At 46.1% G+C, this 209,087-nt stretch overlaps 1 protein-coding gene and 1 pseudogene across 2 annotated transcripts; one reads left to right on the forward strand and one right to left on the reverse strand.

The window, feature by feature from the left end:
- Positions 1-8,966: 8,966 nt before the first annotated feature.
- Rps10-ps19 (ribosomal protein S10, pseudogene 19) lies at positions 8,967-11,038 on the reverse strand (annotated as a pseudogene). The gene is made up of 3 exons (XR_015684524.1): positions 9,298-11,038; positions 9,088-9,187; positions 8,967-9,031 (listed from the first exon to the last, which is right to left on the reverse strand). The product of XR_015684524.1 is annotated as a ribosomal protein S10, pseudogene 19, transcript variant X2 (transcript).
- A 41,406-nt stretch (positions 11,039-52,444) lies between these two features.
- Abtb2 (ankyrin repeat and BTB domain containing 2) lies at positions 52,445-206,157 on the forward strand. The gene is given in 17 exon segments (NM_134403.2): positions 52,445-53,727; positions 165,844-165,990; positions 170,363-170,576; positions 188,095-188,247; positions 189,557-189,722; positions 192,952-193,041; positions 193,540-193,641; positions 195,351-195,447; positions 195,862-195,997; positions 197,005-197,231; positions 198,378-198,556; positions 198,839-198,944; positions 199,140-199,242; positions 200,077-200,167; positions 203,254-203,322; positions 203,746-203,859; positions 204,931-206,157. Coding segments are annotated over 17 exon segments (3,075 nt in total). The 5' UTR covers positions 52,445-52,844; the 3' UTR covers positions 205,129-206,157.
- Positions 206,158-209,087: the final 2,930 nt, after the last annotated feature.

Genomic DNA, 209,087 nt, shown 5'->3' on the forward strand with positions numbered 1-209,087 from the left:
AAATAATATAACTATGTAGGTTTGAGAATTTAGCAATCAGATGTGTCTCAGAGGATGCATAGTAGTAAGAAAAGAAAACAGTTATTGCAAATCACAAAGATGTGATTAATTTGGAGAAGTCTCTGCTTGGGTTTTACCTAGTAGAGAGGAAAGATGATTCTTCAAAGCCTTAACTGTCTTCTCTCTCATCTCCCAAGATGGTTTGAGGTTGGATAACCAATGCATTTGAAATGAATGATTACACCTCTATGCCACCCTTATTCCAGCAGAGAGTGATGGGGAAGACCATGCTCAGTCTACTATGGCTCAACAGAAACACAAATAAGTCCTCGGCTAAGAAAAGGGGTGATAAGAAGAGACACTTGGAGCCTGGGGCGGTGGAAGGAGCTTCATAGTCGTAACTTGTTGGAATCCGGTGATCCAGGGAGGGAAATGGAGAAATATTGGCTAAATGTTTCCATTGTGTTGCATGCTAAATAGAACTGCAGCACAGCTGCATATCCAAGACCCTGCTAAGCAGAGAAAAGTAACAGACCATGATGGTAGACCTTGAACATGGCTGGAGGAGCCCAACTCCACACTCTTTTTTTTTTTTTTTTTTTTTTGTTATCAACTTTCTTTTTCTTTTCTTTTTTTTTTTTATTAACTTGAGTGTTTCTTATTTACATTTCAAGTGTTGTTCCCTTTCCCAGTTTCCAGGCAAACATCCCCCTAATCCCTCCCCCTCCCCTTCTTTTTGGGTGTTCCCTCCCCACCCTCCCCCCATTACTGCCCTCCCCCCAACAATCACGTTCACTGGGGGTTCAGTCTTAGCAGGACCAAGGGCTTCCCCTTCCACTGGTGATCTTACTAGAATATTCATTGCTACCTATGAGGTCAGAGTCCAGGGTCAGTCCATGTATAGTCTTTAGGTAGTGGCTTAGTCCCTGGAAGCTCTGGTTGATTGGCATTGTTGTTCATAAGGGGTATCGAGCTTCTTCAAGCTCTTCGAGTTCTTTCTCTGATTCCTTCAACAGGGGTCCCATTCTCAGTTCAGTGGTTTGCTGCTGGCATTCGCCCCTGTATTTGCTGTATTCTGGCTGTGTCTCTCAGGAGCGATATACATCCGGCTCCTGTCGGCCTGCACTTCTTTGCTGCATTCATCTTGTCTAATTGGATGGCTGTATATGTATGGGCCACATGTGGGGCAGGCTCTGAATGGTGTTCCTTCTGTGTCTGTTTTAATCTTTGCCTCTCTATTCCCTGCCAAGGGTATTCTTGTTCCCCTTTTAAAGAAGGAGTGAAGCATTCACATTTTGATCATCTGTCTTGAGTTTCATTTGTTCTAGGCATCTAGGGTAATTCAAGCATTTGGGCTAATAGCTACTTATCAGTGAGTGCATACCATGTATGTCTTTCTGTGTTTGGGTTAGCTCACTCAGGATGATATTTTCCAGTTCCAACCATTTGCCTACGAATTTCATAAAGTCGTTGTTTTTGATAGCTGAGTAATATTCCATTGTGTAGATGTACCACATTTTCTGTATCCATTCCTCTGTTGAAGGGCATCTGGGTTCTTTCCAGCTTCTGGCTATTATAAATAAGGCTGCAATGAACATAGTGGAGCACGTGTCTTTTTTATATGTTGGGGCATCTTTTGGGTATATGCCCAAGAGAGGTATAGCTGGATCCTCAGGCAGTTCAATGTCCAATTTTCTGAGGATCCTCCAGACTGATTTCCAGAATGGTTGTACCAGTTTGCAATCCCACCAAGAATGGAGGAGTGTTCCTCTTTCTCCACATCCTCGCCAGCATCTGTTGTCCCCTGAGTTTTTGATCTTAGCCATTCTCACTGGTGTGAGGTGAAATCTCAGGGTTGTTTTGATTTGCATTTCCCTTATGACTAAAGATGTTGAACATTTCTTTAGGTGTTTCTCAGCCATTCGGCATTCCTCAGCTGTGAATTCTTTGTTTAGCTCTGAGCCCCATTTTTTAATAGGGTTATTTGTTTCCCTGCGGTCTAATTTCTTGACTTCTTTGTATATTTTGGATATAAGGCCTCTATCTGTTGTAGGATTGGTAAAGATCTTTTCCCAATCTGTTGGTTGCCGTTTTGTCCTAACCACAGTGTCCTTTGCCTTACAGAAGCTTTGCAGTTTTATGATATCCCATTTGTCGATTCTTGATCTTAGAGCGTAAGCCATTGGTGTTCTGTTCAGGAAATTTTTTCCAGTGCCCATGTGTTCCAGATGCTTCCCTAGTTTTTCTTCTATTAGTTTGAGTGTGTCTGGTTTGATGTGGAGGTCCTTGATCCACTTGGACTTAAGCTTTGTACAGGGTGATAAGCATGGATCGATCTGCATTCTTCTACATGTTGACCTCCAGTTGAACCAGCACCATTTGCTGAAAATGCTATCTTTTTTCCATTTGATGGTTTTGGCTCCTTTGTCAAAAATCAAGTGACCATAGGTGTGTGGGTTCATTTCTGGGTCTTTAATTCTATTCCATTGGTCTATCTGTCTGTCTCTGTACCAATACCATGCAGTTTTTATCACTATTGCTCTGTAATACTGCTTGAGTTCAGGGATAGTGATTCCCCCTGAAGTCCTTTTATTGTTGAGGATAGCTTTAGCTATCCTTGGTTTTTTGTTATTCCAGATGAATTTTCAAATTGTTCTGTCTAACTCTTTGAAGAATTGGATTGGTATTTTGATGGGGATTGCATTGAATCTGTAGATCGCTTTTGGTAAAATGGCCATTTTTACTATATTAATCCTGCCAATCCATGAGCATGGGAGATCTTTCCATCTTCTGAGGCCTTCTTCAATTTCCTTCTTCAGTGTCTTGAAGTTCTTATTGTACAGATCTTTTACTTGCTTTGTTAAAGTCACTCCGAGGTACTTTATATTATTTGGGTCTATTATGAAGGGTGTCGTTTCCCTAATTTCTTTCTCGGCTTGTTTCTCTTTTGTATAGAGGAAGGCAACTGATTTATTTGAGTTAATTTTATACCCAGCCACTTTGCTGAAGTTGTTTATCAGCTTTAGTAGTTCTCTGGTGGAACTTTTGGGATCACTTAAATATACTATCATATCATCTGCAAATAGTGATATTTTGACTTCTTCTTTTCCGATCTGTATCCCCTTGACCTCCTTTTGTTGTCTGATTGCTCTGGCTAGAACTTCAAGAACTATATTGAATAAGTAGGGAGAGAGTGGGCAGCCTTGTCTAGTCCCTGATTTTAGTGGGATTGCTTCAAGTTTCTCTCCATTTAGTTTAATGTTAGCAACTGGTTTGCTGTATATGGCTTTTACTATGTTCAGGTATGGGCCTTGAATTCCTATTCTTTCCAGGACTTTTATCATGAAGGGGTGTTGAATTTTGTCAAATGCTTTCTCAGCGTCTAATGAAATGATCATGTGGTTTTGTTCTTTCAGTTTGTTTATATAATGGATCACGTTGATGGTTTTCCGTATATTAAACCATCCCTGCATGCCTGGGATGAAGCCTACTTGGTCATGGTGGATGATTGTTTTGATGTGCTCTTGGATTCGGTTTGCCAGAATTTTGTTGAGTATTTTTGCGTCGATATTCATAAGGGAAATTGGTCTGAAGTTCTCTTTCTTTGTTGTGTCTTTGTGTGGTTTAGGTATAAGAGTAATTGTGGCTTCGTAGAAGGTATTCGGTAGTGATCCATCTGTTTCAATTTTGTGGAATAGTTTGGATAATATTGGTATGAGGTCTTCTATGAAGGTTTGATAGAATTCTGCACTAAACCCGTCTGGACCTGGGCTCTTTTTGGTTGGGAGACCTTTAATGACTGCTTCTATTTCCTTAGGAGTTATGGGGTTGTTTAACTGGTTTATCTGTTCCTGATTTAACTTCGGTACCTGGTATCTGTCTAGGAAATTGTCCATTTCCTGAAGATTTTCAAGTTTTGTTGAATATAGGTTTTTATAGTAAGATCTGATGATTTTTTTAATTTCCTCTGAATCTGTTGTTATGTCTCCCTTTTCATTTCTGATTTTGTTAATTTGGACGCACTCTCTGTGTCCTCTCATTAGTCTGGCTAAGGGTTTATCTATCTTGTTGATTTTCTCAAAGAACCAACTTTTGGTTCTGTTGATTCTTTCTATGGTCCTTTTTGTTTCTACTTGGTTGATTTCAGCTCTGAGTTTGATTATTTCCTGCCTTCTACTCCTCCTGGGTGTATTTGCTTCTTTTTGTTCTAGAGCTTTTAGATGTGCTGTCAAGCTGCTGACATATGCTCTTTCCTGTTTCTTTCTGCAGGCACTCAGCGCTATGAGTTTTCCTCTTAGCACAGCTTTCATTGTGTCCCATAAGTTTGGGTATGTTGTACCTTCATTTTCATTAAATTCTAAAAAGTTTTTAATTTCTTTCTTTATTTCTTCCTTGACCAGGTTATCATTGAGTAGAGCATTGTTCAATTTCCAAGTATATGTGGACATTCTTCCTTGATTGTTATTGAAGTCCAGTTTTAGGCTGTGGTGGTCCAATAGCACGCATGGGATTATTTCTATCTTTCTGTACCTGTTGAGGCCCGTTTTTTGACCAATTATATGGTCAATTTTGGAGAAAGTACCATGAGGAGCTGAGAAGAAGGTATATCCTTTTGCTTTAGGATAGAATGTTCTATAAATATCCGTTAGGTCCATTTGGCTCATGACTTCTCTTAGTCTGTCTACATCTCTGTTTAATTTCTGTTTCCATGATCTGTCCATTGAAGAGAGTGGGGTGTTGAAATCTCCCACTATTATTGTGTGAGGTCCAATGTGTGTTTTGAGCTTTAGTAAGGTTTCTTTTACATATGTAGGTGCCCTTGTATTTGGGGCATAGATATTTAGGATTGAGAGTTCATCTTGGTGGATTTTTCCTTTGATGAATATGAAGTGTCCTTCCTTATCTTTTTTGATGACTTTTAATTGAAAATTGATTTTATTTGATATTAGAATGGCTACTCCAGCTTGCTTCTTCTGACCATTTGCTTGGAAAGTTGTTTTCCAGCCTTTCACTCTGAGGTAGTGTCTGTCTTTGTCTCTGAGGTGTGTTTCCTGTAGGCAGCAGAATGCAGGGTCCTCGTTGCGTATCCAGTTTGTTAATCTATTTCTTTTTATTGGGGAGTTGAGCCCATTGATGTTGAGAGATATTAAGGAATAGTGATTATTGCTTCCCGTTTTATTCATATTTTGATATGAGGTTATGTTTGTGTGCTTTTCTTCTTTTTGTTTTGTTGCCAAGACGATTAGTTTCTTGCTTCTTCTAGGGTATAGCTTGCCTCCTTATGTTGGGCTTTACCATTTATTATCCTTTGTAGTGCTGGATTTGTAGGAAGATATTGTGTAAATTTGGTTTTGTCATGGAATATCTTGGTTTCTCCATCTATGTTAATTGAGAGTTTTGCAGGATACAGTAACCTGGGCTGGCATTTGTGTTCTCTTAGGGTCTGTATGACATCAGCTTTGGTCATAGTCCCACATACTTTTTGGAGCTTTTATTAGAACTACAGAGTAAACTATCCACAGAGCTGACAACGCCTAGCAATCCACAAGTAAAATCTGCACGGTAATACTGACCTGAGACCAGGCAGAGGGGCACACACCAACAATGCAAACACGTGAGGCTCAGATAGGCTGCACATTTAGGAGCAGCCTGAGAAACATAGCAAGTTCAAGGCAAACCATACTACACTACACAGAAAGGCCCTGGATGGGGGTGGGATGAGGGAGAGAGCAGAAAAATATGGCTACTTAAGAGTCAAGTTAGTATTAGGAAGACAACCTTTATTCTACTGCTAAAAACCAAACTCCAGGTTTTTTTGTTAACCCCCTATACCCTCTGCCACTCTCCACACAGGTACTCAGGATGAGTTGATGCTACTATTCCCAGTTCAATAGTGGACACATGACTAAATTCTGTCCAATGAGAGCATGGTATTTTCCTCATCTGGTACCAGCATTAAGAATGGAAATATGGCTGAACATCAGGCATTAGATTGGAAGGACAGATCGCTTCTCGGCCTTTTGGCTAAGATCAAGTGTAGATTGGAAGGACAGGTTTTCAGGGAACAATGATTTAAAAAGAAACCACCTTCATACTGTTGAGTCTGATGTTTGAGGATGGCGCTGGGACTATGGGAATTCATCTTGCCCCACATGAGACCATAGGGAAGCAGAGCACAAGGTTAAAAGTGGCCCCAGGAACACAATTTGATGCCTGGATTCACCTGCACTGAGTTACAGCTACATGAGACAATAGGTCTCTTTTTTCACTATCAAAGCAGGCTAAACTGATATTACCCAGGTGTGTGCTTCTAAACCACTGATACTGGGTAACAGTCCCGGAAGCTCAACTCATGTCTTGAGGGTAGCATATAAGCTCATTTCGGTAGGTTCAAAAAAAAGACTCAAAGTTGATATGCATTAATTTCTTTTTTTAAAGAGTTATTTATTTAATGTATGTATGTACATTGTAGCTGTCTTCAGACACACCAGAAGAGAGCATCAGATTCCATCACAGACGGTTGTGAGCCACCAGGTACTTGCCAGGAGTTGAACTCAGGACCTCTGGAAGAGCAGTCAGCGCTCTTAACCACTGAGCCATCTCAAGAACTTTTTTGCAAACTAGGAGCAAAAGAAATCTTAATCTAATAAAAGGTACCTGGAAAAATAAAACCACAGTGAATCATTTACCCAGGTAAATAGTAGTTGATTATTGAGAACTTTCCATTTCTAAGTATGATAAGATAAAAAGGATTTGTAGAACAATCTTTGTTTAATACTGTTGTCTATGTGAAGGGCAGTATTAGGTGTAAATAGATAAGTTAATTAAAAGTATACAAATTTTAAAATACATGATAAAGTAGTAAAAAGTGATATTTAAAATGTAAAAACAGTGTTGTCTACAGTGGAAGTTCTAAATAGTTCAGAGAGAGTGTGTGAGCATTGAAAAAAAGCAGAAACAATGTTATTTCTAGATTATCTAGTTATAAACATAGTAAATTTAAAAATCCGTCCATATATTATAGGAGTGAAAAGGGATCTTAGGAATATTGTTGGATATAAAAGCAATATGCAGACATTAACAGCCCATACCAAAAAGTGATTATTAAATGATGAATTTGAACTGAAACTACAAACAATAGCATTATTAAATACCTAGAAATAAATTTCTCTGAGAGATTGAAGTCTAGCCAGACATGGTGGTGCATGCCTTTAATCTCAGTGCTCAAGAAGCAGAGGGAGGTAGACCTCTCTGAGTTTAAGGCCTGCCTGGTTTACAAAGAGAGTTCTAGGATAGCCAGAACTACAGACTGAAATGCTGTCTCAAAATAAATAATTTCTTAAAAGTGAGATTGAAGTCATCTACAGAGATTATCATATAACTAAGATTGTTTTAAAATTGCTAAATGAGACAATGTATAATATTATTGACTAAAAGATTCACTAGGATTCATATTAATATGATTTTTGTCTTGTTTTAGAACCTGTCCAGCTGGTAGGGCAAAGGGTCAAAGCATACAACACGACACTTTTGTTGGTTATTTGGTTTTGGTTTTGGTTTTGGTTTTGGTTTTGGTTTTGGTTTTGGTTTTGGTTTGGGGGAGGGGATCGTTGGTTTTGTTTGTTTGTTTGTTTTGAAACCCAGGCTTATGTAATGGTCCAGGGTAACCTGGAACTCACTCACATAGGGTATACTTATAGCCATGGCCGTCCTGCTGTGCTGGGGTTATAGTTTCACACCATCATGCCCAGCTCAAGATAATCTTGAAGGATTTGTTCTAGAAGGTCTCAAGACATGTAAATAGCATGGCCACAGTAACTAAAACTATGTGATTGATACAGAGAAATAAATAAAAAAAAAATACAGAGAGAGTCTAAAAATGTCCCCCCAGGGGGTTGGGGATTTAGCTCAGTGGCAGAGTGCTTGCCTAGCAAGCACAAGGCCCTGGGTTCGGTCCCCAGCTCCAAAAAAAAGAAAAAAAATGTCCCCCCAAAGTTGCAGGCCTTGATTTTTACAATAACCCATAGGACATGAGGAAGAACCAGTATTTTTAATAATGATGCGGGGACACCTGGTAATAGAAGTTGGACTTGAAAGGATAATAACTTCATTAGTAAATAGTCAGTACAACTTTAAGAATTACAATGAGCTATCGCCACTCACTCCTCAGGATTATATTAGAATTAAAACATAAACTTCTGGAATAACAAGTGTTGCTGAAGCAACCAACAGTATTCTCAGACACTGTTAGAATGACCTTGAGTGTTGACGACAATATACATCAGTCCAATCACTTCAGAAGACTCCACTCCAGTTACGCAACTACAAAAATGTCTGCCCGTGTGCACCAGAATACACAAAAAAACAGAGACGCGGCATATGAAGTGAGACACAACCCAAGCTTCTGGCAGCAGTAGAGTTGATTTACGTGCCTGTGTGAATGTCATCGGTGAGATACCACATCTGCAATGGAAATGGACGTTAATAAGCAATATATGTGCAATTGTTTGAAGCAGCCGAGAAACAAGACAGCAACAAAAACGAAATGTAAATTACAGTGCAGCCAGTGCACACCTGTAATCTCAGCGCTTGAGAGGCCCGGGTAGGAGGAGTGCTATTAGCTCTGAATTTGGAACCAGTCTGGGCTATACAATTCGAGAACATGTCTCAGCAAAACAAAATTACATTCTAGAGCTGAAAATGGGCAAAATCTAAGTCGAGTTAACTAGGATATTTACCCGGGTAGTAAAACAATAAAGAAAAGCAAGGATGTCATCAGTTACAGCTGGCATGAGAACTCCATCTACTGGGAAGCCAGGAAGGTTGTAAGTTCAAGGCTAGCCTGGGGTATTTCCCAAAACCCCCATCTTAGCTTGGGAAAAGGAAGGTAGACAAAACACAAAGAAGACAGGTGACAAGGTGGATCTTGGGACTGTTTAATTCTTTTTTTTTTCTTTAAAGTGTATTCAGTGCAACCTAATCCCCAACTTCGCTGAGGTAGCTGACCACATCCAAGACCAAAGCTCCCTCTAAACTGGAATTCCTTTGCTGAGCCAGCCCCAGCCTCAGCTTTCCTGTCAGCTCCAGGGGGTACAGCCCTTCCTCTGTAGGTGTCTCTGTCTGCCTCCACTTTTGTGAATCTTGCAGGCCACTCACTCTCTGCACTTTTGGGACGAGGCCTGCTAGTCTCGGGACAGCTGCGTTGTTGTGTTGTTGTTTTGACCAGTTTTTTTTTTTTTTTCCGGAGCTTAGGACCGAACCCAGGGCCTTGTGCTTGCTAGGCAAGCGCTCTGCCACTGAGCTAAATCCCCAACCCCTCTCGGGACAGCTGCGGTGCAGGGAGGCAGGCACGATCTCCAGAGGTAGGTGCAGGTAATGCCGGAGATAATGGATGCCCTCATTCGTGAGGTACCAGTAGAAATGTCTCCAAGCAAACTGCTCCTTCACGTAGCCTCGAGACGAGAGACTGCATGACCTTCATGACATGAAGGTTGGGTACATTCTTGTCTGCCAGCTCGGGGTGGTTGGGCATGTGGACATCTTTTTTGGCAACCATCACCCCTTCCTTAAAAAGGAGTTCATAGATGGCAGCCTGGTTCTTCTTAGGCATCAACATTGTGGTGGCTCGGGGCTGTTAATTCTAACTGTACCGTCCCGTGGGACTCGCTGTGGTGATGTGAACACCCTAGATTTAGGCTGTCACATCCTGAGGCCACTTAACCCTCATGACTGTTGAGCACTGAAAGGTGACCCATGGAACTGAATTTTAATCGTATTTCATTTTAGATCACTGGAGTGTAAATTTAATAAATCGGATACATATTTAAGTGACCACATCAAACCAGTGGCTACTGGTTTTACACAGTGCAGCATCTGGTTTCTATCAACCAAGATTCTAACAGAAAGCATCTCACTCAATAATTCGAGGAGGAATTACAGACAAGACAGCTAATCACTGCGGTAGTGCGGGGTGGGGAGACACGATGGGGCTGTCTTCACTGTTGCCAGGTCCCTATCTGAAGAGACAAGGGGAAAGCTGGAAAAGTCAAGAAGGAATGAGATTCTGTTATGTTAGAGGAAGTGCAGCTAGTCTAAGATGCCTTCTAATAGGAGCCACTAAAACAGTCACCCCACATTGCTTCCTTTCCCCTCTGGTCTTTCATCAGGGAAGGAAGTCAGTAGCCAACGTGGGCCAGAGGTCCACACAACTTTCCTGAGAAAAGGCATGAGGGAGGGACTTCGTCTGACAGAGGGAAGGCATCCAGCACTGTTCTCATCTTGGGTCTCTGCAGTTATCATTTTAACTACCCTGGCCATTTCTCCTTTGGTATAAGACTGTAGCTTATACTCTCAAAAAAAAGGAGAGTGCTGGGAATGGCTTAGTAGCAGAGCACTTACCTAGCACACGCAAGACTCTGGGCTGTACCCATGCTATAGCTGAACTCTGAAATGGCCCCACAGGCCTTTTGTGTTTGAATGCCTTGTTCCTAGCTGGTGGTGTTAGTTGGGAGGAAGCAGAACCTTTGGAACGTGGGGGTACAAATGGGTTACAGGGGAACTTTTGAAGGCTTTAGCCCTGCTACTGGTCACTTGTGCTCTGCCTCCTGCCTGTCACAAACGGGAGCAAACCACTCCCATGCCACACTGCTGCTGCTCTAAACAGAGCTGTTTCAGCTGCCCTGCCTCCTCCTCCACGATGGGAAAGGAAATAAAGCAAGCTTCTCCTTCAAGTTATTCTGTCAGGTGTTTGCTATCACAATGTTGAGAAAAGTAACCAACACACACTCTTACACACACACACACACACACACACACACACATGTGCATTCACATACACACACACACACACACACACACACACACACACACATCACAACCACACTACACAAAAGGAGAGACTGAGAGGAAGGGAGAGTCCAAATGAAAAAAAAGAAAAAAAGGGAGGGGATAGAAAAGGGAAAAAATATATACCTGACCAGGGTAGTTCTGCATTACATACATACTGGTAAAAAAAAATCTGATAAATTTATTAATACTATAAAATAGTCACCAAGAATCTATGCATATAAATGTTCATAAGTGTTTTTGTCAAATCAATAAAATGAAAATTTAACAGTTCATACACACACAAGTATGACATTTATTTATCTGAGTTGAGATTTGATGGCCTCTTTTTTTTATCTAATCTTTTTTAAAGCAATCGAAAGTGAAGAGACAGTATTCAGAGAAGTGCAGGCTTCTAAGATGCTGTTGGCCTTCTTGTGGTGTTTCTAACAATTCACCTTCCTAAACAAAACCAGAGCCAGGAATATGAACTGTGGTTTGTTTTGAAAAGTGTGAATATTGGTTAGGAATGCCTTAACTGAAAGTGTAAGATGATCTGGCTTAACACAGGGGTTATTCTTCACCCCTGTTTTAAAAAACCTGGATGATGGAGGCTGCTGTTATTGACTTGGTGACTCCACAATTTCTGGGCTGGCAACTCTGTGGTTCTTCTGGCCAAATCCTCCATTCACAAATGACCAAGACAGAACCAGATATCAAGTTGAAGTCACCTAAAGGAGAGAAGGAGAAGATATTACAGAACAAAAGCATGCATGTTTTGCTTTTAACAGAAAAGCAAAACTTTTGCCCCACACCGACAAGCTTGGACTGGAACTGTATAATGCAGCCAGCCCTAGCTGCCAGGGGACTCTGTGTGTGAGTGTGTGTGTGTGTGTGTGTGTGTGTGTGTGTGTGTGTGTGTGTTTCTTCCTAGCCCATCCTCAGCATGGGGTAAGAATATCTGACACCATTGTGAGCTAAGCCAGCCAATCTTTTATTAAGACATAAACCACTTCCCTACAGTGTCCAAGAGTGAATTCTTTGGCTGTAGGAATCATTTTCTAGAAGGCCTCTATTTACATGTGCATGCCGCACAGAAGGGGGACATAACAACACCCATATGTGTTGACTTGTTGATGAACAGTTGCCTAGAACAAAACCAAAGGTTAAGAGAACGTGTTTTGCCATAGGAGAAATGTGTCAGGGAAGCTCTGGACCCTGATGGCAAACCTTCAGTATCAGCAAGCAGAGGAAGGACCTGAATTAGGAAGTGGGCGGGGCAGAAGCTGCTTGGAGCTGACTCTCGCCCAGAGCACTTTGCCTGCAATCAGTTGCAAACCCACAGATATTACAGATTTTTCTATATGTAATATGTAAAAACTGACCTAGTTACCCCACCCCCAACATGGCCAGAGTTAAGCAGGCACGAACATCAGGGAGATGGTGATAGTCAGATGGAGCCTTAGGACGCTTTCGAGCTACTGATTCATCCGGTCCAAAGCAAGGCTCTACTAGCTTGTGCCCTGACACAATTTTGGAACTTCCCTGTGCTCCAGTTTCTTCCCAACAGGCAAAATCCTTGAGAGGCTAATGAGAGTTGAGCAAGTTAACACATACAGCTTACTTGAAATCAGGCCTACTATGTACACGTACAGAGTAGGTGCTCTATAAGAGCTGACTTCAAGGACAACATCCTTCTATGGTTATTTTGGTTTTGCCTTTTACATGTCTACATTTTTTTTAAAAGAAACTTGTCTTTTTCTATTTAAAAAATTTTATTCTAATGGGAGAAAATACTTAGCCAACTGAGCAAGGTTTAACATAAAATACATAAGCAATTGAACACATTGAACGAAAAAGCATTCCCAGGTTAGATGAATAATCCATCCCTAGCTTTACCGGGTCTTTGCTACCACGTGGTGATATTGTTTATGCTGGCTTGCTCTTCTGTTTGTTTTTAGCACTAGAGGTGACACGGTGACACTGTGGTAGACATTCTTGGGGGTAATTTCCTGCACACTTCCGTGATTCCTTGAGTATAAATTCTCAGCGTAAAATTGCTAGATCAAAAATCACACGTAAGAGGCTATAGATTTGGATCAACAGTTAAGAGCACCTGCTGCTCTTTCAGAGGATCTGGGTTCGATTCCCAGTACCCACATGGCAGCCTACATCTCTCTGTAATCCAATCCCAGGAGATATAACACCCTCTTCTTGGCCTCCACCGGCACCAGGCACCGAGGAGGTACACATAAGCACCTACCAGAAAAACATTTATACACAAAAATAACAATAAATAATTTTTTTCTTTCTATTTTTCGGAGCTGGGGACCGAACCCAGGGCCTTGCGCTTGCTAGGCAAACACTCTACCACTGAGCTAAATCCCCAACCCCACAATAAATAATTTTTAAAAAGATAGAAAAGCATACGTAAAAATGAAAAACAAAAAAATAAATAAGCAAACAAAAAAACCCAAACCAACCAGTTGTAGGCGGACACCAGAGTGTAGCAGGGGAAAGGAATGAGGGAGAAGAAAGTCCAACATATGTGTATGAAGATGTCACGGTAAACCCGTTAGTTTGTATGCTAACTCAAAAAAAATTTTTTAAACAATCACACATAGCACTTAGCAAGTGGGGGCAAAAGATCATGAGTTTCAGCTCTGCTCAAGCTTCATAGCAAGCTTCATGTTTGCTAGAGTTACATAGCAATACCCTGCCTCAAAAAGAAAAATAACAATAATCCTGCATTAAGAGCTGTCGGTGTGGCTCAGGGTAGCACATTCACCCAGCATGCACAAGGCTCTGGGCTCACTCCTGGACACTGAGGAAAAACTCATGACCATTTCTAAGTTTTGATGAGTGTGTTTCAATTAATCTCCCAAGGATTGGGGTATTATTGAGGTACCCAATAATTTCTGTACCCATTTGGGAAGCACTGGCTTTTTTTTCTTTTAGTTTCCCTGAAATGCTTACCAAACCTCCCAAACACGATAGTCTGTTAACAGAACTCCCAGCATATGTCTGCCATCCCTGTGAATTATTTGCACACAGTCTGAAGCTCCTGACCTTTCACCTCAATTTAGCCTTGATGATGATGGTCTCTTACCCATTGGATTGCCGCCATGGTGTTTTTTATGGTGAGGCTCTTTATCTCAGACACTGATGTGGTTGTTTTGCAGTAGAGGTCACAGACAGTGTTGACTGTGAGCTTGGCTTGAGAACTTTTGTTTAATAGAAAGGGGTCTCTTGGTGGCATTCCTTGGTTAGGGCACAATGGATCTCGATTGTCACTATATCCCTTGAAACAAAAACCTAACTCTCTCAACTCTCCCCTGTATACTGTCTGCTTGATAATTTAGCATTTATCCATCCCCCACTGAATTGTGACCTGTGTTCAGGAGATAAAGATGGGTAATAATGGTGAATAATAATGGCCTTTGAGGTGGAGAAGCTCGTGATTGAGAGGGGAAGACAGATAACAATTCACAACACCCACACGCGCTCGTGAGCGCGCACACACACACACACAGAGGTGGGGGAGGGAGAGAGTGTACCGGCTCGTTTTGTGTGTCAACTTGACACAAGCTGGAGTTATCACAGATAAAGGAGCCTCAGTTGAGGAAATGCCTCTGTGAGATCCAGCTGTAAGACAATTTTTCAACTAATGATCAAGGAGGGAGGACCCAGCCCCAGCCCATTGTGGGTGGTGCCATCCCTGGGCTGGTGGTGCTGGGGTCTATAAGAAAGCAAGCTGAACAAGGCAGGGGAAGCAAGCCAGTAAGTAACATCCCTCCATGGCTTCTGCATCAGCTCCTGCTTTCTGACCTGATTAAGTTCCAGTTCTGATTTCCTTTGGGGATGAACAGCAATGTGGAAGTGTAAACTGAATAAACCCTTTCCTCCCCAACTTGCTTCATAGTCATGCTGTTTTGTACAGGAATAGAAACCCTGACTAAGACAAGAGATATGAAGGTCTTTCCTTACCAAATGAAGCCTGTGCCATTTGCAAGAGGTGACTCCTTCCTCAAACACAGAGACATCAATAAAGGACTACAAGAACATGATACATGAGGGAACCTTAACGAACAAAGCTGTAGACATTATGTCTGGTTCTTTCTCCCAAGACACAAGCTGGAGTTATCACAGCATATACCCCATGCTCCCAGAAATAAGACTTGGACTAAAAATATATTTACCTTGGCCATATAGCTAGGCTTGTCTCTTATTGGATCATAAATTATCTCATTTATTTTAACCTACATTCTACCATGTGGCTGGTTATCTGTGCTCAGGTACCCTTCCCGTCAAACCTCCAACCTGGGTCTTCCCAGAATTCTTTCTGTCTCGCAGATAATCCACCTTCTGTTTTACCCTTTCCTGTAGGCCATAGGATTTTTTGATTGACAGGTGATGCATCCATACAATACACAAGATGTTCTCTCTACACAAAGGAACACAAATTTCCAGCAACCAAAGAAATGAAGGTCTTTTCATTGTCCAATGAAAAATTCAAAATAAATGCTTTAGTATTGGACATCCTAAGGCAGGGGGATTGAGAGTTTGAAAACAATCTGGGTTACACAATGTGTTCTCAGCCAGCCTGGCCTACATAGCAATATCTTGAATCAAAACCAAATGAAACCTAACAAATTCTTTTAAAGAGGTTTAGTAAGCTACTAGAAAACAGAGAACTCAGTGTGATCAGGAAATGTGGATTGCTGTCTACACGTAGGTGAGGGCAGTCACAGTGATTGGCCAGTGGAAAGGGAGGGCGGGCTGAGAGTTTAAGAGATGGGAGAGATAGGGGAAGGAGAGGAGAGAGGAGAGAAGATGGAGGAAGAAAAGGGTGAACCTGATCTATGTGACTTGAAATAACCAAAGGCAGCTGTGAATATCGTAGAAGGAATGAAATAATATCAGACTATCTGTCCAGTCTAGGTGGGCAGCCTGTATTAGCAACTGGCTCTGAGTTCATTGTGTGGGCATTTTCTGGGTTGAGAACTTACTGATCTAAACCTGACTGATAAATTATAAGCCTCTAGAGTTTGATTTTACTGGGTTACAAAGATTTGTGACAGCAAGTAACAGGGGGCAGAGAGTGTGGGGAGGAGAGAGCGATTTCAGAGTCTGGACAGGCAGAGTCAACTTGGTAGGACAGGCTTTGGCAACAAGATAACATGTGGTCTCAGTATCAGGCTGGGCACAGACTGTCACCACTGGCTGTAAGTTGGTTTTTTAAAATATTACATGCAACAAGAAAAACAAGGGAATTTCATTCAGGGTCTGGGGAGATGGGTCCTTAGTTAAGGGCGCTTACTCTACAAGCAGAGGGACTTGAGTTCAAATCCCTAGCTGTTAAACTAAAAGCCAGAAGTGGTTTCATTGAAGAGAGGAGACAGGCAGGTCCCAAGAACCTGCTGAAAAGCTAGCCTAGCCACAACAGCAAACTTTTAGTGCAGTCTCCAGGCAGACAGAGAGAGGAAGGCGCCCAACATCCTGCTCTGGCCTCCATATGCTCACACACGGATACGTGCAGTGGCACACTTGTGAGCATACACCACACTCACAACAGAAGTGTTTTAGAAAGAAGTACGTTCAACAAAGAGAAAAACAATTCATTAAAACCTATACAAACATGTAGTACCTGAGTACTATAACCATGAATGAAATAAACTAAAAAAGAAACTATTTAAAGGGATCCAGTCATTGGAGAAAAGAAGAATGAAGAAACTAAGGAAAACTAGTGTTTGTCAGTAGACCAAGTCCCCTCCCTTAATCCTTCCCTACCTATCTCCTCCAGTCCTTCCCAAAGACCCAAGGCCATATGTGTAATTAGGGCAGAATTGCATACACCTGGTTAGGAGATGGCATTCGGGGATCCTCCCTGACCCCTCCTTCCAACAGTGAACAAGCCCAGCTGTCATGACTCCTGAAGGTGGCAGCCAGCCGTTTGATGGAGAATAATCCCATACTGTGCTCACAAAAAAACGTGGGCATGTTTCCTCCCGTAAAGGTGAGTCTGATCTTAGTCAGCTCCAAGACAGCTGTTAATGAGTTCAAACAAAGAGCAGATTGATTACTCTCAAACACCTAGATTTCTCTCCAAAGAAAACGAGAAACGGGGAAATAAAACAACAGATTCCTTTTGTGACCGATGGTTGAACCAGGGTTCCCAGGCAGAGCCTGCTACATACTGGGTAATGATTCCAACACAACTTGTCTACTCCTGGTTTTCAGGGTTCCTGGGGTATTACTGGATATAACCCAATATCCTGGTTACCAACTCTTAGGAAGACCCTGAAGCCATGTATCAGATCTAAACGAATGATCCCTAAGGTTACACTAGAGACTCCTACTGGAACCATTTAGCCACCAGTGTCCACACCAAGTCTGAGCAAGGACCAATTTTATTTGTCTTTGGAAGTTTGAAAGGGTAGAAGACAGGGAAAAGAGAATTATTTAATTACTACTCAATGGCCCCTCAGGAGTTTCAAAAAGCAAACTCTAATGCCACATGACTGCAGACAAATTGGAAACCATAATATATAAACGAAAGACCCAAAAGACTTTTTTAAAATGCCCAAAGCAATATGAAACAAAAAAAAAATCCTCCAAATATACCACTGAGGTTGTTTGTTTGTTTGTGTTGTTCATTTACTTCTGGGCATAAGGCAAGACTTCATTGGAGAAAACTAGGTTTTTCTTTGTGAGTGGTTATCAACAGGAGAGAGCTTCTGGGTCCCCTCTTTCTCTGGGCTCTGGGACCCTGTCTTAGAGTTAATATTGCTGTGATAAAACACAGGACCAAAGCAATTCAGGGGGGAAAGAGTTTATTTTGCTCACAGTTCCATATAATAAATAGTTCATCATCAAAAGCAGTGAGGGCAGGAACTCACACAGGGCAGGGACCTGGAGTCAGGAGCTAATGCTAAGGCCACAGCAAGATGCTGCTTACTGGCTTGCTCAGCCTGCCTTCTTATAGAACCTAGGACCACCAGCCCAGGTGCAATGGGATAGGTTCTACAGGCTTGCTTACAGTCCATTTTTACCCTTTTAAATCTGTTTTGTGGATTTTTTTTTGTTTGTTTGTTTTTTGGTTTTTTTTTTCTTTTGGTATTTATCATGGGTAGGAGTTGTCACCTTTTTTCACCAACGTTATTAAACTGGGTATTTCTTATTTACATTTCAAATGTTAATCCCTTTACTGGTTTCCAGGCCAACATCCCCCTAACCCCTTCTCCTTCCCATCCTCTCCCCATTACCGCCCTACCCCCAACAATCCCATTCACTGGGGGTCCAGTCACTTTAAGGGATGCCCCTACCACCAAGTGTGTCCATTCTACTGCCCATTCTTGTGGATGCATTTTCCTGACTGAGGTTTCATCCTCAGATGACTTTAGATTGTGTCAATTTGACATAAAACTATCCAGCACAGATCCCATATGGCTTAGACTTGTGCAGACCCTGTGCATACTGCCACAGTCTCTGTGTCAGTCCTGTTGTGCCTAGAGGCCTTGTTTCCTTGGTGTCCTCCATCCCCTCTGGCTCTTAAAATCTTCCTACCTCCTCTTCCACAGTCTCCTGATCCCTGAGAGGAGGCATCTGATGGAGATGTCCCATTTAGGACTGAATGTTCGAAGGTCTCTCGTTTTTCTGTGCTTTGTGGGGTTTTGTATTTTTCACATCTTCTTCGGGAGTTATTTTACTGTATTGCTGTGTTCCTTTAACAGAATAATAGTGTTTGGTTTTCCCCTAGGTCCATGGTCTGTCTAGTCCCAAGTAGTGTTGGGCAAGCATTCCATCTCATCATCTCATGGAATGAGCCTTAAATCCAAACAGATACTGGTTGGCTATTCCTACGACTTTCGTGCCACTACTGCACCAGCATATCTGGCAGGCAGTACACCATTGTAGATTGAGGTATCTAGGTTAGTATTTAGCTTTCTCCTTTGGTTGCATACAAAGTGCCTTCCGGCACCATGAACATTAGTCAGTAGGAGTGAAGGTTATAGTTAGGCCTATACCAGTTTGATTTCTCCATGTTCAGTGAGTCATGTAAGTGTTATGTTTTCATTGTATTACAGCAACAGGAGTGAAACTAGGACAGGGCCCACTCTAGATGCTAGAGTCTGGAGAGACAAGAATGTGAAGGAAGGGCCTTAAGATAGGGTTCCTAGCTTCAAGAAATATGAGAGAGTGGGAGAGAGCAAACATCCACAAAATGATTCAGTTTTGGATATACATAACAGTGTCATCTCTTTATTCAACAAAATATTAAATGCTTTAAACAGGTCAGAGCATACACTCAGTGGCTGCTGTAGCTGTACAATTAAGTAATATAAAGCCTCAGGCTTCACAGTGCCTACATCAAAGTGGGGGTAGACATGTCATGAGCATTTACATTGGAATGTGATGGGGGATTATAGTAGCAGGAGAAGAGAGTGTGGGTGAGGCCTGAGGGGATGGAAAGCTCTAGAAAGGAATAACTCCCGGAGTACCCTAGGAGGATCCCAAGTTCTCTAGGAAAGTGGCAGGTTCCATTTTGGGATAGAAAGTACAAGATGAATTTGACTTGAAGATATAAACTTTGCTCATTGAATCTCTAGCGAAGAGCATTGTTTTAAGAATAATCAGGCCTGAAACAAGAGCAGAACCTGACTTAAGGAAGTCATAGACTAGATAGGGAAGATGGTAGACTGTGTCCATGTGATGTGGTAAAGGGGAAAAGTCAGACTCAGACTCAGAATGGAAAAGAGACTTCCATATCAGAAAAGGGGAGGGAGATAGGAAGAGAAGGAAGGAGAGAGAGAGAGAGAGAGAGAGAGAGAGAGAGAGAGAGAGAGAGAGAGAGAAACATATGATCAAGTTTTGGAAATTCTCTGAGGTAATGATGAGTTAGTAAGAAGGCAGCTAGAGAAGACAGACAGCACAGCAAACAGTAGTAAGCCAAGATTAACCCAGCTCCCATCATCCAGCCAAGCAGCTCTCTGGTAGCAAGAGGAAAATCAGACACCTCATTTTGGGCAACAAGTGAATAGATGTGGGCAGTCCTACCCTCAGGATAAGCCTACCGCCCTCACAAGCCTGAGATCCATTTGCAGGTTTTGGTGATCCTGATTCCTCTAACAAACAGATCAGTAGTGAGAGGAACTCCATTTGGTCACTGACTGTGGGTAAGTTGTTGATCACTACATCCTGAAGCTACTGTGAGGTCCTGAAGTTAACCTTCCATAGCCTTGGGGTGAGATGCAGCCTGGAAGCGGTTGTGGTTTGCAAGAGGTCAGGACACTCACACACCGAAGTGCTGCCAACAGAAGGCTCAACTCAGGGAGTGTGGTGGTTTGATTAAGAATGGCTCTTCTACTGGAATGCTCGGTCACCAAGAAGTGGAACTCTTTGAAAGGATCAGAAGGATTAGGAGATACAGCTTTGTTGGAGGAAGTGTGTCACAGAGGGTGGGCTTTGAGGTTTCTGAAGATCTCAGAAGATGGAAAGATCTCCCATGCTCATGGATTGGCAGGATTAATATAGTAAAAAATGGCCATTTTACCAAAAAACAATCTACAGATTCAATGCAATCCCCATCAAAATTCCAATCCAATTCTTCATAGAGTTAGACAGAACAATTTGCAAATTCATCTGGAATAAGAAAAGCTAAAGCTATCCTGAACAACAAAAGGACTTCTGGGCGAATCACCATCCCTGACCTCAAGCAGTGTCACAGAGCAATAGTGATAAAAACTGCATGGTATTGGTACAGAGACAGGCAGATAGACCAGTGGAACAGAATTGAAGACCCAGAAATGAACCCACACATCTATGGTCACTTGATTTTTGACAAAGGAGTCAAAACCATCCAATGGAAAAAAGATAGCATTTTCAGCAAATGGTGCTGGTCAACTGGAGGGCAACATGTAGAAGAATGCAGATCGATCCATTCTTTTTTTTTTTTTTTTTAAGACCTTACATATTTAATACAGTGTGTTACCCCTGTACAAATGGAAAAAACTTAAGTTCAACATTTCTAGACCAATATGGCTGTTAATTTCTGTACAGTGCCAACTCAACACAGTAAACGGGGATACTTTTTTCGAAAGTTGACAGCACAGGTAAAGTTTCAAAAAATTCAAATTATATATCTGTATATATATATTTATATTTATATAAAAAGACCAATAATAGCAGTGTGTTATGCATCAACAGCAGCAACAGCTTTTCCAGGTTCTGCAGTCATCTGAACAAAACTGTAGAGACATCCAGCACACTCCATTAAAAAAAAAAAAGTAAAAAAAAAAACAAAACCCGAGAAAACAGCACAGTTCTGTTACTCTTGTGGTACCTGGCACCATTTTTTTTAAATTAGCTTCTCAATCATCATCTGGAAAGAAAACATTCTGAGCAACATCATTAAAAACAGCTCTGATAAAGCACGGTCACTACTACGTATCATAAAGCAGGTACAAGCTATTTTACATCCACAGAGGTATGATACAGTACTGTCCTACATCTATAATACTAGAGGATACAATTTAAAAGGCATTATTTGAGACTTGATTCTACTTTTCCAGCAGAGGGCCCAAAGGATGGTGTGACACAGCTTTGTAAAGAAACATACTCTAGACAGGATTTCCTTTCACTAGTGGCACACTTCTAAGGGTTCATTCTCTCCATGAATGTCAGCTAAAACCGTTATTAAAAAAATGAAATATCCCTAGAACAAAACCGTATAACCATAGTGGAGACAAGCTGGACCTCACCTTACCAACAAGCTATCAAATCTGTTATGTTAAAACAGTGAGACCTCCAAGGAAGGAGATGCCAAGTAGTGCTTCAAAGCTTCGGACCACAATCAAACACAGCATCCTTTTCAACAGAAGCAGAAGCTCATCTGAATATGCTCATGGATGCTGACATCAACATTTAATCATCTCCTTACTCATCCAGGAAGAGGGGGAGATCAGTTACTACTGTACTTTATTGTGTTCAACCAAATCACCATGTTACAAAAATAGCAAGCTGCCATAATAAAAAATAAGGCTCCTCTATCCAGCACCAGATAGCATCATTTTACTTTCAAGCCTAGAAATTGCACACTTGTATATAAACCAATCGAAGATGAGGATTGAGAGTTCATCTTGGTGGATTTTTCCTTTGATGAATATGAAGTGTCCTTCCTTATCTTTTTTGATGACTTTTAATTGAAAATTGATTTTATTTGATATTAGAATGGCTACTCCAGCTTGCTTCTTCTGACCATTTGCTTGGAAAGTTGTTTTCCAGCCTTTCACTCTGAGGTAGTGTCTGTCTTTGTCTCTGAGGTGTGTTTCCTGTAGGCAGCAGAATGCAGGGTCCTCGTTGCGTATCCAGTTTGTTAATCTATTTCTTTTTATTGGGGAGTTGAGCCCATTGATGTTGAGAGATATTAAGGAATAGTGATTATTGCTTCCTGTTATATTCATATTTGGATGTGAGGTTATGTTTGTGTGCTTTCATTCTCTTTGTTTTGTTGCCAAGACGATTAGTTTCTTGCTTCTTCTAGGGTATAGCTTGCCTCCTTATGTTGGGCTTTACCCTTTATTATCCTTTGTAGTGCTGGATTTGTAGAAAGATATTGTGTAAATTTGGTTTTGTCATGGAATATCTTGGTTTCTCCATCTATGTTAATTGAGAGTTTTGCAGGATACAGTAACCTGGGCTGGCATTTGTGTTCTCTTAGGGTCTGTATGACATCTGTCCAGGATCTTCTGGCCTTCATAGTTTCTGGCGAAAAGTCTGGTGTGATTCTGATAGGTCTGCCTTTATATGTTACTTGACCTTTTTCCCTTACTGCTTTTAATATTCTTTCTTTATTTTGTGCGTTTGGTGTTTTGACAATTATGTGACGGGAGGTGTTTCTTTTCTGGTCCAATCTATTTGGAGTTCTGTAGGCTTCTTGTATGCCTATGGGTATCTCTTTTTTTAGGTTAGGGAAGTTTTCTTCTATGATTTTGTTGAAGATATTTACTGGTCCTTTGAGCTGGGAGTCTTCACTCTCTTCTATACCTATTATCCTTAGGTTTGATCTTCTCATTGAGTCCTGGATTTCCTGTATGTTTTGGACCAGTAGCTTTTTCCGCTTTACATTATCTTTGACAGTTGAGTCAATGATTTCTATGGAATCTTCTGCTCCCGAGATTCTCTCTTCCATCTCTTGTATTCTGTTGGTGAAGCTTGTATCTACAGCTCCTTGTCTTTTCTTTTGATTTTCTATGTCCAGGGTTGTTTCCATGTGTTCTTTCTTGATTGCTTCTATTTCCATTTTTAATTCCTTCAACTGTTTGGTTGTGTTTTCCTGGAATTCTTTCAGGGATTTTTGCGATTCCTCTCTGTAGGCTTCTACTTGTTCTCTAAGGGAGTTCTTTATGTCTTTCTTGAAGTCCTCCAGCATCATGATCAAATATGATTTTGAAACTAGATCTTGCTTTTCTGGTGTGTTTGGATATTCCGTGTTTGCTTTGGTGGGAGAATTGGGCTCCAATGATGCCATGTAGTCTTGGTTTCTGTTGCTTGGGTTCCTGCGCCTGCCTCTCGCCATCAGATTATCTCTAGTGTTACTTTGTTCTGCTATTTCTGACCGTGGCTAGACTGTCCTATAGGCCTGTGTGTCAGGAGTGCTGTAGACCTGTTTTCCTGTTTTCTTTCAGCCAGTTATGGGGACAGAGTGTTCTGCTTTCGGGCGTGTAGTTTTTCCTCTCTACAGGTCTTCAGCTGTTCCTGTGGGCCTGTGTCTTGAGTTCACCAGGCAGGTTTCTTGCAGGGGAAAAGTTGGTCCTACCTGTGGTTCCAAGGCTCAAGTTTGCTCGTGGGGTACTGCCTAAGTCCTCTCCGCGGCGGCAGCAACCGGGAAGATCTGCGCCGCTCTTTCCGGGAGCCTCCGTGCACCAGGGTTCCAGATGGCGTTTGGTGTTTTCCTCTGGCGTCTGGATGTGCACAGAGTGCAGTCTCTTCTGGTTTCCCAGGCGTGTCCGCCTCTCGGAAGGTTTAGCTCTCCCTCCCACGGGATTTGGGTGCAGAGAACTGTTTATCCGGTCTGTTTCCTTCAGGTTCCGGCGGTGTCTCAGGCGCAGGGGTCCTGCCACCCCTGGGCCCTCCCCTACGGGAGCCCAGAGGCCTTATACAGTTGCCTCTTGGGCCAGGGATGTGGGCAGGGGTGGGCAGTGTTGGTGGTCTCCTCCGCTCTGCAGCCTCAGGAGTGCCCACCTGATCAGGCGCTGAGGTCTCTCTCCCACGGGGTTTGGGAGCAGAGAGCTGCTGCGGTCCGGGATCCGCGGGTGTAGATCGATCCATTCTTATCACCCTGTACAAAGCTTAAGTCCAAGTGGATGAAGGACCTCCACATCAAACCAGACACACTCAAACTAATAGAAGAAAAACTAGGGAAGCATCTGGAACACATGGGCACTGGAAAAAATTTCCTGAACAAAACACCAATGGCTTATGCTCTAAGATCAAGAATCAACAAATGGGACCTCATAAAACTGCAAAACTTTTGTAAAGCAAAAGACACTGTCATTAGGACAAAATGGCAACCAAAAGATTGGGAAAAGATCTTTACCAATCCTACATCTGATAGAGGGCTAATATCCAAAATATACAAAGAACTCACAAAGTTAGACTCCAGAGAGCCAAATAACGCTACTTAAAAATGAGGTACAGAGGTTGGGGATTTAGCTCAGTGGTAGAGCGCTTGCCTAGGAAGCGCAAGGCCCTGGGTTCGGTCCCCAGCTCCGAAAAAAAGAAAAGAAAAAAAAAATGAGGTACAGAGCTAAACAAAGAATTCACACCTGAGGAATATAGAATGGCTGAGAAGCACCTAAAGAAATGTTCAATATCCTTAGTCATCAGGAAAATGCAAATCAAAACAACCCTGAGATTCCACCTCACACCAATCAGAATCGCTAAGATAAAAAAACTCAGGTAATAGTAGATGCTGGCGAGGAGGTGGAGAAAGAGGAACACTCCTCCATTGTTGGTGGGATTTCAAACTGGTACAACGTCTCTGGAAATCAGTCTGGAGGTTCCTCAGAAAATTGGACATTGCGCTACCTGAGGACCCAGCTATACTTCTCCTGCGCATATATCCAAAAGATGCTCCAACATACAACAAAGACACGTGCTCCACTATGTTCATATCGCCTTATTTATAATAGCCAGAAGCTGGAAAGAACCCAAATGTCCTTCCATTTGGGTTCTTTCCCAACAGAGGAATGGATTCAAAAAATGTGGTACATCTACACAATGGAGTACTACTCAGCTATCAAAAACAATGACTTCATGAAATTCATAGGCAAATGTATGGAACTAGAAAATATCATCCTGAGTGAGGTAACCCAATCACAGAAAAACATACTTGGTACGCACTCATTGATAAGTGGATATTAGCCCAAATGGTCAAATTACCCAAGATGCACAAACCACATGAAACTCAAGAAGGATGACCAAAATGTGGATGCTTCACTCCTTCTTTAAAAGGGGAGCAAGAATACCCTTAGCAGGGAATAGGGAGGCAAAGTTTAGAACAGAGACTGAAGGAACGACCATTCAGAGCCTGCTCCACGTGTGGCCCATACATATACAGCCACCAAAATGAGATAAGATGGATGAAGCAAAGAAGTGCAGGCTGACAGGAACCGGATATAGATCTCTCCTGAGAGCCACAGCCAGAACATGTCAAATACAGAGGTGAATGCCAGCAGCAAACCACCGAACTGAGAACGGGACCCCTGTTGAAGGAATCAGAGAAAGGACTGAAAGAGCTGACTGGCTTGCAACCCCATATGAACAACAATGCCAACCAATTAGAGCTTCCAGGGACTAAGTCACTACCCAAAGACTATACATGGACTGACCCTGAGCTCCAACTGCATAGGGAGCAGTGAATAGCCTAGTGAGAGCACCAGTGGAAGGGGAAGCCCTTGGTCCTACCAAGGCTGGACCCCCAGTGTAAGGGATTGTTGGGGAGGGGTGGTAATGAGGGATGGAACACCCATATAGAAGGGAAGGGGGAGAGGTTAGGGGACCGATGGACAGGAAACCGGGAAAGGGAATAGCATTTGAAATCTAAATAAGGAATACCCAGTTTAATAAAACTAGAAGAAAAAAAAGAAAAAGAAATGGCATCATAGGGTATAATTTATTGTCCTTCCCTTCAGGCAAAATTTTCATTTTCATTTTAAATCAAACTATACTTTCATAGTTTATTCTTATGAAAACTGTTAATGTATGTTTTGAATAATGTCATTCAACTTTGCTATAAATAACTTATTGATTCTCATGCTTTGTTTTATTTTGTTTTAATGCCCATTTTATCTCACAATTCAGGAGATTTAATTCTGTACTATTTACTAGGAATTTTGGACAGAGATAAGAAGGTGAATGTATATATATATATATATATATATATATATATATATATATATATATATATATAGAGAGAGAGAGAGAGAGAGAGAGAATCATTCTATAAGTTCTGCTAGAGACCCCTGACTATACCCTGCTCCAAAACAGATCTTATCAGCTAAGAATAACTTAGGAACCCAAGAGCCTTAACCCCGAGGTAGTATAGATTATACTATAGATAGTATATAGACTCACTTCTGGAACCCCCATCTGCTATTCACTACCATAGAACCCCAAAACTCAGAAGTGAAGCTCCAAGGGGCCACTTGTCACCCACAGGTGCATTCTTCCAACATGGTAACTAATACTTAAGAGGTCTTGAAAACACCAAGTTCGGTCCTCTATTTGTCCAGATTTCACTGTTTGGTTGCTTCTCACATCTCTGATTATTGAAAGAGTTTCCTCCCTGGGTGTAGAGGTGCGGTGAGACATAGGCAATGGTTACATACACCTTCTAATGTTCCAATGATTAACCAGAGTTAGAATCCACCAGTTTCCCCAGGAGAACTAGTAGTTTATTAGGCTTACTTACAGAGCACAGGTGATCTTGAAGGTCTGCTTCTGCATGGATGATGGCACCCTATGGCTTCGTAGATGGAACCCCCTTCTCTTAGGACTCCCCAGGCTATATAATATAATCCCTGCCTGAGATCCTGTGACCACATTCAATTAGGGCAGAATTGTTTATAACTGATAGGAAAGTGAGGCCAAGTACTCAGATAAGAATTCAAAGACTGTCCCCACCCACTCCTTCTAAGGAAATGTCAACAGTCAAGAATGTCATCTGGGATGATGCTTTCCTGGTCTCAGGAAAATCCTCAGAGCAGTTTTCCCTGCTCTGAGGATAAAGTCATACAACACTAATGCACTTGGAAGATGCTCACCACTAGACTATTAGCCACCCTAAGGGGGAGGGTAGCTGGGACTTCCTCAGGAGGGTAAGATAACCCGCCTAGCCCATGGGTGGCAAAGCTAAATTTAGCCAACGGAGGCCACAAGTATACAAAGAAAGCAAGCTACCAAAATGAAGAGAGCAAAGGCAGGGCACTTGTCCAGTACATACTCAGCACTGTCCTAAAACACAAGACCAGAGCCCCCATTTCAGCCACTCCCTCAATCCCAGGCATACACCTGACTGGCTCTATTTTCTAAGGACCCCAAAAAGCTACTACCAGATTTTATCGTTTTGTTTTAAAAAAGCTTGTTTTTACACTTACTTTTCCTTTTTACTATACTTTTAGTAATATTGTAATTTATTTCATGGCATTTTTAAATTCCTCTTCATATATATATATATATATATATATATATATATATATATATATATATATATATATATATTTCTACATAGGTTTTTTTTCTACAGGGTTTCTCTACATAGCTCTGGCTATCCTGGAATTCACCATGAGGACCAGACTAGCCTTGAACTCACAGAGTTCCATCTACCTCTGCCTCCAGTGGGCTGGGATCAAAGGCTTGCAGCTTGCACCATCAAGCCTAGCATGTATCTAATTTGTTTACACTTTTTATTAAACAACTTTTTTCCTTTAAAAAAATCTGTTTATGACTTCTTTTTCTACTATATATTTGTTTGTTTGTTTGCTTATTTATTTGGAGACAGGGTCTCACTAGCTCTGGCTAACCTTGAACTCTCCAATTACTTTACACTGACCTTGAGTTCACAGAGATCTGCCCATTTCTTGCCTCCTGGGTGTTGCTATTAAGGCTCGTGCTCAGCCATTCTTCTATATTTTTATAGTATTTTGACTTAGTGATTAAGAAAAACTGTCATGGGGACTGGAGAGATAGCTCAGCGGTTAAGAGCATTGACTGCTCTTCCAGGGGTCCTGAGTTCAATTCCCAGCAATCACATGGTGGCTCACAGCCATCTGTAATGGGATCCAATGCCCTCTTCTGGTGTGTCTGAAGACAGCTACAGTGTACTCATATACATAAAATAAATAAATCTTAGAAAAAAAAGAAAAGAAAAACTATCGTGTTTGTATTTTTTTATTCCACTCGTTACATTTATTTTTGTGTTTTGTTTCTGAACTCAATTGTTAGAGGTCCCTCCTGTCATTTCTTTCTATTTGTCTCTGCTTGCTCTTGTCTTATCTACAATGCTCATCTCTATCTTCCTTTTTTTTAATCTTCCTCTTCTTCCTCTTTTCCCCTTCCCATGCCCCCTTCCTTTAGCTTGCTCACTTCCTATCTCTGTATTTGCTGAAATGGTTTCTGACCCCTCAGCACATTCCGCACTGGGTTTTTCATTTTCTGTTTTGTGGTGATTGGTGATGCATTGATAGGCCTTTATCACTTTCAACTGTATTTCTACATCTTATAGGTTTGATGTTGTTGCTGTCACAGTGTAGACATAATATGCCTTCCTAGTAAGGAATCACACTACAATTTAGAGATAAGGCAAGAACTTCTTTACAATAGTGTCTAGTTCTTGGCTAATGTCCATAGAAGAGCCAGTGTTCAACAGAAGATTTTACTAACTTGCTTATGGATTTTATATACACCGCTCTCTTTAAATCTCTTTTGGGTCCTAGCCCCAGGTCACTGTGGTGGTTTGAATAAATTTGGCCTCCATAGACTCACGTGTTTGACTGCTTAGCCCACAGGGAATGGCACTATCAGGTGTGGCCTTGTTCAAGTGAGGAAGTGTGTCACTATGGGGATGTGTTTTGAGGTCTCCTATGTCTAAGCTCCACCCAGTCTGAAATCAGCACCTCCTCCTTGCTGCCTGTGCATCAAGATGTAAAACTCTTAGCTCCCACAGCTCATCACGCATCTGCCTGTGCCCTGCTATGCTTCCCACCATGATGATAATGGACTAAACCTCTGAAACTGTAAGCCAGCCCCAGGGAAATGTTTTCCTTTATATACGTTGTCTTGGTCATGGGGTCTCTTCATACTAATAAAACCCAAACCAAAACAGTTACACTTTGAATAACTTAAACAGAGACAAAAGATAGCAAGTCTGGCCATTTAGACAGATAGGCATTTACACAGCAAAGACATTACATATTTCCAGAATGGTTTTAAGAACACCAGTGTTGTTCTTTTTCTAATAGTTGCTACCCAAGGTCACCTTGTCCACCAGGCAAAATTATGTTTTTCCTAAAAAGATCAAAAGGGACTTAATGGCAGATCTGGATTCAGTGATGACTGTGGTCCCCTACTGTACCCCAGCCCTGAGCTGCCCAGGCAGAGGTCTGTCTTCAGGTGGGAGTAGGCCTGATGGCTGGTAGTCAATCTGTCTCCTTTGTCACAGGAATGGGGCCTAATGCCTGGCAAATCTTGGTGAATAATATTTATATCCTAGCATCCTAAATTTACCTTATCTCTAACAGGTCTGGTCAGCATATTACTTATCTTTGGAGTATTTTGGAGGTGGTGTTCACTCCTTTAGTTAAATTCTACTAGCGTGATTTAACACCTCCTAAGCAGACCTATTAGTAAATCATTTATAATATCAATGTTATTACTTTGAATTTCTTCCACATCAGCAGTAGCTTGCTTTCTCCTCTGTGAGTGTCACTAAGAATAAGGCCCCAAGAGAAGGCTGCTTAATATGAAGGTCTCCAAATAGTTAAGGTTTGAGATGACCTATGTGTCTGAATGTCTGTTTCTTTTTCTAGATTTGAGAACTCTTCTGATATAATGTCCTTGACTAGATGGATATCCAAGCACAAGAGACATTTAGAATCCCAGTGCACGCTGAGAAGAACCTCTCCATGGCATATCATAGTCATGATGCCAAAAGTACAAAGAAATGACAGGGTGGGGGCGGGGATACATGGCGTGACTCTAGTGGAGACTCCTAGCAGTGGAGGAGATGGACCCTGAAAAATGGCCACCTCCTATAGCCAGGCAGGACTCCCAGTGGAGGGAGAAGGACAGCAACCCACCCACAGAACCCCAAATGTGTCCTGCCTACAAGAAGTGCAGGGACAAAGACAGAACAGAAACAGAGGGAACAGCCAACCAATGACTGCCCCAAATTGAGACCTATCCCATAGGCAAGAACTAATTCCCCCACACTATTAATGATACTCTGTTATGCTTGCAGACAGGAACCTAGCATAACTGTCTGAGAGATTCCACTCAATAGCCAATAGAAAGAGATGCACGGACCAACACCCAAACATTAGTGGAGCTTGGGAATCTTATGGAAGAGTTGGGAGAAAGATTAAGGGACCTGAAAAAGACAGGGACTCTACCAGAAGACCAACAGAGTCAACTAACCTGGAGCTCCCAGAGACCAAACCACCAACCAAAGAGAGCACAAATGCTGGACCTAGGCCCCCTGTACTTATGTAGCAGATAACCGGGTTGGTCTTCATGTGAGTCCCCCAACAACCGGAACAGGAGCTGTCTCTGACTCTGTGGCCTGCCTGCTTGCAGATTCCATTCCCCTAACTGCAACCTTGTGTGGCCTCAGTGGGAGAGGATGCACCTAGTCCTGCAGTGACTTGATGTGCCAGGGGTGGGGGGATGGGAGTTAAAGGGGCTGATACCCATAGGATGGCTCCCTCTTCTCAAAGGAGGAGAGAGAAGAATGGGGAGGGGGATGTGCATGAGAGGAGATGGGGGCTGATATTGGACATAAAATGAATAAATAAGTACATTTAATTAAAATTTCAAAGAAATGAAAACTATTTAAACCTATACGGGGAAACGCAAACTCACTCAGAAAGGCAAACACATCAGAATAACACCGGATCTCTCATGAGAAACCCTAAAAGCCAAGAAAGCGTGGAAACATGCAATTTAACCCAACCAAGACTGTTGTGTCCTGGCAAAGTTATGTTTTAAAACTCTCAGAGAAATAAGGCCATTTCAAGACAGCACAAGGTCACAAGCACCGAGTCAGCACTGCAGAAGGTAAGGAAAAGCATGCACAGAGGAAGAAGACGGTTGGTCTCAGGAGCACAGGAAAGAAGAAGTTTTGTGAGAGGTACATGCAAACGGCTGACAGAAAGGACCCATCATATCCAATACCTCTAAAACCTTAATACTAATCGGAGGCAAAAAGAGGCCAAATAACCAGTTATAAAAATAACCAATGAAATTGCAGGAAACAGCAACATAGCTCTCAGTAAGAACATCAACGGTAAATAGCCTCACTCACCAACAGAGACTGGGGCCAGCTGACAGGAGTTTACAAACTAGAGCGGATTATCTCCACAACAGCTCACCTCACTGCTAAAGACACCTCACAGACTGAGAGCCGAAGAATAGAAGTCAGTTTATCAAGCAATGGAAGCCATTATTAATCTGTAACTATTTATTCTGGTGTAACTAGTTATTCTGATACTGAATGGAGTTGGTTTTAAAACAGCATTAATCAAAGGGGATTTTTTTTAGAGGTCACTATATGAAGAGGACAACTCATGAATATGGAACAATTAGAAATATATATGCACTTAGTGTTAGAGCTCTTGATTTCATAAAACAAACATTAATGGACATTAAAGTCAGATTAACTTTTATATAACAGTAATGGATGATTTTACTACTCCAGTCTCATCTTTAGATAGCTCAATCAAACAACGAAAACAAAAGCAAAACAAAAGAAAAAAAAACACAAATAAACTTCAGAGTTAAACTATCCTGTAGATGCAATGGACCAAGCAGATATATGCAGAATATTCCATCCAGCGAATGAGATATACATTCTTCTCAGCATCTCACAGAACTCTCTGTTAAATAGATTACGTTCTAAGTCACAAAACAACGCTTAGCAAATAGAAAAGTCTGAGTTTTGGAGGAACCCCCGAGTGAATGTGTGCTGTGATATAGGCTTAACGGTGTCAAAAACCAATACCTCAGCCCCATGGAAGTGGCAGGGCCTTCTCTTTGGGTGAGGTTCACAGGGATGGCAAAGTCCAGAGTGAATGTCAATAGTCTGTGCAGAAAATCTCCACCATAGCTTTCTCCACTGCTAATTAAGCATAGCTTACTGCTCCCCTACACGGCCTGTGCCTACTGAGATTAGTCAAATTTGCATCCTTGTTCAGCTGTATGCAATAACCCTTGCCTTCCTGTTCAACCATCAATAAATACACCAGGCTTCCAGGGTGCTGGGGCTTCTTTGTCTGAAAGCCCAGACCACTCATCCCAGCTTTTCTTTGTACTTGTGTCTGTCAGTTTCTTGTATTTCCTTGTCAATCCAGTTAGCTCAGTCCCTGGAGCTGTGTAGAGTACAGCATTAAAGAAATGGAATAAATTTTCTAGCAAATCATAGCAAAGTGAAATTAGAAATCAGTAGTAAAAGGAACCCCCAAAATACTTGAAGACTTAAAAAAAAAAAAAAAACTCCACTCTTGAATGAACAGTAGTGCATTGAGGAAAACTGGGAGAACATTTTAAAATTCTAAAATCAAGCCAGGTGCAGCGGTGCATACCCACAATCCCAGCATTTAAGAGGTAGAAGGAGGAGGACTCAAAATTGAAGTTCATCTGCAGCTACATGGTTAGTTCAAGGTCAGCTACAGGAGACTCTTGTCTCAAAAACAAAACAAAACAAAATCCAATGGACTGCCAAGATGGCTCAGTGAGTAAAAGTACTTTCTATACAAAAGTCAGCTGAATTTGACGCCCAGAACACATGGGGGAAGAATACTGACCCTTCTCACACAACCGTGAAGCACATACCTGCATAAACACATCACACACACACACACACACACACACACACACACACACACACACACACACTAAAAAATAAATAAATTTTTAAACAAGACAAAATACCTGTGGTCAAAAGAAAATGAAAGTATAACTTATCAGAACTCTTGGGATACAGTTAAGGCATTTCTGAGAGGAAAGTTTATGACTATGATGTTTACACTTAAAAGCTGTTGGTGTACACCTTTAGTCCTAGGACTTGAGGGGCAGAGTAGGCAGATCTCTGGGTTTGAGGCCAATCTGCTCTGTAGAATGAGTCCTAGGACAGCCAGGACCACACAGAGAAACTCTGCCTCAAAAAACAAAGCAAAACAAAACAAAAAATTAAGAGAGAGCAGGGCATCCTAGCCGCCCACCAACCCACCAGCTTTCTGGACTATACCAACCTGGAGGGTTACCTTCTCTCCCACCATGCCAGCTGGTGTACAGCGCTGCCTGGTGGCTGAGATCATCAAGTGATTCTAACAGAAAGGGTTCCACCTGGTGGCCAATGAAGACCATCTGAAGCAGTGTGAAACTTTGACCTGAAAGACTCCTGTCTCAAAAACAAAACAAAACAAAACAAAATCCAGTGGGCTTCCAGGGCTGGTGAAGTACAATGAGCTCAGGACCAGTAGCCATGGTCTCAGAGGGCCTCCATGTGGTGAAGCCAGGCTAAGTGTTGCCTGGGGACACCAACCCAGCTGTTTCTAGGCAGGCTCCACTTGAGGAGCTCTCTGCACTCAAGTTGACTGGAGCACCGTTCCCTGCGGTGATTTAGTACAAAGTGCCCAAGGTTTAAGACTCAAGGACTGAGCGACTACATGTCTTCTGCTCATGACTGGACAAAGCAGGGTCCTTGTCAGCAGTACCAGATGGGTCCTCCTCATCCCACTGACCAGAAGCGATAAGATTGGCCATCCTTTCTTTTCTAAAGTATATTTAGAATGAAGCCTTTGGACTAAAAGGAAAAACAAAAACAAAGAGTCCTCAAATAAATAACCCTACTGACGGAACTCAAGGTCTCAGAAAAACAGGAACAAGGCAAACCTAAAAGCAGTCAGAAAGAAATACTAGTCACCGGGGAAGACATTAACATGGGAGGAATTAGAAGAACAATATAGACTCGAACGAAACAAGCTCGTTCTGATGGGGCTGATGAGATGGCTTAAAGGGTAAAGGGCCTGGCTGCCCAACTATGTGAACCTGATTAACTGAGCTCGATCCCAAGAGACCATCTAAAGGTTACCAAATACACGAGACTGTCTGCTGACCTCCACACGTACACCATGGCGGGCCCTACCCTGATAATAAATACTGTTGAAAATAAAAGTCGGTTCTGGGACTATAGGGATGGCTTGGTGGGGTAAGCACTTACTCTACAAACGTGAGGACCTAAGTTTACTCTTCTAGAACCCATAGAAAAACCAGCCATAGTGGTGTGCATTGTAGCCCTAGCCCCCTGGGGTAGGGATCAGGCGTACTGCAGAGACTAGTTGGCCGGCCAGGTTATAGCCAAAGCGGATGAGCTCCATAGTCAATGGAAAACCCCGTCTCAAAGAGCAAAGTGGAAAGCAATAGAAGACACCTAACATAACCTCTAGCTTCTACACACACAAAGACAGGCACTCCTGCACACCCTGACTCAGACAAGAAAGCATTCGGCTGGGAGCTTACTTGCGGTTTCAGAGGCTTGGTCCATGTTTATCATGGTCAGAAGCAGACAGGGGTGGTGCTGGAGAAAAAGCTAAGGGCTTTACACACTGATCCGCAGGTAATAGGCAGAGGGAGGAAGGAGGGGAGGAGGAGGAGAGAGAGAGAGACTGATGTGGGAACCTCAAAGTCCACCCTCAGTGATATACCTCCTCCAACAAGGTCATTCCTCCTAATCTTTCCCAGTTCCATTAACTGGGGACCAAGAATTCAAGCATAGGAGGGTATAGGGGCCATTCTCATTCAAAACACCAAAAGAGGCTTTTACAATAGACCTCAGTAGGATCCAGAGGAGCTAGGGAGATGTGGTATAAACAAAGAGGCTGCAAATTAATAATTGTGAAAGCTGAGTGATGAGTCCATAAGGCTCACTATGGAATTCTGGTTTTAAATGTGTGACTTTCCCAGGAAGAAAAAGTTGTAGGCTTTATAACTAAAATATTTGATTAGAAATCAACTCTGCTAAGGTATCTGATCCTCATTTGCTGATTAAATATGTTTTAAAACCCCCAAACAAGTCGTCTCATGTACTAGAATTCACTTGTGCGTCAGGGTCATCCCTAATGTCCTTTAACAGCTTCAGTGGACTCTTGACTCCTTACTTTAATTTGGAGTGTTTAAAAACAGACCAAAATGTGGTTAAAATTTTAACTTGTCACTGTTAAGTTAAGACACATCACCAAAATGTGTTCCTTATTCTCAAACCAATCCTACATTAGCAGTCTAAAAAGGCGGAAGTCTGCACTGAAGGCCATTTCCTCTGATCCCACCTGCAATTCTTCCATCTCTGTGCTGCGACTGTGTATAATCATTCTAGATGCTGAATTTCCTTACTCAAAGTCAAAGCTGTCCTCAGGCATGGGGAAGAATTCATTAATAGGAAGAATGATTTGGTCCCAGATCTATCATCAGGGGTGATTGAAAATGGTCGTACTTTCAGATCGTGTGCAAATAACTTGACTTTTCAGGTGATATTTTTGTAGCACCACATGCTAGCTTGTATCTGTACCCAAATTTGCTTGTTAGAAAGCAAGCTAGCCTGGATCAGTTGTTAGCATTCCTTCTAGGCTGTGCCCAACAGTTACCTGGCAATAGTCAGGTAATTCCTGGCTTACTATGAAAGGAGCTGTAAAGGAGCTGCCCACCCTCCCTTATTTGACTCTTCTCTCCCCGGCCCTTTCTCCCTCTCTCCCCTTTCCCCTCCCCACCCTCCACGTGTTCTTGCCTGACCTCTCCCTCTCTTTCTTGCCTCTACTCCCTTCTCATCTCCCCTTCCCAAACCCTAAATAAAGTCTATTTTACACTATACCTGTACACACTATACCTCAGGGGGATACCCTCCCACCTCACCATACCAAAGATCTACAAAACATATCCTTGGCTCCTCTTTTTCTTTTTTCTCTTTAAATTTATTTATAAAACACAACACCAGTGGTGTAAGACTGCTGGTTAAAAGGATTCATAGGTCTTAGGAGACCCGTTGACTGAAGCTCTGTAGGTGGGGCCTTAGGAATAGCACTGTTAAGATTTTAGGTGCTCTGCAAATGCCTTTCTCAAATTTATCTAATAAGAATCACTTGGGAATTCGGTTCAAAGCAGTTGCCTGTTCATATTGCAGACTTATGGAAGCAAGACCTTCAAGATGGGAAGCCTAGGACTTCCGATCTGTAGTAAGAGCGGAGTTGCCAAAAATGAACATTTGGCAAATCCTACAGAGTTGGAGTGAAAGCCACTCTTTACTCTGGAAACTGTGTAGAGAGTGGTGCATAACTGATGAGCACTGGTCACGATTAACAACTACTCATGAGACATCTACACGTTGGAACTGGGCCGCAATGCCACTGCCAGGATATCCGGGTACTTCTGTCCAGGTCTTGTCCTTTGATCCAGTTTATTACCTAAACTTCAAGCTCCAGCGGATTGATGATGAAGCTATAACGTTAACTTCCTACTGGGTGGAATGTTTCTTTACAACCACCTAAGGTCCTCTTTGCTCTAGGAATCCTAAAATGCCTGGTGTAGCACTACTCCCCTCCCCCATCCCTCCTTCAACCAACCTCTGTCCTTCTAGTGGGTGGAAGTGGTTCCCTTGGAGTCCTGGGCTTGCCCCTCCCCCACATGGAATTTGCCACCAGCAAATTCCATTCCTCCCTCTTTCCAATCCTGCCCACACAGAAAACCTCCCAAACAGAAAAGGCACCAAAAAGCCCAGCCCTACATTCCTGACAACTGTCCCAAACCCCCTCTCACCTGAAGTCACCAACCACCCAACCCACTTCAGCTGTCACAAGCCCCACCCTGTCACAAGCCCTGCATGTGGCAGACACATCATATTCCTTCAACAGTCTCCAATGGCGGAGAAACACTTAATGAAATGTTCACCATCCTTAGTCATCAGGGAAATGTAAATAAAAATGACCCTGAGATTTCACCTTACACCAATCAGAATGGCTAAGATCAAAAATTCAGGTGACAGCACATGCTGGCAAGCATGTGGGGAAGAAGAACTCTCCTCCATTGTTGGTGGGATTGCAAAGTGGTACAACCACTCTGGAAATCAGTCTGGCAGTTCCTCAGAAAATTGAAAATAGTTCTACCTGAGGACCCAGCAACACCACTCCTGGGCATAGACCCAAAAGATGTTGCAACATATAACAAGGTCACGTGCTCCACTATGTTCATATTTATATATGTAGCCTTATTTATGATAGTCAGAAACTAAAATTAAAAAACACACATGGAATAGATATAGAAATGTGATACATTTACACAATGGAGTACTACTCAGCTATTAAAAAGGAGAACATCATGAATTTTGCAGGCCAACGGATAGAACTAGAAAATATCATCCTTAGTGAGGTAACCCAGACTCGAAAAGACACACATGGTATGTACTCACTGATAAGTGGATATTAGCCAAAAAGTTCAGAATATCCATGATACAACTCACAGTCCATATGAAGCTTTACAAGAAGGAAGGCCCAAGTGCAGGTACTTCAATTCCACTTAGAAGGGGGGACAAAATAGTCATGGGAGGCAGAGGGAGGGAAGGATCTGGGTGAGACAGGGGAGGGGGAGGGAAATAAAGGGAGGCAGGGACAGGTGTGGGGAGAGACAGGAGAGAGGTCTAGAGGGCCAGGAGAAGGAATGGAAATATGCAGCAGTGTGCGGTAGGGAATGGGGAAAACCACTAGAAAGTCCCAGACACCAGGGATGTGGGAGGCTCCCAGAACCCAGTAGGGATGACCTTAGCTGAAATATCCAAAGAGGGGAGGTAGAACCTGAAGAGACCACCTCCAGTAGATAGACATGGCCCCCAGTGGAGGGATGGGGCCACCCGCATCTGAAATTTTATAACCCAGAATTGTTCCTGTTTAAAGGAAATGCAGAGACAAAAAATGGAGCAGAGACTTAAGGAAAGGCCATCCAGAGACTGCCCCACCTTGGGTTCCATCCCATGCACAGACACCAAACCTGGACACTATTGCTGATGCCAAGATGTGTTTGCAGACAGGAGCCTGGTATAGCTGTCCTCTGAGAAGTTCTGCCAGCACCTGACTAAGACAGAAGCAGATACTCACAGCCAACCATTGGACTGAGCCCAGGGACCCAATAGAAGAGTTAGGGGAAGGACTGAAGGAGCTGAAGGGGATGGCAACCACATAGGAAGAACAACAGTGTCAACTAAGCAGACCCCTCAGAGCTCCCAGGGACTAAGCCACCAACCAAAGAGCATACAGGGGCTGGTCCGTGCCCCCCACTACATATGTAACGAAGGACTGCCTTGTCTGGCCTCAGTGGGAGGGGATGCGCTTGGTCCTATGGAAACTCGAGGCCCCAGGGAAGGGGGATGCTAGAGGTGTGAGGTGGGAGTTGGGGGAGCACCCTCTTAGAGGTGAAGGGGAGGTGGAAGGAGTTGGGGGGCTTGTGGAGGGGGAATAAGAAAGGGGGACAACATTTGAAATCTAAATAAATAAAAGAATTAATATTTTTTAAAATGCAAAAACAAAGCCCCCGCCCCCACCCCAAAAGAAAAACAAAACTTCCATGCAATAGTGTGCCTGTGGATTTTTCTAGTCTCATCCCCCTCGAGCCCAAATCCAAGTAAACCTGCCTGTTTTACTTCTAATTCAGCTGAGTTGGTTTTTATCTTCAGAGGAGAAAACCTGTTATCACCTGGGTGCTGAGAACCCTGGAGGAGTTGAGCCCCTAACCCAGTGGCCTGGGTCCTTCCTTTCTGGCCACCTGGGGACTGTCTCTTTCCCCTTGTCTTTCTCTCCACCCCATATGGATCGACTTTGGACTGGGGGAGTAACCCGTTCCCAGCTGCCGCCTGCCTAATCCTCTGGGTCCCACTGGGACGGGCTCTCTGCCATGTTACAGCCTCACCAGGGCTAACCCATTCCAAAACAAAGGCCAGGACTTTCTTCTGAGGCTAACCTTTGACCCCAGGCTATCACGCCCACAGTTTCAGGTCCTGGGAAAGACTGGGAAGACGAACACTGCCAGGTCTAAAATCGATCCCTAGATGCTCTTGGGCTATCTGCTGCAAAATGTATCTAAATTGGGTTTGTCTCAGAACTTGTGTCCAAAATGCTCTGTGGCCTGACCTCAGAACACACTAGGTAACCAATCTAAATGACCACCAGGAGGCACTCTGGACTTTAACATTCTCCATGACCTTCAGATTTTCCTGCTGGCTTATGGGCAAGTGGACTGAGCTCCCTTTAAGTTCAGGTTTTTGGGGAACTGCACTCCTGCCCCTCTTTTGTAGTCAATGCATGACAGCCCAAGTCTTGTTGGCCATGGTTACAGCACCCCAAAGTTCGGGGAGACTTGGACCCTGAGTCATCTGCCATGACTGAGCTGCCTGAGTCATTGGCTTCCCCCTTTCCCATTCCCACTTGATCCTTCTCCTGTTACATCACTATGTGCCTTACCTAGTAGCCAGCCCTCTTCCCTTCACCCACTCTTTCCTCCTCCCCCCTCTTCCCCCTCCCCTCTTTTCCCCTCTGACATAAGCCAAGGACCAGCCTCTTCTCCCTTACCTACCTCCTTCCTCTGTCTCTTCTCTCACTGTCCCCCTTCTTCCTCATCGCCACAACCTCCATGTAATCAACCACCTCCCCTTTACCCACCTCCTCCCCAACCTCTTCCCTCCTCCCACAGCAGGAGCTGAGGGGCTTGTTCCAGTTCACTTTCCTTTCTCCCAGCAGGAAGTCTCTCAGACTGAGAAGCAGCTAGTCTCCTCTACAACCCATCTGCCTATATTAAAGAGTTGCACTACCTTTGCCAGGCCTATGACCAAACACGGCTCGACCTTTATATCATACAGGCTTCCATTCTCACTCCTGAGGAATATGGATGGGTTCAGGCAGCCACCGGGCAGTATGCAGAGCAGACCCACTCAGTGGACAATATAGTCCCCGTGGGTGGCACAGCAGTGCCAGCTATGGAACCCAGTTCGAATGACCAGCCCAGCCAAATCAAGATGGCCACCAGAGGAGGAATCTCATGGTCCACTGGCTCCTTCAAGGGATGGAATCAGTCTCAAATAAAGTTGTTAACTTTGATAAACTCCTCAAAATTACACAGTAATTGGACGAAAATCAGGCCATTTTTCTCTAAATTGATTGCAAGAGACCATGATCCATTATACCCACCTGGACCTAGCCTCCACAGTGAGAGCTAGAGCCCTCACTACACATTTTATTTCTCAGTCATGGCCATATATTTGGGAAAAAAAGTAAAAAGGGCTGAGGATGGTCCCCAAACTCCCACACAGGAGTAGATGAAAAAGACTTAGAGCAGAAGGCTAAGCTTCAGGCCCAAGCCTTGGCAGCTGCCCTGAGGCCAATGATGTTTCAGCAGAGGGAACAAGTGAGGTGTGACAGGCCCCATCCTGCCAGGGTCCAGCCTAAGTCAACTCTACCAAGGACTTGATTGAAATATGGCCAGGAAGGACACTGTTCTCAAAACTACCCAAACCCTCAGCAGATCACCAGGCCATGCCCTGCCCACTGGAAGCCAGAACTCCCCGATACAGGTTCATCCTCTGTGCCCAGCCCCGGAGGCCCAGTTTCACCAGCACAGGCACCGCAGAGCCTTCCAGCCTTTGAGCTTCTTGGCCTGCTGGAGAACTGATGGCTCTCAGACTTCGGGGCATCCATCACCCTTGCCAAGGCCAGGGTAACGCTGCAGGTAGCAGGTAAGTCCATTTCATTCCTGATGGACACAGGGGCTGCCTTCTCTTCACACTCCGTCCCACGGCCCCACCACCAATTTCTGTCACAGGGGTGGACAGAACTTCCTCCTTTCCTCCTAAGACCCTGTTACTCTCCTGCATTCTTGCAGGAGGATTCTTCTCACACTTTGTTCCGGTCATGCTGGTCTGCCCCGTTCCTTCATTTGGCTGTGATATTCTCAGCCGCTTTGGAGCTGCCCTTTCCCTGACCCCCTAACCTCCCTGACTCCCATCTTCTTTCTCTGTTGCCTCATAGAACTCTACCCCAGACGGCTCTGTCCCTATCCTACAGAATCTGGTCAGCCGCAAGTATGGGCTATCTCCACATCAGTAATTAATTGCTATCCACCTTAAGGACCCCTCTTCCTTCCCCTCCAGACCCGTTTCCTATCTCTGAAACCAACTGCCATGGTCTCAAGCCTATCATTACCTGCCTTCTATCTCAGGGACTCCTGATTCCTACTGACTCACCTCGCAACAGTTCCGTTCTCCCGGTGCATCCGCCCTCTGGGGCCTACTGCTGAGTACAGAATGGGGCAGCAATCCCAACCCGCCCTGTGGGTACTACCGACCGTTACACCCTTCTTTCTAACATCCTTCCTGTAACTTCCCACTTACCATCCTGGACCCGAAGGGCACCTTTACTGTCCCCTACACCCTGACTTGTATTTTCTTTTCGCCTGCATTTGGGAGGACCCTGCTACATGGGCTTGAGATAGTTCTCATGGACAGGTCTCCCTCAGGGATTCCAGAACAGTCCTCGAAATTTTTGGCCAAACTTTGGCTTGAGATCTTTCCTTTGTACACCTTAAGCCTAATGCACTTCTTTATGATGTAAATGACATTTTACAATGCATCCCTTACTGCCTCACTCCTAAATTACCTTGGTTCCTTAGATTGCCAGTCTTTCTGTCTCCTGTTGTGTACTTTGATGTCGAACTCAGCCCAGGGTCTAAGACCCTCACCTCTGACTGAGACCAAGCCTTGTGGGACTTGCAGACACCCTCCCTACCCCATGCAGCAAACCAGATTCTTTTATTTTTGAGCCTGGTGGGGCTCTTCAGATATTGGATTCCCAATTTTGCTATTACAGCTAAGCCACACACACCCCAATGAGACCCCTCACCCTCCCAGCCACAGTTGGTAGTCAGTTCTCTTCATTGCTGGATGCCCTCTTAGTGAGCCCCACCCTGGCCCTCCCAGACTCCACCACACTTATCGCCTCTTAACAGATGGGAGGACGTGAGTGGCCATAGGTGTTTTAGCTCAACTTGTTGGGCCCTCCCGTCAGGCCATAGACTTTTCATCCAAACAGTTAGATTCCCACCTTATGTGGATGACTGCCACACTTGAGAGCTCTAGCATCAACAGAACTCACCCAGGTAGCTCTCAAGATCACCCAGTTCCAGCCTATCACAGTATATACTCCATCCATTGCTTCTCAGACTTTTTTTTAAACATTTATTTATTTATTTATTTATTTATTTATTTATTTATTTATTTATTTATTTATTATGTATACATCATACAGCTTTCTGCCTGCATGTATGCAACTACAGGCCAGAAGAGGGCACCAGATCTCTTATAGATGGTTGTGAGCCACCATGTGGTTGCTGGGAATTGAACTCATGATCTCTGGAAGAGCAGACAGTGCTCTTAACCTCTGAGCCAACTCTCCAGCCCTTCTCAGACTTTTTGAATCCTTTCTTTCCCTCCTCCGGTCCTCATAACCCCAACTTATCCTCTATGGATGGAACTCTCTCACAGACAGATGGGAAACCACCAGGGAGCTTACACTGTGGTTATCTCCACTGAAACAGTTGAGGCAAACCTCCTTTCTGGGCGACCTCTTCACAGAAGGCTGAGTTAATTGCCTTAAGCAGGGTGCTACAAGCAGCCAAGAACCAATGGGCTAACATCTATACTGACTCTAAATCTGACTTCTTAATAGCCCATACCCACTCCTTTGGAAGGAAAGGGGCTTCCTCACCACCAAGGGCACACCCATTGTTAATGGCCCCCTTATGGCCAAACTTTTGGAGGCTCTCCAACTCTCAACAGAGGTAGCTGTAATTTACTGCCGTGGGGCAGCAGACCTCCATGCAGTGGCTCTGGGTAATGTCAGAGCTGACTTAGTAGCCTGGGGTTTGCCTTCACCTCCTCTAGACCCACAGGATACATCCTCTTCCTGACATCTTCCTACAAACCTCAATACCATCTAGAAAGGGGAAAAACAAATTCCTCCGCTTTACCTAAATAACCACCTTCTTCCCTCAAGGCAGGTGCCTTCTCTCTTCTTCTATGTCCACCACTATACATCAGCCCCAAGACCGTATTCCAATTTCTAGATCCCACTGACCTCCGAGCCCACATTTTACAGGGCCACACTTCCTTCCAGATGTGTGCCAAGACCAACCAGCAGGGGGCTCTCAAGAGCCGTCAGCCTCTGCACCTGTTTTGAGTATAGCAGCCTGGCAAAACAGGGAGATTGACTCCACCCACATGCACACTTATAAAAAGCTCGGCTATCTCCTAACCCTTGTTGATACTTTTACTGATTGGATCGAGTCAGTCCCCACCTCCAGGGAAACACTGATGGACGTAGTAGCTCATAGTTCTTTGGTTCAGCGTGCTGCAGACCACTCAAACAAACGATAGTCCAGCCTTCACCTCAGTGGTCAATGAGTTCCTGTATGAAGCTTTCAACGTCTCCTGGAAACTCCGTATCCCTTCACAGTCCTCTGGAAAGGTTGAGAAAGCCAACAGACTCATCAAACAGCAGCCTACTAACTCTCTCTGGAGCTCAGGTTATCTTGGCCCTACCTCCTCACCATAACCCTTATCTGCCTCCGGGCCAACCCTAACAGGTTTAAATCCTTTGGAACTCCCGTATGGGAGGCCATTCCTCCTCAGCCATCACTTCCTGTCCCAAACCCCCTGCTAGCCTGGTACCTACTCTACCTCTCCTTCCTATGGTCTCTTCTCTGCATGATGACAGAGCTACCCGCACCTGCCTGCTCCCGTGCCAGAGAACCCAACTGTTCCTGAGTCTGCCTCACTCTCCCCGGGGAACCTAGGACTCCTCAAGCAACTATCTCCCAAGTCTCTAGAGCCCTGGTGGAAAGAACCTGTCACTGTGCCAAACTCCTGGTACACCAGTGTTAGTACCACCTCTTCAAACTAAGAGGGCACCCACCCAAGATGAATGGTCTATACAACAACTGGGGCGTTTCACCCCAATTGTTGGCAGTCTCTCCTTTTCCAATGGCTTGTCCCAATAATGAGGACCCCTCATTTTTATCTGCCTATTTTTTCTTTTTAACCAACCCCCACCCCAGCCCCTCTCCTCCTCTGCCTTCTCCAGAAACAGTCTTGAGGTTTCCCAGGTAACGGTCAAACATGTTTCTTCACCCAAACTTCCGGCTGAGCACCAACCCACCAATTCCTGACTCCCTCACCTAATGCAGTCCCTTTTGAGCAGGAAGAAGCCAGACATGAACTGGCACCCATACATCCAAAGAGATCAGGATGTTTAGTTGGAGTTCCTCACTTGTAACCCTCCCCAACATGGTCCAGGCCTCCCTCTCTCTCCAGCCCGACCCACTCAGAAAGTCTCCAAACAGAAAAGGTGCCAAAATCGTCCAGTCCTGCATTCCTGACATTCCTGTCCCAACCCCCTTCACCTGAAGTCACCAGCCATGAGCCCAGGCCATCCCCTCAGAATGCAGAACACACACAAGCCCAGTGTGTGGCAGACACATTTTCTTTTGCCTTCAGTCTATAAAAAACTCCACACCATGGTCTGCTTAGGACTACCCCCACCCCATCACTCTCACCCACCACCCCTGTCCGGTCCCCTAAGACTGGTGAACTCTCCCCGGAGCCCATTCCCAGATAAACCTGCCTTTTTTTTTTTTTAAACCTTTAATTGCCTTAGTTTACATGAACTGACTTATTTCTTTGGTGGAGAAAACCTATCAGAAATACCTTCAGAATCTTAGTTGTATACAGCACATCAGTGTTGTCAGTGGCCGGATGGTGAGCCCTGACCTGTTCTAATCCAGGTAGGTCACTGGATTTCTGCGATAGTTACCTAAGTAGACACATGAAGGGGGTGGGGCCTATCTTTTGTCCTTAAAATTAATTTGAAAGTATCCATTATTTTAGAGTAACCACAGAGGGCTTGGAAAGAAAGGTTTCTTAGGCTGTGGAAATGATGGTTCAGCTGGTAAAGTGATCATATGACATGCATGGACCTCAAAGTTGGACCTCAAAAACTTACCATAAAAAAGCCAGGTGGGCATGTTGTCCCACTTGCAATCCTGGCTTGGGAGAGGTGGAGATAAGGATACTTTATCACCACTGGCTGACCAGACTAGCCAAAAAGCAAACCTTAATATATGTGATGGAAAGTCAAACAAACAAACAAACAAATAAATAAACAAAACAGTAACAGCAAATTTTGTTTTTGTTTGTTTCGTTTTGTTTTCTGGAGCTGGGGACCAAACCCAGGGCCTTGTGCTTGCTGGGCAAGCGCTTAACCACTGAGCTAAATCCCCAACCCATTAACAGCAAATTTTAACCTCAGGACTCTGTTGTGTAACAGTTTCTTCCTAGATTGAAACACTTTACCTTGTAGGAAGCTCCTTAAAGGGATGGTAAAAAAAAAAAACAAACAAACCTCAAAACAGATTCAGGAAGTTCCTGAAATTGACTAGACTTTACTAACCCCTCCTTGCCAGAGTAAACAATAAAAGCTGAGAGTGCCCAAGCCACAAAGAAGATTCTCAGACAAGCAAAACCAGGAAGAAGACTCTGAACCAGACTAGGTGCCTGGGAAGAGCAGAAACTAGCTGTGCTGCCTAGAATCAGCTTAGAAGTTTAGACTAACTGGAAAAGACACCCTCCAAACTGTTGAGCTGCCTGCAGGCTGTGTGCTGCCCTTCAGGTTCCCAGTTTTGTGAGCTGTCATCTATGCTGGGTGGGCTTTGGTGATGTAGCTATCTGAATCATTTCTGCTCCTTTAAGCAACCCCCCACTAATATTCCTGTAAATAACCCCCCAAAAATTTAATGGTTTACCAAGCTGCACTTTGGTCTGTTGTGGGCTCCTGGTCTGGGGTGAGTAGATGTGTATAGCATCTCCCTGTATTCTGTTACACAACAGCCTACCTGCATACAAGCATACATGAAATCCAGGTCAGGGGTGGGGGATCTCTTTCTATTTAAACCTGGGCTAGAGTAAGTTAGATGCAAACAAAGTCTTAAATAAAATATTATTTGTCAAGAACATACTAGAAAGACAATGCAAAATTTCCCAAACCTATAATTCTTTTTGCATGGGATATTTCATGAGCATAAACAGAGCATGTATTGGGGAAATGAATATTTTCCTTTCCCATAGTCACCATGGAGGTTCTGTTTCAAATTATAGTCATTATTCCATATCTAAGGAACTGTTTCTAGGATACTTTTCCATACCCATACCCAAACATGTTCAAAACTGTTTTATAAAATGACAAGATTAAAGGTGTGTGCATGCGTGCTTGTGTGTGTGTGTGTGTGTGTGTGTGTGTGCTTGTGTGTGTGTGTGTTGGAACCTGTCATGATTTGTATATGCTTGGCCCAGGGAGTGGCACTATTAGGAGGTGTGGCCTTGTTGGAGTAGGTGTGTCACTGTGGGCATGGGCTTAAAACCCTCACCCTAGCTGCCTGGAAGTCAGTCTTCCACTAGTAGCCTTCAGACAGAGATGTAGAACTCTCAGCTCTGCCTGCACCATGCCTGCCTAGATGCTGCCCTGCTTCCACCTTGATGATGATGGGCTGAACCTCTGAACTGGCAAGCCAGCCCAATTAAATGTTGTCCTTTATAAGACTTGCTTTGGCCATAGTGTCTGTTCACAGCAGTAAAACCCCAACTAAGAGAAAAATGCCTGCTCACCTCTACACAAGCTGGGAAATCCTGTCTGTCCTCCTTCTCTCAACTCTCAACACTTGCACAGAGAAAGCTTCAGGCTAACAAATCATCACTCCTCAGCTGGGAACCCACCCAAGAATACCAGCCCAGGGCCTCAGTTTTTGACCATATAGTCATAATTCCACCTCCTAGGTGACACATCATCATTCCTTGCCTGAACTCTATAAAATCCCCTTGATTTAGCTCAGGTGCAAGACTCTACTGACTTCTCCCTGTGAGATAGTTGAACCCTCCTGAGAACTGACTCTCAATAAACCTACATTTATACTCTTGATTCGGCTTGAATTGACTTATGACCCTGGTGGAGAAACCTATTATTGACTAGGTAATATATTCATAAATGGATGTTCGTGTGTATGTGTGGGTGTTCATATGTGTGAGTGTTCATATGTGTAGGTGTTCATATGCATTTAGGTGGGGGTGAGGAATCAATAGTATCTTTCTCTATCTTCAGCTTAGTGTTTTAGACAGACTTTCACTGAACGTGGGTTTTACTGACTCAACTAGGCTGGCTGGCAAGCAAGTATCAGGTTCCTTCTGGTCTCCATCCCTCCAGTGCTGGGATTATAAACAAGACCCATGATACTGGGAGTTTTATGTAGGTTCTGGGGATTGAACTCCGGTCTTTGTGCTTGTAAGTGCTTTACTGACCAAGCTATCTTCCCAGACACTAAAAGATTATTTTCTATATACCAATTGGTTGAACCCAAGATTCAGAACCTGTGAATACAGAGGACCATTTTTTCTTTAATTGTGAAGATCATAAAAGAAATGCCTGTGACAAGTCTAGGCTTCTTTGGACTTCCTAAGATAAAAGCAGCTTACACACCACTGGTTCTCTGTCAACAATAAAACCTCTATGTTGGGCTGGAGAGATGGCTCAGCGGTTAAGAGCACTGACTGCTCTTCCAGAGGTCCTGAGTTCAATTCCCACAACCACACGGTGGCTCACAACCATCTGTGATGGGGATCTGATCCCCTCTTCTGGTGTGTCTGAAGAGAGCAACAGTGTACTCACATACATGAAGTAAATAAATAAAATCTTAAAAAAAAAAAAACTCTGTGTTGATGTACCCTTTCTACCTACTGGCCCTTTCAGCTCTCCTTGCTTCTGCATGAGGTGTTTTTCTCTGTTCATCATCTCTCCCCTAGGTGCACTAACCTGGGTGGTGAATCAAAGAAGAGATGGTGACCCTCTCTTGGTTAATTTTCCTAGAGGGCAAAGCTCTGACAAGGTTCCTCACAGGCTGCCTAAAAATGAAGTGGGCATGGCTCAACATTCTCTGCTCAACCCTTTATCACACCCCGACAGCAAACCTAGTATTTTTTGTTACTCATACTATGTTTTGTGTAAGACTAGAAAAATAATTTCTCAACTAAGCAGTTTGAAAAGCATGCAGTTAAATGGTCATCCATCTTCAGGCATGTAGTGATAGGCAACCATGGTGAAAAGAGTGTGGGGCAAGCAAATCTTCCCTACTTCTGGGTTCCTTCTCACCGAGTCTCAGGCCTTATCAACTAACAGCATGAGCCCAGATTTATCTTATATTCTCAGACCAAGCCTGCCACCCCTACACAAGATAGGCAGGGAGATTCAGCCCGGCCCATCAGAGATTTGAGGTCACATTGTTTGATACTTTTGTCCTCACTCTCTAAACTTGTGTCCAGCTCCATCGTGGACCTCACAGTAACCATATCTAGATCCCTGATTTGACTTTGCAATGTCCTCCTCTTCTTCCCCTCATCCCAGAGTTGTATGACCTGTTGTCAGTCACTCTGAAAGTGTCTTGTACCAGTTGCCTGATCACAGCACTGTCAAGTCCCCATAGGCGTGATTTCTGGAATTCAAGCCATCTCTGGCGTAATACATTCACTGCCTCCACTTTCCCTGAGCCTTTGTGTGTGTGTGTGTGTGTGTGTGTGTGTGTGTGTGTGTGTGTGTGTGCCGAAGCTGCTCTTCTATCCTCAAGCTCTTACAGCATCTTTAACTCTACCTGATTTAGTTTTAACCTTGAATTCAGCAATGAGTGCACAGGTCCATGGTCTTTGCCAAAATCTCTAAAGGGCTAATGGTCCTAAGAGGTGAACTAAATCAATAAGGTTAAATTAATGTGGTAAGTGACTCTTATATTGAGCAGGGTGGACAGAACATTTTCATTATCAGAGAGGTCTATCAGACAGTACTACATACACCCACTTTATCCAGAACAGATCCAACTAGTACTCATGTTAGGATGTTTTAGGCAATTTTAGGTAGTTTGTAAACCCTCTGCCTCCCAGGACCACTTATAACCCTCACATCATTGGTTAGGAATCCCTTTCTAATGTAGGCAGAGAGATGCAGCCATCCTGAATTCTTCAGCAGAAATGAGTCAGACAAATCTCAGCTCAGATATCAGTTCCACTTTCCTTGACACAAATTCTTAAGTACACGAGAGCATGAGAGTTCAACAAGTTCCCTACAAACAGCCTGGCTTTGTGTTAAATTGTCCTACTCTGGGTTGGAGAGATGGCTCAACAGTTAAAAATCACTGGCTGCTCTCCCAAAGGTCCTTGGTTCAATTCCCAGGATGCATATATCAGCCTCTGTGTGTGTGTGTGTGTGTGTGTGTGTGTGTATGCATGCATGTAACTCCGATTCTAGGGGATCCAATGCCCTCTTCTGTCCTCTGTAGGCACCAGACACACACGTGGTGCACAGATAAAACACTTATAAAATTAAAATGTTTTAAAAAGGGACTGGAGAGATGGTTCAGCAGTTAAGAGTACTGGCCTGAGTTTCTGAGTCCAGAGGTCCTAAGTTCAAATCCCAATAATCACATGTTGGCTCTCAACTATCAAAAATGGGATGCCCTCTTCTGGCATGCAGGCTCTATATGTAGACAGAACACACACACACACACACACACACACACACACACACACACACACAAATATATATCTATATCTATATATCTTTAACTTGTGCCATGCAGTCTTATCTATTTGCCCACTAGCCTAAAGTTTATCATACTCCAACTTTACACCCACGTTGACCTAGTCAAGAGGACACAGGAGCTAACACATCTGCTAAGTTTGTCAATGAGGACCCACAAACACCTAAGCCCTTGCCACTCTTCAATGCTCAGGCTGTAATCTACCTTTCTCACAAAACAGTTTGACTTATATTTAGATAGCTCAGATTATAATTGCCTCACTTTCAAGATAAATTTTAGGGCATTTTGTACTCTAATCTCCAGATTGTTTTTTATTTATATTTTAAATAACAAAATAGGAGATTTCATCCAAGGTAAACATTTCCAAGGATTACCTTTGTATGACTATTGGCATGAGCAATCCTAGATCTAGGTGGTGTGTGTGTGTGTGTGTGTGTGTGTGTGTGTGTGTGTGTGAGTGAAGGTGCTTATGAAGGCCAGAGGTGCTGGAGTTACAGGCTATCCAATGTGGGTAGTGGGAATTGAACTTGGGTCTTCTTCAAAGGCACTGTGGATTCTTACTCACTGACCTACTTCTCTGACCCAATGCTTATTAAGTTTTAAATAAAAACATAAATAACTTCTATAGCTTGTGATTGGTTGATGTATCTTCTAAATATCTTTTAATTTGTAGAGCTGCTTTTTCTTCTCTTGATTTGTTTTGCTATAGATTAGAGAAATCCATTTATTTGTCTAGAACCCTTGTGGGGCAGTTTAACATCCATGAAACTCCAGGATTTTTCTCTCAGTGCGTTTCTCTTTTTCCTCTTTTTGGTTTGTCAAAACCCAGGCTGGCTTCAAACTTTTGGAAGTCCTCCTGCTTCCTTCATCTCCTCAGTCCTGAGGTTGTAGACATGAATAACCACACCCAGTCCAAACTGGGCACATTTATGTTTGCATTTTAAGTCATCGTGTGACTTAAATACATCAATACAAATATCCCATATTTTGTGTAAGAAGCACTCTAAATCACCCTTTTAGTTAATGTACCTTTCCAGTCAAGCCTTTATTTTTGAAGAAAATGAACAAAGAAAAAAAACTTTATTTCCTGTAGATATCCACTAGAGGACGATATTTCCTTTATTATATTTCTCATAATGGGTATTAAATCCATCAAACGGTTTTTCGTGTTTTCTGAGAAGTTGAACCTCTAATTTGACTTCTAATTTCGCCTCTATAAAATGTGACTCTGTTAATTTGATGGCTTATGCCATGCACAGTGCTTCCGTCCTTGACTCTGTTTCCAATTCTAACCATCAGGAGGCAACGTCTCATGTACTCCAGGAAAGGAAAAATTAAGTAAAACTGCCAAATAAAAAGTCGTTTTACGGGGAAAGGGATCATTAATTTAAGGAAAGAGACAAACCAGACTTTTTTAGTTCGTATCCAACTCACGGCCCAAGGTCAGAACTGTAAAATACAGCACAAAGGAGCCATTCAGGAGCTGGCGAAGAGGACTTGGGACGAACGTTGTGCACAATCCGCGCTTTGATTTTGCAGTTCTGCTGGAGGGGGCTGGTGCACGCTTGTGCACGTGCGTGTGAATAGTTATGGGGGAGCAGCTGGTCCTGCGAGAGCTGGGCGTGGATCTGTGCAATCAGTAGCTCTCTTGCGAGCCGCTTGGGGTGCACCTGGGCGCTGCTGAAAGGCAGCAATTCACTGTACCCAGGGGGCACCGAGTCCCGAGGGGACAGAAGACCTGCCGACCCGCAGGTCACTCCAGCAAGTCCTTAAAAGGGAACACCTGCATGCAGGAGGCGTTCAGTGCAGGTCCTCGTTTTTCATCTGGTTCCTCTTCAGGCACTCCTTTTCCACCTCGGACAAAAAGGGTCCTTCTGACAGGACACCAGTAATAGGGAAGTCGTGCATTCTTTAGATTAGAACTCCCACCTCCGAGGTAATCCTTGGAAAACAGGTATGAACCTACACAGGGGTGTGATCACAGGCCTTTGGATGCCGGGCCATTTTCAGGTCCCAGTTTAAAACATTCTGTTCCGATCCGAGCCTAAAGGCAATATAAACAAAAGCAGACAGATTTGAGAAGAGAAGCAGAGGTGCTTCCCCTCCCTCCAAGCATAAATAGCTTTCCGTTTCTCAAAAGAGAAGGAGGAGGGGCTTGGTAGAAAGTCGACTAGAAAGGTGGGTAGGGTCTCCTCCCGGTTTTCTCTTCCCACTTCCCTGGGCTGGCTGCTCACAGCTTCACAAGGAGCTGTCTGCCTAAGTCTAAAGCTTAGAAGGTGAGAAAGGGACAGCACATAGTCCTCAGCGCTGGGGCCTGCTTTCTGGGTTCCCCCTGCTTTCTGGGTCTCTGTGCCCCACCTCCTTGCTAGCTCGCTCGCTTGTTCTTTCCCCTCCTCAGCTCCAACCCACCCACTACAACCCATCCTCAGCCTCCTAGCCAAGAGGTTTCGCCCAACCTCCAACTCCAAGACGAGTAAGATTTGCATATTTCCCGCCCCTCTCGGAAACCATTGGCACAGCCTTTGCCCGGCGTGGCTGATGATTGGTGAACGGTCCCGGGTGTATTTGCATGCGGGCTGCTCGGGTGGACCTATCTGTGTCGGTAACCCGCGCCCAGTAGAAGTTTGTGGAGCGCTTTCTCACCGGCTGGTCCGGGACGGATAGCCGGCGCCTCGCTCTTCGGTGACCGCCCCATTCTCTCGGGATTCCTTCTCTGTGGTGACGGACGCTCTAGACGCTCGGTAAGGGAAGCTGAGGCTGGCGGCGGGAGTTCAGAGGAGGAGCGCGGAGAGGTTGCTCGCTGACAGCGGCGCGGCTGGACGCGGACGGCGTCGGGCTCTGGCCGGCTGAGAGCTTCGCCCACCTTCCCCGCGGCCTGTGCGCAGGCGATGCTGCGGCCCCGAGGCGCGGCGCGGCGAGCAGGGAGGGCGCCTCCGAGAGCCTAGAGCTGGTTTCCGTCCTCTTCCCCGGGGCAAGTGGGCATGGAACAGTGAGAGCCCCTCGCTCGGCGAGGCCGCGCGCGGAGGCTCCCCATGGCCGGGACGTACAGCTCCACATTGAAGACTCTGGAGGACTTGACCTTGGACTCCGGGTATGGGGCCGGCGACTCCTGCCGCTCGCTCAGCCTTTCGTCTTCCAAGTCCAACTCGCAGGCGCTCAACTCTTCGGCGCCGCAGCACCGCGGGGCGGCCTGGTGGTGCTACTCCGGCTCCATGAACAGCCGCCACAACAGCTGGGACACGGTGAACACAGTGCTGCCCGAGGATCCCGAAGTGGCCGACCTCTTCTCGCGCTGCCCGCGGCTCCCGGAGCTAGAGGAGTTCCCTTGGACCGAGGGAGACGTGGCTCGGGTGCTCCGCAAAAGCGTCGGCGGCCGGAGGCTGCCCTCATTCTCCGCCGAGGCTGTGAGGCGCTTGGCCGGACTCCTCCGCCGGGCGCTCATCCGCGTGGCCCGGGAGGCGCAGCGCCTAAGCGTGCTGCACGCCAAGTGTACCCGCTTCGAGGTGCAGAGTGCGGTGCGCCTGGTGCACAGCTGGGCGCTGGCCGAGAGCTGCGCGCTGGCAGCGGTCAAGGCGTTGTCCCTCTATAGCATGAGCGCTGGCGATGGGCTGCGCCGCGGCAAGTCGGCACGCTGCGGCCTCACTTTCTCCGTGGGCCGTTTCTTCCGTTGGATGGTGGACACTCGCATCTCCGTGCGCATCCATGAGTATGCGGCCATCTCGCTTACGGCTTGCATGGAGAACTTGGTGGAGGAGATCCGGGCTAGGGTCCTGGCGAGTCAGAGCCCTGATGGCGGAGGGGCAGGAGGCGGAGAGGTATCCGCTGAGGCCTTGGAGATGGTCATCAACAACGATGCCGAGCTCTGGGGAGTCCTGCAACCCTATGAGCATCTCATCTGCGGCAAGAACGCCAATGGTAAGCACGAGGGGGTGTGGGTGAGGAAAACAGGCTGGGTGGGCCACCCCAGGAATGGGATTTCTTAGGCGCAAGCTGTGAAGTGTACCACGTCTCTGAGAGAAATGGAATTCTGGGAGAATTCTTAAGTGGAAATCTTGTCAAAGGTTGTTTTTAGGTTTCTTAACTTTTGGAGGATAAAGTTGTGATTAATGTTCTGTTGGCTGTGCGCTAATTGGGTGAGAATGGGTGTCTGGACCAAACTACTCCTGAACCACTCTCTAAAGTGAGGCTTGCAGCCCTGCTATGGTTTGCCCTGTTTAGTTGGATCTCTAGGAGTCTATTTTCACCCTCACTGTGGTTCTTCAGCACAGTGGCAGCAAGGATCTGTACTCTCAAAACCTGAGCCTTGGATAAATGGGCTGAGTAGAGGAGAGTGGAAAGCCCAGGTTTTGGTGCTGTACCTAGGACTTAATGATGTTCAGAGTTAGGGCTCTTGACAGGAGGTGGAGGGGGAGCTCCCAGCTCTTTATATACTATATGCCAGGGGTGAGGGAAACCAGGGATTCTTGAATCTCCCTCCCAGAAAGACAGCCACATGCTGGCTTCTGGGGCTGAATTTTCCAGCTGTCATTAGCCAAGTAAGCATTTGATTAAAACCTCATGTCGAATTAAATGCACAACCTTTTAGGCTTTCCTGAAAGGAAAGATGACAGGCTCAGTAAACCACATTATGGGAATGGAGTTTGGGGGATGGGCAGCTGCATGGCGTGGAGTCTGGAAAATTAAGCCCTGGGTGGCTGCATCCCAACGGAAGGCATGCAAGGTTTCATTGCCAACGGTGAAAACAAAGCACTTGCCATTCGTTCACTGTGGGAGTTTGGGCATGACATGCATTCAGCAGCAAATTGCTTACCTGACACCAGTTCCAGGGGTTAAGGTGGCCCAACTTTATGGTCCGATTGGAAGGGTCACTTTGTGTGCAGCTTTCAGTGTCAGACAAGCAGTGGAGGAGACCAGGTGGATTCTGGAAAGGGATAAAAGTCAGAATTAGATGTGACTTAACATACTCGTGATAGCTAAAAGATAGAATGCTAAAACTTAGAACAACAGTAATAGCCACTGTACTTAGCACTTTGTATACGATGACCGCTTTTATACATTAGCCGATCTGTATTGGCAGTGTGGGACAGTGACCTGTGTGTTCAGGATTTTTGTTCCCATTCTCTGCATACAACTCTTAAAATTACTGGAATCTCCAAAATGAAAATATATTCTTGTATGGTAATGACTAAGAGTTTGCCACCTGTAGGTAGTTTCAGGGTGGGAATTAGTCACCAGAAAGAATAAAGCAGTCTTTAAAGGGTTAGTACCTTCCGACTTCTGTCCCACCCTCCCAGAAGAGGAGAGAGGCAAGGCAGAAGGTTAAAGTGATGATCAATCAATGGCCAAGATTTTAATCAATCGTGCATGTATAATAAAGTCTTCATAAAAAAAAAACCCTCAAGAGGAGAAGCTTCCTGGTGCATCTGATAGCTTAACACTAGAAGGGCAAGGGGCTCACCTTCCTCCATATGTTTTCCTATAGGGGCTTCACCTATAGCCTTGTTGCCTTTATAAACTAAGTGCCTCCCTGAATTCGGTGAGCCACTCTAGCATACTAACCAGAAGAGAGTATTGTGGAAACATGGCTGTTCAGCCTGTTGGTGGGAAGCCTGGGTAAAAATTCCTGGAACTTGTGGCTAGACTGACCTTCGATGAGGAGGAGACCTGAGGTTATCTCCTCACAGTGTCAGGGTTTAATTGAGTTGAACTAGAGGACACCCAGGTGTATGTGCTTTCCACTTGTTTGCTTGTCAGTGGAGGAGTCCCCGCACTTTGTTAGGTAGAAAAGTACACATTCTGTGTTGATTGTGGTGTGAGAACAGGTAAATGCTTTGTTTTTTTTTTCAAGATATAAAGTGCCTATAGTGTTACCCCATTGGGCAAAGGGGCTCAGCATTTCAGTCCCTTGCTTAGATGGCACAGATACTAAATAATAAAACTGGACTTTGAACCTGGCATGCTTCATCAGTCTTCAGTGAGAGCAACTGACCTGGTAGGCTCAGTTCAGAAGACACAGTATTTACTCAGTGGAGCTTCTTTTGATATTCCTTGCTTTGGGTTTCATTTCTGGCACTTCCACAGAACATTCTTGGAATCAGAGTTCTTAGGTCAACATTCTCAGGTCAGAGTTGAGGTCAATCCAAGAGTTGATGATGTCACCACTGATAATCATGCTTCATACTTTAAGTTTGTGGCTTCAGCACTGGGAACACCAGTTCCAGGAGAGGAAGTGGAGGGCAAGGGGATTTCCATCCAGTTGTCATAGCCCAGGGGAAAGAGTTCTGTACTGAGGGAAGCCCTCAGTACAGCGGGGCCTGGACCAAACCTGGAGGGAAGGCACGTAAACCCTAACCGCATAAGCCGAATTAGACTAACGGTGGGTACAAAACAAAGCCTGTGCTTGTCCTCATGCCCAGCCAGAGCCCAGCATGCTGAAGGTCTTTTTCTGTCTGCAAACCAAGGCTTAGAAGAGCAGCTGCCTGTTGAAGTGCCTGCAAGTGCAAAGTGGCCAGAGATCGTTTCATCTAAGGGCACACAGGCAAAGAGCATTGCTTGTGAAACCCCTTGGGGCTTCTTTACTGCATGACAGGGTTTTTGTCCCCACGATGTGACCTTCCCCTCACACCTTCAACAGTCAGGAACACTTGCTTTACCTAGGATGCTCAGCGCCAAAGTGTCTCCCTCTGAGTTCGATGATCTCTAAGGCACTCTTCCCGGAGAGGCAACTGATGCCTTCCCCTTTGTAACTTTGATGCCCATTTCTCGTACATAAAAACTAGGGGGTGGTCTCACTAACCAGTGACTAGGCTGATTTATTAAATCCCCTTAGACAGTGAAATGAGTGTTTGTTAGACAAACAATGAATTGCATATGTTGGAAAGCTGTCTTCAGAGAGAAGCCTAAACCACTTAGGAAAGAAAGGAAGAGCTCTAAACATTTTTTCTATTAAAGTGGCCCCAAAGCCAGCAAGGCCACAGTTTATACAGCTGAAGACCAAGTGGGAGCCTACATATGGGAAGGGAGAGTGCTGGTTGGTATTCTTGTCCTGCTGGGTCTTCCCTTTAAATTATATATGTTTTGTTGTTGTACTTGCTAATTACACAGCATGGACACATGCATTTGACTCAGCTATATAGAGCTCTTAAACTTTTAATGTCTTCCAACAAGGAATTTAAGAGCTCTAATCCATCTATTCTTGTCCATTACTCAGAATGCCAGACAAATATGGTTTTGTTCAGCCTGAGATGGATGATAAAAGTTCTGTAGTGTTTATAAAATAGGATCCCAGCTCCATAGACCAGCAGGAGTTATACATTGTTGATCATTTGGTATTGATGTCTTGGATCCTAGGGCAGTGTCATTAAACCCTGAGATCTTCATGACTTCCTTATGAGAAGCAGAGAAACCTCTTTAATAGAGCGGTGTCTATAAACAGGGGGCTGGCAGAAAACAGAAACATCTCTCTTCCATTCCCCTCCCTGAGTTCTCTCCTCTCTTTCTCAAGGAACTCTGGGTGCAGGTTTGATTCAGAACAGCCTTTCTAGGTTCCTTCCTGGCCATTTCCCTTACTAAGATTTCATGAGTGGTCATGGCCATCGAGAGAATTCAGCTTCCTTTTTTCAGTTAAATGGTGGGATAGTGGCGGGAACGTTTTCATCCCAGCACTGTATGTGAAGTGTATACATGCTTGTCACAGTGGCAAATGTGAGAGCTTGAAGCCTACCTCTATGATGGATGTGGGGGCAAAATTCTTAATAGTTCAAGGCCTCTGTTTTGTAATCTGTAAAATGGAGGATAATAATACCTAACTCATAAGATTGGCATGAGGATAGAAATCATAAACATCTTAGCAGGTAGTGAAGGCTCAATAAATAGCAGTAATGCAATCAACAAATACTTACTCACCACTGACTGCACCCCACAGTTAAAACTGCAGTGGATTGAGTGGTGATGTGCTGGTCCTTCTCTCAAAGGGTATATATAATCCAGTGGGGGAGGGGCAAGAAAAAGTAAAGATTTACTCTTAATAATGGTGGTGGTATTGTTCAGGTCTAAATTTTTTCAATTGTATTTATTTATTGTGTTGGGGACATTCGGGTACTATGGTGCATGTAGATGTCCAAGGGCAGCTTGGAGTGAATGTTTTCCACTGTGGGCTCTTGGGATTGACCTTGGCTTGTTAGACTTGGTGGTGTATGCCTTTACCTACTGAGCCATTTGTGTGTGTGTGTGTGTGTGTGTGTGTGTGTGTGTGTGTGTATTGGTCTTTTTTCACACACCATCTTATTATAAAACCCAGGCTGGCCTCTAACCCATGGACTTAATGTCCCCTCCTACCAAGTGACATTCTTTCTTTCTTTCTTTCTTTCTTTCTTTCTTTCTTTCTTTCTTTCTTTCTGTCTTTCTATCTTTTTTCTTTTTTCTTTTTTTGTTTGCTTACTTGTTTGTTTAGGATCAGATAATAGGATAGGTGGGGACAATTAGAGTGGCGATCAAGGAAGGCCTCTCTGATATTTCATTAGTAGTAATTGATAATATGAACACTACTGCTTAAGGAGTGTTTTGGCTGCAAACAGTGACTAAGGAGTTTTCTGAATTATTCACTTATTTACCATCCAAGACAAGTATCAACATCTCATTTGCAGCCAAGAAATAAAGAGGCTGTGTCTAAAGCAGGGATGGAAATTCTGGCTGTAGCCTTCATTTGTCAAAGAGATTGTAGGATGGATTTTCCACTGGGATAATTAGCCAAAGGAGCAAGGGTTAATTGAGCTGTGAGTTGCTGTTTAATCAGTTTTAACACCTGGGTAGACTGAGCGAGGAGGGCACCTCCCTTCTTTCTGACTGTTGTATTATAGCCAAGAGAGCTTGCAGAACTGAAACAAAGCAAGCTTTGGAAATGAAAACTAATTTATCCTCCCCACATCCCCCGGTTGCCCAGAAATGCAGCCCCTGCCTTAGGTAGCATGAGTAACAAGCTGAAATTGTTAGGCTTCCTCTAGAAAGCATTACCTGACTTCCCCACTCACAGCCGGAAGAGCCAAGTGTCCTTGAAGTTTCTACAGCACCCAGGGTATGTTCTCGAATCATTTTCTGCTCCTACTCTCCATCAGATTGTGACCTTAGAGGCTTCACTTTCTCCCCTGAGCCTGCACAATATCTAACTTTTAGATATTCTTGGAGTGTCGGGCTGCCTGTAGGTTTTTACCACACAGTGTGTTTCACTCTTAAGATTTGCATTTGAGTTCTTTTTACATGTTAGAAGAACCCTTCTCCTTAAGAGTAGAGAAGTACAAGCTCTTGGTGAACAGAGCATTGTTTGAGGGTGGGCATACCACAGGGAGGACATCATTCAGTTGGTGGCTATCCTAATCCTAGCTGCTTCCCAAGTCCTGAGATAAGACAAGTGGGATGTGAGTTGAAGGGCTTCCGGTTAGAGAGATGCCTTTAATGTGGGATACCTAGCGTGGTGGTGGTTCATAGCAGATATCCAGTAGGCAGCAGAGCAGCCAAGGGGAGGATGGAGTTGAAAGTTTTCTGATCAATAGTCTTGTGAGTTCCCATCAACTTGCTGTGCATAGGATTCTTTTCACAGAGAGAGCCTCAGCACCTCATGTTTCACAGCTCAGTGATGGTGGCTGGGCAAATGCTCAAACCCCAAGTCTGCACTTTTCCTATAAAGAACCATAGAATCAGAAGTAACAGGTCAGTATTTGATTCTCTTCAAATGTCAGATTGGGTCAAAAAACAACACTGTTGCTTCTTATAGATGTTATTCGTGAATGGCCTACTATGTCTAAGCATTTTAAACTCCTCAGACCAGCCAATGCTTTTCAGGCCCAGAGAGTGTACACTGGTGATGATGACATTGATTTGAAGGCACCATTATTCCTACTCTTGAAGGGGCAGGGAGGTTGGCTGCCCCAGAGGGGAGTGCTTTACCAAGTTGCAGCTGCTAATGATCAATACATTCAGCTATATGGAAAAACTGAAGGGTTGCCAAAGTGATATTCCTTGATTAAAAGGGATGAATGAACTTGGGGTGCATGGACATGCAAGGGAGAGAACAATGCAAGGGAGGGGGAACCCGAAAAGCTACTTTTTTTTTCTTTTCTTTTTTTCGGAGCTGGGGACCGAACAGAAAAGCTACTTTAATAGGCCAATGGTACTCAAGGAGTTGGGGGAGCAGTGCAGAAGAATCAACCAATCCCATCTCCTTTCTCTCTGGGAATGCATATGTTTATGTGTATATGTGGGTGGGTATGCATGTGGAATCCAGAAGTCTTGAACCTTTGCTGTTATTCTTCAGGTGCTGTCCACCTTGCCTGTTTTGAGACAGTCTCTCTGTGGCCTGACTAAAACTTGCTGAGTAGGCTAGACTGGCTTTAGTGAGCCAGCCGGAGTGAGCCACCTTCCAGGCCCAGAAGAGCCTTTCCGAAGGGTGCATTGATTTCCTTAAAGTACACCACTGTGTCCAGGCCACCGTATTTGGTATTAGGGGTATAGAACAAAAACTAATCAGCACAGCACTGTGCCAAGGTGATCTGGCTTTTAGAGCACAGGTTTAGCTGCCCAAACTGTTTTGACTGTTAGTGAACTTACGTCCCCAAGCAAAGCACCCCAAGTCTCTTTCTTCTGCTACCCGAAGAGGGGTCCATTCTGCTCAGGGTGGTTGTACCTGATGAATATTCAATGTCCCAGGGATGTTATGGATTCAGAGGGTTTAGAGAGAGCACAGCCTGGGGTGAAGCTGCTGAGCGTGATTTCTGCTAGCGTCATCTGTGAACTGTGGGATGTAGGACAAATTCTTTAACTTCTGTGCCTTCGCTTCTTTCTCTAGAACAGAGTTGGCACCATGGGCATTTGGTACTGAATGATGTTTTGTCATGAGGCTGCCCTATGCATCGTACGATGCTTCATAACACGCTCCTGCTACCTCAGTCGTTGTGACAACCCAAACTATCTCCCAACATCTGCAGATGTTCCATAGGGAACAAATTCACCCTTGACTGGAAAACACTGCTCTGTAAGGTAGGACTGTAATAGCCAACTCATGGGATGACTGTGAATATTTAATAAGCATCTCTATAAGAGACTTTTTTAAAAATACAAACTCTAATAGAATGCATTAATTTTTCCCCCTTTGCTAAAGACTCGTGCTACTTGAGTTTCTCATGTAGGGTGGAGCATGACCCAGATCCCAGGTTGCAAGTGTTAGTCACAAGGCTCTCCTTGATGACTAATACTTGGCTTCCGGAGGTAGGAAGAAGTTGTGGAGTCTGGAAAAGCACCTTGGCGCTCTGCTCAGGATAGCCTGTCCCTAGGACAGTGCAGTCTGGCAGTGAGGTTAGCGTTCTCCCACTGAGTGTGTGTCCACCTCTGTCACGATAACAAGAGCAGTGCATGTTTAACCATGCTCCCGACTCTGGGGCAGTTTTCTTGTAGATATTGGATTTGGCTTATTGAATCCAATCCCTGAGCCATGCAGATGGCAGGTGATTCCTGTTTTGCTCATCTGTGATGTGGATACCTGGATTGATTGTTTTTGTTTGTTTTAAGGCAGAGTCCTAGTAAACTGGACATGCCTAGAACCTACTGAGTAGCTGGGGATGATCACTTCAAGGTCCTGGCCCTCTTTTTTTTTTTTTTTAAACTTCCCTGACTGCTGGGCTTAAAGGCCTGTAGCACCATGCCTGGCTTTGCCTGTTTTTAAAAAGACCTAAATCCAGTTTCAACTTTGTCTATTTGGAGCTGTGTGTTGAGTAGGAAGGGGATGATGGAGAAACAGCTCAAGTTAGCCTGAAAAGTGCCCCAGCACCCTCCGTGATCTACTTTGCTGAGTAGTGGCTATGTGCAAGGCAAGCAAGAAGGATTGGAGGACAAGCAGCACTGCTTCGAGGAGTTTATGATCCAAGAGGGACAGCATAGCATGCATGTGGATAGCTGCAAAGAACTTTGGCATCTTGTTTAGAACAATATGGAAGCGGTGCTGATAGCCCCCATTTATCACACGATGTCACCCATCTTTGGACTTCTCGTGAACTAATTTCATTCAGCCACCCAGCCTCTCTGCAGAGGAGAGAGTTTCCAGTCCATAGAGGGAGGTCTTGAAGCTTTACAAAGGGGGTAGGGTGGGCACCCTAGTGGTTGGAAGGGAGTTGGGGCTTCTTGTAGGAAATGTAGCCTGTGAGCCAATGCAGACGTGGACATCAGAGCTTCAACCAAGAAAGGGAAAGAAGAGATAGTGTGGGAAAGACCTACAAGCCAGTGCATGCATTTTGAACGACAGCGAGTGACCTTGCTTGGCTGGAACGCTCAACTACGTAACAAGGAAGAGTAGAGGAGATAACACAGGAAAAAGCTAAAAGAAAAAAAAGAAAAAGAAAAAGAAAAAAAAAACCACATCTTTTATCCAGATGTGAAGAAGGCTGCCAGAATGTTGGACAAGAGTTTTCCAAAACTTATTTTTATAATTCAGAAATGGAGTGTGTCTGCTCTGCTGCTCATCCTAACCACAACCCAGACCTCCTGTTACCCCTCTTGTTGATTGAAAGTTTGACCTCAAAAATGCACCCATCCGCTGTTGTCGCTGTGAAAGTAATACAAGGCTTTTAAGTGAGCAGACTTGAACTGAAGGACAGCCTCGCTTCTCTTGTTGAACTTGGCTTCCAACTTGATTAGTTCTTAGGGCTAAAGTGAGCCCTGGACATAATAAAGATTGGGAGTGGTAGATTTGTTAAAGCAGACTACTGAGTTATGCTTGCAGAATTCCCCACTGTGGAAGTAGGGAGCAGCCTAAAACAAGGTGAGCTAAATGGGTCTTACACCCCCTCACTGACTTTAAGTCTAACTTGGTGCGCTCAATCTCCAGTCGAGGGCTTAGCAGCTGGCAGCTTGTTTTTGATGTGGGCTTCTTTCCTAGCTCTTGTTGATGTGCATCTAGAATACTGATAAAGATTTTCGTGTTGTGTGCTTGAGATGATAGAAGCATTTTATAATTCATCTTCATCTGGGTTGGACTCCCTAGAGTTCAGTGGAGCCCCAAACTGCAGAGATCATACTGGTTCAGCTAACACCTTAGGTGTGCGTGTGTCCTTTTCCTGACCCCAGTGTGTTGAAGAAGTTTTCTTGTCACTTGAAAATGATAAATTCCGTGAGGGTGTTGCAAACATATAGACTCATATGTGGTTAATGATTTGAAGGTCTTCCTTTCTAAACGTTAGCTAAGAAGAGTTTCATGAGGACAAAATTTAAATAGGGAAGCTACGCTTGGAAGTCCTGGCAAGAGAAACCTGAGTCCAGGGAGAGATGAAATTGAATCTCTCAGAGTGTGAGGCAGGAAAACCCACCCCAACAAAAGCTTTCGTTGAAAGCTTGTTTTTCAAGTGCTGGGTCCAGCCCAGGGCCTTGTGCTCTTCCACCAAGCTACACCCTAGTCCTTTTTGTGGAAAACTTTTTGGTTTATGCCTTCTAAAGTATGAGATCAGTATTTTCTATGAGGAAAGTAATAAGTCGATGCTTACATACTAAGTGGACTGTATACACAGTGTCTAGAACAATCCGGCACAGAGAACTCTAGACTTGGATCAAACAAGTTCTGGACAGGAGCTTGCCCTCTCTGTGACTGGAGTGAATCACTCCAGTTTTTTGGATCTCTGTGGTTTGAGAAGGTTGGACTAGATCCTCTAGGGGCCCTTCTGTCTCTGGAAATTTTCTGGACCCCACAAGAACTCTGTGAAATCATTTCCCTGGGGTCCATCCCCATAATTAGTATCCCGAGGAAAGAAAAGGCCCAGACTGAAGCAGGCTGTCCTCTGAGACCCAGCTGGCTAGTGAGGCTAAACACCACCTTTTTAACATTAGCATTTGCTGCGATTGTTATACTTGGGTTTTGCTTTGCCTTCTCTCAGAAGGATGAGTTCTATGTACTTCTGGCTGACATAAACTGCTTGACAGCTGTGTCTAGCTCCTGGCAGGCCAGCGCTGTGGTGAGGTCCAGCCCCAAGGTGACTTCATACAGCTGGTGTTTGAAGCCTGCCTACCCAGACTAGGGTATTTATAGTAGGGGAGAAGCTAGAGAAAAAAAATAAATACCCTACACCCTTCTCTCTCCTACTTGGGACACAGATAGGCATTGTGAGGAATGTAGAAAGCAAGGCAATGTGAGCCAGCGTGGTATTTTTAAATGCTATTTGTTGGGGTTGGCAGGCCTGATTTTTCAAAAGGGAGGGGAAATGAGAGTCACTGAGGATGACAGGAGGCCAGGCATTCTAAAAGCCAAGATGCAGAGCTTGTTGTCCTGAGGTGTGCAGGCTTTACCTTCTCCCCTCAGTCTCAGAGTTTGAGTAGGACTTGGGAAGGTTAGGGTGAGAGGTGAGATTAAATGAGATGGCTCATGTCCTTCTCCTCCCTGCCACCTCTCAAATCCCAAGGAAAATCAGCGAAGTGTTCCAGGTAAGGAGGGTGCCTTTGTAAGAACTGGGGACCTGGTGGCTTCTTCTTCAGCTCAGAGCTGGGAAGATCAAGTTATACATGGAGATAAAATTGGAAAGCAAATTGCTCACAGCTGTTCTTTTGGACTTAATCCTCCCAGGGCAGGCAGGACAAGCCAGAACTGCGCTGGGATTCAATACAGGAGTGTCGTACAAGGCCCTGGGGTAAAGCTGGCCTGAGACTCATCAGAATAGCCCCCTGTCCTGGGACCTTTGCAAAGTCTCCCAGATGATATTGTCTACTTAGCTAGTCTCTGAGGAGAAAGTGGTTACAGTGCACTGGGTTAGGAGCTGGGAGGAAAGTTCAGTTTGGGGTGCATCATTTGTTCAGCAAATATTTACTGGAGACTTTGTGTGGACTGGGCAGTGTTCCAGGGAGCGTGGCAGAACAAATGAATAAAGTCCTGAAAGGGAGGTGCTGGCCCTGCTGAAAGTGAGGACAGGAGGCAAAATGGAGAAGCCACAGTGAGGGCCCTCATGACTGCAGAAAGCAGCTCCCAGTAGAGAGAATAGTAAGTGTTCTGGTTGCTGTGGAGAGCACTGAGATGAGCGTGAACAGAAGGAGGGAGAAGAGGAAACAACACAATGTTTGGTACAGCAGTGCCCTGTCTTTAAGGCTGACTGCTGTGCTGAACGAGCTGGTTGGCACAATCGATTCGCAGTTTAAGGATATTCTCTCTGCCCTGTTGGGAATGGACTTTAGTATCAGGTGTAGAAATAAGGTGATCGGGTAAGAGGGTTTTGCAATCACTGAGGTAAAAGAGGGGGGAACTTAGACAAGGTAATGGTGAACTTGGCCAGGGTGGTCATGGATGTGTTTATAGTCAGGGCCAATGGTATTTACCTGCAGTCTCATATGTGAGGAAAAACTGAGTGACAGTAAAGCTTACGGGCCAGGCTTCACTGAAGCATTGAAAGGGCAACACTAAGCCAGAGACGCAAGTATAGATTTGGCTGTTTGTCCCCAATTTAACCTACAGAGATAGTAAGTAGGAAGCTGGGTAGGAGGTGAGGCCACCTTACGCTTTTGCAGTTGTGTAATAAATTGAATAGCTGTGCTAATTTGCCCTTCCAGGGACAGAGCCAGCCAACAGCCTCCATGAAGGCAATGAGCTCTGCTGTCTCCCATTATTAACATGCGGTCTGTTTAGTTAGGTCCACCTGCTCTTTGGACTACTTGTTACTTTACATACATGTTCTTCACTTTTGGAAAAACTAGACCCCATATTCAGGCAGCTTTGGATTCAGACAAGTGAGTCAGGATTGATACAGAAAGAGTGTTCATAAGATACTGTGTGTATCCAAGGGCCTGCTCCTCAGAAGGTGGGGCCATAGGGTAGATATGGATGGAATCTTATGGTTGCCACTGACCGACCACCTGGCGTCTCAGTTTTCCTCTACTATTAAATGGGGATATCACAGTTCCCATCAAGTAGCTTTTTCATTAATTCCCACCCATAGATTCATGGTATCATCACCTGGAAAGCTTAAGAATAAATGCGTGTGTGACTAATGTAAGGCCTTTCCTTCAGAAACTCTGAGGGAAATGGTGTGGAAAAGGGCTCCGATTGCGTGGGTAGAGTGCTTGGGAACGTCTGGTGTACGGCTAACACTCAGACATTAGCTATTATTAGTGGGCAGAGCATCACTGTTCTGGAGTGCTTGCTTCTGCCCCACCCAGGCTGATGGCTTTCCTTCACCCCTTAGCTATGATGCTTGGATCTCTCTTCAACTGCAGAGTTCCCGAGAGAGCTCCAAGAGAAGCCTGGAGTACTGGGCTTACCTGGGAAGGGCAAAGTTAGATCTGAAGCGGCAGTGCCGCCGTGAGGTCATGATGTTTAATCTACTGGTAAAGCTTCTGTTAATTACATCTTTAGGATGCAGAAACTGTGTAAAGAGGTTAAGTAACCGGCTCAGGTCTCACAAGTCACATAATGAAACCCAGGCAGCCTTCCTCCAGATTCTTGGTTCCCAACCACACATGTATCCTCCTCTATCAGAGGAGCCAGCAGACTATAGTGTCAACTCCCACGTCCAGCACGTAAACTATGCAGTGCTGAGCTTTACAGGGTACCTGGGCCGTGTGTTTCACATGTCTTGGGTCATGTGGTTCTGCTATTGTATGTATTCTCTTCACTCATTGCATGTAGTCTTGCTGAAGAGACTTGACGCTCAGAGAACCCCCTGGATATTATTGATAAAAACAAGATGGCCTAGCTTGAGTCCTTCTTCACTCTGCTGCCTCCCTGCTTCCCTCAGGAGTGCCTGGGTGGAGAGAAGCACAGGGCGATTTTATTAGCAAAGAAATGATGGGGTTGGTAAAGGCCCAAGCACCCCTTATGCTTAGAACAGGGAGCCATTTAGGTGCCTTAAAATAGCCTGCCTTGGTGGGGTGCTGGCCTGCCACACGGGCTGTGCTAGAGGTGCTCCTCTGCCTATTTAAAGCTGGAACCTTCTGTCCATGAAGTGAATGAAATAACCTCCGAGAAACTGAGTGGTTGCCTAAAATAGTTCAAGGGGAAGAATGTTTGGAGGCCTCTGGCTCCTTGAGTCCATTTTCCTCTGGATTTATGTCACCTCAGAGAATGCCTGGCCTCTTCTTGTTTACTCTTTGGGCTCTTCCCTTTCTACTGTCCTTGAGTCCTGTGTCATCCTAAGCCAGAAGCATCTGTCCTCTCAGAAAGTAGCAGCCTTTCCTGAGTGACTAAGTTGGGGCCTTTTCTGCATTTAATTTTTCTCTTATGGGGGAGGGAGTAGTGAGAGGCCATTTGTTTAGGACTTGGCTGTTTCTCTCCTCTGGCTGCAGAGTTTCCAAGCCTTGCTCTGAAGTGAGTTTTATTTTTCTTTATTCACTCACACAAGGGCTGCCCCAGGGAAGCCAGGGGTTTCTCACAGCCTTCTTCTTGTGGTGCCTAGGACCATGTATGGAAAGCTTTAAAGTCACTCCTCAATAATGTGGCTGTAGCCACATGTGGGTCATTAAGTTTTAAACATAATAAAATCCGATACGGTTAAACAGCTCACACACAAGCCTCCTTTCCAGTATGCCATCAGCGCGCATGCCCAGTGCTGCTGGACAAGTCAGATATAGAGCACGTCCATCATCACAGACAGTTCTATGAGACAACATGCCATTAGACAGTAGGTCACCAGCTGGTCACTTGGGCCAGCTTTCTGGGTTTTCATGGGTCTAAACATTTTAACTACTCCCCAGCTTCTCAGAAAGCGCTCTGTTTGCAGAAGCAGGAAGATTCATGGAAGGAGAGATTAAGGTCATTGATTTTTGTGGCTCTAACCTTTGGACTCTCACACAAGGTTATGTTTTATGGTTTCTAAGTTGTGTGGCCTAGGGCAAGTCACTTAGCTTCTCTGAAAAAGTTCCCTTGTCAGTGAAATGGTTTTGGAAATACCTCATGGGGTTTCCACCAGGGTTAAACAAAATGGTGAAATGTGCATAGAACAATGCCTGTTGCAGAGCTGACTAACCCTTAGACACTCTAAAGGGATGGAGTTGATACTATTGCTGCTCCTGTCACTGGGACTTGTGTCCTCTGGTTTAGGGTCTCCTTTCAGACTCTGGATCTCCTCTCTGGTTTATTGAATGGCCCCCTGGTCACATCAGACAGTGTTTGTTCTTTAGAGTTCACTTTCCCTGAGGAACTGCCTGTTCCTTCCATGCTCTGGGTGTGTTTTTTTCAAGGGCCTCTTGCCCAGAGCCAGCCTGTCAGCACTACCTGGGATGCTACCACCAAAACCTTGGGTGACTGTAGGAAACTCTTGAAAGTATCCCAGGGTTCCAGGTTTTGAGTGTCTCGTGTGCCCTGTGTACCTTCTATCCCCTGTGCTGTGAGAATTGAGACAAACAGAGCCCTTGTTGGGCTCTTGGCTAAGGGGAAATTTGGAAGGAATATCTTTGGAATCAAGAGAGGCCTCTTGAGCTATAGAGAGAACAGAGTATCTGTTCACACTTGGGGCCTGGGTTCAACCCATGACCATTCACTCATTTCCCTAGATAACACAGCTAATAATTTAACCTTTCTGTACTTCAGTTCTCCCATCTGTAAAAAGGGAATCCAGAGAGCCTACCTGGTGGTGTGCTTGTAAGGACTCGGTGAGATGGGACACAATAGTCTCACACCTCAGTCTCACATCCTCTGATGGGACTGACACAGTACTCGCAGGCGTGAGCTGCAGTTTCCACCTTCCTTCTCTGGGTTTCCCAGGGATGACACTGGGGATTCTTTCTCTGCCTTGGCTGTTTGTACTTTCTATTGCTGATCTATTGTTCATTTAAATCATAGAAGTGATCTGGAGGGGAGCTAGCACGTAAAGCCATGTGTAAATCACATGTGTATGGCATGGGCTCCATGTGGTCTTTTTTTCTTTTCTTCCTTTTCTCCCTGGATGGTAGAGTTAAAAAGCACACCACAGTTGTCATCCCAGAAGCTCGCAAGTGACTACCAGCCTGCTCTCCTCTTTCTGTGTTAGGCCGTGTAAGCAGCTCTGCCCAGTCATGCAGTGTAATCAGAACTTGGTTCTTTCTACAGGATTCACTTATGAATTCACGTATGAAGTAGCCATGTGTTTATGCAGTTGTCACTCATTTGTCCACAGTTAGATGTGCCAAACCTGACACTTGGGGTGAACTCCAAATAACTCGGAGCTATGTGCAGGCTATAGAGACATCTTAGTCAAAGTTATTACTAGGCATCTCTCTAGATGGGAGGGGTCCAGCTGCCACTCCTCTCCTCTCCTCTCTCTCTGTGTGCCTGGATCTAGAGGGAGGAACCATTCATAAAGAGAACCTCTAAGAAACGGAAGGACACAAGGGCAGGACATTGCATCACAGTGTTGTTACCGTTTGGGAAACATGACCAATGCTGACCAAGCTGTTATCCTATGTGGCTTCCCTAGCCCAACAAATCACTCCTGGTTAAAGGGTAACTCGGACTCTTCTTGTCAGTTGTTTTGACTGTTATACCTGTGTTGAGGTCTACTGTCAGCACAGCCTCCATTCCTCGCAGGACCCAGTGAGAGATGGGGGGAGGGGGAGGAGGAGGAGGGGGAAGGAGAGGAGGAAGAGGAGGAGAGAGAGACAGAGAGAGAGAGAGACAGACAGACAGAGAGACAGAGAGACAGAGACAGAGACAGAGAGAGAGAGAGAGAGAGCGAGCACATAGTGTTGATTTGAGCCCATATATATCTTCCTCTTTCCAAAAATACAAGAGACCTCTAACTTGACCATTTATATGACTGGCTGATTGCTAGAACATCATTGAGGCACTTAAAAATGTTATTTAACTGGCTGTATTAATTTTAAACCTCTAAAATTGGATCTAGATTATCTGGGTGATAACTTTTACCTTCAAAACTAACTTTTTTATAATGTCTGGTAGTGACTGTATTTCCTGTTCACATTTTCTGTGTGTATTTCAATAAAGCCTTGCGTTTTGTCATGGAATTTTCACATGTTTGCAGTGTACTTGCCATGTATAACCATGTTCACCCCTTTATCATCTCTTGTCCCCCTCTCTGCCCATTGGGTACCTCCAACACCCCCTCTTCTATTTTCATACACTTTAGAAAGCCTAGACAGTATTCTTCAGATGGTTGCAATGAATAGGCAAATGGGAGACTGTCTGGATTTTCTGGTTTTCATGGTTCTGTGCCAGGAGCCTCTGAGTGTGTATCAGTCTGGGAAAGTCCAGGCCAAGAGACACTGATTAGAGGTAGTATCTGAGGCTAGCCTGTGTCTTCTCTTCTGAGTAATGGATGGTCAGAGATACTCAAGGAAGAGCTTGGAGTGCCTTGGAAAAAAGAATAGTAGTTAGCAGTCTTGTCCAGTTCTCTCAGCCACACCCAATGAGTGGATAGACATATTTGTCTAGTGCCTTCTGGGAAATGAGGAAGATTCCAGAGACATTTGTTGATTGTCTCATGGAATTTTCACTATGGAAAATGAGCTGAAGAGCCTGTTCCTACTCTTGTTTCCCAGATGAAAACAGGAGTAGAGACAGTTAAAGGGAATGGTCCACAGTCACTCACTCATAAGCAGGTGAGAGAGCCATTCGAGTTTTATTTCCACCAGACCTGAAGCTCTACTTGCCATGCTGAAGGCTTGAATCAAAGTCAGTAGGCAGGGGTGGCTGAGGTGGCTCAGCACGTGAAGACACCTGCTGCCCAACCTGATGGTCTCAACTCAGTCCCTGAGACCTGCATGGTAAAAGGAGAGAACCAACCCTTGTAGGTTATTCCCTGACTTGCACACATGTGCCTTGACACAGATGCATGCATACATATACACACACATGCTAAGTAAATGCTAATGCCAAAAAAAACCCACCATTAAAAAAAATCTAGCAGGCGACTTAGGGTAGGTCAATAATTCCTGTCCTGTAAGAAGTGTCAGAGTTTTCCACAAAGGATGTTTTGTGCTCTCTCTCCTCAAGGCACTGCTAGTTCCCTTCTAGTCTCCTATTTTGGAGCCTTTCATTTCCCTCCAGACCCAGCTGAGACTGGTTTGCTCTTTTCCAGCGAGCTGTCCGTGTTTTGATCTGCTGCCCTTCCTTCTCACCCCCACTCCCTCTTCTGCTCACCCCTACACACAGATAGACTTGTTAGATGGACCTAGTGTATGGGTTCCGTCATCATCATCAAGGGCCCGTTTCAGTTGGTATGTGTCTCAGTCTGATACCTGACTTACTCAGAGGAGCATTCTCTAAAATCCTGAAGGGTGGGACTGTGTAAACTGACTGCCTGCATTCAGAATTCTGGGTCTACTTGCTTAATGAATAACTGCTTAACTGGGTCCCAGTCTACACTGTAAGACGGGGTCACTACCACTGACTTCCCAGGATAGCTACCAGAGTTGAATAGTACTTTCAAAAGTATTTGCTGTAGTCCTGGCTACCCAGGATATTAGCCATTATGGTGGTAGAGTAAGCCTAGTGTTGATCTATGTCCATATACGTCTCATATATGAAGGGGAGAGAACTGAGGTTTGCTAGTTCAGTTCAGCTTCTTTTCTTTGTAGTTTTGGGCAGGTTTCTCTGTTTTGTTTACTGGGCCAGAATCAGGGTCTTATGTATGACTGACAAACACTTTACTACTGAACTATGATACCCTAGTCCCGCTTGTATTTTAATTTGTAATATTAGACCAAATGTTGTACCTTCCATATGTTTTGTAAAGATAGAGTTTGGGGCTGGAGATGCAGTTCAGTAGACCCCCCCCTTGCCTAGCAAATGACGGGTCCATGATTCAACCTCAAAAGGGTAAAATTAAAAACAATGGCTTTATGAAATATGTGAGTTCACTTGGCAGTGAATGGCTAGGTGAAAAATTAGGAATGGGATGGACCTTAGCAAAATTAAAGTGAGAAATGTAAGCTCAGTTTTTTTTTCTTTTTTTCTTTTTTTTTTTCAGAGCTGGGGACCGAACCCAGGGCCTTGCAGTTGCTAGGCAAGTGCTCTACCACTGAGCCAAATCCCCAACCCGTAAGCTCAGTTTTTATTTTTTTTTTATTTTTTTTAAGCTCAGTTTTTATAAAGTTAAAAGAAAACTTTTATTTTGGGGGGTATATTTGAGGTATAAAATATTTTGAGGAATATATTACAGGTCAGATCAATATACCAGAAAAGGGAGATGAGGGCCAAACACAGATAATGACCATCTGTGTCTTATGGGGAGGGGAGGGAGACTCATGTGGGTTGAATGTCTGTGCTTGCCACGGCTCTAGCTTTGTCTTGGGAGGTGATTTCACGTTATTATAACTCATTAAAACTGGTCGCAGATGAAGGACTATGGTAAATCACATTAATGCACCTGAGGTTAAAAATTAGTGGGTTCCCAATTGGCGGTGGCTACTTATTATTAGCCATGCTGTGGACCACCTGGGTTATGCTATGAGCGTCCACTGATGCTCTCTGTGATTGCCTGTGATTTTGGGTAAAATACCTGAGAACCAAGGCTTTCCTCTTCCAGCCACAGTGGCCTCTTTTTTCAACAGAAAGCCCAGAACAGTCAGGATATTCAGGTCGCCTTGCTTCTCAGGTTTGGGGCAACACGTAGGCATAAGTGCCTGTGTAGTCTAAACTCCTTGAACAAAGACAGGGTTGTTTTGTCCTTGCTGTGCCAGATGGAAGGCTTTCATTAGTCACTTTGGGAGCATTCATATTAGCGGGGAGATTTTCTTTCCCAGGGTTGGAGCTGACGGTGTTTGCCTTGGGATGGTCTTCGTCCTCTCTGCTTTCATTGCCACTGCCAAGTATCACAACCCCTGCCTACTGCTCTCTACCCATGGTCCTTTCCCTTAACACGAGGAAGCATAGAGGATATTTGAGATGGCCCAGTCACATGCTCCCAGGTCAGTATCATCTGGGTACAAGTCATTCTCAGGCCTAGCTCCTCTTCTCTGACTGTGACAAAGGGACAGAGACAAGAGCCCAGGTTTTGGAGTTAGGAAGACCTGAATTCCATTTCAGACTCAGCTGTGTGATCTGAGGTAGCAGTATTGTTCTTTTCCTGTATGGTGAGCTGGGACCAGTGAATTGTCACTTAGGTACGTGTGTGTGCAACTTACCTAGGTCATGATTAAACTTCGAAGAGGGGCTTGGGATGGTAGAGCGCCTACCTCGGCAAATCCTTGGCATAAATCCCTAGTATGCATAAATGCCCAGCACTACCCAAACTAGTTGCTGTGAAACACAGCACTGGGAGCTACAAGTAGGAGGACAAGCGATCAAGCCCATCCTACATTATATCCATGTTTGTAGTCAGCCTGAGATACAGGAGACCTCAAAACGAAAACAACAAAAGGATCTTAGGTGCCCCAATGGCCCTTCCGGTCAGCACCTCCCCCACACATACAACTCAAGTACCCCCAGAGGTCTGGTTATTGTTGACATCAATTATTCCGAATTTTTAGGGCTGAGACACTTTAAAACCCTTCTGAGCTTCAGCTTCTTTGTGTGGAAAGTGAAAGTGTAGGGCTGTGTTACAGCATTGATTCAGGAAAATCTATAGGACAGGGCACATGAAGTCCTCAGTGAGAGATTTACCCAACAGGTACCACCAGGTTAGGCAGAGCTGTGTTGGCTCCAGAGACCCAGGCTCCTGCTGACTTAATAGCATTTGTTCCTGTGCCCTCTATGTTTGACTACTGTCTTGAACACACGTTTCAGGTTGTTCACACGGTGGCTTGCAGGACTTCTGCTAGAAACCAATTCTTCATGTTTAAGTTGACAGAAGAATGAGCAGTAGAGCAAGCATTCTGCAGCCTTCCTCCCCAAACCTGTGTTTTCTGAGTGAGTCTGTTTGCTGTGTTAGCAACATCAATAGCTGTATTGTAAAGCAGAGGCTCGGGCTGGACCTGTTTCTCTAAACTGAGAGTTGGTGGTTGGTGTGCCCGAGGTGTCATGTTTGTGGAAGTACAAGGATGCTAAAGTTTTTGTTTTAAAACTAAACAAAACCCACCTCAAATGATGGCCCCAACTTCTACAACGATAAGTATTTCCTTAAGTCAAAGGGAGGGAAAAACAGGATACCCAAGCTGAGGGTTGTTTTTTGGGGTGTGGGTAAGGGTTTGTGATGCATATGCATTAGGCCTTAATCTGAGTGCTGTCTATGCCCTTTCCTGACTATAGGCCTTCATGAAGAAGGCAGGCCTGCAGGCGACAAGGCATCCAAAGAACTCATAAAGGCAAATTCCCGAGTCCGTGATGGAGTCTGAAGCTAGGGTCTATCCACAGAACTTCCTCTCTACCCTCACAGGACACTGACAATATGTCGTACAGTGTAAAGTGTGACTCTGAGTACAGAACCTCCTCTCTGCCCTCACAGGACACTGACAATATGTCGTACAGTGTATAGCGTGACTCTGAGTACAGAACCTCCTCTCTGCCCTCACAGGACACTGACAATATGTCGTACAGTGTAAAGCGTGACTCTGAGCAGCTCTGAGCCAGAGGCATGTATTCAACAGGTCGCCGCAGTGTAGATTAGGTCGTCCATTTGGAAGACCACGGCTAGTAAGCCGGGTTGGGGCCAGGGGTTGGAGTGGTCCTAGAGGCTGTTTCATTTGGGCCGAGATCTGAAAAAACAAGTATAAATCTCAGACACCTAAAGTGTGACTCATGTCAGAGTATCCCTGAGACCCCTCATTTAAGAAGACATTTCCCGGGATAATGTCTGCCCACCCCTAAGTGAAATTGTGCTTTTGCTAAACCACTGGACGTGTCTGCTAGCTGGCGTGCCCTTGATGTGTTTCTGATGGCCTTGCGGCACCCCTGCTCCATGCTGCGAAGTTTTAAAGACAAGGGCCTTCTTACCCTGAAAAAGGGTTTCGCTTTCTTCCCAGGTAAGTAAGAGAGGCTAGGCTGCAGAGCTGTATGGAAAATGAGCACTTTATTAGTAAGAGTTTGTGAAAAGGAACACCACTCTAGTGCTGAGCTGGAAGAGAAACATGTTTGCTGAGAAGGAGATGCCCGCTTGGCATCCCCTGTGTGGCCAGCCATTGCGTAGAGAGCCAGCACGCCAAACTTCTCCAGTTACCATGGGACCCAGACTTTGACAGGAAATCATGGTAGGGTGGGAAGGAATCCAAAATACACATGGCTGGCACATAGGCTGCAGTTAGGAAAGAGAAGAGAACAGTCCATCTATTTTCCTGAGCCGAGTTCTTTAGCTTCAAACGGGGCTGTTCTCTAAGCCTCCCTCTGAAGTAGGTCCATTTTATGGACCTGATTTTCAAGCATGAACTTTTTCCATATTAAGCAATACTTCTGTGATTTAAAGTGGCCCCTTTATATGTTTGTGGAGGGTATTTCTTAGCTGTGTGTATGTGTTTTAAGTCTATAAACTAAAAAGGAAAAAAAATTCTCTTCAGTCAGGGAGACACTTTTCTGGTCTTTTGGATTTTCCCTGAACTATCTCTCTGCTGTAAGCAGCCTCATGGAAACCCAGCACACTCCATTTGTTGAGGTGTGCCAGTAGCAACAGGAGGGCTTCCGTGACTGAATTTCCCAGAAATTTCAGCCACCGCATTAAGAAGGTGAAATGTCTTGTCCACAAAGAAGCACGTTCACATCTTGTCAGTGAATTCTGTTAAATTGGAAAGAGCTAGGAAGGGGATCTTGCTTGGGCTTTTTGCAAATGGAACTCTGGAAAAGTTCAGCAGGGCCTGACTGTGCACAGCCTGGGACCAGTTCCAGGCCTCCAGATATTTAACAGGTTGCTATTGATAGCATTTTCCATGAGCCACCCAGTCCAGCAGCGTCTTTGAAACCCTCCCATATTTCTTGGGAAATATCCTCAACTATTGATGGAAATGACAATTCTACCACAGGGTTTTCATCACTGTGCCTCCTTGATACTTCTCCTCCTTCTTTCCTCTTCCTCTTTCTCTCATTTCTCCCCCTCCCTTTCTTCTCCTTCTCTCCACCCCTTTCCTTCCAGACTGGGAGTAATTTACCAGGTACCTTAATGTCACCAAGCTTCTTGCTTTTATCCCTCATGATGACCCTACTATAGTTGGTTTAGGAGAGGTGACTAGACCAGCCCCAATGACAGTAGAGTACATTACGATTGGTACAGACATCTTTGATATTCTTTCTCCTTTGATATCACACCACTGTAACTCACCGTTTAACAGTAACTTTATGTAAAGTCCCTTGCTACACATTGTGTGGGCTACCTCAAAACCCACCCTGTGCGGTGCCGCTATGATCTATTTCCAGTTTTCAGATCAGCTATGGCTGAGAAGAGTCAGCGATAGTTGAGGTTATATAGACTGGAGATGTGCAGCTCCACGTGGCTCCGAGACCTATTCCTGACCACCATGCAGTACTGTCTTCTCCATACTCTGTGTGCCTCTCAAGAAAACAAAGCCAGAGTATTCCATTGCAGTCTCATGGCCAAGGAGTAACCATCCAGGACCAAAAGAACCTTGAGGAACCAGAGGGTTTTTTTCTTACCCAGAGCCTACTTACCTTTGCAGTGGTCCCCACGGGAGGTCCCTGGCATCCAAGCCAGCAGTCGGTAGGTCAGAAACAGTCAGTATTGGGCTCCTATTCAAGGAGGGACAGGTAGGTGTTCTGGGAGTCCAGGTAATTTGCCTGAAGCTGAGGAGCTGTAAAGTTGCCGCTTTTTAAGTGCACTTCTGTTTAAAGTTTATGTATCAGAACTCTGCTGGTTGTAGATGCAGGTCAAACCAATTTAAGCCAAGTGAATTTACTGCCTTAAGGCTCTGAGTGGGGCTGGCTTCTGATGTGCCCTGATTCAGAAGTTCAGAGACCCTCCCTATCTCCTCTAAATTTTGTCCTAGATGTGCTTATAAACTGCAACAACCTTGCCTTTGAAGAAGGAAAAGGGCCAAGCTGGCTTCCCTGATAACTCAAACAAAAACTTTGTCCTTCAGGCTGCTTATCTGTGATGAGCCCAGTCAGAGTCATGTGTCCATCACCGAATTACTTAGTCCAGGGCCACATGCTTTATCATGTGAGGCAGAGAGAGGGCAAGGGACCCTGTGGGTCTGAGAATGGTAAGTGGGCTATGGAAAGAAGATGGAGAGATGGAGATGCCAGTTGAAAAAGATAGAAAAGTAGAAGAGAAAAAAATAACCATAGGGAAATGTGTCACCCACATTAGGCCAGACAAAAGTAATTTCTAGATTTGAAGGGTTTCAACCTACCATTAATAAGTGTACCTTCTTGTTGCCGTTTGGGCATTTATTTTGTGTGCATATGTACGGAGCCTGTGTTCATATGGGCGTACATGCATGTGGATGTGCTTGTATGTGGAAGCCAGAGGACAGCTTCAAATAGTCGTGGTCTTTGACCAGGATCCAGGGCTCCTTGGTTAAGCTAGGCTGGATGGCTCTCATGTTCCAGAGATCACCCTTTTCTGCCTCCCTGGCTCTGGGATTATTGTGTGTGCCACCGTGCCCAGCTGTTTATTACTGACTGCAGATTGAACTCAGGCCTTCATGCTTGGGCAGCAGGCACTTTACTGAGCTGTCTCCTCATCCCCAGGTCAAAAGGCAAGGATTCATTCATTCATTCACTCTTTCACTCTTTCTTTTTTCTTCCTCTCTGGCGTCAGTGTATATTTGTTCTAATGGAACTTTTCCCTCTGGAAGAAAAGCCCTTCTTTAGATGAGTGCCACTTAAATATTCAGATTGCAGGTTTCAGTGAGAGCCATTTAGATTGTCAATAGCTCAGGCTGGTTTTATTTCTGACTTAATGGCATCTTAAATTGCGCCAGATGAATTAAAATGCCACTTCTTTCTTCCAATCTACCCCATCCAAGTCATTGCTATCTTGATATTCTTGAACCTTGAGTGAGGCCACTGCCCACTGTTGCAGAAAAGCCCGTCTCACCGATCCTCATGTTTAATCAGTTGCAGATGCACGTGGAAGGTGCGACCGTGTTAGGGGCCGGGCCATGTGTTTTCAGGATCCTGATGGCTGTGTGGCTAATGTGCTTTCCACTGCAGAACTGAACCAGCCAAAGAAAGGGTGTTATTAAATGTTCCTTTTGAAGTACCTACAGTTAAGTAGATCCAGATAGAATGACTGTTGAGCCAACCAGGCTACCATGTGAGTGGTGCCCCATGGCCAGCAGCATGGAGGACAAAAATCAGCAGTTTTGCTGGGGGCGTGAATGGTCCCTATCTACTTGAGATATCCAAGGAAATGTCTGTGCAGCAGTTACTGCGTACACTGTGCTGCTACAGGCCCTGTGTGTAGTCTCTTGTGATCCTCGCACCAACACAGGAGGCAGCTCCTTATTTGCAGAGGGAATAGCAGAGGCTTAAAGAGGAGACACAATCTCCAGTCACCAGGGATGAGCAGGGGCTGTAAAGCCCCTGTTGGTTGCTCAGTCCCTCACCACAGTGTTGAGGACGGGGACTGTCATTGCAGGATTTCTCACAGGCACAAAGCACATTCTCCCCTGATAACAGATTTCATCACTCTTGAAACTGGAAGCCTGGGAAGAAAGAAGATTGCTGACTGCTGGAGCCTGCCTTTCCAGAAGGAGGCTGGTTGCAGGGAGAGGAGGGACTGCCAGCCTCTTTGACTCATGTGATCTTACCATCTGTGTAGCTTCTGACTCTCAGTACCGATTCAGTCTCTCTGCAGCCCAGACAGCAAGACTAGGCCAAGGACAAACTAAATTTGACCCTGGAATTAGGTAGTTGTAAAGTTGCTTAAGGCTGCTGAGGCGACCTTAATCTCAGTATCCCATACACTGTGCTTGCTGACACACTTGAGAAGGCAGGCAGATGGAGCTGGAAGTGTGAACCAGGCCGTGAGGAGTCAGGTCTGCGTCTACATGGCGAGACAGTAGACAGTACATGCTAACCACGTATGTGCCACTGCCCATGTATGTGCACCAGACCCAGCCACAAAGGGAAAAGCAAAAAAACCTAATTCAGGACTTTGTCCTGGGCATGACTATTGTATTTCAGAAAGAGGTTTTATTTTTTCACCACATAATTTCTCTGGGAAGAAATCTATATGGGTAAGGGGCAGAGTAACTGTGTGGGCATTTCTTTTCATAGCTTTAGAAGTAAGAGAGGAGACTCCCTAGGATCCCACAGGCAATCTAGACTGGGACACACAGCAGCAGACAACAGACCCCTATCTCAGACAAGATCGGCAGCCTTGGCTGTCCTCTGCCCCCTACTTGTGTACTGTGACATATGAGTGCCTACACATGAAAACACTCACACACACAATAATACACACAGAAAGATTTTTAATGTAAGTGTAGTGTACAACATGATCCTAAGAATTGAGAATGTATACATACATGCTCAGTGCTGGACTGACAGCTTTCCAGCAAGATCCTGACTCCTGTCACTTTTAGAGTTACCTCCTTTATAAGCTAATTAAAATTGGAAAAGAAAGTGGGTTGGGGGAAGATAGCTGAATGCCAAAGAGCTGGGAATGCACTCCAGGCCCTGTCTTGCCTGCCCCTGTCTGTCCTGACCCCCTAAGCAGCAGGGAACAGACTCCTGGGGTAGGGTGGAGGGCAGGTGCTCTCCCTGCACCACTCTATCCATCCCACTGGAAACAGCACCTTAGAGGGTGCGATGCATGACAGTTGGCGATGTGATATCCTCTTTCCTCCTTGTAATTTTCTCTGCTCTGAAGTGTACTTTACCTAAGTATAGCCACTCCAGCTTTCTTATGCTTGCATAATGTATTTTTCCTACATTTAATGTTAACTACTTCACATTGTATTTTGAGTGAGTTGCTTATATATAGCGTTTATCTGCATTTCGTTTGTCTGATTTCACTCCGTGATCTAGCTGTTGGAGAATGCCTGGGTTTAGCTTTCTCCCTGATTTGCTTGAAGCCAAGTTCTAACAGTTTTGTAGTATTGTTTGTTCTCTTTTTCTCTTCTCTTCTCTTTCCTTTTCTTTCCTCTAGGTTACTTGAATATTTTAAAATTAATATTTATTTTTATTTTGTCTGCCTATCTAATGTGTGAGTGTTTTGCCTGCACCTATGTCTATGCACCAGGTGCATGCTTGGTGACCTTGGAGGCCAGAAAAGGACATTAGATCCCCTGCAACTGGAGTTATAGATAGTTGTAAACCACCACATGGCTGCTGGGACTCAACCCATGTCCTTTGAAAGAGCAACAAGTACTTAATCACTGACACATCCATTCAGTCCTTATTTGAATATTTTAAATATTCCACTTAATTTTATCCATTGTGTTTGTGTCATATCTTTGGAAATTTCTTTCAAATGTGTTCTCTAAGGATTAAACATGTACATGTGTAATACTTACACACATGCATATTTCCTCAGCAAACTTAGATTTGCTATGTTCCTACTGGGAGTAGAATGTATGAGTCATAGCACCTCTTATCCTCTGTATAAAATCTAACTTTGAAGGATGCTAGGCGAGCCTACCAATCAAGATATATAAAGAGGAGATAGATGTATTAGGAATGAGTAGTTCACTTAGTAAGCCTTAACGTTTTACAGCTTTTACCTGGTAATGGAATCCCCCCCATCCTGAGTTGTAGGCTCTGTAGACCAATGACACTAATGGCTGTCACTGAGCATTCAACTGTATGCATGCTCTCTTCTTAGTTCTGTGAGGCAGTGTCCCTAACCCGGTAACTATTCACATTCAGTAAGTAAAGAAATGCAGGCACAGCGAGCTTAACTTACCAAGAGGTCAGAAGTTAACCTAGTTAGAAAGCAGCAGAATTTGGGGTCTGTTGCTCACATCTCTGCATTGTCACAAGGTTAGTGCTGTGAGGAGAAGCCCAGAACCTGGGGTAGCTCCTAACTGTGTCATGGGGTGCTTGCACACTCCACAGAATCCAGTCCACCATCCCTAGAGCCCACCATTGTCCATTTAGGAGGCTCTTTTTCTATGTCTGATTCTCTTCCCTGACTTCTGTAAACATTTGTAGGAGATCTTGTCTATGCCTGAAATTACACACATAGCACCAAAGCTCTGAGCGCAGACCTTGAACCTGAGGTCAGAACAGGAAGGCTCTGGGTGAGCTGTCAGAGAGCATTTTTCATAGGGAAACTGAGGTGGGTAGGAGGGAAAGCAGCCTGTCCAGGGGTACACAGTAGGGGATAGGCCTGGACTGTGTCGAGGCCCCTGTTTCCTGCTTTGTGTCTGTGCGTCTTAAGCTACACGAGCAAAAGGGTGCAGGCAGCTGAAGAGTAGCAGAGCTGGAAATTCTGATCTGTGTTGAACAGAGATACTCTGAGGGCCCCTCAAGGGAGTCCCCCCACTCTTTTATGCCAAACCTCAGAAGATGCTGGCAACAGGCAGTGGTATTTAAATAAACTTCAGGAGGCTCAATAGCTCCAGTGGTCTGGCAAGACTGTTTACCATAGCTGAGGCTTATTTGTACCATTAGGTTTTGCATTTCCTTAAGAGGCAGAAGTAAGCCCTGAGAAGTATTGGCGGTCAACAGTTAAAACTGATACCTGACTTGAAGTAAGAATGTCAACTAGCCATCACAGACAGACCAAATCTAATTGAGTGATAGTTGTCTGGGGCACTGTGTTGAATACAGACTCAGGAGGAAAAATTCAGGGATCCATTGGTTATGCCTGCCACGGGTCTAGGACTAGTGACTAGAACTGTGTCTGTGGGTTTATTTACCATTAGCAAAAGGTTACAGTAAACCTTAGATTTTAATTACAGTGCAGTAATAATACCTGTTGTCATAAGATTGTTGTAAGGATTAAATAAGAATGTAGTTACCTGTTCATTATGTGCTAGTCATTCTGCTTAGTGCTGGTAAGAGATTTTAAAAAGAAAAAACTCCAGCGCCTGATGCTGATTTTGGCACTGGAGAGATAAACTGATACACTGTGGAGGTTGTTTTAAATGGAGGGAAATAGGCAGTCACTAGTAATACAGTGACATAACTTCAGTTGTGAGAGGACTGGGCATAAACCAAAGCAGATGAATGAGAGGAAGAGTCAGGGATAGGACAGCCCCTTCGAGAGGGCCAGGTTGGAGCAGAGGCAGGATATAAGCATCTGGGAGAACGCTGAAGAAGAGGGAGTGAAAAGGCTCCAGGGCCTTGGGAGGAGCAGCGGTGTGGCACCATTAGCTTTTGAAGGCACAGTAAAAGATACCATGCTTTACTTCATAAACACTTTTGGAAACTATAGTGTAAAATTTTGAAACATTAAAAAATCAATAGCCCAGTAATACATCACCGCATGTGCGAGGCCCGGGATTTGGTCCCCAGAGCTATCTCTCCCCCCTAAAAGCCATCCTGATTGTACTTGGTGTGCTTTTTTCCTAACTGGTGTTGCTTCTGCTTTTCCCGTGCTCCTGCTGCACATGGCGCACTGCGATAATTCATCTAGAAACATCTGGGGAGGCTTGGCTTCTGGGGAATGGGAAAAGGGAAGTTGTTCCTTCCCTTCTTGCAAGGCCTCAGCCCAGGGTGAGACACCTCCAAACAGTGGCACTCTGCTAAGCCACGCCCACCTTGGTGCCTGTGGCTGGAAGAAACGTGCAGGCGGTGCTGGGGAGGGTGGGGAGCTCGCATTAGAGACTATCAAGCAGGGATGCTGTATTCCCAGGGTTGGGGGGAGCAAAAAAAGAGAAGGTCTGGAATATTTTGGAGAATTCTGCATCCCCCTTGTGTGGACCCACGTTATCTGTCTGCATCCCTGAGGAGTTAGCATTCAGTGGTGTCTGAGTGAGAGAATAGGAGAGGCATGCTTTCAGTCTACCCTACAGTCCCTTGAGCTTTGGATCCTTCTTTTCTTTTCTTTGGAGGAAAAGAAATCTGCTATAACGAGGCATACCCATTAAAGTGACTTTTTGTAATTCTCTGTACATCTGTAGATCTGGGGTTGAAATAGCCTATGATATTTCAAACTGTGGATGATCCAGGGACATGTGCTCACCACCAGTGGAACTTCCCCCATCTAACATCCTTAAAGAAATATGCTCCTTGTCAAATACCGCACAACTTCACAGAGCCAGAGGGAATTCCTATTTGGATCACCCGTGCATATGGTGAGAGAGACAGACATAGAAACACGTCCAGCTCCATTCATAGGGAGCTTGGGAGTGAGCGCTGTTGGTAGGAATGAATATAAATAAGATAACATGTATTGGGGTTTAGCGCGCTCCTGGTACCAGGCTGTTTTATGTCTATCAGCTTGTTTCAGTATCTCAGAAATGATGCCATCTAGCTTCCCGATGGAACTGAGGCTTGATTTGTAGCTGTTCTGAACCTAGGCCTCCTCTCCCCGGCCACCTGGATTCCAGCCAGCCCAAGCCGGTCCCATGCTTCCATGACAAAGTCAGAGAAAAGCCATAATGACTGCTGAGGGCTCCGAGACCTCCAGCTGGTCTCGTGACACACAAAGTGAATGAAAGTATGGGAAAGGAGGTGGGAGCAAGGCTGCCTGGTGGTTCGCTGCCTTGTCCCTGGCTCTTCTGAAGTTTAGGGCAGTCTCCAATCTGGTGTTGCTGTTGTTACTTGGTGGGGGCTGATAAGATGTCCCTTAACTGCAGGACCCTTTGCTGTGAGCCACGCTAAGATAAGGCTGGCTCTGGCACCAGCATTCCAGGCTAGGGAGAAGCGCCTTCGGCAATGCTGCTGGCTGAAGCTGCAGAGTGAGCAACTCCTTAGAAGAGGTGTGAGCCGTCTTCCTTAGCTGTGGGGTGGCACTTGATATTTCTCCATCAAAACATCGTGTTGGCTGCCAGTTCAGCTGCCCAGTGAAGATCCGAGAGCAACAAGCTGTTTCTTATCATGTCACGGGTCACAGCTAGCTCTGAACCCGACATTCTGATTCTCCAGCTGGAACTGAACAGAAAATAATCCCCTGGGGTCTTGGACTCTGTACTTAATGAGTGATTCACAACATAGCAAAATCGCCTTCTTTCAGACAGACCAGAAATCTGTACTGAAATCTTGATGACTACAGCATTGTGTACTTAGTACCTAAAACTTACAGTCATTTCCTGGCTCTGCCACAAGCTCGCAGCGACTTCATGCTAGTCCCTTGGCTCCTGGCCCCCAGTTCTCCTTGAGAAGACACCGAGACATGTTTTTCTAGAATTACCTTTCAAAGGAGTGATCCTAGTCAAGCTGACCATCAGTATCTTCTTTTTTTTTCTTTTAACCTCTGTGACCCTAAGGACCAGGTAATTTATAAAGCATAGAGATTTATTTAGTTTTTCGTAGGCAAAAAAAAAAAAAAAAAAAGAAGCCCATGGCAAGGCAGAGTAAGCAAGCCAGAGAGCTGGATGGGAGTCTGAAGACAGGGCGGTGGTATCAGAGGGCAGGGGACCTAAGCCAGGCTTTATCAAGCAAGCGTGGAGTATAAACTGGTGGCCCGATGACAGATTGAACCCTGAAGGAAAGGGCTGTATATTTATTAACCATGTGGAGGTAGATGCTGGAAAGTACTGTATGAGTTTCTGACAGATATTGAGCTGGCCTTGTGCTCTGTAGCTGCGTGCTGGTAGGGAGAGCCAAACAACCTTCTAACTTGAATCTCTCATACATAGGAGCTTGGAATTTGGGACCAGAGGGGCCCAAGCGTTTGCCAACCTTTTCATTCTTTCCTGTGTATGGTCTAGGTTTCCCCAAGAACTGTACCCCAAATGCATCCTCAGTGCGCTAATGCCTTGTGTACACAGGTCCTTTGTAGTCCCTAGATAGTTAACTGGTGTGCAGACCAGGTGATCTCTGCTTATTCTTAGGAGGTATTTTATCTACAGCTTTATCATATTTGGGTTGAATGAAGATTTTAAAAATATATATTTTTTGCACTCACAGATTATCTGTAAAATTTGGGCTCCAGTAAGACCAACGGAAACAGTATCTTGGCATTGCTATTTTCACAGCTCAGCCTGAGACTTAGTGATGAAATATTTGAGGCAAACATGTTTGTACTACACTTAGGGGTGGGTTGGGGTGTGGGGGCGGGAGAACAGAGAGAGAAGCACCATCACAACACTATTTTCTGCTCCCACGTAGATCAGAAGACTCAAAGTGGATTCTAAAATGAAACTATTGATAGAAAGTGAGAGCCTCTTTCTGTGAGGAGTTCTTGCTTATACCAAAAGGCCACAGTTTGCTGATGATTTGAGACAAAAGGTTAAAAAGGGAACAGTTTGTAACTTTTCAAATACCTATGCCATACATGCTAATATAGTGGCCCAGAGTGTGGTGTAGTGGCCCATGCTGCCCAGGGTTGGGTGCCCTCAGCTGAGAGCTGTCTTCCTGCTGCCTGACCTGTGGCCTCTCCCCTACCGTCCCCCTTATCCAAGGAGCAACTGGAAGCTGGAGGTCAGGTCCCACAGTGCCACCTGGTTGAAGCAGGGCTTGAGTCTTTTGCCCTGGTCTGACTAGTCTGATCACTTGGTTCCAGAGTTGATTCTTGTCATGTCAGGTGTCAGGTCAAAGGGTAACCTTTTTTCTTACGTCTAAATTTTAATTACAGACATGTAATAAGCAGCTTGATGCTGGTCATTTGAAATTGCTGTGTAAGTTTGCTGAGATAACTTATTCTAACACTGTGGTATTTCTCCACAGAGGGAAGGCTCTTGCTAGCTTGATGGCCCTAGAGGCTATACAGTTTTGTCAGTTTGTCAGAACCACTAGGAAGTGCTAGGAAAGACCCCGGAAAGCACAGAGGATGGCAGCTTCGGTCGTTCCTGGTAGGGAAAAGGAAGTCAGGTTGGAGGGGACCTATGCACATACATATAAGAGGCATTGCAGAAAAAAACCCTTAGGGCCGTGCCAGCCAGACTGTATCCTTTTCTCCCTCCTGGTGTTGAGGGAAAGTTGTGAGTGCAAGAGAGGAGGAGTGAAAAGTGGGAACCCAGAACTTCTCCAGAGCCCTTCTAATTGTTTCCATTCCTCCTCCAAAGGCCTGTATTCCCCAAAGTTTCCTGGACTCCCAATCATGGCTTTGTATTGTCTCAGGGAGCTCCCAAAGATGACTTCTAAACCCACAGAGAGCCAGACACTAGTGCCCAGCCTCTCAGAGCTCAGGCCAGGAGGCCCCTGGACACAGGTGATTTCAGAGACTCATCTCTCCTCATTGGCAGCAACTAGTCAGCCTGAACTGGGCACGTAGCCAGTGAAACCCAGGAAGCTCAACATGCTGGTTTTAATCAGGAGGCTTGCTCTGTGGTAATTGGGGCTCCTCGAGCACAGATCTGGTCTCACTTAGGTTTCCAAATGCCAGGCGTGCTTGTTTCCACAGATAGAGTGTCTGTAGTTCACGTGGCTGCATGCAAATGCAGACTATCCAGAAGGCAGCCCCACTCACTCCCTCGTGTGCAGGCTTCTCTTTAATGTGGAATTTTGAGCTCTTCTGGAAGGGATTTTTCCAGTCTTTGTATTTTGCAAGGAGCGTAAGATAATACGTGGCAGTCTTTCTGGAGAAGTCGTTTAGAGATGGACTGAACTTGCAAAATGAAACTGTCGGGACCATCATGTGGCTGATTCCACACCCTATAAGCTGGGTGTCTCCCTTGGCTTCTCAGAGCAGGCTAGGCTTTGTGGTCAGGCAACCTGTGCAGTCTCCTACAGCCTCAGAATAAATGAGCTGCAGTCACAGCCTTGATATTCTCTAGTTTCTGATCCCCATTAATCCCATGTTCGTTTTGCACAGGTGTTGCCAGTTCTACTAATAAATAAATGACACTAATGGTGGATATCAGGGGTAGCAATTAGACTCCACAACTTATCAGCCATATATACTCTAGAGTTGAAAGGGGGACTCAAAGGAGACCTATCAAACCCAAAGCAGTGGTGTGGGGAAAAGATCAGGCCCCTCTGAAGTACTGACTGCAATGTATGCCAGACAGCAGGCCCTTAAACCACACCTCCGAGTGGCCTTGTCGTCACTTCTCTTTCATGCAACAAATACTACTGAATGCCCACCACTACCAGCAGCCTTCTACATTTCCCTGAGGGTTTAGGGGCACTGGATATTAAAGAATGTGCCAGGTAGTATTTCTCTTTGCTATCTTGCATAAGACCTTCCCCTTTGCTTCTGTAAATTGGACCTTGAACTCTCAGCCTCCAGAGCATGTTTACTTGTTCACTCTACCTCAGGCAGTACCCCCACCCTAGTGCCAGGCACTAACCAGGTCATGCCCTGGTGACCTGTCCCTAAGATCTGGGTACTGTTTTGAGTATTATCATGTGCTGACTCATTCCTCCATAAAGATTCCAAGGCCAGTTGTTGCTCTGTTTAGCAGATGAGGAAACTGAGGTAGATGAACCCTTCCAATGGCATCTCTCTTGCTCATATGACTTGACTGATATCATCTTTGTAAAGTGTGTATATGGTAACAAGTCATCACATCTCCTGGGATGTTTTGAGTTGGCGTTCCCAAATGACCAGGAGGCAGACACAGTTCGTGCTATAAACTGCTGTTCCTTTGAGATTAGCTTCCCTTCTGAGCCAGGTGGCCTGTAAGAAGCTACCAGACACTAAAAAATGTGGTCAGACCACAGCTTACCCAGGAAAGTACTGAGGTGCACAGGAGCTGGCCAAAGGGCCCATCTGCAAGTCAGCCCTGGAGCCAGCACCTCCAGTTTGAGGGTCGCTGGTCATCCTATTACTGTCTTCCCACTGCCAGCTGCTGGCCTCAATCTAGAGAAGGTTCCAGAAGCCCTTAAGCAAGAAAGTGTACACAAGCTCCTGTATTAATTGTTCCACCAACAATAAGTTATCATTGATCCTTTCAGCCTCTACGTCATTCCCAAATCAAGAATCATGTCCCCATTTTAGTGTACATAGTTTTACTCATCGAGAAATGACCTTAAGAAGTGTGGGTTTGGCAATGCTTACATCTGTGTTAGCTCTGTTAGCTTTAGAAACTTCCATATATTTCTCTGAGGCGGTTTCCCTGTTAAGTAAGAATGGTAGAACCTATTATCCCTAGTTCATGGGAAGACTAAGTATTAGGTTGCATGAAAATAGTTCATGGTGTGTTGTAAGTGCTCAATAGGTTCTTTTTGCTGCTAGACATCCTCAGATACCAGGGTAGCCTTTGGGAAGGGGATTGTTTTCAAATGGGAATTGTGAGGACAGCAAACTCATCCCATGCTAGACTATTTGATTATTTTAGACACATTGTTGCCAGACTGGCCTTAAGTGCTGGTATCACAGGTGTCTGCCACTGCTCTAAGCTAGAGTGCGGTCTAACACAGAAATGATAAAGTACCAAACTCCCTCCCCGGGGGAGAAAAGCAGCTCTTTGTGAACTCTTTTGATGTGTTCATAGAGTTCCTCTCAGTCCTCCAGCAAACCCTGAAGCTAATTATCACCCGGATGGCCACACAGAGAAGATCTAGTTTTGCCAGTTCTAGCCCAGATCTTCTACTACAAGCCTAGTGTCCCTTACGTTCTGAAGACCTTCTAAAAGTGAGCAGACAATAGGGTTTTCTCAGGGATTACAGTGTAAAGGAATCAAACAGGGAGCAGTGGCTCATGGACATTTGCATCCAATGTGAGATTACAGCCGAGCCACATGCCATTCACAGAATTCGTATGAGCCCCTTTTCTGAATGGAGGGACTTAAAGATCCCATCCCAACACAGTAGCTGTTTGGTTGCTTTTTTGCCGTGCTTGCTCTCCACTTTATAGAAATGTACCCTAATGTAGAATGTGAGACCTGGGGCTGCACTTAAATAATTGCCTCCTATTGAAGGCAGACACCTTGTTCACATATCACACGTACAACATACTTTTGTTTTTGTTTGTTTTGTAGAACGCTGTCAGATGCTGTTCCTGCTGTGTGTTCCTCCTCAATTACCTAGAGGGTGGCAGCTCCAGCCTTCTACACCTGGCTTTGGGGAGGCTAAGGGTTGGTTGAAGCATCATTTGAATTCCAGGTTGAGCTTTTCTTTTAGAGGAAATATGTTTGGATCAGTTTGGAGAGTCCTCTGAGGGTAACTAGGACAGCTGAGGCCTTGTCCTGGCCACTGTGCTGTCCTAGGGAATAAACCCCACCTTCAGAACTTTTAGACCTCTTGGCAGCAGATACGTTAGAAGCACTTGCAATGTGCCTTTCTTGGTTTGTAGCATGGAAGTGTAATGTTCCTGTCAGCTTTCCCTCGTGGCTCAGGTCTCTGCAGTCTTTCCGGTGCTTGACAAGCTTCGGTGTATGTGAGACCTGCCAGGGTCTCCTAGGATAAGAGCCAGGGGAAGCAAGAAGCCCAGTGAGGTGAAGAGGCTCAGGAGCGAGAACTAGCCCTTGGAGAGGGAGAAATGACCACTGCTCTGTTTTCCCCAAGCTATCATTGTAAGACCAACTGGACCTTGGGACCTTGGCTACAGCCAATTGCCTCTCTTCTAGAAATACTATGCCGGGGGTACTGCTTGTTCCAACACTGTTTCTGAGATAGAAAGAGACCTGTGTGGAGGCCAATGAGTAGTCTCAAGTGAGGCAAGACAAGCCTAGGGAGGTCCCCAGTACTGGAGAGAAACAACATGACAGATTTGGAAGTTGTCTTGAGATTAGAAGAGTCAGCTTAGTTCTCATGCCTGTCCTCAGAAGGAAAGAGGTCAGGGTGGGGGCAGGTTTGGAAGGAGAAACTGAGCGTGGGATATCCAGTGAACCGATAAGTTAAAGGTTGGATGGTGGATCTAAAGGGGAGAAGTCACCAGTCCACATACCCACCAGCAGTACCCAGAGGTGCTACATCTCCAGCCCTTCCTGGCTGCCAGCCCCCTCCTGCCTTATCTCAGGGTCAAGCACAGGCAATACCCTGTGTTTAGCCCCCTTATGAACAAGATACAGTCCCCATGGGTGCTTGTACCTGATAGGGTACTGCAGGAAGGCACCTCCCCCATCCTCTGTCTCAGTCTCAAGAGCAGCGGTCAGCTCACAGGATAGATACCACAATTAGGGGGGAAGTCTAGGTTTGTTAATTTCTGCCTCCATTCAAGAATAATCTAAAACTATGAATGCAAATTGAACAAAAGTGATTTTCTTTCTTTTCTTTTTTTTTCACTGTTTTTTTTTTAAGATTTATTTTATTTTATGTATGAGTACAGTGTTGTTGTCTCAGACACACCAGAAGAGGACATCAGATCCCATTACAGATGGTTGTGAGCCACCATGTGGTTGCTGGGAATTGAACTCAGGACCTCTGGAAGAGCAGTCAGTGCTCTTAACCACTAAGCCATCTCTCCAGCCCCAGTGAATTTCTAAGTAAAGAGAAATCCCACCAAACACTTATAAAAGCCAACACAGGTCAGACTCCAGACAGATCATTAACACACACAGCACACTTTAACAATACTTTCCCCTACATTTATTGACCCTGATGGCATCGTCACATTCCATTGGGCCCCACTCCCATTCCTGTGTATATGCACATGAGTGTGCAGAGACCATGACCCATGTATGGGCATGAAGAGGCTAGACATTGAGTAGCCTCTTTTACCACTCTGCATTATTGCCCTACACACAGCCTCACCTAACTGAAAGCTCATGGCACTGGGCTGGCTGCTCAGCAGGTCCCTGAGATCTGTCTGTCTCTGTACCTTCCATGCTTGGCTGTTTATGTGGGTCCCAAGGATTTGAATGCAGATCCTCATGATTGAACAGGACACACCCACCCACTTAGCCATCTCTTTAGCCCGTTTGGTGCTGCTTTTTAAAGGAGTAATTTAACCTTCCTTTTATAAGAGGTAACCAAGAGGTTTTCTCTTTTGTCACTGATTGTTTAAAAAAAAAACCTATATTTTACCTTCGTAACTCATTATGGCTGATTTGTCTAAAAAAGAATTGTCAATTTTTGGGAAACCCTATCACCTTTTCATTGATAAGCTATCCAATTTGGTTCTACAGATTAGCTTCTGACTCTATGCACTCGTTTCTCCTCCACTCCTCGTCTGTTTCCTAAGTTTTGCCTGAAGTATATGTTATGATTTGAGCTCTGGCCCCATACCCATGCATCATGATTGGCTGTCGTGCCCACCTCGGCCAGCAAGGAAGACGCAACACGGTCGGATTCTTCTCAACAGCCTTTATTGCAGGACCACCTTCATTGCTGATACGGGGACGTTGGGCAGCAAAAGCGCTCGCCTTATATACACAACAGGCTGAGACTATGCTAATTGTCCTTCAGGGATTGGCGGAGCATGTATCACCCCACCATCACCCCTGCTACTTGTCCTCCAAGGATTGGCGGAGCACGAATTGCCTCATTAGCATGGTACCGCCATGGCCAGTCTGGTGCCAGGTGCAAAACCCGCACATGCGCAGTACTGCTGTGTCACAGGAGGGCACTGGATCACCTCATTATCCTACAGCTGCCCTGGCAAGGGGACAAGCTTGCGCATTCGCAATAAGTTGTTTACACAGGTGGGACTGGATGTCGAGCCATCTTTGCTCCACCGCGCCGCTCCCCACAATTGGCAACTGGGGTCATTGATACACCCAGGTGTTGTGGGTGAGGGTTGGTGACATTAACTCTATTTGGAAGGGACCTTCTGCAAGCCAACCCAGCATGACTGTGTCCTCAGTTCAATTTCCCTTCACTCTCGGTCTCAGAACTGCTTACCTGGTTCATGGGTTCAAGTAGTTGAAAGGGACAGCAGTCTTCCCAGACTATAGTTCGTATTCCCTGTATCCAGTGTGAGCACACAGCTTGGTGTCTTCTCATGGCTTGGAAGGACCCTGTATAAGACAGAGTTGCCTGAAGTTCAAGCTTCCTTAACTTTGCAGTAAATGTGCCCCTGCTAGAATCTAACCCATCAGACCACAGGGGCAGTTTCCAGAGTTCTGTAAGTGCTCAAACCTTCCTTACAACAAAACTTTAACTCTTCAGGGCAGCAGCTTTTGAAGTGTAATGCACTCTTTCCTGTTTCCATGTAAATGTGTCGTTGATGACTCAAGGTCATAGTGTGAGTATTCCTATAGTGCTGTGTGGTCAGGGAGTAAGTCACCAGATGTTGACCCGGATGCTTAATGGTCCACATTATAGTCTTAAGTCTTAATGCCTATTTTCTATTTTTGTAAAGTTTTAATCTCAAATGCTGGCAGCTCTCATTTCTTGCTGTTTAGAACAAGCTGTGGTCAAGAAACAAAACCAGACAACTTTCTTCCTGCTACTAGCACACTCTTTTGAGTAGTCCGCAAGTCTACAATGAGGGTTCAGGAGATGTACAAATAGTTATAATTCTTTCTGTACATCAGGAGCTGTAAGCTCATCACATGTGTCCACTCTTGACTCTGGCAGTGACCTGTGAGGTAGGCACTGATGTTATTATTCCCATTGTGCAGGCAAGAAGGCTGAGGAAGAGACGTTAAGTAACTTTGTCTGAGGTCAAGAGATGACAGGCAAGGATTCTGTTGTAGACTGGCTCCGAAGCCGTACTCTTACAATGCCCTTGGTTTTTTTCAACGTCTAATCTCCCATTTCGCAATATCTTTGGAGGAAGTGCGAACAGAACTGCATTTAATAATGAGGAAGTGAAGGCTCAGAGAAATGCCCTGCCTGAGACCTGGTTCCAAAGCACCAATCCTTAATTCCACCATATTGAGTATTAGATACTCATCCTACTGTGGGACCAGGTTGGACTCCTAAACTCCAATGAGAAGGGAGCCAGGCCAACAGAGCACAGTCTCTGTCCCCAAGGAAACAATCATCTTGAAAGTGTGAAGAAATTGTGTGCAAAGAGGGAACTGTGGTATGAGCTGAGTCCCCCCAGCCCCAGAGGGTTGTGATTAGTGTCATGGCGTTCCTGTGGACTGATCTCTTTCTTCATTTCCTGGTGAGTTCTGGACAGTGGAGATTACTCAAGAGCTGGGTACTGGGATGTGACATTGCATTCTTCACAATGTTAGTCGTAACCCAGGCTATGCACATAAGGAGATGGGGGAAGGACTGGATAAATACAGATCTAATTGAGAAACTCATCATTTCTCAGCTCTGATCATATGAGTTTTTGTTTTAAAAAATGACATAGTTCTTGGTGACTTTGGTTTCTGACCCAGTGATATGTTGCCCATGAACAGAGTCATACTGAATGACTCCCAGTGTCAGAGGGAGGGCTGACAATAGAACAGTATACCCATGAGACTCCATACATCTTTCTGACTGTTTCTTAGGACATCAAATTCTGAGGACTCCATTCAGTGATTCATGTAGGGAGGTCTGTTCCACACAATCCACACAGGCTCTTCTTGAAAATTCCTATGTCTTCCTCTTTCCTTTTCTCTTTTGGAAGCCCCTCCTATATTTCTGGCTATTGATTGTTTGCTGTGTGGCTGGTAAATAAAGTAACCATTGGCTAATTCAATTTATAAACACTTTAACTACTGACTATATAGTGAACTCATCAGAACTCTCACTATAATATTTTCTTGAAAAATGTGTTTGAAAATTACAGAGAGCAATAAAATAAAGAAATGACTAAAGAAAATGGTGCAGCCTTCAGTCTTCCTTTTCCTAAAGCAGAAATACCTTTATATGGAAAACAAAACAAAACAAGCCCATAGCATCTTGACTCCTCAAAGACAGCCTGTCAGATCACAGTGGGCGCCACATGCTTTGAGCCTCAGTGGTCCTCGAGTCAGCAGCGTTGTACACCCAGGGCATCAGTTTAAAGTCAAAGTTCAGACTACTTCTTTGTTGTATGAAACGTGAGTTTCCTTTGGTGTACAGTCCTGTGCAGTATTGTTTTTATTGTAACTTGGTTGAGTCATCTCTTTTCATTGAGATTTGGCTGACTCTGATATTAGGGAACATATAATAGTGTGAGTTGGTATTGGATAACTGTGCTGTCAGTCACTCTGTCATTGCTTGTGAGACCTGGACATGCTGTAAGGCAAGGCTGCCTTGTGTCTTAGGTGAGGCCACATGCCTACAGCTTTCATATAGCACAGCAAACAGAAAGGAGAGGACACATGTGGCAACAGTGGATTTCTTGTTTTGTGTTGCTTGGTTTTCGAGGCAGGGCCTCATGTTGCCCAAGGCTGACCTCAGACTCCCTCTCAGCCCTTTGATTATAGGTGTCAGCCATCACACCTGGCTCAGTCTGAATATTTTCAAAAGCAAAGGTGTAAGGGGAAGGAGTAAACCTCTGCGCCTCTCTCCTCTGGCTCTGAAGATGGAAATCATTTAGAATACAAAGCATGAATCCATTGTCTTCTGCTTTCTATTCTCAGTTCACGTGTTTCTAGTCAAGGCCTGAGGCACCAGCGAATGATTTTTACCAAGTAAAAGATTATTTTCTGCCAGAAAGGCAAGACTTCAATAACTGCTCCATAGACTGGATTTCTGGAAAGAGGTCCTTATGGAGTTTCTGCCACCCTGCTGGTGCTTCCGTGAACATGGACTGTTTCCAATTGCAAGAGCTTCCTGTTGGGAGGAAGAGATGTAGTATGATTGTGTGTGCGTGTAGAAGCATGCCTGTCTGGTAAAGACTTCACCACATGCACTCGGGAAGGCATTGCCAGTTACCATGTGGTCCACTCACTGCAGTCTCTTGGGCCTGAGCATGCATATGCAGCATAGAGACCCAACTTAGTGCTTTGATTTCCTGCCAGAGGATCTAAGGGCCTCTTCATCTCAAGTGAACCTACGGGCTACTCTTCCCCATCCTGAGCTGTGCACCCTGAGATGGAAGGCTATTGTCTAAACCATACACTCTGCTAAATGGACACTGTTCCAAGATGCCTCTCCAAGGAGGCCCAGTGTCAGCATATGTGACAGAAATTGTACCTGGCCAGAATGCCCCCTGACATCCTCTTAAAGGCCCTGAGAACTGAGGCTGGCAGAGGAAAGCAGATTCCATTCCCTCCCTACCCTTCAGGGCCTTCTACCTTTGAGGGGCATGGTGGCTGAAATCTATGCACTGTGGCTTGCAGACTGTGTGGTATTTAAGAGCCCTTTGCAGCCAGATTGCCTGAGCTCAACTCCTGATCCATCACTTCCACCTCTGTCCACAGACAGGTGCCTTGACCTCTTAGTGTCTGTTTGTTCATGCGTGGAAAGAGAATGACACATTGTAAGTTACCAGTGTGCCCTCTGTAGTGCTTGTACCTAGTTTCACATTAGTGTTAGCCCTGCTTTATTCACCTAGGTTAAATGCAGCCAAACTGCTCCACTATAGTGAAGTATAGCGTACTCATTAGAGCTCACAGTTAAACACAAATACATTTGATCCTCCTCTGGGCAGGAAGCTTCCACATAGCCATTCGTGTGTTCTTTGCGATTGATTAAGATTGTTTGGATATGGGGAAGCTGTTTCTGACATTAATTCTGGAGTATAAAGTAGAATATGCTTGACTGGTTAAGAAAAGCAGGGTGGAGTTAGAAAACATTGTGAGCTCTGTGATGGGGTTGCCTAGAGCAGCAGTTGGTGGCTGGCTGGCCAGTCGGGGGGCTGCTGCTGGAAGACTGAGCGTTTCTGGACCTTCCTGTGGCTCCCTGTCCTGACCAATGAGGTGAGATCACCATGGCCATCTGCCTTAGTTCTATAAATAGCACTGAGGAGAGAAGAAATGCTAATGGTTCCAACCTAAGAAAGTGCCCTTTGGTTCCTGCTGGAGTTGACAGGAATGTAGAGAATGAAACACACCAGGAATAAATCTACCAAGGCCAGGAAGTTGATTTGAGATGTCTTATCAGGGGCTGATTTTAACTCTGCCCAGAGAGGCTCAAACAAGTGAGATACAGATATGGCTGCTATTTGGGACCAGAACCTGAGTAGCCTATACCATAAAACAGGAATTTCCCAGCTGTCTTTCTGACTGAAACTTTGGGCATGTCACTAAAGTTTAATTCCTCACAAGGGTAAGGAGGTTGTGGCTCTGAGGATGTAGGCTCCAAGCATCAGCTGGTCACAGGACATTATGCTTTGCCTGCTGTTCTGATATATTTCCCTAAGCTCAGAATCACTTGAGGGCCCCAGGCTCAACAGCCAACTCAAATTGCCAAGAGAAACAGCAGGCCCAGGCCAACTCTTGGCTGCCTTTCTGCTTGTGATCTGAACCCTTCTGGCTTCTTAGCCTTGGGATGAGTGGGCCTCCCATGCCAGAGTCCTTCACAGCAGGAACGTCTGCTCTCAGGTTTCCTACAGAAAGTATTCCTCGATGGAGCTGCACCTGCTAATTCTGGGTTTCAGATAGTCAGGCAAGAGTTTACTTTTAGTAAAGATGCCCAGGAGAGAAAAAAATCCCGTCTCCATGTTATCTGAGGAGGATTAAATAAATCATAAACCCTATTCTTATCTATATCTTTGAAGGGGATAAAATGGCATAGAAAATGAATATATATGCATACACACACACACACACACACACACACACACACACACGTTGTACCCACACGTACATGTACCTACACACACATGTGTATGTAGTTCGGTTCTATAAAAACGTAGGCTCATAAATGCAACTGTACCAGTTTGTTTAGCCCCATTGTTTATGTGCCTTTGTTGAGAAAGGAATTTACACATTCACTGATTAGCTGTTTTTATTGTTTGCTTTTTGATGTTGATATAGTCAAGTGACTACTTGGAAAATCCAGTTCCGATTCCCAAGCCTTTGTCTATAATTACAGTTTTTGAAAACACAGTTTGTCCCTGCTCCCAATCTGGGTTGAGGGCGTGCCCCTTGAGCAGCAGAGTGCCTGGAAGAAGAGATCTGTGGAGGGGCTCACAGGCTGCTCTCTGACCCTGGGAAGCACAATCATGTCAGAGTCTTTCAGGGATCAAGTCTGTTTTCAGGACCAGCCTTGGAAAGGTTTGAGAACACAAAGCAGCACACAGGCATCTCCAGTCTCCTCCCTGTATCCCTTTACTGGCAAGGGCACAAGGGCTAAGTAAAGTCTCCCACACCATGTCCCAGTAAATCGCATGAATGGATATCTCAAGTTAACCCAACAGGAAAGGAGTTTCTTATTCACACCCCTTGAAACAGTCATACAAGAGACAGAACAAAGGAAGGAAGATACAGAAAAGGTGGAGGCAGTTACTGCACTTAACAGGTTGCTCCAGCTTAGAACCTCTTACATTTTTTTTCCCTTTTCCTTTTTTTATGGTATTGGGGATCAAACCCAGGGCCTTGCTCCTGTCAGGCAAGCACTTTGATGCAGCACTACACCTCCCCAGCCTATCTACCCTCCTCTCACTGGTTGTCTTTATTGAGTATCAAGACTCTTAGCTCCTCCCCACCCCCACTTTTCTTTCCATAAGCATAGAAGACGGAAAAAGCTACAAGGAGATGTATGAGTTCTTATTATGCCCAATTGCACTTGGCAAGCCCAGGACAGAAATTAATGAGACCAGATCATTCTTCTGTATGAGATGCTGTCTTGGCCAGCCTATTTTAGCTCTTGCTATGCAGTAGATCGTCAAACAAATTAATAGCACAGTAATGGGTGCCTTTCAGGCTTCTCGTTTATATTAATGAATCCTACTTCATCCGATAACCAGTGATTTATAGCACTGGAACTCATGGCTTGGCTGTAAAAATTATCGTTTGTCACTCTTTCTGGGGTGGAGCAGCCAGCCTAACAAGCTAAATGGTAGGGTTTCATAATTGAATTCTAAAATGTGAAGCGCCTGGTGTGAGAACATTCATTCTGATCATGGCTTTGGAAATTGAAAGGCCTTCAGTATGTCTCCCACTATCCAAGGCTGAATGCAGTCTGATTTGGGTTTTCACGACTCTCGAAGAAGAGTGTGACATGATTCTGAATGGAGGGTATTCATGCTGAGCTGGCATGGCAGTTAGATACAGCAGACTGTGAAATAACTCCGCAAAAAGAAAACAACGTTATTTTAAGAACCATACGAGATGCGTTCCTCACCTTGAGATATTCCTGCCCTTCACCCTGATTCTGTCCTGTGCAGGGGGCAGAGAGCTCTGATCACGTGTCAGCAGCCATGCCACCCGCCTCATTTTATTCTTCCTGGTGGCTCTACGAGGTAGGTAGCTAACACCCTTCCCATTACACAGGTATAAAACTGGGGCACAAAGAGGGTGCATATCTGATGGCCATTCTCAAAGTCAGGATGAACCCCATTCACCTCACGTTGTCTCCCAGGGCATCTACCTCTCCAGGGTTTATAGCTTTCTTATTTCAAGTGCAAGGGCAATGCAGAATGGGAGCCCCAGGTGAACAAGCTTCAAATGTCCTTCGATATGAGGGCTCTAAGTATAAATCAGTTTGAAACTAGAAAAAGAAAAGCTAGTCTACACATACACACACACACACACACACACACACACACACACACACACACACACACACACACACACACACACACACACGACAGGTCTGCTTCCTTAGGAGGCAGCGACGGGAATTCCTTTGCTGGGTTTAAGTGCTCACTGGGAGTGGTAAGGTGGCCTCTGATGTAGCAAGATGGTGTGAACCGGCTTCCTTTGGCTTTCCTAACAGCCCCTTCATTGCTGTTTTCCATGAGGAGTAAGCATACTGCAGGAGTCCTGAAGCAGTCCCTCCAAACAAGGCAATCTGATACCCTTGGAGATCTTGGCTTGAACATCAGAGAAGTGTCTTGTTTAAATGTTTTTTTTTTTATTTTTTTTTTTATTTTTACATCAGTTTAGGTTCATTTTCTCTGGTCCATGACTACCATGCATAGCTGTATCCCAGAAACCATCCAAAAACAGCTTATTTTTCATAAGCAACAGTCTGGAAATTTAATTGTTATGCCATTCCAACCTCCAGTCTAACCCCCTGCCCAATCCATCCTTAAAAAAAAAAAGTACTTTGACTTTGGTTCTTTTAGTTCTTCCTATTTTACAGTCAACAGCCATTCCAGAAAAACATCTGTTAGAAAGATCCATCCCCTGTAGTGGGAATTAAGTACATATTTTAACTTCAGACACTCTTGCTTAATGTTTTCTACATTGCATAAAGCAGAGGATTAATGCAGAAGTCCCCAAAAAGCTCCTATGAAACCTTAAGCTGTCTCTTCAATCACTCAAACATTCAAGAACCAGAATTTGAAAGAGGCTAAGGAAGTACCAAGGACAAAATTAAAACAGGGATCTCTATTAATTTAAGCATTCATGCAGTTATACATAGGAAGGACTAACTTTATTTGCTTTGCTTTTTTTCAAGCCGGACAGTGCCCCTTTTTATCTTCCCCCAAATGAGAAGAAGGGAAAACAAATGACTTTCAAAAATAATTGGTTTAGAAAAACAGAAAAGAAATGATCCCCCAACACACATACACACACAAAACACACACCCAATTTCCTTTCAGTAATTCCTTATGCTAATTTAAAGGTAGACATTCAGGAGTGAGTTTTCACGCTGAGTGTTCTATATGTGACTGAGTTTGGGTGGTGCTTTGTAATGCCTTGTGGGCATACATTTTGTGGTATGTTCTAGAGAGGTTGGAGTCAATGGCCCTGGGTTCTGGTCCTGTTTTATGCACACCATGTGTAATGTTAAGCAATGAGTATAATGGCTGTCTTAGTCGGTTGGTGCTGCTGTAATAGAATACTGGAAATTGGATAATTTATGATAAACATTTATTTTCATAGTTGGAGGCTAAGACATTCAAAATTTAAGGTGCCACAGATTCAGTTGTCTTCATAGGCCAGACGGCGTAAAGGCCTCTTAAATGGGTACCTTAATCACCCTGTGCTAGTCACCTCAAGACCACCCTCTCCTAAATACTGCTATGCCTGCAATACCTGATGGGTAAAACAGTGTAGAACACAGCATGAGTGCGAGGGATGCCGCGAGAGGAGATGTATTGTCCACTCATCCCCACCGTGAGGACCGCCTCACACCGCATGCTTTCACTCTGGGATACTCTGCTTTCAAGCACTTCAGAGCATGTTAGCTGGAATTTGGTTGACATGCCTCAAGCTCTAACCACTCAAAGACACATAATTGAAGATAATGGAAAGAACGAGCCCCAGTTACAAAGGCTAAAGCGGGGCCAGAGACCTGTGAGGAAAAGAATTAATCCATAAACCCATGGAACAACTGCCATGTTCCAGGCAGGAGCCAGGAAGTGGGGACACAGATTGAACGTGTGCATGAAGGACCAAGGTCCAATCCACTTTCCTTAGGGGGTGTGTTTTGAAGATGGTTTAGGGGCTGTGGATGTGGATATCTGTGCATATGTGTTAGTGGATGTGTGGTAGTGTACGTGCCTCCTATGCATAAGGCCCTGTGCTCATTCCTAGTATGTGAGGGAGTCAGGTAAAAACTGGTGGCTAGTGATGCTTAGTTCTTTAGTCTTTGATTGGCCCTTTATTTTTACTTACTCTATTTTGCCATACCTGAAACCTAGCCATTTCTCTGTAGGGTATTGGTGGTGTATGGAATTCTCAAGCGCTATTTCTCCCGGCACAGGTATTTCCTCATCGTTCCCCCTATTTTACTATTTTTGGATACAAGCATTTCCTTTGAAGCAGACAGTGCTTCAGATTGTGCCACTGCTGTCCTTCCTTGTTCCAGTCACGCACAGATTTTAGTTTCCAACCCCAGCATCTTTTCATGAAGATACTGGTTCTCCCTCCTTTCCTGTCCCACCATCACAACTCCTCCCTTGTTATCCAACATCATAACAAGGCACCTTGGCCTGTGTCTGACCTGGTTACCCACTTAGGTGCCTTCTCTGGGCTGTGTCAAGACTGCGTGTGGAATAACCTAAAGCTCCCTCCTTCTAACCGCTACCCCCCCCCCAGCTCTCCAGCTCACTTCCTTTGGTCCTGAGACTCTTAAGGATTTTGCCATTCAAGAGTAACATCCACTAGCCAAGAACCCCTCCTCATTTCCTTCTTTCCTCACTTAAGAGATCTCAGTCCATCATTTGCCCTCACTTTCTACTACATTCCTTTCTTGAAAATCCTAAACTGAGTTTGTTCCAGTCCTATGGTCTTATGCTGTCACTTAAACACCTCTGCATGGCTGGAGAGGAGCATACACCTCAGCATGCACACAATCTGATTGGATCACTTAGCATGACTGTCATAGATGGGATGTTTGTGGCCTCTTAAGAGTCATAGGTTTGAATCTTGCTTTCATTCCAGTGTGAAGGTATTGAGAAATGGGACTTTTGGCCAGAATTTGGTCATAAATATGGAGTCCTTAGGGCCTTGATGCCTTATAAAAGGGTCTCCCTGGGAGCTCTCCTACACTCATTTCTGAAGTGTAGGAGGGTCCTCACCAGACCCCAATCAATCGGCATTGTAATTCAAACCTCTAGCCTCCAGAACTGCTTCATTCTTTATTATATGGTGAGCCTTTTGATATAGCCTGGGATCACACATTGCCACACACCAACAATTCTGCTCATTCCATAGCTAGTTGTCTTGTTTCCTTCCTCCTCTCTCTGAAGTTAACCACCTATCATGCCCTTTTGTTTTCAACTTCTGACCTGTTTTATACATTACAGAGAAAAGTCATCAGGAGGAAATCTCCTTGGGTTTCCTTTAGTGAATTGAAAGACCTTGCACTGCTTCCTTGTGTTCTGCCATCCCTCCAGAGGACCACCTGTTCCAACAGCTCTCTGCCATCAGCCTCACTGATAGGACTCCACCTCTAGCCTATGGGAGGTCACTGTTCCTCTTTTCCTCCCTTCTCCAACTGTTCTGCTGTCTGACTTAAGTAGCACCTGAAATTCTTCCTGATCAACCTCATGTCCACCCTGCCCTCACATCTCGGTGTGCCGGCTCACAGGGAAGCCCAGGGAAAGCATTGTGAGCAATTAGTGGCATTGTTATCTCATTTCCCTTCATGGCTAAATCTAATCATTGAGATCCTGCCGTCACTGACGTCACCCTTGTGGAGGTGCAGGCTGAGAATGTTTCTTGTCTAAGATGCTTGGGATCAGAAGTATGCAGGTTCCTTGCAAATGTTGGCATATGTTGTTATATTCATTAGGATATATCTTAAAGGGGGAATCTGTGACAGTTTGGAAGAAAATAGATCCCATAGGTTTACAGGGAATGACACTAATAGGAGGTGGCCTTGCTGGAGTAGGTGTGGCTTTGTTGGAGAAAGTGTGTCACATTCTCCTCTTACTACCTATGGATAAAGATGTGGAATTCTCATCTTCTCCAGCACCGTGTGTGCTACCATGTTTTCTACTATGATGATAGTGAACTAAACCGTAAGCCAGCCCTAATTAAATGCTTTCCTTTATAAGAATTGCCATGGTCATGGTGTCACCTTACAGCAATAGAAGCCCTAAGTTAGGCTCAAAGCCTAAATGTAAAATCCATTTATGTCTCTCATACTCGTAGCCTGAAGGCATGTCTTTACACATGTCTCAGGCCTGCATTTTAACTGCGATCCATCCCATGGCATCACATGTGGGATTTTACACAGGTTGACACTCAAACTGGGATTTTGGAGCATCTCAGGTTTCTGTTTTCGGATTTAGAATGTTCAGCTTATGTCAGCAAATTCTGTGCTATCCAATTCTGGTCTTTTCTCAGTTTGTTTTACTTGACCCCCTCCAAACAAACAAACAAACAAACAAACAAACAAGCAAACAGTATTTCTTTTTCTTTTAACATTTAGTTTTATATAATTTTAGATGTAGAAAAAGTTGCAAAAATAGAAAAAGGACAAGGAATTTCTATGTGTCCTTCCTACAGATCCCCAACCAGTAACCTTACCCTGGCCCTCCCTCTGCATGTGGGTCCATGCCTGCACATTCTTTTCTGAACTTTGTAAGGTGTCTCCCCATCTTCAGTCCTCTTGGTAAGTTCTTCTTTCTCTCCTAAGGGCTAGTAGACCCCTCCAGGCAGGTTGACTCCCTGAGGGGCCTCTTCTTTGTCTACATCCATCCCAGGGTGATCTTCTCAGTTCTGGGACTCCAGCGTCACAGGCCCAAAGCTCACATGCTGGGATTGCTTCCCTGCTCCTCTCTCATGTTCCCCATGTCCTCATGTCTGTAAACAGCACATTTAACCTGTCCTGCCACACACCTAGCCTTTACCCTTACCTCTCTCCTCTACCCACACCTGATCAAAGCCAGCCAGGAGACCCTGTCCTCAGAAGCTCCCTGTCTTTCCTGATGCTTTCTAGTCTAGGCCACTTACTGTCCTGTCTCCTCTGCTGCTTCCTAACCTGCATTCCTGCCCCAGCTCCCCCAGTTCGCTGGGAACTGGAACCAGGTGCTTTTTGTTTTGTTTTGGGCTGCAAGTTTTACTATCCTCCCCTAGCCAAAGAGCTCTTGTCTCACTTAGCATAAAATTTAAACTCTTTGTGATCTGACTTCTGCTTTCCTAGGAATGCCCTCTTGCTCTAACTCTACCCATCAGACATGGAAGCCACCTCTTTTCAGTACAGGACCATCTTTACTGCCACCTCCATGCTCCAGACCTCATCTCTTGTTTTTCTACCTTTCTCATTTTCCCCTTACTAACAACTACTTTGTGGGGCACAGGGGTACGTGAGTCTCTCTCTCTGTCTCTCTCTGTCTCTCTGTCTCTCTCTCTCTCTCTGTCTCTCTGTCTCTCTCTCTGTCTCTCTCTCTCTCTCTCTCTCTGTCTCTCTGTCTCTCTGTCTCTCTCTGTGTTTCTACTTGCTTACAGTAAGACTCATTTAGGGAGGATTTTTGTTTTGAATCACATGTTCTGGCATATAAGAAGTACTCTTTAAGGACTTGTTGAATAGACAGGTCAGTGAGCAAAGGCAAAATGACTGATTTCTGCCCAGAGTTAGAAACCTGTCCTGGGTGTGGGGAGATTGGGTAACATCATCATAGACTCTAACTCAAAGTTTCCAAGGACTGTTTGGATGTTTAACCAATTAGTAGAGGAAAAAGATTATCTTTGTGTCACAAAACGTATAGCTCTAAAGTTCTAGTTTCCGAGTGAGTCCATGCTAAATGATTCTTTTTTTTTCTTTTTTCTTTCTTTTTTTTTTTTTTTTTCCTTTCCGGAGCTGGGGACCGAACCCAGGGCTTTGAGCTTGCTAGGCAAGTGCTCTACCACTGAGCTAAATCCCCAACCCCCCATGCTAAATGATTCTTAATCCCACCAATAGCACTGTGGCCTCTTTTCCTTCCTTTGTTAATGAGCAGGGAGGAGTTAAGAAGGAGAGGAAGGAATGTAGCCTTGGATGCAGCAGACTTAGGCCAGGGTCATGAGCAGAATGAAGTATGTATCTTTTTAGGTTTGATCAATAGATCCAGAAAATATATTGAGTCAGCCTAGCGCTGGGCCAAATTAGTATGTGGGTGTACATTTTAGACATGCAAATCAATTGAGTCCTGATTCCTTGTATACTCATTTAAACGGCACTTTTGTATCACTAGCATAGGTTACTGTATAAGCATTGAACAAGCAGAACCATTAGCCACAAACACAGACTTTGCTTTAGGACTGCTTCACTCAACCAGAAGCAGCCCATTTGTGTTAATAGTAAAAGCACTTAGAAAACAAACAAAAAAATAAACCACACAAGTGAGTTCAATTCCCAGAAGAACCAAGCCATGCATAGCCCAGTCTTTGCCCAACTCTGTGATACTCCAGATGCGAGCTGTCCTGGCTGACCATGTAGGATGCTCTACTGACAAAAGGCCTCCAACTGCCTCCTTTCAGGCTGGGAACATGTTTACCCCAGTATGAAGCCGGCCAGGATGCAGACTTGGTCCACATGGGATGAAGATATCAAAGCTGATTCTGAACCAATTAGAAGAAGATACTATTGTCCTCTAATTCCCTAAGTTCTTAGGACGTTGCAGACACTTAGCCTGTTTCCTTGGGGATGGCTGTGGCATTGCCTCAGATCTAAGGCTCATTGATATGCACACATAATGACTAGACTCCAGTCTCTCATAACACTTAGAGCCAGGGAACCACGGGAGCCACTAACTGCATTTCTACTCAGCAAAAGAACTTTTTCAGGTTTTGCACAGTGGCTGTAAATGCTATTTTTTCCCCTCAGTTGGTCTTAAATGACTGTTAGTCTCTTGTGTCTTAGAAAAAAGAATGTGAACACTTTATTGGGAAAAAAATTTATAACTGTTTCCATTTATAGTACTTCAGAGAGTGAACATGGGAAATAGTTTAAGATGGTAATTTTAGCTATTAGTCCTGGCTGAGGAATTCCCAGAGATACTTATCTGTCTGTGTGCAAGTCACTTTACTCTGCCCTTCCCGGCACATACTTCTTTTGTTCCATAGTAGTTCTTCATCGGAAGTTGTTCCTGAAGGCCACCTGTCCTTGATATATGAAGACAATTGTCATATTTGCCATATGCAGCTAGTGAGTTTTTTTATACTCTCTCCCAGGTTTTTCTTCTGTCCCCTATTTGAGAGAAGAATCCCATTTTTAAATTTTAAAAAGTCTTTTTCTGAAGTGAATTGGCATAGTCTGCAAGGAATTAGATGTCATTTTGGCAGCAGACATATGTTCCTTCACTGCTCTGTGGCAAGGTAAACGATAGCTCCATCTGCCATCTTGAAAATGCAAATTATTCATGGAATGGTGAGAGGAGGGATAACCAGTCTAGAAGGACACATGTTCTCACTCATTGTCTTCTGCTCCTCAAGCACTTGCTGACTTGAGTTTAAGTATAACTATGTTTTTCTTAACATAGTTATCTTACTTCTCTCTTCAATGGTTTTTAAACTCCATCCTTGTTGTCAGTAATATCATCCCTAAAGTTATGAGCTTGTGGACCTGTTATATCTTTATTACTATTCAAAACACGCAGATGTTAATCTAAGTGCTTCTAAGTTTCCAGCACTGTACCGAGTCATATTTCTTTAGTAATTTAATGTAAGTGCTTTTACACAAACAATAAATTTAAAATAACATTGAAAGAATAAGGTCTTCATTTAGTATAATCACAGACTGTAAGCCCCATTCGATTCTAGAAGTGCAGGAATATGAAGGGGTCTCTCGGGATAACAGCACACTTAGGAGCACTTTTGAAGGTAGGACTAAATAAAGACCAGAATGGAGTCGTTAGAATACTTCTCCCGAGGCTGGGGAGGCGGCTCAGTAACTAAGAGCACTAGCTGCTCTTCCACAGGATCAGAGTCTATTTCTAGTGCTCACAGTCTGTAACTCTAGTCCCAGGGAATCAGACATTATCTTCTGGCCTCCATGGTCACTACATGTATGTGGTTTACATACATACGTGCAGACAAAACACCCACATACATAAAATAAAATAGACTTAAAAAAGAACATTCATACTACTCACGATGTTTGGATGAGATGGAAGGTTTGTGTGCTGGTGGTGCAGGGGATGGATCCCAGCGCTGTCTGCACGCTGGACAAACACTGCTGCTGAGCTGGAGACTTGTCCATTCAGTGATCTGTCCTCCACTCCCACTGTTCTCCCAAGTGTGCTTGGTTCTCTCTTGTTCTCACTCTTTTCAAAATGCAAGTAAAATTAGTGGCCAACACTTTAGCCCAGATATCTTTGATATGGTACCTTTTATAACCCACTACCACAAGCGAGGACTAGCATCTCGTCTTGACAATTGGTGTAAATGTATGATCTTATCTTTAGGGCTATATTAAACATGGCTTCCTTATTTGTCAAACGTCTCTACTGACTTTTTGTGATATTCTCACAATAAAACATTAAAACAGGGGTTGGGGATTTAGCTCAGTGGTAGAGCGCTTGCCTAGCAAGCGCAAGGCCCTGGGTTCGGTCCTCAGCTCTGAAAAAAAAAAAAAACATTAAAACAACAATGGGAGAGAAAATATGAGCTTACTACCATAGTGGCACCCAAATTTTAGCAATATTTGACCTTTCTACTGTTAAAATAATTTTTTAAAGATTATAATAATTTTTAAAAAAGCAGGACTCAAAAATTTAGCAGCATGATCAGTCCAGAAAGGACCTCAGTAGTGTTCAACATACCCACACTGTAGTAAAGCAGCTATCCAGAGCTCCACCTTACTGATCCGAACCTCTGACCGTTAATGGATAACTCCCCCTTACCTTGTTCTGACAGCCATGGTTCTATTCTTTGAGCCTTTGTGTTTTGCTACTTTGGACACCTAACAGAAGTGGAATCGTGTAGAACTTGTCTTTTGTGCCTGGCTGATGTTACTCTGCATAATGTCCTCAAGGTTCACGTTATGTTGTCGCATGTGACAAGTGTTCCTTGCACTGAATGTGCAGACTGCTTTCCTGTGCTTGCATTGATGACCATTTGGAGTGCTTCTACCTCTTGGCCATGGCAAGTAATCCTATTCATGTGTACCCAATACCCATGTGTTCAGGTCTTTGCATAAGTACCCGGAAGTGGGGTGGCTGAATCCCATGGTGTTTATATTTGGAATGTTTTAAGGATTTGCCATCCTATTTCTCAGGTAGTTACATCATTTTCCAGTCCCAGTAAGTCACCAGTTTTCCCACGTCCCTTTCAACATTTTAGTTTCTCTTTCGTTTGTTTATAGTAGCTATCCTAATGGTTTCCTGTGACAGCTCATTGAATATTCTATATAACCTTATATAAATAATTTTGACCTATGATAACACAAAAAAACATTGTAAGTTGAAATATAAGTTAAAAAAATACAAGGGTTACATGTAATCTACAGTTAATCCTGGCTTAGCATAGTGCACTAAAGTGTCTCTGTTGTTCATCTTTGTGGTTGCATGGCTGGCTGGGAAGCTATGTCTAGCTGATACTGTATAGTATCCTAAGACAGCTAGCCTGGGGCTGGGGAACACAAAAAGAGGGTATCTGTGACTGTGTATTACTTTGCACTATTGTGAACTCCAAAAACCGGTAAACTGATCTGTTGTAAGTCAAAGACCACCTGAATTAGCCAAGAAAGGTAAAGTCACCCATGATCTTAGTTCTTAATCTTTTCCTGGTTCTAGGAAATTGGCACAAGACAGACAAGAAAAATCATTCCGGGGCTGGGGATTTAGCTCAGTGGTAGAGCGCTTACCTAGGAAGCGCAAGGCCCTGGGTTCGGTCCCCAGCTCCGAAAAAAAGAACCAAAAAAAAAAAAAGAAAAAGAAAAATCATTCAAATGTTATTTTTACATGACCATGGGGACCTTCATAATATAGCGAAAACCCAAAAGCAAAGTATAAAGCTTCTATAGCATTTGGAAGAGGGACTGTTAAACTTGGGTAGAAATGGTGAGCCCTCTGATCTGGGCGAGGGGCAGACAGTTGTAGGAAAGGAAGAGTGTAGAAGGATATGAAGCTGGGAGAAGGTAAGAGCTATTTTAGAAGGACTATTTTATCTATATGGTTCTATTGTACACTCACAGTCCCTGGTGGCCAGAATTGCTTTTTCTTATGGGTGCCAGAGAGGTAGTTTCCTCACAGGAATGTTTGAGCTTCAGGCAGGAGAACAAGGGTAGTTCTGAGAGTTCTTTTTACACCTGCCCTTCAGAAACACCTTCAGGTCAGTTGGGTCCACCTACCACATTAAGCCCATTTTAGTCCTAATTCCTAATTAGTGTCCTAATTTCTTCCTTCCCTGTATAGCACACACCTTTAAAACACAGACACCTGCCATCCACTGTTCCATTTCATAAAAGGCTGATAGCTTCCATAGATATTATAACTCTTAGAAGCAACAATAAGATCGGCTATAGCAGAAGATTAGGTTGATGGGTGTTTGTTTGCCTACTGGATTAAAACCTGGTGCTTTTTAACCACTTGTATCATGGCTCCATTTGGGATTACTTCTAAACTCTTCTTGTTGAATTCACATCACCTCAATTTTTTTAAAAAATCCCTCCCCACTTTACAAAGACAAAGTCAAACGCTAGCATCCAGCTGCTCATTTGCTGCTCCCGTTCGATACGTTCAGTGTTAGTTTGTACTGCAACGAAGGGGACATTCCCTGACAGTCAGTGGTAGAAGAACTCAGGGTTTGTAACGTTCATGGCAGCAGAGAGATCGTCTGGGATATAGAATCATCATCATCCAGTGCGTAGTTGATAGGACTAAGTCCCTACAGTTGGGTGAGGGCCTTCAGGGGTGGGCCACGTAACCTCAGTTTGTTCTGAGGAAGCTGTTCCATGTCAGTTAATCGGGGTTAGTGTAAGACAACTGGAAATAGTGAGCTCTACCGTCAACTCTAAGTGCCACCTAGAAGCTCCTTAGATTTAAACTTCAAAATGGGGCAGGAGAACTGTTCCGTTCTGTTGCAACCCATCTACCCAGCTCCTGCACTAAGGGAGTGGGTTTTGCCACCACACAGAAGCCTGTGTAATGGGAGGTGCTTTAGAAATGTGGCAGAGGGTCATCCTTCATTGTCATCTCCCTGTGGGCCTATGAGCTCCCCAACACCTCCTCCCGCTCACGGAGAACATGACTATGAAGACTAATGAGGCACTGGAAGACACTACTGGGCTCTGTTTGTCCTGCTGCAGTGTTTTCAGGCCTGACTTAAAATATTCAGAAAACATGGGAGGAACGCCACTATGGCAAATCTTCAATTATGCTTACACTGAAGGTCTTGAAGAGTGTTCCTATCTCTGATATATTCTCCTTAAGTAAAAGGGGTATCTTCAGCTAATTAAGTTGATACTGGCGGGGGAAAAGTGAGAGGGTGGAGAAGCAGGAAAAATAGATAAAAGGATAGCAAAATGAAAATGACTTTAGTCTAGATAATGGCTAGACAGGTGTTCATGACGAAATAAATTTTGTCATTTTCTTGAAAATCGTAATAATACAAAAGGAAAAGTGAATTGAAATATTTGCACATAAAGTTTTTGGAGGTTAGTAAAAAACTTCTAATGGACCCAGAGTTCTATACACTACCCTTTGCCCCACTGTTTCTTCATTTTGTTCATACTTTGTCTTCTTTTTTTTTTTTTAAAGCTCTGACTTCTTTATGGCTTATTCACTCCATTTTGAGCACTTCTGGGGGACATATTTTAGGTGATACAGATATACTAATGAGCAAGGAGGCCCTCTGTAGAGAGAATACATTTGTCTTCTCTTCTAGGGAACTCAGGGACAAATAAAAGATGGCAAGATATTTCATAAGAAAGGAAGGAACCATGGAAGCAAGAAATGATGTATATGGAGGACTTGTAAAGACCTCCCTGAGGAGGGGACATTTAAGTAGAGGAAGCAGCCAAGCCAACATGTAAGGAGGAAGATCATGGGCAGAGACAGCTGGAGTGTTTGAGGAAGGGAAGAAGGCTGAATGTGAGAGAAGGAGAAAATGGTTTGAGGAGAGGTGAGGGAGGTGACCTGATGCTCACATGGTGGGCCCTAGAAAGTTCCCGCAGTTGTAGGAGACACCGTGGGGCAGACTTGTGAGTCCATTCATATTGCGTGCAGTGGAAAGGACCCCAGTGTCAGAGAGTACATGGAAGCTCTAGCTTGCAGAGAGGAGCTCTAGAGTGTGTAGAAAGCTGTCTCTAGAGAAGGACTCCATAGATTGATGAGGATCATTCCTAGTTAGTGAATCTCCTCACCGCCATTGTATTTTTTTAATTGTCCTTTGTTAAAACTGATTATTGGATGGTATGAATATACACCACACTTATCAGAAGACAAATCAATGCCATCATCTCTCCAAGAAGCTCCCTCATACTAAGCTTTCTAGTCAACTCTTCCCCAACCCCATGGTAACCATGGATCCATCTCCATCATGGTAGATCTGCCTTCTGGAAATATCATATGAATGGAATTAAATAACAGCTAAGCTTTGGAGCTTTCTCTCAGAATAATGTCTATGAATATAGTTTTTGGCCTCCAAGGGGACATGCTGAGGGAATAGTTAAAAGGCTTTTGTTTTGCTGGAAGTTGAGTGGAGGGGGGAAAATGGTGTCCAAATGGTAAGGGATGGTGAAAACCAGAACAGGCAGAGCGGGTCTAGAAGTGGGTCTTAGAAGGAGCATGCGTGTGTGAAGCAGGGTGTGGAGGCCTTGAGAACATTTGCTGCCTTAAGTGTGCAGCATAAATCTTCATTTTCCTCCCAAGAAACCTTCAGTGCAGTAGGTTATGATGTTGAATTTGTTTGGGTTGATTTTGCTCCAAGGAGCACGGAGTGTAGGTACAGAAGTTACCAGTGGTCCCAGGAACTAAAGCAAACTGCAGGGAAATGACTTTCAGCTTCGTAAAAGAAGAAACAATAGAAGAAGAGGAGCTTAGATCCCTCCCAGTACTAGATCTTAGGACCCGGTCAAGCAACAAGAGGTATTGGACCCATGAGATAAAGTCCAGCCCTGTGCCAAGATAAAGTAGAGAGCTCCGCTGAGCTCTCTGAAAGGGAGCAATCCCTGGAAGTGTGGCATTTTGTGCATGTGTGACAGCATCAAAGAGCAAGGCAGTAAACCTCTATCTATCAACTGTCACCAGCTTCCCTGTGACAAAATGTGCAGAATAGCTCTGTAAGCTCAGAGCCTGGTCTGATCTTTTCATAATGACTGCCCATTCCTGCATCTTCACTAATAAAAGGCCTGCAGGATAATGGAGACCAGAGAAAGGAAGGGCCACCTTGCATTTCTGCCAGCAAGGATACATGGCCATGTTGCTCTGTCACAGAAGCAAAGCACACACTGGGTCCTGCTGCATAATGATGAATCCCCAGAGCCCCCAGATAGTGATCGATAGTGACGCCCAGCTCAGGATCTCGCATAATGAGCTGCTCAGTCCTGCTAGAGTCACCAGCCAGCCTCTGGGAAAGCTCCCCTCCCCCACTGTCCACTCATACAACAGACACTCCCCTCCCCAACCTCCCCCTCAGTTGGATTTCTCTTTGATTGGCAGAGGCCCTGTTATTTCCGCCTGGATTGCCTGACAACCCCCCTCCTCCTGGTCTAATTATGCTGGGTCTATTCTTGGTCCACTCTGACCCCAGGAAGGCTTTATCAGATTGTCCAACTGACCGTGACCAGATCTCCAGCACCTGCCTCCCTTGCTGATTGAGAGTGGAAGGTGTTTATACACACAGAACTGGTATCTGATTGACTGGCCTGGGTCCTGGGCTGAGGACTACCCGTCTGAGTGTCAGGGATGAAAAATGGAGTGTGCCTCTCCACCGAGCCTCATTAACACCCCTCTGAGTCCAGACAGTATCAAGTGGGGTGTGCGCAAACACAGAGCCTGCTGCCATTGTTCAGGGCCCCTGGGGACAGGCTTTCAGCTGCAAACGTGTGGCCTGGGTCCTTCACACCATTTCATTGTCCTCCCTCTGCTTTCTCCACCTCTGCTGTTTATTACCCATGACCCTTACCCAGTCGCTTCTTTCTGAGTGGGACTTCTACCTGTTCTCCACCCTCACATTTCCTCCCATTGCCAGATTATGTGGAAGCAAATCAATAATTACTGTTTGGGTGTGGCTTAGAAATATCTCTCGGATTCTGTTTCTGAATAGAATCTTTGGTACTCACTGCCTACCTTTTCTGGGTACCTAACGGTGACTCTGGTTATCTGTGCAAGTGTCCTTCTATAAGGCAGCTCAGGTGCTGCTGTCACTCTCCTAGTCACTGTGTCAAGCGGCTGACTTTGATAGGAGCATTAAATCATCCATGTCCTTCCAGGCTCTGTTTGGATCCCTTATTAATTGATCACTAATGTCCTGAGAAGCTAAGAGTCTCTCTAAAGCTGAGCAATGCTCTCTGGATAGTGACAGTGTCCCGGTTTTTTATTTAACCTCAGCATTCGTGAGCTGAGCCCAGATGTTCTTTCTGTGTAAGGAATTTTGGTTTCGGTCTGACATCTCAGAACAGGGACTCTGTTCTGAAGCATCGGTGTTAGCTAGGAGTTTATTGGAAGTATAGACTCTTAACCCCTGCCCCACCCTCCATAGCAGAACCTATACTCAGACAATAGCACATGGATTCAAGTGTGGTGCTGTTTGAGAGGGTCTGCAAGACTGTAAATGCAGGCAAGGAAGGTCATTTTAGAATTACTAAGAAGTAGAACCTGCCAGCTTACCGGAATAGACCTGGCCAGTGAAGGCGTCTCCTTCTGCCTTCTGAAGGGACCTTGGAGACAAAGAAACTAGTTGGTAATGTGGCCAGCAGGAGCTGAGTGTGATCACCAGCCTTTGGGGCCATCTTTCCCAATAGCTGCTTCTCATTTTTGAAATTTTTTTTTCTGTTGAAAAACTACCTGGCAGGAAGAAAAAGAAAAGAAAAGAAAAGAAAAGAAAAGAGACTATTCTCAATAGCCGTCTTGTGGCGATGCCGTCTAGGTTAGCTGCCTTCTGTTACAATTTTCTGTCTTGTCCTGTGTTCTAAATTACTACTATATGCCTTTGAAGCTTTTACTAATGGGGTGGTGTTTCCACACCCCCCCATGGTTCTATATGTGTTAAATGGGCATGTGCTCTGCCTTAATCAAATGAACATTGTGGGGGCTGGAGAGAGGTCTTGGTAGCTAAGAGTACTGACTGCTGTTCCTGAGGACCCAGGTTCAAATCCCAGCACCCACGTGGCAGCTCACAGCCATCTATAATTCAGTCCTAGGGGATCTGACACCTTCTCTGCACATGCGCCTGTTTCACATCATTTCCTCCAAGCTCACTGCACACATGGTGCACAGACACAGGCGGGCAAAGCACCAGCACACATAAAACAGAAATAGAAGTTTTTAAAAAAGGAAAAATTAAAAAAGAATGGGGAAAAGGCACCTCCCACCTCCCTCCCCAAAAGGAAAACATTTTATATGTTTTTACTGTACGTCTAATCTTTTCAATGCAGACAAACTTTAAAGCTGGATCACAACAGAAATGTTAAAATTATCTGTGATCCCCTTGGGTTAGTGTTTGTGTCTTCAAGATGTGGCGATTTCCTTTACAAGAATGTGAAATGTTGAATGCTGTTTTCACTGAGCACACCTTTCTAACTCAACAAATACAGGTTTTCAGAGTCTAAGTGTGAATGTATTTGCGTGTTTATGTGCACATGCACATGTGCCATGGCACATGTGTGGGGATCAGAGTTTGGTTTTCTCCTTTGCTGTGTGGGTTCTGGGTCTTGAACTCACTGTTATTCTTGGCAGCAAGCACACTTACTTTCTGAACCATCTTGCCCACCACTTAATTTTCAAAGTCTTACATGGTGTTTCATTACACAAGATATCTTATATCGCTGTGGACTTAATGTGTCCTGCCAAATTCATATGCTAAAATGTTAGCATGCCAGGCGACTTCTCTATGGTAGTTCATATCTGTAATCCAGTATATATGAATCTGAGGATTAAGTAATTACTGTGAACTTGGGGCAAGCCTGGCCTACATAGTAGTTAATTTCAGCCCAGCCCAGAATAAAGAGTGAGAACCTGACTCAAAGCAGGCAAATAAAACAATCTAAGTACTGGCCAGACATTGTAAAGCTTTTTGTAATCCTAGCACTGGGGAGGCTAAGGAGGGGCATCACCAATTCAAGGCCAGCCTAGGCTACCTAGCAAAGTCCTGTTGCTACCCCTTATCCCCACAAACAAGAAACCACTAATTCCTACTTGCTGCTATTAGGAATTGCTAGTCTTAGGAACCCAATCATTGCTAGTGTTAGCCTCAGAGACTTTGCGAGGTGGCTGGGGCACGAGGGGAGTCCTGATGTTAAGAGACTCCAGAGAGAGCCAGTGGCATCACTTCTTTGACCATGCAAAGTCACAGCTACAGAGAGAGTGGGTCAGGAGAGTAGACCCACCCTGCACACCAAGTCTGCCTTGGTCTTGTAATTCCAGCCTTCAGAACAGTGAAAAAGAAATTTCTGTCACCTTATAAGCCATCCAGTTTATGTATTTTGTGATAGCAACTCCAAGATATGGAGATAAATGTATGTAACATCACTTCTTGGTCACTGTGGTTTACAGTCTATTTCTCTTCTCACTGTTGCTATGGACTAGAGCTGTACCCATACATCTGCACAGGATCTAATGCAGTTACTTAGGATACCTTTTCTACCCCATAGTCTGAAAATGCACCATTTGACTAGAGGGAAAGAAGCAGTGTTCCAAGAGCTAGGAAGAGACTTGGCTCCATCTTGGAGTGCAGTTCTGTGTCATCCCTGTCAGCTTATTCACCTGAATAAGCTGTCAGCAACCTGGACTCATTGGTACAGCTTCCTTGTAGCAAATGGCTCTTGGGAATCATTAGTTCTTCTGAAGAAAACAAATGATTTGGACTTTGGAACTCACTGACCTATATGCCCATCAGGAGGCCACAAAAGGCTATGCAGAGAGAGAGTATTGATGGTTTCAGGTCCAGAGGTTTAACAGTGGGTAGAAAGCATGGTGCTGTGAGTTCCGATAGGAGACAAGTCTGAGACTTGAGCGGGTGTGCTAGCCAGGGAAGTCAGAGAGTTTCTTGGCACTGCACAGGTAGGAGCCGTCATGAAAGAGTAGAGAGGCAGCTTCAACTCTGCTCAGCAGATGCTGACTGGAGAGCCAGCCTGGGGGGAAGCAGAATGAACTAAGTAAGAGGTTTTAGAGGATGTTCCAAGTGCTTGTGGAAGGCATTTGAACCTCTATTAGAAGAGGATTCATTCTGAATTGGCAGAAAGAGATAAAGGGGGCCTCAGGCAGCTCTCAAAGCTGAGAAGACAGATGATAGCTGCAGGCTTCAGGAAAGGCTATGCTGACTGATCACCGGGAGAGCTGTGTGGTGTCCTCTCTAGTGTGCCTGTTGGAGTTACCCCTCAGGCAGGGGGCAGAGGGAGTAGGAGCATAGCTAGGACACTTGGCTCCCCAGCCATCCTCCTTCCTCTTCTGTAATGTGAAGAGTTTGACATGAAGCCCACAGATCTGAAATCCCATCCCAACCCTTCTTCCACTCTTCCTGCCGATGATTCCTTGTGTCCTCTGATCAAAGAGAACCTTTTGCATGGGATTCTCCTCAGTTACACTAAGCTAAGGAATACCGGCTGGCTTTAGCTTGCACCTTCTAGTATCTAGATCCAAATGTTCCAAGCCCTGTAGCCTAACATATTACTTCTTCTTGAGAGCAGAACCCTTCCTCACTACACATGGTGCAAGGTAAGGATTCACAGACATTTGTTGGATGGAGAAATGGGGAAGGCGGGCAATGGTGACGGATTCGGCTGGCTCTGCCTCTGTCTCCAGCCCTCACTTCCTTCTCTGTGAAGGGAAATGAAGTCTTCTCACGGAGTTACAGGGGGAATTAAAGGTTGTGTTGCAAAGTGTGGCAGTTGCCAACACCCAGGAAACAGCAGTGCTGACTCTGGTGAAGAGAGCAGAATCAGCTCTCAATTAAGCTCATTCAGCCATATTAACTGGGGACTTCATGCACCCGTCCAGGTTTCATTTCACAGGAGGACAATGGTTTCTGGTTTCTGTTTAGCTTTCACTGGTGACAGTGAGGATATGAAGGGGAGAGCAGACCGCCTGTGCATACCCTCTGCCTCAGAGCTGTGTCCCTGTGAGCTTTTCACAAACCATTAGACATTAGGCCACCTGGGGGTTAATCATGGTCTGCCGCCACTGTGCCTCTATAGAGGCAGGCATCTTCAGGCATCTTCCCAGACTGCTTGATGGTCACCTGACCTGGAGCACATCTCTCTGTGTGTTTCAGCTGGGCATTGTGTCTCCACCTCAGGAATGCCAGCGCACAGGAGAACATGCACATTTTCCTGAAGAGCTGTGATACCGACAAGCTCTGACCCTACGGAGCCTGCAGGAAATCGCTGTCCCTGGGCTGGCTTTCCTGCATCAAAGTAGAGCCTTATCAACGGGCTGGGAATGGAGATTACTTACTAAGAACTTAAGCATCAATTAATCCCTGTTCTCAATCAATTCTGTTCTCAGAATGCACCTCAAGTGAGAAAGCTCCAGAGAAGACTCCATAGCTAATATGAATATGAAAATATTCATATATATAATATACAGAAAATATGATAGTGTCTTTGTCCTTTTGACATTTTATAGCATTTGCATATTCAAGGGCCGGAGAACTCTGGCAATAAATAACATTGTTTAATCCAATTGTATTCAAAGCATTTACTGTAGACATTATTTTCACGTAGCATGTATCAGCAACTCGAGGAGTTGCTAGGAGAAAACACTGGAGAGATTCTGTGATACTTGGTTGTCTCCAATGTTTATAACGAGCATTACATGAATATTAACAAAAGATAATGCTTTTGTTTGCTTTTGCTTTGTTTACGGTACAGGAGAACGGAATTCAGCCAGCCCTTTCTTTTTCACTTTTGCAGCTACTTGCTTTTAGGTTTGATCACAAAGCACTCAGGGTACCCTTATAAACCCACTGCCCTCCGGAAACCCTCCGGGTCATGACATGCTGTAAAGCTGGATCAACTGGTAAAGACATAAACGTGACTAATAAAAGTAGAATTTAAACCTTCAGAGCTGTTCTTTGGACCATAGACTCACCAGGGTTATGCACAAGTAGATTAACTTTAACCTTTGAATGTATTCTTCTCAGCAGTGGGCATCTGCTGAGCGGCTCCCCACCCAGTCGTCCCAGCTTCTACACTGCATTTGGCAAGCAGCATACAGCCCCAGGGTGATGGATTTACCCTAGAAACGATCTCTCATATTCTTTATGTCTTTGGGAGTGCCACTCATCCGAGAAGCTGCCTTGAAAGTGGAATTGCTTTGACGAGACTCATTTAAGAATGTAGGTGTCTTTGCCTGGCCATGCTGTGGTAATCAGGATGCATTAGCAGACCCCGGCCAGCCACATTGCTCACCTCCTCACACCCTCTGGGAAGGCTGGTGATGTGAGCCTGCAGGTCAACACTGTTTTGAACCTGAGAGTCCATTAGGTTACCTCTGAGCCGCCATGCAGTTGAGTGAGAGTGGGCCGGTCAGCTGCAAGCTCTTGTTTATTATTATAGTCTACTTGTACATCCCTCCCTACCCTTTCTCCTCTGTGACTGGTCAGGCTGATTTGATTTGACATCCTAGCATTCGAGATTTGTCAAGTACCGTAACCCTAAGCAGTACTAATATTGAAAACTATACTTGAGATTTATGCGATCCAGATGTGTGTGCCAGTAAAACCAAGATGAAATGGCAGGCTTGGGGTGCAGGAGGGGCCGAGTTGGGGGAGTGTGTAGGAGGGATCCACGTGGTCTGTATAGCCAAGTAGAATTTTGTGTATTAATATTTTCCCTTAAGAATAGTAACTGGATTATGAAGTGTAGCTTCAAGTAAGGACCAGCACTGGTTTTATTTGTAGCCAAAAATAACTGATTAAATTCAGGGGAGAAGAAAGACAATCTATTTTAAACGTTTTTGAAAACTTTAAATTGGTCAGGAGCCTTCGACTGTGTGGCCTTGGGAATCATTAGTCACCCTCGGTCAGGGGTTTGACATGGCCCTGCAAAGCTGAGTTTCTCCTGTCTTAAAGTGGCATTTCTAGTTGGTGTCACTCAGGAGCCTCCCATAAGAAATAAGATCCCACTTCCAGGTCACCAGGGCAAAGCCGTCCCACACTGGTGACACCTGGGTATTGTTTCTAGTTCTTAGAAGCTGGTGAGCAGATGGATTAAAGGTGCAAAGGTCTCTTCAGATACTAGACGTTAGCATTGTGTAGAGGGCTGGCACTGACTCTGCTGTCGTCCCTTCCAGCAAGATCATTCCCTTTTTGAGCCAGAGCCTCTCCTACCTCAGCTGTCAAGGCCATGCCCAGCTGACCTGGTGTGAGGAATACAAGTGCACTGTCTCATAGGGAGTTCTCAGCCAGAAGTTTAGAGACGTGCTTGACATGAAAGGCAGGCAGTGTATGATTATCCCTTAGCATGCAGTGCGCAATTAGCCATGCTTAACTATTCCAGGGAAACTAGTCATACCGCTGCAAAAGCAGATGAAAGGTGATCCCAAAAGGGAGGTATGGAGCTAGGGTTCACCTAAGTGAAGGTGACTTGGGGTAGACAGGGTGTTGATATGAGCTGTGATTGTGGTTCATAGCTTTTCATCTGTGACTAGTTCTAGGCAGGAACTCGAAGATCAGGTTGCTATGTCAGCCCCTCTTAGGGCAGGGTGAAAGGAAATGACACCGTGTGCAAGGGAAGCTTGTGGTAGCTTTGTCCCCACAGTTGTCTCTGGAGAAAATCTAGTGTGCTGTGTGACGTTTCCACACAGATTGCAGTGTTGTATGTGTTCTGTGCTACTTGGTGGGAGGGGTTTTTGTAGCTTTTCTTCATCTTTATTTATAGCCTCCAGTCAATGGGGTGAGGGCAATGCCGGTAACTCAGGCTCTCCCTCCATACAGCTTTAGCCTGTGGCTTACAGCCCCGTTCTGAGTCAGGTCTTGAGTAAGAATGCTGTCTCGGACCCAAGCCAAATGTATTCTGAATGATGGAATCTGATTTTTTCCTGTTGGTTTTTGAGTCAAGGGAGTTGGGGTGGTGTACAATTGGGCCCCCATGGTCTACCACACAGAAAGCCAAGGTGCAGTCAGGGAACAAGGATTTGGCAGGGCTTTGCCTGGAGCCCAGGTGAGTCATTACCACCTGGGAAGCATCCTGACCCTCTGTGAGGCTGGGGGAGGGGCCCAGGGAGGAGTCAGCAGTCAGGGCGGCCAGTCCAGTTCTTCATTGCCGTCATCACCTTCTGTAGGCTGGAATGACTGGCAACCTGTGCCTAAGGAGGTGAGCTGGCTGGAAGCAGAAAAGCAGAAAACGTTTCCAGGTTGAGAGCTCATTGTGGATTTCCAAGGCACATTAGTGTTAGCATATTGTTGTGCTGAGCCAAGTCTGTGTATCTCACTCTTACATCACGTAGGGAGGGTCCCAGGACTCCAAGGATTTCTTCATATCTGCTCTCTGACTTTGAACTTACTAAGATCCAGTGAGAGCTGCCTGGCCAAAACAGTGCTATTCATTCATACACACCACCCCCTCCGTGTGTGGTGCTGTGAGTCAAACTCAGAACTTTTGTGCATGCTAGAGAAGCCTCCACCACTGAGACACAGGCCCAGATTTTTTCTCATAATATTATCCAGCTGAGGTGCATAGCCAGGCGGTGTTGGCACATGCTTTAATCTCAGCACTTGGGAGGCAGAGGTAGGCAGATCTCTGTGAGTTCAGGACATTCAGGACTACATACAGAAACCTTGCCTTGGGGGTGGGGGGACGGTATATATCTCCCATTGTAACTCACCATTTCATACGTAAAGACTTACTGGAAAAGCAGTAAACAGAATAAGCCAGCTAAGTGAACTGCAGCATTTTTAATAAATGGCAAAGCAAGAGTCTGGTTGAGAGGAGTGTGAGTACTGGGGAAGGAGGGTAGACTGGTAGTTAAGAGTCTGAGTTTGAACCCTAGCTCTGTGGCTTATCAGCTGTGACCTTGGCTCTGACTTTCTCTTTTCTTACCGTAAGATGAGTTGATAGTACCATGTCATAAATTAGTCTGAGAACTGAGTGCATATTGCATGAAGTACTTAGCAAGTAGAGGCTGTTAGCATACGTATTACCCCTTCTCCCATAGCAACTGATTTGAGTGATGTCCTCCACACCACTCAAAGTGTCAGATTGCCTTCTTTCCTATCTTGTTCCGATGTTACTGCAGAAGGACATATAAGTTCTTAGGAAGTTTGACCTTGAAGCCAGACATGCAGTCAGTTCTCCTCTGGAGGACCCATTGGAGGGGTCCTGTTTCTCCCATCATCTCGCACAGTGTCGCTCAGATTCGAAAACCATCAAGGGGCCCATCATTTGCATAGATGAAGGAGTGTGTGTGTGTGTGTGTGTGTGTGAGAGAGAGAGAGAGAGAGAGAGACAGAGACAGAGAGACAGAGACAGAGACAGAGACAGACACAGACAGACAGACAGACAGACAGAGACAGACAAAAAGAAAGAAACAGTGAGAAAGACAGAGAATTGCCTAGGGTCAGATACAGGTTTTTATGTGCTGGAGAGGCCAGCAGAGCCAATCTTGTGGCCCCCTCTTCCATGTCCCGTGCTGGCTTATTCTCCAAAGCAGTGAGCTGTCAGCAGCTGATTCTCTAGTAGAGATCCCAGGCCTTCTAATGACAGGCTCAGCCCTGGGTAGCCTCACTTTTCTTTCCAAATTGAAACGATGGCATATTCTAAACAAAACAATAAAAGCAGACCCCTGGCGTTTCCTTGGCCAGTTTTCATAGAATATCACGGTCATTAATGAAAGGAAAGTAAGGGTCCAAGCCCTATGACAGAAGTCAGGCCAAGACTTTCTTTTCTCACCCTTCCCTTTCTGGGACCCAGGAATACTAACAGTAGTAATTATGATAAAAGTTAAAGTCATGGAATGTTTACATGTTACCATACTACTTAAACACTATACATGTGAGTTACTTAACCCCCAAAATAGTCTTTTGAAGGAAGTTACATTATTGTTCTTTTTACAAATGAGGGAATTAGGGCAGAGGAATCAAACAACCTGCTAAAGGTCGCACAGCTAAGTCTGCGTGGCCAGGTCAGCTTTAGAACCGAGACGGTCTGGGATTTAAGGCTGTATCTTTTTTTCTCCATCTTTATTAAATTGAGTATTTCTTATTTACATTTCAATGGTTATTACCTTTCCTGGTTTCCAGGCCAACATCCCCCTAGCCCCTCCCCCTTCCCTTCTATGTGGGTGTTCCCCTCCCCATCCTTCCCCCATTACTGCCCTCCCCCCAACAATCACGTTCACTGGGGGTTCAGTCTTAACAGGACCAAGGGCTTCCCCTTCCACTGGTGATCTTACTAGGATATTCATTGCTACCTCTGAGGTCAGAGTCCAGGGTCAATCCATGTATAGTCTTTAGGTAGTGGCTTAGTCCCTGGAAGCTCTGGTTGGTGGGCATTGTTGTTCATATGGGGTCTCGAGCCCCTTCAAGCTCTTCCAGTCCTTTCTCTGATTCCTTCAATGGGGATCCTGTTCTCATTTCCCTGGTTTGCTGCTGGCATTCGCCTATGTATTTGCCATATTCTGGCAGTGTCTCTCAGGAGAGATCTACATCCGGTTCCTATCAGTCTGCACGTCTTTGCTTCATCCGTCTTATCTAGTTTGGTGGCTGTATATGTATGGGCCACATGTGGGGCAGGCTCTGAATGGGCGTTCCTTCAGCCCCTGTTCTAAACTTTGCTTCCCTTAAGACTGTATCTTAACCACACCTTACACAGCCTCTCAAGGTAGTTATAAATGATAAAAACGGGTATAAAAATAAGCCCTACACATCTGTGATATAATGGCTCAGACCTATACCAATGCCATTGTTTCACTATTATAATTCAGTAAACTAAGATGTAAATATCTGGGGGAAACTGGGCAAAGGCACAGAGAACACTTTACACTTTTTAAAGACCAGTTTTCTGTGACTCCATATTTACTTAAAAAAATATGTCCAAACAGAAACACACTACAGCAACTGTTTGTGTAACTGTCTTACTCTGTTCTTTACATTCATTATTATATTATGGTCTCCTGGCAACCCAGTGGACCACGGATGCCGCTGCCTTCCCCAGTTATAGCTGTGAATTCTAGGCTCTGCACACAGTTAAGGTAGTTAACATCAACCGGAAGCAGTGAAGCCATTGGGTAGTCCCCATCTCCTTGTTTCCTGATCAGTACCAGTTGGGAGAAGACCCACTACATGGTGCTTCAGCAGTACTGATCCCAGGTGAGCTTGTTCAGCAATACTTAAGCTTCATGAGGGACGACATAGTTTTGAATTCGCCAGTCAAATCCTCTGCTGAAGTTTGGCTCATAAGATGCTGTGGTATGAGGAAAAGTACAGTGCAGTGCCCTATCAAGGAGCATAGACTGGAGGGAGGTGTCTTCCATGGTAGCCACATGCTATATGCACATTCGCACATCAGTTAGCAGATGTAGGGTCTGAGCAGTGTGCCCTTTAGAGTTTATCTATGACATAAGAACACCAGAGCATACTTCCTAAACTAAGATGCTGTGCTGTCACCAGGAGATGGTATCTCATGCACCATTGTTGTATATGTAGTTCATGGTTGACCACAAGGCTTGTTCATGGCTCATGGCTGTATTTAGAATCTTAACACAGAGGAAGTAATTGCCTATCCCTGAGCTCCATCTACTGTAACCAGTCTGGATGCTTGGCCCCAAGCCAAGCACCTTACTGATATTCAAGGGCACAGTCAAGGTTTGGGAGAAGGAACATTATCAATCACCATGTTGGATGGCATCAGCAATTATCATCTTCATTTCCATCAAAGGTGTCTTATGACAAGGTATTGTCAAGTTCAATTTAGTCAGAATCAGGACACAGCAAGGACTTATTTTCTATTTCTGCCGTGGGCTGAACCTGTCTTGAATAATTCAGTGTTCATCTACTTCCCAGCTCTATGCTTTATCCCCGACTTCTGCGGCTCTATTCAGGATCACATGGTCGCTTGTTTCCCTCTCTGTTACCACTCCATCAAAACCCCTCCAATCTCCTTTAACGAGAGTTTTTAGGAAAGACTGCTACTTCATGTATGGCTACCATGCAGTGTCACTACATACATCTAGAGACAAGCCTAAGGGCAGAGGCAACACATAGTACAGTGTGGACAACTTTTGACACAGTACTCATTTAACCCCCTGTTGTTTAAAACTTGCAATAATTTCGGGGATGGCAACAGTTGAAGGAAGCTGAGTTCCCAGTTTACTATAGATGTCTCTATTTCTAAACCCCCCTTACTTTGCATACCTGGCCTCTCCAGCATGGCGTTGTTACCCCTGATAGAGATGGAGGAATGCTACATGCAAAGATGGGGCAGAGTAGGTGGCCATGAGCTTGCTGGGCCTGGTTGACCCAGAACCAGCTGTTTGCTTAGAGTGGAATCTATAAAGCGCTTCTCTTTGGCCAGAACTATGGCTGTTTTTCTTGGTTGGGACTCGGGGATTTTCTGGGGGGACAATTCTCAGTTCTGTACCTACACTCCAATTGCATCAGAATTCCTGGGAAAGTCACTGGGGTAGGGACTGACAAAAGGTGATGTGAAGGGGTGGGTGTTTGGCTTCGTCTGTGGAGAAGGTAGTTTGGTCTGTATCTGGGCAATATGCCCTCTTACCTAGCTTACCAGATGTCTTAGTTAGGGTTTCCATTGCTAACTGAAGAGACACCATGGCCAAGGCAACTCTTATAAAGGACAACATTCAATTGGTGCTGCCTTACAGGTTCTGAGGTTTAGTCGATTATCATCATGGCAGGAAGCATGGCAGCATCCAGGCAGCCATGGTACTGGAGGAGCTGAGAGTTCTCCATCTTGTTCTGAAGACAGTTGCCTTGCATGCAGCTAGGAAGAGGATCTCAAAGCCCACCCCCACAGCGACACACTTTCTCCAACAAGGCCACACCTCCCAATAGTGCCACTCTCCATGGGCCAAGCATATTCAAACCACCACACCAGATAAGGAGCAAGAAGATATATATTCCAGCCTGGCTTGACAATTTATTAAGTGAGAAATTAGATTTTTGAGCCTTAGTTTTCTCATGTGCAAAATGGAGGCAGTTTATTCTGCTGTGATTAAAAATGGGGTACATTGGAGGACTGACACATATGAAAACGTGTTTCCAGCTGTAGAGTTGAGAGGGAGATCCATTGCCATGACAGCAGTGCTGTGCTGTGGAAGAATATCTCTTGATGTTCAGGAGTGTGCTGCTCAGGGGTCTAGAAGCTGAGAGCCCATGGGCTATACATCCTGCCCACTAAGAGTGACCTTAACATTATGACATAGTTGAAGAACAATCAAAAGACAGCTTGTGACTCGTGCATATAGAATTCATGTGATATTTGCTTTCAACACCCAAAAGTAGAGGTCCACAGAGCCATGCCCACCTGTTTCCCTATGTCTGTGGCTGCTTGTGACAAGGACCTTAAGGTATACAAAGTATAAAGCACTACCTGACCCTTTGGAGAGAAACTCTTCCAGACCAGGGGTAGACTGTAGAGGGGACCAGTGTCCGTATTCTCTTCAGATACACACACACACACACACACACACACACACACACACACACACACACACCCACATGCTGTGAACTTGAGGACTATTTTGAGATCCAGTATAGGCAAATGTGTCTTTGTGGCAAAGCCAGCAATTCTCCATTTAGCTCTCATTGAACAGAGCTCTCATGCTTTGGGCTCTGGCTGGGGGCACTTCCTGAGGAAAACCACAGTACTTTTTGTAAAACCAATGTCCCTTTTAGCATTAACCACAGAAAGAGAAGAGCCTGTTCCTGTCACAGTGGGCATTTCTCCTGTGGATGAACCACCCAACAGGCTTGGACTCTCCCAGCTGGCAATGCATAGCTGCTACTGTGATCAGCCTGGGTGAGGGGACAGGAGACTCAGCTGTCTCTGAATCCTGCATACTTGAGAATGTGTTTCTATTTGGAGGCAAGGTCCTTGGAGATAAGATTAGCTGGATGAGACTAGGTTACACTGGTGTACTGTGAGCCTCTCACCAACATGACTAGTATTAAAACCAAGGGCCATCCTTAGTCATCAGGGAAATGCAAATCACAACAACCCTGAGATTCCACTTCATACCAGTCAGAATGGCTAAGATAAAAAACTCAGGTGACAGCAGATGCTGGCAAAGATGTGAAGAGGAACACTCTTCCATTGTTAGTGGGATTGCAGACTGGTACAACCACTCTGGAAATCAGACTAGTGGTTCTTTAGAAAATTGGACATAGATAGTACTACCTGAGGACCCAGCTATACCACTCCTGGGAATATACTCAAAATATGCTCCAACATATAACAAAGACACATCTCCACTATGTTCATAGCAGCCTTATTTATAATAGCCAGAAGCTGGAAAGAACCCAGATATCCTTCAATGAAGGAATGGATACAGAAAATGTGGTGCATTTACACAATATAGTACTACTCAGCTATCAAAAACAATGACTTCATGAAATTCATAGGCAAATGTATGGAACTAGAAAATATCACCCTGAGTGAGGTAACTCAATCACAAAAGAACACACATGGTATGCACACACTGAGTGGATATTAGCCCAAAAGCTCGGATTACCCAAGATACAATTCACAGAACATATGAAGCTCAAATAGAAGGAAGACTGAAGTGTGGATGCTTCAGTCCTTCTTAGAGGGGGGAACAAAAGTACTCACAGGAGGAAATATGTAGACAAAGTGTGGAGCAAAGAGTGAAGGAATAGCCACCCAAAGCCTGCCCCACCTGGAGATCCAGCCCATATACAGCCACCAAACCCAGACACTATTGTGGATGCCAAGAAGTGTGTGCTGACAGGAGCCGGATATAGCTGTCTCCTGAGAGGCTCTGCCAGAGCATGACAAACGCAAAGGTAGATGCTCGCAGCCAACCACTGAACTGAGAACAGGGTCCCCAATGAAGGAATTAGAGAAAAGACTGAAGGAGCTGAAGGGGTTTACAACCCCATAAGAAGAACAACAATATCAACCAACCAGAACCCCCAGAGCTCTCAGGGACTAAACCACCATCCCAAGAAACACAGGGATAGACCTATGGCTCCAGCCCCATATGTAGCAGATGATGGCCTTGTCTGACATCAGTGGGAGGAGAAGCCCTTGGTCCTGTGAAGGCCCAGTGTAGGTGAATGCCAGGGCTTGGAGTTGGGAGGGAGTGGTCGGGTGGGAGAGCATTCTTAGAAAGAAGCAGGGGGAGGATGAGGGGATAGCAGGTTTCTGGAGGGGAAACTGGGAAAGGGGATAACATTTGAAATGTAAATTAAAAATATCCAATAAAAACAAACAAACCTAAGGCTAGCAAGGTAAAGGCCTTGCCACCGTCAGGCTTGGCAAGCTGAGCTCAGTTCCAAGAAATGATGTAAGGATTGAAGTGGAGAGCTGACTACACACAGTTGTCCTCTGACCTCCACACACATAAACATACACACACAATGAAGTTCAAGGAAAACATGAGGCCTTTCTTAGCTCCCTGCCACACCTCTTAGGATCGCATCTGAGATCCCTGTAGAGACGTTCCGAATGCAATCCATCATGGAAGGTGCTTTGTAAGGGCAACCTCCAGTGGCTTCCTGGAGAGCCTGAGTCACTGATGATTTCCTTCCCAGGTACACTGTACAAGCTCTTGTGCAGCAAACATTAAATGGCACAGAGAGCAGAGGTGCCACGTTCCTCCCTGCTAGGCTTTTGATCAGATTCACCACTTACCCACTTGTTGGAGGTAGACTCTTCCTATTGAGAGATCTGAGACTTCTTCTCAGCTTGCCTTTTTCTATATCACAAATATTTTCAAACGTTCAAACAAGTGTAAGAGCTGTCTGCGAACACTCCTGCGTAGTAACCACACCAACTCCCCAGCTGTCAGAGCTTGTCTCACCTGTCACTTTGCTGTTGTAGCTGAACTACTCATGTTTCCCGTTTCATGTCATTGCCTTCATACTAAGTTATGTATCTTTTTAACAGTGTCAGCCCCGGGTGGAGATGTGGCTCAGAGTTGCCTAGCAAGAGCCAGGCCCTGCGTTCAGTCTCCTAACCACCAGAACAGAGCAGCGTCATCATCACACCTAAGAACACTGTAATTCTTTGCTGTAGTCCACCAAGCATTTCAGGACTCAAGGTTCTTTCTGCTGGGGTAGAAGTCAGGTGGAAATAGGGTCGGGTGATAATTAAAGTAGGATGTAAAGTACAATGGGAGAGTGGCTGGGGGCAGAGGCAGAGAGTGGCAGATGTCCAGAAAGAGAGGTTAAGGAAGTTGTCATTTGTTGTGAGGGGCTTTCTTAAAGTCGACAAGACTGAGCCCCAGCGGGATGTTCCTGGATCATTGCATTGCCCACCTCTGACATAGTGAACCATATTTCTCTGGAGAATTAGGTCAGAATTGGGGCTGCTGTTTCCCAGGAACTCATGAGCTAGAAACCAGCTTTAGCCATGGAGGATGTTCCATTTGTGACACATGGTGGGCAGTGTCTGATAGTCTAGCAGTTGTCAATACAATAGTTTCTGTGCCCTCAACCAAAGAACCCTGCCTCCTCTTGGTTCCTCCCATATCCCCCCACCCCCACCTCCACTCACAAAATAGAGAATGGCTTTGGGGGGAGTTTGTTTTTAGTGGGCTTGCTCAAAGGGGGCTTTATGTTTATTTTCCAAGTGGCCCTCTGAATGTTGTGTCCATTTATCATGCCTGGCCACCAGCCCTCCCCCCTCCTCTCCATCCTGAAAACCTAAACTTGATCAAACTCTTCCTAACGACTACCACATGTCCTTGCAGGGTGCAGGGACGGGATGGGGGCTGGGAGATGAAGGCATCCTCCCAGGAGCACAGTAGCATATTAAAATTCAATGGCTTAGTCATCAGAGTGTTCAACCCCAGCACCAAAGAAAAATAAATGAATGTTCTGTAACAGTCTTGTGGGTCTCAGAGGAAGGAGGAATAGTGGGAGGGAGGGGAGAAGAGAGCTTGTGGATTTTAGATAGAGGAGTTCAGGGCTGTTGAGAACAATTAGGGCCTTTGCTTAGAAATAACAAGACACACTACTGTTTTCCTGCAGGCTAAAGACGTACACTGCACCAGGGCTAGAAGGGCTCAGTCTTTTACGCCGACTCAGCTCACAGACGAGGAAATGAAGGCCAGGAAGGATAAAGCTACTCTGAAATCCCATGATGAATGCGGGGTAGAAATGGGACCAGACTCTCCGTGTTCTTTCTAACCTATCCCCACAGAGACTTTCTGTTTGCTAGAAAGTTCATAGAAGGTATCCAGGGGAAGGGACTCTGTGAGACATCTCTAGGAAAATCTGTTTATGGACTGAGAACTTTTCTTGGTATATCTTCCAGAAGTTGAAAGATTCACTGTGCTGAGGGTGTCTGCTTTAGCACCTCCTCCTAGTTGACTTTCTCTCCTCTGGTGACTAGAATGCTGCTTGGGCCTGCTGTCCTTACTATGCACCCCCCCCCCCACCTCTCTCTCTCTGGAAGGTAAAGGGCCCAGCCAGGATGCCTGGGAACCATGGCCCATGACTCCTTTCCTAAGGACATTAAAAGCCTGCTTCTAAGAGTGTTTCAGGTGTTGTTTTTCTCTTCTCCCTGCATCTTCTTGGCAAGAATAGGCCAGGTACCCTTTCTTCTGTTTGCTTTTAGGTGAAGCCACTGAGTCATAAGAAAGTAAGGTAACTTGGTAAGCCTTGAGTTGGTTGTGGAAGAACCAGCTTTGTATACACATCTTCTCAATCCTCACACTCTAAGCTGACTTTGGTGAACAAGGATGTTGAATAGAGGCATGAAAAATCTTTAGGCCAGAGCAGTCTTTGATGGAAAGGAAGCCGAGCCCTCCACCCAGGATAAGGAAGCAGAGCCACAGTGGGGAGGGCTGTGACTGGGGCTGCAGGCAGTATTGCCCCAGCTGCAGGCCCTATTGCCCCAGCTGCAGGCAGGAATGTCATATCCACCCTGGACTTCGAACAGTTCAGTGCTCTAGAAGTGGCTGGTCCAGATCAAAGAGGGCTTTGTAGTTGGCCAGTGTATCGATTTTGAGCTTCTCTGTGGGTTTCTTTAGTCAGATTAAGGAGAAAAAGCTAAAGCTATATAGAGAGTAACCATCCAACCAGCTAGATACTGACAGCCAGATTTTTTTCTAAGCAAGTTTGAAAGGCCTCCACAGAACATCTGGGCAAATTCCTATGAATGTGGGCCTTAAAGTATAACAGCCAAAGGAATGGGTTCACTCCTACATACTCTGCTTTGGAACAGAAATGCTCACTGTACGACCTGATAGCCTCTCTTCTGATCCAGAGCACAGGGAAGGAACCATGATCCGACTGCAGCATAGACTTGAGGGGCCATTTAGTCATGGAGGTCAAGCAAATTACAGATCTCTTCTGAGAGGAAAGATCCAGGACTGCGAGAGCTAGAGAGAGCCAGACCCATGGTAGCCTCGCAGCCTGAGCCCCATACTCTGTACTTCTCATCCAGGTTCCTCTCCACGCTGCCACTAGAAGGTCAGGTGTGGCACCAGGACTCCCTCCACACTTTCGCTGGGGACTAAGGCCAGTGTCATCCCTTAGAGAAGGTATGGGAGCCCTTCTCTGGCAGACTGTTAGAGCAAAGCCAGTCAGGTGCCAGCCCCTGGGGAGGTCATTGTGGAGAACGGTCTTCAGCCTCCAAGCAGATGGGAGGGAACGGGGGGGGGGGGGGGGGGGCGGGGATGAACTGATTGTTTCAATAGGGATGTAAAGGCCAACTGCTTCTTGCTCTACAAGAAAAGAGGCAAGCCTAGCTCACCTACCTTGTCTCCCACATCTGTCTAGCGTCCCAGCCTCTCTGCAAACCCCCGCTTTCTACTTAGAGAAACTCTGGCTAAGGGCAGCAGGTGATGGAAAAAGCAAAGCCTGACCAGACGAGTTGTTCATCAGTGTGGAGAGAAGGGAGGCTGGGCCACTGAGATGTACTAACTCAGACCTGAGGACCAGCAGGACACAGAGTAGACACATTCATCCATAGAGGACACTTTCTAAGACCCTAGCAGCAGGTACCTCAGAATCCCACGGATAGTGCTGTATGTTGTACACACACACACACACACACATGCACACACACACACACACACACACACACACACACACACACAGAGCAGAGGACCTTTTCTATTTTAAGTGAGCACTTATGCACTGTCGCTTTAACTCTTACAGTTTGGATGTGGGTGTGAGAGCACAGATTCCTTTTTCCTTCTTCACAAATTCACAGAGTATGCTTTTGCAAAAGACCTTAGACTCAGCATGATTGTTTTCTTTTCCTTATTAAGAACTTCCATTTTTCCTCTTAAAGCCCCTTACTGTTTGCCTCTGACGTATTCTAATTACCAGCATCACTAATCTTGCACTTCAGGCCATTATTAAGTAAAATCAGTTATTTGAGCACAGCCTGGCAATGCTGAACAGTCATTCCGATGACTGAGACAGGCCAGGTGGCATATATAGTGTGAACAAACGGCACAAAGGGGTGAATCCCATCGGAGGTACAGCGAATTAGATTCTTACCATATTACTTAGAATAGCACACAGCTTTAAAACCTGTGAATTGTTTTCAGAAATTTCCACTTAATATTTTCAGACTGCAGTTGACTGTGGATAACAAACTGTGAAAAGAGAAACTCAAATGGAGACTAGGATATATTTAAAACCTACTTCATGTTCATGTGTGCCCTGCCTTATCACACTGGTCGCGTTTCTTTTTTGTTTTTAGTTAGGATCTCATTATGTAGCCTAGGCTGAACTCCAGCCCATGATCCATCCGCTCAGTCTCTTGGCACTAGGATTATATAGTATACTACCATGCCAAGCTATGCTGTCTTCTTCTATTGCAATAAAGAAAAAAAAGAAGGGGCTGGAGAGATGGTTCAGAGGTTAAGAGCACTGACTGCTCTTCCAGAGGTCCTGAGTTTAAATCCCAGCAACCACATGATGGCTCACAACCATCTGTAATGAGATCTGATGCCCTCCTCTGGTGTCTGAAGAACAATTTTAGGGATTGGGGGTGGAGCTTAGTTGGCACAGTGCTTACATTACATGCATAAAGCCCTGGGTTTAATCTCTAGCATCACATAAAACTAGGTGTGGTACGCACCTTTAATCCTCTCTCTCAGACAGGAGGTAGACACAGGTAGACCAGAAGTTCAAGTTCATTCTCAACTACTTAGTGAGGGCCAACCTGGGCTTTATGAGAAGCTGCCTTCCCCAAATTAGTTAAAATTAAAATCAAGTTTATTTTATTCACTGAGCCTTTCTTAGTGAATTTATAGTCGGAACCCAGTTTGTGGGTATGAAGAATGAGTCTGGCTCTCCTACGAACAATGATGCAAATATGGGCCCCTCCCATATGGGAGCTTGATCACGTGATGGCCCCCTGTACACTCTGCCCACTACAAACAGCTCAAGACATGATTCTTAAACCTGCAAGGCACTCACAGCCTCAAAGATACTGTAGCATTCTGATGCTACAGCAGTTTCCCAAGGCGTTTAGCATTCAGGCCTCAGACTGGGAGCGTCCTCAGCTCTAAATCTATCTGGAGCCCATTGCCCTGGGCCTGGGGTGCCTCCTGTGTGGCCTGGTTAGTCCTTTTCTTGCTCTCTGGCATGGTCTATTGGTTCTCCTCAGCCCGATTTTCAGGGCTGTAGAGGATATAATAAAAATGTCACTAACTGGATATAGAGGACAGGGTGCCATCCTCTGTACAGCTGGCTTTAGCAGATGAAAACTACCAGCAAGAGGTGGCAGCAAGTAGCCAGCGCTGACCTGGCAAGCCCTGGTGGAGGCCCTTGAGAAAACAGTATCGCATTATTGTCACCATTAATAATAGCCCTTTATTTGAGCCCTGCTGGGACAATGCTCCAAACAAAGCTGAGAGGAAGAAACAGTCTCTGCTGCGGGGCCATGTAATTTATCAAGGCTAATGGAGGAAGAAAAGTCCACCCAGAAAAGATGGGGGGGCTGGGGTTGGGTTTAATTGTTGCTGGAGGGGTAATTGAAAGATACCCACAGCTTCACTCCCTGTTAGCTTTGTCGTAGGAGGACCCTCCTTTGTCTTGTCTAGCCACTGACTCTGAGCTCCTGAAGGCTTCTGGTCTGCCAGTCAAATGGAGAAGTAAATCTTGGATCTGGCAGTGCAGTGTGACCTTGGGCATATTCCTTCCCTTGTAAAATTTTCCTCAGAGGAGTTGCCCCGATTATAGACCTTGGGAGTAAAACACAGACAAGAGTGTTGATAATAGAGAACGTTCTAGAATTGTCTTTGTATCCCTTAGAGAACAGAATGCTGTTCCTAACTAAGGGTGGTCCTAACCAATGCTACCAGTGTATAAAGATCCTACCGGGCAAGCCTTGGGCCTGCTGCATTTCTGGAAAGCACTTTTTCATTATTTTTTTTCCACATAATGGGTACAGTAATTCCTGATTTCACCCTTCCATACGTGAGGATGTGAGTTGGTGGGGATGAGGGGTATGCTGGCGTTTGAGGGGCTGGAAGGACTCTGTAAAAACCAGCAGCCTTCCCTGCCAAGTAGGAAGTTGTTCTGTCCTCCCAAATGTTGGCAGCCGGGAACCGCAGCTGTGTCACAACAAGTCTTATTTAATTTGAGGGGTGGGACAGACAGCGCTGTATGGTGCTTGTTAAAAGCCAGAAGAATGTAGCTTATTCACCAAATCATGAAAATGGCTGTGCCTTGGCTAGGGAGAAGCCAAAGGAGGACGTGTAGTAGCATTTCCAAAGAGAGAAAATGCAGGCAATTATAAATTTATCATAATACCCATTATACGTAGAGTTATCCAGTGGGTTAACTCATTACAACTGAACAAGCATCAGGCCTTCTTGCAGTCGCTTTCCTCGTGTGCTTGTAACTCATGTCCTCTATATTAATCTATAGAACAGAAATCCAATTACTGTCCTTCCTAATAGTTTTTGTTATCACTACCCTCAATTTACAGAAATAAAAATAAAGCAAGAGTCAGGTGCAGTGGTACAAGCCAGTAATCCTAGCAGTAGGAGGTAGAGGCAAGAGAATCAGATGTTCAAGGTTATCCTCAGGGACATAATGAAGTCAAGGGCAGCCCAGGCTACATGAGACTTTGTATCAAACGAAGTACATGCTTCATGTAACAAAATTAGTATAAATCCAACATTTGGAAGATGTGGATTTTTACAAGCTAATCTTCCAAATGAAAGAAGAATGAAGGACTTGACAAGAACTCCAGGTAAAGTATATTGTAAAGCGGAAGCATTTATACAGACGTATCTTTCTTGCAAACCTTGATCTTGGTCCTAACTGTTGTTAGGTTATACTTAAAGTTGATACGTGGACTGTCGAGAAGTTTTTCTATTTTTACAGTAGCTTATACACTTTACAGAAAATCTTGTAAGTTACTAAGCCTGAGTGATAAAAGCAGAATAAGAAAGTATTTTGCAAAGTCTTTTGTCAACTCACACAGGATAGGAAAGGGTATTGGAGGAAGGGGAAGGTGGGAGGGGCTTGAAGTACAAACTGAATCTCAAACCACCCCCTCAGTACTGCCCTCACCCTTTCATAGCCCTGGGCAGGACACTTGGTGTCTTTGGGTTTCCAAAATGTGGTCTCAAATAGAGTGCTTGAGGTAAATCCACAAAATAAGTAACTGTTAGTAAATTCTTTCAAAGAAGCTGTTCTGAACCAAGTGCCTATGTAAGTATAATGTGGAATACCAGTTATCAGTATAGGCAGATCCCTGGGAGGAGGAAGGTGTGCATTTCTAGAGAGTGATCTGGAAGTAACTCCACCTGGGAAGTGTGCTGGGCATGTGCTAACGTGTACTCTCCAGGGGCCCTCATTGAATTACACCAGGATCGGCAGCCGGGAGCTCGAGTATTTATTATTTAAGAGCTACTACTGCTCTTTGCAGAGTGCAGGTATGGCATCCGCCAGGATCACAGTGAGTTACTAAATTGAGAGAGCCTGTCTCTTCTATTCAGCCTGCTTTTCTCCATTCCACTCCACCACACTCATCAACTCTTCAGGCCTTTGGGGATTGGTGGCAGGAAGTAGCTAAGCACAGGATGGTGGGTCTCATTCTGACTTCCTGGGAAGGAATACTGTGGAAAGTAGATGTTCCAAAGTTTACCTGGCATGCCGTGGAGACTCTTGTTTTGTTGTTTCATTCCCATTTGCTTGAGGAAAGGCCTCTGGAGATTTATTAGCCCACTAGAGGTGCCAGCCTCTAAGGATGATCCTGTAACAGGCCAGTTCTGAGTCATTGATAGGCTATGCATTCAAGTGTCTGTAAGGCTGCAGGGCAGACAAGGATGGAAGGATGGAAAAGAAGAAACCACGTAGAGCCAATACTGCCCAAGGTTTCTTAAGTGCTAGGCACAGATAGGTGTAAGGTCTGTATACGTTTTAACTCACAACAGTGCTCAGAGTCCCGTACTTAGTCCCATACTTACCCCCGTCATTCCATCTCGTAAGGGACACTGAAGTACTAAGAGGGTGACACATGATCATCTTTAGGCTTCTAACACCTCTGTAAATCTTTGACAAATGTTTCCTATGTAAAACACAGTGGTAACACATAGTAAAAGAGTACCACCTTTTCCTCTCTGTCATTAGAAGTTGTGGATGAAAATAACTAGGTGGATCAAGAGTCTATAAACCGCCCTAACACACTTGTGAGTTGGGTACCACAGCATTGTTCAATAGCTGCTGGAATGAGTAAAATGAAGTTGAGAGCCAAAATGGAGATACACTGAGTCTGACATGGGCCATCATCTGTGTGTTTTTATAGTGAAAGCAGATTAGGGTTCCTGAGAGGCCTCCCACAGTAGTTTCTAGAGCCATTTAGAGAACTCTGGAGGTTCCAGAAGAACTTCAAGCTGGCTGGGGAAACTGAGGCAGTATAGCCCAAGATCATTTGGAGCATGCTTTGGGGGTGGTGCTCAGATGGTTGTGTGTGGTTATTAGCAATCCTTGGTAGACTTGGGGACTAGCAAATAGCTGTTGACATTTTGGGGCTATAGATTTTGTAATAGGGTGTTCAGGTGTGATTTTGGCTGAATGAAAGGCTTGGGTCCTGGCGACTCTACAATACAGGAAAAGGCAGGTCATGGTAGCTCATACCAGTAATTTGAGCACACTTGAAGCTGAGACAGGGAATGCTGTCTCAGATATTTAAAGGACTCAGTAACCATTAGTGATTATCATGTTGAAGAGAAAGTAAGTTCCCAGGGCTGCAGAGATGGCTCATCAGGTAAAGGCAGTTGGCCACAAAGCCTGAACCCATGCCATGGAAAGGTAGAAGGAGAAAACAAATGCTACAAAGTTGTCCTCTGAGCTTGTGTCCACACAAGCATCCACATAGCACTCTAATAATAATAGTAATAATAATAGTAATAATAGTAATAGTAATAATAGAGGCAGTAATTAATAATAACCACACTAGATATTACCAAGTTCTTCTGAGTGTATGACAGCAACTTTGCCCTTTCCTCAGCTGGATTCTGAGGTCTCTTCCAGCCTAAACACTCCCTTTACTTCCTTGTATCCCAGAAGACTCCTGGAGACTTAGTTGCTTTGATAAATGTTTTGCTCATGACTTTTCTTCTCTGTTGTTCTATCCACAAAGAGCTCTCCATGTGTGCTGAGAATGGACCAACGCATGTCAAAATAGACCAGGCAGGATTCAGAGGGCAGTCCTGAGATGCGTCTTTGTAACAAGCCAACATAGCAGGACCATGACAATTTCTTTTCATCCTGATTCATGGGGATCATTTTATATGTGAGGAATAATGAAGTTGTACTGTGTGTTTAAATCCTTTAAACTTACTAAACAAGTGTGCCTTTAGTGGTTAAACTGCTAAGAGGGCATTTGATTGCTATGAGGGGCTCTCTGTCTGGGTAAGCCATGATGTGGGAGTGACTCGGAGCCTCCCAGGCATCTTGGGCTAGAAACAGGGTGCTCTCTGTTTTGCTCCTGTAGCCTCACAGCTATGGGAGTCCATGAAACAGAGACCCTGCTAGTGAACTGTCTCAGGATATAATTTCTTCCCTTTAGGGTAGTAGTCTGTGACTCACCCTACTATTCTCCCTGAAGAAAAAGAGAGAAAGAGGGCAGGGCTAAAATAAATTAGATTTCAAGAACCATTTGACTTGAAATAGAGAAATGTCATTGGCAGTTTTTGCCTCGAGTGTTTAGAACCTGACACCAGCTCAGATTCCCCCTGCCCCCCATAATCCCTGAATGTCACACTGCACAGGTTGCGGACACCCAGTCTTATTACTGGCTTGATTCTTCCACAACCCTGCCTCTTTCCCCAAACAAACCCCCTTTAGCTTGAAGGTCAGAACCCCGGACAGCTTTCTACGCCACCACCATCTGGTGTTTGCTTTAGCATAGATCCACAAATGATGTGTTATTATAGCAGAGGCACAGAAAATCATGACAAAACTGGGTTTGTTTCTTACTGGGAACCAGAATCTGAAATACAGCAGTATTCAGCTGGATGAAGGGGAGCCTCTCCCAGAATTAGAGACCCTCACCAGGGACCAGAGTTGGGAACAAAGCATTGCACTGGTCACTTGTGGCTGGCAGTGATTTATTTCCTGTCTATGCTTTATTGAATTCACGTTTTCTGGGGTGTCTGTTCCTGGTGTGATTTATTTCTGTCTTGAGATGCCCCTCCCTCCAGTAGATTATAAGATGACCCTAGTGTCAGTGTCACAGCTGAAATCAGAAACTGGTAGTGGGTGAGAGCCAGAGTGAGTGAGGCCTTAATACCTACCCTAACGCTTCTACTCCATTTTAGGGAGCAGTGGTAACCTGATGTTTGGCTGGAGTAGTTATATCAGGAAAAAAAATGACCAGAAATTAGGTCTCATTTAAGCAGTTTTCAGAATGTCCTCAGAGCCACTGTGGAATCATGGCTGCTCCCTTTGGTTATGGCTCCTGGAATAGATGAGAAACTAATGGATTTAACTCTGCCCCATTTTCCTCATGTGTAGAAAAGCAACTTGAGTTTGAGCTTTGTCTAAGGAGGAAGAAAGAAAGGATATTAGGCAGGCAGGAAGGGAGAGAAAGAGTCAGGCATGGTGGCATATACTGGAGCCAGGATAGAACTTACTCACTACTTGCCCTAAGACTAGATGCCATGTTAGGGTAAGGCTCTTCTAATGGGAATAGTTGGGGACTTTAGAGAGCAAATCTCTGACTTTGATGTCTTACCTGTTAATGTTTTACTTGCCTCAGTTGCCCCATTGTGAAAAGGGATAAGGAATAGTTAGAAATACTTCATACTAACTATGGCTATATACCCATTTTATCTCGTATGATGGTCATATGTAATAACATACATTTAAACAAATCATAATGGTAAGGCATGAAGACACACTCCTGTAATCTTACACTGAGAAGCTGGAGCAGGAAAACTAAGAATTTAAGGCCAGGGAGCTGGGGATATGTCTTAGTAGGTAAAGTGTTTGCCTTAAAAGCATGGAGGTCTGAGTTTGACTTCTAGAGTCCACATAACAAAAGCTGACAGAGTAGTGCATGCTTGTGATCCCAGGGTGGGGTGGACCCTTGACACCTTCTGGCCAGCCAGCCAGCCAGCCAGCCAGCCAGCCAGCCAGCCTAGCCTCCTTGGTGAGTTCCAAGCCAGTAAAAGAATATCTGTCTTCTGTCTTCTGGATACACACACACACACACACACACACACACACACACACACACACACACGTACACAGAAATAAATATGCATACCCATGCTAGGTCTGGTGGCCTTTATTTTGGCTCACTGCCATGACCCCTAGAGTTTGAGCTCAGAGCCACCATCTTGGACTTACCACTGGCATTAAGTGTTGCATGCAAGTCCCCTGTTCCCCACTGGACTATGAGCCTTTTGTGGCAGAGAGGTGCTTGAGATTTCCTGGATCCCTGAGGACCCTGCATGCCGTGAGCACTCACGATGGTAACAAGGGAGGACAATATTCTACTTCCAGGCTTCCACATCCCCACCAGCACAAACAGAATTATCTGAATCTACAGTATGTTCATCTTCCAAATGCTTATTTTTCTTAGTCTGCAATGCCTCACATCTTATTTTACTATAGAGATCTTTCTATTGTTATGTAGTAGCTTCCTGAGAGACAGTTGTGTTCCTGACTCCATTTTTACTTCCTTTTGGCATAAAGCCTTTTATCTGTGTGGTGCTCCAATCTAAAAAACACAATGACCTGTTTCTATCATACCTACTCCCAGAAAAAACATTAGGAAGTGACACCACTGTTTACATTTATGAGACAACATAAATGCTTTTACCCCTTCAAAAAGACTGTGCTTTTTTTTTTTTATCACAGCATAGAGAGAGTGTGAGAGTGTGTGGCTTTTCCCAGCATACCTGATGCCTATTGGTCAATAGTGACAGAGGAAGGTAGAGAACAGTATCCCCTCAACAAAGCCACCCACTGATGCTCTCTTGCTGTGTGGAGGAGGACGGTTGGAGTTCTGGTCATGGTTCTCCATGCAGTCTCCCTCCCAACATAAGCCCTTCTTCTCTCGCTGAGAGTGTCATACATGCATCAGAAGCTAACCATGCTGTCTGAGCGGCCCTCACCTACATGAAAGCATGAGTCAGCGATGCCCTCTGAACTTAGACTGCCACACCCAAGGTAGCCTCATCTTCTCTATTTTGGTTTTGGTTGTTATATTAATAAAAGAGAAGGTGTTTTACTTGCCTCTATGAAGAACCCTCTCCTTTCCCTCAATAACAGCTAAATTCTCTGAAACCAAGGTATAGAATGCTCATGTCTTAAACTACCTATCAACCCCATGGATGTAACCTCTGAGTTCAGAAGCATACAATACAGACAAGTACATGTTTGATTTATACTGAGCTGGATCTAAGTCCTGTGATCTTGTACAAGTTCCTTCACCTCAGTGTTCTCATCTGAAAGCTGGGATGACAGCTCCTACCTCAGTGTTATCCTGCAGATAAAATGGACAAAACATTACCCCTCATAAATAGGAAAATCTTTACAATGGACTACTAGGGGAGGCCCAGGATTTATTGCACAAGGTTGTGTAGTGTTAGAACTGTCCTCTCAGTCTCCGTCAAGGCTTCTAGGCCTCACAGTCTCTGCTTCCCAACTTTGCTCCTCCCTGGAGTCTCTCCTTCCTTCTCTCTCTCTCTCTCTCTCTCTCTCTCTCTCTCTCTCTCTCTCTCTCTCTCTCTCTCTCTCTCTCTGCTTCAGATTTCCAGTTCTTCTTCTGGGAACTCCTTAAGTTGTCACTAAATTTCCAGGGAGGGCTTCATGGTCACTGAACACCATAGTCATGAATTCTACCAGAACCGTGAGAGGTCTCATGCTCATGGCTGCTCTGAAAAGCTTGTGAAATCAAGACTGTGGGTGAGCTCATGTACAGGGATAGAAGCTATGATTCTCAAATGGTTTTTTTTGTTATTATGTTGGTGTGTGTGTGTGTGTGTGTGTGTGTGTGTGTGTGTGTGTGTATTTATAGAATTGGGGGAGGGATTGAACCTAGGGCCTCTCACATGGTAGAAAAATTGTCTACACTAAGCTACACCCCCACCCCTTTTGTGGTTTTGAGACACATCTCAGACAGCTGAGTTCTGCAAATTACAGGAGAGTTCCACCATGTTATCTCTTGTTTTTTATTCACAAAGGAAGTTGGGGGTGGGGTGGGAGAGAGTTTCGATCACATCAGAGGCTAAAACAAGGCCTTGATGTCCCCTCAGTAAATCTAGCCCCAGGTGACAAACTGTGTAGCCTGATCTTCCTACCTTGGTCTCTTGAGTGTGAGTACTAAGGTTATAAGCACAGAGCCTTCTGGTTTTTAATAACTTGCTCTGTGGCTTACAGTTGTTTTGATTCATAGGACTGTAGAGTGAACTAGAGTCATAATCAACAGCAATGAGGATGCTCCATTACAGGAAACCTGCATTTACATCTATGAGAAGTGATCCATTTGTCGTTGGTGTTCCTCTGTGGAAATGTGGGCTTCCCAAGTGTGCCCCCCGCATCTGTGGGCTCTGCGTCTGTGGATTCACCCAGTGACAGATAGAAAAAATAAAATTAAAGATGTACCTGTGCCGAACATGTTCTTCCATTTTTCTTGTCATTAGTCTTTAGACAACATAGTGTAACAGCTGTTTACAAAGCATTTTCTGTGTGTCAGGTATTACAAGTCCTCTACAGATAACTAATATTACACGGGAGGATGTGAGTAGACGACACACGTCTGTTATAAAAGGGACTTGAGTATCCAGACACTAAATGTGACTGTGGGTACCTTCTGCCTAGCAGAAGATCCTGAACACTCATTTGTCTTGTGCTCCCCTGAACTCCTGACCTTTCTTCACACAATGAACAATGATAATAACAGCCCCACTTAGATTTTGAGAGGCTTGTGTCAAGTGGGGTGTTAAAATCCACAGCGTCCAGGTCTGTAGTTAAGTGCACAGTCATCATAAGTAATTGTATTGGTGTTCGGTGAGGGTTCCTAGTTGGCTGGACTTTCAGAGCCTGTTTTGTTCACCCTCAGAAGTCTTGGGGGAACAGAATTGGGGATGGTGTGAAAAGCAAGCCAGCTAAGCTGGGACAGGAGGGCCAGAAACCCAAACTGAGTCACATTAAGAACCTGAACTGGCAAAAAGTAATCTGTTGTTGGAGTTGGGTGCATATCTGAGAATGAGACAGGAGGATTGTAACTTCAAGATCAGTCTGGGAGATAAAGTGAGACCTTATCTAGGAAAGAATGGGGCCTGGAGAGACGGCTTGGGGGTTAAGAGCACTTCTTGATATTACAGAAGGCCTAGGTTTGGTTCTTAGCACCCACGTGGTGGCGGACAGCCATCAGTTACTCCAGTTCCAGGGGATGTAATATCTCTTCTGACCTCCACACATGCAGGCAAAACAGTCATACACAGAAAATTAAATAAGTAAATCTAGAACTATTTTTTAAAAAGTGATTTGTTGAGCATCCCAGGCCCATTTCAAAGAAACACATTTATATGTTAAAGATATAAAGGAACATGAGGCTTTCTGTTGTAATAGGACTTGAAACAAGTGGGAGTGTCTTTTAGAGAAGTAACATCTATCTCTTAAAAGCCAAACCACAAGGGGCTAGGCCTGTAGTTCAATAGGTAGAGTGCTTTACCCAGCAAGCATGCAGCCCAAGGGTTGGTTGGGAGATCCCCATCACCACAAGACCAGGTGCGGTGCACGCTTGTCATCCGAACACTCAGAGGCCAGAGAACCGCCACAAATTGGAAACCAGCAGGGCTACATTTTTAAAAAAAAAAAAATGCCTACAAAAAGGCAAAAAAAAAAAAATGACCTTTATTACATTTTAGATTTAAACCTCTGCAAACTGGGTCCCTTTCCCGGAACTTGCCTAAGGATCCCATGGTTGCTGGTGTCTGCTGCTCTCTTGTCTTGTTTGCCTGGGGTCTCTGTTGAAGAGAAGAGTTATAAGTAGTAAGAAGGAGTTGTCAGGACCTGCTGCTGAGGCCCTAAAACTCTCAGCACTCCACACAGATACCCCTCCAGTCCTCACAAAGGTTTGTGTAGTCACTGGGCCTGCCCTAGAGATGGACCCTGCACTGGCCCTGGCTTGCAGTCAGCCTGATGGGGAGTCTGACCCTCAGGCCTGTGTGCCAAGTCCAAGCACAATGCTGAGACCTGAGTCTGGCCAAGGTAGCCATGTCTTCAAGACTATATGGAGCCTGGTAGGCATAGAGGCAGTCTAGGAAGAATATAGTGGTCTATTCAGCATGTTAGGTAAGACACAGCCTGGGTTCCGGCCAGCCTGCTGTCCTTCCACTGCCATTGTAGAGGTAGGCGGCTGGTATATACCTGTTGCATGAGCTAGCAACAAAGGCTGGCCATGAGTGCTCCCTGGCTGTAGAGTGCTTCCTTCTTCTGGGATCCATTATACTGTGACTATAGCATCAGGTGGGGTTATTCCCCAATTTACTATTCAGTATATAATAGCACAGCAACTATGGTACTGGGGTGCAGTACTGAGGGGAGTGGTAGGACCTGGGCCTTAGTCTACCAGTGCTAAGTAGGAGAGGCAGCCCACATAAAAGCTTCCATTGCCTTTCACAGTGAGACATTGCACTGCAAGAAGGAGCCCAGGTGTGTCCAAGTATCTGAGGAGACACAGGAAGTGGGAGGTGTTGTCTGGACACTACTATACCTATGAGTCACCTGTCCCCTCCCTGTTTCTCCCATATAATAGGGAGAAGGCCAGCAGACAAATTGTGACCACTAGAGACAAACTGCCATTCCACACTCCGGTATCTTGGCACCTCAGTCAGCTTAGAGTCAGGCCTCAGGTCTTTCTGCCCAGGAATTTTGGTGGCCAGGTACCTGGCTGCTTCAGGGGAAGATCCTAGCATGGATCAAAGCAAATTCCGCAGTACTCTGAGGAAGGAGGACTGGTCTAAAGGTGACTGTTGAGTTCCTCAGGTCCAACAGGAAGACAGTGCAATGAATGGGCACCAACCTAAGAGGAAGTAGCACAGGGCCCAGCAGGTCATGACCTTGGGAAGTCCACTTCAGCTTTATGACAGATGAGATAGGTTGGGCTTAACGATCCCTGGTATTTATTGGGGATCGGTCTCCATATTCTAACTGTGGTTTCATATAGACTTACCATGGACAACAGTTTTATGAGGTAGGCCCTATTACAGATGACGAAGTCAAGCCTGAAGAGGTAAAGCCAAGGTCACATAGCAGGTAAACAGGAGGAAGGTAAATAGAACAACCCTGGCTGACAGCCTACAAACCCAGCTCTCCTCTATCTGGTAAAGAGTAAATAACTAAGTGAGAGAGATGACGCTCAGGGAGGCTGCTGGTGGCCCAGGGCGCTGTGGCAGCATCACCCTGCATTTGCGCTGGGGTACAGCTGTGGAGTATTCTAGTCACATATTGAAAATGTGCAGGACTTTCAATCTCTTTGTGCTGCTGGTGAAACTGCTGCCTAACTGCTTTTCCACTGCCTGCCTTGACCTGCTTCCCTTTTCACTGTGAGTTCTGACATCTCCTACATGCTCTAGAGCTGTTTACTCACTTAAACACTGGAAGCAGCTTTAAAACTACAAAAGGAAAAACCCACCCCTTGCGATGAGAAAGGGGCGTCTCCAAAGGTTGCTGTCCATTTCCTGGGATGACTACTGAAAGGGGGCTGATCTCCCTTTTCTGTATATCCGGGACCAGCATAGGGCCTGGCTTGGGATACTGGAAGAAACAGGGTAGTCTGTAGACCTCAACAGTGGGGCCAGTTTGCAGTGCTGGACCAGAGAGCCAAGCTGTAGGTTGTGTCCTTTCTCTAAAAACACTCCTGGTTATCTAGGGAACAGGGGATGGTGATACACAGACAAGGTGGGGTTTTCCCTGCACAGCCCTTTCTAGGCCCTGGTAATGCCCCATGATGAGTCACTGTCCTGATACCTGAAGCTGGGGTGTGTCTTTTCAGAAAACCCTGCTTTAGCCTTATCAAGGCTAGGTTTTGCTGTCTGCCCACAGGCTTCGAGTTCTCCCCTCCCAAATACCAAGTCTCTGCCAAGGACTTTCCAGAACTGATGTCAGTAACTATAGAAGGCCTATAAGAAAATCAATACTGCTCTTCCCATGTTTACAGATAGATAATAAATCAATAAACTAGTGACAAGATTGGGACTTATTCCTTTGGGCTGATTCCATAGACTGATAGCAAATGGATGCTAAGAGCATGTCGGAACTGTAAGAGCTCTTTGCTGTTGGCGATGGCCTCTGTTAGAGGAGAAGGGTTGCAGATGAGCAAGGTGGGCTTCAGAAAAGGTGCTCAGGCAGAATCTGGAATGGGTTGCACTGCTCATTCGCTCCTATAAGCTGGTGACGGGAGCATGGTCACCTCAAATGTGATGGACCAAAGTGATGACTGCCCTTCTCTGCCATGTCAGCAGTCACTGACTGCTTTGTCATAATCACTTGACAACTGGCATCTGAAAAGAGTTTGTTTGTACATATGTCTAAGTGTGTGTATGTGTACTAAGTATGTACAAGTACCCATGGAAATGAAAAGACTTCAGAGTCCCTGGAACTGCAGTTTTAGGTAGGTTTGAGTTGGCTGATGGTACTGGGAACTGAACCTGGGTCCCCTGCAAGAGCAGCAAGCACTCTTAACCGTGGAGCCATCTCTCCAGCCTCAAGAGAGTCTCTTATTTTCATTACAAATCTTACTACAGATTAGGCTGTCTGTAAGAAGCCAAGGTGACCATGGATGTGATCTCTCTTAGAAAGGAGGAAGGTTCTACCCCATGCACTTCTGCCATTTCTGTGTGGGGCTCCAGATGCAGGTGGCCAGTGAGCTGGGACGTGGGGAGGCACTGTGGCAGGGCAGAGGCTCATGGCTTGAAGAGCAGCCTGACATCCTTATTGTATGACCTTAGTCCTCCGCTTAGTGTCCAGGACCTCTGTGAGGTCTAGTTCTCCTGGAAAACAATGATATTGGGCCCCCTTGACCTTGAGGATTAGCAAGACAGTGCACACATGAACCATTTGACTAGGTGCAAGGGCTCAGTAGACATCAGCCTGTGGTGACTAGATGTTCCCATGACTTTATGTCAAGGAAAAGTCCTAAATGGTCATGACCAACCCCGTGTGTGTGTGTGTGTGTGTGTGTGTGGTGTTGCCCCTGTTTTCCCAGTACCCCAGAATCTCTGACTATTAGAGAACTCACATAGCATTCTGCCCTTTCTACCACCCCATTTCTCCAAAAAGAAACACCAGAGCCCAGAAACACTGCTGCTCACCAAGCATTCATGGGCCAAACAATGAGAATGATGTGTCTGTTGTCACTACCTCAGCCTCACTGTCACTACCACTCCTGTGTGTTATACACTATGTACTGAGTACCTGACAGCTGGCCACACAGAGGTTAGGATTCACAATTCCACAATTCACAAAGCAGTCTGATACTCCCCATGACGAGAACAAACAAAACCTATCCTAGAAGCCAGCTCCAGGCCCCACCTGCCCCTCTGCCCTCTAGATTCAGAGTCCTAGCACTTTGGGTCAGGAGGGTGTGGTCAGCTGTGATTCAGGGTGACACAGAGGTACTTCACAGAGCTGCACTCATAACAAGAAAGCCGAAAGCGTCAGTCACCCATGCAGCAACGAGTCCTGATCTCATTTATAAGGGAGACTTTTTATAAGTCCAGCTACTCTCTAGAGTCATCCCCCAGCCTTAGGAGGAAAGTGACCCAGGGAGTACAGTTGCAGTATCTAGTGACCAGTTGTTGAGATGCATAGCCACAGTGCCTCTGTGTACCATATGTATGCTAAGGCATATGTGGGGTGGGAGACAAGACATCCTGTGGACCTGTCACAAGACACTTCTCAGTGTCCAGCCCTTCCCATACCCTTTCTAAGGTCATGACAGTTTTCAACTTAAACACAGCCAGGGACTTTAAAACCTTGGCCTCATTCAGTGACGATAAAGGCCAAAGATGTTTACACATTAGAATAAGAGAAACCATGAGGAAACTAAGGCAAAAAGAAATGAATTGTTTTCTCCAAACCACAGAGAGCCATCTGGTCCTCAAGTTGTTTTCACCAGTGGACTGGAATCCAGTCCTAGAAAGGGACAGTCTGACTAAGCTCCTCCATGCATGCACGAGCACGAGCAGGGAGAACTGGGAATGGGCAGTAGAACACCAGGTGATCGGAAATCTCTGCCGATTTGTCTGATGAGTGTGGGCAAAGGCTCTACAATGAAGGAAGCAAAGTGTCACTCGTGGGTTCCCTCCTAGTGGATCGAGTCACATCCTACTCTCGGACAGGGCAGAGTCAGAGATTCCTTATAACTGTGAGGCAGAGAGTGAGACAGAAGGGGACAGGAGGGTCACTGGGCTTAGGGGAACTGCCTAATCAAGGTAACAGGACTCTGTCCCTCCCCCACCTACCCCAACCTTACCTTGCTGAAAAAAAAAGAAAGAAAGAAAGAAAGAAAGAAAGAAAGAAAGAAAGAAAGAAAGAAAGAAAAAAGGAAAAGGAAAGCCTGGGCAGGCAGGGCAAAAGGGCTATGCTGAACAGCAGTTGCAGTTATGATTTTACTGTGAACTGTCAAATCGATGTCCATTGACACCTTTGTGTCTTTGTGGTGAGGGAAATCCATTCTCCCTAACTGTTAAACAGTGCTGCTGGGTCTTTAGCAACTCTGATTCTCTGGGAAAGATCCCATTCATACTGAGATACATTTCTGCCCTTTGACTGTGGGTTTCCAGTGGGTCCTTGTCAGAAATGAGGAAAGGTGCTGTAAGAGACAGTGGCAGAGGGGTTGGGGATTTAGCTCAGTGGTAGAGCGCTTGCCTAGCAACCGCAAGGCCCTGGGTTCGGTCCCCAGCTCCAAAAAAAGAAAAAAAGAAAAGAAAGAAAGAAAGAAAGAGACAGTGGCAGATTCATTTCAGCAGAGATGAGCCCCTTCATGGAGGACTTAACCTTATACCACAAAGCAAATCAGAGTTCCCGACGAAGCACATAGGTGAGTGACGTGCTCTATTTTCTCTAAAGTACTAATGTGGTGAGTGTGTCACACTAACGCAAACACCCACAGAGGCTGGACGTCCATGAAGATGAAGCCTTCTAAATCTAAAATGAGATTAAGACAGAAACTAGGCATAGTCTTGGCCAGCTCAGCCTTGAGGTATCTAAGAAACCCCGTAGATGAACACGCAACCCCAGAAACAAAGGCGAGATCCCGTGTAGAGCACACTGCTCCTCTCAGCCCTGGCCATCAGATGGACTGGACCAGGTTGTATCAGGGAAACAGGTAAAATGGAACTTGACATTCAGAGGAGACCACCGATTCCTAGGTAGAAGTGGCCTCCTCTGCTCAGTCCTGACCTACCTTCTTCAGAGGAGGAGGGAATTAATGTCAGTTACAGCACGATTGTCTCACAAGATCCCTTTAGCCTCCTACGTGGAGAGAGTGGGATGCAGAAGTGTATGTGAGTTGGATGTGATGTGGCCTGGAAAGGAGCCTTCTCATCCATGGTCCCAAGGCTTCATCTTCATGGACTTCTAGCCTTTGTGGGTGTTTGCGTTTTAGTGATACACACACCATGTCGTACTTTAGAGAAAATCGAGCACATCACTCACCTATGTGATTCCTCACCATTTATCCCAGGGCCCCAGCGAAGCCAGCCTGAACCACACATTCAGAGCTACACAGATGACCATTCAGGATGTGAGAACATGCTCAAACATGGCTGGTTTTTTATCACAGTCATAAATAATCTGCCAGAGGAGTTGATGGCAGCAACAGGAAACTGCTTACAGCCGGCCATCTGGGATTATAGTGAGCTCCAGTCCTGGGGAGCCTTGGAAGGCATCAACAGCAATGGCTCTCCCTAGTCCATTAGCAGGGCATCTCTTCATAGCACTCTGGTGGAGGTGATGTTTCCATGCAGATGGAAACCTCCCATGATCACAGAAAGGGTCAACATGACCGGCGCCCAGCAAGGCGCCGAGCCACAAGAAGAGACTTTGCAGCTCACATGAGCTAAGCTGTTATTCCCACTCCTCCTGTCTTTGTCTCTTTATCTGCCTTTTCCCAGCCGGCCCAACATGCCTGATTTATCGGCATCCCAATCACTTCTGCCTTCCCCAGAGATCCCAGCCTGGCCTTGAGCCCTGAGGCCTCCCTGGGCAAATCAGTAAACTAGGGGGAGGGGTGCAGGGCAAAGAGATGGGGTTCTCTACAGCCGGTTAGCAGTGATGTGTGGCTTTAAATGCTGTGAGAAAAGCCACAGTGCCCTTCTCAAGCACTGGAAACAAGTTCTCACAGCCCTTCAGATGAAGCCAGCACAAATCAAAAGGAATGCTGTAACAAAACCCATTGTTTTATGTGATAACTTAAAAAATAAAATTCTAAAAGTACATTAAAACGAGTTCTTTGTTTCCGACCTGTCACGCAGGTCAGGGATGGAAGACAAACGTGATTTCTCCTAATAGCTACAAGAGCAAAGGAAGGAGAAAGTTCTCCTACTTCTCAGCTATGTCAAATGCACATTTTGCTTTTCAAATGAATAGACTGTTCCCAATGACCTCTTCTTTCAAGGGAAATAAAGTCCCTGTATTCCTCTTTGTATCCCCACCCCTCCCTTCTAGCCTATGTCTCTTTGTCCACTTTTAATCTTCTCCTGAGAAGAATCTTCGGTGACTTCCCACGGGCCTCTTCTTTCTCTTCTTCACAGAACTCTCTGTCCCCAGCGGCTCTGCGGGAGGTCAGTCCATCCTCAATCTCTGCCTTAGCCTGGTAGTCATCCCATCTCTGGACGGAGGCATCAGGGAAGCCTAGTAGGTCCTTGCCTTGCCTGCAGCCCTCTAGGTTTAAGGCTCTGCTACCTAGAAGCACTGTTTGCAGGAAGGCCAGCCTCCCTCAGCCTTGCCAGTCTTATCTCCTTACCCGGGGGCACGAAGAGTGTTCATTTAGCTAAGACCGACTCTTGTGGCTAATTAGACCCTTTAGCAGGGATTCATCATTCTAGATCAAGAAGAGCATGGCCAGATGACAATTAGTGATGAATTGCTGTAACTGCCTCCTAGAAGTGGAATCAGCAGGACCCCTGCTTTGTGGCTGAGACACAAGGGGATCCCTCTCAGGCCTGGATGTCTCTAATAGATAAATCCTCTTAGGATGGTGAGTTTCTTTTGATCTTCCCCGTTCATTCCCTTTTGGTACTCCTCGAACAAAAGTTAATTCACCAAGTTCTTGGGATGTGGAAGGTTACTATTTAGTGTTTTATTGAACTCTTATTCTGAATCAGCATTGGGATTAGGGCTTTATATGATTTGAGTATTAACACAGGAGAGAATCCATGCCCGTTTTGCAGATAGAGAAACAGGTTCAGGCATTGAGGATGATGGTTAGCCAGCTGCTTAGTGGCATTCAGCTATTTCCACAAGGTATTTCCTGAGCCTCTGTCCAGGTAGTCCTTGCAGTCTTGGTTTAAAGGAGGGAGAAGACATTAAACTTGTAAGCTAATTAATGAAGCAATCTCTAAGTGTCCTCGTGGAGCCAGAGCAGAACCAGGATTCCCAGAACCTCTGAGACTAACAGGAGCAGCAAGCGTTGCCCTGCCCCACTGGGGAGGATCTCATTGAGCAACTTCACCTGAACATCCCCGAGGCTCACCACTGCCTGACAACCACCTTTCCATATTTTTAGCACTGTGCCCATGTGCTATGGGGTGCAGAGCTGTAGTTGGCGTTTAAGAGGTTCCTAGGAGTTGAGGTTCCCAGCACTGGAATCCCTCCTTCCAGGGGCGGGGCCAGCCTCAGATGGATGTAGTGCATAGTCTTGTTATCAGTTAAAGTAACCAGGAACCTCTAGGTGGGGAAGTCCTAGGTAATTTAACAAGACTCTGAGGTTTGGTTACAGCCTCCACTCTCAGAAGGCCATGGAGGGGATCCTAAAGTTTCTGATATCCACTATAGCAGGTTCCTGCTCCCACTCCCACCCCACCCCGCCTCACTGAGTCAGTCAGCTGTCAGCTGTCTCAGCCAAGGTGTCCACAAATAGCTTCTCCCTGTGATCTCACCGGAAGCTCATCTGAGTGACTCATGATTCCCTTTGAGCGATTGCCTCCTTGGGGAGGGTGGGAAATACTCCTACCTCTGTCTCTTACTTCAGCTGGGAGGAGCCAGGAGTGGGGGAAATCCCTTACTGGGCCACAGACAATTTTAAACAAGGGGGAAAGTTGCCTAATCTGTAGTAAGGTTTGTAATGAAAATAAGAGAGAAAGGAAGAGGCTCTCTTGAGGCTGGAGAGATGGCTCCACGGTTAAGAGTGCTTGCTGCTCTTGCAGGGGACCCAGGCTCAGTTCTTAGCACCATCAGCCAGCTCAAACCTACCTAAAACTGCAGTTCCAGGGACTCTGAAGTCTTTTCGTTTCCATGGGTACTTGTACATACTTGGTACACATACACACACTTAGACGTATGTACAAACTCTTTTCAGATGCCAGTTGTCAAGTGATTATGACAAAGCAGTCAGTGACTGCTGACATGGCAGAGAAGGGCAGTCATCACTTTGGTCCATCACATTTGAGGTGACCATGCTCCCGTCACCAGCTCACAGGAGCCTTCTGTGTCTGCTCCCTGGCCAGGGGTACCATTTTTTGAGCCATTTTATATTCCACGTACCATGTAGTTATCACATACTCTGTGAGGTACCTTAGGTATTTGGAGCCTCATTCCACTTGGTACGTGACTAACCCAGCAGGGAAACCTCTGTGTGCTTTCCATAGTTCTTCACTTGTGTGTTACTCCGTAGCATGGTTTGTAACCACAAAGGCACCTCTCTTGGATGTCGTGAGTGTGGAGTAGGCTGCAGGCCCAGGTTCACCTATTCCTCTTCTGCTTTCTCAAAACTAATCGTGGCAAGGATGTAAAGGGGAAGCGTGCACATGTCCATGTTAGCCATGTGTCTATCCACACAGGCTTCTCCTGAGAACTCTATTCCCTTCCTGGTGGGTTCTAACCAGAGGCCCTGCCACCGCCTCCTGCACAGATGTGAGCTTCAGGAGAGAGGAGGGTAGAGCATATGGAGAAGCATATTGGGAGGCAGGTGGCAGTAACGCTCAAAGACATTTAAAGACAAGAAAATGCCTTTCGTGTAATAAGTAAAGTAAAACAGTACGGTAATCAGGCATGGTCGCATACATCTATAAGCCAGCACTCAGAAGACTGAGGCAGTAGGATCAGGAATTGGAAGCTAGTTGGAAGAGATAACAAAAGGGGGCTTTACTGTGATTGGGTACATGTTCCTTTGACAGTGACAAACACATTTCTTTTTTTTTTTTTTCGGAGCTGAGAACCGAACCCAGGGCCTTGCACTTACTAGGCAAGCACTCTACCACTGAGCTAAATTCCCAACCCCGACAAACACATTTGAATTAATGGTTACGGTTACAACTGTGGCTATACAAAAATGTCACTCTTGAGTGTTTCTTTGCAAGAGTGAGTTTTATAATTCAGTGTTTAAAAACTGACCAACTAAGAATGCAAACCTATGCTTACAAACTGTGGTGTCTCCTGCAGGCTCTCCAGCCCCTTGGAGTGTGGATTCTTTAATGTTAAAATTAGAGTTCCGTTACCTACAGGGTGCCCAAAAATGTGCTCTGGCCGTATTGCTCAGGTCCCGTCCTCCTCCACAGTAGGCAGTATGAACCCTCTAAGGAAGCAGCTTTGTCATTTGTTTGAGGGTTCTGGGTCTGGCTTCTCTCCCATAGAGGACAACATCTATGAGTGAGGACGGGTCTAGAATTAGACAGGATGGCCCATCCTTCCTGACTGGTTCCAGTGTTTATCTGAGTCAGGAAAAGTGAGGCAGACAGTGATGCCAACTATGGAAGTGTCCCCAGGCATCACAGGTATTTGTTTTCCAAGCAGGGCCTTTCTTCCCTGCCCCCACCCCGTTTCTTTTCAAGGCAAAAGTATGAAGAGGGCGGGCCTGCAGTCTGCAAGCCCTGTGTGGACGCAGAGTTGTTGTAAACACCAGCCACACCAGCCATAACAATGCAGGCACTGTATACCAACACTCCAGCACTCTGGTCCCTCTGTGGCTCAAGAGCAGAGCTGGGAGACCAGACTGCCCAGGCTGGCTCTTCCTCTTCTTCTCTGAAGGAGTCCCACTTTGTCCTCCAGTGTCTGCCTCCCTGCTGCTCACCTCCAGAATAGCCATGCCACCTCAGAGCCAAGGCTTCTGGTTTGCTTTACTAGTTAAGAGTATCTCAGTTATTCTTTTCTTTCCATCTATTTTTGTGGTGTGTCTGGGAGGGTGCGACAGCACAGCATGTTTGTAGAGATCAGCAGACATCATGTCATCTCAGTCCTCTCTAATCATTATTCCCATTCACAGTCAGGTAAGCTGAGGCTCAGAGTAGACATTGCTTGTCCCAGGCTGCCATGTGAGTAAGGCTGGGGCTGCCTAACCCATGAGTGATACATTGCTGTAGGGAGGGCTCTGGGAAGAAGCAGCGCTGGGTAGAAGGGGAGGGCAGCAAAGACGGGGAACATTAAGTGAGGATTTGTTGGTGGTCCGAGCTAAAGATGAGCTCTCTCTCTTTTTTTTTTTTTTTTTTTTTTTTTTTTTTGGTTCTTTTTTTCGGAGCTGGGGACCGAACCCAGGGCCTTGCGCTTCCTAGGTAAGCGCTCTACCACTGAGCTAAATCCCCAGCCCCAAGATGAGCTCTCTTGAGAGAGTTCTGGGTCAAGGACTGGGTCCTTATGTGGCCATGTGGGGAACCAAAGGGAGACACAAGGCAAGGCAGGAATGGGATGGTTGTTCTTATGAAGCATTGCTAACTCACTGTGACACATGAATCGGCAGTAAGCACCGAGTAGGATCAGAGCCCATGTCTTCTGTACTTCCCCTTCCAGCCCTGGATATTGTTTTTGTTGTTTTTCAGGATTATTAAATGTGTGTTTGTCAGTGAAGCCACAGTGCAAAGAATGTTTTTGGAATTTATTCAAAAAGGTGGCTCTTCTGCTCTGTAGCAGTGATCTGAAGTGGGCATGGTATGACGTGCGGGCCAGCAGGGCACTTCCTTCTTTGTGAGACCTGAGCGGCACTGACTAGCCGGTGATTCAGTTAACAGAGTCAGCCCCAGGAGCAGAGGCCACCAGCAAGGGATGCAGAACATTACCCAGGCCAGGAAAACACACCTGGAAAGAGAAGATCACAGCCAAATTGTGAGGGAATCAGGCAACACTGTGCTGTGGCAACAGTCACAGTGAGTGTAGAACTAAAGGGCCTCACATCTACATGTAGGAGGTGAAGGCCCACTGACTCATTGTTGGGTCAGTCTGCCTTCCTAAAAATCCCCAAATTATCCTGGCAATCACGATGGAGGCCAGGTCAGGCTAGACTGGAATGGTACTGCAGAACTGCAGGCAGCCCAGCATCCAGTGACCTAGCATAGGCACAGACTGGAGGTGCATTCACAGTGAGCCTCATGCTAATAATGTCCTAGAACAACTGCACACCAGCAGATGTGAACTGTTCTTCACACGCCCAAGTTACACACCTGGGCGCTACACAAAGAGACTTCATCGTCCGTCATCCAAACATAGGAAGATCTTCATCTCCTTGGCTCCTGTGGCTAGCCTATTTACTTAACCTGCAGATAGTGCTCTATAGTCCAGCCCATTTTCCCGCTCCCAGTGTACTCAGTGGAAAAATAAAAAGTTTCCATTTAAAAACAAACAAAAACGACAGGAAGGAAGGAAGGAAGGAAGGGAGGAAGGAAGGAAGGAGAAATAAGAAGTAGAGGGGAGTAGAAGAAAGATTCCATTTGTTGTAAGAATTCCTCCCAACAGCAAGCTAAAGTACAATTCCCCAGTGGTTCACCCTGGGAACCACTGAGTATCTTGGGCTTCCTTATGGAGCATGGGTACTAGAAGGAGCCATGGTGTGTGATTACTTTTCTATTGCTATGATTAAAGCATCATGACCAAGGCAACTTACAGAAGAAAGGTTTGATTTAGGATTATGGTTCGAGAAAAAGAAGGGTCAGTCATGGTAGGGTGGAAGCAGCAGTGAAGCTTGGTGGCTGGAGAGCTCACACCTTAAACCACAAACAGGAAGCCAAAAGAGTGAACCGGGAATGCTCCAAGTTTTTAAACTCTCAAAGCCAGTCCCCGGTGGCATACTTCTTCCTGTAAGGCCACACCTCTTAAATCCGCTCAGAACTACCAACTGGGGAATAATAGTTTAAATACCTAACACTATGGGGACTTACAGTTCAAACCACCACAGTGAGTGACTCCAAGGCAGCTGTGTGGAAAGTCTTCACCCAGCATAGGTGATGGCTCCCCCATGGCTGTGTAGATGGAACTGTCTTCCCCGGGTTATATACTCTACCCCTCCCCAAGACCTGAGGTCACATAGTTAGGGCAGAATGGCATACAAGTGACTAGGCAGAGTAGTTGGATCTGCAGCTAAGGAGCCAGCAATCCTCCCCACTCCTTTCCATGAAGAAAGTATCAACAGTCCATAGGCCCAAGCCATGATCAGCCATGATTGCTACTTGCAGGCCAGTCCAGAAGACCTGCTGAGAATGGCGTCTATGTGCTTAGAGGACCACACTCTATAAGACATATAGGTTGCCTCATTCAAAGACAGGGAAGCCACAGCAAGCTGTGGGAAGGGCTTACAGGCCGCCTTTGCTTTGGTAAGCTGCCAGCCCGGTTCCAGCCGGGAGTGGCTGATTCACTGTTTCCATAGGTCCCCTTCAGTGTTGGTGGGCAGATCATAGGCAGCCTCCCAAGCTCACTCTCCGCTCATCCATGTGCCTTTATGGCCCCACAGGGAGCATCTTCTTAATGAGCCTAATGTGAGGCTGCAAATAGGAGCTTGTAAAACTGACAGCAAGGGGCTTTGGGCCAAAGCCCACAATTGCAGCAGAAGCGTACAATAGCCACGCACACTCTACAGTCAGACCAGAACTCCTTTGTGCAGGACAGCAGGACAAAGGAACTCCCCAGGGAAGGCTTGCCCTCCCAAGAGGCCTGCCTTCAGCCTCTCTTCCCCACAGTGAGATTTCTCATGCGGGCTGTGTGCACAGAGTATCATAGTCTTGACTTTTCCAGGACAGGACATCGCAGGCCTGCGTGCATGACCAGGACTAGAAGCCAGAATCTCAGAATCCAGGTCTACATCCAGCTGAGGAACTTCATGAGGGAGAAATTCATCATGGTCCTGTGTATAAAATACAAAACTATAAGAGTTCTTGAAAATAACAGGAAAAAACAAAATGACCTTGGGTCTTGGGTAGGCAAATTTTCAGATGGGACACTAAAACTACAATCCTTGTGAAAGAAAGGTAAGCTGGATGCATTAAACTCCAGACCTTCTGGGGGCTGGGGAGATGATAGTCAGTGAAGTGCTTGCCATCCAAGCATGAGTACCTGAGTTGTCGCCACAGCCCACAAGTAAAACTCCAGCATGGGAGCAGAGATGGAAGGATCCTTGCAGTCACTGGTCTGCGGCATAGCCCTATCGGTGAGCTCCTGGTTCACTGGGAGACCCTGCCAAAAAACAAAAGCAGGGAGAGAATGAGAAAGACGCTAGATGTTAACCTCTGGTCTACACATGTGCAGACACACATACACGCACATATACACATATACACCACCCACTTCTTTTTAGATTTCTGCCAGGCATGGTGGCATACATCTATAATCCTAGAATGAGAAGTAGAGGCAGGGAGTCAGGAATTCAAGGGCAGCCTTGGCTATGTAGTGAGTTTGGAGCCTGCCTGAGCTTACCTGTCTCAAAATAGCAAAAATTGCTCTGCGAGTTACACTTTCAAGAGAATGAAAAACCACAAACAGGGAGAAGATATTTGCAGTTGACATATCAGAGAAAAGATTGTTATTCAAAATATACAGAGAAATATTCACAATAATAAGAAAACCGAGCACCCAGTTTTTAAATGAACCAGGGCTTGGGGATGTGGCTCAGTGGTAAGATGTTGCATGGCTCCTGTGCTGGGTGCAATCTGAGAACTCCAAAAATTTTGACTAAAACAGACCAAAGGCTTTATCAGATAATTGACCCAAGAGGGTCCATGGTGCCAAGCAAATGCATGTCAGGATACTGTGTATCAACTGTGGAGAAGTGAAGCCTGACACAGCACTTGGACACGCCTTGACACTTGTTAGAGTGACTGGAGTCCACGGTCTGGACACCCCCACGTGCTGGTGAGAAACCTCATGCCTGACTGGTGGAAATGCACAGGGGCTCGGTGAGAATTTCCTTGCAAACCTAAATATATGCTTAGCAGACGCTTCAGTGATTACACTCCTTGGTATTTCCCCAAAGAAATTGAAAACTTCTGCCCACACAGAAATCTGCTCACGGATGTTTGTACACTTTCTCCACAATTGCTCAAAGAAGATAGTGGCGGAGTGAGTGAGTAAACAAATATGGTACATTTAGTTAGATGAGATGCTATTCATAGCTGAGAAGAGTGAAATATATGGAGGAAACTGAAATGAGCCAGATGTGGTCTTACACATGGATGATCCCAGCGCTTGAGAGGAAGAGGAAAGGAGAGTCGAAAGTTCTTGGCCAGCCTGGGGTTCTTATTAGACCCTATCTCAAGAAGGAGAGCAAAGGCTCAGCAGTGTAAGCATCTGCCATGCAGGCATGAGGGTCAGAGTTCAGATGCTCAGAGTTCATGGGGATGGCAGGTAAGAGTGGCACCACACTGCCTGTCATTTCAGCCTTGGAGGGCAATGATAAGGGATCCCACACCTGGTCAGCAAGATCTGATTCTTCCTCCAAGCAGCTGAGGCATTGCCACCTCTGGGAAGTCTTCCTTAGCCACCACACCTGAGTACCTCGGCTCAGAGCTTCTTTCCCTTCTGTAGGGCCACCACTGCAGCCCTCTGGGCACAGTGCTGACTCAGCAGCTAGGCCTTCTGCACCTCCTTCATTAGGCTTCTCCTGAGGGCCAGTGACCCGCCTTCTCCTTTATGTCTGTTCCTAGAATACAGCTGCTTCTGACAGGCAGATGAGCACCAATCATTTTGAGTACAAGAATGAATGAATGTAGAATTAATGACCACTTTTGTGCAATTGTGAAATAAGAGCTATCGTGGTCTTTAAAAAATAACAGAGTAGTGTGGCCCTTTCTCGGATGGTGTTAATCTCATGACCTTTGAAATTATTGAAGGCATTTATAAAAAAATACTTCTACCTACAACACAGTCTGTTAGGCCTCTCACTGCGTGGTGAGCTCTTTCAGTCCTCAGTCAGACTTAGCTGTCGTTAGGCTCCAGATACTGATGAACAGATTGAAGATCAGAGAGGTGAAGCAACTACTTCAGTTACACAGCTAGTGTAACTAGCCAGGCTGGGCTCAGAACCCTGGTCTCTGAGACACATGCTTCTAAATTACCTAAGGCGATCAGACTCCTTTGGAAATGGAAGGGAAGCTGACAGCAGCAGGTATGTTTCCTAAGCAGGACTCCAGTGTACAGCATTTCCGACTAACACATTCATGTTCTATTAATAACTGCCTTGGCCGCCTGCCCCAGACCTTGTGATAATTGGCCCTTTTCACTCCCCAAGAAATGAATGACTTGTACTTGTTCTAGGCACACACCCACCTTGCATCCTTCTCTTTCTGTACCAGCTGACACTGGGAGGCCCCACTCGCTCTCCTCTTGGGTTGGCAGCACCACTCCCCACCCAAGCAGAGGTGCAGCTCAGGATGACTTCTTGGAAAAGGATGGGAAGTCCTGCCTCCATGTAGACAGGGCAGGGCTGTGGCTGTAAGCTGGCTGTGTGCTCTGAGGACTTTTCCAGATCTTGTGTTCAGAGTCCAGTGCACTGCAGCTTGCACAGGCCACAAAGGTGGCCCAGCTACTGTGTGGCTGTGAATGATACCTCGTCTCACAGACACAGCAGGCCAGGTAAGGGGCCTGCAATGGTTGTGTTAATAAGGGTTTTGTTTAAAAACACCTTGAACAATGGGGGAAAACCCCTAAAATCTACTATCCAAAAATATCTATCTTTAATGTTAGATGGCTTCCACCCCATGCTCTTTAAGCTAACTATGAAAGAGTAGAGGGTTTTTGTTGCTGTTCTTGCTGCTTTACTTTTTCCTGGGAAAGAAATCATCTTTGCCTTCAAGACAAATTTCCACACAGAGTGAGATCGTGCCCCAAATCATTTTGTTCATGTAAATTTGTCATCAGTGCATATATCAAGTAGTCCTATTTGAAGAAGCTAAGAAAAAAGTCTTTGACCCAGAATTGCTGGGAGAAACTAGAAAGGTGAAAAGAATCATTGAAATCTGTGTTCTCAAAGAACATGAAACATAGGCAGGTTTCTCAGTCGCTGAACGATGGCACCTTCGTGAAGAGAAGGTCACAGCCATACTGTGACATACTATTCCCCAGGGTCCAGCAAGTGTGAAAAGTGCAGTAGGACCTGGAGACACAACCCCGTGGTTAGGAGCGCTTGCAGAGGACCTGGGTTCGCCCTCAGCACCTATATCAGGTGGCTCACAACAGACTTTAACTCCAGCTCCAGGACACTCAGGGCCATCGCCTGCCCTCCAGGGACACCCGTGCCCATTTGCACAAACCCACACATACATATAATTAAAATAAGACCAAATGAGAGCATCATAAACATTGGTTCTAACTGTAAATTATTATTTAAGAACGTCTTTCAGCAAGCCTGATCACAGCTTATTGCTATACAATCTTAAAGAATCGACTTTGACTTTTGTAACAAATGATATACATAGATATCCTGTTCTACAGTTCAGGCAGATTTCATGTTCATCCTTTTTATATAAAAATCAATAATCAGTGTAAGAGTAATATACGGTACACTCTTTATTAATGTATTCATATATTCCTAATACTTTAATGTTATGAGGTTGTCCAATCTTTGCTAGATAGTATTTCAAACCATTGGCTCACAACATTTGGGTGTTTTTAGACAGGGTCTCACTTCATATCCCTTGCTGGCCTGGAACTCACTATATAGATCTCAAACTCCCAGAGATCCTCCTGTGTCTGCCTTTTTGTTTGCTTATTTGGGGTTTCAGACAATAAGTTGCCCATGCTGGCCTGGAACTCATTATGCAGCAGAGGCTAGCATGTGCATGTGCGTGTACGTGTGTGTGTGTGTGTGTGTGTGTGTGTGTGTGTGTGTTGAATGTGTTGTTGATAAAAGTAGCCCACAGGATTAGTGTGCTTTCCCTCCCTGGGACTAGGACAGAATGTGGTAAAGCACCATGGTTATGAGTTGGTGTTCCTCTTTTAAGAGGTCATTCCAAGCCTTGTGCTTCCCAGGTCACTCAAGTTCTTGCGGTGTTACACCAATCCTTTGGAGAGAGGCCACCTAGAATCTTTTAAAAAGTAACACAGAGCTTCTTTGCACTGGAAGGAGCTCAGTAATTCACAGCAGGTTTTTTTGTCCAAGCTGCCTTCGTTGTGATTCTTGCTGGCTTTTCCAGAGTTCACCTGTAGGTTTAATATTTTGAATTGATACATGGGCTTAAACAGCTTTCTCTTAATGATTTGCAAAGAAGCCAACATCAGTAAAGAGATTGTATTTGAATTGAGTTTGTGCCTCAGACAACTTGAGCAACATCCCATGGTCTCCACTGGCTGGCTTCCTCATGAACAGCCAGTATGTTGTCTGTGACCAAATGATGTCTACTAAACTAGAAGGAAGTGTCAGAATGTTCCAGAGGACTCGAGAAGTCGTGAGCTCTATTTTGTGGGGCAGTCTAGTGTTTTGTTGGCCCCCTCCTTCTCTCCAAATCATTGCCCTGTCTAGGCTTCACTGAGAGACTAAGGGAGAGGATAGCCACACCACCAGTTCCTGACAGAATAAGGCTGTCAGGGCTTTCAGCCCCTAGCCAGGTAAGCCTGCCATTTAACTACCCTTCTTCTCAGGAGAAAGTGAGTGGCTAACAACTTGAGTGTCTCTTGGACAGTTGTAACCATGTGCTTTCATTTTATTGCTTAGTGATGAGCTTCTGGTTCACCCACAAAACCTGACAGGAAGACCATCTTCTGGTATTGACCAAACAGTGATGATTATTTGATTTTAATTTCTGCCCTTAAAAGAGGGAGTTGGGGAGTGAGATAGTTTGGTGGGTAAAGCTCTTGTCTTCAAGCATGAGGACCTGTGCAGCCCTGGGTTCCATCCCTGAGACCCCCATGGTGGAAGGGGAGAATCCACAGTTTTCTTCTTATCTCCATGTGCACATGTGGAGAGGGAAGATCAGTCCCACTGCCCCCCATACACCTTTACTCATATACTCACCCAAAATAAATAAATATAATAAAAATAAATTTTTAAAGAGAACATGAACTATGCCTGGTGCCAGAGGCCCATAACCCCAGCCTCTTTGGAACTGAGGCAGTAGAAATCACAAGTTCAAGGCCAGCCCAGGCAAGTTAGTGAGACTCTTATCTCAAAAAAGGAGAGGAGGTCAGTGGAGAGCACTTGCCTATTATTTAGGTGGTTCAGTCTCCAGTACTGAGGGGGAGAGATGGGGAGAGATGAGGGAAATTGCAGTTTGGATGGGAAGGCAAGCATGTGTCTCCAGGTTAAATAGGGAGAGCCCTGTGCGCCCACCCTTGGAGTCTGAACCTTAGTCCCCTCTAAGAGGCAGTGTGGTTGCTGCTCAGCTTGCATTTCACTTTGCCGTTTGCTAGCAAGGCTTTAGTCAAGTGGCCCAGCCCATGTTGACCTGTGTCTATGGGAGGATGAGTCACTATAGTTATAGCTTACTGGTAGATCTTTGAAGGAGCTCAGAAGTTTGGGCATAGAGTATAGACTATGTACAAGTCTGCTTCCATTCGGTAGTCACTGGTGGTCAGCATTTGGTTCTCAGTTTAGACACCCTGCTCCATGTGCATGCACACACAAAGACTTCTCTCTCCCTGTCTCAGAATGCTGTCCTCGTTTGAACTCCACAAGACAGATTGACCCAGGCATTAGCTGTTCGTTTGATTATTCTCGATGAGTCATCTGCATTCTATGAATGATTGACAGTTTTCCAGGCGCATTTCAAGCCACTTTCAACTTCGTCTTCTTACTTTGTTCCTCTTCCCGTTGCCTCATGAGGCGCCCTTGCCCTCGCCTCCCAGCTTAGACTGTCAGGATAAATAGCATTCGGTTAGGTTTTAGGATCCACTGCCTTGTGCCTCATTTGAATCTCTTTGAATAATATTCCTGCCTTTGCTTCTTAGTGATTTATCCAAGGATGGCTAATACCCAGCAACTGGGTGTTAAATTTCTATATATAAAATTTCATCTCGAGCTAAACCTGGTGGTATAAGCTTATAATCTCAGCACTTGGAACATACAGGGGTTCAAGGCAGGGGTTCAAGGCCATCCTCAACTGCATAGGGAGTTTGCAGACAGCTTAGAATACACGAGACCTCGCCTCAAACAAAACAAACAAACAAGCAAAAACCCAACCATGTCAACTCCCTACCCACCCCTTCCATGGCAAAATCCAAATCAGAGAGTAGAAACACTTTTGGAGAGTGGGATTCTGCAAGCCTTTTGGAAACCATTTTGGGGTGGTATAAATTGTGGTTTCAGAAGCTTGTAGATTGAGTTCCACCCAAGCCCCCAGCTCCTCATGTGTCCTCACGAGAACAGTAAAAAAAAGTAACCCTGTGTGTCCTGATCTTTGTTTTAAGGATGTGTGGTAGGTGGAGAGGGTCCTAAGCAGGGAAAGGGTGCTGCAGTTACAGATCTGCAGTAAGGAGGCTCACCGCACAGGAGGCCTTTGCAAGTCTAGGGAGAATGCCGTAATGGGTTGCTGAGTTTGGAGGGAAGTTATGCTGCAGCCTTGCTGGCTTTAGGATGAAGTGTCTGAAAAATCAAAACTGCAATCAGTCCCACAGAAAAGACATTTTTATATTCAATACTGTCAGAGTCGGGAGGTGGTAGGTTGGGGGTTAGTTACACAGGGACACACACAGACACTCCTGTATGTGTTCGTGCGTGCGCACGCGCGCGCACACACACACACACACACACACACACACACACACACACTGTTGTGACTGTGAGTGAAGTGAACACAGAGAAATCAGCAGTCACCAGTTCTATTTATTTCCACTGCTGACCATTTAGAAGTTAAGTACTAGAGCAGTAAATGGAGGGAGGTCTGGAGGGGTTCCCTCAAGTGCTAGAGAGGACTTGAGATGCCTTCATATTAGTCCTGTATTTCAGAGAAACAGATGAAATCATCTTCTCCTCTGAACTGAAATTCTGGTTTGTCAACATAGTGTGCTGCCCTTCTGCTCCTGGTATGGCATGTACCCGACAGAGACTGTGCCTCTCAAGCAGAAACCGGACTTAATTCCTGGGTGACACCTACTTGTGAGAAGGCGGGTTCCCAGGCTTCAGGGTGGAGTTTTCCACCCAGCTCACCACCACCCTCTCTAGGCACTAGTGAAGACTCACTGGGAAGAAAATGGGTTGTCTCCACTCCTACCCACGAACTAGAGTCAGCTGAGAGAACAGCACCGGAACGTAGTAGCTCAGAGAAGAAGTCACTCTTGTGTGCTGGGCTTCCCAGTTGCTGACATGCTGGGGGACATGCTGGGAGTTTTGCCAGTTTACTAGCAGAAAATTGCTTCTCACCCCTATGTGTCAGGGAAGGAAAGAAAGATACTGTCTAGTTTCACCTGAACAAAGGCAGTTGGATTTCTTCACAAGGGCAACAAGGAGGTGTGAGAAAGTTACAGAGAGCAGGGAGGCCAGGGTGAGAGGAACAGGGAGGCCAGGGTTAGGAGCAGGGGCCATGACCAGTTTTTGAAATATTGAGGTGGTAAGAGCAGTTAGGCCTGGTGGCTGATTGGTGGAATGGACCGAGGAGAGAATGGAGAGGGATGACTCGGAAATCTCTTGTTCAGCAACTGAGTAGATGTAGTACTGCTAGGAACTGAGGAGGAGGAAGAGGGGGCTGCTGCCTTGCAAAACAAAGTGAATTCTAAGATTCAAGGATTGGGCAGCCATATGAGAAAATCTGACTAGAAATCTGACATGACTCTCTGTGGATTCGTGGTCCCAGTGATGGCAAGAGAATGAGAGCTGGGCAGAGAGAGCCCTGGAAGCTTACTGGCCACCTGGCCATCTACCTGGCCTGCAGAACAAAGCTCAAGCCAATGAGAGGACCTGTGTCAGACCAAAGGTGTGGAAGACATTGAGAATTGTCATCTACACATACATGCTGCACACACAGGCGTGGGGGGGGGGGGAGACAGAGAGAGAGAGAGAGAGAGAGAGAGAGAGAGAGAGAGAGAGAACCATTTCTTGTTCTTTGAGTTTCTTTCTTAGAAACATTAGACCCACAGAGATCCCCTCTCCTTTATACCCTAAATGGACAAGATGGCCAAAATTAAAATACCCATTCCATTTCAGCAACTAAGAATCTCTTCGGTGATGAGGTTCATATTCTAGTACCCCATTTTCAGTTTCTGGTGATCTCCGTAAGAAGAGAAGGGTGAGCATAGCACCCCATGAAGTCTGAGGGACATGCGCGCGCACACACACACATACACTCACTCTCACTCTCTCTCTCTCTCTCTCTCTCTCTCTCTCTCTCTCTCTCTCTCTCTCTCTCTCTCTCTGTCTGTCTCTTTCTAAATCAGAACTGGAGAGATGGGTTCCGTGAGTGAGAGTATTTGCTGTGCAAGCATCAGGGCCTATGTTTGAAATCCATATTAAACCAGCTGTGGCTGCGAATGTGCCTGTAACCCAAGAGGGTCACTGGGACTCTCTGTGTACTCCAAACGGGCGAGAGACCCATCTCAAGGGAATAAGGTAGGAAGTGATAGCACAGGACACAGGATGGCCTTCTCTGACCTCCAAGTGTGTAAGAGCACTCAAACCTATGCATAATGTGTGCATGCACCATACATACACATGCCCCATACATGCATTCTACATACACATTTTAAAGTGGGATAGAGAGATGGCTCAGCGGTTGCTGTCTGCTCTTCTAGAGGACCCAGGTTCAACTCTCAGTACCCACATGGCAGCTCACAACTGTCTGTAACTCCAAAATCTGATATCCTCACCCAGACACACACAGACATACATGTAGGCAAAACACCGATGCACATAAAAATAAAAATAAATGATTAAAAAAACGTTAAGTCAGCTTTAATACTGACTGCATTATTTTCCTTGCTGAAAGAACAAAATATATATTAAAAAAAAAGATAGGGAACTATTTCTTAAAAGCAAGATACTCATGGCAAAGCTGTGGCTCTGATTATTAATATTGGGCTCATAATTACTCTTGCTACAGTATTAAGTGGAAGCTCCTTTGAATGGCAGACAACTAACAAAATAGGAAGCTATTAAGAGTTGCCTGCTCGTGTTACCAGATCTAGTGACATAATATTTCTCACTGGGAGTCCTTTGACAGGTCAGCTGAATTTCCTGTGCCCTTGCCATAAGAACTGCAAATGTGATCCACATGTCCCAGTGTTGTTTCTGTCAATGAAAAGGGAGTAGGGAGGAGATGCTGGACTGCACTAGGGCCGCCAAGGAGCCCCACCCCCACCCTGGCTGTTTAGACTGTGGCTCTTTTTTTTTTTTTTAAACTCGTTTTAATGCTTAAAGCTAGTTCACCCTAATGTGTTTGGTTACTCAGTTGTTAGAAGTTCTGCCTTAGGGAACCCAGCAAGTTTTAGAGAGTAACCCAGCCACATGCTCTTCCTCCTCCCATGGAAATAAATATTTGAGGAAGTGCTTTGGTTCAGGCCTCATGGAACTAATGCTAGCTGTGATCATGTAAGGGGAGGAGTAGAGGGGCTAGCCTCAGCTACTCTGGCACCAAGGAGGATGGGTAGACAGAACTATCACTGTACCTTCAGGATGGTGCAGAGAGATGTAGCCAGGAAGGCCCAGGTCAGGGGAGGACTGCCCATGTACCTTTGCCCCACAAGAGAGAAATGTCACAGGCTCAGAGGGGAGCATGCATGAGTGAAAGGGCCTTGAATTAAACAGCTGTGCGTGCACACACACACACACACACACACACACACACACACACACACACGAGCCACAGAATGAGTTCTGGTGGTGAGGGTCAAGGGTACACAGTCAATTGGACCTGACTCCTACTCCTACTGTGTTCCTGTGTAGGTTCTTCCTCCATTGTCCCTCGTTAACAGAAAGCCCAGGGAATCTGCTGTAGCACATGTCAGCACAGTGTGTATGAACTCCAGAGGACTGTCCTAAAATCTCCTGCTGCTGTGTGTTCTTGTCACATCCCTGCATGCCAGAGAGGAGACTCTTAGCTCAGTCTTGCCACATTCTAAGGACCCTCCCAGTTTCTCAAGAAATTTTAGATTTTTTCCCCCGAAAATGACTGGCAAGATTTCTATGACTATTTTCTTTCCAAGCAACACATAAGCAAACACTAGGCAGAAGCTTGCACAGCCTATCAGAGAAGTAACAGCTCCCAGGATTTGGGAATTCCTGCTGGAGGCTCTGACTGCAGGAGCACTTCCTGCCACAGGTTCTGCTTTTCTGGTGTAGGCTAAAAGACTACACAGTGAGCTGGAGAGATTTACAAGCTGGCATCCCCTGGGATGCTTCTGAAGCTCCCTCCTCTGCTGTTGAAGTGCTAATGAGAAACACTAATTGCACTTGGCTTGGGGCTGAGACAGTCCCCTTCGTGAAGTAGAGAGGGCAGCATCCCTTTACAGTGACTTGTCTTGGCCTTCTGGGCTGAGCTGGGAAGTGGGAAGACTGCGGGCACCTGGCCTTTGAAGGAGCAGGATTGTGATCATCAAAACTGAGCAAGCCAGGTCTCCATGTCACCCCAGAACCCTGACCGTAGCACTCAGGCCCAATGAAGCCTGGTAAAGGGCCCGGAGCCTACAGGCCAGGTCCTTGGCAATTTCAATTTCTGTCTACACATCAGTAAAACCCCAGCAGAACTGAGTTCTCTCTCATTGTGACCTCTGAGGCACTAGGCAGAGCAAAGACCCACATTCCCAAGACTCAGTCGGGCTTGTCCTATGAGTCTGTTGGTCAGGACAGGAGAATGGGGCCAAGCTCTGGGCACAGTAGCTGTGACACGGTCTGCAGAGTTTCTTCTCCCAGTGTGACTTCACCATCTTGTTCCCCAACAGGTGTCCTCTCCCTCCCTGCCTACTTCAGTCCCTACAATGGTGGGTCCCTGGGCCATGATGAGCGAGCAGATGCCTATGCTCAGCTGGAGCTTCGGACACTGGAGCAGTCACTCCTGGCTACCTGTGTGGGCAGCATCTCCGAGCTGAGTGAGTATGGGGCTTGGGGGAGAAAGTGAAGCAGAGCTCTCCACTGGGTTCTGGCGCTTAGACAGGCCTTCCCAAGTCCTCTGTGTAAATGACCTCCCATCTCTTTCTCTAGTTCTCATCTGTGGCATCAGTTCTATTCAAAGCACTAGCCACCACTTGAAACTTACATATTTACTCATAAATAATTTAGTTTTCCATTCCGACTAGAAAATGTTAGAGTCACAAGGACCGAGGCTTGCTCCCTTTTGCCTGCAGCTTTCCCCAGTACAGAGAACTTTCACCACCCCAACATCAGCTCCTGGTACTCAGTATGTGTGTAAGAACATGAGTGTAAACCCATGTATGCATTAGAAGAGGTGAGTTCTGTCCCACCCAGTTTGGCTTCTGATACTCTCCTGGGTTTGGTCTCTATTTTGGCCTGGCGCTCCTTAGGACACTGAGGAAAGACATCTCCATTGCATCTTCTGAGAGACAACAGAACAGACTATGTTACATAGCACATTACCTGGTTCCTCCCTCTGAAACCAAAAGTTTTGCTAACCTACTCTGTAGGGGAGGGGACAGAGGTGGAGGCAGATATTTTAATTTTTGATTCAGACACTAAAGACTTTAATGAGGCTAGTGATACTTGGCACTGGGCACCATGGACCTGGAATTCACCCTAGGCTTTCAGTGCATTAACTCTCTGTGCCTAGCCTGGGCCAGCCTGCCTGGTAGGTTAGGAAGCTACATTCTTCTAACAGGTCTAGCTGCATGGGGAGCTCTGATCCTTGGACTTGCTCTGCCCTTCCATACTCATGAAAATTTAAAGAGAAAGAACCAGCAGAAAACAAAGCACTTCTCTTTGAGGGTGGCCAGATGTTAGAGGGCTTATTTTGAAGACAGTGCTATGTTCCAGACTCTCACCCGCTGTGTTTATTTGAGGCTCATAATGAGGGCTAGAACAACCTTCATGAAAGCCGCAGCACCTCTAATCAAGTCATGGTTAGTGGGGTGAGGGCTCACTTTCCCATGCCCAGTGGGTGGTTCTGGGCCTCTGCCCAAGGTCTCCTTGAGCTCGGGATCAGTCACTTCTCAAGAACTATACAGGGATGTCCCAAGAGTACCAAACATCCACCTGCATGACAGCCCAGCCCAGCCAGCTCAACGATTCATGAGCACACTGTGCCAAGGGACCATGGAGTCCCTGAGCTCAATTACAGATCGAAACATCGCAAAATAGATTTAAAATGGGTATCTAGAAAAATGAGATAAGATATGTAAAATGAAAGCCAGAACTTTTAAAGTCATTCTTAGATAAACACCATCAAATGGCTATGGATGTCATTTCAGGTATTTTTCTTTTCCTGAGACAAGGTCTCAGGTACCCCAGGCTGGCTTCAAACTCACCAGCATAGTTGAAAATTACCTTGACCTTTTGATCCTGCTACCCCTTCCTGTCTCCTCTAAGTGCTGGGATTATAGGCACGACGGGGCAAGCCCCAGGTTATTCCATGTTGCAGACCAAACTCCGGGCTTCATGCATGCTAGGCAGGCACTCTATCAAATGAGCTACATCTCTAGCCCTATGGGTACCTTTTTAAAAATCCACTCTTCATTTCTAGAATTAAGCTGTGAATTATTAACAGGTTCTTGGCTGGTACCAGTGTGTGGCCTCTCCCAGTTCACAGAGCATGGTAGGGGAGGTGAGGCCCCAGGTCTAGTCCTAGCTAACTTTCATGCTCTTTGCAGCTGTGACCCATTCTTAAACCCCTGGTAGCTTACTTTCTCTTTTTCTATAATGGAAATAAAAACCTTCTTCCAAGGTGGCTCTAAAGATTAGATGCGATTTTTGCCTATGGGGTTTGTTGTTGTGTTGGGTGTTTTTCTGTCTACTATAAAGCTTACAAAATAGAAAAATGACAGGAGTTAAAAATCACCCAGGAGAGATTCCAAGGCAAGCTGTGGCTTTGGCCAAAAATGGGTTGTGGAGCTGCCTAAGCTTTTACACATGTCCTGTTTGCGTTGTCTCCAGGCAGCTGTCCCTTGGTCTTGGAGAAGAACTACCCTTAGCAAGGGTTTAGATGAGGAAGCCAGATAACTCTTCTCTGCCACCTTCGTGGGTTTTCTGAACCTCTGAGCCCCTGTGTCCTGTGTTCTGTTAAAGGAAAATTCCAGAAGCAACTTTTCCCCTTGCTGCCTTAAATCTCTTACCTGCATTCTGGCTCGAAATGAGCTGCCGAAGGGCGCTCCACCAATAACAATAAAGCAATAACAATAATTAATGCTAATGACTCCTACCTTGTCCAGCTTTTGGAATGCTATCTCAACACAGCATCTCTTTGATGCTATCTCAGACACTTTGATTTCTCTTTCTTGTAGTCCTATGTTTCACCACTGTTACAACATTTAGACCTAGAGAAAAGCGAGCCAGGTTTCGGCTTTCTGCCACCAACTCAGCTGGTACTGGCACAGCCCCTGCTGCTCTTAGTGCCAGTTTCTGCCACCGAGGAGCTCCAGGCCAGGGCTGGGATCTGGCCTTGCAGTACCAGACTCCTTGTCCTGGCAACTGTGGGGCAGTGTGTGACTGTAGGTGGTGGTCCCGAGGACCTCAGGAGGCTCAGATAGGATGGAGGAATGTTGATAACAGGAAGTCAGTGATGCTGGTATTATCTTCAGCTTTAATAAATAAGGGCTTGGTTCCAAAGAGGTTAAGTGCTTCTCAATTATTATTCCTTTGACTCCTCAGAATTGATTGTGTGCTAGCATTTCCATTTCACAGACAAGGAAACTGAGGCTCTGATCATTACTTAAAGCACACAGACTAGAAGTAGTTGACCTTTGATCTGAAGCCACAAGTGTTGGACTCTGGAGTATCATCTCAATCAGGTTTCTCAGTGATGATTTTTAGGGCTGAGTATTAAAATCACTAAAGGACTTAACATTTTAAAGATATCATATCCCGTCCCAGACTAATGCAGTCAAGAGTCTGTGGACATGGGCCAGTATCCTGACCCCACTATCACCAGCCCTTTTGGCCCTGGGATTGGCCAGAGTCCCCAGGCAACAACTATAATTTGGGGAATGAAAAGAGTGAGGAGGGAAGAGCCGGTGCCCACCCTGGTCGGGGTAGCAACTGGAGGGCTCTTCCTGAGTGGGATGTTCCAGCTGTGGTCATTCATCCCTGCTTGTAGCCAGTGCCCATCTCTGTGGCTGTACTGGGAGGACTTGGCAGTCAATAGGCTTAAGTCAAGCCTTAACTATTGTAGCATTTGAAAATGAAATGCATGCACAGTACTACGTCCTTTACTCATCGGGCAGTTCTGACAGCCTTGTGTGGGGGAGATTCTGAAGGGCTCTGGAACACAAGAAATGCAGAATCAGACACCCGTAAGCTGAGTGACGGAAGCTGATGGATAAAGTAATGAGTTGTCTCTGCTGATGTAGTTACTTCATAAGCACAGTTAAAACCTGATCATTGCTGCTACTCTATAGAGTTGGCTGGGTCCATAGGCTCCCTGTGGATAGGGCCATCCGTGAGGGACTGCTGAGTTCAGGGAGACTGGCCCTCAGGAGAGCCCCCCTGAGTTCTCAGGCCTGGAGAACACAAAGGCGCCACTTGTCCTAGAGCAGAGGGGCCTGCAGGTGCGTGGGGCGGTTTCAGACCAGCCTTTCTCAGCATTGTGGCCTCACACAATGATGGGACATTTCCTGTCAGGGACTGCTAGGATGTTGAAAGGACTAAGACAGAAACATAACACAGGATATGGGGACCTATGACCCCACGGATTCCTGTAAGGCAGGGTAAAGCCCTTATCACAAAGAAGTTCATGGGCTTTAGAGTCAACTAGTTGACAGCCCACATACTCCACTGCAGCTTCCTTGTGACCAGAACACATGGAGTCGGGGTATGTTCAGAAAGTAAGTCTCAGTGCCTCCAACTTAACATGGGATGTATGTGACCCTCGTACTGTAAGCATTGGGTTGGGTTTCTAGTGAACTGCATCCTCTGTACATAGTCTTCCAAAGGCCCAGGGTTTTGCACAAGACAGCGTAAGAGAGACTCTACACAGAGCCTGTGCTTTGGCTGGTTCCCATGGTCAGAGAACAGAGGGAAGGCCCCTAGGGCGGTGGAGAGAGTGGAGATGTTGAAAAGGAAACCACATTAGCATAAGTTCTGGAGGAGGACAACCCTGCCAAGTGTTTGTAATTCAGCTGTTAAGGCAAGACTGGAAATGAAAGGGAAACCAAATTGCTATTGTGCATCTAGGTGACAGTCTCCTCCTCAGCCTGTTGACTCTGGGGTAAACAATAATTATACTAAGTGAAGGAAGCTGCTACCCTAGGAGAACGTGGGCTGGGAACTCAGGCTTGTCCTTTCCCTCCTTCCCAGGTGATCTGGTCTCTCGAGCCATGCACCACATGCAGGGGCGCCACCCTCTGTGCCCAGGCACCAGCCCTGCTCGCCAGGCCCGCCAGCCACCACAGCCCATCACATGGTCCCCCGATGCTCTCCATACACTCTACTACTTCCTGAGATGTCCACAGATGGAGTCCATGGAGAACCCCAACCTGGATCCCCCAAGAATGACCCTGAATAATGAACGGTAGGTATCATTTTTGCCTGAACACCAAGTAGGAAATGCTCACAACACACATTTATCTTCTAATAGGGCAAGAAGCATCCTGGAGCTGGCTTGCAGGTCTTAAGGGTGGGCTGGGTGCTCAGACAGATGAAGGCCCATGTGTAATATGATATTCCTTACCCAGGGCAGATGTGTTGTGGGGTCACTGAGGGTGGAAAGTGAATGGGCTTTAGTCTCAGTGTGGAGTTGGTCAGCTTAGCCTGCTCCAACTAGCTCAGCTCTTAGAAACAGCAGTTTCCTCTACAAAACGAGACATCCTCGAAGATCTGTGGCAGTGGGGCTGAGCGAGCAAGCGCTTTAAGAAAAACCGTGAGGATAGGGGTAATTAGCCCTCTATCAGTGCTAGCTGTCACCTCTTTGGGTGACAGTGCCACTGTTATAAGAGCTCTTGGGCATGTTTGGCCCCATGTGCTTGTTTCTTAGGTGAGAACACAGAGGCTAAGTCAGGGTTTTGGGGTTTTTTTGTTTGTTTGTTTTTTGTTTTTGTTTTGTCTTCAGGGCTCCAGCCTTTTGTAAGCTGAACATCCTTACACACTGTAGCCTTCCCAAGGGTGATCCAATGAGGAGCTTGAGTAGGGGATGCCTGAATGCTGTGTCAACCTGAGGGCAGGACTTCAGTTCTAGGTCTCAGAGGTCTAGGCCTAAAAGGATTTTTAAAAACAGTTCACCAGAACTGGAAAGATAGCTCAGTGGTTTAAGCACTGCTCCTCCGGAGAATTTGATTTGATTTGATTTCCACCCACATAGCAACTATCCACAATCATCTATACATACAGTCTCAGGGGATCTGATGGCCTCTTTTGACTTCTGCCAGCACCAGGCGTGCATATGGCTGACATACATACATACATACATACATACATACATACATACATACATACATACCTGTAGGCAAAACAGCTGCCTCTGTTGTCTTCAGGTGACATCAGCCTGCTCCTCAGCAAAGCCCCCTTCCCCAGGGCCTCTGCAGTCTTGTGTATACATGGAGGCACAATTCCATGCTCTGGTTGATTACAGACAGCTTCCAGGAAGCACTGGTACTCCTGAGGACATACAGTAATGTTTGGAGCAGAGCATGTAGTGCTGTGACCCAGACATTCATGAACCTGGAGACCTTTGTGCAAGGTTCTAAACACAGGTGCTTCCTGTCCTCAGCTGTAAATACAGGAGTGGTAAAGAAGACTGTTAGAGCATTCCAGGAAGGCCGGTGCCCAGTGAGGATTTACTATGTTTCAAACACAATGCTGAGCACTTTATGGGTGTGAATTCCTACCTTTCACGTTCTACCAGGAAGGAGGGCACAGAAAGACTCAGTAACTAGCCCAGACCACAGAGGCGGTGCTCATAACCACTGCACCATATAGCCTGTAACCGAAAGAAACAAAGCAATAGTGTCCTGGCACACACACAGGAGTAATGCTAGCAGTAAATGCTACCATCATTGTTGCTATTACTGTTATCACTATGATGTCAGCAGCATTTTCTCTCTCTGGAAGGCTGGGGAGCCCATCTGGGCCTGACCCAAAACAAGGCTGCAGCTGGAACCCAAGGCATTCTGAGAGTCTAGCCCATACAGTAGGAGGCGGAGCCAAATCTCAGGCCCCCCACCCCAGCTGTTTCTGCTTTGTGGAGAAAGTGTTGTGGTTGCAAAAGTTGGCTGGGAAGGAACAAGGGCTAGGCAGACTGCGTTAGAGAGAGAAGAGAGGAGACCTGCTTGCTGTTTGGTAAGGATCTGGAGAGGTGTGAGGCCTAGACCCAGCCCCCAGCAAAGCCAGCTTGGATAAACTGGACAAGGAGCCTGCTGCCCTGGGCCAGGCTTCTAGGTCCTCAGGCTGTGGTTCCCACCCCAACCCAAGCATTTTGTGGCAGCAGCCTCTGGATATGCAGTGCCCCCTCCCCCATGATCCTAACAGGCAGCATTAGGCTTCTCTATGGCAGGAGTCCATTATCTGCATGTGGTGGTAGCCACTGAGTTTGAATAGTAACATACACATGTGTATGTGTTTAGAAACCAATTATCTAGAAACCACACTCTGCAGCGTGAGTCTACTGGTCACAAAGGTATTTTTCCATGAATCATTTCAAACAAGTATTAGATTGGTAGGAAATTGGAACCACCACTGTGGGAGCAGTGAAATCCAAAATCTTCAAATCTTAATACGGAAAAGCAGATGCTCCAGAGATCCCAGGTACAAAACCCTTTGTGAACTGATCCCCTCTGCTGATGCAGGCCCTGCTGTGCCTCACGCTTTCCTGAACAAGACAGACCCAAGAGGCTGTGGAGAGTGCTGGGCTGTGCCCCAGAGCCCCTTGAGACTCTGCCACCCCAACATCGTCACCAAAAGGCTGAGGAAATTTGCCTTCCTGTAGTAACTGGAGTTTTCTAGGATTCTAGGGCTTTGTTCTTGTGAGCTCACAACACTCTCCTGACTCTACCTGCTTCCTCCCATGATTTCCTTCCTCTCTTCTCATCTCAGAAGCATGTAACCCAAACCAGTCAGAGCCTGTGATTCCAGGTATGGTAGTGAATGTCTGGCCTGAAGCCCTTCCGTGGGGACCAATGTCTGGGTCTCTTTGGGATTAAGTGAACTCATTTACTACCTCATTCCTAGGGGACTTATTTGGGTGACCAGGGTCTGGTGGTGTGGTTATTCAAGTCTTCTCTATTTTTGTTACAAGAAATATATGAGGACCTTGAGTGACCATAGCGCTGCAAGTATAGAGGAGCAACATACTAGCAGCCCTTTAGGGTGGAGCACGTTGTGACATTCTCTTCTAAGCCTATACTGTTCAGTGGGGCCTCTGTCTCTCTCTGCAAGGCAACCTTCCCCTAGACCAGTGAGCTCCGTGCTTGGGAAGGGACTTAAAAAGAAAAAGGAAAAAAAGGAAATTAGAGTCACAAGCAGGGCAGGGCTTGTGGAAAGGAGTAGGAAGGCATTCTATGGCTGTGAATCAGGCAGTATCCAGGAATAGTGTACACGCTCTGCTGCAGGGTCCTGAGTTCCATTCACGTATGGGAAAATAGCCCTACACTGGGGCGGGTTGTATGTGTGCTGTGAGATGTATCATGATGTCCCTTTTAAAGAGCATTCTATCCATTTCTGTTTGTTATGATCATATTTATCAGAAGGGTGGTGTATCAGGCCTGGGCCTAACTAGTGAATGACTAGAAGAGATTAGAACTACCCTCCTGAGCTCTGGGCCCTTGGCTCTTTACAGTGTTTCAGATTGTTCTTCTCCCTGGCCCTAAAACTCTCAGATATCAGGAGTGGGTCCCAGCTTTCATGTCTACCTGCTCAAGGCCCCTGTAGCCTCACCTGCCTCTCCTCTACCAGGACCCCACTTGTTACCCTTGAGAGCTCTGCCCTCCCAGGATGCCTTGCTTCCTGGCAGCTCAGTGTCACAGCACCAGCCAGACATACTAGGCAGAGCCTAGAACACAGGGTTAGTCACAGCTGCTGCCTTGTGGGGTGTGACACTACAAGATTAATCTTAGAAAGTGAAAGAAGCTCTTGTCAGGGATCCAGGAGTCTGCGCCTCCCTCCCCTGAGGCCTGGAAGATGATGGGCAACCATCTGGCCATGTGGTCCTTGATGGTGGTAGTGCCTGGAGGCAGAGGGTTGGCCAGCTGGAGTGGCAGCCTAGACTGTAACCATCCTGAGGAATGAGGAGAAGGAGGACTGTGTAGACATGCATGAGAGGCAAGAGACCTGTTCTCCTGCCAGCAAATGCTGGACGGTGTCATCAATCATTAAGAATAGAAGAAGACACAGAGCTAAATGTTCAGAGGGGTCAGATTGGGGGAAGGTGACCAGACCTGTGCATCACAGTCCAGGACCCTGAAGAAGTAAGGCCAGGAAGACAGAGTGGCAATTACAGTGGATGGCTACCAGGCTACTTGCTCATAACTTGGGTCTTAGCTCCAGTTCCTTTCCTCCCTCCCTCAGCTCTACACAGTGCCTTTTTGTGGAGGGAGATCTCCTCCAGAGGGTTGGAGCCTGCCAGCATCTCAGACCCTAAACCAAGAGTGTCTGTACTGGAATGGAACCTTGCAAGACCTGGTGTTGTTGAGTCTTCATTCAGTTGGTATAGCTTTATCTAAAGGATAAAGCTGAGCTCAAAGACATACTTTTTGAACTCAACGTTGCTGCATTTCACAACCTTCGGTCATCAGTGTGAAGGAAGCTTAAGCTCTGTGGCAGTGTGTTTCTGGCTCGAAGCCTAACCAGCTTCAAATCCCCAAACCAGATGGCCTCATGACTGTCATTTCAGCTTTGTGTCTCAATCCTGCTTAGCATAGGAACAATAGTAGTAACTTCAGGATGCTCTAAGATACACACACACACACACACACACACACACACACACAGTATCTGGCATGTGGTGTATGTGAAGTCTTCATTACCATATTCAGGAGAATCTCTGATAGATCAAACCTGGAGCTTTACCTAGCCCTCAAAACACAACCAGAGAAAATTCAAACTTAAGCATGGCTTAGACAACAAAAGCACAGGGCTTCTGGTATTCCTAAGTGCAAATATGGCAAATGTAGGACAGCCCCCACTCATCCCCCAATCATTACCAGTTCCTATTTAGCAAATGTTTCAATGGCAGGCTGTGGGGTAGTAATTTGCCATTGGAGAGCATATCCTCAGAGATGTGTTCTAAGAGTCCAGTTCAGCATTTCTTCCTGATTCCAAGAGACTGTTCCTTCTTGGTAATATGGAATTCCAGGCCTGCTTCTTTAGGTGCTCTCCAAGTTCTGGGGGCATGATCCTTACACAGATGAGCCCCACAGTGAGGACAGGCATTATTTTCCTTTGTTCTATTCCAGATGCAGAAGGGTGATGTTTGGAGGCACCCACCGGTTGGCGTTCAGAGTGTTGCATCTAAGTGGCTCGTTAATCTTTTGCTCAGCTTGCGAAAGTGTTTTCTTACCACATAATAGAAATGATGGTGATGGGAGCTTCAAGCTACTGACTTGTGATTCCCTTAAATACCACATCAAGAAGATTTGCAATGTTAAGCTCTTTTCTCCCTGCCTCTTCCCCGCTTTTTGTGCATTAAATCTCCCATCTGTTTACCCAAAATGGAAGTAAATGAAATAATAGCTATTGAGTGATTTAAGTATTCTTCCATGTTCCCCCAGTTGACATTTCCAGTAACCTCCAAAAGGACTGGTATGTAGTTTTCAGAGCACACAGCAAACTGTCTCTCCCACCCAAGACATAACCTGTTGTCTCTCCCTCTTTTTTCTATTTGAAATGACCTTATTTAATGTTAATGTAAGCAGTACAAGTCTCCCTTGTTTCTTAGATGTCATTAACACACAGAACAGTCCCTGAAACACAATAGTCAGTTAAATATTGTCTTCAGTTAGGAAAATAATCAGTGGCACCTAATGGTTGGGGCCTGTGAAGTTAGAGCAAAGGAGTTCCTGCTTTATTATTTACCAGCTATGTCTACAAGCAAGCGTTTTAATTTCCCAAACCTCTTACTTGAAATGAAAATGACTTGACCTATTTCCAGCTGAGTTCATGGGGATCAAATAGGATAATACATGGAATAAGCTCCCCATTTTTAGTTGTTGCTAATGAGTTATTATCATAAACTTATGGAAGGACTAAAATAGCTGTCATGTTTAGTTCACAGATAATCCCAAAACATTGGTAAGCTTAAAAATCATGTATACTCAAAGTATGTATTTTCTTCCCTTTGCTTACCTCCTTCTTCAGTGTCAGGCTTTACTTTCATATAACTCAGCAGTAGGTAAGAAACCTGTGAAGAGCAAAGAGGATGGAGGTAGACCAGATGTCCCAAGTTGAGGATGAAGGTAAAATGAGAATTGTTTGAAACTAAAGTGTTTATAGATCTGTTAGAGTTTAGATATATTGTAGACTGCTACCCAAGGATTCAAAATATTCTACAGCCTGGGTTTTTCTCTGGCCAAGCAAACTATCAGTCATTTTCCAACATTGATTTTGTATTGTGTTCTGGCCTCCTGCTCATTGAGGTTGGGCTACCATGGTACCTGTGTGTGACCTGCTGCCAATGCATACCTAGGAGCAATATGATCTGATTTGATTATCATTGTTTCGGTAAGAAGCAAGAATTTAGCTTAGCAGAATGTTACTCTAACTTTTCCATCCCTTTTCTTACCCACAGTCCAGAGGGTAAGGGAGTCACTTCTGATGGCAGTCCAGGGTGCATCATCCTTAGAGAACATTAAGGGAATTTGTGTAGACTCTCAACATCAAGACCAAGCCTGCCAGTCTCTGAAGCACTTTACACAGCTCTCTAACAGTTCTTTGCCCATAGTTCTTGGAGGAAACTTTTCTTGTTCCCATTTACAGCAGACTGTAGGTCTGAGCAGGACTGAGGTCCTGAGAAGGCCCCAGACATGCCAAGATCTCAGCTAGGAAGAGGCAGAGTCGAGTTCAGGCCAGGAATTCTGATTATAACAAACCAGGGACTTCTTACTGTGCACAATGGTAAGTCTCTTGCCCTCGAAGACTGAGAGGGCAAGTCTCGGACCTCTCCATCAGCTCCCTCCCCTCCACTGTGACATGGGTGGCTGGCTCTCAATTGCTTCCCATCAGACTTGGTTTGCTAGCTCTGGGTGGCCAGCCTGAATGTGGGCATCTGCCAACATCCGAGAAGGAGCGAGCCAGGGATTTGGGGCAGACAAAGAAAGTGGCAGTGCCAGATAATAGAGTACGGAGACAGAACAGGATCCTGGCCAGGCCTCTGACAAGTGCCCCTGCGGGCTGCCCGTTGCCTGGGACTTCCTGCCTCATTGTTGCAACCGCCAGTCTTCACAAAAAAAAAAAAAAAAAAAAAAAAAAAAAAAAAAAAAAAAAAGAAGACTGGGAACTGCCTGGCCCAGGCTTCATTCATTTGGAGTTGGTTGGGTTTTTTTTTTTTTTTTTTTAACATGACAGCAACAATCCCTTTTGTCTATAGTATGGCTGGGTTTCTGAGTGCCTCATGTGAGGAAATCCCAGCTCTCAGGGGAACTGCTCCTGCTTTTCTGAGGTGCTTCTTTAGGCCCTTCTGGAGATGGTGTAGACCCTGACAGTGAGAGCAGCTAGGAGCTTTGGTAGATCAAGAGCCAGACCAGGCTCGTTTCTGGCCTGCCCTCACCTGCCTTCCAGGCATCTTCTTAGACTTATTCCTTCCCACACAACCCAGACAAGCAGCCTCTCAGCTGGCTGTGACTTGCCCTGCCCCCTCCCTTTCCACTGTTTACTATGTGCAGTTTTGGAATGGGGTTTTTAATACTCCTTAAGCCTGGGGTGCGTCCTTCGAGACTCTAGTTCAGAACCTGTTGAGGTTGTGAGTACAAAGCTGGAGTCTGGGCGCATGGGTACATGGCCCATGGAGGTGATCCATTACAACTCCTACTTCTCTATCAGCCAGCAGGTTCAGTGTGCCTTATGTGGCAGCTGGACATCATGAAAGACCTCCCAGTACACTTGTCATGTTTTCTAAGGGCCATTAACTAGCCAGTCTAGTTATGGTTGACTGCTATATGACCTGAGTGGGCCTTGACTGTCACACTGGCAAAACATGAACTGGTGCCAAATGCCCCTAGCAAGCAGCCGAAGGGTCAGAGGTAATATGCAAATGGCCTCAGGCTTGCTTGGCATAAGTTGGTGTCCAGATACTAGCAATATAGTATGCAATTGAGAAGTCCATGCCAGAGAATTCACAGGGCTACAGTTGGGCTGTGTGTGTAGAAAGCAGGGTTAGAGTCAGCCCAGGAGCTTGCCTTTTCTTCCTCATTTCTGACTGTGGTAGAACACATGCTTCCATCCATCCATATCCTCATCCCCACCCATGGGGTCACTCTCTACCTATCAGGAATTTCTCTCCACACATGTTCATCTATGTCCACCTCAAGTTCAACATGTGTTGTTTTCCAGAAATTTGTAGAAGCTCTGTATGTGGTTCAAGTTTGTCGCTTTTCTTCCCTAGACTGCAGGTGATTGGGGAAGCAAACATAGAATGATTTCACTCAGCTATGTTTGAATAGAAATACTCATTTCAAGGTGTTTTGTGAAATATTTTAAAAGGGCACCATCGCTCGCTAACACCAGCTACTCTGTGGCCCCAGGGGTCTCATTTCCTCCATGGCTAGCCCCGTGCAGCAACCACCAATCTTGCTGTTCTCTTGCTGTGGGTTCTGCCCACATTCCCAGCTATCCGCTCCCTGTGGTTAGCTGTCACAAATCCCAGTAAAGTCAAAACTCTAGAGACTTGTAAATTATCAGTCAAATTTATATCGGTAAATTATCACCCCACAAAACATCCACACAATGAACTCAGAGCAAATTGATATTGATATAAACTGCCCACCTAGATCAGATAAATTGTCCAATAATTATCCACCCCTTTTAAGATATTCATAGCCACCTGTGGCTATTTAAAGCCGTGTGGAATCTGGATCTTCTTTCTCTTCTTCTATCTTCCTTCCTTCCTCCCTCTGAATCCGCCCTTTTTAAATATTCCACACAACATAAAGGTCTAGCCCAAAGACTCCACCAGGTAGCTAAATGAAGTTGTCTTCAGTACAACTGAGCCCTGGGATCCTGATGAGGCTACCTTCCTGGTAGAGGCCAATGAGCTATGGCAAGTGCCCACAAGATAAGAGTGCTTGCAGAAGTCCTTGCTTGTGTGTCTTTTAGATGGTGAGAGAATGTAGGTCCTTAGCTGTGTCATGCAAGCATAGAATGAGCAAGTGGGTCTCTGGCATATAGCAGCATTGGGCCCTGTGGATGAGGTGTGACCTATCCAAGAGAACCATACCACACAGGAGTTGGAAGAGGCTTGCTATCACACTCTTACCACCCAGTGTGTGGGTAGCAGTGATACCCTGGCCTGCTGGGTCAGTCACTACCCTCTAGGCAGCAGTGCTGAGACATGCTGGCCAGAGTGGATCTGATAGCCTCAACTATGAAGGCTTAAGACCCTCCCTGCTATGTGGAAAAGAATGTGATGGTGGCCTGCATGTAGTCTCCATTGGCACCTAGACCTCACCCACATAAGATACCACTGGGCGTCAAGGCCAGCCACCAAAGACGGGGTTGTTTTCTCTCCATCATGACTCAAGACTGCATGCTAGCACAACCACATCACCATATCTGCCTCTCCCTCTCCCTGCCTTATCCCAGTATTCTAGCTACTTTCCTAGAGCCACCTTAGCCCCAGTCTGTCTGGTTCTGGGAGGTCCTCATGGGACATGGCCATCTTTTTATCTAGGAATTAATTGTTTTTACCTGAAGTTACCTGAAGCCTTCAGGAGCAAAAGACAAGGAAGTCCTTCTTTATCTTCAGAGTGCAGCTCAAAAATGAATGGGCCCCTAAGAACATGACCCAAGGGCTGAATAGGAAATATGCCCTTTGTTATGAACTCGGTAGATGGCTCCTAATGGAGTTTCTGTGCTGAAGGATGGCAGGAGATGACAGTGAGCCTTAGAAAAATTGTACTCAAGGGAAAAGCCCACAAAATCCCATGCAAATAAAAGAATACAAACCTGGTGAGCCCTGGTAGGGCATGTTGCTGAAAGCATGCCAAGCGGGTGGGTGGGAGGAAATGCCCTTGCAAAACAGGCCATGTGGGCCAGCAGAGGGGCCGCTGTAGAGAAAGATTGTCTAGTTAAGTGTCGTAACACTGTGAGGATGAAGGTCCACTTTACACCTGCACATCCCTGTGTTGGCAGCAGCTCTCCCCTTCTCTCTCAAAAGTGCTCCAGATTGCGAGACATGTTACAGATGCCTTTCATTTCGAGATGGGTCACATCTTGGTAGAATAGAACCATCATTACTTAAAAATATCCCAAAGTAAAAAAATTCATTGATCTGGGCACTATTTCATTTTTGGTTTTGTTTTGTGTTCTTGCGATCCAGTCTGGTCTTGCTACATAGCCTAGTCTAGTGTTAAATTCATTCTGTAGGCCAGATGGTCATTCTTACCACTGTCTCCCAAGTGCTAGAGTTACAGATGTGTGCTCCCATGCCTAGATGCCCAGAGGCTGATCGTGAATATAGACAGTGTGTAATAAATGTTGTTGGATACTGAGCTAAAAGTAAGAAGCACGACGGCTGTGAGGATGCAGACTCACCAGGTCCCAGAGTTCAAATACCATTAGGTAAAGCATGGTAAGTCAGCCAGACATGGTGACACACACCACTGACTAGGGACACAGGGGATGTGGAAGGCCTGCCTAGTCTACATAGTAAGCTCAAGGTTAGCCTAGACTGCATGGTGACACCTTATCAAAGAGGTAAAGGCAGGCAGCAAGATGGCTCAGCAGGTAGGGGCTGCATTCAAGCCTGATGACCTGAGTTGTTAGATTCTTGGGATCTACATGATAGAAAGGACTGACTTTCTATCATACACAGTCACACACACACACACACACACGCATGCACGCATGCACGCACGCATGCACGCACACACATACACATGAATAATTTGTAAAATTAAAGCAAAACAAAAATAGAGCTAAAGGACAAACTGAGTGCTCATGAAATATATTCTTAGAAGGACCTTGGATGGTATTCACTTCCTGGTTCACACCTCAGCTCTGTCACTGCTACATGAATGACACTGGGTCCTCTGTTTGCCCATGTGCAAGAGTACACACTAATAGTGATAGTACCTGCTTTATAAAGTACCTGTGAGGATTAATCAGTGGATGTAAGGGACTTAAAATTACCTGCTCTGTAAAACGTACTCATCGGTGATTGTACCGTTTCATCCTCGTGTCCCAGTGGTCACACAGTTGATTACACATCATTGCTGATGGCTCCTTTGAGACCTGTAGAGCTGCCACTAACGTGAGGCCAGGAAAGGATCGTACCTCATCGTGACTAGGCCACGTTTGAAATTGAAATCAAAATACCATTAAATTTAGTCTGTCAAGGCAACCATCCCAATCCTGGTGGGCTAATACAAGGAGTCACTTGAACTCCGAGGTTCAAGGCTAGCCTGGACAACAGTCTAGCAAAGTGGGGAAAGCCAGACAGGGTGTATACACTTGTAATCCCAGGACTCAAGAGTCAGAGTCAGAAGGATCATGTGGGAAGCAGCATGATCATCTGATCTACAGAGTGAGCTCTGGACCAGTTAGGAGTACATAACAAGACCTTGTCTCAAAACCAGGCAAGCAAGCAAAAAGCAAACAGTACCCTGGAAGCCTGGGATATAACTCGGCGGTAGAGCACTTAACATGTTCAAGGACCCGAGTTCAATCCCAAGCCCCAACAAAACAACAAAAACCTAGAAATCATCACATGTGTAGCACATGTGGCAAGCTTCTTCTAGTTCCTCTAATCTGAACCAGATGAGTTTTAACAAGAAACTGTATCAGCCCCATCCCCAGAAAGCCAAAGCCCTACCTTCAACAGAAGTCACCTGATTCTAAACAGGGATCCTGCTATGATCAGCCCAGTGTTCTGAGGCCGCGAGGCTCAGCCAGGGGGACACAGGCCTGGGGGTCTAGGAAGAGAAACGTGCTTAGCTCTTACTCCAAGCTGAGCCAAACCATGCTGGTTTACCAAGCAATTCTAGGAAAGTAATTAGTCCAAGATGTAAGGCGAACTAGAATCCCTTTCTTTGTGCTGGGTTGGAATGTGACTACAGTAGGACAATATTGGCTTTATTCTACATGGGCGTTTGGCTTGGTTTGGGGCCACAGCAGCTCTGGAAGTCTTAGAGAAACCAGGAAGAAAGCCTCAGGCTGGCACTTCAGAGCCAACCCCAACTCTTCCAGAGAATTCTGTCTGTGGAATCATCACTTGGTGGAAGAATCTGGCGATCTTTGCAACATTTCAATCCTGCTCCCTGCCTGCCCATATGGTCGGATGGAAGGCAAGGGGCAGCGTGCTTTACAGTGAGGTCTGTGGAAAGAGGAACCCGTCCAAGCAGCCCTATAGTTCTACTGGGCCTCCTGTTGAAGGTGGAGCAAAACTGGAGAAACTGAGATCTGAGGCCAAAAAACCACAGTAGCAGTCTCCTGCCTCAGCTCTCAAGCTCCTCTGCTCCTTCTTTCTTAGTGCTCTCAGGCTGTGTGAAGATGGAGAAATGTCCTTGGGAGTAAAACTAAAACTGCTGTCCGTGTTCCTACTCTACCAGCCCATGAGTTGCTGTGCCCTACACACACAAGCAAGTAAACCCCTGGCCCAGCCTCGTGAAGCTGATGCCTCATCTCATAGCCTCGGCCAGTAGGCATCTTTGTTCTTCCCCCAATTCTTCCTGTAAGAGAGTCAAAGGGGTACAGACCTCAGACATCAGGTTGGGAACAGAGGCATAAGACTCTCTCTTGCCCACGGTTAGGGCTACATGGCCTATAGGTATAAGCCAGTGTCCATCTTTTACTAACCTAACTCTTCTTCCAAGGCCCCTTCCCACCTCAAGAAAGAAAGAGCCTCTTTGAGTTAGAGATTAGAGGTTCCCTGTCCTGTGGTGTAAAGACACTGTTTATGGGACTGTTGTCCTGATAGATCACACATGGGCGGGGTAAGCTTTTCCCAGGCTGCAGGGGCCTCTTAAAATCAAGACCTTCCAAAGCTTGTGTGTGTGTGTGTGTGTGTGTGTGTGTGTGTGTGTGTGTGAGAGAGAGAGAGAGAGAGAGACAGAGACAGAGACAGAGACAGAGACAGAGACAGAGGCACAGAGACAGAGACACAGAGACAGACAGACAGACAGAGATAGAGATAAAGACTGATTAGGCACAAATAGCATGCAGTATGTTTTGGGAGCTGCTGATCCCTTAAAGTTGCCCCCTACTACCACATGTTGGTGACCCACAAGCCTCTAGGACTATGATTTTTGTAGTCACCTCTCCTGTGTAAGTCTCTTTATTGCCAAGGCAAGAGTTTGTGCCTCCAGAAACTTTGTAGCTCACTCTCAACATAGTGGTTGCATTTGTTTTCTGTTTTATGAGCTGGGCTTGAGTGGCTCGTGGGCAGCCTGCCTGCAGGCTTACGTGTTTATGCTGGCAGCGAGAAGGCGGGGAGTCAGCTGACCTGTAAGAAGGCTGGAGCTGAGGCAGCCGGATTTCTATTATGTGTTTTCTCTATCAACAGATACTAAAGCAGTAAGAATAGTTAATGTTTATGGAGAACATACCATGTCCCCGATGTTCTTCTGCTAAGCACTTTGTGTATATACTTATAGCTGTCTTGGGAGGTACTCCTATAATTTAGACCCATTTTGTTCATATGGAAATTGTGACTAGAAGAGATGAAGCTACTGGTCCAGTCACAGGGTTTTGATCAGTGGGAAAACACCTGATGCCAGTCAGCCAGCCAGCCAGCCAGCCAGCCAGTCTCCTTCCAGAACCATACATTGTGTCTCTGGTCCGAAGGTACAGTTACTACAGAGTCTACAGGTAAAGAAGTCTTCTGACCATGGAAGAAAGTGTATAAACATTACTCTAACCCCTTCTTTAATAGAAAGCCAGGTCCACAGAGGTCAATGGCCTTCCTGAGGTCCCAGTGCTACTGAAGCCACTAGAACTTTCTTTAAGGGAGGGCACTGCCCATGATGATCCCAGGTCCTCAGGACCCTGATTGATGGATGTGTGTGAAAGCCCTATGCCAGTCAGGGTTCACAGGGACTGTGTGCCATCAGGGCAGAGTTCCAGCCCTGGGCCTGCTGCCGTTTGACAGCTCTGGGCAGTGTTTCCTTACATACCATGCTAGCTGTCTTTTCTGTGCTACAATTAAAAAAACAAAAAACAAAAAACAAACAAACAAAAAAAAACCCCTGACCAAAGGAACTTAGAGATGGAAAGGGTTTACTTCATCTGACAAGTTACAGTTTGTCATGAGGGTAACCAGGTCACGAACTCAAGCAAAAACCATGGAGGAACATTGTGTACTGCCTCCTGCTCGGCTGGCCTTCTTGGTGGGTTGTCCAGACTTACCTTCCTAGGGATGGTGTTGTCCACAGTGAGCTAGGTTCCCCCTCATCAATCATCGATCAAGGCAGTCTCTCACAGACATGGCCACAGGCAAGTCTGATCTGGAAAATTCCACAATTGAGATTCTGTCTTCCCAACTGATTCTAGATTATGTCAAGTTGACAGTGACCGAATCCTGCACAGTGCTACAGGTAGAAGCACGTGCTCTCAAGAGCTCTCAAGAGCGGAAGGAGGCAGATCGTGTGGGTTTAAGGCCAACCTGGTCTATACAGTGAGTTCTGACCCAGCCTGGATTTTAGGGCTTCATAGTGAGACATACACACAACCCCTCTCAAAATAAACAAAAAACTCCTAACCTGCACAAGTACCTGATGTGATGTTTTGAAGCAAAAGTCCTCACATTGTGGCCACCCCTGGGACCCTAGAGACACTTCCCATGAGAATACAGGGTCAAATTTGTTTTTAAAAGAATGTGATGTTCGATTTTCAATTTCATTTTTTTTTTTTTTGCACAATGTCCAAGGGACTTTCCCGAGGCTTTTCGGTGTGATATCGTCACTGTGATAACTTGTGGGAAGTATTTGTGTGTCTTAGCATTTTCTCTGTTTTACTTTTCATTGATATCATAGAAGATCAGTACAAGCCCTTTGAGGGTTTCAGCAACTTTTTGGAGTATGAAAAGGGACTTGAGACCAAAACTATGCAAGAATGGCTACTCTGAGGTGTCAGGTCCCACATTGTCTCAGCAGGCAGATGGCTACACCGAGGGCTTTCCTCAGCCTGACTGGGGCTCCGGCCCTAGGCCTGTCCCTGCAGCCAACTGCATTCAGCACAAAGGGGCTCTCAGCCAACCTCAGCTTTGGGAAGCAGCAAAAACTTGGAAGGGAAAATTGAGAGAGGCGTTGAGGAAGACATCAGTTACCCTCAGCCCTACTCCTCCAGGCCCTTCCAACATGAGGCTACAGCACAGCTGTAGAAACTGGAGTTCTTATTCGGGATTTTCCAAAAGACCACATAGTGCAGGCCTGCTCTTCTCACTGTGCCCAGTGGGCCGGATGGACTGGGAGACTGGAAACAGTATCCTGGAAACCCCAGCCCAAGAGCAGGATGTTACCAAGAAAGCCCATTGATCGCTTTTCATTTTACCTGCCTAAGGACCAGTGGTGGAGAGTGAGGGTGAGTAAGCCATTCGTGGTCTGAAGAGGTTGGTCATTGGCAAGGTTAGCTCTGTTTGGAGACAAGGAACTCACTAATCACCACCTGAGAGGCAGAGGAATAACTTAGATTTCTAGAGTATTAATCAGTGTTCAATTCAGGAAATAGACATCACTTAAAGTATTTTAAATAGGATAGGACTTAATACAGAGAATTAGACACTGACTAAATCACAGAAAGGACTTAGGAAATAAAGTCTAGACCAGGCTTCCAGGAACAGCTCTACAATGTGGAGTTCACCCGTTAGGATCATGTCCACAGCCTCAGGCACAGGGTTTGAGCATTTATGTCCATGGAGAAGTGAGTTAGGACTGAGACTGGGGTCACGAATCCTTTTGGAGATAGATGTTTGCACAACTGCTGTCTGCCTCTAGCACACCAGGGAAATAGAGTCCAGATACAAGAATGCTATAGGAAGAGAGAGAGAGAGGCTCTGTCCCTACTGCACTCTACCGAGTGAGCTGATGGGACACAAGGGGGAAGGAGGATGAGTAAGGGCACCACCTGACTAGGACCTGCGCTTCCTGAACATTCCCTTGGAGCTTGGTTTAGAGCAGTGGTTCCCATCCTGTGGGTCATAGCCCCTTTGGCAACCCTGTATCTCCCAATGTATTTAGATTACAACTCATAAAGTAACAAAATCACAGTTATGAAGCAGCAATAAAAATAATTTTATGGTTGGGAGTCACCACAACACAAAGACCTGTATTAAAGGGTCGCAGCATTAAGAAGACTGAGAAGCACTGCTTCAGAGGCACTGGGAAATCTTAGCTAGAGGTGTAATAGCATAGCTAAGCTTGCTGATGCCTGCAGTCCCAGAATTTAGGAGGCTGAGGCAGGAGAAACACAAGTTAGGCCACTTGGGCTAATAGTAACACACACACACACACACACACACACACACACACACACACACACACACACACACACAATTAATGGCCATACTCTGCTCTTTGCTGTGCAGATAGAAAATCATAAATAACCAGTTTCAGTTTAAGTAAGGCCTTCTCTGTGGGCCTAGGGCTAAGGACATCTGTGAAGTCCCTCTGCGCTGCCCCCAGCCTTGTAATGTAAGAACCAGAGAATTCACAGGTACTTGAGGGGGTTTCAAATGGACAGCAATTAGGGTAGATCTTACAGAAAGTGATAATTCATGAATGGTCATTTTTCCTTCCTAGATTATACAAGTTCCCCCAAATAGTCCCACTTCCTATATGAATCAACACCATGGCCTTGAAAATGAGACGCATCATTATTTTTTTGAGACATGACTCCTGTAGCCTAGGCTAGCCTCAAACTTGCTTTATAGTCAAGGGTAGCCTTGAACTCCTGCCTCCCTCCCTCCCTCAAGTGCTGGGATTACAGGTGTATGCCACCGCCCTTGGCTTCAGATATCATTCTTTTCTTAGCAGAAACATGACGTGGTCTGAGGAAAAACCTGCATATGTTAATGCTAAGTAACAGGTGCTAACTCGTAGTTTTCGCCTGTCAGCAAACTTTGAAAACTTAGCAGTGAATTAGTTAACTGCTTTGACTCTGACGGGTTACACGCATGCTGCACCAGCCTAGGAGCCCTCTGGATTCACGAATGAAAGACACACACATGCCAGCTAATTTTGATATGCCTTGACTAGTTCAATGGCTGGGCATTTCTAGTCTTCTCTCCGGCTAGCATGCATTTCCCTCCAGTATTCCTGGCTTAACACGTTCTAAATCTGTATTTATCTTTGCTGCCCTGTTACCTTCTGGGCAGCTCCCCACCCCCATAGGACCACTTTCCCTTTCTACCTACTTTGCTGGGTGATTTTCTTCTGCAGCTCTTAAATCTGATCCCTCTCCTCCAGGTCATGGGATTCTCTTCTCTTCCCCTCTCTCCCAGTCTCTTGCCTGCACAATCTGAAAAGTCCTGCCTCCATCTTTCCGCCCAGCCATATGGCAATCCTTCATTATCAGTCAAAGCCAGCTGGGGGCAGGGGCCTCAGGTCTGGAAGCACGGCTTTGGGGAACTGAAATAGGACAAAGCATTCAAACCAATTCCCAACAGAAAACCTGTTGGGTCAGGCTCTAGGCTTGGTCAGTACAGAGATGAGAAAGGCATTGTTGCTGACCCTGGGCCAGTCGGGATGATGGGACACATGCCATGCTGGAAGAGAGCTCTAGGGGCTGTTATAGCAGGCCTGGGAGGTTGGGTGGAGAGAGGTAGTAATCACACTGCCCTTTAATGGATGTAGCAAGTCTCGGAAGGCTACTTTCTGAGACTGTGCGCTGAGGGGCCCCCTTCTGTGTGTGGGGAGCACTACACCCAGACCTGACCTCTCTCTGCTGCCTCACAGGCCCTTCATGCTGCTGCCACCACTGATGGAGTGGATGCGGGTGGCAATCACCTATGCAGAACACCGTCGCAGCCTCACTGTGGACAGTGGCGATATCCGGCAGGCAGCCCGGCTGCTGCTACCAGGCCTGGACTGCGAGCCCCGCCAGCTCAAGTATGGAGCCCAAAAGAAGGGGGGTACAACACCCATGTCCCATCACCTATAATACCTCTCTGCTCTTTGCTTCTTCTAGCGGCTGGGTGGGCATCAGAGCAAGGCTGTAGGGCACCTGAGTTACATTAAATGCCACAGCAAGTGTGGGAAGAGATTGTTCTAGGCTGGAGCGCTACCCAGAACACACACACACCTTTGAATCTGGGCTGGAGTGTCCATGGAGGGCGGGTCTGGGGTCCTATTGGGGAAGCTCTTTCCTCCGTCCCTCTATTCACCATGGTTTCCTTGAATCAAACCCTGTGCTGAGCTCTTTGGCTCTATGCCTGCATCCCAGCCACCGTGGCAGCTTTGGAGAGGGTTCTAGAGCCCTGTTACACATGGAGAGACTGCAGGTCAGAGAGGGACAGCAGCCTGTCTGCGGACATATGTAAATTTGAGACCATGCTCATGCCTTCCCACAGTAATCCCTGCTACAGACAGGTATGCTGCAGGAGCTCTGCATGGGTGAGCTCCTCTGGCTATCCCTAGCCCCACCTGACCCGGGGGGTGCTTGAATTTCTGCTCTCTGACTGCGCCCAAGCCATTTCTGTAGACATGCATTTTATAAACTTTGACCTAATTCAAGGATTCAGGTAGGAGCATTTAGAGTGCTCTGATGTGCCATGTATAGATACAGATCTTCTCTATAATGGCCCTTAGTAGGTTGAGTTGATTGTTCGTGGGATTCTAAACCTCTTCCTGTCTTGTCTTTGGTACTCTGGGGTCTTATCAGGCAACCTGAGGAGACACAGGGACAATCTAGACATTGGCAGCAATGCCTACTTCATGAACTGACAGTCAGCCTGCATGTGCTAAGGCCCAGGCCCAGACACAGGCACTAGCTCTGGTCAGCTTTCTCCTCCCCAAGGGAGTCTGAGAATTTGCTCCGACAGTTGACAGGTCTCAAGAGCTCAGTCCACTCACTGCCTTAACCCACATGCAGGGAAGCCGAGCTTTGCAATCTCAGAGGCAGTGGTTCTCAACCTAATCCCTTTGCTATCTTCAAAACATGCACATTATGATTCATAACAGTAAGCCAGATTACACTCATGAAGTAGCAATGAAAATAATTTTATGGTTGGGGATCACAACAATATGAGATCTGTATTAAAGAGTCACAGCATTAGGAAGGTTGAGAACCACTGTCCTAGAGCAAGAACAGAGCAAGGTCAGTCATAGCTGACTTCTGCATGGTCCTCCCACCCCACCAGGCCCAACTGTGCCTTGTGTAACAGTCACACTCACACACCTCTTGGTCTCTCCTGCACAGACCCGAGTGCTGCTTCAGTTCCTTCCGGAGGCTGGACGCTCGAGCTGCTACTGAACGCTTCAACCAGGACCTGGGCTTCCGCATGCTCAACTGTGGGAGAACAGACCTCATCAGCCAGGCCATCGAGGCCCTGGGCCCAGACGGGGTGAACACGATGGATGACCAGGTACCTTTTGCAGACCCTTCTAGGCCAGGCATAGAGAGCAACTCAGAAGTATGCTAGGTCGGGAGAAACAGTGACAGTCCCTGCTTCCTGAGCCTAACCAGGACTTGCTCAGTCAACTCTGGGCCTCAAGCTCCTGACAGATGGCCAGTCTGGGTCCCCCAAACCTCCTGGACAACTGTGGTAGTGTGGATTCTGTTTCCCTGGTTGGAAGGCCAGCAACTGTCCTAGATGAGGCAGGGCTGAGGAAGAATCCAGTGAAGACTTGGATTGTAGACTCGGTAGCAAGCCACGGGACATAATCACTGGCATGCAAATGGGACTGTGTGTGCCAGCCACTCACAAACTCCAGAGAAATCAGGACTGGGGTGACACTGGTGAAGAGAGTAAGAAGCGAGGGGTAGAAGTGCAACTGGAGTCAACAGCACACAGCAGCTGTAGCAGGATGATCACGAGTTCAAGGCCAGCTTAGGCTACATAGTGAATTCAGGGCGAGTCTGGACTACAGACTGAGCTCCTGTCACAATAAAACTGAATGCCGGGGATCTAGTTCATTGGTAGAGTGTTTTCCTAACATGTGCAAGGCCCAGCACCAAAAGGAAAGGGCAGAGGATGGCAAACACATAGAACAAAGAGTACATTAATAGAAGAACCAAGGAGCAAATGAGGGGGAGAGGGCGAGGATGCTGGGGCGAAATCTGGCTTACAGAAGGAACTATTGAAGCACCTACAGGACAAAAGACTCCAGCTCACGCCCACTGCAGAATGTTTATGTGGCACTGTTCAGGGATGTGTTCCAAATGGCACTGTGTGGTTTGGAAGCCCATCCCGAAGCCTGGAGACAGCCAGGCTGCCATGGAGGGTCAAGCCCTGTGTCAGATGCCATGACAGTGCAACCCAGAGACTGGAGCAGCAGATGAAGCAATGGCCGGGAGTGCTCTGTGGGGCTGAAACTGCGGGTGGAGAGAGGGCGGGGCTGGGTGCAGCAGAAGAACAGGGAAACGGTGAGGCAGCTGCCAGCAAGTGTGGCAGGGCTAGGCCTGAGGAGAGTCTGGCACAGCGCAGAACATCAGGCTGGCGTTGGCTGCATGCAGGCACAGACGCACGGCCTCTGGGGGAGCCTTCTTCCTCATGTGCGCCTCCTCAGGGAATGAGTGTTGAAGTCCAGGCTCTTACGCTTCAGGCTTTAGTTTACCACGTCCCAGCTGAGGTACCTTGACAAGATACCCTGCCACCAAAGGGGCCTTGCTTTCCTCTCCTCAAAGGTGGAAGGAATATCAGTGCCTACATGTAGGGCCGTTGGTAGAATTTAACATCAATGCTAGTACGTGTTCACTGTGTGGTTCTTATCAATATGATCATTACTGCGTTGTATTACTGTCAAATGATGATGATTAGCCCTGAAATCTGGTCTTTAGCCCTCTGTATGTGCCTGAGGACAGCATAAAAAAAGTAGCTTCCCTTCTCCAGCTTTGGGCCTGGTTTATGCTCTGAATAAGTACAGATATGTGTAGAAAAAAGTCATTACATACCTGGTATGTGTGTGTGTGTACGTGTGTCTGTGTGTGCGTGTGCATGTATGTGCATATGTGTGTGTCTGTGTGTGTGCGTATGTGTATGTGAATATCTGTGTGTGCGTATCTGTGTGTCTGTGTGTGTGTGTAGTATGTGTGTGTATGTGTGTATGAATATCTGTGTGTGCATGTGTGTGTATCTGTGTGTGTTATCTGTGTGTATGTGTGTATATCTGTGTATGTGTGTATGAATATCTGTGTGTGCATGTGTGTGTATCTGTGTGTGTTATCTGTGTGTGTGTATGTGTGTATATCTGTGTATGTGTGTGTAAATATCTGTGTGTGCGTATCTGTGTATCTGTGTGTGTGTAGTATGTGTGTGAATATCTCTGTGTGTGTGTGTATGTGTGTGTATGTGTGTGTGCGTGTGTGTGTATGTGTGTGTGTATGTGTGTGTATGTGTGTGTATGTGTGTGTGTTATCTGTGTGTGTATCTGTGTGTGTTATCTGTGTGTGTGCGTGTGTGTGTATGTGTGTGTAACTGTGTGTGCCTGTGTTATCTGTGTGTGTATGTGTGTATGCGTGTGTTATCTGTGTGTGTGTGCGTGTGTGCGTGTGCGTGTGTGTGTGTGTGTGTGTGTGTGTGTGTGTGTGTAGTGTGGAACGAGGCTGAATCTCCATCCCGCTGCCACAGGCTTTTCTTTTCTGTAGCTGCTCAGCACCGTTGCTCTCTGAACCTTGGTATTTAGAAACAGATGCATAGGTAAACAGACTGCTCGCCCCATGATTAATCTCAAGCCATTTCCTTATCTCCAGGAACTAGACAAGGATTTATGAGCCAAGAAGATCTTCCCTGCACACAAATAACCTAATAAATAATATCACAGAGCACCAGACAAATGCTTGCCAGGATCCAGCTGTGGAATGCACATTACACCATGGATTTTGCCATCAGACTCCCGTCCGGGAGACAACCCTGCTCACTGCCCATGTAGACACTGCCATGTAGACTCCCATGTAGGGAGTAGACGCAGCTTGCAGCACGCTCTGTACTACTCACTAGCACGAGATATGGTCAGACGCATCTCCACACAGACACTGCTAACAACACACCTACACAACTCATGGAGACCTGGGTTCCAGCCCAGGTTCCAGATCTTGCTTGTTATAGAACCGTGGACAGTTAATGTCCCTTCTCTGTCCCGCACACACACAATGAGGATACAACAGATGCCCTATCCCATAGCAATAGTACAGTGATTACATGAAATACTGCATGTAAGTCACTTCCTACAGTGAAGCCAGGCACTGGCCTGTGATGGGTTGCGTGCAGTATAATGTGGTACTGTTCATTAACTCTCACCCGGAGTTGTAAGATTACAGTGTATGTACTGAGCACTGTGTATACTAATACCTTTCTACAGCCGACCGAGGCACACATTGTTTCTATGCTCTAAGGTAAAGAAACTGAGGCAGAGAGGATACACTGGGCCTGGGATCTGGCTGCAGTGTCTGCCATGTAGGCCATCTAGTTCTCACCCCTGTGCAGTTCACGGTGCTGTGGTAATGCCCCCTGATTAGCCTAGTTCCCTTGTCCCTAAGAGTTCAAGAGGCACTAGACACAGGCCAGCTCCTGAGGAGCAGCTGGGAAGAGCCCTGTGGGATGTGTGATGCTGTGTTCTGTGTCTGACCATTCGGCATGTACCGTTGACTCACAGGGTCTGACACCGCTAATGTACGCCTGTGCTACTGGGGATGAAGCCATGGTCCAGATGCTCATCGATGCTGGAGCAAACTTGGATATCCAGGTAAAAGGAAACCCCAGTCCCAGGCCCTAACCCAGTGAGTGAGAGGCAGGCTTCTCCAAGACCTCCAGAAGCCAGGCTGCATGCGCTACTTAAACTCTGTCAGAGAAAGAGAGGTGGTGGTCAGAGCAAAGAGCACTGTCCTCTGGATTTGGACTGATGAGGGAGATGAGAAGAGAGAACGGCCATAATTCTATTTTCATAGCTCTCGTCCTCTATTGCTAGGCTAATCCCTAGTTGTCCCTGTCTCTGCCTCCTTCTGATGTGCGAAGTGCTCCCCCCACCCCGTCTTCTTTTGCTCAGGTAGACATCACTAGTTGGGTACCCTTTCTTTTGAACCTTGTCCACACAAATGTTCTCAGAAGACATTAACAAACCAATGCAGACACACTTCTGTTAACTTTACCATCCTTGCGATGCAGCCCTTTAGCTAAAGCACCTGTGTCATCAGCTCTGGACAGTCACCTGTCCAGGAAATAGTAATGATTTGTTGTATTTTAGGTCCCAAGCAACTCTCCCAGGCATCCTTCTGTCCATCCAGACAGCAGGCACTGGACCTCCCTGACATTCGCGGTGCTGCACGGACACATCTCTGTAGTGCAGGTGAGCTTCCATGCCGTGCCTCAGCCACAGACACTGCTGAGGCCAGGGCCCACCTGACCAATAAGCTCACCTGACTCACCTCAGGGGAGAGTTAGTGTGGATTGGAAGAGGAGAACCGGGCCTAACCAGGACTCTGTCCTAGCGAGTCCTGGAAGGCCTGGTCTTGAGTCTGCTCGATTTCACACTTGCACCCTCTTCTAGCCAGATGCCCCTCCCTCAGACCTGGCTCTGCATCATGGTGTCCTTCCGCTCCTGTCCCTCCCTGAGAAAGGAGAGATCATACAGCTCACATGTCAAGCTGATCCTCATTGTTGCCCACCTTGGGTTGGGCTGCTATGGCTGGCATCACAGTGAGGAGATGATGGTTCTAGAAGCAAAAGTTGTGGGCAGAAGGGGCAGCAGTGACAAGACACTCAATCGCAGGTCCTGCAGGATTTCACCGACCTGTCCCCTGGGGTGGGTATCACTCCCTCCTCCTCTTCCAGGATAGGAGGCCTCTGTGGGTAGTAAGTCAGGCCTGCCTGTGATAGTCAGTGCAGTCTGGCATGCAGCCAGCCCTCTGTAGGTTGCCCAGTTAGCTACTGCGCCCAGTCTGCTTTGTAGTCACTACCTTCCCAGGCCCGAGCAGTTACTGCCTCCATCCAGGCTGGGCCTGTGGGCTGTGCCCTGTGCTGGCCTGGTGCCCAGTTTCATCCAGTAGGTAGGCCTCCACCCCCACTGCCTTGTCCCGGCAGTGAGCACATCTGGTTTCTGACTGACAAGTCGCCAGCAGATACAGGCCTTCTCTGTGCCCCACACCCTACAGGGAAGCTTGGAATTCACCTGGGCTTTTCGTATCCGGTTGCCAGAGATTTGAGATGTGTCTCCAGGAGCCTGGGAGTGTGCAAAGCAAGCCCCCTCTACAGCAGAATGCAGGCAACACCCCTGCCTCCTCTGACCCCTGGCAAAGCTGTCCTTGCTGGAATGGAGCCACTTGCACACCTGGCTAGCCAGCGACATTCTGCTTCTCCCCGCCCCTTGCCAACCTGGGTAGCCACTGAGCCTCTCCAGTGAGGAGTCCAAACGCTGCTGGTTATAAGCCATCAGTGTGTTGGGCATCATATCGTTTAATCCCAGTTATGCCTCAAGGCAGGCCTCCCCCGCCCACCTTGTAGATAGGGAAGTCTAAAGTTCAAGCCACTCCAGTCAGTGGCTAGTACTGTAGCCCATACTTTCTACACCTGCTACTGCTCGGGGCCTTGTTTCCCTCTAGGGCAGTGATTCTCAACCTTCCTAATGCTGTGACCCCCCAAACCATAAAATTATTTTCAGTGCTCCTTCACAGCTGTAATTTTGCTGTTGTTATGGATCAGAATATAAATATCTGTTGTACAGGACATCTGGTAGACCTGCTGCTGTAGGGATTGTAGGTGACACTTCTGCTCATCTGTGGGAGTTCTCCAGAAGGTCTCGGAGGCTGATTAGTGGGAGAGTATTGAGAAAAGAGAAATGGTTCCGAGGTGGTCACAGTTTAGGGCCTGGTGCATGTGGGGTGAAGGTGAAGATTCCAGAGTGCACATTCCCAAGGGTGACCAGATATCCTTGGACTCTATGCCTCAGCTGCCAGTAGGAGGTCACGTGAAGCGCTTGTAAGTCCTGCCCCTAGAGCACTGCACCCCTCTCCAGGCACTCCGTCCTGCTGAGTAGTGTCTTCTTCCTGTGCCTAACAGCTGCTACTTGATGCTGGTGCCCATGTGGAGGGCTCGGCCGTGAACAGTGGGGAGGACAGCTATGCCGAGACACCCCTTCAGCTGGCCTCTGCAGCCGGTAGGTACACTGCTTTTCTGCCCCTCAAGTTCTCACATCACTATGACATTTTAGCCTTGTCACCTAGGCTGGTCACTGAGCTATACGCTAACTTTAGAAACCCTTAAGGTTGTTTCTTCTAGGCTACTGGAAAGGGGGTTCCTTCCCTCCATCCCCCAGCGTTTTTGCTGAGCATAGGATCCAGAGAGGGTCTAGTAGGGCAGTGAGCCTTCCCTTCCTGAAGGGACAGGGCCCTGGTGGTGTAGGACACAGGCCCCTTCTCTGATCTCCCATTTATATCTATGTTATCATGCCTGATTGTGATTGTAGGTCCCCAACTTATTCCAAGGGTCAGATCTTGGAGACCCCACCTGCCCCAGCTTGGTTTCCCTATTCAGATCTCATGAAGCTTGGTACTTCTGCCTTGTCTCTCAGGGAACTATGAGCTGGTGAGCTTGCTACTGAGCCGAGGTGCCGACCCCCTCCTCAGCATGCTGGAAGCCAATGGCATGGCTTCTTCCCTCCATGAGGATATGAACTGCTTCAGCCACTCAGCTGCCCATGGCCACAGGTACAAACTCTGAGGTGCCCGCCCTAGATGACCAGGGACACTGAGATGCACTCTCATGAGCCTGGGCTTCTGAGGCAGTAGAAGGCCAGGCCTGGTGACCGTTCCTGAAGCCAGAGCTTGAGTGCATGTTAGCCAGGATGATGTAGGTGCTTCGTCAGCATGGAGGCCCAAGACTTTGGAGACCTGGAAACAGTGGATGAGCTGCTAGGTTCTGACACACTGGCACTGACTGGGACCTAAACAGTGAGCTCACCCCTTTTTAGCAAAACTGTTACTTATGTAGCTGCCAGGGCCACTCAGGACTCCAGTCCTCTCTGAAGTTGGTGGTGCTCCCAGAATATCCCCAGGGCTTTGCTCAGTACATGGGCTGGCTGTGAAGAGGTTGCTAGTAGCTCCAGGAGCAGACGGCAGGCCTGCCTGGCCTTGTGACTGGCAACAGCAGGTTGAAAGCAGAGACATTAGGCAGTGCTAGCTATGGAACGTGGAGGGGAACAAGAGCAACAGTTACGAGAGGGCAGGAAAGGGGACAGAAAAGAAAGACCAGCGGGCAAGATGCAGTGCGCAGTTTAAGTCTGTCTTCTCATCACTGGTAGATGTGCCCCACTGTGAGCCCCCTGACGGTGCCTGCCCCATACTTTTTCCAGACCCCCAAACCCTCCCCATCAATGCATATGAGGGCTGGTGGGCTGTTGATTGTGGAGGAGGTTACTGGTACCTTTGCATCAGCTTGGCACCAGCCCCAAGAGAGGGCGACCCTGTCTTAAGATGGGAAAGAGGTAGAAGAGCCTGAAATCACGAAGCGAGGTGTGGGACTAAAACTCCTCGGTCTTCTAGAGCAGAAGAAGGCAGGGTCCTTGGCTCCTTCACACGTCTCGATGGGGGATGCTGAGAGCCTCTGCTGCCCTGAGGTCATCCATCATGGTCACCAGGCTCTAGAATATAGCTCAGGTGGGCACCGTCCATCATCGTGGGGATCCCAGGGCTCACTTTGCTCTCTTGGCCTACAGGAATGTCTTGAGGAAGCTCCTGACTCAGCCACAGCAGGCTAAAGCAGATGTGCTGTCCCTAGAAGAGATCTTGGCTGAGGGCGTGGAGGAAAGCGACACATCGAGCCAGGGCAGTAGCGAGGGGCCTGTGAGGTTAAGCCGGACCCGAACGAAGGCCCTGCAGGAAGCCATGTACTACAGTGCTGAACACGGCTACGTGGACATCACGATGGAGCTGAGGGCACTAGGTGAGGCGCAGGTGTAAACAGTTGCACAGAAACACACAGTGCACGTGCAGGCGGGAGCAGTCATTGCCCTGCTCTCAGGGTCCCAGCCTTCCACTTGCAGGCCCACTCTCCTTTCTGATAGCACACCAGGAATCTGTATAGGACCCTGAAGATTACAAAGATGTCAGTGTGTCTGGCTGCTCAGCCCGCTTTCTATTCCTGGTGTCTGTGCATCTGTGGACTTCTGCATCATCTCGGGATGCTAGTCAGCCTGGCAGACTTGGACCAGAGCCTACGTTAGCTGTGTATTAGTGCATGATCTAAGTCTCATTTCCTACCTCTTTGTGGGTTTGGTTCTCATTATCCTCAACTAAGAACAGGATGTTGTCAGCTAGAGTTCAAGGCATGATGGTGTAATGGTCACCAAATGCACAAACCCTAGGGCAGCAGTTCCCGACCTTCCCAATGCTGCGACCCTTTAATACTCTCCCTCATGCCACAAAACTATTCTTGTTGGTGCTTCACAACTAATTTTTACTACTCTTATGAATCATGATGTAAATACCTATGTTTTCTCATGGTCTTAAATGACTTGTGAAAGGATCATTTGACCCCCTGAAGGGGTCACGACTCACAGGTTGAGAACCACTGCCCTAGTGCTGTAAAAGCCCAGGCAGCCCCATGAACATCATTGGGATATAACTGGATTTTGACATAAATTCCATACCCTAGTCTTGTTGTCCCATGGCCCCAGACTACTCCAGGGAACTCCAGTAAACCCTCACATAGCCTGCTGTGTACCGATACACCAGTGAGCTGGATGCTTCGAACTCCTCTGTAATGGAGCCATCTCAGGCTTTGTTCCTGAGTGCCCTGTGTATTTTCCCAGTGTATCTGGTCAGCCCTTCTAAACGGGCTCTTCTCATCAAATAATTCTAAGGCCAACAAGCAGTAGGCTGGCTTGGCTGAAGGCCTTCCCCTGTGTCATCTGATGAACAGCAAAGCATCCTGTGCCCTGCCAGCTGTGCCCGACAGGAAATCCACACATTGTTCACAAAGCTCAGCTGAGTGGCACGTGACACTCAGTGGGGCATCAAGGTGGAGCCCACCCTGGAAAGGCTGTGCTTTACTGGGAGGGGAGTGACAGCTGCTGTTCTCTCTGGCCAGGTGTCCCCTGGAAGCTGCACATCTGGATAGAGTCTCTGCGGACCTCTTTCTCACAGTCACGGTACTCAGTGGTGCAGGGCCTCCTGAGAGATTTCAGCTCCATCAAGGAGGAGGAGTACAATGAGGAGCTGGTGACAGAAGGCTTGCAGCTCATGTTTGACATCCTCAAGACCAGCAAAGTGAGTGGGGCTCAGCAGCCCTGACCTGGGTTCCAGACCCTAGGATGGCCATATAAATTTATAGGTGCAGGCATCCCACACACATGCACATATGTCACCCCAACACCCAGAGTTGCACTGCATGGCTGCCAGAGGCCATGTAGTCCAAGCTGGAGCCCAGCCAAAACAGCCATTTGGGAAATCACAGATGAAGTGAGTCTGTGCTGGCCAAACAAGCATGAGGTCACTGCAGCTACAGCCAGCCATGTGCATGGCTGAGGGTCCTTTCGCCTCTCCCTATAGAATGACTCCGTCCTCCAGCAGCTGGCCACCATCTTCACTCACTGCTATGGCACCAGCCCCATCCCCAGCATCCCGGAGATCCGGAAGACCCTGCCAGCCAGGCTAGGTGTGTATCCATACCCACTAGGGCTTGTCCCCACACATTCTTTTTCCCCATCACTCTTGCCTCCTTTTCTGTTCCCAAGTGCCAAGGTCCTAACCTCAGTTTCTCTAGCCCTCACTTTGTGTCCTCTGCCCCACCCCACCCCAGCCTTCTTAGAATGTGGGCACCCTGACACTGTCTTTGTCTTCCCACCCACAGATCCTCACTTTCTGAACAACAAGGAGATGTCTGATGTAACCTTCCTCGTGGAAGGAAAGCTGTTTTATGCACACAAAGTCCTTTTGGTGACAGCATCTAACAGGTATGCCACCTGGGTATCAGCCCTGGGCCAAGGAACACTTCCAGTTCTTTTAGCATTGAGGTGTGCTGTGTGAGTCTTCTTGAGGAGATGGAAACAAGCATGTGTCTACCCCAGATAGGACACTAATAAATGATTCCACCTAGATCTACCTTAGGAAACCAGTGAGTTTTGGGATAGGGGTTACTTGAAGGAACATGATATCCCAGAGGCAGTCCCAGCCTGGGTGCATGAAATTCTGAAGTTCCTGGCCTGACTTGCCCAGCTGCCCAGAGTTTCTTCTTTCCAGCAGTCATTGTTGCTTATGTAACCTTAGGGACAGACAATGTGAATTTTTTAAGTTTCAGGAACTTCCTCAGAACTGTCTTGTTTACTTCTAGACCTTGTTTCATCTACCTTAAAAGAAAGAGCAATACAAGATTACCATAGTACTAGAGAAAAGGGACCAAGGGGACCTTATAACTTCTGCCCTTGGGGTACAAAGTGGGCCAGACTGGGTGCAGCAGGAGCAGATTCCAGCATGCAAGGGGAAGTTCTTGGGGGCTCCTTCTGCTGAGTTACTACAGCTGACTATTACAACACAGAAGTATTCTGGAATAAAGAGTCAGCATTCCCACCATCGGCTCCCAGTCATTGTGCAAGGGAAGAGTCAGGGCACAGAACAGAGCTGTGCCCAGCAGCCCAGGATGATATACAATGTCACCTGCCAAACATCAGTGTGGGAACAGGGCAGTCATTCTTATTGGTCCGTCTCCCACAAGCTGCTCAGACGGCAGTGCCATTGGCACATCAATGGATCAAGCCATGTTCAAACCCCACCTTGTCTCCTTGTTCCAGGTTCAAGACCTTAATGACCAATAAGTCAGAGCAAGATGGGGACAACAGCAAAACCATTGAGATCAGCGACATCAAGTACCACATCTTTCAGGTGTGTGGGCCTCAGAGTTGCTCTGTCCTTGAAAGTCCCTCTGCACAGCCTGTCCTGGGCTGTATGCACCTGTTTACTCTGTCCTCGAGGGCATGTATGATTTCCCATTGATCACAAGAGAACCACCCATTTCCCCCTCAGCCAGACTGATCTTCGGTGAGGCTGTGGCTTCAGAGCTACCTCAGGAGTCCAGGCAGCCTGCACAGAGAGAGAGAGAGGATGAACACGCTGCCTGCAGTGTGCGGGCTCATCCTGTAATGAGCTGCTGAAAGCTTACTGGAAACGCAGAGGCTTGGCCACTAGGCAATCATGATGTAGGCTGCCCCTCTCCCCAGCCGTCTGGCTCCAGCCCTGCTGACTAGATAGGGAAAGCATGGGGTGCCCAGTTCAGCTTGTTCAGGCCCCAGCTTAGAGCTTTGCACAAGGTTCAGGCTGAGCATCAGAAACTCTAGTGGCAGCATATGAGGAGGTTGGGATTTCCGCTGAGAGGGACTTTCCAGAAAGTGGTGCGTGCATGTGTGCATGCGTGTGTGTGTGTGCGTGTGTGTGTGTGTGTTAGGGGGAGTTGGTGCTCAGCCTGTAGGTTGCCTTGGGAAGATGAAGACCCCATGGGAGAGACACAGAATCCCCAGTACTACCACTCAGGAGTACAGAGAGCCACCGTGTGACACGCTTGGCCCTCTGCCATCACACTTAAGGCCAGGTGTGATGACAAGCACAGCCCCAGCCCTTAGCGGCTGAGGCAGAAGGCTCATGTGCTTGAGGCCAGAGTGGATCAGAGTGTGAGACCTTCAGGAAGTCCAGGTGCAGTGCTCGCCTCCTCAGCCTCCTCTCTGGGACAGGAGAATTAAGATGGTGGGGCCACCCTCAGTGAGACAGGGCTGTGACTGTTGTGTGTATAGAACAGGGGAGGGCACTTCCTGGAAAAATGTCAGCCAAACTGGGGTAGCAACAACCAGTTAACAAGACTGCAGACTTCTGGCTCCCAAAAGCCAGAGTGGGAAGACTCATCTTCAGGACACGGGAAGCTCCCAGGAAGGGTGGCATTGATCACCGACACCTCACTTCTAGCTTTTTATAATTATTTGTTGTTGTGGGGTGCAGGGGGCAGGCATGCCACTGTATACAGAGATGGTTCCTTCCACTGTGTGAGTCCTGGGTTTTAACCCCAGGTCACAGGACATGAGTGCAGGCACCCTTCTTACCCACTGAAGCAGCTCACCAACTCACCAGACATTTCTTAGACAGTTCATTTAAGCTTCCCAGCAGTTCAAGGTCCGTTTGCCTCTTGGCAGATAGAGTCAGAGGTTGAGTAGCTTGCTCAAGGTAACACAGCTGGGAAGTGAGAGAGCCACGCAAGGCAAGGAAGGACTTTGGTTTGCTAAGAGCTTGACTATGAGATGGAAAAGTCATGGAGAGCAGGTGGGACCAGAAACACGGTAACTAAGGGATGAGACAGAGAGGTCAAACCCAGGCTTCTGGCCTTCTCTCCTCCACCCCCCTCTGAGGAGAGACAGCTCTGGAAGCATAATTGGCCAAGAAGCCCAAAGTCCAGATGACTACAACTGTGCTTGGATGTAGGATGGTCCTGGAGAGCAGCAGGGATTGGTGGGCAGATGTGTGTGGGCCAGCAGGGATTGGTGGAAAGACAGGCAGATGTATGGGCTCATCAGGGATTGGTGGAAAGATGGAAAGATGTGTGTGGGCCTCGCCTGGGGCCAAGGAAGGGCTCCTGTGCCAGGACAGGCTGGCAGCTCCTGAGGAGGGTAATAGGGACAGTAGGCCTGACAGGGTGGCACACCCAGGCCTTATAAGTGTTAACCCTCAGCTCCTCGCCTGTGTTAGCCACTTAGCCAGATCTGGCCCAGGATATCTCCCTGCCTTATTCTGTGGATGCCCCGGACCCATCTAACTCTAGTCATACACTCCAGTGTATCTAAAGTATTTTAATATAAATACTCCAACACATCCTTAGTATAAGAAATTGAGATTTCTTCTTTAGTACAGGACACTAAGCTTGGGGCCTTCTGCTTGCTGGACAAGCACTCTACTGCCTAGCCACACCTGGGAGAGCGGACCTACCACTGTCTTAACTGAGTGAGGGTATCCCAGGTCTGAGACTTTGTCCTGGTGGCTAAGGAGGCACACAGTAGTCACAGAGACAGATGACTGAGCCGCCTATGCTGGCTGTGCAGGCTGCAGCTGGGACTGCAGAGGCCTTGGGAGCCTGGCTTCTTGATGTGAGCCTGCCAGTACCTGACTGAGCAGCGCCCACTGTCAGGCTTTCTCCTAGACCCTCTGGTGCCTCTGCAGCCTGAGGCCCAGGCCTTACAGAGCCTGACTGTACCTGCTGGAGCCTTGTTGCTCACACACCTGCCAGCACCTTGTTGTGGCTGTTTCCTCAGCTAACCCTCAAACTCGATATAGCTGCCCACTCCTGGTCTCTCCCATGGGATCCCAGCACCCACTTCCTGAGAGCTCTAGGCACAGATCTCAGTCAGGCAGCAAGGCGAGCACTTCCTTTCTTGGGGGAGATCGGCCAAGGTATCGGAATCTGGCCTTCTTACTCAGTTGTTCCTCTACTCACCCTCAGTTCCATGTGGAATTATTTGCTTCTGGGACAGGGTCTTGCTATGTAGACCAGACTCGCCTTGAACTTGCTACCCTACTTCTTCAGCGTTGGATGATAGATCTGCACTAACATGCCTGGTCATACATAGAATCCATTTTATACTTTTGTTTTGCTTTGAAGTAGGTTGTCCCTGGCTGCCGTGGTGACGTATGGTCCAAGCTGGGCCTCAAACTTGGGCAGTCCTCCCATCTAATTTTTCTGAACCCTGGGATTATAGGCATGTACCAGCACACCTGGTTCACACATAAATTTTAGACAAAAGCAGTGAGCACGTTGTGGGGGTGGGGTGTGAGTCGGGGTAGCAGCCCTGCTTTGGAATAAAAAACCAGTGACTTGAGGTAAGGCATCTTAGCTCCTGGGCTACAGAGCTTTCATAGGGAGGGGCCTCGGCGTTGGCAGTGTACTTGTGCAGCATGCACATGGGTGGTCTTTACACAAGTCCATTGCCCTGCAGATGCTGATGCAGTACCTGTACTATGGAGGAACAGAGTCCATGGAGATCCCCACGGCTGACATCCTGCAGGTAAGAGCAGGGCATGTAGCCCAGTGTCCCCAGACAGTCAGCTCGCAGCCCTGATATCAGATACATGTTGTCTGAAGTAAGGTGACTTCTGTAGACCAGGTATAGTCGTTTTCTTGGTGTGCCTGTAGGGTTCAGCCCAGGGAGCAACAGGCCGTGTCCAAGCCTTCTGCTCACCAGTGGCTAAAACGCATGGCCCAGGACACTCTAACTTTTATAGACCAAGGTCTCTTTGGAGGTCAGAAATCTTATCCCATACCTGTGCCCATCCTGTATCTCCTACATCCCAGCCACTACCAAGATGACCTGGAACAGAGCCGTTGCCAGGGAACCATCTCTTCTCAGACTAATTTGGCAGGAGGGCTGGGTCCTGGGACTTAAGAAGACGCTTTCATTTCTAAGGCCCTGCTTTTACCCCCTGACTAGCTCCTGTCAGCTGCCAACCTGTTCCAGCTAGATGCCCTGCAGAGACACTGTGAGATCCTGTGCTCCCAGACCCTTAGTGTGGAGAGTGCTGTCAACACCTACAAATACGCCAAGGTAAGAGCTGGGCCTTCAGCCACTCCCACCACACTTCTCTCTGGCCCCTTCACAGCACTAACAATAGACAGGAGAGGAAATGCGTGGACCACATGAAGGGCAGAGCAGCAGCTGAGGGAACTTAAAAGCCCCAGCTGGAGCCTGTGGTCCCTGCTGCCAGCAGTGGCCCCAACATTGACTCAGAAGTCAGTTGGTTTAGAACCATCGTACATCTCAGCCATCTACCTCTGAAGCCTCCTTCTGCCCTCCCACCCTCCATCTACCTCTGAGGCTGCTCCCTCCATGCCCTCCCACCCTCCATCTACCTCTGAGGCTTCCTTCTGCCCCCCTCCACCCTCATTTCTGCTTCGGGCAGTAGCATCCTCAGGGTCCCTCCACATCCTGTCTTCCCCGTGTAAACCTCATATTTTTTTCATAAGTATGAAACCATGCCATCCCCTACTTAAGCCTGCCCAAAGGTGGCTGCTTGCAAATAGACACCAGCCCACTTCGAGCTTGACAAGACACAGCCTCCCACCCTCCTTCCTGTAAAGCACCTCCCAGGACCGACCAGCTTCCTGTCTTCATCAGTGTCCCCAGGCCTCAGGCATTCCCAGCTTTTATTGTCCATCCATCCTCACCTGGCTTGTCTCATTATTTTCTCAGGCCTCATCCTCCCTGAATGTTAGCTCCAGGAGTGGGAGGGACTCCGTACCCTGCTCAGCGGCAGACTCAAAGTGAATGCTTGGTGCTTACTGAATTAGCACAGCTTTGGGGCATTGCCCACTGCGCTCAGAAGCCTTGTGCCCGGGTAGTGCCCTTAGGAAAGGAGCTGATCAATAAAGTTATCATTTGTGACATAGGTGAGGGAAAGGGTAGGGCTGGGGACTCATTAGTGTTCTTGGTGACTCAAGTGAGACTTGAACCAGGCACTCCCAGGAGGTACTCACACAGGGGAAGGTGGCTTCAAGAGGCAGCAGGGATCTCAGGTTTTAACTGAGGCCTATTATGAATGGGTGACATCTGAAGGTTAAGGCAGGTTTGGTGATGGAGGAAGCTATACAAAGGCCTCATTTCTCCCTCTACTCACAGATCCACAACGCCCCAGAGCTGGCCCTCTTCTGTGAAGGCTTCTTCCTCAAGCACATGAAGGCCCTGCTGGAGCAGGATGCCTTCCGGCAGCTCATCTATGGCCGAAGCAGCAAAGTCCAGGGCCTGGACCCACTGCAGGATCTGCAGAGCACCCTAGCTGAGCGAGTACATTCTGTCTACGTCACCTCCCGGGTGTGAGCCAGGGTGGATGGTGACTGCTATCTGAGGGTGTACAAAGGTCTGTTAAAGCCAGAAACCACCAGCGACACCCCCAGTGGAGGGAGGCTTGTAGGCCTTCTGGGGTAGGCTCTTGGGGGGTACGTCCTGCTCTTCCCCTAGATTACCCTCTGTGGTGTTGACTGATCCTGAGGTGGAAGGAGAGTCCACTTCACTGTTGCTCGGCCAGTAACTGGCCAGGGGTGTGACGTAATTGCACCCTGAGGGCTACCCTGTGCCCTCTCCCCTCCAGTGGCTCAGCGTCGAGCCGATCCACCTCAGCACCAGCCATCCTGGCTGGGGATGTTAGGATCACAGGCATTCTTATGAATGTAGAAAGTGTCCGAGCCCAGGCCACTGGGTGCAGGAGCCGCTATGTTTGGTTTCCTAACAGAGAGAGGCTAAGTCCTGCCCTCCAAGCTGTGCCTTTGAAAGGGCTGGGCCCTGTTGGTGAAAACTGGACCTCCAGTGCCCTCCCTACAAGACTACTAACGAGAGTCTGAACTGGGAATCCCTGAGCACCGGGTATGCTGGGCTACAGGAGCTGGCAGCCACAGGAGGTCCAGCCCCATCATGTCTGTAGGCTGAGGCAGCAGGGCTTCAATGGCCTCAAGTGCAGGGCGCCTTCCACTCAGGGCTGGGGTGCAAGAGCACACTTCTCACCTGGGTTCCGTGACTCTGGGGCATGAAGGACAGGGCCTCGGTGGAAGAGAAGCTGTGTCCTCTCCCCTCCTGTCCTCAGTCTTGGCTCCCCATCCTCTGACCTGTTTGTGGACAGACGCTGGGACAGCATCAAGAACAGCTACCTTAGAAACTATTTATTCATCAGAAGCCCCCAGGGCTTGCAATCCTGGAACAATATTTTCAACTTGCTGCTTGTGCTGGATGTACAAAAGAATGAATGGTATTTTATTGCTGTAATATTGTATGATACTGTAACTATACCTTAATGTTGTTACTTACTGTAAATGTACTATGGTTTTATCAACAATAAACACTCATTAACATTGACCTTGGCGTCTGCTCCAGGTAAAAGAAGACTGCCTAGGAGTCCAGAGCTCGAGAGGAGCCCTGCTGAACCATAGGGAACCCAAAGCTGAGTCTGTGCACTGGGCAGGAAAACCCCGCAGTAGAGCTCTCATAGCCAGCACTCACCTGTCTGGATCAATCTGACTGTCCTTGGATTGGCCTATTTCTACACCTGGGAAATGAGGCACAAGAAAATTTGATGTGCCAATGGGCTGGACAGAACAGGACTCAGACTGGAAAGGCCCACCTGTGGCTTTCTCTGACCTTAAGGCCAGGGCTCTCCATCAGGATGAGATGAGAAAGCTACTGAAGTTTGCACACCTGTACCAGGTCTATACTGCATGGTCTGATGAGAAGCACCAGGTAGAGTAGGAGTTGAAGGCCAGCCTGGGCTAAAAATCTTTGCTAAATATACCACCCTTCCACCCCTGGTTCTTGTTAAGATCACTGGGAGTGGCTACCATTTAGTAGCATCCTGGAAAATAATACAGAGACTCCAGGAAGCAGAAGGCCCGTTTCCTAGCTCTTTTTGGGTAGAGGTCAGGCAGAATGGTGTGAGCGTGTCTGGGGCTCTGGACTCAGCAGTGAGGATGTCTTGTGCATATGTAGCACAGTGCCCTCTGGGGGTCACAGGGAGGAGATGCAATCCCCAGTACCACCGAAGGTGAAGGAGCAGCGGAGGCCCAGTGTCTATCCTTTAAGGGTTTGCGTCTGACCACTCCACTTCCAGCAAAGCTGTTCCTAGCTGAAAAGGTGAATCTGCTTACAACCGGCTCCAACCTGTTCCTCTGCAGGTGTTAGGATTAGATGAGGAGTTAGCGCTCTAGGCTCATATTAAACAAGTACCTTTAGCCATTTTAAATAGAGGGCTGGAGAGAGGATATGAGTAAGAACATTTGCTGTGGAAACAATAGGACGTAACCACACGCACCCCGTCAGTACTGTGAGGCCAGAGACACGATCACAGGGGCTTGCTGACCGCCAACCCAGCTCCAGCTCAGGAGAGAGCCTCAAGGGGAGGATGTGGGGAATGACAGCAGCAGGACACGGCGTGCCCCTGGCCTGCACACACACGCGTGCGCACACACACAAGCAAGCGCGCATGCATGCACATGCGCACACACACACACACACACACACACACACACACACACACACTCTCTTCTGGGATGGGGGCAGTTAATTCTTCCTAGGACTTAACACTAACAGCAACAGGGATATTTGATCACTTAATCCAGAGCAGCAACTCAAGATCATGAGAGCCACTTCAGAGCTGTCAGTTCCTTGCTCCTAGCAGCTAGACTAGAAAGGCAACGCTAACTTCTTACAGGAGTCCTTGGGGCACAAGGGCTGGAAGTATTAGCAATATACCCAGGGACAGCAGACAACTTGGAAGCCACCAAGGTTAATCCTGAGCCACCAAGGCAAACACTAGACATTCAAGACTTCCTGCCTTCCCAAGTTCCAGCCTCTCCTGATGCTGTACCCTCTATACTGAACTGGGTTCCATTCTTCCTAAGAGTCCCCTGTACAGACAAAGGGTTGGCAAGCCAGACAGTTCCCAGGGAATTCTGCAAAGGAAACTTTGTTCCCCCTTCTCCTAGGCTCAGTGCATGCACGCAGTCTCGTGGTCACTCCAGCATCCTCTGGGATTGTCGAGACCAGATGAGCAGTGAGAGCAGGCTGGCACCAGCCCTTTATAGAGTAGGGGCAAGGAGACCATGAAGGAACCCTCTCTGTTCAAATCTCATCAGCCTCTTCCCCATCCTGGTGGCATATGCAGAGCTGGCCCATCTGACTTCATTTTGAATGTGACATCTCCTGAGAGAGAACGGCCTTACAGATGTCATTCTGTGGGGGCCAGATGGTGAGGTCTGAAGGAGGCATTCCTTTCCAGGTTTGAAGGAGAGACAAAGCACTGAGACCTATTCCGGATATGTTTTGAAAAGAGCCTTGGCTGCACACAGTGGCCACCCTGGTCAAGTTGAGAAGCACCTTGCCCCAGGACAGTTACTGCTTACAGCTGGCACCTCCAGCCGCAAGTCACAGGCTGTGCACCCATGTGAGTCTCTGGCTAGCTCAGGCTTGTTTTAGAATATAGCCAGTTCTCCGTCATTCCATCATCCTGGGGCCACCATCTCTGAACAGCTCCCATGGTTAGACCGGGGAGCAACTAGAACCCAGGCGGGGTACACTGTTTTCGGTTGGGCACTGTTCTAAGCAATGCCTGTTTTTTTCCACCCACTGTTCCTCAAGGCTGGGGGATGCAGATGCCATCACTACTACTTGTGACCCACTGAGGTAAAGCCATGTTACTTTGTTATAAGAGAATATCCAAGGCTCATTGATAGTGTATAAAGAAAATTAATTTCACTCAGGAGGCAGAGGCAGATGGATCTCTTGAATTTGAAGCCAACTTCTGAGCGAGTTCTAGGACAGCCAGGGGCTACAAAGAGAAAACCCTGTCTCAAAGACCAAAAGAAAAGGAGAGGGGGTGGGGGGAAGGAGGGAGGGAGGGAGGGAGGGAGGGAAAGAGGGAGGGAGGGAAAGAGGGAGGGAGGGAGGGAGGGAGGGAGGGAGGGAATTTCTTGCAGTTCTAGAAGCTGCCAGGTACAAAAATCAAGAGGCAAAATCTGATGACGACCTTGTTGAGTGACTCTGCTGACAGGGTGGCTGCCCATGTGACACATGGCTCACCAAGGCACGGCAGGCTTTTCTGACAGGCCTCCCTTCAAGCTAATCCACTGAAGCCCTCCTAAACACATTTCCTCTAACAGTTCACGTGAAAACTAGGGACATTTGAACCACAGTCTCCAAGATCAAAAAAGGGTCAAGTCAGAGCCACAGCCAAGCTCACGTGGGCAGCCTGGCCTCGAACCTAAGGATTACGTTGTCTCTAACCAACCAATTGT

This window comes from Rattus norvegicus, chromosome 3 (genome assembly GCF_021556685.1).
Source record: "Rattus norvegicus strain SHRSP/BbbUtx chromosome 3, alternate assembly SHRSP_T2T, whole genome shotgun sequence".
Classification (NCBI taxonomy): domain Eukaryota; kingdom Metazoa; phylum Chordata; class Mammalia; order Rodentia; family Muridae; genus Rattus; species Rattus norvegicus.